Source organism: Drosophila gunungcola (assembly GCF_025200985.1).
Source record: "Drosophila gunungcola strain Sukarami chromosome 3L unlocalized genomic scaffold, Dgunungcola_SK_2 000002F, whole genome shotgun sequence".
NCBI classification, from domain to species: Eukaryota; Metazoa; Arthropoda; class Insecta; order Diptera; family Drosophilidae; genus Drosophila; species Drosophila gunungcola.
The window spans coordinates 3,278,957-3,558,993 of NW_026453178.1; the positions used below are offsets into that span (position 1 = coordinate 3,278,957).

General features: G+C 39.1%; 36 protein-coding genes and 3 long non-coding RNA genes across 73 annotated transcripts in view; 21 read left to right on the forward strand and 18 right to left on the reverse strand.

Moving 5' to 3' along the window:
• Positions 1-1,613: 1,613 nt before the first annotated feature.
• On the forward strand, positions 1,614-19,404 carry LOC128257375 (homeobox protein caupolican). The gene is made up of 5 exons (XM_052988368.1): positions 1,614-1,985; positions 4,491-4,994; positions 14,122-14,228; positions 16,290-16,588; positions 17,253-19,404. Exons 1-5 carry the CDS (start codon positions 1,944-1,946, stop codon positions 18,224-18,226), a joined length of 1,926 nt encoding a protein of 641 aa, XP_052844328.1. The 5' UTR covers positions 1,614-1,943; the 3' UTR covers positions 18,227-19,404.
• Positions 19,405-20,656: 1,252 nt separating this feature from the next.
• Positions 20,657-22,157, forward strand: LOC128257437 (uncharacterized). 2 transcript variants are annotated; one of them, XR_008267869.1, is made up of 3 exons: positions 20,657-20,831; positions 20,897-21,147; positions 21,200-22,157. It is a non-coding gene; the product is annotated as an uncharacterized LOC128257437 (long non-coding RNA). The 2 variants fall into 2 exon arrangements; XR_008267868.1 differs by having other exon boundaries at positions 21,220-22,124.
• A 20,554-nt stretch (positions 22,158-42,711) lies between these two features.
• LOC128257207 (probable small nuclear ribonucleoprotein Sm D1) lies at positions 42,712-43,822 on the reverse strand. The gene is made up of 2 exons (XM_052988092.1): positions 43,685-43,822; positions 42,712-43,140 (listed from the first exon to the last, which is right to left on the reverse strand). The coding sequence occupies exons 1-2, from the start codon at positions 43,696-43,698 to the stop codon at positions 42,780-42,782; spliced, it is 375 nt and encodes a 124-aa protein (XP_052844052.1). The 5' UTR covers positions 43,699-43,822; the 3' UTR covers positions 42,712-42,779.
• A 406-nt stretch (positions 43,823-44,228) lies between these two features.
• Positions 44,229-50,451, forward strand: LOC128257438 (tyrosine-protein phosphatase 69D). Its single transcript, XM_052988448.1, is given in 13 exon segments — positions 44,229-44,549; positions 45,235-45,337; positions 45,428-46,805; positions 46,807-47,275; positions 47,337-47,585; positions 47,643-47,886; positions 47,957-48,848; positions 48,908-49,054; positions 49,111-49,221; positions 49,292-49,471; positions 49,538-49,845; positions 49,910-50,045; positions 50,107-50,451. Coding segments are annotated over 13 exon segments (4,392 nt in total). The 5' UTR covers positions 44,229-44,452; the 3' UTR covers positions 50,185-50,451.
• A 382-nt stretch (positions 50,452-50,833) lies between these two features.
• LOC128257663 (protein ABHD18) lies at positions 50,834-54,255 on the forward strand. 3 transcript variants are annotated; one of them, XM_052988760.1, is made up of 7 exons: positions 50,834-51,066; positions 52,122-52,389; positions 52,792-52,904; positions 52,967-53,105; positions 53,166-53,255; positions 53,317-54,026; positions 54,087-54,255. In XM_052988760.1, exons 1-7 carry the CDS (start codon positions 50,978-50,980, stop codon positions 54,208-54,210), a joined length of 1,533 nt encoding a protein of 510 aa, XP_052844720.1. In that variant the 5' UTR covers positions 50,834-50,977; the 3' UTR covers positions 54,211-54,255. The 3 variants fall into 3 exon arrangements, with proteins under 3 accessions (XP_052844720.1, XP_052844721.1, XP_052844722.1); XM_052988761.1 differs by lacking the exon at positions 52,122-52,389; XM_052988762.1 differs by lacking the exons at positions 50,834-51,066; positions 52,122-52,389 and adding an exon at positions 52,477-52,495.
• A 226-nt stretch (positions 54,256-54,481) lies between these two features.
• Positions 54,482-55,749, forward strand: LOC128257962 (uncharacterized). Its single transcript, XM_052989287.1, has 4 exons — positions 54,482-54,603; positions 54,937-55,133; positions 55,194-55,452; positions 55,513-55,749. Exons 1-4 carry the CDS (start codon positions 54,543-54,545, stop codon positions 55,692-55,694), a joined length of 699 nt encoding a protein of 232 aa, XP_052845247.1. The 5' UTR covers positions 54,482-54,542; the 3' UTR covers positions 55,695-55,749.
• Positions 55,750-55,823: 74 nt separating this feature from the next.
• LOC128257948 (kinesin light chain) lies at positions 55,824-59,456 on the reverse strand. Of its 5 annotated transcripts, none has more exons than XM_052989260.1 (6): positions 59,399-59,456; positions 57,340-57,966; positions 57,014-57,134; positions 56,468-56,947; positions 56,103-56,408; positions 55,824-56,042 (listed from the first exon to the last, which is right to left on the reverse strand). In XM_052989260.1, exons 2-6 carry the CDS (start codon positions 57,939-57,941, stop codon positions 56,025-56,027), a joined length of 1,527 nt encoding a protein of 508 aa, XP_052845220.1. In that variant the 5' UTR covers positions 57,942-57,966; positions 59,399-59,456; the 3' UTR covers positions 55,824-56,024. The 5 variants fall into 5 exon arrangements, with proteins under 5 accessions (XP_052845220.1, XP_052845219.1, XP_052845222.1 ...); XM_052989259.1 differs by having other exon boundaries at positions 59,285-59,416; XM_052989262.1 differs by having other exon boundaries at positions 59,282-59,411.
• A 306-nt stretch (positions 59,457-59,762) lies between these two features.
• On the forward strand, positions 59,763-62,577 carry LOC128257945 (ankyrin repeat domain-containing protein 12). The gene is made up of 3 exons (XM_052989251.1): positions 59,763-60,117; positions 60,686-62,304; positions 62,364-62,577. Exons 1-3 carry the CDS (start codon positions 59,985-59,987, stop codon positions 62,535-62,537), a joined length of 1,926 nt encoding a protein of 641 aa, XP_052845211.1. The 5' UTR covers positions 59,763-59,984; the 3' UTR covers positions 62,538-62,577.
• Positions 62,578-62,646: 69 nt separating this feature from the next.
• On the reverse strand, positions 62,647-64,331 carry LOC128257959 (uncharacterized). Its single transcript, XM_052989283.1, has 5 exons — positions 64,178-64,331; positions 64,045-64,119; positions 63,079-63,619; positions 62,810-63,018; positions 62,647-62,750 (listed from the first exon to the last, which is right to left on the reverse strand). The coding sequence occupies exons 1-5, from the start codon at positions 64,217-64,219 to the stop codon at positions 62,697-62,699; spliced, it is 921 nt and encodes a 306-aa protein (XP_052845243.1). The 5' UTR covers positions 64,220-64,331; the 3' UTR covers positions 62,647-62,696.
• Positions 64,332-64,511: 180 nt separating this feature from the next.
• Positions 64,512-78,166, forward strand: LOC128257931 (intermembrane lipid transfer protein Vps13D). Of its 2 annotated transcripts, XM_052989226.1 has the most exons (19): positions 64,512-64,707; positions 64,771-65,561; positions 65,980-67,026; positions 67,083-67,993; positions 68,181-68,311; positions 68,470-68,610; positions 68,673-69,297; positions 69,355-69,474; positions 69,542-69,866; positions 69,931-70,708; positions 70,761-71,013; positions 71,109-71,253; positions 71,312-74,644; positions 74,704-74,916; positions 74,982-75,836; positions 75,894-76,199; positions 76,268-76,762; positions 76,820-77,935; positions 78,066-78,166. In XM_052989226.1, the coding sequence occupies exons 1-19, from the start codon at positions 64,611-64,613 to the stop codon at positions 78,114-78,116; spliced, it is 11,733 nt and encodes a 3,910-aa protein (XP_052845186.1). In that variant the 5' UTR covers positions 64,512-64,610; the 3' UTR covers positions 78,117-78,166. The 2 variants fall into 2 exon arrangements, with proteins under 2 accessions (XP_052845186.1, XP_052845187.1); XM_052989227.1 differs by lacking the exons at positions 64,512-64,707; positions 64,771-65,561; positions 65,980-67,026; ... (1 more) ...; positions 68,181-68,311; positions 68,470-68,610 and having other exon boundaries at positions 69,224-69,297; positions 69,357-69,474.
• Positions 77,988-83,304, reverse strand: LOC128257935 (huntington interacting protein related 1). The gene is made up of 8 exons (XM_052989239.1): positions 83,023-83,304; positions 81,749-82,170; positions 80,957-81,687; positions 80,792-80,901; positions 79,989-80,735; positions 79,495-79,930; positions 79,027-79,431; positions 77,988-78,968 (listed from the first exon to the last, which is right to left on the reverse strand). The coding sequence occupies exons 1-8, from the start codon at positions 83,056-83,058 to the stop codon at positions 78,481-78,483; spliced, it is 3,375 nt and encodes a 1,124-aa protein (XP_052845199.1). The 5' UTR covers positions 83,059-83,304; the 3' UTR covers positions 77,988-78,480.
• Positions 83,305-83,326: 22 nt separating this feature from the next.
• Positions 83,327-85,416, reverse strand: LOC128257946 (uncharacterized). Its single transcript, XM_052989252.1, has 3 exons — positions 85,374-85,416; positions 85,093-85,311; positions 83,327-85,029 (listed from the first exon to the last, which is right to left on the reverse strand). The coding sequence occupies exons 2-3, from the start codon at positions 85,216-85,218 to the stop codon at positions 83,509-83,511; spliced, it is 1,647 nt and encodes a 548-aa protein (XP_052845212.1). The 5' UTR covers positions 85,219-85,311; positions 85,374-85,416; the 3' UTR covers positions 83,327-83,508.
• A 1,857-nt stretch (positions 85,417-87,273) lies between these two features.
• Positions 87,274-88,599, reverse strand: LOC128257957 (uncharacterized). Its single transcript, XM_052989279.1, has 4 exons — positions 88,138-88,599; positions 87,973-88,070; positions 87,648-87,910; positions 87,274-87,595 (listed from the first exon to the last, which is right to left on the reverse strand). Exons 1-4 carry the CDS (start codon positions 88,436-88,438, stop codon positions 87,289-87,291), a joined length of 969 nt encoding a protein of 322 aa, XP_052845239.1. The 5' UTR covers positions 88,439-88,599; the 3' UTR covers positions 87,274-87,288.
• Positions 88,600-88,647: 48 nt separating this feature from the next.
• On the reverse strand, positions 88,648-91,385 carry LOC128257940 (putative mediator of RNA polymerase II transcription subunit 26). Its single transcript, XM_052989247.1, has one exon. It carries the CDS (start codon positions 91,245-91,247, stop codon positions 88,809-88,811), a length of 2,439 nt encoding a protein of 812 aa, XP_052845207.1. The 5' UTR covers positions 91,248-91,385; the 3' UTR covers positions 88,648-88,808.
• A 179-nt stretch (positions 91,386-91,564) lies between these two features.
• Positions 91,565-94,944, forward strand: LOC128257939 (uncharacterized). Of its 2 annotated transcripts, XM_052989246.1 has the most exons (5): positions 91,565-91,762; positions 91,821-92,110; positions 92,144-93,461; positions 93,594-93,953; positions 94,310-94,944. In XM_052989246.1, exons 1-5 carry the CDS (start codon positions 91,713-91,715, stop codon positions 94,845-94,847), a joined length of 2,556 nt encoding a protein of 851 aa, XP_052845206.1. In that variant the 5' UTR covers positions 91,565-91,712; the 3' UTR covers positions 94,848-94,944. The 2 variants fall into 2 exon arrangements, with proteins under 2 accessions (XP_052845206.1, XP_052845205.1); XM_052989245.1 differs by having other exon boundaries at positions 91,821-93,461.
• A 44-nt stretch (positions 94,945-94,988) lies between these two features.
• On the reverse strand, positions 94,989-116,245 carry LOC128257938 (serine/threonine-protein kinase ULK2). 2 transcript variants are annotated; one of them, XM_052989244.1, is made up of 12 exons: positions 115,605-116,245; positions 108,728-108,901; positions 99,286-99,373; positions 98,997-99,122; positions 98,800-98,873; positions 98,575-98,735; positions 98,378-98,514; positions 98,168-98,317; positions 96,499-97,686; positions 96,300-96,436; positions 96,041-96,176; positions 94,989-95,972 (listed from the first exon to the last, which is right to left on the reverse strand). In XM_052989244.1, the coding sequence occupies exons 1-12, from the start codon at positions 115,692-115,694 to the stop codon at positions 95,896-95,898; spliced, it is 2,538 nt and encodes an 845-aa protein (XP_052845204.1). In that variant the 5' UTR covers positions 115,695-116,245; the 3' UTR covers positions 94,989-95,895. The 2 variants fall into 2 exon arrangements, with proteins under 2 accessions (XP_052845204.1, XP_052845203.1); XM_052989243.1 differs by having other exon boundaries at positions 98,168-98,514.
• LOC128257951 (toll-like receptor 3) lies at positions 100,716-106,964 on the forward strand. 8 transcript variants are annotated; one of them, XM_052989265.1, is made up of 8 exons: positions 100,716-101,156; positions 102,175-102,370; positions 104,503-104,699; positions 104,756-105,009; positions 105,084-105,359; positions 105,503-105,788; positions 105,867-106,028; positions 106,328-106,964. In XM_052989265.1, the coding sequence occupies exons 2-8, from the start codon at positions 102,318-102,320 to the stop codon at positions 106,480-106,482; spliced, it is 1,383 nt and encodes a 460-aa protein (XP_052845225.1). In that variant the 5' UTR covers positions 100,716-101,156; positions 102,175-102,317; the 3' UTR covers positions 106,483-106,964. The 8 variants fall into 8 exon arrangements, with proteins under 8 accessions (XP_052845225.1, XP_052845224.1, XP_052845226.1 ...); XM_052989264.1 differs by having other exon boundaries at positions 100,716-101,040; XM_052989266.1 differs by having other exon boundaries at positions 100,716-100,927.
• Positions 116,213-128,124, forward strand: LOC128257933 (uncharacterized). 5 transcript variants are annotated; one of them, XM_052989235.1, is made up of 11 exons: positions 116,213-116,238; positions 120,659-120,753; positions 121,453-122,334; positions 122,395-122,985; positions 124,959-125,416; positions 125,834-126,697; positions 126,756-126,988; positions 127,050-127,320; positions 127,380-127,550; positions 127,612-127,719; positions 127,778-128,124. In XM_052989235.1, exons 2-11 carry the CDS (start codon positions 120,684-120,686, stop codon positions 127,925-127,927), a joined length of 3,798 nt encoding a protein of 1,265 aa, XP_052845195.1. In that variant the 5' UTR covers positions 116,213-116,238; positions 120,659-120,683; the 3' UTR covers positions 127,928-128,124. The 5 variants fall into 5 exon arrangements, with proteins under 5 accessions (XP_052845195.1, XP_052845193.1, XP_052845191.1 ...); XM_052989233.1 differs by having other exon boundaries at positions 116,217-116,238; positions 121,345-122,334; XM_052989231.1 differs by lacking the exon at positions 116,213-116,238 and adding an exon at positions 120,348-120,496 and having other exon boundaries at positions 121,345-122,334.
• Positions 116,723-119,894, forward strand: LOC128257937 (uncharacterized). The gene is made up of 2 exons (XM_052989241.1): positions 116,723-116,938; positions 116,997-119,894. The coding sequence occupies exon 2, from the start codon at positions 117,217-117,219 to the stop codon at positions 119,875-119,877; it is 2,661 nt and encodes an 886-aa protein (XP_052845201.1). The 5' UTR covers positions 116,723-116,938; positions 116,997-117,216; the 3' UTR covers positions 119,878-119,894.
• LOC128257952 (sentrin-specific protease) lies at positions 123,173-124,817 on the forward strand. The gene is made up of 2 exons (XM_052989273.1): positions 123,173-123,332; positions 123,396-124,817. The coding sequence occupies exon 2, from the start codon at positions 123,472-123,474 to the stop codon at positions 124,786-124,788; it is 1,317 nt and encodes a 438-aa protein (XP_052845233.1). The 5' UTR covers positions 123,173-123,332; positions 123,396-123,471; the 3' UTR covers positions 124,789-124,817.
• On the reverse strand, positions 128,042-129,169 carry LOC128257960 (splicing factor 3A subunit 2). Its single transcript, XM_052989284.1, has one exon. It carries the CDS (start codon positions 129,031-129,033, stop codon positions 128,251-128,253), a length of 783 nt encoding a protein of 260 aa, XP_052845244.1. The 5' UTR covers positions 129,034-129,169; the 3' UTR covers positions 128,042-128,250.
• A 773-nt stretch (positions 129,170-129,942) lies between these two features.
• LOC128257932 (microtubule-associated protein futsch) lies at positions 129,943-140,733 on the forward strand. 3 transcript variants are annotated; one of them, XM_052989228.1, is made up of 11 exons: positions 129,943-130,581; positions 132,108-134,644; positions 134,720-137,821; positions 137,878-138,200; positions 138,315-138,604; positions 138,664-138,718; positions 138,779-138,969; positions 139,028-139,518; positions 139,579-139,735; positions 139,800-139,991; positions 140,049-140,733. In XM_052989228.1, exons 1-11 carry the CDS (start codon positions 130,227-130,229, stop codon positions 140,561-140,563), a joined length of 8,208 nt encoding a protein of 2,735 aa, XP_052845188.1. In that variant the 5' UTR covers positions 129,943-130,226; the 3' UTR covers positions 140,564-140,733. The 3 variants fall into 3 exon arrangements, with proteins under 3 accessions (XP_052845188.1, XP_052845189.1, XP_052845190.1); XM_052989229.1 differs by having other exon boundaries at positions 129,943-130,572; XM_052989230.1 differs by lacking the exon at positions 129,943-130,581 and having other exon boundaries at positions 134,467-134,644; positions 134,701-137,821; positions 140,049-140,731.
• A 167-nt stretch (positions 140,734-140,900) lies between these two features.
• On the reverse strand, positions 140,901-160,060 carry LOC128257947 (facilitated trehalose transporter Tret1-2 homolog). Of its 4 annotated transcripts, XM_052989255.1 has the most exons (5): positions 159,728-160,060; positions 152,077-152,114; positions 143,303-143,926; positions 142,653-142,904; positions 140,901-142,375 (listed from the first exon to the last, which is right to left on the reverse strand). In XM_052989255.1, exons 3-5 carry the CDS (start codon positions 143,900-143,902, stop codon positions 141,800-141,802), a joined length of 1,428 nt encoding a protein of 475 aa, XP_052845215.1. In that variant the 5' UTR covers positions 143,903-143,926; positions 152,077-152,114; positions 159,728-160,060; the 3' UTR covers positions 140,901-141,799. The 4 variants fall into 4 exon arrangements, with proteins under 4 accessions (XP_052845215.1, XP_052845216.1, XP_052845214.1 ...); XM_052989256.1 differs by lacking the exon at positions 152,077-152,114; XM_052989254.1 differs by lacking the exons at positions 152,077-152,114; positions 159,728-160,060 and adding an exon at positions 148,535-149,209.
• Positions 160,061-161,362: 1,302 nt separating this feature from the next.
• LOC128257941 (ecto-NOX disulfide-thiol exchanger 2) lies at positions 161,363-167,239 on the reverse strand. Of its 2 annotated transcripts, XM_052989248.1 has the most exons (7): positions 167,153-167,239; positions 166,287-166,868; positions 165,495-166,220; positions 164,176-164,282; positions 162,840-162,959; positions 162,164-162,775; positions 161,363-162,051 (listed from the first exon to the last, which is right to left on the reverse strand). In XM_052989248.1, exons 1-7 carry the CDS (start codon positions 167,154-167,156, stop codon positions 161,788-161,790), a joined length of 2,415 nt encoding a protein of 804 aa, XP_052845208.1. In that variant the 5' UTR covers positions 167,157-167,239; the 3' UTR covers positions 161,363-161,787. The 2 variants fall into 2 exon arrangements, 1 of the variants encoding a protein (XP_052845208.1); XR_008267920.1 differs by lacking the exons at positions 161,363-162,051; positions 164,176-164,282 and having other exon boundaries at positions 162,754-162,775.
• A 469-nt stretch (positions 167,240-167,708) lies between these two features.
• LOC128257954 (WW domain-binding protein 2) lies at positions 167,709-170,931 on the forward strand. Of its 6 annotated transcripts, none has more exons than XR_008267921.1 (7): positions 167,710-167,879; positions 168,033-168,332; positions 168,531-168,769; positions 168,925-169,338; positions 169,962-170,007; positions 170,363-170,463; positions 170,525-170,564. XR_008267921.1 is itself a non-coding variant. In XM_052989276.1 (6 exons), the coding sequence occupies exons 1-6, from the start codon at positions 167,824-167,826 to the stop codon at positions 170,567-170,569; spliced, it is 1,077 nt and encodes a 358-aa protein (XP_052845236.1). In that variant the 5' UTR covers positions 167,709-167,823; the 3' UTR covers positions 170,570-170,931. The 6 variants fall into 6 exon arrangements, 3 of the variants coding, with proteins under 3 accessions (XP_052845236.1, XP_052845235.1, XP_052845237.1); XR_008267922.1 differs by lacking the exon at positions 170,525-170,564 and adding an exon at positions 170,163-170,257 and having other exon boundaries at positions 170,363-170,384; XM_052989276.1 differs by lacking the exon at positions 169,962-170,007 and having other exon boundaries at positions 167,709-167,879; positions 169,003-169,338; positions 170,525-170,931.
• A 255-nt stretch (positions 170,932-171,186) lies between these two features.
• On the forward strand, positions 171,187-176,196 carry LOC128257944 (equilibrative nucleoside transporter 4). Its single transcript, XM_052989250.1, is given in 5 exon segments — positions 171,187-171,785; positions 171,787-171,929; positions 172,423-172,984; positions 173,317-173,559; positions 174,177-176,196. Coding segments are annotated over 5 exon segments (2,010 nt in total). The 5' UTR covers positions 171,187-171,713; the 3' UTR covers positions 175,167-176,196.
• Positions 176,197-177,268: 1,072 nt separating this feature from the next.
• On the reverse strand, positions 177,269-180,429 carry LOC128257936 (uncharacterized). The gene is given in 4 exon segments (XM_052989240.1): positions 177,269-177,385; positions 177,446-179,577; positions 179,580-179,855; positions 179,917-180,429. Coding segments are annotated over 4 exon segments (3,003 nt in total). The 5' UTR covers positions 180,404-180,429; the 3' UTR covers positions 177,269-177,277.
• A 2,869-nt stretch (positions 180,430-183,298) lies between these two features.
• On the forward strand, positions 183,299-197,273 carry LOC128257963 (uncharacterized). Its single transcript, XR_008267924.1, has 3 exons — positions 183,299-183,670; positions 196,361-196,458; positions 196,510-197,273. It is a non-coding gene; the product is annotated as an uncharacterized LOC128257963 (long non-coding RNA).
• A 4,897-nt stretch (positions 197,274-202,170) lies between these two features.
• LOC128257934 (uncharacterized) lies at positions 202,171-206,134 on the forward strand. The gene has a single exon (XM_052989237.1). The coding sequence runs from the start codon at positions 202,187-202,189 to the stop codon at positions 206,069-206,071; it is 3,885 nt and encodes a 1,294-aa protein (XP_052845197.1). The 5' UTR covers positions 202,171-202,186; the 3' UTR covers positions 206,072-206,134.
• A 929-nt stretch (positions 206,135-207,063) lies between these two features.
• Positions 207,064-208,548, forward strand: LOC128257961 (uncharacterized). Of its 2 annotated transcripts, none has more exons than XM_052989286.1 (3): positions 207,064-207,175; positions 207,234-207,362; positions 208,129-208,548. In XM_052989286.1, the coding sequence occupies exons 1-3, from the start codon at positions 207,112-207,114 to the stop codon at positions 208,485-208,487; spliced, it is 552 nt and encodes a 183-aa protein (XP_052845246.1). In that variant the 5' UTR covers positions 207,064-207,111; the 3' UTR covers positions 208,488-208,548. The 2 variants fall into 2 exon arrangements, with proteins under 2 accessions (XP_052845246.1, XP_052845245.1); XM_052989285.1 differs by lacking the exon at positions 208,129-208,548 and adding an exon at positions 207,443-208,005.
• Positions 208,549-208,610: 62 nt separating this feature from the next.
• LOC128257158 (putative uncharacterized protein DDB_G0277255) lies at positions 208,611-209,177 on the forward strand. The gene has a single exon (XM_052988026.1). It carries the CDS (start codon positions 208,611-208,613, stop codon positions 209,175-209,177), a length of 567 nt encoding a protein of 188 aa, XP_052843986.1.
• A 612-nt stretch (positions 209,178-209,789) lies between these two features.
• LOC128257953 (uncharacterized) lies at positions 209,790-211,886 on the forward strand. Its single transcript, XM_052989274.1, has 2 exons — positions 209,790-209,984; positions 210,668-211,886. The coding sequence occupies exons 1-2, from the start codon at positions 209,822-209,824 to the stop codon at positions 211,813-211,815; spliced, it is 1,311 nt and encodes a 436-aa protein (XP_052845234.1). The 5' UTR covers positions 209,790-209,821; the 3' UTR covers positions 211,816-211,886.
• Positions 211,887-219,553: 7,667 nt separating this feature from the next.
• LOC128257956 (uncharacterized) lies at positions 219,554-221,403 on the reverse strand. The gene is given in 2 exon segments (XM_052989278.1): positions 219,554-220,245; positions 220,637-221,403. Coding segments are annotated over 2 exon segments (1,128 nt in total). The 5' UTR covers positions 221,100-221,403; the 3' UTR covers positions 219,554-219,580.
• A 16-nt stretch (positions 221,404-221,419) lies between these two features.
• Positions 221,420-223,301, reverse strand: LOC128257949 (uncharacterized). The gene is made up of 2 exons (XM_052989263.1): positions 222,781-223,301; positions 221,420-222,726 (listed from the first exon to the last, which is right to left on the reverse strand). The coding sequence occupies exons 1-2, from the start codon at positions 223,247-223,249 to the stop codon at positions 221,633-221,635; spliced, it is 1,563 nt and encodes a 520-aa protein (XP_052845223.1). The 5' UTR covers positions 223,250-223,301; the 3' UTR covers positions 221,420-221,632.
• Positions 223,302-223,805: 504 nt separating this feature from the next.
• LOC128257942 (uncharacterized) lies at positions 223,806-235,943 on the reverse strand. The gene is given in 7 exon segments (XM_052989249.1): positions 223,806-223,969; positions 224,131-224,353; positions 233,302-233,650; positions 233,706-233,738; positions 233,791-235,304; positions 235,382-235,664; positions 235,666-235,943. Coding segments are annotated over 5 exon segments (2,124 nt in total). The 5' UTR covers positions 235,882-235,943; the 3' UTR covers positions 223,806-223,969; positions 224,131-224,353; positions 233,302-233,572.
• Positions 227,439-228,661, forward strand: LOC128257958 (uncharacterized). Of its 2 annotated transcripts, XM_052989282.1 has the most exons (3): positions 227,443-227,581; positions 227,658-227,777; positions 227,833-228,661. In XM_052989282.1, the coding sequence occupies exons 2-3, from the start codon at positions 227,660-227,662 to the stop codon at positions 228,558-228,560; spliced, it is 846 nt and encodes a 281-aa protein (XP_052845242.1). In that variant the 5' UTR covers positions 227,443-227,581; positions 227,658-227,659; the 3' UTR covers positions 228,561-228,661. The 2 variants fall into 2 exon arrangements, with proteins under 2 accessions (XP_052845241.1, XP_052845242.1); XM_052989281.1 differs by having other exon boundaries at positions 227,439-227,777; positions 227,833-228,660.
• A 9,145-nt stretch (positions 235,944-245,088) lies between the features above and the next one.
• Positions 245,089-245,796, reverse strand: LOC128257444 (uncharacterized). Its single transcript, XR_008267870.1, has 3 exons — positions 245,738-245,796; positions 245,391-245,641; positions 245,089-245,319 (listed from the first exon to the last, which is right to left on the reverse strand). It is a non-coding gene; the product is annotated as an uncharacterized LOC128257444 (long non-coding RNA).
• Positions 245,797-271,750: 25,954 nt separating this feature from the next.
• LOC128257159 (uncharacterized) lies at positions 271,751-273,594 on the reverse strand. The gene is made up of 2 exons (XM_052988027.1): positions 272,857-273,594; positions 271,751-272,644 (listed from the first exon to the last, which is right to left on the reverse strand). The coding sequence occupies exons 1-2, from the start codon at positions 273,529-273,531 to the stop codon at positions 271,751-271,753; spliced, it is 1,569 nt and encodes a 522-aa protein (XP_052843987.1). The 5' UTR covers positions 273,532-273,594.
• Positions 273,595-278,780: 5,186 nt separating this feature from the next.
• LOC128257344 (putative odorant receptor 69a) overlaps positions 278,781-280,037 on the reverse strand; it is a 4,859-nt gene continuing 3,602 nt past the window's right edge. The window contains 2 exon segments of the mRNA XM_052988320.1: positions 278,781-278,854; positions 278,911-279,066. Of these exon segments, the coding sequence (XP_052844280.1) occupies positions 278,804-278,854; positions 278,911-279,066 (207 nt within the window). The 3' untranslated portion in view covers positions 278,781-278,803.

The following is a 280,037-nucleotide window of genomic DNA, read 5'->3' on the forward strand; positions in this document are numbered from 1 at the left end:
CAAAGAGCCAAAGCGGTCAAGAGGGGGGGGCGGAGGTAACAGAGGGGGGTGGCGTACTGCCAACAGCGACTGCGGCAGAGGCGGATGATAAAACATTACCCATCGCGTTGGCCCAACCTCTTCACGAGTCTCGTTCATGTTCATCAGGCTTTTCTTTTTTCATCAGCGGCGAAAAGCGAGAAGCGAGCGTAAACACTTTGCTTTCATACGTCGCGACGTTCGTGTTGTTGTGTTGTTTATGGCAACAACTACACGTAGCAACACCCACGGCAGCAGCAGCCGCAGCACCAGCACCAGCAGCAGCAACTGCCGCGGCAGCAGCAACAGCAGCAAGTAGCAGCGTTGCAACAGCAACAGCAGCAGCAGCAACAGCAGCAACAACAGCGGCAACAACAACAGCAGCAACATCAGCAGCAGCAACAGCAACAACAGCAACAACAGCAACAACAACCGCCTACAAATACATACATCGGCATTTACAACAACACGCAATAACAGCCATTTTTCTAGTTGTTAAGTTAATTTTTTCATGTTCTGCCGCTCGGTGTTGCTGCTGCTTGCTGCCGCCGCTGGCCTGCCATCTCGCTTGCACACCAGCAACACGACAGCCAACGCGAGCAACTTGCGATATTGCTGCTGTCGCTGCCGTTGGATGCGATTCGTGGGCAGCGGCGCAGCGGCTATAGCCATCCCGCTCACGCCTGCCGCAGCTGGCAGATACTTTATTTATGGTCACAAACAGGCGGTAGATACTTTTTTGCCCCCTTGGTCTAACCAACCGGTTCGCTCTGTCTCTCTTCCCTTGCACTGGTTTCTAGGTAGCAAAAGGGGGGATGGGTGAGGGGGGGAAAGCTATAGCCACCGATTCCGATTCCAATCCCCCAATGCCACACACAGCCAGAGCGGCCAGCCCACTTATAATGATAATCATTATTGCCGTTGTTGCCGTTCGTGTTTGTCGTCGTGCCGCCTCGTTTGCTACTTTTTCCACCTCACAGATACTTTTCGCACGCACACATCGCCAACGGCCAGCACACACAGATACTTCACTACTCTCAAGCTCTCAAAAAGTGCAAAGAGAACGCACTAATACGAACGAAAACGAAGTACAAATAAGGGGAGAAACCAGTTTTGGCTCTCTCTCGCTCACCCATACAGCGAAATCGGGGAATGTTGCTATGTGGTGGTGCGTCGGTTGGACGACTGCTTGTTGTTGTTGTTGTTGCTGTGTGTGTTGCCTGCGCTGTTTTTCGATTGTCGGTTGTCGTGTAATTCCCATTTGTCGTACACTTTGTAGTTGCTCAAGAAACTCATGTTAGTCTACTTTTGACTGTTACGCAGATTGTTCGTATCGTTCGTGTCCGCCGCAGTGGCTGTGTGAAAATAATAATACCGCTGTGCTCTCTGCCCGCCGCTCGCCGCAATCGTTCTGCGAGCTGGATTCTCAATTCACAACTCACAGCTCGAACTCGGAATCGGAATCGGATCCAGATTCAGATACAGATACAGACCGGCCCGCCTCAGATCCATATTCATTCGTGCTTCGCCTGTTCGACCTCGCATCCTCCGGATAGCTTCTCCAATCTCCGATCCGATCCAATACAATCCGTAACCGGATTTACACGGATTTACGGTGCCCCTTTAGTAGCGCCTGCTGTTGGCCGGCTGACAACGACAGTTGGCCAGCTCCTTTTCGCCGTCGGCAAGTGCAAAATAGTGAAAAAAAATTAAAAACAAAAAACAAAAAAAACAACTATAAAAAACTTTACTGTGAGTAAAGCCGGATTTAACTCAAAATCACCATTCAAAACAAACTAGCTCCGATCAATCACAGATCACTTTCGGATTACACATATTTCGGTTCAGTGCGCGCGAGACCATCGGTGCATCGTAACTTTAAGATTTGCTTTATAGTTTTAGTTAAAAGCAAAAATTAATATTAAATGACAGTGCACAGTAATGAAACCGGTATCTGTTTAGTAATGGTGCGTATTTCAAATTGTTTTCAATTTCACTACTTGTAAGATGTAAGATGGCCTGTAAATGGCCGAGTTTAGCATTTTGATAGTGGCTATTTGGCCAACCCGTTTGTCGATCGCGAAACCCGCTCTAAGATCATCACAAGTAAGTCAAGCGAACACATGTACAAGTGCACAAGCAGCGGGATTTTGCTGTGTTCGTAATGCCCTAACATTTTGATTTGGCAAACGGAAGACATGGGTTTTAAAAATAAAACAGATCAAAATGTTCGGATCGATGTCTGCCAAATGCGTTGAAAATGTCAGGACCACAAGTGTGCTACATTAGCTGAACACACGAAAAACTGGCTGCCAATTCGGAAAATCTCTTTTATCTATGTCTTTGGTTGTTAACCAAGCCGGCAAGGTCACATCGTACTTTCCTCAGAGTGTTCAAAGCCAATAAGATTCTAGACTTGTTTCCTCCCTTCTGGCCATAATAATTCCCTCTTCTTTTTGGCCCTCTGGTAACCCGATCCACTGGCAAATATGCCCAGCTAATATTGCCCCCCAAAAATATAATCACTTACACTCGACACTTGAGCGTGTATTTATATACACACTCGATCGCTGAGTGAGAGAGGCAACTTGTGGCGCAACTCTAAAGCTGAAACAGAATATCAGAAAATATTAAATGCTGTTTAAACAAACATGCCCTGAGTGACATGAATGGCTGTCATTCTATACATTATATCCCACAATGGCTACCCGAATATAATTTTAGTCCCCGCTTTGATTATTATGGTAGTGCAGATACATTGCCTGCAGCTAGATAGTCGATAATCATCGGCGGCTGATTCAAAGAGCCAGCTGATAAGAAAGCGTATAGTGGATCCATCCATCCGTCCATCCAGCAAACACCGGGAATTAATTTTTAATCGCATAGGGCCACTTGAGTTGTCACTTGATGAAAGCACGAGACGCAACAGCAACAGCAACACCAACAGCAAAAGCAACAGCAACACCGAATCCCAACAGCAACACATTGCGGCGGTATCAATCACGACCGATACAACATGCAGCACTGTGACCGCCGGCCTGCGATAAAAATCGTATCTTACGCCTCGGATCATTTGTAAAATGTTAAACGGGAAGAGCGGCCCCAAGAAGTGGAGAAGTTAACCAAAGAGGCAGCGATAAACAAACCTGAAACTTGTTTGTCCCCCCCCGTTGTCGCATGTGCGAATGTGTACGTTGCTCTTGTCCAGTATTGTTGCTGTTGCACTGCTGTTGCACTGCTGTTGCTGTTGCAGTTGACTAAAAGTGTTGACAAAAGTGCGCGATAGGCTTATGTGCACACACAAATACACAGAGTATACTATATAGAGCCCCGATCCAGGCAGTCATTGGACAACTTACAATCAAATTGCTCTTAGGACGTTGCCGTTAACGTTGCTGGTTGACGATGTTGCTAGTTGTCGATGCAGTTGTTGCTGTTGCTGTTGCTGTTGCCGCTGTCGTCGTTGGCAGCAATCGGCTGTGTAATTTAAATCAATGTTGTCAATCGAAAACATGATTTGTTGGTAATGGCGGCCCCACTTTGAAGATCAACCAGGGGAAAGGGGTTTGGGATTGGGTATGGGTATGGGTATGGGTAGTATGGATAGTATTGGGTATGGGATCGGGAAAGCGGAGTTTGGGGGACAGAGTTTCGCTTCGTTTCGTTTCGTTTTATTGACTGAGACAGCGGTTCGGGATCCCTGTTCTGGGGCTCCGAGTTTCCGAGGTTCTGAAGGGCCCGTGGACAGCCCACAACCCACTGAAGAGACGCGCTTATCGCGCTGATAAGGGGCAACGTTTTTAATTAAGTTTTAGTGCCAGCTGGTAGCACGGTACAGTAGACCGTCTATGTTGCTTTTTATCCATCGCAAGAAGCAGCGCTTTAATGGGCCGCCATAAACTTGAGAAATGGATTGGAGAATCAAATTTATGAAATACATATCGGGAGAAACTTTTTGGTAAAGCATCGTTTAAAGTTAGTTTCGTTTTGGGATTAGTGCCTAATAAGTTTTTATTTGGATAGGTCTTTTGGTGTTAAGTCCATATTTATTGTATTTTAACCATTTTAATAGTTATTTTCTTTCTTTTGATAATTTTTACTCAAACTGAATTTATTTTAATTTACATTTAATATTCTACATCTATATCTAAAGCTAAAATTATTTTATTTTACAAGTCTTTTTTCATAGTTTAAAAGTTGAATTTTTAAACAATTTCAGACTTATATTTAAAATGTTAATTACAAAATCTTAATAGTCTCTAAAGTTAACAATTTCCTGTTCAAGCCTCAATCTATTTGCAAAGGCTACAGTCATCTTGCTTTAAAAAATAATAAAAATGTAGACTTAAAGTGAAGGGAAGACAGGAATTTAGGTGATAAAAACATAATTTAGTGAAGGGGTAGTCCAAAAACCTCGATATATTCCTATCAATCAATTTATTAACTACTTTTTCAATTAATTCAATTTACAGAATGCCGTTTCAACTCACCTTGCCACCTCGTCGCCCAACACGCCTCCAACCAACGCTCCGCAGAGTCCGCCCTCGACGCTGCCCACGCTCGCCTGTCCCGCCGCCCAGCCGCTGAGTGCACCCGGAATCGCCGGGCCTGGCCACAGTGGCATGGTGACCTCGACGGTGCCGCCGGGCGCCCGCTCCACCTCGCCGTGCGGCCCCTCCGCCGGCATGCCCGCCCTCTCTCTGGTGGGCGCCCCGCCCCCCGGGCCGCACTCCTCCGGCCCCGGAGGGGCACCGGCGCCCGGGACTGGCAATCCGCCCAACCGCTGCTGTGATACGGGCCGCACCATCTACACGGATCCGGTAAGCGGCCAGACGATCTGCTCCTGCCAGTACGACATGCTCAACTACCAGCGACTAGCCGCCGCCGGAGGAGTCCCGCTCGGCGTCTATCCGGAGGGCATGTCCGCCTACCTCTCCGGCATCGCAGCGGACCAGCCACCGTTCTACGCCAATCCGGTAAGTGAACTCAGTAATGGAAAATATCTGAAATTGGGGAGACATAGGACCTACACTTAGGGAAAACCATGAACCAAAATATCATTATTCAAAATCATTCAACTTTCTTAGTTATTAAACCAGAAAGGTGAAATATTTCATTGCATAATCCTGATTTAGGATAGATCTGAAACTAGAAATCATATTAACATTTTTTAATCAGGTTGTGTGTACTTAAAAATGTTCTTGAGATCGATCAAAAAATTCATCAATTATTTTTTTTTAATGTTTTATTAAGTAATTACCATATATGTATATAATATTAAAAGTGATTCAAATTTTTAAAGCTTCCTAGAGTAGGAAACACATATCTTATGAAAAAATGTTAGCTTCAAGCGAGTTTTTCGATTATAGCTTTTTTATATTTGACAAATTTCAGACTTTTTAAAGTTAGCAAACTTTAACATTTTTTATCACAACCCAAAATGTATTTTTGGTTTTAGATTTATTTTGTTTTCTGTGCATAAAAGCCTGTTCATAAGTCATATGCCCCGAACAATGGCGCAATAAATTTGTGAATTTGTCGAGTCGAGGAGCGGGAGACCACCATCGAAGTTGAAGCTGAAGTTGAAGTCGCGTCGTCATTTGATCGTGTACCGTACCGTGTCCCTGTGCCGTCTATGCTTCCGAACTTGTGCTTGTGCTGGCCTACAGCAGAGCCTCGCTTGGAGCGATTTGTCAGGCGTGGGGGCCACAGGTCCCCAGGTTTGCAGTACTTAGGGCCTAAGCCTACGCCTGACCTTTCGTTCGCCCCAGTGATATTTCAAGTCACATTATTGTGCAGGCGAGACCGCAGAGTTGCGAAATATTGTTGGCTTAACTCGATCTGCAAGTCGTTTCGGGGGATCGGAATCCCTACAAACTGCTGCACTGCCGCACTGTCCGAATTTATGGACAATGGACTGTGGCACGTCTTGGTTTGGTTTGGTCACCACATGTCCGGCGCTTCGCCGTCGGCCCTTTGTTCGCCTCGCATTGCTTCTAATAGCATCATGTAATTTGCCTTTGTTTGCCAACAATTCTATTTGGACACAATGTTCTCGGGGACCACATGCGGAGCCCAAGGATTGGACACCCAGTGGTTTGGTTTGGATTGAATTGGGTTTGGGCATGTGTTCGGTTCGGGCGAAAATTTAGGTGGAACCGGGGAAACTGCATTCACCAGTCAATCGAACTAAAAACAATGTTTTGACCCGTTTCCTTGTCTGCGTTGTCTCATAAAATGTTTTTGAGGAAATTTACCCGGAATGGGAAAGATGTAATTCAATGTGTATCTTATTTTTAATTGTCTGTAAAATTGCTAATTGAATGGGGTGAAAACAATTACAAAAAAAGGTCACTGATTAATGTGTTTTTCTTAAACTGTTGAGGAATTGTAGTGGAATTTGTCTTTAAAATATTTGTGGCTTAGAAAACAAAGTTTATTAATATATTTAAGGAACTTGTAGAAACAAAGATTACTATTTTATACATGTTGACAAACTGAGAACATCTGTTTGAATCTCCAGTTCTCTTTAATTTAATTCCTAAAATCAGAGAAAAAAATGTCATTTAAACTGACATAGGTATTTACTTCAAATTAAATGTTCAAATTTGTCTCCGAATCGGTGGGCAATTTCGGTTCTCCTTTATGAAGGTCTCCTTCTCTCGACTCCCGACCGCCGATTCCCTAACAGCGCCCATTAAATATGATCCGATAAAATGTCGCATTCAAAAGTGAACACATAAATTTATTTGCTTACAAGCCAAAAAGAAAAAAGTCTTAAAAGCTGACGGCACTCGGGGCAAAAGAAACAGAAGCAGAACTCGAAAAGAGCTGACGACTGTGAAATTGAAACTGAGAGTTTAATGAATGGCCCGTTGAGTATTTAGAATGCCACTACTGGAGCTGGAGATGTATGTAGATATATGAGGTGGAATACGAATCGGGAAATGGCTGGGTCTGCATAGTTGCTGTGACTAAACACACTCGCACACTCACACACTCGGTGGGTGAAAACAATATTTGCTGATCTCTGTGAACGAACGAACGCTAATGTGTGATTAAGTGTTATCGCCGCCAAGTGATTTAAGTGCAATCTCGCTGTCCACCATTGGTGTTTCGCGTAATCAAACACAAGCCCAATAAAATATATATTCAAAACGAAATTAGCATTTGAACTGGTTTACTTCGAGGGAATAATGTGATAAAATTAGAGAACCGGTAGCTGTATAAATTTAGCCAATGTGCCCAAACAAATTATGAAAGTCGCAACGAAAAGCATCGATCAGAGATCGATCGGGGCACTCTATATATATATATATATATATATATATGTGTTTTATCCGCCCGCTGACACAGCAATTTAGTACGATGTGATTGAAGTGTCATGTGGGCACGGGGCACTTGAGATCACTGAGGATTTACGGCTCAGTATTGATGGCAGCGTTTAAAAGACAAAACAGGTCGGGTCGTGGCATCTGCTAAATAAATCATCCGGGGTCGTAATTAGTCACTTCAGCCGCCGGCGCTAAACTGGAGCGATTTCTCTTTGTATCTGCATCTATGTGCCTTTACAGCCGTATAGATATACATGTAGATACAGCCTAGTTGTAAAAGTGTCTGCTCAATGCGGTGGATTCATTACTTTGACACGAGCTGTCAAGCGGCTGTCAGTTTGCCGCAGCGCGGGAATATATATCCCGCTCCCAAAAACTCCGTCTCCAACTCCAAAAATGTGACTCCGCTTGGAAGGTGGATGACTGGATGACTGAATGACGATGACGACTACAGTGGATGAGATGGTGCACCGCGGCGGCATCGCTGTCATTTCAAATGGCACAAGATACATTTGAAGAGCGCCGCCCGCTAACAAATAGGACGAGCCCAGGCCGCGCCCGGTGTTTTTCCCTGCCTCGCTCGCTTTTCCGCTTTTCCTTTTTCCTTTTGCCCGGCATTCCCCGTTTTCCATCTTGTGTTTTCGGGGGGCGTCGACGGCCGCTGCCGCCTCGTACCTTATTAATAAATTTGTCAACACGCAAGTGACAGCCTGTCAGCCTGTCCGCCCTCAGTTCGTCCCATTGCGATCCATTCATCCGTTTATCTGTTTATCCTTAAGTCCGAAATTGACTTCGACCCCGACGCATATGTTGCATCCTGCACTCGCTGCTCACTGACACTCGGAGAAATTAATTTTGTTAATTGCCGAATGTCGGAATTAATTTAAAATGGGTCTCTTGTTGGGTGCATTAAGCGGGGGAATTTTTTGTCGGATTCTCACTGCGTCAAAAGAAATTCGAAATTTATCAATCTAATTAATAGGAAACAGTTGAGAAAAAAGAGAGTGTGCTTAATGTACTTCAAAAATAGTTCAATTATATTGAAAGCATATTAGGTACAACAAACTAGAAGTGAACTTATATTATTAAGCCATAAAAATCCCAAGTCAATGAAGAAAAATTTAGAGAATTGACATAGTATTGAAGCCATTCACAACATTTTCCCTGATTAATTTACAGCAAAGTAATGACTTTTATCTTTCTTATATTTTGAGTAGTTTGTGATATTCATTTTTAGTGATTTTAAATCAAAAAACAAGTCGGTATGCCATTTGAATAATTTTTAACATATATCAGGATTATTATATCATCTAATCTTAAGTAAATTTAATAGTCGCAGAAAATCTTACCTATGTATATTTAAATAAAATAATGAACAAATTAAGACTTGGCTTAAGCCAACATTTTTGTTGGTACATTTTAAGTGAAGCAACTTTCAAAGTCTAATAAGGGTCCTCCAAGTTACACTTAAACTTTCCCTACGCAATAAAGAGGAGCCTGGAGCCTGAAGCCTTCAACCCGAATGCGAACACACAAGCCGCCCTGGAAAACAGGGCGGATGGGTGTTTTTAGACACTTGACGCTGGGCAAGTAGCCAAAATGGTATATTGACTTTTCCCCAGTTTAAGTGCCGCAACATCATCAACGACAACAATGCAAGCATGAAATTTCACACTCGACAACATAGTCGCACTGGGTTTTCCACCCAACAAAAGGCTGGCTGACTAGATGGCTGGCTGACTGGCTGGCTCAAATGTGCGGTATACGCTCATATCCTGTGGGAGTCACAAAAACTTTTGCCCCCGGCAAGTTTTCTACAAAATGTAGCAGAAAGCAACTACAAATCGGACCACTCTCCTTCGCACTGGAACCGAAAAAGGGCCCCACTCCAGATATCACACTCTGGCATTATACAGAAGTATAGTAGAGAAAACAACCCCGAGATATGGGCACTCGTACAGCCTCCCGACCACGAACTCCCGATCCTGGAACATCCTGCTCTGCTCTGCTCTGTTTTGCTCCTTGGAACCTTGGCTACAGCTACATGCACTGATTTGTCAACTTTTGAAAATGTCGAAGTGTTGTCGTGTTGTTTTGGGGGTTGCTTTTCTAATGGCAAGGTGACGGGTGAGTGGGTGATACTTAGGGGTAGGGGGTTTTGGGGTGGTGTAGGTTGTGTAGGTTGTGTGCCAAAGTACTAAATACATTTACTGCTCGCACCAATCTCATTGTTGTTGCCGTAAGTGTTGTGGAAAGTTTTTGTGTTGCTGCCGTTGTTGTTTGGCTTTTTGGCAAAGTTGAAAATGTTCGTTAACAGTAAATTTTGCACTTTTATATGGGTAGCAAAGGAAAAGGAAGTTCTCCCTCCGCCTTGGTGATTGTGTGTTGAGCCTGGTGTGTGTGTGTGTGTGACGGCCTGAATGGCCGCCCTGCCTACAACAAACAAATTAGCAGTCATGGCAACGCATACGAACAACGTACAAACAAACAGGCAACACGACCAGCAACAACAGCAACAACAGCAACATCAACACCAACAACAGCGACCTCAGTGGAACAACTTTATAAGCGAGTTGTGAAAAAAAAGTGTCATCGGGAGTTGGGAGCTCCAGTTTTGAAAGGGGAAGAAAGCAAGGCTCCACAGAAAAAAAAATGTAATTTCGAAGAAACATTTTTTAAACATTTTGATATATTTTTAGCTGCAAGAAAAGGTATACAAAAATTGTACTTACTTTTTGGTTACAAAATAATAATTTATTTCTAATGAACCTATGAAAATATATTTACAATTTCATAAGAAATAACATTGTGTAGTTAATTCACAATTTCATAAACTACGTTTCCGCCTAGCACAAACTGTAATGAAAACAATAAGAAATTTTATTTACAACATATATTAACATAGAAAATAATAAAAATACCTATTGACAAATATTTGCTAAACATTTTTTTATTAACTCTTAAACGGAAAATAAACAGTTTTATTAATTTGTCAGTGTAGATTAGCTCTTCTAGGACAGAACGCATTCTTTGGCGCGACTCAAACTCCGTGCTGTCGTCAATTTCAATTTCAATTTCAATTTCGATTCCGACTCCAATTCGGAATACGATCCGATTCCAATTCCAATTCCGATTCCATTCATTCTTTGCTGTACAGGCGGGAATGCGGCGGGCAAACGTGCGTTTATTTTTAAATCGAAGCAGCAATTAATTAACTCGACCCGTCATTACGCGCATCGCTCAAATCGTGGCGCATCAGGGCGACAGACCACAGGAGCCGGAGCCCCCTCGGATCCCCCCTTTTGCCAAGGACCCAACCATATAATCCCCAGGCATTGCCCATTGACGTTTGGCGTGAAGGGAACACAGTCGCAGAATTTCCTTGGTAATGAAGACAAAGTCCCATTTTAATTTGAATTATTTAATTTGCCCGCAGACAGGAGATGGGTTGTCGGGGATTGGGGATCTGAGAACTGAGAACTGAGAACCGGGATCCGGCAAACCGCACTTCCCGATGCGTGAAACGACGCACTCCGGTTGTTAAGATCCAGCGGATCAGACATCTAACCACTTGAGGTCTTGCGGCCAACAGTGGTCACTCATTCATTTTCGTCCGGTGGACGAAGGAAAAGTTTCTCGGACTTGTTCAACTCATATTCGGACTTTTGCTTACAATTTCCTTACGTAGATGATTAATGGGAAAATTAACAGGCTTATTATAAGAGCTTATTACGAGGTTTTGTGGCGTATCCTATTGCAGGCGAAGTTTATTATTACTATTAGCCAATTACAAGAACTAAACTTTAATTTAGAATATATTTATAATAATCTTAATATTAGAATTTAGAAGGCTGAATCATCAACCGACCATTGCTATTTAACATTTTCCCATTTCGGCAGAAATACCTAAAGAAATCGTTAGGCAAATGCAAAAATCATTACCAATTCGCTGATGGTGGTCACATTGGGGGCATTTAATGCGCAAGTACACAATTTACAAACCGTAGGAACAAGCTCTAGTGCCAAAACTACAAACATTTTGCAAATGCATAAACATTGTTGCGGAAGAACAAGCTATCGGCAATATGCGATCTGCGCTACAGCGCTTTTACAATTGCAGTTGTCGTCGCCAGTGGTAATGCAATATTTAACTCGAAAACGGGTTGCATCTGTGCGGTGGCTGTAGATGTTGCTGCTGCTGCAACTGTTGCTGCTGTTTCTGCTGTTGCCGCTGCTCCTGCTGCCGCATCGCAGTATTGGTAATAATAAACGCAGACGCAAACATGTCGAATGTTGTTAATATTAACCACCGCCAGCGCAAATCCCGGCACGGGTGCGTTTTCCACCAGAGAATCGGTCTGCACTAGCAACCAGCTACTGTTGCTCCGTGGAGATGCTTTCCTGGTAGCCGGCAACAATTTATTATATGCGCTTTGCCCGCATCGACATCATGGCCTACACGCACTCGCTGCCAAACACGCACGACACAGATTCGGATTTGGGTTCGAAGTCGGGATCCTATGCCCATTCCCATTTCCATTCCCACTCCCAATCCCAATCCCAACTTTTGGCCAATTCCCGTGATAGCCGGGCGTGATTATTGTAAAGGTTGTAAAACGTAAACCGGTTTCGGTCGAGCTCTCGGTTCGGAGCTTCCATTGAGAAATAGGAGCAGCCTGTTGTAATTTAATATAGTCTGTCCCAAAACACTGTCCATGTTCGGCTAACTGACTTCTGCGATGGCAAGGAGTCACAGTCTTTCCCTCCACTCAGAAAACCATAATCCTGTACTCTTAAATTCAAAGAAAAAAAACTTTACAGCATTTGAGTTAAAAAAAATTTCATTTTATATAATCTGGTTCTAGAAAATCCAAAGCAACTTTTTGCCTCCAATCAATTAATTTATAATTTCTGATCACATTAAACATCTCATAAAATTTATTGAAAAAAGTTTAAAAAGTATTAAAGTATTAGATCCAACGGGCCTATAACATAAACTTTAAGCTGACTTACTGACATTAAAAATTAATTTATACCTAATTATTTATCAATATGCAAAGGTGAAGAAAATACTTTAAAGGTTTGAGAAAAAGGAAAGGGGATTACTTGTTTGTGAAATATTTGTAATCGTTACCCAAGGAAATGTGAAAGGGAATTCCGTACTTAATATTCAAAATATGATTATTATTATTTTTCCGAGTGTCGTACCTGTCAAAGGGCCTTGGCCCTGGAGTTAACCTGGCCCTCGAGATCTTTGGCTGTTGCTTTTGCTGTTTATCAGTCTATCGCCGCTGTACTCGCACTCACCACATGCTGCGCAAACGAGTCTTCTCCAGGGGCAGGATGAACCTTTTGGCCAGACCGAGACCCATACCCATACCCATACCCAAACTCTTACTCCTACTCCGAGTCGATGGTCGGCGATAGCGATGTTGCAACAGCAACAGCAACGGCAACATTTTCGTGTTGGCGACATAAAAATATTTCCGCTTTGCCAGCAATCTGGCCAGACAGACGCTCGTCGCGACACGGAGACAATAGATTTTGGGACCTGCATCCGAGTGTCCTGCACTCGTAGTCGTACTCTTAGTCGTCCTGCGGTGCCATGTAGATCGGTATCGGGCTCGTTCTCATTGATTTCGCATCTTGTTTTCGTACCCCCGCTGTTATTCGGCTGGCGACTATTTGCAACTTGCTTGTCATAACTGCGGCTGGGGTTCGCAGTGACGAACATGCCTCCAATTTCGGGTATATACTATATATAGTAGTGCCATAAAGTGATCTTAGTGGAATCGGAATCAGAATGAGCAGCTGCCCCTGTCTCTTCGTCATTATCGCCTTAACAGCTGGCAAATGTCGCAGCGAGTTGCGACAAGAGGCGCAGATAATTGTCGTGTTAAACTTAATCAGCGCTCTATATTACACGCCAGTCCCACGCCTATCAGTGCCAAAGTCTGTGTTCCTAAATGTTCTCTGTGATTCCTATCAACCGCCTAATGGCGAAATGTGCATGTACTAGCACTGCGATTAAGGAGCCAATCTCCGACAGCTCCCAGCGCAGTGCAGACGCGAGCTATTTGCTCCTAAAGTCACTGCCAGCGTCACGACATGCCCACATGCTCGCCTGATGCTGATGCTGGTCAGATTGTTGCTAGCTTATCAATAAAACTGCGGCACAGTGAGGCCTAAATGTGGTTTAATAAATTACTTAGTTTATAGAATAACGAGAAATGATTTTATTGATAGTTTTCAGTTGTTAAATCGACCATAATTCAGGCTTATATTGTACATACATTTGCTTACAACAAGATTTTTGTTAGATTGTCAGAATATTTACATATGGTTTGTATTAAATAAAAATTCTTTTAATATAAACTTTATTTCAAAAAAATATATATATGTATTCTTGTAAAAAATCTTTAATAGCGCCATAAGTTTGTAAAGCTTTGTTTGTTTATTTTTTAATCAATCGAAGGCATGTTTTTCCCATAAGTTGTTAATAGCTTCAAATGAAATTGCCGAATTAAATACACAATCACACACACTGTGCTCTGTTTTCTCTGATAACAAGCCATCCATTGACTCAAAAATAAACTCCAAGATGTCTTAATGATTTGTTTTACATGATTTTTAATAATTTTGGTTCAAGGTCTGGCCCGTTGCTCTCGGGTTCAAGCTAAATTCGGACATACGTCTGGAAATTAGTCTAAAATTAAATTGACAAAATAACTAAGAAAAATGTTTTGTGTTATCTGTGTGTTTATTTCAGGCTGGCATCGATCTGAAGGAGAACCTGGTGGCCGGAGCATCGCCCTGGCCATATCCATCGATGTATCACCCATACGACGCGGCCTTTGCCGGCTATCCGTTCAACAGGTGAGGATTAGTCATAATAGTACAATAGTTTAACAGAAAGTGCGAGTATCTGAATCCGACAGATACTTCCCCATGGCCATTACCATACCCATTTCCATTCCCATTCCCAATCGATAAACCCCGATGGTGGTCCGCTGAAAGTCGTCGATCGGAACGTGAGTGGGATTGGGATGGGTATTGGGATTGGTATCGGAATTGGGATTGGGATTGAGGTGCTGCAGGTGCGTGCAGCACCTGCATTTAAATGCCAGCTTGGAAAAGTGCGTTCGAATAGTAAAAGTCCGGCATATTGGCACGCAGTGGCATTCGAATTTTGAATTCGAATACGAATTTCCCCGCACCCGTCGGCAATTTATTCGCTTGTAATTGATCGTTTGCACGTCGGCGGGCTGCTTCCGCCGATCGCAGCGAAGCGCACCTCCAAAACCAAAGCCAAAGCCCCAAAGGCCCAACCAAAAAAACCACAAACACTGCAGTGGCCAAAGTGACATAAATTTCCAAACACAAACACAATTGCCGGTTAAACAATCGACAACATCCCGTCACGTCACCTCACGTTTCGGACAGGTACAACGTTGGGCCCATTGTTTCCCCTGTAATTGACACTCATAACAAAATTTGATAGTTGACTCATGCGGCTACTGTTGATATCGATGCGTTGCCTTGTTGCGTTGTCTATCGACCAGCCATATTCACCATAAATCAATTTTGAGTTATTTCGCCGTGACGTGCTGGCTGCGAGCTGTTGGCGAATTCGATTCAAAATTCAGGAGGAATACCAGTGGCCCCACCTTTAATTTTCGCCCACAGCAGCATTACCAACTTGGGGGCGGCGTTGTCGTTGTTGTCGTCACCAATCATTTACAGCGCTGATAGGAAAATTAAAAAAATGTATTCAGCTGTCAGGTGATCAAAGGCAGAGTGCCTGTCTGCGCAGGTGTTTCGCACTCGGCGACACTTTGCATTCAAACCTAAATTAATTAATGCAGCGGACGCAGCAGAGTCGTTCCTCTATAGCATCCAGTTGACATCGTTGTCATCCTCTTCTCTCCATCCATTTCGCATGGGATGGGATGGGATGGGATCGCATCGGATCGGGCAGCTGTCTGAAAACTACAAATGAGACAGCTACACATGTATGCGATGCGATGCGATGGCTCTGTCTCTCCCCCGTCGCTGTTTTGCATTTCAGACACTGCGAAAAAAGATGGCAAAAGGTTTTACAATTATTGGTAATTCCCCTAAATGCTCCTCCAAATCGTACTTCATTTGATTTAAATAATTCTGTACGCCAATATTAGAGAACACTTTCGGAAAAAATATTTAAGATTTTTTTTTCCGATGAAAACGTCTGAAATACTTGAACAAAACAAGTTGGAAATTGGAGAGACCTACAAGAAAATCATACTTTGAAATGACTATTTTACTGTACACTTAAACTATAACGAAACATGGGAAATCAAATATAAAAAGTGATTGACGCAATGGGAAAACAGAACTTAATCCCTCAGTGTATTAAAGCATTCCAGCATATATGTACCCCCGGTCGCGATGTATATATACCAATATACTAAAAACGTTCATGTTAACTGCCCACAAAAAGCGATAAAGGACAGTTGTCGTTCGAGGAGGCATGCGGCCACATTCGACCATCGACCATCGACCATCGATGGCACAGTGGGATGGGGAGCAATGTGTCAGACCGCAAACTGCACGGGCATAAATGTTCTGGGCCCATGCAAATGCGTTTATGATGAACAAATTTAATGCAGAACAAAGCCGCCCGCCCACCGTCGGCTGGGCCAACACAAGTTGGCCAGTTTAACAAATTGCAACAATTGTTTCGGTGCCCGACCGGCGCATATTTAAAGAACTCCAAACGACCTGGCAACAGCTGGGTCGGTCTGCATTCCATTCTGGCCTTAATCACCTGCTGGCAATTCGGGGAATGGTCGTTGAAGTTTCCTTGTTCCTTATTCTTTATTCCTTATCGCGCAAATGATGTCCACATCCTCACCAGAACCCCCTCTAATTTTCTCCTCTCGTTTCTTGCTATTTCAGCTACGGCATGGATTTGAACGGGGCAAGGAGGAAGAACGCCACCCGCGAGACCACCTCCACACTGAAGGCCTGGCTGAACGAGCACAAGAAGAACCCGTACCCCACCAAGGGCGAGAAAATAATGCTGGCCATTATCACCAAGATGACGCTCACGCAGGTGTCCACGTGGTTCGCCAACGCGAGAAGAAGACTGAAAAAGGAGAACAAGATGACCTGGGAGCCCAGGAATCGCGTCGACGACGACGATGCCAATATCGACGATGATGACGACAAGAACACGGAGGACAATGATCTGCTAGGTAAGAGATGGTTACTTAATACAAGAATTTCATATTGAACATTTGATTAGCCTATAAAAATTTTATTTCTAATTGTTTCCGGTGTTTATTATTCTTAATTTCTAGAAAGCTGGGTAATTAATTTTGTGTTACACAGAAAGCAAAATTGTAAAAGAATTATATGCTTTTTAAAAAAATTCTGTATCAATTTGGTCTTGATACTTGCCATATCATTTTGATATATTCGAATAGAAAGACAAAGCGAGAAATAACCTTGTTTTAATATCAAATTTCACATCATTCAATGGTAAATACGTGATACGTGATTGTTGACCCGTGAACATCAAATTCATACTGGCAATATATTTTCTATATAATTATTAGAAAGCTTTTCTCTGATAAAACTGTTAGATAACTGTTAGAGTATATGTGTTACACAGAATTTGATGACAAATTCGCTAACAAAGTCAAGCTAAATATTTAAAATAAATATAAATAAAGGGTACAATTTTGTTAGAATGTTTTCGATATTTTTCCCAAAAATCCCTTGTAAGTAGGCAACAATATGCCTAGAAAGGAATTTAGATAGCGAGATCTTATAGAAAGTTGTGTGAATAATTTAAATTATTCTGTGTCTTCTTTATTTTGTTCTAATTTGGGCCACTTCTTTTCCTACTCCTTGCAGATGCCAAGGACTCCGGTGTGGGCTCCACGGACGACAAGGACCGATCGGGTCGCCTGGCCGACATGATGGCCGACCGTCCGGGCGAGAGCAACAACAGCGAGTGGTCCGAGTCGCGTCCGGGCTCGCCCAACGGATCGCCGGACCTGTACGACCGTCCCGGCAGCATGCCGCCGGGCGCGCACCCCCTCTTCCACCCCGCCGCCCTGCACCACCACTTCCGGCCGCCGGCGGGCTCGCCGCCGGACATCGCCGCCTACCACCACCACCAGCAGCAGCTGCTGCAGCAGCACCAGCAGGCGCAGCAGAACTCGCTGCAGACGGCGGTGGGGGGCACGGCGAAGCCGAGGATCTGGTCGCTGGCCGACATGGCCTCCAAGGACAGCAAGGACTCAAGCTCGGGGCCCAAGGACAGTCTCGTTGAGCTACCGCCTGCGCATCCCGGCTTCTACGGCCATTCCGGCCAGCAGCCCTCGCCGGGCAAGATCCTATCGCCGCTGGCCGCGAGGATCCCCAACTATTCGCCCTACGTCCGACCGGATTTGTATAGAGGCTTCTACGGACCAGCTGCGGCGCACTTGAGCGCCCCCACGCAGGAATTCCTCGAGCATCAGCGCACCTTCGGAGCCAGCTTGGCGGCCCACAATGGCCCACTCGGCATGAATCCGCTGCTCTGGAAGGCGGCTGTTTCGGGCGCGGCCAATGGACCCCACTTTGCGCCGCTCAGCCTGACGACCTCGGGCGGATCGGGCGGTCCGCAGCAGGTACCGCCGCCGCCCGTGGCCTCACCCTCCGCCTCCAGCTCGTCCTCGTCCATGGGCTGCGACGTGGTGCACATACCCACCAGCAGCGGACAGTCGGCGGCACAGCACATGATGGGACCAATCTCCAGCAACTCCACCGCCTCGTCCTCCAGCTCGCACTCCGGCAAGATATCGCCGGGCGTGAATGTGACCTCGCTGAGTGCAAAGCCATGACATCCATCGGCCTGTTCTCCGGACCCGGACCCGATTCCGGCGGCCCCCGTGGCCTCGCCCATCTCCGCCTTCCGCTCGCTGATCGCCTTCCGGGAGCAGCAGAAGCTGACCCTCCTGCGGCCGTAGTCACCTCCAGTTTCGATGACGCCTTCGAGGCGCGGGCTTGAAAGGTATAATTACACTTTCGGACAATAATTTACAATGTGATTATTCGGTATTTTGATTAACGCCGCTTATACCAAATAGCAAGCAAAAACAAATGCAGCGGTTCCTTTTGGCATTGGGCCCCCAACAACAAAATAACACGAGAAAACCAATTAAATTCGAGAAACAACAAGGAAAATATAAAAAATTAAAAATTGAAAAGAGAAAAAAGTAAAGAGAAAAGAGAGAAAAAAACCCAACCGCTGCCCCAGACGTTGTGCAATTTTGTGGAGAAGATAATCCAAAAACCATTTGAAGATACGTTAATTTAATTACATACAACTTATGCAATCAGAGCTTATAGGATGTAAATTGGAAGATATATAGCAGGGCGACATCAATGAATACATACTACATACCCGACGACCACAAACACTAACATAACCGCGATGATGGCAGATCCGAAACGAAACACCCACTAAATTATAGAAGCACAATTCCTGGCAGCTAGGTCCACTTCTGTATCCCGTATCCCATCTGTAGTTATTTTTCTTTAGCCTTCGATTTGAGTTCGTAGCTAAGAGGACCCGAAACATATCAACCCAAGTCTGCTGGAAAAACCCCTAATTAATCCCCCTCTTTCCTTCCCAAACCGAATGAGAGCCCAAACCCAAGCCAAATGTACACGAGCAATCATTGATTTAGCTGTTATTGTTTTTATCGTCTTAAGTTACCAATTTGTTCCTGTCGTTTATAAATTTAATTTATTTTACTTCGTATGTACCATAATTTTCTACGTGTGTAATTATTTCCTAAACTAGAGATCCATGTATTGCTGTACTTTATGCACAAGTTGTAAGTATGTAAGCTCGCGTAATTGTAGCGCCCTAAGCGTAGTGTAAATTAGTAAAACTGTATATACTTATAATAAATGAACGATAATGAGACACATTAAACAAAAGCCACAATTATTGGTATAAATAAAAACGATGGGTATTTGCTTATTTATTGGAAAAATTATTTCATTACAGGTTGTCATTGTTGTCTGATTTTCTTAGACTTTTTTTACGAAAAAAAAAGCACAATCCTACTTTTCTTCAGTTACAAAGATGTCTAGACTGCTTTTAATGGAACAGCTTACCAATAATTTTCACTTTCTTTTTTCCATATCAAATAAATCCGGGACAAAAATCAACAAAGCTAAAAAAAAGTTTGATGTTTCCATTAAAAAATACTTTTGATGAGGTTTGTGTTTGCTACCAATCACCACTATGTTCGTAAGTGAAAGAAAATACGCTATAGCCGAAAACAAAAAAATAGAATTAAAAAGTGCAAACAACAGCTATAACAATTAATCGAAGAATATAAAACACAAAAACAAAGAGGTGTTAATAAATTGGAACACAAATGAGAACCGACGGTTCGTTTCATTTCCATTCGAGTAAGTGTAGTATACTGTCTTATATTTATTGGTTAATCATAGGCAGTCTCATGTGGTGATTTAAGGGCCTGTGATGGTGTACGATAAACAGAAAAACAAAAAAGCAATATTTTGCTATAAACGTGTTTTCCTGTGTCGCTGACCGGAAACGCATTCGCCGACATAAACAGAACAAGAGCAAAGTGAGCAGAAAACTTATGAATGGAGGTAACAAAAGGCGGTATATGCCAGTGGAGTGAATGGAGTGAGCCAAGGGTTAATAAACCTTACAAGTTATTTATGGCCTTCCATTATCGACTATCGAAGCTCGAATTGCTCTGGCTCATCCATGGTTAAGTGAGATTTAGCTTTAAGAGATGAGGTATCCTTTTATTGTCAAAACAGGGGATAACAATAAGGTAAATATACTGTATTTTGTAAGGAGTTAAATTTATTCAATATTTAAATAATAATTTCACAATAATTTTATGGTCATTTTAATTGAAAACTATTTGTATACCCATATTACTTACTTCTTCACCTCAAAAGCCACATAACTTTGATCACCTCGTATACAGCCCCATAACAAACGACTTGTTCCGAAAATATTTAAACACATTAATTTAGTTGTTAAACAAATATGAATCGAGAGACCATTTATGAACACTGCATTCCTGATTGGCCTGCAGTCGAATTGCCTTTTGGCTCCCGTGAAGGCCGTTTTTATAGATCCGACTCAATACGAGTAGCGTAATCTGGGCTATTGAATGGGAAAAAACCAGTAGCACACAAAAGCGCTACCCGAATTTTAAGCTGACATCTGTTTTTATGGAGTAGATTATTAATTCACGCGTACAGCGCTTTGTTGGCTGCATTGTGGCGTCGGACAAAAGCCTTACTCAAAAGTATCAAATCCATATTGTCAGCGCCGTTAAGACTCAATAGTCATTGGAAATTGGAACGGATTTCGGTTGTCAGCTTAAATCAATCGTGTATCTTCTTATAGTTTTAGAGGCGGAATGATTTAATTATTGTAGAGCGGTGAGCATAATTTCCATCACAAAAAAACAAACTTTCTTCTCAACAAATTGTTTATTCTCAACCAGCTTAGGGAAATTCCAATGTTATTGGTTGTGTCTCCATTTGGACCCCGCATCTTTAATCGGTTTACAGCATTCTCAAAGCCCAGATCAATGGGCAGAGTATATATACCCACGTTTTTATTGAGAAACTGTCGACATTCGAAAAGTCACGGCCTTTATGCTTGGCCAGCTTAAGCGTGTTTTCTATTGTTTACCTAAATTTGTTTAAACTTACACTTACTCTGGGGAACGGAATGCTGATCTTATAGAAATAAGTAAGTATTCCGAACAAGGTTTAATAACTATGTTTGGATAATGAAAATGCAGTTCTTAAATATTGTTTGCAGAACTTGTATAAAATTATAGGTGTCTGCCTGAAGTCTCACCTGAACGATGATGTTTTCCAAACCTGAGCGAAATCCACAATTATGCTAATTTCAGCAGACACACTTAACATAAGAACATGTGTTTCGAGCATTTAGCACATTGCCTTTTTACCTTTGCGCACTACCATGATATCTGACCGAAGATTCTCGGCCTGATCCCAGAAAGAGCTGAGCTGGCAAACAAATAAAATGATAATAACATGTTATTATGCAGACAACGATCACACTGGAAAGTAAAACAATGATGGGACTAAAACAGAGTGCAGCAGACGGTTGTTCGGACTTTTTCCAGTCGATAGGTGATGTGCAGCTTTCGCGAAGAAGTAAAACCCACATTTCCGTATTTAACCATGTGGAACTGCGATCCCAAAACATGTCCAGGTCTCTCAACCAAAGACAGTTCATTGTTTTTCGAAATTAAATTTGCCAACATCTCTCAATCAAACGTGGATGTGTATGTTTTGCACCGAAAGGAAGAGTGATAAATAAATTGGCCAACCAAATTGCACGAATAACTAATTTTAGGTCGGCAAAAACAATTAGCTTGAACTGTTGAGATGATTTATTCCTTTCGGAGGCGCATAACTACAAAGTAGTTTTTATCAGGAAATCCCATTTGTTTTACACAACGGGGGAACGAGTATGTCACCTTTGCGGCATGGTAATTATAATGCACTCTTTCAACAATTATTTCGTTAATGCTGTCACAAATATTGTGACACGTGGCCATATCCCAACACTTCAGCGGCCTTCCCTTTGATTTAAACTGTATTTTTGCAGCAAATTAAGAGATCAAAGCGTTTCCTGACATATGCAAGCCGACTCTTATTTACCTCAGATACATTCACACATCTGTAGCTAAAGTGTGTTCTATATACACAAAATATGAAATGCACACTGAAAATAGTTTCAGTTTTAAAGGATTCAAAGCTACTTATTTAATAAGAAATATATTAATTTAATACCAAAATCTCATATTTAAGAATACTACAAATTAGTGAAAAACACCAACACCGAAATGCATTTCTTAAGGTGCTTCAAATTTTTAAAGAAATAAAAAATTTCACAATTTTCATTCCTTAAAATATTTGGGTTTTCGGATTTATTACTAATGTAAAGCTTTACAACCTTTTAAAATATTAGGTTGAAAATATTTATTTTCAGATTTTATAGTAATTTCAACTGTTGATACAAATTATTTTTTCGACTGCATGGGATAAGCAGGACAACATTTTGTCAGAAAATTGACAAACCGCTCCCACAGTACCGCCTCCGCTGGAGAAGTGCAACCGGGATTTGGATACCAGCTCGGGGGAGGAGATCGCCTGATCGTCTGAACAACATGAGCTCTTGTTTACTCGCATGTGGGTGGAGTGCCAGTGCCTGGTGGTTTGGTTTGGTTTGGGCTCTGATGGTGATTGTGGTGCTGATGGTACTCGTAGTCGTACTCGTTCCAGTGGTTCCCGCTAGCAAGGAGTCCAGGTTCATTCAACGACTGCCACATTTCAATGGCAACCGAGATCGCTGTCGCAGATACGACAATTCGGATGTTCCTTATTGCATGTCGTGATTGCGTCAGCTTGTCTTCAGTTGTGCCTCATGTTGCTCCTCCGGCCAATGCGAAAAATTAAGCGGCAACCAATCATTGTTGTGTATGATGCTCGAGCGAATGTTCAAATTGAAAAGTTGTAAATTATCGTGCACCACCATCGAAATCGGTTTATTCCAATTAAATTTAAGTCCTATGCGGTGACAGTCCATCGTGACCCTTTGAAGCCCACCTTTTCCTGGTTGACTTCACACTAAGAGTTAAGTTTTATTCAAGATTTCTTTGTAATAGCTAATTTTTATTTTTTGTAAATTAAGCAAAGCCCTAATGCTTCTTCCTTATGGTATTTTTACACTCTTTTATAACATTTTAACACGCTTTTATTTTATTTTTACACTTTTAATAATAATTTTTACACTTCTAAAATATTTCTCAAGAAAATTGTTTTTTCAAAATCACAAAACCTCTAATTTTAAAGAACTTTTTCAAATTTGCAAAGATTGATATTAAAGCCAGCACACAGTAAGCAATACCATAATGTTCAGGATAGTCACAGTGCTTCTATTTAAACTTTTTATTTAAAAGCCTGCACTAATAGTAATAATACTATCTTGTTAAGCTAATTTACTTTGCTGTAAGCCCTAAATATACATTTTGTTGCTCTTGCAGTGCCAAATAACAATCTCTTGCTGATTCGTTTGTATTTAAAGTTAATTGAAAGACACCTTTTGTGGCCAGCACATTTGATTAGGCCATGTTCGGATGAACACTTTGGAGCACATGGACGCGATAGTTGGGATAGCAAATTGTTTTACGCTCAAATAAGTGGTACATGCGGCTACAAGTTCCTCATGGGGATTTGAGCTGTTGTCAGCGTGATCGCGCCACATGAACACGATGGTTCTGTTGATGTGGATGATCTTAATCAGTATCACAGAAGGCATCCTCTGGCCTCGCTAAGTGGATGCATACCCATATCATCGCATTGTCGTTCTCGGATCGGGGTTTTATTTTGTGGGCATTCGAGGGGCAATCGGTGGGCAATCGGGGGAATCCAAGGGATCCGTCGAGGTGTGCGTCAGATGCTTAATTTAAATTACCCGAGGGGCGGGACAAGCGATCTGCGATCTGCGATCTGTGAGCAGCACAGCACAGCACAGCACAGCACAGCATGAGTAGCTGCGATTTGACACCTCGACTGACAGCTGGAATTGGGGAAAATTATTGAGCGCACTCGAACACAAGGGGCGCCCATTAGATGACTCGCCCGTAAAAACAGAGCGTCCCTGTGTTAAAGACCTGTGTCTTGTCTTGGCACAGTTGGAAGTAGGAACTTGGAAGTTGGAACTTGGAGAAGGAGAGCCCCAATACGCAGTCCGCAGACCACTAATTTATTCCACATAAATTAGGCGTATAATTAAAATGTTTATATTGCAGGCTGCAACGCTAGCTAGCTGCTAACTGCTTCCACAAAGAGATAATCAAATATTTTGTAACTCAATCCGCCCATCATTTCAAGGCGGGAGTACCACATCTCAATTGCCTGAAACTCAAGCTTTTTAATTATTATTATGCGAACACACACACATTCACACACACACACACACACAGTCGTTTTGGCTTTTATAAATATCTCGTTAATCGGCAAACGGAGGTTTTTTCGTTCGTTGGTCCATCAGCAAGTACATACATATATAACCATTAATAATTTTGGAATCATGTCTTTTGTCGCCAAAACATTTACCGCATCGAAATGAACATAAAACTGTCATATATTTGATGACTTTATATTTATGAAGGCCAAAAATGTTGATCGCCAGAAAAACCAGTTGTCTTTACGATTCCGAATTATGATGAATTCATATTCCCTGCGACGAGGACGAGAACGAGGAGTCCCAGAAAATATGAACGTCGGACTGTCGGGAACACACAGGCGGTACGTGCTTTACATTTGAAATGATGTCAAGTCAGGCGCACTAATTGATCGCTTTCGAGCGTGGAATCCTTGGTCTGAGTTCGAAGATCGAGTCGGGAATCGCGATGTTTGGACCTGTGCCCATGTCCCATGTCCCTTGTCAAAGAACTAGATTACCGCGTCCTGCTGTCCAAAGATGCGAACATCCAAACATCCCGACTTTTGTCCACCGATTGCCCATCACTGCCTGTCCGGGAGTAATTTTTGACGGTCCGCGCTCCACATTTTCCGATACTCCATCCCATTCCCATTCTTATTCCCATTCACTTAAGATTTATTAATTTATGTTACTTTCGGTCTGGTCCTCTTAAGCCTCCTCATGCTCATAATAACGATGTCGCTGGCGGGACAGAAAGTCAACACACACAGGAAAAAAAAAACAAACAAAATATGAACAATAAAACACGAGTAGAAACATCCAAAGTCGAGCGTATGAGAATATTTATTGTCTTCCACCAAAGTACAACTTGTACAAATGTATATGAATTCCATTGTTTTAAATTATAAACGAGTTCCTCTAAATGAATTGGTATAAATATGAGCATCTGACAGAATGGCTTGTTAATGCTTGTTGGGGGGCAAAAAAAAAAATACAGACCATTAAGTATCTTTATCTTGCCTGGAAAATCTCAGTTTGTCTCTTTAATAAAGAAAAATGATCCTATTAAATTCTAATGGCATCTGCTTGCTTAATTCTGTTTCTTTTTTGCAAACATTATTAAAAAAAAAATTGATTTATAAACATGTCTTTTGGATTGGAAAATATAATATTTTAAGAGGTAAGAAAGATATCCTGTTTAATTAAAAAATGGTACATTTTAAATAGAAAATGTATGTTTTGAAAACACCACCTAAGCACGATCAGAAAATACTTTTACCGGGCAAAGAAACACAAATCACAGCCTGTTCAAAAAAGAAAAAAAATATGACATGCGGCAAACGTTTTCGCTGAGCACTCAAATTGATAGGGTAATGTCAACACCGCTGTTGTCGTTGCTTACCGCTTACCGCTCACCTGTACCGCTCACCGCTGGATGGGCTAGGACGTCTCTGGTTTCCAGTCTGGCCCTGGTCCCGTTCGCTGTCGCCGAAATCCGAGATTGCTGACCAGCGGATTTGGCCTTCTGCTTTCAGCTGTTGGCTTACACCGAATTCCGGTACATTTTCTCGGAACACATTTTTCCCAAGCATTTTTGCAAAACGCTACACGCGGACTCTCCCCTCTCAAATTATTTATACATTTTATACTGTTTCGGAATACCTCAATTTGGGCGAATAATAATGCTATCAGGTGGAATAAAATATGGACGTCTTACAGCAGTAATATTATTGCTTCCTGCAGGAATTGAATTTGTGATGAGGCTAGGAGGTGTTAAAGTGCGGTAAACGCGGGAGAACATGCCCAGAATTCGAAAGTACAATGCACGGGATGATGATCAATAATGCGCATTGTGTGAATGGGTTTCACACAACCCCATCACCATCAACATCATCATACTAGGTATATGTATGAGTGGAGTTCTTGAGAAAGTGCGAGAGGCACTTATGATTACTTTGATTATGCTGGGCCCTAGCCATTTGTAGCACGTGCTGCTGTCACAATCAATTTTATTCCCCTTTCTCCGGCGTGCTGTAAAGTTTTAACACTGTTCTACATTGATTACGAAAACAGTGGATGGGTGGTGGCAGCTTCTTAACCCCAGAGCAACACACATAGGCATGCACGGCGAAAAAAATATATTATAAAGCTTACAATTACTTATTTGATTTGATTTTCTTTAGTAATTATAATAGATATTTTGTACTATCTAGAATTTTTAAATTAATATTCTATGCAACTTTTAACCTTTTTTTTATACAAATCTTTTAATTATATATATACAACTATTCAAAATTGCTTTAAAAAAATTATAAAAAATGTATTACTGTAATATCAAAAGAATATTGTTGTTTGATCCTTAATTTTAACATGTATAAAAAGAAAAAATGGAATTTTACATTTCTTTTACATTTTAAAGCTTACTCATAAAACCAGAATCTCCAAGAAAAGGGAATAAATGTTTTGGGAAGTGACCGGAAAGCTGAGAAAAAATTTTAATTTCTATAAATAAGAAATATAGTGTTATAATATTTGTTTCCTTAAGCATTTTTCCAGTGTAAAGCAAACTAAACGCATACACTTGTGCAGATGTGTAAAGGATTGTTTGAATCGTTGTAGCCACGCTTTCGGGGAAATGTCGAAGCGAAACAATCTGCTACATTGTGTAAAATGTTCAGACAACCGCCATCCGCTGCTTGCGTCAGGGAAATCTACGGAACACGCCCCTCAAAAGCGCTCCAAACAGCCAAACAACCAAACAGCCAAACAGGCAAACATCCAAACATTGTCGTGTCGTCGACAATAACAGAAAACGGCGACTGAAACAGCAAGCGAACAATGTCGAACAAAGCGAAAGGCCCGCAACTGGAGGCCCAGAAATAAATGGCTTAAAACTGTAATGATTATTGACGCTCTTTATGTTTTAATAATGTGTCAGAGAAATATATTTTAAGGGTTAAATGGCCCACCCACGTCACAAGCACTCGTCGCGTTTTGTGCAATAAAACTTTGAAATTCGTTTTAAAATGTCGCCGGCTGCTTAAATTTATGGCATCCATTCTCTGGCAACAGGCGCCGAATACATTTTAAAAGTACACTGTTAATATGTCTGAATAACAACCATCCCCCAAAAAAAGGGTTAAGGCCATATTTTCCAAAAACCCTTCAATCACCTTCCAAAAATTTCACTTTTCATGGACATTAATGGGGCGTTAATAAAGTCGTTACCCGTTTTGAAATTTGTGAAGCGTAGTAGAGAAATATATTCATCTCTTATGGTTGGTCATCAGCTTGACCACTAATGTGGGACCCTTATTAGTGGCTAATTGAATTTCATGGTCTGTACGGTGGGTTTCCCTTTACTTTGGTGAATAATCCTTCTTAATGTGCCACAAACATAGTATTCATATTGTTAAGTAATTTATAAGATAATTCATTAATTTTTATACCTTATAATTTGTCACAAGCAAAATGAAACACTTATTTTTAAGAACGGCTATTCATATTATACTATCAACTATTTCAGAAATTAAAAGGTCTTTTGATTTATTTTTCAGCACCCATCAATTCAACCAATTATCCTTAACTTTTAAAACTGTGTTGATAAAATCATTACCATTTTACCCAATATATTTAGCTATTAAACTTGACCACCAAAGTGTTGTCCTTTATTAGCGGCTAATAAAATTTCACGCACAATCCTGTGGCCTGCCATTTGTTTTACTAAACAAACCCTAGTTCATAAATGCCCAAAACAAACATAATGAAATGTTGCCAGACAGTCCGTGACACGATATGGAGTTTTTAATTCATGTTCTTATAACCCGAGGAGAGGAAAATAAATACATTTGTCATTTGTCGCCAGGAACTGGCCGTGATGGACCACCCGTGGCCATCAGCTGAGGAGCTGAGAAGCTGAGGAACACATCCTGCCCTGATTGGCGACCAGCACTGTGGTCCAGCACTAAATCCTGGTCTTCCTGCCCAAATGGCCACAATATCCTCTGCGACAATGGGCCGAGCAGAAGGCAGCCAGCAGGATACTGGTGGCTCGACCTGCGGTGTCCTTGTCCTTGTCCTCGCAAACTGGGTGTCCTGTGTCCCCAATACCCACACACACACACACACACACACACACACACACACAATGCCCGGCCATTTATCACTTTGGCATATTGTCCAACTCCAAGATTGGCATCGTATTGAACCCATTTCCCGCTTCAGTGCCACATCTCCATCAGATGGGCCATCAGTTTGCTGCTCTATTCGCACTATCATAATAAATAAATACCAAGCTGTCCGGTCCGGTGCGGTGCGGTACGGTACGGCCAGATTCGATTGAATGGGATGACCTTTTCGCTGTCATTTAATTTCGAGCATTGTCTACATCCACTCGCGTTCGCTTTGGGAACGGAAACCCCTAATCTGGCCATGATGTTATTCGAAGTGGTATCATTAGGACCGTTCGAGGGATGAAACTCGAATCGAATGAAGAAGTCCGAATGAAAACGAGTCTGTTTGTCTTATTTTGTTTGCCTTGCCGGGCAGGGAAAACGCATTTAGAGTCAAAATATTTACTGTCAGCATTTTTCTTCTTCCAAAAACCTTCGTTTTCCCGCAGGCCGAAATGAACTAAGTAACCCTTGGAGGAACAGCTTCATTACATTTATATTAACGAATGCCTGAAATCATCATTATTTATGACATGCGTTCGTTAATCCCGAGACTTAATTAATTGTCAAGACGTTGGCTTATAAGTAATTTAATTCCTTGAAAAACCTGGCGATGCTATTCGGTCGACTTTATTACGCAAAGAAATATTCTGGTGTGAAATATATTTCTTTATTAGATTCCTAACAGTTTGGTTACATAAATTAAGGGTGGATTCGGTAATAGCCAAGCTTTTACTCAACGTTTTATGTTTAGGTGTTATTTGATTTGCAAGCATTAACTTAAAGTTAATGATACTTTTTTATGGTACAGAGAGTGGTCAGAAAAAACGGAAAGGGAGGTACAAGGAATTTTATAGTCGAGACACTCAAAGTTAGAGCTCCCACTTCTTGTCATTGTGGTTTTACAAAGCCATTGTTCAGTGGGTCCTGTAGTTGTCGGGACAGCACTGATTATGCTCGGTTGGACAGGGACTTCGTGACCTTTTGACGTTGCCAGGGATAATCAAAATTATAATTTGACTGATTACCCAAGCATGCCTCTCAATGCACACGCATGAATTGGCAACTCTCTGCCATAAGCTGACGTACAAACGGCTTCATTCTAACACACAATATGTTTACGTGTATGCCCACAAAAACATACGAAAGTGGAAATTACTCGACTAAGGGATACTTGGTAAAATAAAAAAAGGAAATTACAAAATGTTACCCATCTAAATAAATTTTCATTGATAGTTGTCCATTGATTATCATATTTTATAAACTAACTATAGATTAGTTTGGTGCTACGCAATAATTAAGACTTTTTATATTGGCCACATTGATAACAATGTATATAATGTATGACCTACACCGATTCTGCGTATTACCATTATTCTACACCTTTCTACCCTGCAAATAAGTGACATAACACTTTTTTGGATGTTCTGCGCATCAGACATTTAAGGGGTTGATTTTAGTTTTTGCCCCATCCATCATATATTCGCTTTTCTTGTTTAAATTTGCGTTAACACGTAAAAAATGCGAAAGTAACTACCTATTTATAAAACGATTAGGGTTGTTATTGGGAAAAAAACTACTAAAAGGTTGATGCACATTATTTTCATTAGGACCAATATATAAAAACATATTAAATTAAATATTTATAAATCTTTTAAGCTATTGGGGTTTTATATCAGAGTACAGTTTTTTGTTCAAAACATTTCAACAAATTTCTTGACATTTTTTCTTGGTCCTCAAGCATGTCCTTATAAAGCTTTATTTTCTACATTTATGAGTTGTTCAGCTTAGGAAAGTAATTTATTCACAACATTAAAAGGCAAACAAGGCGGCAAATTAACGTTATGTAAGAGAATAAAAATGCTTAGATCCATTACAAATAGTAGGCCAAATATTGTTCCAAAATAATTTGGGTACTTGCGCCGAAAACGTGTTCAAATTGTGTCGGCACGTGCTATTGTGACCGAAATGTGTAGCTTATTATGCATGCCATGCCCTTCAGCCGGTTGCTGTTTTTGCAAATTGTATGTTTATGCCGGAAAATACGTTTTCCTAGCTAATTAGTACATTTGTGCGGTTCGATTAGGCCGGGGACACGTGACGTCAGATAATCCCTTTTTGCCGGCCAACTAACTTCTGTAGTTGGCCGGAAGTTTCATCTGATCCAGCAGAGTCTCCACCAGACGGTAACCAAATTCGGCGCCCTGTGTGACACATTCCCATTCACATTCGCATTGTTATGCCCGCAGCCCAATGATGTTACATCCTCGGTTGCCTCTGGGTATTCAAAAAAAACGGTGGGTGTGGGCAACTTTGCAACTGGCGGAGTCCACAGCCCCGGGGATAATACAAAACATGTGTTGACGTTGCCGCAAATACACCCAGCCCATTGCCGCCAGGATGCTGCACCACCGACAGGTGTGCGCAAAATGTGGTGCGGGGCGGTGTGGAGCGGTGGGTGGAGCCTGCGGATGCACATCAGTGATGCCAGGGACTTAAAAATAATAACAGAAAATGGTTAAAGAACCAGGTACAGGACCAGAAACACCATGCCATTTTAAAAATTATAATTCAAGATTTTTAAACGCATTGTCAGGATAATTAATATTTTCAATTCAAGACTTTTATACATATTACCCATAAATTGTCTTCACATAGAGAATTCTGCTCAGCCTAAAAAACACTTTGAATAATGTTTAGAATATTTTCTAAGACCCGCAACTTTTTAATCTGCCTATGCCTGCAAAATTTTTAAAAATTAATGAATCAATTCATTTTATAAATCAAACTTACAAAAGTATTTTTAAAATGTTTAAAAATGTTATTTAATATAAATAAATGAATATAATATATGGTATATTATAATAATTGTGTACAATTATACCCAGATTAAACAATTCCAATATCTAAAAAATGTAGTCACCAATAGTAAACATTTTTTAACCAAACGTTTAAGTTTGTCGAGGATTTGGCGGTACATTTTTGATAGGTCTTAAGCACTTGCTTAGACTGTTTTTCCGCCAAACCGGATGCCAAAAAGTGAATGCAACTATCTGGAAAAGTGCCAATTTGGCATTACTGGATGCACATGCACTCATGGCCGCGGGGCATTTTGGTTCATAATACTCACAATTTCGCCGGACGGCTGAAGGCTCATTAAAGCGTTCGGTGGCGGGCGGGTATCGCGATTCGGTAGCAATTTCCATATGGAAATTGAATTTTCGCCGGCCTTGATGTGGTTTTTCCAATGATGTGGGGGCGTGGCCAGGAGCGCACTCCACGTGGGCCGTGGGCGTCCGAAACAATGTTTTAATGCCCTCCTATACGCTGTTGACACTTTCCAGACTAACCGACTGTCGACTGGATTAAACGCCGCGAAGAAACCGGCATAATTTAATTAAAATTGTAAAATATTTGTCGGATTTTGCATAAGCTTGTAAAATCCCATTAATTCACAGAGCAACCCATTGTTGACCGCAACACAATCAAAATATGCAAATTTATCGCATTAACTCGAGAAACTCCGAATGGCCGCCGCCAAACGAGAGGACCGAATGGGATAGACAGTCGGCGAAGAAATCGCGAGTCCCGGGAACATTTAATTGGGAAATGGCCATCCGCCTATATACACCTCCCCCTTTTCCATCCGGATCCGGGAAAGTAAGGATAATGGAGATGGAGATGGGCTTAGTTGGCGGTTCTAAGGTCGCTTGTTTCGACCGCCATGATTTGCATTTTTAATACTTTCTCCCTGCGCCGGAAATCCATTGGTTTCACCAACAATTGCCAGATAAATCCGGGAGTGGCGATGGCAATTCACTCTGTTTATACTATGTAGTACATATTTAGGCGTATCAAATGGCCGAATTAAAGTGTCGAAGGGCTTTCTTTTGATTACAGCATTACATTAAGAGCAATGTGGAATTCCGTACATTATAAAATGTTCGTTGGTTGTGTCGTTGTGGTGGCCAATGGCCATAAAGCTGGCTCAAGTTCCGGTTATTTATTCTGCCCGATATGTCACTCCAAATCCTCTTTGACCGTCTACAAGACGCCTGAAAAAGGTGTGATTGACCTAATCTCCAGCAAGCCGTAAGGATATCACCACCGTGGACTAATAAGCACATCAAAAATCCGCACACTCCCACACACACACACACACACATACAAACGGCTGAATAAAAAGTCAATCCTGTTTAAAATTTTCCATGCTTCACGGAATTCAATGAGAAGTAAAAGGATCATTGTTGTGTAAAATTCCAACAACCACTCAGACTCATATATCCGTTCGCATATGGACGTGTGTGTAACGCCTCGTGTGTAAATCCTGAGCTCTCAAGCAAAACCTATGGCCACAATAAGTGAGTGTTCCCTTTCTTCGACAAAGTGTTTTTCTTATTGTTACTTATATTCTGCCATAAAATGGACAATGGTTTTGTAAAGGTCTCAACTTCATCGATTTATTAGGAATCGCAAAAAACATATTTTTGCCACTTTATGATGGTTCCATTTGAAATACTCATGGGTTACTAAAGTTGGTAGATATTTTTATGAAAATTCGATTACACATGGCCATGTTCTTGATAATTGTTTACATTTTTTTAAATTTCTTTATTATATTTAACTATTTTATTAACAAACATTTTAAATGAACGAATTATGTCATTCTTTCCGTTTTAACTATTTAAATAGTTTTCTAATATGTATATAAGGCATATTTCTATCACTTTATGACTGAGCCATTTGTGTTTATAGACGTTACCTCAATTATATACTTAATTTTTATTGCTGTTCCATATTGATGACAATGACAATAATTTAATATTTCTAGTTTTATACAAAACTTCGATATCATTACCTAAATTATTACTGATTATTTTATAAATTTCGGGATCAATGATTTTGAAATTTCATTGTTTTATACCTAAACCTAAATTATTAATGAACTCCTAGTGTATGTTAAAGTAATTCCTCTCTTTCAAGCTAAGATTTGTAGCAGCTGCATAGGTTGTTCTACACCACATTGCCGCATCGTACAATCAAGTCTGACAAACCTTTATGTAGCAATTAACATTTGACGGAAATGCTAACATTAGGATACTGATTCCGCAGGTGACACGCGTCACTCCCAAGTCCCCGAAGACTATCCAAACTTCCAGACTGTATCCCTTCGGTTCGGCATAGTTAGCAAAAGTATGAAGTGTGGCATAAAGTAGAAACACTTGTAAAGTAAGCCAGATCTAAGTGAGGAAAGACGTGTATTTGTCAGAACCACATGTTCGCATTTTCAACGGAAAACTGGCGGAGCATAAGCGAACATTTGTGTATGTTTAGAGTGCCGGTGGATGGGGGAGTGGGGGGTGGAGTTTTACCAAAATGCGTAATATAATATAAATGTAATGAGAAAGCATCATCAATTTCGGGCTAGCAGAAAATCCCCTTTAAAGCACACGACGACAAATGAAATTGTCTAGTTGGCCTTTTCGAAGTCCTCTTCGCCTTCTCTAATCCTTCAGTACATATAAATGAAATCAAATCCGAAAATTGGATTGCAAAGCAACGCCCACATATCCGCAGTTTCCATTGCCACAGTCTTTTCCTACAGTTTCCCAGTTTCCCAGTTTGCGAGTTTCCTCGAGGGTGGAAACTGTGCGGACACTTAATGTGGCAGCCAAATGTTCAATTGCGGTGTCGCAGGACATGCCGAAGTGAGCGGAGAGCGGGATTTCGATCCGACTCCTTTGTGTTCCCGGCAAAGTGGCGATGCTGGTGCCGAAAATGTAAACAGAGCCAAATGGAGATCCAATTACTTAAACGGTTAGTCCATTGTGGAATACACCAGAATTTGCATATTTCTTATTTGTTTGTTGGTTTTGGCGCTGGCTTGAAGGCCGCGACGAAGTGCCAGAAGGTAAGTCGATATTTTGAGACTTGCGTATGGAGAGCTTACCCTATAGCTATTCACTTCAATTCAGTTTAAAACAGATACACTGTTCAGATATAAAACTTTAGACAGTTTATGCTATTCTGAAGAAAGTAAAGTACATTTTGTTGCAGATGTTCCCTGCAAAACAAAAATATATAAATATGTATATTAATTTAATAGCATTTTACAAAATTGATACTCTTTTTTAAAAATAATTTACAAATGTTTCTAATAAATATTACAAGCACTAAAGTGTATCTGAGGCGATAAAAAACTTTCTTAAAGTCAAGAAGACTGAAAATTTAAAATGCACAATACAATTGACACGTTGCCACTTTTTAAAAAGAGAACAATTTTCTTACAATGCCTTAGACTACCTACTTACATCCATACGTGACACTTGAAGTGATTTCAAACGGACATCCAGAGAAAGTAAAATGGGACAAAAGTATTTGTTACATCTTTCACATTATTTCAAAGGCTGTTTGTTTGCCACAAACAGTAATGATAAAAAAAAAACGAGCCGTCGAAAATGAGTTGGCAATAATTCTTCGGGTCATTCAGGAAACATGTGTGGCAGTTGTCCCTGAAGGATATGTATCTATCCTGGTGGTCGTGAACCCAAAATATTGACTCTTACAAGCGTTATTGCATTTCATGCTTGCACGCATGCACCATAAGTGCTCTTTAGAAATCACTTTCCATTCACATTCACATTCACATCAGTGCCTCGCCTGTAAGCGAGTGTAAACTGTCACGCGGATAATGGACTTCTGGCCGATTGTTGATACCCATATTGCAATTTATTTATTTATTCCACAATTCCTTTTCACTTCTCTGGGCAGAAAAGGAAGTATTTTGCACTTTGTAAACGAACGCGTGAATGCATTGCTCATCAGTATCAGCAGGCAGTGTGCACTTGAAGAAAAGAAAAGTGTTTCAAAGTTAATTGTGAAGAGGATTATTTTTATGTGGGGAAAACCTTTTGATAGACATCCTAGCAATATCTTACTCATTAAATGATATGATAAATTAGAAAAAAACGCTTTTGTGATATCTGTATGTCTCTTCTAAACGTGATATAATTGAATCAAACATAGATGCTTGTACGAATGGTGTCAAAAAAGTCTTTAAAATCAATTAACTGAATTGTAAATAAATCATAAGGCTTGAGATACTTCTTAATTCTTAAAAATTGAAACCAAAGATATGTTTTTATTAAAAAAGTATAAATTATTACACCCCTTAGTTTACGTTTGTCCTAGTGTATGATCGGGAATAAGTCGCTGCAATTTCGTACTTCGTCAAAAAAAGCTGTCGAATGTATCCTTAGGAAGCATGTATCTGAGCAAGTCAAAAAAGAGGAGGATGTGACTGGGCTTCCACTGCCCAGGGGGTCGGAGTCCGCTGGCCGCTGGATGCAAACTAATGCCCCAGGCGAGAAGCTAAAAACGAAAAAATCGAAAAGCGAGATGCGAGATGCGAGCAACCCTCTTGTCAGGGCCATTGTTTGGATGTTTGGATGTTTGGACTTGTTCTTGCGAAACAATTCCGAAGCAAAAGCAAACCTTACCAAACCAAACCAAACCAAACCAAAGCAAGCCAAGTCGATAGCCGCAATGACAGGGAAATAAGACAACGACAAACTGGCAGCATTCGCTGTAGATTAGCCCGCCCGATCGCCGCAAATAAACAAGTTCACAAATAAGCAAGCCGAGAGCAAAGAGCATTGTGTTATGTTCGCGGACCAGATCTCCGATGAGGATGAGCATGAGGATGGGGATGAGGATGAGGATGAGTCCAGAATCCAGAATCCAGTGCCCAGAATCCACAACCAAGAGTCAACTAGCGCCCGCTGTGCCATTGGAACTGCAACTTCGGCTTCCCTGCTCTGCACGATACTGAATCGCTGGCGGATTTGGATTTCAATCGGACGACCCAGCTCAGCCTATTACAATTGCAGAAACAATAAATAATTATTATGTTTATGTTGCGGTCTTTTGTTTGCCTTATTAAAACATTTTTCACGCAGAGCCGAAATATGAAAGCAAACTGATGAGTTTTGGGGTCTGAGTTAAGCACTTGATGCCACAACAATCGTTCGATTTTATGTCCCACCAAATAATCAGTTCGATTAAATAAAATAGTAAAACGTTTACGTAAAGATAAAAACTATTACTTTTTTAGTAAAAGGCATGATAAATTTAATTATGAATTAATTATGCGAATCAAAATAATTGTTAAATTTTAAATTCTACAAATTTGAATTAGGGGTGATTTTAATATTTTTCGTGCTATATTTCAATGCATACCTTAAGGGATTTTCAAAATTGTACTAAAGACTGCCCTTAATAGTTTTAGCTTTATCTTTTTGCACTTAAAATTTCGATTAACTTATTTCCATCTCTGTTTAAAGCAAATGTATTATTATTATTTATTGCAATATGAAAAAGGTTACTACTTAGTATTCTGGCTGGGCCGCTTAGAAAGGTATACGAACATAAAATCAAATATTATTGTTCCCATCCCCCAGAGTGGTGGCCAGATCTCGGATGCGTTAAAAGGGTTCGAGGTGCCAGTTTCAACTCGGGAAAGTTATGAATAGCCCTGCTGGAGAGCCCTAAAACACGTGCCGGGTGCCATATTGTTACCGTTGCGGCCCGGGGCTACTATCCAAGGTTGTGGCAGTGGCAGTGGCAGTGGTGTGGGTGTGGGTGTGGGTGTGGGTTGTAGTGGGGTGTTAACACAATCATCGTGTGTCTGGTTGCTGTTCTTCCTAAGGCCAACCGACGACCACCCCCTTCGAACGTCCGTCGATGCTGCAAATGATGAGTTGTGCCTAATTCATAACCACATCGAACGAATTAACTCACAGTATGGAACCGCCCGAAAGATTTCCTAAGGGGTGGGACACACCATCTCTATATGGTGTGGGATCGCTGGATCGCAGCGTGTTTAAATCCGGCTTCTTGATACACGTGTCGCAATTCGTCTGGGCGAGATATTTACAAGCGAACCGGGGGCTTGAAAGTGAAATTAATTACGGTAACGAAGGGTAAGTGTCACCAACCGGATGCGCACCAAATGGATGGCTGAGGACGAACTCTGTCTTAATATATTGCCAGATAAGTATCTGCCCAATGGCTGTTCCACACAATAGATGCTTCCCTTTATGGGTTGCCTTTTGTAAACACACATTAAACATCCTCTGTTCGTGTCGTTAAAAAGTTACTTTGGTATCTGAAAGATGCAGAATCAGAAGTTGAGTAATTTATTATCAGTAAAAACAGTCTTATGGCATAAGATTTTTCTATTAAACATATATTATATACATAACATACCTTGTTATTTTATATCTTAAGCCGCATCAAAAAATATAAATAATTAAAACGATATCCTCTACATTAAATTGCATTTACAAATCTATTAAAGTCTTTGATGCTTGAATAATGTTGTAATGTAATGTAATGTGGGATCAAAAAGAAATATACAGCATCTGATAAACTATCCGTATATGTTTATTTGCCAGCAGTTACGGGCACAAATATTCATTAAACTGAAATAGCGTTCAGCCCGAGATTGGACGAGTGTTTACATAAGTCTTGAGTTTTAACTGAAAACATAATTTTACGTCTGAGAGCGCCGTGAAATCAAGTGGCTACCGTATACCGTGTCGCAGCGTTCCGTATTCAAAACTCGGGATGGCCGATGGCCGGACGGCCGAGTGAGTTTCCCTGCAGCTGGCAGTATTTGCGAAAGGAACGCTAATTAATTTAATGAAACCTGTCTGTTGCTCTGGAGAGCTCTGGAGAGTCCTCGTCAGCTCTGTATTTGCCCTCGTATTTACATGTGCATACTATGCTTGTACGTTTGATGTGTAAAATATAAGTTTTCTTATGGAATACTAAAAATTGGGGAAATACAAAATAAGTCGAAAGCAATTAAGAAACTTGTTTGCTGATACTTATGAAAATCAGAAGTGTTGACATAACAAATTCTAACCCGTTTAATAAAAAAATTATGAAGTGAATTAATTTAATTTTAGAGTTTTTATGGACAAGTGTTACAATACATTTAAAACCATTATTAAATGACTTAAAGTTCTTTATTATAAAAAAAAACTTTAAATTGTTCACAGAAAAAAAAGCCCGTCTACACAAAAAAAAAGCTGTTCTAAAATTGAAGCTCTTTGGAAACTTTATAGGTCATTTTGTTTTGGTTCGCTCTCTAAGTATATTACACATAATTAATTATTACATTAATATTCATCTTATAATTTTGAAATAAAACAAACATTAACCTGCAGTTTAACGAAATTTTAAATCAATATTATATAATTAATTACGAATTTGTCCACTTCATGATTTAATTAAAGCTTCCTTATTGAGCTATCACCCACACAAAGGGTAGTTTAAACAAGAAAGCAACTTTGCTGAAGTTATCAACTTAGTATCGTTTTTATTTGTATTCCACCTTATCGCAATGTTAAAACGCGCCACGTGCTGCGTCGAAATGTCTCTGTTCGAGTTAAAAACAAATCCATGAATATATTACAGAAATAATTAACATTATCGCCGAGCAATGGGCAATGGCAATGGCAATAGTCGAACGCGTGCGCGAACTGGCTGTAATCATCGTTATCTAATAAGGGCACCGGGAACCACGGCTCTTTCACAAATATTTGCCTACTTCAATCCGTCATTTGGAAGTCACATGCGTGAGAATGGTAAACAAACCGTGGAGTTCACGGGGAAGTTTGCACCCCCTTTCGAAAATCGAACGGAGGCTGACTGAATGTTACGTTCGAAGATCTAGGCCGGCCCAGAAATGGCCACCCGGAAAAGTCAACCGAGGACTCAGAAAAGTTACACAGCATTTAAACGCTGTGCATTTCGGCGGATGGTCCTCATCCGCAACACGTGTCACTTGGTTTGGCTCGGTTGACGTCCTGCTAGATACGCAGTGCACACAGTCCACAGAACCAACCATCCAGCAATCCCACAACGCTCACATAAAAAGCAATAAACTAAAATTAAGTCAGAAAACGTGTCAAAGTCAGTACTCACTGCACTGACAGTGAGGCAAAGACAAACATAAACAGCGAGCGTTGGTCCTTGTTTACCTTAATAAAGCCGGTTTCGATTCAACTTCTCACTAAACTCACTTCTCAGTTCGTGTGCCAGAGCATCGACTTATAGCGAATCGGTGGGTGCGTTCCGATTTTATGCGCTATGGATATACCCTGCTGCGAATTATCCTGCGATTGAGTTATGACACCAATTTAAAATAACACCGTCAGCACAGGGTAATATATATGAAACGAGGGGAGCATCAGACAGTGGGAAGTTCATGGTTCTAGGATAAACCAAACCCTGGGCAAAATTCGTTACATTTAGTTAAACTTAAAAATCCTATATTTAACTTTTATTGAAAATGGTTTATATTTTTTCAATATTTAGATTATTAGATTAAGTCACTTATAAAAGGCGACTAAAATAAATAGTATTTGTTTTTTAAGGTTTTTATTTTTATTATGCTGAATATAAAACACCATATAACTCTGGTTAAAAGTGAAAGTATTTTTTCAGTGCATTTTTGTAGCTGAAAATGGCCGCTTATAATGTTCAGTTGGGTGGCAAATTGGATGCGGTAAAAAAAGATATGAATGAAATCTAAGAAAACTCTACCGAGTAAAAGAATTCATATAATTCATAAACAAGAATGTAAAAAGCAAAAAAGTAATTGAATTTTTTAAATAATCTTAGAGTGTTTGCAGCTTAAACGAAAACACAAATACAATACATTATTTAACACAATAATAAAACGAGAACACTTCTGCTCTTAAACTGTCCGAATATATTGAAATATTCTAAGTAAATACTATTTTTTATCACAGTTATGTATTTTTTCAGCTTGCGTATTGGACACTCAAATCGGAACTCCATGTTTGTATTTACGTCTAGACAAATATTATAACGCATTCCACTTAACGTTGGACTTGCAGGAGGAAGATACTTAACAAAGGCACTGTCTCCTTAAGTGCAAACATTTGTTTGTCTGACATTATGTCAAAATTAATTTGGTTGTACCCAGTGGATTTTATTTCTCCTATCTTAAGAAGATGCTTATCTTGTTAATTTTGCGATTCATTTTATGGCAAACCCTATACGGAGCGCGGCCCTTTTTGTTTTATAATTTATTTTGATCAGGCCGCGGCATGCATTTTCGATTGATATTGATGGTTCCTTCTGGAGAAACATGTTTTGCTCATCAATGAATTTGCACTGAACCTGTTTGGCCTGCCTCATTTAGTCTAAGGACCTCGGGTTTACGCAGTGAAAAAGACAAGGAGGCGATACAAACTTTCACATGGGGAAATACAGACACTAAATTACGATTCGGCTTTGTTTCATGCCGAAGCATCATTATTTAACTGCCACAATGTGGTTTAACATACTACATAGCTAAATGCAACTCCCAAGTATTTTGAAATATCCATTAATTTATTTTACGATAACATTTACAGCGGGCTAATTTGAGGATCTGATTTTTATTTTTTTTAAGTAGGTACAACATTTTATAGCTTTCGGTAAGTTAGTCGAATGAATCTAAAGTTTTGAGTCGCGGGAAAAATCAGAGAAGCATAGCTAATGGCAGTTTGTCGAAATAGTTTAAAATGTTAAATTTTATTTGTATTTTATAAAAGTTAGTTTTAAAATCCAGAACTTGGACTGGAAATCCGAAATAAAGTAGAGATTAAAAAGTGAACTGAAAAAGTGGAGCAGATTATATATATATATTTTGCTTTAATTACAAATTAATAGGTAAAAAAATTATTTTTATTTACTTGTTTATTTACTTTAAACTTCAACAATGTTAAGCTATCTTAACCAGAAAAAAACGTTGACTGAAATTTCCCTTTATTTAAATACCCCTTATTGGTGGAGAGTGTTAATGACCAATAAAATGTTTCAAGCCTTTTAAGGGAGGAATGTATTTCTGTAAATGAATTTAATTGAATTTAATTAGTTTCATATCTAACCCTAAACATAATACAAATCTGAGATTCGAATGTAGCAATAAATAGGTATTCAACAGAGAACTTCAAATAATGTATCTAAGGAACTGAGTTTAAACGGAATGGCTAAAAATGTATGCGTGTATTGCAATTAATCATGGAAATTGCTATAATCCAGTCATAAATTTCCCGATTAAAGATTTTCAATATAAGATAAAAAAAGGTAATTGTTCAAGATTAAAGACAACAAATGCACTAAAAAACATTATAAAAAAAAACAGTTGGTTTCCTCATTATAAAAATGTTTACAAATTTAAATAAATAAAGCTTATGTGTCGATTTTTTTTTAAATAAGAAGACTTCTAAACTAAAAATAGAAACGCATTTCATTTTTTGGCTTGAACAATTGCTGGCATTTCGAAATCGAAGACTAAGTATAAGAAAAAAAATTAACTAGTGTTTGTTAACACCTAAAAATAAAGTGCTGTAGGGTTTGATTTTCAAAGTCGATGAACGGAAAGCGCCAAAAATGTAGCAGATACACACACCCTTACTGCGATAGAAAGTGGAAACTAGTTCCGTGCTATCGAATTTCGATATAAAATCGGTTCCATTTAGTTCATTTAAATTATCTGAATTGTTTATAATTTTACAAATAAAACGATAAATTTATAAGATACAAAGGAAAATTGCCAACGCTTTGCACGATTTGATTTAAAAAAAAAAAATGAGACTGAATTCATTCTAATATTTATCTTTTTAAAGTAAAGACTTAGAGGCAAAGCTTACTCCATTATATCCCACAGATAAATTGCCTTAGTGAATTTTCCATTAACTGAGAAATCGAATTTTATCACGGTAATTTAGCATTAATAATTTTTTTAAGCTTTGTTGTTCTTAGTTTTGCTAACTTCGCAACCAACTAAAAACAGAATGGTATAAATCTTCATCTGAAGTAAGTCTTAAAAGTGTCTTGTTATATGTGCCAATTAATAAGTTATAAATGAAATTAATTTTCATTCAAGGTAGACATCATTAAATCTTTTATTTAACGATTTTAAGTCATAGAATTCTAAAGAAAACTACATCTGCTAGACACACTTCTCATGACCTACTATATAAATTGAATTTTCACAGTATGTTCGAAAAAGAGTATCTTTACTAGAAGGGAAACAATATTTTCAAGTTATCGTACATAATGAATACAGTGGAGATTTATCCAAAGAATGTGTATATTCTATATTTATCGAATATTGTTTATTAAGTGTAGCTGTTACAAAAATTAACGTCGGCCTGAAGCTCGGCCCCTTCCGCGACCCCTTGGTCCGCCTCGTCCACGGGCGCCTCTGCCCCTGCCGCGATTTCCCACTCGGCCGCTGTCCTTCTTTTTTGTCTTCGACTTCGGGGTGTCGTCTATAAGGAGCGTCTCCAGCGGCAAGCTGTCCGGCAGTATGAAGTATCTGATGTTGTTGCCGCGAATGCTTAGGGTCTCCAGGTGGACGGGGTCCCGGTTCTTGATCGTCATCCGAACGCTCTTCAGATGGGTGTTCATGGCCACATCCACACCGGTAATAGTGCCATGAATCTGGGTGCCGTTCTTCAATTCGATAGTTACAGTCTCATGACTTAACTTCATTAGGAATCTAAAAGATAAATAAGATATTAATATTGGCTAGGCAGTTGACTTTGTAAGGAACTTCAATTAAAACAATGCTTTGTGTGTAGTATCTGAATCTTATTGGGCGGCAGTAGGAGATAATTTTCTTTGGAAAGGGTAGCATTCGAGGTAGCTTTAAAAACCCATATTAATATGTATTTTTAGTTATAAACAAACTAATAAGATTTCTTAAAGAATCTATTATGCCTGGTCCTCGCGGACCGTCTCTGAAGTTAAGATACTTGCGCCAATAAATGGTGCCATTAATACCTTAATGTGATTTAAAATATATTGGAAGAGTAAATCTAGGTATGCAACATAAAAATTGCATAGTTTATTCTTAGATTCCAATTATTTTCATATTAAATTAAATCTTACAGTAAACATTGTGTACAAATACAACAACTGGTAGCAGCTCTTCTACATGCGTACATGTGTACATTTTGCACAGACAAAAACTGAGTAAAACACATAAACACAAGGATTCCAAAAGAAACATCAAATCAATAAGTAAATGAAATGTAGCCTACCTTACTAATTTCATGTTTTAATTTGTTTTTAAGTGATTTTCTGCAAAAAAAAACGCGCACAAACAATGCCGGCAGTTTACTTGGATTTTGATGGTTGTGGTGAAGTATCGTGTGCTAAGATAGCAACCTTATTTAATGCAGAAAAATATATCGAATATAGAATGGAATTGAAACAGAAAGATTGGAAATAAAATTACATTAAAAATATATACAAAATTGATATATTAATAATTTTTAAGTTTAAAATCTTTGTAATTTTTTCTAAAATACAGGATTACCAAAAAATAGTTTTCATTTCAAATGTTTTTAATTATCAATAACATCCACTCCACTATAGCAAAAAAATAAGCTCTTTTTGCAAATTATTTTTATTAAATTTAAGAATCTACCATTTTTTTTTTTGTAATTTTTATTTAAAGTTAAATTCTTAATATCCTTAAATATTATATATGTATATATATATATAGTCAATTCCACTGTCTCAAATTAATAAACTAATAGAGAAAGGGTACATATTCTACTGGCTTATCGATAACGCCGCATATCGCAAAAAAAAAAAAACAATCCAGTATTAAGAAAATAACGATTAATGAATACTTCTTCGCGGTTGCATTCTATTAAATGGTTTTTTTAAAAACACAATTTAAGGTGTTTCTTAGTCGCCGCGTCATTAGTCGAATATAGAAGACCTTTTTTACGGAATCCAGACATCGAATATAATTTTTGACATATGTATTTATCCGGCTCGGAGTGAGAAATTAGCAAGCCATGGCGTTACTCTACCGACGCATGTCGATGCTATTAAATATAATCCTTGCATATATCCTCCTTTGTGCGATATGTGTGCAGGGATCTGTGAAACAAGGTAAAGCTTCGAATAAGAGTTTCTGGATTTTTAAAACCTAGTTAATGCGGATAGCATAAATGCAACACACATACATACGTACATCAAGATTGTTTTGTGGGTGACAACAAATTGCAGTGTTATTTTTTTTGTTTTTGCAATCTTGAATGAACGTTTGAGAATATTTCGGGACTGGTTTTATCAATTCACAGCTGTAAAACTTATCGTGTGAAGGGGTACCTGATACAGTAGCTCTATAACTATGTCGGTAACGCCCAAAGATTACGGCGATGGGGTGAGATTTCAATTGGGGGCTAAACAAAGTAGTCGAGCATATGTACACACTTCCCGATGCACATACATACAGACGTAGCTATGTATGTATGGCTGTGCGAACATTCATCTCGACGATGTACTTGCATACCCGTTTATCTGAAATATATCTATTTGTAATATTTGTGCCATGAAATACGTGTTGATTCCGGAATTACATTGGATTGCTATCGGCATTTTAATGGGCGAAGAACTGGGTGGAGTTTTATTTTTATGTCTGGCTCTTTCCGCCCAACATTAACCACCCAAACCACCTTTTTAATTTCCATTGTAACGATGAATTTATTTCCTGATCTGTTCTTATTCGCCTTTCGCTTCATATTTTTTATTACGTGATGTATAATTTTATAAAATGTATTGTAATTATTTACAGAATGGGCAGTAATAGGAAAAAATGTGTCTCTAGAGTGCACCTCTGAACACGAAGCAGTGGTATGGAAATTGGGAAATCAAACTATTGACAAAAACAATACAAGGTAAGTTACATATACTCAAATAATTAATAAAAATCCCTAAACTTTTTGGCAAGGTTATTTTGTGATTAAAACCTATTTTTTGTATTTCAGATTTAAAATCAGAACTGATCCCTTGAAATCCAACGATGACGTTAGTGAAACCAACGAAAGCCAAGATTTTATCAAGTATAAAAATGTGCTGACGCTTCCTCACGTTAATATAAAGGACTCGGGAAACTACACCTGCACATCCCAAACGGGCCAAAACCATTCGACTGAATTCCAGGTTAAACCATACCTTCCATCCAAAGTCTTGCAAAGTACCCCCGACAAGATAAAGAGAAAAATCGGACAGGATGTTGTGCTGCATTGTTTAATTGAGATGTTTCCGCAAAATGAGACGTCGAATAAAAGTCTGAAGTGGCTGAAAGACGGCAGTCATTTTGAGTTTCTGGACACTTTTTCTTCCATTGCAAAGCTGAACGAAACGCACTTGAATTTTACCTTGGAATTTACAGAGGTGTACAAGAAGGAGAATGGAACCTTTAAGTGCACGGTCTTTGACGACAACGCACTTGAGATAACCTCGAAAGAGATAACTCTTTTCGTGATGGAAGTGCCACAAGTTAGCATTGATTTTGCCAAGGCTGTGGGTGCCAACAAAATATACCTAAACTGGACCGCCAACGACGGCAACGATCCGATTGAAAAGTTCTACATCACCCTACAGGAGGCTGGCACGCCTATTTTTTCCTACTATAAGGACATTATTAACGGCAGCCATACGTCATATATTTTGGACCACTTTAAACCGAACACTACATATTTTTTAAGAATTATGGGAAAGAACTCGATTGGCAATAGCCAGTCAACGCAGTTTGCCCAAGGCATCACCACGCTCAGTTTTGATCCCATATTTATACCTAAAGTCGAGACCACCGGCAGCACTGCATCCACTATAACAATCGGCTGGAATCCCCCTCCGCCGGATCTAATTGATTACATCCAATACTACGAACTGATTGTCTCTGAATCGGGCGAGGTGCCCAAAGTGATTGAGGAGGCCATTTACCAACAGAATTCGCGAAACTTGCCATACATGTTTGATAAACTCAAAACCGCCACAGACTACGAATTTAGGGTAAGGGCATGCAGCGATTTAACCAAGACCTGCGGACCATGGTCGGAGAACGTGAATGGCACCACCATGGACGGCGTAGCAACGAAACCCACCAACTTGACCATCAACTGCCATCATGACAACGTAACGAGGGGTAGCTCGATCTCCATTAATTGGGATGTTCCCAAAACTCCAAATGGCAAGGTTGTGTCGTATTTAATTCACCTGCTGGGCAACCCCATGAGCACAGTGGACCGAGATATGTGGGGACCCAAGATTCGAAGAATCGACGAGCCCCATCACAAGACCCTATACGAAAGTGTTAGCCCGAACACAAACTACACAGTGACGGTATCCGCTATTACACGTACACAAGAAGAACTGGCGAAGCCGGCCTGCCGGAAGTTGTCTGATGCCCGTCTCCACACCAGATACCATTGGCCGCACCATGTGGACAAAAGTTAACCTCGGCTCTAAGTACGTCCTGAAATTGTATCTACCCAAGATCAGCGAACGCAACGGTCCCATATGCTGCTATAGATTAAATCTAGTAAGGATCAACAATGACAACAAGGAATTGCCGGAGCCGGATAAGCTGAATATCGCCACATATCAGGAAGTCCACAGCGATAATGCCACGAGAAGTAGGGCATATATTGCAGAAATGATAAGTAGCAAGTACTTTAAGCCCGAAATATTTTTGGGTGACGAACAGAGATTCAGCGAAAACAATGATATAATCAGGGACAATGACGAGATTTGCCGCAAATGCTTGGAGGGTACTCCATTCCTCAGAAAACCCGAGATCGTCCAGAAACCTCCATTAAGTTCATTATCAAGTAATAAACCTAAACTTAATATATTTGTAAACCTTGTAACTAACCTGGTTTTCTCTTGCAGATTCAGATTCTGAGGTACCGCATTTGCCTGAGATAAATGATAACTTGATTAAAGGGGCAAATTTAACAGAGCTAGCTCTTAAAATCTTAGAAAGTAAGTTAAGAGATAAAAGAAGTGCGGCGACTAGCGATGAGAATCCAATTCTAAGCTCCGTCAACCCAAATGTGCCACTCCATGATTCTAGTCGAGATGTTTACGATGGTGAGATAGATATTAACTCCAATTACACTGGTTTCCTAGAGATAATAGGTAAGTTGTGACTGAACTGCTCTAAATAAATAAGCCATTAATTTAAATTTCTCACAGTTCGGGATAGAAATAATGTGCTAATGGCATATAGTAAATATTTTGATGTAATTACTCCGGCTACTGAAGCGGAACCCATTCAATCCCTAAATAATATGGACTACTACCTAAATATTGGCGTCAAAGCGGGAGCCGTACTTTTTGGTGTTATACTCGTTCTTATTGTGCTGTGGGTTTTCCACCACAAAAAAACCAAAAACGAATTACAGGGAGAAGATACTTTAACATTAAGAGATTCCTTAAGGTAACTATTTAATGTTAATTAATTTTTAAATGTTTCAATTAATATTCAATTTTTTATTTTTATTAAGCAGGGCTTTGTTCGGTCGCAGAAGTCACAACCACAGTCACTTTATTACGTCTGGAAATCACAAAGGTTTTGATGCCGGTCCCATTCACAGACTAGATTTAGAGAACGCCTATAAAAACCGCCATAAGGACACCGATTACGGATTTCTACGGGAATATGAGATGCTGCCCAATCGTTTTAGCGATCGAACAACTAAAAATAGTGACTTAAAAGAGAACGCCTGCAAAAACAGGTACCCCGATATTAAAGCTTACGATCAAACGCGCGTAAAGTTAGCTGTGTTAAATGGACTACAGACTGCGGATTATATTAATGCTAACTTCGTAATTGGATACAAGGAGAGGAAAAAGTTTATTTGTGCGCAGGGTCCAATGGAAAGTACCATCGACGATTTTTGGCGAATGATTTGGGAACAACATTTGGAAATAATTGTGATGCTTACCAATTTGGAGGAATATAACAAGGCCAAGTGCGCTAAATATTGGCCAGAAAAAGTATTTGATACAAAGCAGTTTGGAGATATTGTAGTGAAATTTGCACAAGAACGAAAGACTGGAGATTATATTGAACGAACCCTAAACGTTTCGAAAAACAAAGCCAATGTGGGCGAGGAGGAGGACCGTAGACAAATCACACAATACCACTATTTAACGTGGAAGGACTTTATGGCACCGGAGCATCCACACGGCATCATCAAATTCATACGTCAAATCAATTCCGTCTACTCCCTGCAAAGGGGCCCAATTTTAGTTCACTGTAGTGCTGGTGTCGGTAGAACCGGAACCCTGGTGGCTTTAGACTCCCTAATCCAACAACTGGAGGAAGAAGACTCGGTGTCTATTTACAACACAGTTTGTGATTTACGGCACCAACGAAATTTTTTAGTCCAATCTTTGGTGAGTAAAGAACGATCAGTACGTCTGAGCTGTGGCTAACCTTCTTTTTTATCTTCTAGAAACAATACATCTTCCTTTATCGGGCTTTATTAGATACTGGAACTTTTGGAAACACGGATATTTGCATTGATACTATGACATCTGCTATTGAGTCACTCAAGCGCAAGCCCAATGAGGGTAAATGCAAATTGGAAATGGAATTTGAGGTTTGTACAATGAATTCTCCACTTCCTGACATTGTATTTATTATTATTCCATCCAGAAACTACTGGCCACAGCGGATGAGATTAGTAAATCGTGTTGTGTGGGCGAAAATGAGGAAAACAATATGAAAAACAGAAGTCAAGAGATTATACCCTACGATCGTAACAGAGTGAGTAATTGTGGTTTACTTTAATGTTAATTGTCTTTTGATGTGATTCCATATAAATATGAAATTCTAGGTAATACTGACGCCACTTCCAATGCGGGATAACTCGACCTATATCAACGCATCATTCATAGAGGGCTATGATAATAGCGAAACCTTTATTATTGCCCAAGATCCACTTGAGAACACCATTGGTGATTTCTGGAGGATGATCTCAGAACAAAGTGTTACCACCTTGGTAATGATATCTGAAGTAAGTATTACTTGAATTTCATCACTGGTACTCTGGTGGCAAATGAATTTTCCAATTTATTTACAGATCGGAGATGGTGCCAGAAAATGCCCGAGATATTGGGCGGATGATGAAGTTCAATACGACCACATACTTGTGAAATATGTGCACAGCGAAAGTTGTCCATATTACACTCGCCGCGAATTTTATGTAACGAATTGCAAAATAGATGACACGCTGAAAGTCACACAGTTTCAATACAATGGTTGGCCAACCGTGGACGGAGAAGTTCCTGAAGTCTGTCGGGGCATAATTGAACTTGTAGATCAAGCCTACAACCATTATAAGAACAACAAGAATTCTGGTTGTCGATCTCCACTCACAGTTCATTGCAGGTATTTAAATATAGGTTTTGTTTTATAATTAATGGACTAATCATTAAAAAAAACTATTTTCCAGCCTGGGCACTGATCGAAGTTCTATTTTCGTCGCAATGTGCATTTTGGTCCAGCATCTTAGATTGGAAAAGTGTGTCGACATCTGTGCCACAACAAGGAAATTACGATCTCAGCGAACGGGACTTATCAACTCATACGTAAGTTAACATTATATTCGTCTGTTCTCTATAATAATCAATCCTATTTTTTCCTCCTTAGGCACAATACGAGTTCCTACATCGCGCAATAATTAATTATTCAGATTTACATCACATAGCCGAGTCAACATTGGATTAAGTTAGTTATGTATATACGAGTACATAATGCACGTGTTGGAACATCAATGCATAATGTGCTATGATAAATTATTTGTATATTTATAAAATCTTTTAATAAAGTATTTACAAGGGCAAATGTAATTTTTTTAACGAATTAGGTTTGCCCGAAACATAATATACATACAAATATAAATGTAGTGTATACGTATCGTATTGATAAAACTACCAAAGGAAAATAAGTAACATATTTTATAAGATACAATGTAATAAAAACTGAGAATAAGAATTGTACTTTTTTATGAGCTTGACTGAATAGAACTCTTAATCGTAGTCGGATTTTATGCTCGGGCTGGGTAGTGTTTAATTTTTTTTTAAATATTGTTCTTTATAATTTTAATGCGTTTGTATCATATTTTTAATTTTCCCATAATATTTTATAAAACAGAAAATTGTACATAATAGCTTTTTAATTGATTTCCGGGGAAGGCAATTTAATCAATTTTTTTTTAAATTCAAATAAAGAACAAAGTTAAATTCCCGTTGTTCCACTTTTCACCATTCCAAGTCAACGAAAAATTGTGACACTATCCTGACATAAATATCAAAACCAATTTTTATATAATTATTTTATTTAAGTAATCCGATTTGTAGTCATTTAAAAACAAAAAAAAATTTTAAAATTTTAAATTGCAAGTCTTATCACCATGGATGTTTCTTCTCCAAAAAATTATCGATAGTGCTTTAGACGGCTTTACCATCTCTATCGGGCGAATTGTTTATTTTCATTTAGGCAAAACAAGAAACTTCGAAATATGCCCAGTAAACTAGATAGTCTGTATCGCCGTATGCTGATAACGAGGTTCTTCGAGAAGGGATGGGGGACGCCTGAAAACTTGCGCAGGTAAGTGTTTAATTATCATAAGATAATCATGAAAATTGGTTGCTCCCCCATACAATTAATTTACGTAATACTATTAAAATTTTGATCTGGTTCAGGTTTTTCTTTGGGGCTAATTTAATTATATAAAAAGAATCTGTACTCCCGCATGTGCCTGTTAAAGAATGTATGCCCTGTTGGCTTAGTTTAAAAGATATGATATTAGGTGTAGTTTTATTTCAAATAAACACTGACAACTTTCAGCAACCGGTGTCCCTCGATTTCATACATTAGTTAAGCAAAATAATATATTCAATATCTCTCAGAGCTCCACGGTCATACTATGGTGTTAACTAACTTAAAAATTACCAATTTAAATCTAATCTCACTCACTATTGATAACTTTCAAAATTATAAATAGCCGGGGCAATCACCATATTAATAATCTTTAATTAAGGCCAATAAAAAGTGGAATATTAAATGGCATGAGCATTTACTATTACTAATCATAACAAATTACTATCTGGAATATAATTCGGTAATTAATTGAACTTCAGGTGTTATATATTCTGTTATTACATTCAGAAAAGTATTTTATTTTATATTTTATCATCAACAAAGAGGTGGCATATATGTTAAAGTCATCTTAGTACTATGCGAACGGAAAGAATATTGTTTATCTAGTGGTTTTACTATGCAATTGTTAATTTACTTTCCAGTTCCCTTCCGCAAGTGGACACTGGATAATTTCCAGTGGATATGACAGCAATTTTTTGTTCTTACACTCAGGTTAGTGGGAAAAAAAACTCTTCAACAGTGAGGATAAACCAACAAATTGCCGATTGCTAATGATTGATTTTATCAAGGTTTTTAGGTTGCTTTCATTAAATTACATGCGATCCTAACTAAAAGCTGTCATTAAAATTGGAAGATTTCTGAAGTTCAATCAATTTTTTCCCTAAAATTGCTTATCATTATTCTAGATTGTGTATGCAACATCATTTCATTATTTACACCATTAGAGTTCATCTATTAACTTTACTTTTATTAATTGTCTTTGCTTTACGACAATTTTTTAGATTGTTTCAGTTCCGCAAAATAATATCCAATAGGGATTTGTGTTTCAAGCTCGTACCTCGTGATTATCCAGTGGAGATCACGACAAAAGAAATTTCTGCAGAAAGCACACTGATACAAGGCAAATTTAAAACCCCCCTTGAGTTACACTTACCCGGAGTGGTTCCAAAAGAATCCCAGCAGGCACATTTTCAATTGTTGATCCCGAACAAGTGGAAAAATGAAAGGCACAAGCCGGTGTGCATTCATTTGGCTGGAACTGGTGATCATGTGAGTAAAACCGATATTTCCGTGGTTCAAATCTCGAAATAATGTCTGTTTACTTTCGATAGAGGCCGGACGCCAAACGATCGGCCTACCCAACATTTTGCCAAAAGTGGGTCCCTCAAAGAAAACTTTTCAGTTTTGTCATAATATCTTTGAATTGATTTCTATGGGAATTTTATTTGAAGACTAAGTTATTTATGTAGTTTCCCTTTGCGTTCTCATTTACACCTTTAATTTTCTACTGTTTGGCCATTATTTCGATTCATGATCTAAGTATATTTGGTTTAACCCTGTTGAATTCCTCAGGAAATCCATAGAAATATATTTGTTTGGGACCATTTTCAACAATCATTTAAACAAACTTTAATACTTGATTCCACTTACTAAACTTTATTAATTTTGCAGTTCTTTTGGCGTCGAAGAAATTTTATAGCAAAACCGCTCATGAAGGATGCCAATATAGGATCCATAATACTTGAAAATCCTTTTTATGGTCTGAGAAAACCAAATAACCAAACGTAAGTCGGTTTGCTTTACTAAGTATTTAGTAAAATAATAATATATGTATATTATTAATTAGGCGATCAAATCTGCATAATGTGTCTGATATCTTCGTGATGGGTGGGTGCCTGATTCTGGAATGCCTTGTCCTGTTCCACTGGTGTGAAAGGAATGGCTTCGGTCCTCTTGGCGTTACTGGATTGTCAATGGGTGGACATGTAAGTTAAAATTTACGATACCTTTAGAGTTATCTTCTTAAAAATTTGTTTGTTTTTTAGATGGCTTCATTAGCTGCTACAAATTGGCCAAAGCCCTTGGTTCTCGTGCCGTGCCTTTCCTGGTCCACTGCCTCTGCTGTCTTTACCACCGTAAGGGTTGTTATAATATAGAAGGTTATTTAGTTTTAATTTTATTCTTTATGTTTTCCAGGGTGTAATGAGTCAATCCATTAATTGGGATATGTTGGAAACGCAATATTTCTCTGATGGACAGTATAGAGAACGCCTATCCAAAATGGTTACAGTGATAGACGATGCGTTTTCAGCAGGTCAAAGTTTTATTCAAAACTTCAACCAATCCCTGCACGAACTGAAAGAAGACATTAGTGATACGAGAAAGATCCAGGAGCATGGAAACAGCAATACATGTGGCGACAAATATGAGAGTCAGGGAAGTTGCTCCCAAGAAGATAGTTCGATATTTTTATCAAAGTCTTTGAAGAGCACAAAACTGGACTCTGAGAATCTAACAATAGATATTAAGGACACGCTGAATGAAAAGGTTGCGATCGCAACAGAAGAACCCTCCAAGGAATCGAGCTCAGCGTTGACAAACCTTATGAAATTCATTCTGCCCCTTTCCTCGCAAAACAAATCGGATAAAATAGATATTACCAAGACGAATTGGTGGGAACGGGAGGCCCTGCAATTCATGCGTGGCATGATGGATGAGTGCACCCACCTGAAGAACTTTTCGGTTCCGTTCGACACCTCCCTGATAATTGCGGTGTGTGCGAAGGACGATGCCTACGTTCCGCGGGAGGGATGTTCCAGTCTCGAAGACATATGGCCGGGAGCAGAGATACGGTATTTGGATGCTGGTCATGTAAGCGCCTATGTTCTCCACCAGAAACTCTTTAGGTTGGTATACTTCTGGATCTGTTGTGATATTTATTAGTAAAACTAATTTTTTTTTTCCAGATCCTGCATAATAGAGGCCTTTGACAGAGCCAAGAAGATCTATGAAAATGACGTTGGCGAAAGTCTGAAATGTGATATAACCTATCAGCAGTTGCTAAACAAATATGACAAAAATATTCAGTAATAATTAGCTAGAAAATTAAAATATAATAAACAATATGTTGCCATAAACAAAGAGTTTAATTAATTGGGTTTTTCTGGGATAGTGCCTAGTTAACTAAAAAAAATATGAATTTGAAGGTATTGAAAGAAGCTCTAACTGGAAACAAATTATAGTGTAATGAAAAATTAAAAAAACATCAGAATTTAAAAGAAATTGCGGTAAAAAAATTGTTTAAGGAAATCCAAGCTTTTTTCATTGTGGCCGAATCGGAACTTTTTGTTGTTAAGATTTGGTCACACTGGTGTTTAGCTCTTGTTTTCGTCGACTGAAATAAATAAAGAAACTATAATAAAATGGATCCAGTCGTTTTAGTTTTGTCTTATGGAGCAACCACTCCAATGGAAATTGTCGAAAGTATGAATAGTTTACCTAATAAGACAAGAACGTTAATTAGTATTCCCTTGTTTTGGTGGTATAAAATTCTCACGTTGTTGTGGTTTTGTTTATTTGCTTTTAAAACTTAAATTAAAAATTTGTGAGTAATACGGCTTATGAAAAGTTGGCCAAAACGTGGTAATAAAATATACCCTTTTTGGATACTTTTCACACTTAATAAATGGGACATACTTTAAAAGCTGACTTTTGGGACAATTAGAGGGTCTCCGGAATAAGAAACTTACTTTTCTAAAAAACTGAACCTTTCTTATATTTTAACATTACCATTAAATACACAATGTTTTGTTCCAGACATTTTCTCCGAATTGGATCAACCAAAAGAATCAACTTCAACAGAATGTTCACTGAATTGCTATAAATGCATTATTAAAACCAAGTACTATAACACATCAATCAATTTAGTTCCTTTCTCTGGAAAATTGGAAAGTGTTCCTGAGAAAATTCTGAGTTCTTCAGAGGCTTTAATAATTTACTTTGACTCAAACGATGCAAGTATTTGTTATGCAAATTATAACAATAGGTATTCTAATAAATGTGTTTACTTGCAGACTTCCTTTATCGACACTATTCCCAAGACTTTATCCAAAAATGAACAGATCCAGTTGGGATTTCTCATAACATCTCCCACTTCAGGAGAAGAAAGAGGACTATCCTTCGGCGAAATAAAAGAGCGAACAAATTTCTTTTTTGACATTATAACGCTAAAGAACAATGTTGAAAATGATTCAGATGAACCGGAAAAGGACTACGAAGAAGTTGTGGAGGGTCTAAAAAATGTTGTTTGGTCCAATGTTAAATTTGGTTCTGGTACGGAAAACTATTTTAACTAATTAACAAAATAATTAATATGATAAATTCTATATTCAGAACACAAAGATGAACTTAGCTCGGACGAATTGGACAGTCAATTGAAAGACTTTGAAAACTTACTCATTACTGCGCAAAGTTTACGTAATGATACGAGCCTAACTCGAGAGCAATTTCTGGATAGAGCCGAGCAGTTTGCTGGCATTGTTTCCTCGATTTTAAATGACAATGATAGCGATTAGCAAACTTATTATACTGTTTGTTACTATCAATAAATGTTAAGTTGATTCCATGGTATCAATACCTTTTTCCAATTGTAAACGGGCTCTGTTTCCGGGTGCTTGTACTACCACTTAATAGAGTAAACACAATTCCGTTAAATATATTTGGTTTATTATTAAAAGCGGTACATATTTGTTGACGAAATAACAAGGTATAAAACGTTGTTTATTTGCTAATGTATGCTTGAGAGCTTATGTATATTAAGGAATGAATAAATAAAGTGTGTGTTTGTTGTTAACTTTCAATCATAAACATAAAGATTCCGTTGTGGGCGATGAACAAATAATATTTCATGGTTTCGCATTTTTCTGCAACGATAGGTAGTAACATTATAGCCGACAGTTAGCTTTCATGGTTTGTAATCTTACCTCCTCTGAGAAATCCATATCCTCTTTAATTGCCTTCGATCGTCGCTTTTCGTTTGATGTTAACAGTTGTGAGACCTTTGTTTGTTTAGCTAGATCGTAGGCTTCTTTTTTACTCCGCATTGCACAGTCTTCGAGGGTTTCGGCAGCTTCGAACATGCCTTGCCGCCGGTAAAGTGCTCCCAGATTTTTTAGAGTGGTTGTGACCGTGGGGGAATCCACTTTAGCCGCCTTGTGCCATCCGCCGTATTCGCCATACGGGGTGTTCTCCCTGTTATCAAATTTGTGCTCCTCACGCTCCTCAGCCACCTGAAAATCAACGTTACTTTGTAGAGTACACTCGTTAACTTAGTATACACAAATATTACCTGCCAAATGGTCTTGTTTTTACTGTCGATGGCTCCGAACTCACGTTCGTGGGCTCGCGTCAAGACCTGCTTATAGAGGAGCTCAGCCTCGGTATATCTTCCCTGCTTCAGATAGCAGCCAGCCAGATTGTTCTTGGTCTTGGCCACATTGGGATCATCGGGTCCCAGCTTGGATTCGTAGATGTCGAGAGCTCGCTGGTAGTACTTCTCAACCTCGTCGTATTTACCCTGATTCTGGCAGAGCAAAGCGAGATTGTTGAGTTGCTTGGCAACGTCGGGGTGATCCTTTCCCAGGACCTTCTCGCGAATCTCCAAGGCACGCTTGCAGAGGGGCTCGGCATCTTTGTACTTGCCCCGTTTGCCATAGAGGACGGCCAAATTGTTCAACGTGGCCGCCACGGCTGGATGATTCTCGCCCAGAGTCTTTCCTCGAATCGACAGAGCGTCGTTCAGTAAATTGGCGGCCTCTTTATACTTGTTCTGAATGGCATTAAGTGTTTCTAATTAATAAACACATAAATTGAGTTAATTAAAGCAAAGACGTACCTGATCACGATACACGAGGGCCAGAATGTTCAGCATTGTTGCTACATCCGGATGGTCGTGACCACTGGTCTTTTCGAGATCTTCCAAAGCTTGTTTGCACAGGGGAACAGCTACTTCGTACCTGGAGAAAGATTAAATTAAGATAGTTGTAGATATTAGAAGCAATATTGATATTAGTAGCAATAGTAGAAGTAGTAGTAATAGAGAATAATAATTCAGTAGTCTTTTTTAAAGCTTTAAAAATCGTTTTAAAAAGGCTAGAGCTTTTAGGAGGATTTAATAATATTTAAATTTATTGATTCGACTTGAAAAAAACGTTTTCGTACCTGCCCTGCGATGCATACTGAATCACCAGGTTGTGCAGAGTGCGCAGACGAGCTGGAATCTCGTAGCCGGAAGTCTGGTTGGCGAACTGGCTGGGCGGAGTGGGCGACATGTTGTTTCTGTCATCGTTTTCCTCATCGGGGAAGAGCTCCACCACCGGGTCGGTGCGCGACTTCTCGCATGTGTCGTCCTGCTCCTGATTCTCGTCGTACTTCTTCACTGAGGCCATGAACTCCAGGTGCTTCTTCTCCTCCTCCAGCTGAGCGACGAGCTGCTCGGAGGCCTGGAACTTTTGCTGCGTGTTGGCCAGCTCATCGCGGAGCCAGGCGTTCTCCTGGTGGAGGCGGCGCACCTGTGTCTTGAGCTTCTGCTTCTCGGCCTCGATGTTCTGCAGATGGGATGTCAGGGCCATCATCACCTGGGCCTCGCTCAGGCCCAGTTCGATGTTCTCGATGTTCTTCCGCAGCATGTCCGATTTTTCGTTGTCCTTCTGGACCTCTGCGATTCCGTTCATGATCGAAACATGCTCCACTCGCAAGGCTTCGAGGCCTTGGAGCACTGTTTTTGTGTTGGTTATTATTTCGTCCTGCGACATTTGCGTCATTTTGCCGATTTTCTCGATTTTCTGTCTGCAAAACATATACGAAAACCGGATTAATAAAGGCTGTTTCGAATCTTTTCCAATCTTAAAGTGTACTTATGTGAATGATTATTAAATCAAAATCGATAAATCTATGTATTAAATGTGTTTTACAGCCTGTATGATTTTATAGCTTTGGAGACAATCATTTTAACCGTATATAAAATGATTCAAGCTGCGTTAATCAATACGATGAAAAAGAAAATTGGTAATGCGCATGCTCGTTAAAAAAGAGGGTTGAAAATCGAATATTCCTATTTTTATTATATTCGTTTAACGATAACAACAATGACAAACTCAAGAATTTATAAAAATTAAAGGAATTGATCTTCTAAACACCTTTTAATACAAAAACATAATCCAATAAGAACTTATTATTTGACCAATTCGAATTCGGTTTGTAGAATTTTTTTATTGGAATTAATGGTGGAAATGTATTCGATTTATATCGAATATGTGCTTGTGAGACTTTTCTTTCTATTATTTATCAACATAGCCGGTAAAATTTATATAAACATGTCACCTCTTTAAAAAGTATTAATGGTTAATTAAATCGTTTACAATACCTATGGTTATGGGCGAAAGTTAATTACACTTGGCGTCATGCAATAAATAAAAACGAAAAGCAAAAAAAAATTTGCTTACATCAACAGTAGGGAATTATGATCTTGACAGACCGAAACTATTAATACCCTCACATACTTAAAAGACATATGATCACAAAAATAGTCTGCCACTAGATATTGATGTTATTTTATAGTCTTTCCATTATCTCTCGTCATACGCCTTTCGAATTGGAAATCTAGATTGCGTAAAAAGAGATTGTGAGGCGATCATGACGGAATTACTTGATTTGGTTCTATATCAAGATCAAGAAAGTTTCTGTTTCAGCCCGCCGGAAAAGCTCCAACAAACAGTGCGTAACAGAAATACAAATAAGTTTACAACGCTTTATCCAAGTGTATTAAGAAAGTGAGTCACTTTATGTACATTGAATCCATTAACACATAAACATAACGTTTCAGTGCATTAGACATTCGCTTCCATATTCGTCATAATAATTTGGCACAATAATTAAGTCAGTGTTAAATTCGCTTACAATCTGAGATTGTTTTCGCCACACGAGATGCTAGTACATCACTTTTCCAGGGGGGCTTAATTATTTATGTAAAATGGATCATATTTTCCAGCACAAACTTTTCTTCAAGTGGTATTATATTTACTTGCAACATACACACATATGTACAAGTACATGTGTTTATGTGTGCGTTAATAGAATATAACTTTAAATCTCAAGTTACGACTACCTGTGTGAGTTTGTTTGAAGGCCCTTCACTATTCTGGCCTGGTACCAAATGAATTATTTTATTAAGATCTTAAATAATCAAAATTTAACAAACTTTTGAACAAAAATAACTTACACTGCGATACTTCTAAAATAAATCCGAGTGTGACCGTAGCAGGGGCGTTTGGATATCTTGGACTACGTTCAGTATTTTATGGTGTTTGCGAAGAGGTCATACTGCTAAGGGGAGAACGGAGTGGAATCGAAACACAAACTAAATAAATAAATACCATTGAATAAACAAAAAACCTTAACGAACGTGAATAAAACACAACATAATTATAAATGATAAATTAAAATAAAGAGCCATATGTATGTATACCAACGCACAAAACACAAGTTCCCAAATAATTGGTTGCAAGAAATTGATGATTGCAACAAAATGATCGAAAATAGCAGGTATTGATTTTTTTGATTGACTGAACAAAACTTTTTTTAAATAACATATGTATCAAATTTATCATAAAAGTATTTAAATTTAACGAACTTGTTAAAAACATCGATTTTTGTTTAATGATAATAATATATTCGCAAGCCGGCATATTTTTGCATTCGAGATACGGTCGCACCATTCTTTTTGTATTAAATTTTGTAAGACTTTTTCAAGTCTCCGTTTTTGTTCTATATTTTAATTTTTACCGTATAAAACTGAACAAAAGAGTATGCCACCCCCAAGACCGAAGGGGATAGGATTTAATACAGGAGCTACCCAACCCAGATCGAACTCAAATACGCCGATGTCGGAGAGGCAACAAATGGCTTTACTCATCCAGATGACAGCTACCTCCTCGACAGGTAAATACACAAAAATGTTAAAATCCATTGTTTTCGATGTGATTTAAGGCTAGTTAAAAGTGTAGTTAGCATTACTTGCTAGATAAATGCCTAGATTAGTTAATAAAAGACTTTCGGTTGCAATATATTTGTGGGTACCTCGCTTCTCACATATTTACATACATACATACGTAGTACCACATATCTTGCTACATACATAAATGTATCTGATTCTCTACGCAAGTAAAATAAGAACAAAGTAAAGTATCTGAAAAAAGGTTTCAGTTTTGTAACGTCAAATAATGTGTGAACTTTATTGTAGTTTTTAAATAATTTGCATATTTAAATGTAGTTTGGTAACTGTAATGAGATACAGAAGTCTTTAAACATAGTTTCCATAAGACACAAATAAATAAAAATGCAATTTATATTACTATGGACTTACTAATTACTATTTCAAAACAATTTTTTTGGTCCACATATTTATAGAAAATAATCTTTAATTTGTCATACTTAACCTTTATATATATTATTCGAAGCTCAATCACTCAGCCGTCAAATGTATTGTATAAGATTCTCGATCTTCCAGATTCATCCCGCACCAATCTTAAGAAGAATGAATGCAAGAAAGGAGACACCGAAAACGACGAGAGCAGCCTAAACGAGAAGCAAGAGGTCCTGGACACTAAAGACAAATCTTCGGCCGAGGAAAGCAGCAACGATGGTAAAAACAGCGATTCGACTCATCAGGGAACTTCGGCTGCCAAGCGTTGTTACTCGGACATAGAGGACGATTACGAGGAATCTGGCGAGGACGTGAAGAAAAAGAAGCGCAAGGACTCAGAGCATGGCAAGGACTTGAAGGGGGCCTCCCTAAAGCTCACCTCCAGGGTGGAAAAGGGTTCCAAGCTAGCGGCGACGAAGGGATCCCCGTCGGGTAACAAAAGCAGCGCCTCGAATGCCGACAAGGAGCAGGTGGAGATCAGCAAGAATGTGGACATTGAAAACGAAACGGAGTGCAGCGATGATTACAAGAGCAACGACAGTCTGTACAACGGAGGACTCAAGGTGCCGCCACTAAAGATTGTGATCCCTCAACAGAACTGCTCCATCGACACTGAGGGCAATGTGCTGAGAACCGGCAAGGTGACTGCCTCTCGCAATGCCGCCCTGCCCTATGTGGTCAGCTCCAATAGCGATTCCATCGACACCGTCATAACCAACCAATCAATTAGCCCGCACGAGAGTCCCCAGAAAAGCAACAGCATTTGCTCCACAGTCCTGGACGACAAGAACATAAAGCTCTTCAATGACGAAAAGAACTTGAGGGTCCTGCGCAGCTCTCATCGCACTGGGGTTACTAGTTTGGAGCGCAGTTCCAACAACTCCTCCCCGCAAATGCAGAGCAGCTCTCCGTCGCCGGCGTCATCCAATCATGCCAACGATCCTGCAGATGTGAAGCTATCCTACGGCAACATGACTTCGAGTCCAATACCACAGGGCCACCAGTTTGACCAGGAGACAATCACCAATGTTCCGAGCCCCTCAACGTCATCAACATCCTCGTCCAAGGAGATAAATCCCTCCTCGAACGTGGAGCTCCATCCGCGGAAGCGAAAGATACGGCCCAAGAATACCGATGATAGTTCGAAGAACTCAAATGCCGCCGATTCCGGTGTGAATTCCGAAGAATCTCACCCCCATGACCATCCCTTCACCAATGGCTTCCAGATGTTCTTGAGCATCCGTCGTCAGATCGAGAAAAAGTGGAAGAGCCTGTACCCGGTGAAGCCAAGACCTCCCCAGGGATACAACGAGTATCTGCTGACCAAGAAATCGTACTTATTAAGGCGCAATGCGAACACTTCGGCTCCGGACATTCCCCGCACTGTGCCGCAGGCAATGGAGGGCTTTTATCAGGATCAGGAGAAGGCCAGGCAAGATTTAATCCAAGCCCACACCGTTGAGCGGGAAAAACTGTGCATGAACGTTGAGCAGGAGATAATACGAGTGCACTCGAAGGCTGCCAGGAGTATATCTGGCCAACCGGCGCCTTATTCCGTTTGCACATACCTAAAGGACGATGAGGTCTACAACTTGATCACCCCAGAGCAGGACGAAAAGGAAAAGAGTGCTCGCTGCCGATTTAATGGACGTTTGCTACTCAGCTGGTTGCAAGATGTCGATGACAAGTGGGAGAAAATCAAGGTAAGTTTACTTTTCAAATTCATTTTCGATGGCATTACTAATTTGTTGCTGTTTTCCAGGAATCCATGGTGCTGCGGCATCATAACGAGGCGGAAAGCCTGCATGCCGTTCAGGTCATGGACTGGAATATATTCGCAAAACGAAATAGGCTTTGCGACAACCCGACTGAAGTAAACTTGGAACACGTTCCGATTGTTTCGGTTGGAGATGACTTTGACACATCGCCAACATAACTGACAAATGGAAATTAATAAATTGTTACAAATTTAAAAACACAAGAATGTGTTTCCCTGCAAGTTTTGTAAATTAGTGATACTTTTAAAAACCACACTCCAAACGATCTGATTTGTCAACAGTTTTAATTCAGCTTCCTATTTACGTGCAAAATTTATTTACTTTAACGAATTTAAGTTGTCCACTATATTTCTTGCATAGTTAACCATGTCCTGTAAATAAAGTAGGTATGAAATTTGATAAAAAAAACATGTTGTTTTTAAAATCTTACTTCGCAATTTTCCGTCTGTTTGTTTTTGGAAATAATAAGCTGGAGAGTAGACAAGATTTCATTGCGTTTCTCTGTGGAAAGTTTTAAATCAGATTCCAACGAAAGGGACGATAGTGCAAACAGGGTAGTTTCTTGCTTGACATCAAATTCTTCGATGGCTTTTAGGTTTTCCACTAGCACAGGAAATACCTCTGCTTTCACAAAATCATCTGAAAGTAGTTAAAGGTAAAGTTAATGTGTACAGGATTATCGGAAATACTTGTACATACCTCTGACCGACTTGTCGCCCGACGTTAAAGATGCTATAAGGAATGCAGCCTTTATGTAGACATTTGAGTTTGTGGACTTCAGACAGGGTATCAAAGCACTGATACCCTTTATTCGCTTAAACTCATTATATCCCGGCTGAAAGTTTCGTACCAACGATGATATCGCATAAATGGAACTCCGTACGATATCTTGATTGGCATTACTCAAATTCTTTGTGAGAACAGGTAGAAACTTATCGTTTATGAGGGCGTTTTGACAAAATACATTATTCTGTGCCACTTCAGCAACTGTATTGAGTGCCGAAACTCGTACTTCACTATCTGAATCCTTTATATAGCGAAGTAAAGTTGCGGTTCCCCCTAGTTTTACCAGGGAGATGGCATTATCTATATCGTCAATGTAGCTCCTTATGGCATCTAGACTTTCGATTTGGTCTTCTGTGCTGGCTTCGTCACTATTTAGTATGATCAAAGCTGCTTTCAGAGCCGCTGAAGCATCTGTTGTCATGGCATTCAGTGCATTTGCCAAGAATTCATTTCTCTAAAAATGAGATGAGATGATGATTATTATGAAATATTAGAGGAGTTGAAAAATGATAAGATAGTTTGAGATTCAACAATTACTCAGCCTATTCCAAAAGTAAGAGAACTAGATTTAATAGAACCAAAATGTACGATCTAAGATTATGTTTTTCTACTTTAATAAATTTGACCAAACATGACTAATGTTGATTCACCTTAAATATATATTTTTATACCCCCCATATTATAAAGTCCCACCTGGGTGAAGCACATGGCCACAAAAGTTCTAGATGATTCGATTGACTCATTGTTTAGGACTAGATTAAAGACTTTTAAAACACTTATAATAATTTTGGAAGTTTTGGAAGTAATCTTGAGTAATAATCAGCTTGTGATAAATTCTAAATGATCTTTGAATACTTCAAACTCGGAATGTTTACAAACCTCAACATCTGGTGCTTCATTCAATTTTGGCTCGGCATTTTCATCATGATGTTGCACCGTATATTTGAGCACGTTCTAAAACAAATTAACATTTAAAATGATTTCCATATAAAAATGTAAGCATATTACTAACCTGCAAGCTTAATGCTCCTCTTGGTACGTTGGGATCGCTCATTTTTTTTAAATAAACAGACTGCCTGCAACACAAACTAATTTTTTGTTATTGACGTGAATTAGTGATGGTACTAAACGTATATCGCACAAGACCGATAAGCCAAATAGTCATTACTTTTTGTTTTGTTTAATTTAATAAGTTTGACACTCTACAGGAGATTTTAGTAAATAACATATAAAATTAAATAACATATAAAATTACTTTTTTGGTTTTAAACCACCTGTTTACACAGTCGTTGCCCGACCCGTTTCAATTCCGCGTTCCACTTATGACTCTGCAATATTTATGCGGTGTAGATAGTCCCCAATCATATGTTTTTAGTTGTGGTTCTGAGGAAAGACATTACAAACAAATATTAACTAGGATTAGCGTATGCGGTAAATAAACAAGCATGTTACGAGACCTCATAACGTGGGTGTTGAATACGTATCTTGGAAAATATCTGGAGAACTTGAATTCCGCCCAATTGTCAGTGGCTCTGCTATCGGGTAATGTGATATAATTGTTTATCTTTATTCCGCATCCGATATCAAAATAACTTTCCTTTACAGGCGAAGTTGAGCTCGAGAACATACCCATTCGCAAAGATGCCCTCCGTTCGTTTAATTTGCCGGTCGAAGTCACCGCCGGCAGCATCCGGAAAATCAAGCTCCAAATTCCAGTCCGCCAGTTTCGCACCTCGCCGTGGTGCATCTCCATCGAGGGACTGTTCTGTATCATCTGCCCGAAGAACCTGGAGAACTGGGACAACGAGAAGGAGAAGCTGCAGGATCTGGAGTACAAGCTAGCCGTTCTGGACACCGCCGAAGCGGGCTGGCGGTCCGAGAAGGGAAAGCAAATGGAGTCCTACTACTTCTCTTCGTACAACAATTGGCTTAAGTACGGCACCAACATGGCCACCAACATCATCGACAACATCGAACTGAAGATATCCGATGTGCACTTTCGGTTCGAAGACATTGTGGACACCGGAAAGAGCCGGATATGCACGGGCATCAAGATCGGATCCCTAACCGCCCAAAGCTGCGACTGTGATTGGACCAGCGGGTCGTACAAAACGGCCAACAACGAAATGAACTATAAGCTGGTGGAGCTCAAAGAGCTCTCTGTGTACTGGGATCTGTTGCACGAGGACATCAAATGTCAGTCGTACACCAACCAGGAGGTTCTCGAAAAACTGCACTCGACCTGCGAGTTGAGGCCCCACAACTTCATCATCAAGCCAATTTGCGCGACAGCCAGGTGGAAACGCGACAAGTGCCTGCAGGTGATACGTACCAAAGACAAGCCCAGGGTTTCCTGCGAACTCCTGGTTCCCGAGGTGGTCATAGACATATCCAAGGTGAGTTGTGGACTCCTAACCCAAAATCCATCAGCCTAAGTCATGCAATTACGATAACGAAAAGTAGTTTTAGCTCACTCCAAAGTTCATGCCTAACTATGTACTTTAGGTACTTTTTAAACGATTATGCAAGTATCAAACTTTAACACGGACGTAAATATAAATTTTACTACAGTATGACATTGCATAAACTTTACAATTATCGAGAAAAATAAAAATAATTTACTTTCTGCGTAGGCAATCCTTAATTTCCTCCAATTTGATAAGCATAATGGTAAATTTTCCATTTCATATATTTACTATCATATTATTTATTCGTGTGATATCACAAATTTGTGTGTTCATATAATAAGACGAAATGTTACCTTTCTATGACAAATTACAAGAAATTGGTACTAAATAATTTAATATTTTCCAGGTCCAGCGGCTTCAGATGTTAGATAAGCTCTCAGAAATCCGTCAAGTCAAAGAAGTTCGGCAATACAGGCTAAAGCGACCCAATTGCAGCGTAGAAAGCAATCCTAAATTATGGTGGAAATATGCAAACATTTGTCATGGTTTTGACTTTAAGCAAAATGATGAAAAGTGGTCAATTCTCAAGGAAAACCTTCGTTACATGCTGCTCTATAAAGCGATCATTTTGAATCCAAATGAAAATCTGTCCAATGCGGATAAAGAGTTTAAGGCTTACATCGAGAGCGACCGAAAGATCTCGGATTTAACGATAATGAGAAGAATATGCTTTGAAAAAGTGTTTACGAAAGGTTTCTCCTTTGAATCGCAGAACGAGCAGGGAAAGACAATGCTCTTTCATTGGTTTCCCAACTGGATGGGTTGGTATGCGAACAGTCCAAGTACCCCAAATAGTGAACAGGACGAGTCAATAAAACATTTGGAAGATGACATTCTCGTTGCGTTGGAGAACTCAATTCAGAACTCTTCGGAATTGAAAAGCGATGCGGTGTTCGGGCATTTTTCAATCAAGCTACTCAAAGGATTGGTAATCCTTCAGAGCGATGATAAATCAAGTGATGGCAGGAGTAAGTCAATGGAAATGCAGTTAAATAACTTTGCGGCCTACCTCCAGTTAAGCCCACAGTTAACTTCTTACACTGTGGGCATATCATTGCAAGAAGTGTATTTAATAGATAAAACCAGTAGTGAAACAATGCACAATTACTTAATTAAGCCACAAACAGGGAATACAGCTATACCAAATCAAGTAGCCAAAAATGGACTTCAGGAGGACACCCTGTTCCAGCTACAATATGGAAATTGTAATAACTTACGATTTCAGCTCAATATTAAATCAAAAAGTTTAGATCTTATTTATAATGAGGATGCAATTCAGTGGCTTATAGATTTCTTAGCTGATTTAAATCAGAAAAAATACTCACCGCGCAACAGAGTCGAAAAGAAGACCGACTTTATGAAAAACTGGAATCAAATGTTCAGTGGCAATGAGGTAATTAAATTTTAATCAATTTCCGCTTAAAATCCTAATATTTATTGTACTTTCAGGTTAATCGAAAGATTTGGATGTTCGAAATCGAAATCTTTGCGCCACGTATAATTTTCTTGGAAAACTACAAAGTCAGTAATTCTCTTATGGTCCTGCTGGACTTCGGAAAACTGGAAATGAGAAAAATGGAGGTGAAGAGAGTTATGCCTGTCATAGAATCGGCTGTAACCGAAAATACAAGCGATGACGATGAAACCTATTTGACTCCATGTTCGACACCACCTGCATCAGAGAAAAGTGGATCTGACTCTCCGACACTGCTAGAAAATCCAAAAACGGAAAGCTTTTTGAACAAAAATGTTCACTTGGAGTATGTTCTGCATAACAAGATCTACGACAAATACCTGATAAATTTCACAAACCTTCAAGTTCTGGTGTGCAAATACGAAGAAAGATGGCAGGCTTGCCTGAAAACATCGTCAAATTTTCACCTCATTGATAAGTTTAACATAAATCTTACTCTTGAGCAGAGGAATATATTCACTGTTGATCCGGACTATCCCTCACTTATGCTCTTTGGCACCTGTCCAACCATATTAATCCATGGAAACGAGGAGCTCATTAACAATTGTTGTAACATTATGAAACCCATTATAAAGGCTTCCAAGGAAATGGAAAACATTTATAGAGGAGGCAACACGCTGTACGCCAGTGAAAGAATCAAGAACTTGGCGGAGGACGATAGAAGTCGCGTCGTCATTGAGTTTGTAATGGACCAACTAGTGATAGAAATGCAGTCGACAGACAGGAGTATTGCTGAGCTCCAAATCATCGGGGCACGGGCTGGGTTAACGAAAGAATCAAATGAGACGAATATTTCCATGTCGGTTCACGGATTGCTCTTAGTAGATGCCATTCAGTCTTTCGGTCCCGATTTTGAGTTATTGGTTGCTAGTCATCGACATGTCGGGTATGTAAATCTTAAAAAAACATAAGCAAAAGCTTATTAGATTGCTTTTCCTTTCGCTGCTTTGCCTGATAAGACCACATTTCATTTCTATACTTAATTAATAATTTTGTTAGTATGCATGATTGTATGTGCATAAAATTCATAATATAATGTAAACTATTTTCAAAAATATTTCTGCATTTTGTAGAATGGATAGTTTATCTGGCAGCCTTAAACATAGTGCAATTGTTTCGCCAACTTCGCCTGGATCGCCAAATTTTTTTGATAGGGCTACTAGTCCTCACATGATTACAAAAGCAGTTCAAAATATAAAGATGGGTATGTACAATTCAAAAAGAGGTTCCTTGTTATTATCTAAAATGCGATCTATCTGCAAATTAACCAATCCTTTTTGCTCACAAGTAATTTGCCTAACAATAATGTTAAGTCAACATTAAACTAGTGATTATAAACTTCTTTGATAATGTATTTTTTAGGCGATAAATCAACAGAGTACTTCGATGATGAGGACTCGACAGCGCTTATTTCAGTTGACATTAAAATTGTTCCACCCAATGAAAACAATTCAATGCAACTTCACACTACAAACATCACTTTCAACAGTTTGGACATAATAGGTACTTATATTTTATAGTTTTATCAACATCAGAAAAATACATTTTTTCAACACATTATTTAGCTAATCAAGATACTATTCTTGAAATTCTAAACTTTGCGAAGAGGACTCTTTTGGCACAAAATATATTTCAAAGTGAAAGCCCGCAATCAACAAAAGAATCGACTGAAGTATCAATAGAATTGGAAGATCAAGTTCATCATAAAAATCATAATGAAATATTTTTTGATTTTTTCCGACTAAACATTCTATTGTTATACACCATCAAGAGAGACAAATTCAGTGTTGGTCGAAAAGTTGGAACTGTTACGTTGACGGAAGCGAAAATCAATGCGTCCTTTCAATCGGATCTATCCATTTTTGGATCTCTTGGCGGAATACAGGTTATTGACATTACTCCAGAAGCTTTTTGCCATCCAAGGATTCTATCTGTTGGACGAGATCAAATTTTGAGGGCTTCCGACTCAAATAAACAAACCGTTCTTAGTCAGCTTTCAAACGAAATATACTCAAACAATTACAACGAAGAGAAAAGCGACGAAAGCGATGCAATAAGTTTTCAAAGTCATTGGAGTGACAAAACTACTTGCACTTTTCAAATGCGAATGGCTTCGGCTTCTTATACTCATTGTCCCAGATTTTTGCGGGATGTCAATGCTTGCATTACGTATTTTAAAAGAAGCTTAAGGTAAGTTTATGATGGAAGTTATTAATATATTTTGTAAAACCCCTAATTTATTTTTAGAGAGTTTGCAACCTCCATTGGTAACAAAGCTACAGATATGGCTAAGGAATTCGTGCAGCAGATTAGAGCTGCTGAGCAAATTGGACCAGTTTACCCACAGCGAAATCACCAGGACAATTGGTAAACTGAAGACTTATTTTAAATTTAATAAATCCAATTTTTAAAACTGCTATTTTCAATGTTTTAGGCTTGATATTATAATAAGTAGTCCAATTATCATTCTGCCAATTTCCAACACGAGTACGAATGTTTTGATTGCCAATTTGGGAAAAATTAGTTGTTCGAACGCCGTTAAATGCGATTCAGATGCTTTCAATGAATCCTATACAATCGAAATTAAAAACACATATGTATATTCCTTGAACATCGATGAACGCGAGTACAGCTTTAACGTTCATCCTGCTAAAAATAAGGATGCAATTCCTATTTTGCATGACACAGCAATCACATTACATATTTATGCTGGATACAGCGAAGACAATGGTCAAGAAAAAAAACTAAACAGTTTCTCAGTAAGTAGTAATGCTATTAATTGTTTAGTAATAAACTACGATAATTTAAATCATAAATTTACAGATAAAAGGAAGTATGGTTGAAGCCCTAAAAGTGTCCCTAAACCGAAAACAATACGAGTTACTTTTAGAGAGCATCCGATATGCCACTAATTTCTCGAATGGAGTTATAAATGACTCGGATGATGTTGATCAAAACGGGGATAGTGAACCAACTTTAAGTGTTGATGATGAGCCCATTATCAGCACGATCATACATTTCTCAGTGCCTGTATTTCAAATCAACCTGCAGAACGAGTACCACAATGATTTGATAAATTTAACATTTAAAGACTTTAATGTTAAACACATTGCTAAAGGATTTGACAAGGATGTGGAAGTGGTGTTGAAATCGGTGTTAATGGAAGATTTAAAGTCAGACTTAACATCACCGTTTAGAAATATGGTAACTTCGGTAGATCTCGATAAAAATATAAAGAAAAACGAATTGACATCGTCTTCGTGTCCCGATTTACCAAGTTATTGTAATGCGCTGAAAAACAGATCTAGATCCATGCCCTACATGCAGGTAAAAAGATTTAGCGGAGACAAAAAGTTTACAAGTTGCAACAAAAACGAGTTGGGAAGAAAGAAAGAAAGCCAAACGCTAGTTATCTACAAATCTCATACAGGACGATCTGCTGAGAACAGTAAGCTTGAACAATCGAGTTCAATTCAATTTAATTGCCTGAATTTGGCTATTTGCGTGGAACGCTGGTACACGATTTTCGACTTTTTTGGACTGGTTTCGGCTGATAACTACGATGAAAAGTACACAGAAGAGAAGAAACTTGTAGAAAAAAGTAAGTTAGCTTAACACATTATATTGATTAATTTTTACAATATTTATTTTAGGTATTGACGAATTTTGCAGTAAACTGAAAGTGTCAATCAGAAGTTTTAACTTCACGTTGATTCGGAATGAGTCTCTTTTGTCCAGAGTGAATGTGTCAAATGCTGTTTTCATGATTCTTCAGGACCAATTTTCCAAAATTGTTGAAGGCTGCTTGGGATCCGTATCTGTTTATGATCTGACAAAATATGGAAACATTTACAAGCAAAAGTTTCTTACAAGTGGCACAGAAGCTTTAAACTTTGTGTATAAGAAGTGAGTTTTAATCGAAAACTAAAGTATTTAATGATATATCTATATTTTTTTGACAAAATACATTCCTTTAAAAAAATGTTTTTATGCATTTTCAGAAAACTGGTTGATTTGGAGGCCTTAAAAACTTTGGACACCGACTCAACGCTGCGAATTAATATGTCTGCAGTGCATTATATACACACCAAACGATTCTCCACTGAATTACATGTTTTTGTTAAAGATCTCTTGCAATTGCAAACGGTAAGATTAATTGTTCTGTGTTTATATTTTGTTTTAATACTTTTTCATATCTGTGCAGCCTGTAATAAGAAAACTAAAAAAACAAAGTCATGGAAATGAACAGAATATGCGTCCATCAAAAATGAAGCTGGTCATTCAAGCGGATTCCCCAGTTATTGTACTTCCTGCTTGCTATAACAGAAACGAAGTAATAATCGCCTACCTTGGGCAGTTTACATTGAAAAATAGCTTTCACTTTGCCAGCGACGATAATATAATAAGCAAAATGAGTGCAAAGCCAAGTGAAAGTGAAATTCTGGACGTAATGCGAATCGACCTGGTCAACATAAACTTATTCTCCGGGGAAAGGACCTCAATGAAAGCAAAAGCTGATCAGGAGAAGGATCGAATTATAATCGCTGATATCAACTTCCAAAGACTGGGACAGCCATTCTTCAACGAATCGTGCTTCCTTCACCTGCAATTGGAGCGAAATCTTTCGGCGGACATTAATCGTGTCTGTCCAGACATAAGTGTTCAAGGAACTTTTTCGAAATTGAATGGCATGATCAATATTCAACAGTACAAATTGATTCGAAGTTTTTTAAACAACAATATAGGCGAGCAAACGGATGACATTTACATGAATTACCATACTAACAGTTGCACGTCCATTGAAAGACTATCAACAATTAATCTGCTGCCAAAAAATGAAGTTTCCAAAACGGTTTCCATTCTGATATCAATAAGAATTTTACTAGAAGATGTTTCACTACTTCTAGCTTTAAATACTTCGCACAGTGCAGTAATAGAGCCCTTGGCTTGTATTCACTTTTTGAAGTCCACTCTGGAAATCGACTTGTTCAGCGATGGCTCACAAGATATAGATTTGATATCGAGCAATATACTTATTGTTGATGAGAGAAATGAAACCGACAAGAGCAATGAAAACATGTTTAAAAATATATTGGAGCCATCGAAAAAGGAGGTGAGAATCGAAAACTCTGTACAAGTGGAAATCCATTGCAGAAAGAAAGCCAACTTTAGCAAGTACACAATAATGTTAAATAATATGAGGGTGTTTGCGCTTCTCAGTTTTCTGGACCAATTAAAATCGTATTTACAAGAAGACTCACCAGCACCCGTTGTAAATAATCAGATTCCACAAAAACCCCAAGTCGATAATAGTATTTCCACAGAATACGTTGTGAATATTACGGATTCGGAAATAATATTCGCTGAGGAATGCAGTCGCCTCGACTCAAATGCAATAATTTTGAAAAGTACAACCGTTATTTGTTATAAGCCAAACAGTAGTATTGTGCCTCTATCCTTGGACATTAACCACTTGGAAATATTTTCCTGCACTTTGGACGCCGAAGAGGAGAGCGCTTTGTCTATAATTGATCCTTTTACCTTGATAATTGAGTTACGCAGTAATTGCCTGAACATTCTCATACAGAAACATTTGAATATTCGACTGTCCTATGTGGATGTTAAATTATTTTCGAGAATGGCTCGTCTGCTTCCCACACAAACATCACGATCGAAGAATGTTATATCTAAGGCTGACTCCGATCTGGAGAAGGTAGCTCCCCTCGTGGCAATGGGTTTTGAGCTTTCCGACTGTCTGTATGCCATGCAAGTGAATAATTGGCGAATCAACGATGCTGCAATTTGGTTGTCGCAGCAAAAGCAGAACACCTACCGAAATCCCGCCCTGGAAATGAAAACCGCTGTGGTGGACGCCAGTCTCATATCGGTGTTCATAATTGATGATTGCATGGATGCCGATGTGCCACTGCTGGAGGTTTCCCTCTCGAAGTTCCTGCTCAACTATACCTTCAAGACGCAGGATCCCAATCCCAAGGAGACCAACATTCGGCACTTTAGCTTGGGCAATATTGACACGGAAGCGGCCGTAAACTATTATAATCGACGTCTCAGTGGATGGGAACCGGTGGCGGAGACATGGGAGTCCCATTTGAAATGGAAGTACACCAAGGGTCACTTGGATAACAAAATTCGTTTCGAGATTGGCATATACAGCAAGCAGATGCTCAAGTTAAATGTGACCTCCACCTTTATAGAACTCTTCAATGTGGTTCTGAAGAACTGGACAAACGATTTCAACGACAACGGGGCCAAGAACTTCAGGCAACGTTCTCCGTTTATTCCGTTCGCTCTGCAGAATCTCAGCGGAACACCCCTACTTTTCAAGCCCATTTATGCTCCCCTTGGAGATTTAACATGTTCGGATCTACAGCAGTTTGAATTGATCAAGAACTGGTATGCTGTGCAGCCCAACGAAACCAAAACATTCGACTTCACCCAGAAGAGTAAACTGCGACACGTACACTCTCACCAATTGAATTTACACCAGATTTTTGTACAAATCCATGGCTGGACATTGATTGGACCCATATCGGTGGACAAGGTTGGAATGTTTTTCCGCACCACAAAACTAGACTCGCAGTTGTCCACGAAAAGCAGGATAGTCTTTGACATCTCTTTGATTGGTTCCGCTCAGAAGCTGATAAAAGTGAAGTCCTCTTTGGGGGTGATAAACAAACTGGATCGCAACGTGTTCCTGAAAATGTCCTTGAAAAGCACTCACAGTGACGGACTGACGGCAATAAGTGTTATAAAACCCAACGATGAACTTTCGTTGCCGCTGAAATTTATTGATGCCTCATTGCATGTGGCACACAATACCAGTGAAAAGGAGGCTTACGAAGACACGGGTTTTAGTAACGAGGAAATATTGTGGAAAGCTTGCGGCAAGGATGACACCCGACAACTTCTCTTTGGCTATGACAATAACAAGAGCATATTGTACACCTTAGCAAACGTAAGCAGGGAAATTTATCACTTTAAGGAGCAGAATTTACCGGGTCACAAGATCACTTTGTTGCCGCCACTGAAGATAAACAACATGCTCTGCTGTGACCTGATGTTCAAGATCCATGAGCACGCCAGCGGCAGAATAAACTCATCGGAGAGTGCGAATATCTACAATGTTAACATATATCAGCCCCTCAACTTGAGCATCACCCTGGACAACTTTCAGCTTTCTGGGCAACTTAAGATTCCCGTAAGCCACATGGGTGTTGTTGAGCCGAAATTGAAGTTGTTTGACATCAAGAAGAGGGAACTGCACCTCCGCGTATCCATTCAATCGCTCAAAGGCAAGGGCATGGAAATTTATATCAGTGCTCCCGTTTGGATAATCAACAAAACAGGTCTTCCCCTGATTTACAAGCAAGAGGGCACCAGTAACACAGCGGCAGGACAATTTGAGGAGCACGAGACTGCGCGACAAGTGGCACCTCTGATGTTCTCATTCTCCGATCAGGAGGGATCCCCCGCCCTGGAATTGCGCTTGGGCAATGCCTTTGGCTACAACAATTTGGTATGGCTTTACCACCAGTACAAATTCCTTAGTTCTAATATTTTACTATGCACTTTCAGTGGTGCAAAAGCTTTAGCACGCATAAGGATTTAACGCACAGGGAATTGCGAGCTGAGAACACAAAGGGCAGCTATGCCATTGGTATTAGCGTTCGACGTGGAAGAGGTTTATACGCTTGCACGACCTTTGTAACCTTATCACCCAGATTTCATCTGCACAATCGCAGTGGCTACAAACTGGAGTTTATGCAACTGTGCGATATTGTCAATAATGTGAGTTGCCATATAGGCATTTCAAATAACATTAAGTTACAATACATTTTGTATTTTTATTTCAGGACCGTCCCGATCCGCATAAAATCATTTCGGCCCCAATTGATTGCAATTTCGCCTTCCATTGGCCCAACTGGGATCAAGAGCAGTTTATTTGCGTACGAATTCCGGAGATAGAGTGCTGCTGTTGGTCGAAGGGGATTCCCATCAATGATGTGCAGAGTTTGTATATCAATGTGCGAAATGAGTGGGGCGAAATGTTTTTCCTTCGCTTGGAGATCATCTCCAAAGATGCCACTTTTATACTCTTGTTTACGGACGCTCGAACGCTACCACCACCGATTCGAATTGATAATTGTTCGGAAGTTGTCATCAATTTCTCGCAGCTGCGATCAAAGCCCGTATGGATTACGCCAGTTCGACCGCAATCCTCGCTGTCCTATGTCATGGATGATCCCTTGGGACTTCAGGCCTTGCTGATGGAGGCACCGGGTGGAAATATGATAGAGTTTCCCATCAACAACGTTAACAACATTAAGAAATCATTGACGTACACCAACTTTATTTACATCGCATTTCATGGCACCTTTGAGCGCTCGAGTGAGGAGGAAAATCCGCACAGGCACTTGGTTTTGGGCGTACGTGGCAGAAGAGTTGTGATAATGGAAAAGAACTCGGGCGATCGATCCCAGCTGTGGCTCATGAACTCAAATGGTCAATTGGAGCATGAGGGATCCACTCCACCGATTCAAACCAATGATGCGAATGCAGTGCGACTTGTTCTGGACCTTGAGAAGGCTCCAAATCCCATGGAGTTTACAAGTCTGGTGGTTCGAACGCCCAATAAGCAAAGGGTCACCACTCAGACATGGAGATTCGAGAATGGCCGATTAATGTGTCATGCGAATATGTGCGTTCAGGTGAGTGATACTTCTTAACAACTTTAAAGGTTTGAAACATAAGACTCCAAATTTTAGTCCCGATTTGGAGAAAGCGGTCTGAAGCCCAACTATGAAGCAGTTGTGGGCAGGACTGAAAACAAATCGAACAAGCAAGCCATACCGATTGGACAGCATATAGTGGCGCAAAAACTAAGGCCTGGATCGGGTCAATTGGAGCTCTCGACGCGAATGGATGGGCCCATTTCCACAATCGAAATATGTGATATTAAAATTAAACAAAATTCAGTATTCCTTACGCCCGATTTGCTATGGATGCATGCTTCGCTTAATAATCGGCAAATTACGGATAAGGGAAAAGTATCATTCGTTCACGAGTATCTGGTGAGTTGACCAACTCCTCCAACTACTTAAAGCTTCTCAAACAAATAACTCTTCTTCTCATTTTCTAGATTAATATTGAGCTGGTCAAGGGAATCGGTATTTCAATTATAACTCGAAAGCCTTGCGAGGAAATCATGTTTATAAGCCTCGACCACATACATTGTGATATAATGCAAAGTGCGTTGGAGAATTCGTTAGACCTAAACATTTCGTATATTCAAATCGATAATCAATTGTTGGATGCGGCGAGCCCAATTGCATTACATACGCAAACTTCGAGTGACCACGACCAACATAAAAATGCAGTGGTTCTCAAATTGAAAATGTTACCTTGTCCAAACAAGAACGCAATCATTTTTAAGTACTTAACGCTGGACCTGAAACCCTCCACTGCGAATTTGGAGGAGAAACTAATACTGAAAGTGGCTTCATTCCTGGGCTATGGCAAGATCAACCGCCAGAATTTAAGTGTACAATACCAATTCGAAAACTTTGAGGAGAAGCCCATTCTGCAGGACATGAAGCGATATTATTTTGAGAATTTAAGTATTGGCGCAACACAGGTAAGTTTCCATAATAGAAACTTCATGATCTTATAATCAAGGTACTTTTTGTTGAAGGTTCGACTCTCAGCTTTCACTTCATCCAAATTGCCGGTGGAGTTACACGAAACGAAAAAGGCACTTGGGCTCACTTTAATCAAGTTCGAGGATGCCTTGATTGAGCTCGACAGGTATTCGGATAAATTGCACTTTGAGACAATGGACGTGTATCTGAAGGAAATGAAAAAGCACTACATCAACCAAGTCAAATGGCATGCGGCTGCCATTTTGGGCAGCGTCGACTTTCTGGGAAATCCCCTGGGATTCGCCAACGATCTTTCCGAGGGAGTATCTGGACTGATTTTCGAGGGCTCTGTCAAGAGTCTGGTGAAAAATGTAACGCATGGCATATCGAATTCGACGGCCAAGCTGACTGAAACGTTATCCGACAGCCTGGGAAAAGTTGTGCTGGACGATCATGATAATGAGACGAGGCAAAGAATTCTGGAACTGCAGTCCAATACATCCGGTGGTCACCTGGCAGCGGGTCTGAAAGGTCTCGGATTTGGATTGCTGGGCGGAGTAACGAGCATAGTTAGACACACTTACGATGGCGCCCAAGCGGATGGCGTTCCCGGCTTCCTGAGTGGCCTGGGAAAGGGTTTGGTGGGCACTGTCACGAAACCCATCATTGGAGTGCTGGACTTGGCCTCCGAAACGGCCAGTGCGGTTCGGGAAACCAGCCGGGACACGCACAGGAATGCTCCCGACAGGAAACGACTTCCCAGATGTGTGACCGGTGCTCCTGGTGGGCTTTTACCTTTGTATTCCAATCGTCAAAGCAAGGGACAACAATATCTATACCTGATCAATCATAAAAACTTTTCGGAAAAGATCATTTCATACGAACCGGATTTGTGGAGCGACAAGCAGGCGAGGTTGCGCTTGTTGGTTTCTACCGAATATGTACGAATATTCTCATTGAGCGACGGCAACCCAACAATTATGTTTGAGTGTCATGTTAGTGAGATACTTTCGTGCCATCCGCTGGTAACGAATGTGGGCACAACGCCATCTACGAGTAGTAGGGCGGCAGCAAGCCACTACATTGAGATTTCAACAAACCTTCCGAAAATTACCAGGCCAAGAATACGCTGTCGATCTGAGGAATGTGCTGAGGCTGCATCAAGATGCGTAAGTGAATTATTACTAGAAAACGCCATCAAATTAAGAAAAAAAAATAATCTAGTTTTGCATATAACTTTATTTACTTTTACAAATTTTGAAATAATTATCACATATATTCCATATTTGTTTCTTTCAGATAAACTACGCTAAAAGTGTCTTTGATGAACGTGAACATGCCGTTTTATAAAATGCAATAAGTCGGTTCGTGATAATAAACATACACCTTTTGACAACAAATTTTACATGTTATTTTCTTTGGCAATAAGTGTTATATTATTTTCAAAGTAGTAAGCAAAGTAACCATTAAAGGATATATAAACCCATAAATTTATGAATGCTAGGTAAATGGGCATTACGAAAAAAACTGGTTCAATAAAAACCAAAGATCCAAAGGCGATCAAAATGGAATCATCAATCAAATAATGTTACGGAAGCATTTTGAAATGAAATGACCGTTGTGTAAATACTGTGTACATATATTATCTGTCATGACGTGCATTAATAAAAAAAAGAATGTTTGTAAAGTTAGTAACGTTTATAAATTAAGGTATTTAATAATCGGCATTTTTGTAATGCTCTTTCCGAAACGATGAGAGTTTTAGTCGTTGCATTTGAAGAGCTTGTTCGGTTTCGAGTACTTTTACGTGGATTTCCATTTCCATCGTCTTGATTTGTGATGGCGTTAGTTTCGAAAGTTCTATTTCACTCTGCTGCTCCAGTTGGGAGTTGCAATCCTTGACGGTGGCAACCAGAGTTCCAGTTGCCTGAGTTACGCTTCGCGAGGCCTTGGTTAAGTCTGACAGCTTTTGACTGTTCCGTTCAGCCTTGACTTTGCTCGCTATAACCATTTGCGTTGTGCAGGCAGCGATTTCCTGGGCAGCCACTATGAGCTCAAAGTTCTTGCCAGATTCACTTTCAATGGCTTTGTTTGCTGCTTCCACCAGATAATTAGCTGCCTTTGCCACACTTTTCGAGGCGGATATCAAGCCATCCGACCACTGACTATTTCTCCTATAAAAGTCGTTGGCAGTTGCATTTCCTAAAATAATAAAAAACAATAAGGTAAACTGTTTTTGTATGTCATAATTTAATGTTACCTTTTTGGGACGCCACAATTTCGTGTTGTAGAAGACGTGATTTTTGTATTAAAGCTTTGACACATTCCATCAACGTGGTACACGCGTCCACAATTTTTCCGTTCACCTCCAGATTGGTTTGGTTGTCCTTTTCCCGAGCCTTTGCAAGTAAATCTGTGATTTTGGACGCTGCGTCATCAATGGCGGCATCCATCTCGCGCAGCTCTATTTCAAGGAGCTTGTCCAAATCTATTTTTTGTTCAAAGGTGGCCTTAATTTTCTCAATTAGTTTCCTTATATCTGTCAGCTTTGATTGTATATTAGAAATAATTGTTTGCCTGTCCTGGTCTTTCGTTTCATTATTTAATAGATATTGAAACAATTGGCAGACATCTGTGCATATTGAAGATGTTTTTGTGAATATCTCTAAAAGTTATATAAAAATGTTATTTTATTAGAAGTAATATATTATTATTTTTATGAACTTACCTTGACCCGTCTCGATTGCAGTGGTTGTTTTGTAAATAACATCGCATTGATCGTATAACTTTATAAATACATAACCCAAATACATAACATCTTGCATTCCTTCCGTCGAAGCAACAAAGTTTATAGCTGATGAGTTGTTAAATTTATTTAGAAGCGTTTCCATTTCACTAATTATGTTTGGAACGGCGTCCAAAGGCTGTTGCTCTGAGCCGCTTAATTTAGAGTTGCAGATTTCTTTCACAGTTCTGACTACCAATTTTCTAAGTTCGCTTAAATCGGAGTTACATGTTTGGTAGGAACTCGTAACTGAATCAATTTGTTGGGTTGCTTGGGCTAGTTTGTCCTCAGTAATCGTGAGTTTGCTTTGCAAATCCTCGTTACGTTGACTTACTGAAATATTGTCCTGCCTTAGTTGATTTACAATTTCCTGTGATTGCTGTAAGAAAATATATTCGTTTAATTTTTAATGGATGTATATTACTTTGTGTATTTACCTGTAAGGCAGTCTCTTTTTGCTTCAAATTATTAATGGTTTGCTGCAATTGAGCATTTTGGGCATCGCTATTGTTTTTATGTTCCACATTCAACTGCTCAATTTTAGTCAAAAGCAATTCTTTTTCCGCTTCGAAAGCTTTTAAATTGTTTTCGATTTCTACGGTCTTTAAACTAATTTGACTTTCAGCGGAGGACAGCTTATTCTTAGTGTCAATAAAGTCTTTGTCTTTCTGCTCCAAGTTAGTGACTGTTTGCTGCAATTGGGCATTTTGAGCGTCAGTATTGTTTTTATTTTCTATAGTTTGTTGCTCAATCTTAGTTAAAAGCAAAGCTTTTTCCTCTTCAAATGCTTTTAGCATAGATTCGATTTCTATGCTTTTTTCGTTTATTTTGCTCTCGGCTTTTGACAGTTTTTCCTTAGTTTCATCGAGAGTTGCATTAAGGTCATCGATTTTTAAGCAATTTAACCTCAAGTTTTCAGAGGTGGAATTAATATCTAGTTCTTGGATCTCCTTTTGTTTAACAACGTCATCAAGTTTCTCTTTTATTTCCTTTTTGATCGCTTCGAGCTGTATTAATTTCTCCTTGTGCTCTTCTACTTGTTTTTGCAGAGTTAAGTTAACTTTCTCTTTTTCCTCAACGTTGCCTTTGATTTTGGAAATCTCGTTGGTAAGTTCTTTTGTTTCCAGCAATAGCTGTGAGTTAACTTGTTTCTCTTTATTTAAGGACTTGTTGCAATCACTTTGCTGTAAATAAAGGCTATTAAAGACTGAAAATTGAATAGATAAACCTTACTTCTTACCTCTCTCAACAATTGAATGTGCTCATCCCGAATTTTCGTATAAAGCGTTTTAAGTTTATTGAATTTTTCAGAGGATAACTTATGCTTTTCTTCTTCCTCCATGGCTTTTTCTGAAAAAGAGTGTGTTTTAATTTGGGTCTTAATTTTATGTGGCATATAACTTACGCAAAAGGACTGGGTTTTGGTTGAGTTGCATCTCAAGATCGTCGTTTTGCATTCGGAAGGTTGCGCACATTTCTCTCGCCAATACCAGATCATTTGACAAGACAGTATTGTTTTGTTGAAGTTCCTGAACGTCGTTTCTATAGCTTTGTTGCAGTTCATCGAAATTTTTTTGTAAGGCAACCAGCTTATAGGATAGTTGCTCAATGCCCGCTTCCTTTTCACTAATTATACCCTCTAGCATGCTCAACTGCTGTTGGGCTTGACTGAAGGCTTCTGATTCGTGATTGTTAGTGTCCACAAGGTCCTCAACAACCGGATCGGGCTCCTGCGGCACATGGACTACTGGTGGGACATAGCTCGTGAAATCGTTCTGCGACTTAAAGTTAGGACTTGAGTCCGGCAATTCCGGGACTGTTATTAAATCCTTGAAATACTGAAGCGGTCGCACATTGTTGTAAAAACTCTTCAACTTAAGAAACAAACCATGAAACCGATCTCTGTGACCGGAAACAACATCGTACGGCACGCCATCATGTAGTTTGAACATAAGTCGAACGCTTAAATCGTACAGAGCATTGGAATCCTGAATTAGGCAAACTATTGGCGCTAGTCTACATTGACCTTGTGGCGTCATCGATGACATTCTGTATTTTTCCATTGAAGAAAATATTGTCAATTGCAGGGCAATTATATCCTCTAAATAGTCGAAAATTTCCACGCACAACTGGAAGCTGGAATTATAGTTTTGTTCTTACCATCATGAAATTTGTATATTTCAAAAGCCATGCTTACCAGTAATTTAGATCCCTGTCAACAGAAATGAAGAGTTCAGTGAACGAAATGTTCAGGGAGCCGGGGAACATTCTGTTTTTGTCGTGGAAATTTAATTTGGTGGCCAGCAGCTTACTGTACGCCTGTATACAGCATCCGATGTCGTCTTGCAGGAGTCCCCACATTTTGCCCACCTCCAGAATCATTTTCTTGTGGCTCTGCGAGTGCCTTATAGAACTTTCATGGGCCTCTCGCAGAACTTTGTGCAGGAGATGCGAAAACTTCCAGGCGGTGAATCTGTTCTGCATCAAAGGCTGGCGGGAGATGATCATCCAGAAGGTTTTGGCCTCCTTGGCCTTGTGGATCATAATAATAATGGAGCGGGCATGTTTGGTTTTGAGCGGCGCTTCCAGGCCATTTAAAGCTTTAGATACGCTGACGTTCTAAAACGAAAAGTTAAGATATAGTTATTAAACATTAAATGTCTTGAAAGAGAACAACTTTAATTTGTGATAAGAAAGCTCATTAAGTATTGTAAGACTTGTCTGAATTCTTCTTCATTCAATGAAATATGAGGAAATTACTGACTGAGAAGATATGGACGGTTTGGCGGGCAGATAGCATAACTATTTTTAATGGAATTTCTGCAAAAAAAAAAAAGTGATTCACTTCTACGGTTTGACTTTTTAGCCCCTTTTTTGGGGAATTCCGAAATTTAAAATATTTATAAACTTACTGATTCTTGGGAAATACGATAACAATAATCTGTAAACTTAAGATATTCATTCTACAGATTAACAAAACGTTCCGATTCCACATCTTATCTTGCTGATATTAATAAAAAGCTAATTCTATCGCGTGTTAGGGAATAATAATACCAAATTGAAGTCGGTAATCAATAAATTTGAGTGGTCTTTGTCTGCAGATTCAATTATTAACAAAAGTTAAAGTAGTTCACATAGCATTCACTGCATTTTCTAGTTTTCTGGGTCACTGCGAGCAAACGAGAAACTTGGAATTAGCATGTGCAGTTTCTTTGATGTTGCCAATCGTGCGAAACTGAGTGATATTTGGGACTCCTCTATATAATCTGGCTCAAGGCTGACTTCTGGCTTTAAGTTGAATTTTAATGCAAATTTGATTTGATACAGACATCCGTATGTGTATGTGTATAAACATTTGCAAATGTGAAGATTTGCCTATTTACACTATGCACATGATGTGACAACACCCGCATTTCAAAGTGTACACAGATTTTCAGGGCGGTTAAATTTCAGGTCCTCAGGTTTACGTACCAAATGGTAGAATTCCTTCTCGGCGTGAGTTGCCATTGTTTACTGACAATTGTTTGCGTGGTTTACTGAACAAATTCGAATCATTCGCAGCGCGATATTTGTGCATTAGAGCAGCGAAGACATTGAGAACGGGAGTTATCTTATCTTATCAACAATGTTGCCCATTGTTTTCGTATTGAGCACATCATATCCATTCGGAACTTCGTGTGCATGTATATTCACATATGTTTAAGTATAAGTTAAAATTAGTCATATAAACAAATTTTGTTTTCGTTTATCGATAAAAATTTATAGAGCTGGGCAATCAAGTTACGATAGATGACGATGCTATTTGCAGAATCATATTTGCATGGACTTTTAAGCTATCGATAGTTTTCACCATTTTCACATCTCTATTTTGGGCGCCAAATATTTTAAAAGCTTATTATTAAAAATAAAACAAATTCTTTAAATTTTGAAAAGTATTTATTTATTTCAATTCAAAAATTAAATATGGTATTCTGATTGATGGTATTCATCCAATTTGACATTTTGCTGGGGGCCGAACATTGTATGCTGACTTTGCAGTTGAGTTTGGTATTGATTCTGAGGCTGAATAAAAGCACGATTTTGGTCTGGAACGGATCTTATTATGAGCTGCTGTGGGAATTGATTGCTGTGTGGTCTTAATAAATATTGATGTGGCGTCTGCAATGCGTAAAGAAATTCGGATCTCAGAGATGGCGGCTGAAAGTTAGAATCCATGCGAGTTATGTTGTACTTGTTAACGGTCTGATCATAGAATCCCTCCGGAAGCGTTTGTATATTCTCTTGTAAAGCTTGAGGGTAGTAGAAAGGACTCGGGGGATATTCAGGCTCCCGAAATTGGCGGTTTGTACTATATGTTGGTTGAAGAGGTTCCATCATCTGCATTGGAGGCTGCTGAAATTGAGATTGCATAACTGGTGCAGAAGTAGGAGATTTTGTAGTCATCCACTGATCACGCGGATCTATTAAGTTATTTTCACTAAAAGGTGTTCTATTTTGTGGGGCGCTTCTAGAGGTTTGTGGTTGGTCAGGGGGCTGTGATATCATAAATCCTTGAGGTAGATTGGGCGGAAGTCCCGTATATCGCTGGGAACAATAGGTACAGGGAGGTCTTGCGCAGGTCTGGAGCAGATTTTCCCTGTCACAAGGAGTTCTGGTCGCCATAAGAAAGGTCTTCTCGATGTCCGTATCGGGTTTTCTGATCCTCGCACTTTCAGTACTGCTGAGTTTTCGAGGTTGCATGAGGGTCACCGTTTCCAGTGTTTCCACGTCAGTAGATCTTAAGGTGGCATTTGAGCGTGCCATGGATTTGGTTTGACTAGAATCACCCAGGGGAACTTCTAATTTAGAATTTCCAGCTGGCTCAGTCCAGGTTAAGCCTGTATCATTTGGTTGGATCGGAGTATAACCTCCTGCCTGACCAATAGCTGAATTTCGTGCCCTTCTCCAGTCTTGATAACTATCTTGGTTGCTTCGATCAGATCTATAACCGGATTGGCCATACAAAGTATGAGTCTCATCTTTCCCGGAATTTGTTCTCCTATTTCCATTGTATCTATCTTGTTTTTCTTGAAGTTGGACTCCTAAAGCCTTTGAATCCTTTTGAAATACTTGAAGCACCGTGTAAGATGGATTTCCTTTAAACTTAGATCTACCTGAACTTTCTATCGATGTATTAGATCCTAAATCATTGGATTGTTTAATAAACCGAGGACTCTTTTTTCTTTTCCCAACACACAATTTTGAGACAGATGACTGTTGACCAGAATCAAAGGAAGTCTTTGATTTTATTTGTTTGGTCCATTTGCATGGTAAAATACTCTGTTTATATTTTAGATCACTCAGTCTCGTTGGCGTGATCGATCTTGAAGATCTTCGGAAAACTGCGATACAACCATTACCTTGGCTTTTAAACATATTGGGTTTTGGATTCTTCAAAATTACCTTGCGTATTTTTGCAGTCTTATAAAGCTTTGAGATCTAATTAAAATTGTAATAAAAATTAACTGCTTGAATTAGTAGCAAAATAATACAAAAACTTACCTTTTGCTGAGATGAATTTGAATCTCGATGGTTAGTAATTAACAATTGGGAACAGGGTAGAGGAAGTTTATCATGCTGAAGTTTTATTGAATGAGTTATTCGAGTTGGCCATGGACTTCTTGGCATGGCAACGCATTTTGTAAAGGAACCTCACAGGTTTTTGGCGCCATTTGTACTTGACGGGGCACTAGCATAGTTAACTTTGCCTTTAGCTCTCCCCTGAAAATTTGAATTATTACAATAAAAAATAGTTGAAGGTTAAGGCCGAAGTTGTCTCTTACCATTTATCCTTTTTATTCTGGCTTAACGGCGATCGATTTTGTCTAGGGGGAAACAATTTACAATAGTTATCATAAATAGTTTATTTAAAAAAAATAATAAATTACCCTTGATCCTGCTGCGAAATCGGTTTATGATTGTCTCTAGGGATAAAGTGGATTTTCTGTCTTTGATTAGAATTGAAGGATCTGTCTTGCAACCTGCATTGCTTTAAAAAATCGACATTTATACTATAATTCGGAGTTACACATTTGCGACAGTCTTGGTCTTCTTTTTCCCTTCGATTGTGAGTTGTGTAATTATTGTACCCAAGTTGTTCATAATCCACCGATTCGCTTTCGCAAGTTTCGTCCTGTAGAATAAGTACTTGTTCAGGACATTTTTGACTTTCAGTATTTTGCTTCCCGGAAAAATGAGCCGGTTCTTTTTGAGTCTGACACAGGTGTGCATTTCCAGATCTGATTCTGTTTTTCTTTTGAGTGCATCGACGCATCCAGCCATTTGGGGCTGAATGCGAGCGCTGATTATTATTGTATATAACTTGATCTGCATCAGAACTCGGAGGATGTGGAACAATTTTTATTAACTTAGGCATGTGGTTTAATTGATCCTTACAAATCTCACTTTTCTGGCTCGAATAGTTTTCAAAAGATTTTTTTTCTTTCGAAGTCTTACTTGAACATTCATCAATATCAGTGATCGCCTGGTCTGTCCTAAATGATTCGGACGAACTGCCCTGCTCATAATGGAGCCTATTTAAATGTTGGCTCATGTCTACTGCCTTCTCAGTATTCTGGCGACAGGGAATATAATCTCTTTGATCATTATACATTTTTTTGTAAGATTAGTTGAGCCTCCGAAAAGAATCTTTCCACCAGACGTTATACGATGACTTTGGTTTTTGGTTTGGTTTCTTCATAATTTGACCTCTATGTGATTCTTGTTTCTTTGTTTTAGTATTAATAATCTCGCTTCCTTCAGATGATTTAAATGATTTTGAACTAGTGCCTAATAATTGAGCTTATATTTTCAGAACTCTTACGAAATGTTTTGCTAGATGCTGACAAGGTTTCGTTACTGCCAATATTTTCTTGTCTTTGATGAGAAGACTCGGTTTCTATTTGGCTGATAATTTCTGGTTTCATTTTTTTTCCTTGGACAGAATCTGTAGATCTTGATTTAATACCATTGGCAGCCTCTTTAGATTTAGTTGTATTGAACATCTGGTTTTGCATCTGGATATATTGCCGACAATATTGGCAACACCGGGGTGGCCCAAAATATTGCCATCTTGGCATGACATGACATCCGTACCTAAAATGAGATCGATATATGGACCCGGGCATTACTGAAACTGGTTTGGGATCACTTAACAAATCATCTTTTTTATCGTCATCTTTAAATTTCTTTAAGTCCTCAGACAGCATTGGTTTTTCTGGATTTGAGGTTTCTCCAATCATACTTGATTTAGGAAAAGATTTGCTTTGAGATCCCATACTAAATTTAGAGGACTCAGGGTTAGATTCCAAAAGGACTTTAGATGATTTCTTTTTCTTCGTTTTCAGTTTTATGAGCTCAGGAGGAGGCGGCGGTAATGTGTTTATTGATACATTTTTCTGGGAACTTTCTAATTTCAGATCTAATTTTTCCTTTTTATCATTTAACTTAGGCTCTAATTTTATATCTGATTTTTCGGTTTTATTTTCTAACTTAGTTTGAAGCTTAAGTGATTCTTTTGAGGGGAAAGTCTTTATCATTTGCACACCCGCTTCATTTTCCAGCCTTTGAATACTTCTCACATTTGTGGACTTCTCGGCAAAGTAACGACACGTCTTCTTCTCTTCTCCATTGGAAAATTTGGCAGCCAGTTGAATCCTTATTTGTTCCAAACAGCATAATACAGGATCCGATTCTTCTTCAATCGTTTGAGTAGGATGTCTCGAAAGTACATAGTTTTCTACCTCGTTTAAGTCCTTTTTTCTTTGTATATGCTTTTGCCTTTGAGAACGACGAACTATCTTCTGGATTTGGAGCTGGCAGAGCACGTTGCATTAAGAATTCAGACGGCCAAGGCATTGGAATTGAACTATCCTGGTGTAACTTTGGTGACGGAACAAGGGATTTAAATAAATCCGGATTGCTATTGCCAGCTAGTGGCTGAAAATTATTTTTCATACTGATGGGAAATGGAATATTTACACGAAAGGGTAAATTGCACTCGTACCTAATGGATTCAAAAAGTTGTTCTAATGTAAAGACTGCTTAATTTAACTTACCAAACACAATCATCGTCATCATCTCCTGCTGTTGACCTTCCCAGTATTTTGTTACCCTTTGTTTTTTTACGTTTTGCCTTGGGTTTTACCTTAACAAGTGCTTTTTGATTCTGTTCCACTTCTGGCTTTGATGCTTGCTTTCTTTTGTTTCCTTCTAAAGGTGTTAAATTCTTCTTTCTTGGATATAGTGTCATTGTTGTTCTGGCACAGCAATTTGAATTAGTGGCAGACAAAAGACCTTCTCCCTCAGATGTAGAAAATCCCTAGAGGTTATAAAGAATTACTTAATGTTTATTATATTTTAAAGAACTTCTCGTTCAGTAACCTTATTTCTTGGTTTTCCTTGACTTGTCAAAGAGGTTCTAATATAACACTTTTTGCTTGGTCTGGTTTGTATTGGTCTTGCTTCCGACATTTTTTTAACTATTAAATCCAGGTAATTTTATATTGGTTTGGTTTTAAATCCTAATTTGGTCAGATGATGATTTACCTGTTGAGGAAGTTCGTGGTAACACTTTTCCAAGTAAAGAATTCCCTTTCAATGAAGAAGCTTTCGAGCATTTAGAGTTACTTTTACTCTCAATCCTGGAAGTCTCTTCGTGTAGTGGACACTTTAGTAACCAGTTCAGTGGGCAGTATAATCCGCATACTTTTTGATCAGTTTCTTTTAATTTATGCTGCCTATCTGTTCCAACCATTTCCTTCGATTTATCCCCATAATGCATTTTCTGCCGACAACATGAGAAGTGGCTTTTCTGCAAATCGCCGGACACTTGATTTAAATTACACATTTTTAGATAAAAACATTTGCCAAAGAGATGGCTTCTCTTCCGACTATATCTTTGATAAAAAAATCTGTAATTTGAATGAAATGGGGCATGCAGCTTTGGTTCTTAGCTTCTCGTTCTAAATGCCTGAAATTTGGAAAAATTTTGAATTTAAAATTATAAGCCCGAATAGGTGACAAAAAACTCAAGTTGTAAGCTTCAAAATCGGAACTTTATTCGTCATTGACTTCTTTTTTCCTCAATTTTAAACGGAAGAATTGCACAATTAAACTCCTGATGAGATTTCTGTTTGTAGAATATCTTACCTTGAAAAGACAATAATTTGGTCTGCTCAAGGTAAGTTACACTACAAATTTTGGAGGGTTTAATGTTTTTAACGAGGCCAACATCGCGGCATCATGAATCGCATTTGGGCATATCGCTGGCAACAACAACTGGGACAAAATTGTGGGGCAAAAGGACACTTATTCAGTTGGGATGATTGACTAGATCGCGCAGATTGCTGCTGCTGTTGTTGCTGTTGCTGGTGGGATAACCTCTGTGGTTTCTGCTGACAAGGAGGCGGCTTTTGTGGCGGAAAAGGAGGTGTCCTACACTGCTGCTGACAAGGAGGCATTTGTGGAATCTGCTGACAAGGAGATACTTGATAGTGCTGCTGACAAGGAGATATTAGTTGGTTCTGCTGACCGGGACCCATTGGTTGATTTTGCTGACAAAGACTCATTTCTTGAGGCAGAAAAGTCGGTGGCTGTTGCTGTTGGGCAGGAAATTGCTGAAACTCTGGCTGAAAGTAAGTATTTGGATTTGACATCGTTAAGGGCACTGGATTTAGGCCAAACTGCATTGGTTCCGCCTGGGATCTGGTCTGAGGGTCCGATGGCAAGGGATATTTAGGCTCTGACTGCGTGGAAAACCGCGGGAAATCCTCTTCACCGCTTTCCTTAACTTCCTCGGGGAAAGCATATCCCTCGATCAGTGCATCATCTAAGGCACCTACAAACTGATTCTCAGTGGTCCAACCAGGTATCTCTGCGCCATTCTGGGTCAGCACATGCATCTGCCGCACTCTGGTGGCCCCACATGCACTGTTCAGCTGGAGTTGCACCTGGGCAATCTGGGCCTGTGCCTCCAGCATCTGCTTCTTGAGCTCCTCGGCCAGCATTTCGGTCAGGCAATTCTCCTCAATCGGTTGTTGTTCCACTGGTTGTTGCTGTTGTTGCATCTCCTGGTGTTCTGGTTGTTGCTGTGGCTGAAGAATTGGTTGTTGCATTGACTGTTGTTGATGGTAAACAGGCAAGTTGCTAGGCTGATTCATTTCCTCATGCTTGAAACTTCTTCTTGGGTTTCCTTGCTCATTGGAAATGGGTGCATTTCGCATAAAATTTCTATGTTGCTGCTGAAAGCAAGATGATTGTTGCTGCAAGCAAGGTTGTTGCTGGAAGCAAGGTTGTTGCTGCTGAAAGCAAGGTTGTTGCTGTGAGTATGGTAGCTGTTGCGGGGATTGTTGCTGCTGAAAGCATGGTTGCTGCTGAAAGCAAAGTTGATGTTGCGATTTTTGCTGAGATCCAAAACAATTTCCATTCCGCTGGTGCTGTAAATAACCATATGATTCCCATGGGCACTTGTTACACTTTGAGACCGCATTGTTCATATGATCATCTGGACAATCGATGCTAAGGAAGTGAGCCTCGGTCACCTCGCAGGCGGTGACGATTTCCGCCTCGCCCATAACTTGCTGCTCCTCATCGCAAATGGTCACGATATTGCCGCAATTGGGAACTGCGGCCTGGAACCACTGATACGAAACAGGTCGATGTCGCGTGGGATATTCCCCTCGAAAGCAGGGATATTTCTTAGAGCTGGCAACCTGCGTTGGTTTCTGTTTCTCTGGTTTCTTGGCTGGTCTTTTGGTGACCTCAATTTGCTCGGCGGGCTTTGGTTCCCTTGGTTCTTCAGGCTTACTTGCCTCTACACTCTCAGGAAAACTTTTGTTAAAAGTATCCTGACTATTCTCCTTAGAATTCTTCTCGGTTTCCCGTCTTGAATTCTCCTGGGTTTCCGGTTTGGAATTCTCCTGGGTTTCCGGTCTTGAATTCTCCTGGGTTTCCGCTATCGAGTTCTCCTGGGTTTCCGCTATCGAGTTCTTCTGGGTTTCCGGTCTTGAATTCTCCTGGGTTTCCGGTATTGAGTTCTCCTGGGTTTCCGGTCCTGAATTCTCCTGGGTTTCCGGCTTTGAATTTATAATGCTTTCGTCTTGCGATGCCCCGGATATCTTGGATGTCTTGGATGGTATCTTTTCAAACTCTTCTTCTCGGGCTTTGGCAATAGCCGCTCCACTTAACATCTCCGGTGTCTTCTCGAACTCTTCATCTCTGGCCTTGGCCCTTGCTGTTGGAGATTCAGCTCTACGCTTAACCGATGCCTCTATAGACTGCTGTGCATTCTTACTCAAGCCACTGGTCTTTGAACTTGGTGGAACACTAGCCAAAACTTGTGTAACCGGCATTCCCGCCTGCAATCTAACCGGTGGCTTGGTCTTGATCTTCGTTGTCAATAGTTCCGGAGTACCCATGGATCGGCAGCTGCTGGCCTGCCTGCGACGACGATATGTGGGTGGGCAGGAGGATCGGGATCTCTTGGTTTCCGCACCAGCGGGTAGACTTTGGACCAGGGTTCGCAATAGTTGCTGTTCGATGCGGTTATTAGTCGGCTCAGGTGACAAATCAGTCCCCAGGTTGGTTGTCCTCCTCGCTGGACTTACATTTCGCCTATAGGGACTGGCCCTGTGTGTTCGGACCCCGCCGTTGGGCATTTTTGCACTTTTAAAGCAGTTCGAGTGTTCAATCAATTATACAATACTTCCGTTTAAACTTGCCTTCTGGCATGACATTAAATTTTGAATTGTCAGTTTTGTCAATTTTTTAAACAACAATGAAAAAGTATAATTATTAATGTGTACAAGTACCAGTATATTTCTCAACATATACTCCTATATAAAGTTTTTTCATGGCTTGTAGCCTATTTCTAATTTATTTCTTTTTAATTGTGGGTTATTTACCCTTCGTATTAGAGATATTTGAACAGTGGAACCAAATCTTTACTTTGCAACTTAATCAAAATAGTCTTAGTTTAAGACATCAAAAAATAAGTTAGACTACATTTTTTTTAAGTTTTGACTTTTAATGTTTTTCTTTTGTGAATTCTTCGTAATTGGCCATGATTGAAGGTGGAACGTTAAACGGGAGGAGGAGTTTTAGGCCACACTTTTACGTACAAAATGTGCGATCCTTGTCGAGTTTTAAGGAGGTGCAACAGCTGCCATGGCGGGTAAGCCTGTTAAAAAGGGTTATTATATATAATTTTCTTACTTTATTTTCATCAACAGTTGTTATTGCTGTCCTAGACCCAATTGCTCCCCGCGATCTTGTTCCATTGATTCGCGTAGTTGCCGCGTTGTGTTTCCTGGGGAGTTCCAAAAGTTCTCGGATATGGTGGCACCTAGTTTTCTTCAAAAGCAGCCAAAGCCACTTAGGAAAAAAAAGCGTTCAAAGAGTTGCACAGCATGTGGCGATAGATGTAAAGATCAGTGTGCAGATAAATTTACGACAAAGTGTGTAAATCCAAGTCGAATGGTTGAAAAAGAAAAGGATGTCGATGAACAGCAAAATGATGAAGGTTTCCGACAGGATGGTGAAACAGGGAATGGAGTTTTCAGGCAGGATGGTGAAACAGGGTTTGGAGCTTTCGGACCCGGTTTTAACGAAGCTCCAGGAGCAGGCTTTGTTTTTCAGCCGGGACAACCAACTATTATACCATGCTATGGAACCTACGGACCGAGTGGAAATCCCTTGATATTCGGTATTCCGCCACCCACTCAATATGGTAACTTCGGAATCCCTGGTCCGGTGGTTTTACCCGTGGCTCAGCCATCTGTAGCAGGTCAGGGTGATTTTCGCAATCCAGGAGGACCTCCGGCGGCCGGTCTGCCCACTAAATATGTATCTGGATTCAATCCCTGTACTGGAGAAATTATCCAGTGCGAAAATCAGCCGAATTCTGCAGGGCAACCAATTGAAATGAGACAAGGCCCGTCTTATAACCAATTCTGCCAGGGTTTGGGCGTGGGTTTTGGACCCAACAGTCAGGTTTATCCATTCAATGTTGCACAGCAACCAATAGCTCCAATGCATGACTTCCAAAGTAATCCACATGCGAGTCAAGTTCCTCGAGGTGGTAACAGGAGCAAGTCAGTGGGACCTCCAACGCAAAGACAACCAATGAACTATGCACCTAACAATCAGAATTATCCCTATAATGTCGGAGTTCTTTCTCCAGATTCAAGGCAAGTTCCTCAACCTATGTCACCTGCGGTTCAAGAACGTCAAGATGTTACCAGGTCAAAGTCCCCAAGACAGCGGAATGAGTCGAGAGGAGGTCGTTTGGATAAACCATCCGAATTCAGAAGAGCTGCAGTTTTTAATGAGCTGGAAATTGAACATAACAATTGTCATTTTTCAAATAATGTTGGCGACAGAAATCCTGATCCTAAAACACTTCCCAAATCTAAGCCATCTGCGGGACGAGGTGATAGTAGGTGTCCAGACTCAAGAAAACCAAATCATTCAATGGGAGCACCTTTAAACAACTCTAAACGACCCGAATCGAATGTACCCTATATTCAACAGAGTGTGGGCATGGGTATCGACCCATCCAATCAGTACTTTCCTTATAATGTCGCCGATTGTCCCTTGAATGACACCTTTGTACTGGATTCCACTTACGGTCAGACACGCCACAACAATAATGAAAGATCACATTCTGCTAGGGCACGAAAAGAATCGAAGGAAAGATCCGAAAAAAGTAAAAAATCAACGGCAGGATCGCCTACTGATCCACCCGTGAAATGCTACTGCACTCGGTTTGATCCTAACAATCAATATTATCCCTATTATGTATCTGAAGAAGGGAAATGTCTGCCTCCGGGAAAGATGAAAGACTCTAAAGAATGCTCGGAGCACCTCAACCGGTGAGTTTAATGTCAGCTCTATTGAGGCAGAATCAAACACGAAAACAGTTCACCAATCCACTCACATCTTTCATTCTTTCCTCCAACACTATATAATTTAATATGCGGTAATGTTTTCCGTATATATTGCAGTGTCACCGACTCCTGTCCTCCGTGTGATCTGCAGAAGTGGTGCCATCTCCTGATGCCTAAGGGAAAGCACAAAAAGCAGGGAAAGCCGGTTGCCAAAAATAGCAAGAAAACGCATGGATCCTTTAATTTAGGAGCCAAGTCCAAGATGAGCCTGCAGAGTTCTAAGGCGCAGAACTCTAACGAGGTAGTTGATAGTGAAACACCTCAAACGACAACCTCCGTGGAAACTGCTGCATCCGTAGAAATTGAAACGCCCCAAGCTGAAGATCCTGGCTGTCCGTGCGGTTGCAAAGGTCAATGTCCTGCACCTTCGCCAAAACCGGAAATGCGCAGCTGTAGCTGCTCTGCCAATTTGCCTGAGTAAGTAGTCTTAGAAAATAAAGAATCTTTGAAATTAAAAAAAGAAGGAAAACTATAGTCGAGTTCCCCAAACTGTTAGCTTATACCATCTGCCAAAATGTCACTATCCAAAAATGTACATTTATGCTAATAATTTCTGAAGTATTGGTTCGATTTGTAAAATTTTGTGCGAGTTGATAGATTTTAACAGAATAAAACATTTATAAATTAATAATGAGAAATTTTCGAGATTTGTGGGCGTGAGAATGGGCGTGGACGCATTCTGCATGTTAAATTGTCATTCTCTGGCTTTTATAGTTTCATGGATATCGACGTTCCTTGTGGAAAATTTATATATTACACTTTTTCTTCCATAGAGTAAACGGAGCCACGGCAGCGCCTTTTTGTCCCGCGAATTCCGCCAACACCGCCTGCTGGAACTCATGTCCTTGCACCTGGTACTATAGTCCCTGCAACGGATACTATTACTACTGCGCGAACTGCTGCAATGGCTGTCATAATTGCTGCAATCACTGCTGCAGTCCGTGCGTTCGCTGTTGCAGCGGCAGCTGCCCATCTCAGCTGGAGAAAGTTCCTCCGAAACCGAAGCAGAAGGAAAAGGAAAAGCCGGACAAACTGAATGGAAGTAGTAGTAGGCGATCTCCTGCAGGAACGGCTGTGGATTTTAACAATCTGTTGAATAATCCAGGAAGCTGTAGACTGCCTCCTCCGCCTGGCATATACAACTGTTCCATGCCGGCGGTTTCTACTATGCCGGGATATGGTCCAACTGCTCAGACCCAGTTTAACTCCCCCTACAGTGGTCATTGGGAGGCGGGCGGAGTGGATATAAATCGGACAAATCAGCATTATAACCGAAGTCCCTTGAATATTAGCTGCATGCGCCACGGGTAGTTTACATCATGTCTAAATTAAACGTTGAACATTTTTTTTTAAACTTTAACACAAGCCTAAATAAAGATATAAAGTTTACCTTTAAGGATAAAAGCAAGGAATGAGAACATAACTATTTAATCCACAAAAACTAAAAGACAATTTACTACGATTTTCTTTAGTACTTTTATATTAGTTCAAATCGATATTTTATTTTCCTTTTTATACACTCTTTTATGTGTTTCTCTCTTTTTTGTATACCATATACATATATAGATTTTTTTTCGAAAGTTTTGTGGGCTTCGGTTGTAGAAAAACTTAAAAAGTTTCTTTAAAATATATAAACTTCTTGTCATAAAATTAAATACCTCTTTAAAGTTGTTTTAGAAAAGACCTAACTAAAAACTATGAACATAGCACATTGTAAACATTGTTTGTGTAGTGCAGCCATAAATATTGTATGGTATGTTTGTAATATAATAATAGGGGAATATTAGATTGTTAAATAAGAAAATAGGCATTACAACTACGGGGAAAATTCTAGCACATGATATATGGATCTGGGTTCTGCCGCTTCTTTCTTTTAAAATAGAATTAAACTGAGTTTGGCTTGCATATTGCCCTTTACGTTATGTAATGTTGTTTGCTTGGTTAGCTTTCGTGTTGTATATATGTAAACATATATGTGTTATATTATGGTTATCTTACGACTATATGGACTCTTATCTGCCCTTATTCATGTTGCATCTGCACTCAATATAAGCTTTAACAATTATGGTTGCCGCGCGCGGACTGAAAATTATATAGAAAAACAAAAACTACATACATCTGCATAGCTCAAACTATTTACATTGGACAGCTTTTCGAGGGTCTGAGAACGCCAGAAATGATTTGTGGGTGGTGTTTAAATTATTTGTCGGTATGTCTATGTATGGATAGTGTAGTTTTTGTTTCAATCACATGTTTGCACTCCCAACGAAAACGGTGAATAACTTAAGGAAATGTTGTTGATGTTGTGAAGATTGCCGGTGTTTCATGGTTGGAATAAAGCTCTTTCTGCCCCGATTACTTAGGCATTCTCATCGGTCACGTATATGTAGCCATGCTGCTGCAATATGCTCAAACGCTTCTCCACGGCATCGCGATCTGTTGGAAATATCAACGTTTAACATATTTACTTATTTATTAAGTTAAGTTTATTTCTAGAGACTTACATTTGTTCAGCAGCATTTTGTCCTGCGGATGATTGCACTTTTGCACCAACGAATGCAACAGAATATGAGCGGTGTTGTAACGCTCAAAGCAATTCTTGGTGTTCTTTAATAGTTCATCCAAAGCAGCCGCTTGACACTACAATTTTATAGAAAATCAGGCATTAGGTTAGGAGTATTATATTATATTATTATATATTAACAAAAGAATTATATTACTCAAATACAGTCTGTTTCATAGCTTTAGTAACGTATTCCTTACCATATCCAGAGCATAGTCGTACAGAATCTTGTCCGCCGTAATATTAAATGCATTCGCCTTCTGCAACAGACCGCTGCCATTGAGGCGCTTCGATTCGAACAGCATGCTCCGGTATTTGGCGTTCATGGTGAGCAAAGCTAAGCGAAACCAACAAACATTATAGAATATCAAGCTCTGGATGAAAATGACTTCAACTTACCATTCTTCACGTTGGACGACGGCTTCAGCTGGCCATTGCGCAGCTGCTGGGAGGCCAGATTCATGCCGGACGAGAGGAGCTGCAGTCCCCGGACGAGCAGCACCAGGCGCTCCGCCCGCTTGCAGTGCTCCGGGGCGTGCGGCGGTATCTGCTGGGCATCCGCCGCCGCAGCTGCTGCCGCCGACTGACTGCCGGCCACCATCAGCGTGGAGAGCGGGGCGCACCGCGAGTCGGCCACCTCCTGGATGCAGTCGGTGAGGGCCAGCACAAAGTTCAGCTTGGACAGCGTCTCGTTGTGCTCGCGGTCCATCAGCGTCTCCTCCGAGAGCTCTGGGGCCTGGAATGCATGATGTTCCCCACCACCGCCGGCTCCGGTGTCCAGCAGACTGTGCAGCCCACCGGTGGCCCCCAGTTCGGGCAGCGTGAAAGCTCGCGGTCCGAGCATATGGTGCTGGTTGTTGTTCTCCGATCCGCTGCCCGCCGAGCCAATCGATCCCAGGGAGCCCGGAGCCACCAGCATCGTGGGACTGCCCAGGGTGGGCAGCTTGGTGAGCGCTGCGGACGGCAGGACCGGGGAGCTGTTGCCACTGCGGCGCAACGGCGACTGCGAGTGGCCCGGCGACACCTGCCAGGTGCTCGGAGCATGCGGCGGCGGTGTCTCCGACAGCGATCCACCAGAGGCGGAACGCATCCGCGTGGGCGGCGTTCCAATGGCAAATTGCACCGCCGGCGGCGAGATCGAGTTGATGTCACTGCTCACACTGCTCTTGCGCTGATCCGGCCGCGGCTGCTTCACGCTAATGGGCTGCGACCGGGGTATCTGCTGGCCGCCCAGAGTGGCCACCGTCAGCGGTCCGGAGCCCTGTCTGGCCGGAGAGCCGGCCGCATTGCTGGCCACCTGGCGACGGGCTGGAGCCGGCACTGGCTTGGGCTCCGAAATGGGCAGACTGCTGGGCCGTGGCGGACTGGATTGATTCTGTTGCGGCTGCTGGCGCTGGCCACCGGAAGCTGGTTGCGCCTGGGCCTGGGTCAAGCCCTGGCGCTGATCCTCGGGAAGGTTCTTGGGGACCAGGACAAAGTCATCGGAGTCCTCGTGGGAGCTGCACGAGCCGCTGTTGTTCTCGCTGTCGCACAGCACACCCACGTTGGTGATGGTGGCACAAATGGCCGGATTGGCCACCACGGAAACTAAAGAAAAGTAAGAAACAAATTAAAAATAATTTAATAAATTGTTTTTTTTTTTTTTTTGTGGATCATAAATCTAAAGGGAACTTTTAGATAAATACTTTTATAAATATTAAAAGTGTTATTCATATGTTATTAGTGTCAATATATTCATTTATTTATAATAATATCTGTAAAATTTAGGAAAAAGTTAAAAGAAAAAAATTATATATATAATTTATATCATAAAATGCTTAATTTGACATAGTTTTACATTTAATTAAACCGTTTAAGGTATTTTAAAGCCATTAAAAAGCTGTTAAGTATGGCAAGGTGCTAACTTCTGTATTTTGTTTAACAATTATCACCTCTATTTAGGTTCGGTGAAGTTGTGTTAAGAGGTGTTAATACTTAAAGAAACCCTCTTTTAAGGGCTTATATACATACGTGGTAAACAAAAATACAAGTAATCACAATGTGATCAAAGACCTCCAAGGACACCTACCCGTGTTCTCCTCCTCCTGGGCCTCCTGCTCCTCGCGCTCCTTCTGCTGCTGCTCGGCCAGCTTGACCAGCTGCAGTTCCTGCTCCAGCTGCTGCTGCAAGGGGCTCTTGGCCTTGGCAGGCGGCGTTCCGCCCAGCGGTGGCATGTCAACTGCAAGAACAGCACTCTTAGAGACTCGCCGCCGCAGGTTAGCTGCTTGGCTTGGCTCACCTGGCGACGCGGCCGTCTTCTTGCCCTGAAGGAAGCGGTGCACAAAGAAGCTCTCGTACGAGATGCGGTCCTTGGCGTTGCGGCGCAACAGGCACAGCAGCAGATCCCTCAGATCCGGCGACACGCCACTTGGAATTCTTCAAAGAAATCGGGTTAATATTCTCTTCCGCTTGTGGAAATATTCAAAGACATCTTACTTTGGCGCCAGATTGGCATTTTGTTCGTAGTAGAACTTCAGTTCGTTGGGCGTTTGTGCATAGAATGGCGCCTTGCCCGTCAAACACTGGTAGACAATCGTTCCCAGCGACCAGAGATCCGCCTTGGAGTCGTACTGCAGCGACATGATCACTTCGGGAGCCTATAAGAACATACAATTTATACTTAACTTAGATTTCTTCTGGTTTTATGTATGGTTTACTTACCATATACATGGGAGATCCGCACAGAGTGGCTGCCATGGCGCCCTCATTCAGAAAACGAGCAAACCCAAAATCGGCTAAAATATAAGAAACAGGTTAAGACACATTAAGTAAAGAAAGTACTTTAGCAATAACCAGTTTATTAGAGAACATTAGTTTTTTTTAGGGTTTAAGCTTTATAAAACCAATCTTTTACTAACCAATTTTAAGGGTTATTTTCGATGGAGCTGGCAATGTCTTGCCATAATTGTGCGATAGCAAAATGTTTTGTGGCTTGAGATCACGATGCACAATTCCTTTGGTATAAAGTGCCTTCATAGCACCAGCTGCAATTAAAGGAAAACAGAATTTAGTTAAGTTCTGGGGATCTTAAAATGTATATGAATTTTTTATGATTATAAATTAAATAATTGGGTTATGAGTATTAAAGATTGATTTCCGGTTAGTTAGGTTAAGTTGGGGTTAGATATTTAGATATTCCGATCTTACCTAGTTGCACGAGGAAAAGTCTAACGGTATCCTCGCTCAGCGTCCCCTTAACACTTAGATAATCCGCCAAGTCGCCACCATTACAGTACTGTAAAGAGAAAGTCGCAAAAGAAAAAAGAGTGAGTAGAGCTAAGTGGAAAATTCAATTAAGAGAGCTTCGCCTCCAAGCCCGAGTAAAGAGTTCAAACGCACATTAATCTTCTCGGACCCCAAAGACCCCAAAAGACCTCACAGTAAAATGCGACCCATGCAAATGAATTAAGTCCAATCAGTGCGAAAATGTAAGAGTCTCGAGATTCAGTCGGTATTTCCATCTGTCTTTCGCCTTCCAGCTGCCCGTCTTTTGTCCAAACCGCAGACAATCATAGAAAACGGCAAGGTCAAAGCGAATATGATTTATGGCAATTTTCTAAATCAAAAACTGGAATTAGGGAAATATGTTTATGGATCAGCAGCCAGCTGCTTTTTCTTTTGTCGGTTATCTAACAAAAGTTCTGTTCCGGTTTATTTCGTCGCCAGTGATAATAAAGAATTAAGGGGGTAGTACCCTTGGGCACTTTTTTACTATTTATCCAAATAAATATGGAATTTTTTATCATTTTTTAAGAAAGTTTTAAAACCTAAAAAATGATTTATGCTAGTGCAATATAGCTTTAAACAATAAATTGTATAAGCAACCTTCGGCAAAATGTAAATTAAGAGAACCCCTGTCTCTCCAAAATTCCCTTATACTGGACTGAGCGCTTTGCCCAAAAGGATTTGCGATTTTTTGACCTTGAGGCCGCCAATCAAAGACATGTCTATAGTGTTCAACACGTACAAACAGCCAAAATCTACACAGCAATATGTGTGCCGAGGGTTTTTATGGATTTTTTGCTTTCCATGAGAAAATATATGGACCACTTACAATTTAATGAGCAAACAAAGCCAGCAATGGCAGCAACAACACAAACATTAGGCAATTAAACAGCCAAATTGAAATGACAAAAGATTTCACTTCACTCGCTTTTTGTGAAAACGCAAACCCCAGAAGAGAGGCGAAGAGAAAAGAACATTAAAAAAGTCATTGACATGTAAAGTGACATCAGGCAATGGCAATACATTAATATAAAAGTAAAAGTTTAAACGAAATGGGGAAACACTCCTTATGTGGAGGGTTTTTTTTTTAGTTTTAATTTTAAATAAAAGCAACACCAGACAGAATTTTAAAATTATATTTTTTTCCCGGCAACAAGTGCGCATGAGTCAGCGATTTATTGGAAAATGCACTTGCGTAATTAGGAAATAATGAGTTCACTGTTTCTTTTTTTCAAGAAATAATAATTAAGAGAGCTTTTAAAAGACAAGAGAATACGCTCTTAAGACCTCGATTGTATCTCTCGCATTTTTGAGCTCGCCGCTTCTGCGGTTTCATTCGAAGCTCATTTTCAAAACGACACTCGCACGTATCGCACGGCGTCGCGCTGCACACAGCTCTATGAAAATAACAGATTTTCCAGAAACAAAGTTATCAAAATTTGTTAGTGAAATTGCACAGCGAAATTAGCAATCAAAATAAAACTCCAAAGTGTGTTACCCAATTTACCATAAATAAAAATATAAAACAACGCGAGTCATTTGAAGTAAACGCAATGGACTAAAGGTCAACATATTTCTAGGCGATAAAAACAAAGCTTCTAATAAGTTGTTCACACAGTAATTTCAACACAAAGAAGCATGAAACGGAATTAAAACAACAGTTTAACTTAGTACTCGGTGAATAAAGGGGTTTTCATTAAAATATTCAAACAAACTTATCACTCAAATCACGTCTAATTTAATCGGAATGATTCAGCTTGGTCATTTGGTGTTTCACTTTTCCAGTAAACTATGTATGTTAATAAACTGCGAATAGACACAATCTGTTATATCAAAAGTAAAGTTCATGGTGATCGCCTTTAATTCGAATCTGACAAGTGTGGAATTAATTTTATAATTAAAAGCTGAGTTAGCAAAATATATAATTCAATACGATATACATTACAAAATTAATGGACTTATTTTTCTGTTAATCCTTTGAATTACTTTGTTTAAAAAATTTGATTAAACAAGCATTGTCCATTGTATGATGAAATGTGTTTACTAATTAAGCATGGCCTCTCTTTAATAATCAATACGATGTGATGTAATATTATTTTTATTTTATTTTTTTTAGTAAATATCTATATATAATATTTAATACAAGTCAAATACTGATTTGGTTTTTTATAAGTATTTTGTTTGTTAATTACCAACTATATAACTTTTGATTAAGGCTGTGAAATTGATTTCTGTTCTAAATTATTATTACTCTAAATTCAATTTAACGACATTGTTAATTTTTGAACATTAACGTAACTTTAATTTTACAATTAATTAATATAAATAATACAATAAACTATGTCAATCAATGTAGTGTTAAAAACAAAACGAAAACCACAATCGAGAGAGAGAGGGAGGCAGATAGAAATTAAAAACGAGAACTGATAAGATTAGCAATAACGGCTAAACATTAAACAAAACATATGAGAGATTAAAAAAGAGAGATAGAGGGGAGAGAGAGATAATGTTTTGGCATTCCACTCTCTTAGACCCAGACACACACACCTGTCTGTTCTTTTCATCGCATTTGTTGGCGAACTATTTTTTGCTCAGTTGAGAGACGACAAGCGAATGGAAAAGTTTGTGCGAGCGGAGTGAAGGTTTCACCAAAAATTATTAATACATTTTTGTCAAAAGTAAACCGGCAAATGCCAATAGAACCAACTCGTAAAAATATAATTTCAAAACGAAAACAGAAGAACAGTATAAGTGTAGTGGCAAAGCAAAGCAAATAAAAACCTCTGAAAAATTAATCGAATCTATTTTCAGCTTCAAAATATTCACATCAAATCTGGCAAATACTAAGAAAATGAAATTAAATCCCATAAATAAACACAAATATTAACAACAAACCCTGAAAACCAGTGAAAACAAAAGCTAAACAAATAACAATAAACAAACAATAAATAATAATGCACGTGTATTACAAGTTTGGATTACTCTTGATATTTTTGCTAAGCGTAAGGTAAAAATCAAAATCCAATAAATATTTACCGGTTACGATGTGTTTTAAACGAACGAATTTGAAATTCTTATTGGGCTCTGAAAAGTAATACATTTATTTATATAAAAACGAAAGAATAAAGACAAGGGGCAAAGTTTCCGTTGAGCAACATTCGTAATGATTAATTCACTCAAATCGAAATAACGACAGGTGAACCTGAATAACGGGACTTTGACCCGCTCACCACTGAGATATCAATGCCGAAGGAAATACTCACGCATGGGGTTATAAAAAAATAGCAACTTTTTTTTATTGATAGTCCACGGCAACAGCTCTTAATTGCCGCTTATTATATATAGGTTGCATGAATTTACACTCTACGTTATCGTATCACACAATCAGATAAAAATAATAACAATCCCCGGTTGCCCGATAATTTATACCGTTTATTCTTATCAAATTTGTTTGGTCATCGGTTCGAATTTCTCTACCAATATCAAACCACTCAAAAGAGCTGAAATTTACAACTGTCTTGCTTTTTCTGTTTTATTTTGGTCTTTTACAGGGAAGAAAAAATATAACATTTCCTATATTGAGATATAAAAACTTAATTTAAATTGAGTTTAAGGAATCTGTTATATTTGCCAATTAACATAGAGCATAATTAAATGTAACACAAAATAATTTATTTGATTTCAGAATTGTTTAAGTAAATCACGAATATTTCTCTAGTGCACTTAACAACTTGTTCCTATTGATTTTTAGACCTTTTAAGGCTTTTTCATCCACTTCAGTTAAATGTCAAAGTAGAGTGCTTTTGAGTGCGCCGCTTCCAATTTTAGCCATTTGGCTTCAAGTAGTCAAGGGAATTGCGTTGACTAGGTCGTCACGCTTAGTTACAGTTTAAAAATCTTTCGTAATAGACATTAACTTTAATGAGCTGAAGCTTGAAGGCATTTCGGTTACGTTCGATTTTTATATCTTTATTAGCCAGTAGGAATCTATCAATAAATGCATTTCTTATCAACACATTGCGGTACCAAACTCTTGAACAACAATAGCTTCGGTTCTATAAAGTCGTTTACCCTGTCAAAAATAGCACTTTTATGGCCTGACGAGTATCATTGAAACTTCACTCAAAAGTCACGCAATTGAAGAGAATTCCAAATGACAGTTTTAAGACACACTTGAACTACTCTATTACCCGAATCCCACCTCTTTTCATACATTTGCCAGAACCGAAGTCGTATAAAGCAGGATAACGAACGATTTAGAATCAGGCGAGCCAAGTCGCAAAAAGTAAAGAGGGGTTACAAATCACAGCAAAAAAAAACAAAACATATAAAAGTGAGAGTAAACGAAATCGCGAAAAAAACCGGTCAAGTTGTCTCTTTTGCCATGAAGTAAACGGGTTTCGGCTGTTTCTTTTTTACTAAAGTATCTACAGTACGTTTCAGCAATGTAAGACCGTTTAAAAGAATAAAGTTATTCATAAAAATTTTTTTTGTATACAAATTATAAAAAAAATCTGTTTTTGTTTCAGTATTTATAATATTAAACAACACAAAAAAATCACCTCATCGATTTTTTATAAAATTTTTTAGTAAAACTATTACATATTAGTCAATTAACTTCTCAAAATTAATTTGCATAAATGTATAAGTTATTATTTTGACCACTGCTGTATAGAAAAATGTTTTCTCACATATGTCGGTATATTCATTCATGCTCTTTCGTGGAGCAAACATAAACAAAAGCGTATAATGATAGCGGGGAAAACGAACGTTTCTGTGTATGACTATGGCGTGGCTATGGCAAAATAGGTCAAGAGCGTTTTCAGGACAAATTAGCGAGGTGTGTTCGCCTTCAAGACGTGAATGATGTAAGCACACTCTACTTAGAACCGGCAATCTAAAGCCAAATATTGACAATTTTGGGTTTTTGGTAAAACCACATTACAAATTCGTCAAGTAATTGCTTAAATTGAATTGCGAATTCAGTTGGAATATAATTGCTTAGCGTTTTTCGGCATAAATAATGAGAATTGTTTTGAAATTTAATGATTTAAAAGTATTTTAGAACTCGAGAGTTATAAGATATTGCTTGTTTACACTGGTCCCTAATAAGTATTAATTTAAACTGCAATTTTCCAGCATTAGCCACACAAATGCCGCCCCAGCGGGCAGTGAGGAGGCAAAACGATCGCCCAGTTCCAGCGAGGACTATGATTATAGTGACGATGATTACAGCGAGGTAACGACAGGCGATGAAACGCCGGAGACAGCAGAAAATAGACTGATGCCACTATCATCCTCCACATCGACCACCACCACATTTCGACCAATATTTAGTGAGTAAAATTATGTGAAAATAAGGCCAAAAGAGTAAGAGTGAATTATTTTACAGGTATACCACGACGCAGCAACCATGTCCTGGAGCCCAGTTGCCCGCGCAACTGTCTCTGCATGGAGGACTTTAAATACGTTCAGTGTGCGAACGCCCATCTAACCCATGTGCCCCTGGACATGCCCAAAACGGCGGCCATCATCGATCTGAGCCACAATGTAATTGCCGAACTGAGGCCAGAGGATTTCGCAAATCTTTCCCGAGCGGTGGACATTAATCTGAATCACAACTTAATCAGTCACATAGATAAGGAGGTGAGTTTTAAAGAAAATCCAACCATGAAAGTTTTCAACCACCCTTTTATTATTAAATGATTTCCCAATTTAAGGTCTTCCAAGGCTCGGAACGTTTGCAGCGTCTGCGGTTAACCAACAACCGACTAACCAAAATCGATCCCGACACATTTTCCGCCGCCAAAGAACTAACATTACTCGATTTGAGCAATAATTCCATAACCCAACGCCTCGATGGATCATTTTTGAACCAGCCCGATTTGGTGGAGTTCAGTTGCAGCAATTGCAGTTGGACGGAATTGCCGGAGCAGACGTTCGAGAACATGAGTGCCCTGCAAATACTTCGCTTGAGCAAGAACGATTTCAAACAGGTGAGAATCGAGCGCCAAAAGTGCGATAATAATATCGTTATCGGAGCACTATCGTTCTATCGATAGTTGGCGCAGCCCCAAAACAGCTGTGTTTGCGATGCCACATATATAGTTGTCCCGCTCACGCTTTTTCTATTCAACAGCAAATCAATACGAAAGCTTTTACGCCGCTAACAAAAATAATTAAACTAAAGCTGCCAGAGCTGGAGCAGAAGAACATCGAGGAGCTGTGTAATCTGTTGCCCTCAATTGACACCATAAGTTTCCTCCACTTCGACATCAGTTGCTATGAATTCGTGCTGGGCACCTCCTTCAACGAGAGTCTGATTCTGCCCACGGAGACGCCGATAAAGAAGATTTCCGGTCTTCCCATCGTGGCCACCACTACTCCGAAGCCAGTTACCACCACGCCTGCACCGCCCAGAACTGGTGAGATCTTTAAACAATAACCCATTACGTTATGTCTGATCTTGCTAACGTGGCGTTTTCCATCTTAATCCCACACAGCCACACGCAATCGTGGAAAAATGGACAACAGCACAGAGTTGGCCAAGGCGGCAATCCTAAGTTCAGTGACCAACAGCAGTGGGGTTAGTGTGGAATCCCCTGGGGAGTCGAAGACCAACCAGGTGGAGATCTCCCCGGAGACTATCAACACGCTGCTCATCTGTAAGTACATCTTTTGCTTAAAACTTAAATTTGAATAACTTAAACGTTGGTTTAATAATTGGTAAAATACATTAATGAACTCAAATTAATGAATTTTGTAAACAGAATACAAGTTAATGTTAAACTATATGTAATTCAATCTTAAAGTTACCTTTTATTCAAATTTATTAATTAACGAATTAAAGTTAAGGATTAAACTTTAACATAAAACAGTGATAAATGAAGTGATCGTTTGAGCTATAAAAATTTGACTTTTATATTTGTAGACCGTACTAATTTAGTTCAATCTTTCTCTCCAGGCATCATGACTTTGGCCGTGATTGGCATCGTCATCGGCCTCATTTGCCGCAAGGACATTGGCGGCATCAAAACCAAATGCTGCCGCACTAGCAAACCAGAGCCAAAGGATCAGGTCCATCCCACTGAGGAGATACCATTGAATAAGCTAGCCTAAGATCACTTCCCAAAAACAAACACCAAAACAAAGAAAGAAGAAAAGAGAATCATATTTCTCCAGTTTGGCGAACAAATTCCATATTGCCGGCATTTTTGATAGATTATAAATAGGTATACCGTCGTGAATATGTATATGGCTAATTAGTTTACTACTTTGACTCGGTTTTCAACTATCGTGACACCTAAATGTAGTTTCTATTACATTGTTTTCCCGCACAAAAGCTACCAGGAAATGAATTCCCCCAATCCGATATTAGATAATAGTTTTAAGTCGGAGTAGGTTAAGCAGCCTAGTCGCCTATCGTTCTTTTCTTTAGGGAAAACTTGGCTAATGGGATCCCACACAAACCCCTGGCACTAATCTAGGTTTAGTTTCAAAAGAAATTTCCATCGCCACAATTAAGTAAATAGATACTTTAGTTCTTAGACTTAGACTTTTGCCAAAATACAATAAAAGTAATTATTGTAAATAGACGAAAAGCAGGAATGCGTTTTAATGTAAACATTGGAATAATTTAAGATATTATTGTGGGTAAGTATAGACTGTTAAAACGTATAATTTGGTAAACGCGTTTGCGATTCCCTAAAACACAACACCTGATAGATTCGATTGTTATCCCAACCTCTTCCTATCTCATACTTATCCTCAGAAAACAAAAATAAGCCCCGAATAAACACATCGTAAAATATTGGCAAGATAAATAAACAAATCAGAAGAGCCAAGGTAGCCAGTAATGGTGGGAAAAGCGGGGTGGCATAACACGTGGCCGCAGAACCAATAAATATTCATCAACTACACAAAAACGAACTGATTATATTCCGGGGAATGGCGGACTCCTCTCCGTCTCCCCGGTGGCAAACAAATTAGAATACAGAGCAAACAAGGCAAATGGGGCCAAAGTCAGGCGAGCGACTATGTACCAACTACTACAATAAACAGCAGATGAAACGAAACACTCCCTTCCTATCGCTTTTTACCCCCATCAGCTTGATTTTGCTCCACCTATGCCGATGACATGCAATCGTGTGGCCACAACAATGTGGCGTTGGTAGGCAAACTAAAAACAAAACAAAAACGAAAGATTGGGCTTTCGATCTACGTTCGAACTATTTTGAAAACACTCTTCCTTGAACTACTATCTGTTTTGTTGAGTATTAAGGCTAGAAAAGACTTTACAAACAATGTGATGTAAATGCTTTTTAGAGAATATTAAATGTTTTAAAAAAAATTATAAATATACGTTGCATAGAATGCGTACTCATAAACGAAATAGCCATCTATTCAAATTGTAATTTAATTCAAGACTGAGCTAAATTGAAAATTACCAAATATTATTCTGATCTTATCTGATAAAAATTGATCTTTTGAATATCTTTTAAATTGTAATTTTTATGCATTAAATACATATCTTATTTAACAATTCAACTAACCCTATTTCAAAGGTATTTATAAGAAAACAACCCTATCCAAAATCTTATCAGTAAAAATGCTCGCCAAAGCAAGCAAATTCTCGTGCCACGAGCATTTGACCTAATTCAAGATAATAGATGGTATATAAACACTGAACGCTAAAAGCATGCAAACACCTGTAGACCAAATTGAGTTGAACAAACTTGAGGTTAAACATATAGGTATCCAATGTGCTCTTGAATTGTAGTAAATTAAGAAAATGCGTATTAACAAAAACGGAAAACGAAAGGCAACAAAAAAGTATAATGAAAACCAAACAAAATAGGTAAGTCTTCAATATTATTAAAGTTAAATTACTAGTTTGGGTATACTTTTAAAAACTATAATTCCCCTTTTAATTTGTTTTACTGCCCACATTACCTGGCTATAATAATCCTATTACAATTTAAAGTTTGTTAGCCCAGGAGCTGTCAGTTAAAATATAAAATTAAATACATTTCAATCGAGTGCATAGGTGAGAAGCAGCCATTCGGCGCAAAACGCTTTTACCATTCTATTCGCACTTTATTTTTGTATACGAATTCGTTTCGCAACTTCCGCAATTAATGGCGTAGCAATTTGGTCAAGAGAAGGAGGTCTGTAGAAGGTGGAGGTGGGAACTTTAGGGAGGGAGAATGACGTGGAACTGGCCGACGTGCACTTTGCTTTGCAATTCCCATCCGATATCAAATGGACTGACTCACACACGTTTTAGCCATAAAAGCATTACATATTTATGAACTTCTCGCTTCGCTATGCGGTTATTTTAATGTTGTTAAATGGCGAAACTCACCTCCATGACCAGGCTGACGCAATCCTGGGACTCCTTGCAGTCCAGCAGAGCCACCACGTTTTCATGATGGAGTTCGGTGAGCTCCTTCAGGATCTTGATCTCCTTCCCCAGCAGATTCTGCGTCTTCAGTTGTCCCTTCTTCGTGATGCACTTAATCGCCACCGGCATGTGTTTCTGTAACAGAGGAAGCGAAACGTTTCATTAATATTTAATTTAGGGTTACTCACTTCACAGTCATTGAACGGCTAACCCAATTACAAGCCAAAGTCAGCGAAATGACTGAATTTATTCGCATGGGAATTTCATTTGCACAATACTGGCAAATCAAAACACTGAATGGATAAACGTATTCCATTATAAATTTGTTTTGAATTTCGACCACAAAGGAATGTTGTTGTGAATGCCATATATAAAGTGTTTGTTAACAAAATAATAAAATGTTGTTTCGGTCAATTACTTTAACACCAAACTTCTTTTTTTGGTTCTTTTGATGTTTTTGAAATTTTTAAAATTATTTGTATGGTTTTAAAGTTTTAAAATATATCAGAAAGACATCACGTTTGCAGAAAGGCTCTCTTTCAACAAATCCTTATATTTACTATTTTGATTTTCTGTTTTTTATGTTGTTGACCTCGCCTTTGTGAGAAACGCTTCTTACGGAGTTCCTCTCCTTTTATCTAAAACCCATAATCTTCGTATCCAGCTGCTGCCATAAATTTGCCTTCCAAATGTTTACATTCTCCTTGGCTTGCTTCAATTAGCACGCACTGAAACAGGGAAATGCGGAAAATGCAAATACCCCGATCTCAAAAACGAGGGCCCCTCAACACTTTGGAGGGTCCCGCTCGGTTAAATGTTATTATTAGATACGCAAAAACGCATTCAACCGGCGGGCAGACAAAAGGGGGAGGGGCAGGCCCGTAATTGCGGTGAATAAGATTGTTTACTCGAGCGCTCGAGTGACGAACATGGCCCGGACTTGCAGTCCCACCAGCTAACGGGCTGGACTGAGTTGAGTTAACCGGTTAAATCGCACCACTGATAAGGCCGATGTCATTAACTGCACCGCCTCGAAATCCCCCATTTGACTTCCCCTCAATGTGGTCAGCTTATTTGCTTTTAACTTAGCAGGTGACAATGACTCTTTGTCTGTGTTTGCTCTTTTCGCCCTCTATCCCTGACTAAAACCGACAACAAAAGACGAAAGTGCAAATTTAAACAAGTTTGCCTACTACAAGGAAGCACAACTCGGATAGTGGCTAGTCTGGTGGGGAAGTGTCGACTGGAATTTATCCTATCCAGAGCTTAAATCATTGTACACAGCGCGTTTTGCTAATTATGATGCCAAACACAAACCTAAGGGGCTATAAGTTATGCATGAAAGTTAATTATTAAAATTAGGATTTCTAACAAGTTTCTTTGTGAGAAAAAATTTTAAACTTAAAGAAGGAATTTAAAAGCATTTTTTGTAATAAAGAATAAAGATTTGTTTAAGCACTTAAGCATTTTTTACCCAGCAGCATACCCTTCAAACTAACAACTACTAGGTGCAGATATAACCCGACATTCTATAGGTTTCTTTTTAGAGTATCGAATCACCTCAGCCGGTGTGCACGCGTTGTTTGAATGGAAATGATAATCGATATGCTCCCAAGCTCATTATCTTTTGCTGTGCATTCGCAGATGTATTTATACAATTTGCATGTTTATTTATTCCTGTTGAGTAAACTGCAATGAATCAAGCAATTCTTGCAGCTACTGACCGATAACAGACTCCTGCACTTTTGTTTGTTTGAGGCAATCTTAATGCGAGTTCAACTGCATCTGTTGCCAAGCATCTGACATTGTTTAATGGGGTATGACCTGTGACTTTGCCGAGATTACAAAAGGCATTTGGACCAGGTCAGTAAGAAAAGATGAAGTTACTGGTCGGTAAGATGGTTCGTTATTTTAGGGATTTATTAATAAAAATATAGTACGAATGCATATTAAACTATGCCTTGAAAAGTCAAAACACAAAACCAAGTTAATTTAGTCTTATATACTTTTTTTATTCGTGTTCATTATTTAATTAGTGAAAGTGTAGTAAAAAGCTAATTAAAAACGTTGAGTAATTAAACTTTGTTTCCATACATACATATGACACTTATATCTATATATTTTGAAATTTTAAAAACCTACCTTTTAAAAATGGAAAGCCATTGTAAAATAATAATGAATGAAATTCACTTGACCCCCTATTTACGACACTGCAATATATTTCATTTAGCTTTTAGTGTATTTATTTTTAAACAAAAAAAACAGTCTTCTTAAAATCAATCCTTAATGAAATACTTTTGAATGAAATTTGTTAAAACAATAATTATATTTGGTTATTTTCGTCATTGAACTATATTCTGTTTACCTTCTAGTCTAAGATAATAAAAACGCCTGAGATTAGATTACCCATAAAAACAATTGCGGACATCGTTCAGCGGAAACCGAGCAGTTCTTGACCCAATCACCTCAATCATCCAAGCGCAAGCGAAAACTGTGTCAAAAGCGAATGGGAAAGTTGCCCCACCGCCGCACCTGGTGTGGGGAAAATGGAAAATTAGAGACGAGACCTACGATCCCAATAGATCGGTGCAACTCTTTAAAGTCTCCAGGTTACGGAGTGCAGCATTTGGTTGGATATTTCATCAAACCCGCGCCCAAAAAAAGGTTCAACGAACTTCAGAGGCTCGATAAGGGGAAGCAAATTTGTTGTTTTGCGCTGTTTTAGGTGCAATGGCCCCTCAACTAACAACAAGAAAGGAAAACATTTCTTTTGGCCAAAAATAGCTGGCGAAAAATAAAGATAATAATTGCGCAGAAAATGCGAGAAAGAGTGAAGCCAGGGACAAAAGCGAGTGAAAAAAGTGCAGCACATCATCGTAGGCCAAAGTATCTGTTGGATACAAACAACTTCAACTGGTTTGGCGACTGAAAATGTATCTGCTCGCTGCGGTAAACTTCGCATACAAATCGCGGAAATTCTCGAATTTTTTTGCGACGCAAAACTTTTATTTCAATACTGCATAATTCACGCCCGATCGGATCACAAGTCAGGCGGTTAATTTATATAGAATACCACCGATCTGGAGCTGAACAAGACAAACTAGTTTGCGTGAGAAATACCTTGGCTAATTCATATGATATGCTGGAAGATGTCTGGCGGCATTTGCTGAATAATTTGAGCGTTAATTTCGATTTGTTTTGGTCTGCACGTGTCTAGCCTGATGTTCCCACCGTCACGAAATGAAAAGGTTATTTCGATTTAATAGAGTGGGTTTCTTTTCGATTTCATTGCCCATCACTAGACTTCCGTTTCTCTTTTTTTTTAAATTAAAACTAAATCACCAGGTCTAAGCGATTTTTAAACAATTACACTAGAGGAAACTATTTTCCAACATAATAAATAAGTAAAGATACTTTCAAAGTTTAATAGCTACCATGATTTGTACTAACTTAACTTAAAAAAAAAAAATCAATTTACAGATTTTACTACAGAAATTCTTAATTCTTCTTAGCAAAAGCTAATCATGTTGATAGAGGCCTGTCCAGAAGCTTCATTACAAAATAATTTAAAGCCCCAATCCCTGCAGTATTTTAAAATCTAAAAGATTAGATGATTCTCTATCTCAGTTATTTGTCAAGACGCATTTTCCCAAGCCACATGTATTAAATAAAGTAAAAATGCGGCTACAAAGTCAAATGCAAAATTGCAATTGCATTTTAGCTATGGACAAACTAAACATACGAATATGCCCATTGCGCAATGTTAGAAGGGGAGGGTTCTAAAACTACTATAAATATTATACGCTTAGAACGTAATTTTTGCATGATTCCACCGCCGGCTTGTGCAATTGACGGGCGATAAAACGAAGCGTTCGTTCGTTCGCTGAATTATGGAACACGTGTCGTCTGGATTTCCACATGCCAGCGTATCGGCCAGATAAAGATTGCTGAATTCATTCATGGCAAAGGGAAAACTACCAGACGGTACTTAGTACCCTAGCTGCTTGTCATTTATTTTTGGAATCGTATTCAGATCCTCTGCGGAGGATTTCCTTTTCTGTCCGCAAGTGCAAGTATCTTACGGGTGTGTATCTTTCGTAGCTGCACATGCTTGACTATTTTTAGCCAGTTTTCCGAGCACGTGCAGGCAAAAGGCACATTTGTGGAGACAAAAATGTTAGGCACTCCGCGATGCCTTGTCCTTCGAGCTGCTTAAGTAACCAAAGTAACCAAAGTGATTACGACGGCATTAAGTCATGGAAAGAAATCGAAAACTGGCGGACCACAAAACCAGTTACTCGAAATGGCCATAAAAGGAAAGACGCGGGAAGTGAACTAAGCTCAACTTGAATTCCAACTGTCGTCAAAGTGCGCTCAAATGGATGAAAAAATTAAAAAATACACACAAAGTTTTATAACTCGAATATCTTTACTAGATTTTTATGGGTTTAATTAGTAAAGACAGAACAAAAATGCATAACGCCGTTGAATGACATTTAATGCGTAAAATTAATTTTTATAAGCCTTTACAGGCACCAAATGGTTTTAAAACAAAACCCAATACAACTTGATAATAAATGATACAATTTTTAACTATACCGCAAGTTTTTACAAGTTTATTAGTTTGAAATCAGCGTTTGGAATATGTAAGCTAATTTTTAATAGGTAAAGGTACTAACAATTTAAAACAAGTTTTTTGTTTTAACTTTTTTCACATAGCAGGTGATTTAAAAAAATTAAAATGACACATACTTTTAGCTGAAGAAAAGAAGATTTACTGTAAAACCCAATTATTTCCAGATCACTTTGGGATTTTATTGAATGATTAACGATCAGTAACACGAAATGAAAGAAAACAAATCGAAATGAAATCAACAGATCGTTAGTAAAAGGGAGAAAGGCAAGCCATTAAATACGACAAATCCAAATTGTCAGAAAGAGAGGGTCTTACATCATTAAAAAGAGACGAATGTCTGGTCTACGTGTGAATCGATTGAGCCATTGTTATTGCTACTGCCATTGTAGTTGTTGTCACACTGCAGTTGTAATTAATAATGTGATTTCATTTACTGACGAGACGAACTTGAGCAATTTAGAAAAACAAAACAGAAAAAAAAACACAACTGCGTTGATAACAACGTTTTTTCTTTGCTTTGTTGCACTAAAACAAATAAAACAAGATCGATGGAACAAGAAAAACAATAACAAACCACGCTAAACGATATGTATGAGATAAAATCGGTCGGCATAATCATATGGGAATTCAAGTATATATTGTGTTAAAGGAGATAAACACACATTTTGTGTGTAGGTGCGTGTTTTTAATGGATACAGAAAACAGCTGATGCAATAACTGGCAGCTGTTGCTGATTCGAAAAACTTTTCGCTTGGATCTTTTCAGTTTGCGTGTTTTCTGTTGTTTTGATTTGTTTTGCTTTTTAAAACTGAATGAAAATTAAACAAATAACCGCCATTCCATATTTATGACCCACCATTTAAAATGTTTTTTTTTCTTTTTAACTATTTCAATATATACAAGTTTTGTTTTTTATTGGCAGAGATATGTTAAAAGTTGCTTGACCTGCAGCACTTGGCTAACTGGTTAATCTGGTGGCAATTAAAAAGGCCTATTATGGGAAACTAAAGTTTATAATATTAAATATTCACAAAAGATTGTACTGCTAATTTGCAAATAAAAAGCTAAAGGTTTCCAAGGTGCAATTAAAGCGTGCTTAAACAAGTAATAAACAATTTGAAGGCAGTGACAATTTAAAAACGTTTTATAGTGTTTTTAGTTATTTTTCAATTTTTTTACTTTATTCCTACTCTAATCCAATTGGAATTTATCAGCCCTTTTGCTGTCCAAAACACGCCTTACAATTGTTTATACTTCATTATTTCTAAGATGACCCTGAAATAGTTCAACACACTTCTAGCGCGAACAAATTGTATATTTATCATACGCAGTGGTGTTTGTGTGTTTTGTTTGTATTGCCAGAAGAAATCGCACGTGCGTGTGGCACCGAAATTTTTCTTTGAAATATGGAGAGGGTTTCAACAGAGAGCAATAGAAAAAAAACATAACTAAAACGCAAATTTTAAAGAAAACAAAAAAAAGGAGCCCTAACAAAAGGGCTGTGAATTCGCTAAACAATTTACTTGGGTCCGGTACAGTGGGTCAGAATATATCAAAATAATATTAATATTGTTTTGGTTGGGACATTTTGTAATATAAATAGTTTTTCTGAATACACAAATAATTAGTATTTTTTGCTAATTATTTCTTGTGAATGCTTACAATTTTACAAGTTTATTACTTGTTCGTAGTAAAAATTCAGGTAAAATTTTGCCAGCATATAATTGCTAATTGATCTTTTTGAACTTATCTACACATACGCAGGTAGTATTTTTTGACCCAATGCAAAGCAGAAATGTGGCTTTACTTTATTTTATATTTATAAATTGTAAAGAAGCCTTTTATTCGTTTAATTTAATGGTTTCTGATATACACTATTTATAATGTTTAGCAGCACTGTGATCAGCTGATTTTCGTTATATATACGACATTTGGCGAGGGGCTTTGGCTCTTGGCGTTTGCTGCGTGTTTACCTTTGACAATGGCGCATTGTTAATAACTTTGGGGCTTGTTATTGTATTATTTACAAATGCGACCAAGCCCCGCATTAAAATAAAACAATAACAACGAATGATGGAAAAACAGGTTAATAACATATGACGGAATTGTTGTTGTTTAGGGTTTGATATCTCTCCCAAGCGAATTCCAAGATTGGAACTGTGGTTGGAAGAGATTTCCGTTTTGCAGCCTTCTTCCTCTTACCTTGCGATGACGTCCTTTGTAGACGACGGCAAAGGCGCCGTGGCCCAGCATATCCTTGGAGCTATATTCATATTCCCCGACAATATTCATTGCATGCGAAAATCCAAAAAGGAGGAGGATGCGACGCCTGGAAGTGCTGCTCTCTCCGCCGCCCGCTCTCTCTTTCTCTTGGACACCCCCTCGCTCTCACACACACACACACTTGTTTTTCCCTTCTCTGCTTCCAATTGCAATTGTGGAAAATCAATTTCTTTTCTTTCTGGCAGCCACTAAAAGAGATTTTTTGGCCCCCGACGATCTCTGGCTTTTTCACGTAACACCTTCGTTGATTTTACTGTCCACCTGGCCAGTTGACAATTATCGGGCACTCACTTTAATTTCACTTGTAATTGAATTAAACTGTTCTTTTCCGTGTGTGATTGTGTCGGTTTTTTCAGTGTGGTATTGCTTTTAATTTGCGGTCCCACACTAGCATTCACACACGCACCCACACGACTGGATTGATGGCACACACACTCGCAGACACGCACTGTAAGATTTTCTTTTGGTTTTTGGAAAATTTGTCTTTTTGGTCCCAGCGAAAACTTTGCAAAACTCAATTGGCCAACTACTTCGCGAGAGAGACTGGAAAAAGGTAAGACGAAAACACAACTGAGCGAATTAATGGTGGTGGGGTTGGGCAGTGTGGCCGCAGGTGCCGAGGAGAAATACACCCCCACAGCTGGGAAAATATACTAAACGAAAATAACACAAAAAAAGTATTTGTTTTGGTTTAAATTCTATTAAAAATTAAATAATTTAATTATCAAAACTGCTAAGGCTAAAACTTAAAACTGGTCTAACTTAAGTAATCTATTTGTTGTATAATGGAAATATGTAAATTTAATTAATTTTTATCTGAGTTAATTAAATTTTATTTAATGTTTATACTTATAAAATAAGTATTCGGGAAAACAAGAAGCGTTTGATATATTTTAATACGCTAGGAATAACATTTGTCCGAACCTTCTATCTTTTGGTATGTTTTGCGAAGGCCGAGAATATTTAACGAGCAGCATATGGTAACACTAACAATTGATAAGCAAAGAGCAGCAAACCAAAACAAAAATAAAAGCCTTTTTAACTTAAAGGAAATGAGGGAAAATGAGCACACGTTTATTCGCTCAGAAGAGGAAATGATTTTAAATAGCATGAAAGGATAGTAAGTCAGATAAAGCGTCAAAAATACCGCGGTTCCCAAACTGTCTACCGAGAAGATCATTTGCTGCTACACGTGCAAACAGCTGATTTAAAATTGTTGATAATGGGTGCGTCAAAAATAGTCCATAATTCGGGTATGTAATGCAATATGTTAAAGAAAATTGCTTAACTTTTAAAAATTACTTATTTTAGGCAAAAGCCGAAACTCTAGGGTCCCTAAAAAATCCTCTATTAGTAAAGCAGCCAAAGCATCAAAAAAGCCTTCCGTCGATGTAAGTATGAAAATGAAGATCCTTCTAAAAGAACAAGTTCAAGGAACTCAGCCAAGAAAAGTCCTGAAAATGGTCCAAAAACAGCAAAAAAGAGACATTCCGCTAAGGATGCAGAAACTAAAACCTCCAAAAGACCCCGCATGGAAGAAAATCCTACACATACAGAGGAAATTCAATTTGCTAAAAATTTAATTGGTAAGCAAGGAACACCCGCATTTAATGAGTTTCTCGATTTTTTAATTGAGACAAAAAGTCTGAAAGTTTTAAAAGAAAAAGGGATAAAGACAGCAAGTATGTCTAGTATTTTAGACAAGTCATATAACAATGCCAACAAAGCCTTCAACGATCTGTATAACTTGTGGCTTGATGAACATGGAAATAAAACACGATATTTAACCACTTTGGAAAAGGAAGGGATAAATTTATCGAATATGTCCAGCATCTTAAGTGGATCGGGATTAAATTCTGCCAAATCTTTCAAAGAATTGTTTAAGCTGTGGTTTGACGAGCAAGGAAATAAAACACAATATCTAAAAACATTAGAGGAAGAAGGTATTAACTTACCGAACATGTCTAGTATTCTAAGCAAAGCAGGACAAAATGCTGCAAAAGCTTTCAAGGACTTGTATCACCTATGGTTCGATGAGCAAGGAAATAAAACACAATATTTGAATACTTTGGAAAAAGAAGGAATCAACCTGCCTAATATGTCCAGTATTTTGAATGGTGCTGGATTAAATGCTGTCAAAGCATTTAAAGACTTGTATGACCTATGGTTTGACCATCAAGGAAACAAAACGCGTTACTTGAAAACTTTAGAAAAGGAAGGCATAAATCTATCTAATGTGTCCGGTATTTTGAGCAGAGCAAAGACAAATGCTGCAAAATCATTTAAAGACTTGTATAACATCTGGTTCGATGAGCAAGGAAATAAAACAAAATATTTAAAAACTCTGGAAAAACAAGGGATAAATCTAAGAAATGTATCCAGTATTTTAGGCGGAGCAGGATCAAATGCAGCGAAGGCTTTTAAAGCCTTATATGAACTGTGGTTTGATGAACGCGGAAAGAAAACTCAACAATTAAGAACTCTAGAAGAAAAAGGAATTCATTTGCCCAATGTATCCAGTATCTTACATAGGGCAGGAACAAATGCGGCAAAGGCTTTCAAGGATTTATACGACCTGTGGTTCGATGGGCAAGGAAATCAAACCAAATGTTTGAAAACCTTAGAAAAAGAAGGAATAAGTCTTGCCAACATTTCCGATATTCTACATGGAGCTGGGTTTAATGCTGCCAAAGCTTTTAAAGAGTTGTATGACCTGTTGTTCGATAATCAAGCAAATAGAACACAGTTTTTGAAGACATTAGAAAAAGAAGAAATTAACTTGGCCACTATATCGAGTATTTTGAGTGGATCAGGCTCCAATGCTGCAAAAGCCTTTAAGGACTTGTACAACCTGTGGTTTGACTCAGAAGGAAAGAAAGCTAAATATTTAAAAAGTTTGGGAGAAGAAGGAATAAACCTTTCCAATATGTCCAGTATTTTAAGTAAATCTGGGTCTAATGCACCTAAAGCTTTTAAAAACTTGTATGGAATATGGTTTGATGAAAGGGGAACGAAAACTCTACAACTAAAAGCTCTAGAAAATGAAGGAGTAAACATTGCTAGTGTTTCAAGTATTTTACATGGTGGGGGCTTGAATGCTCCCAAAGCCTTTAAAGAGTTATGTGATCTTTGGTTTGACGAAGATGGAAAGAAGACACAATACCTAAAAACCCTCGAAAAAGAAGGGGTAAATCTTACTAATATGTCCAGCATTTTAAGTGGGGCAGGAGTTCATGCTCCAAAGTCATTTAAGGATTTATACAATGCTTTCATCAATGAACAAGGAAAGAAAACACCACATTTAAAGCATTTTTTAAAAGGAAAGGGTGAGGAGAATTTCTCCATGCATAACCTATCCGGTATTCTAAGCGGATCGGGAGCTAAGGCCGTAGATGCTTTTGAAGAATTCCACAATGCCTGTTTCAATAGCGAAGGAAGGAGAACAAAAATATTGGATGATTTCTATAATATAGGGTTTAGGCCAAGTAACCTATCCTCTATATTATGTAGAGGAGGAATTCGTGCTTCTTCAATTTTAAAAAGCTTCTATAGTGTTTGTTTTAATGAAGAAGGAGGGAAATCAACAATTCTACAGGATTTCTATAATATAGGTTTTAAGCCAGTAGATTTATGCAGCTTATTAAGTGGTACAGCAGGTGGCATAGAAAGATTGCACGAATTTTGCTTTGTAGAAGAGTCAAAGGTGTATCTTAATCATTTCTTAGATGATATAGAAGGCTTTACGCTGAATAATTTGTGTAACATATTGCATGGAGCAGAGGATAACGCTTGTTCGGCCCTAAAAGATTTTCATAATATTTGTTATGATAATAACGGTAACAAAACCATATTTTTAGATGATTTTTATAATTCTAATTTTAGTTCTAGTGATTTAGCTGGTATTTTATCAATGACTGGTAATAATGCTTCTTCTATTTTAAGAAGTTTTCATGAATCTTGTTTTAATAATGAACGATATTTAAATCATTTCATCGCTAAAGAGAAAATTTTCAAGCCGAAAGATTTATCCAAAATATTATATGGAGCAGGTACTAATGTTTGTCCTACTTTTGAAAAATTGCATGGTCTTTGTTTTGATGAAGTAGGATACAAAACAAAATATTTAAAAAGTCTTATTAAAGACTACCCATCAACTGAGATAATTAATATACTATATCAAAAACTTAGGTAATATACTTTTTTACTCTTAAAAGTGGATTTCTTTAGGGGCGACAAAAAAGGGTATATATAAACATAATCAGCCAATTATTATATAGATAGAAACGCATAAATTATAAATTTATATATGAATTTTAAATTTAAATCAAAATATATAAATAAAAAAATGTAAGAGAGCAAACGAATATGTAAATTAATAAAACATGCATGAATTTAATATTCTGTGATTTTGGTACAAAACTTAGTCTTAAAAAGCGTTTGGTAGTTTTATAGCTTATGAATATTTGTAAGTTAATGTTACATTAAATATTTCGGAATTAATCAATGTCAATAGCGGATGCCAGCACCGCAGGTAGCGGGGACCTAATCCACAATTAGCGGATAATTGCACCTCAGCTAGCGAATACATACTCCGCCGTTATCGGAGACCTCCTCAGATAGAGATGGGAAAATATCGATGATTCTTGCCAAACCTCGATACCAACGCTGTTTCGATGCTAGCATCGATGTTTTTCCACCTCTAGACCAGCAGCAAAACATAAGTAAAATTCGCTTAACTAATAGAAAGCTCGGTGAAAATCATAAGAAAAAAGCCCTCTTGGCCGTGAAAGTGTTTCTAATCAGCAAAAGAGGCAAGTTGCTACAATAAAATATTGAAACATCGCAGCTTTTGGCTTGTTTATGAATGCTATTGAGTGCAGAAAATCTGTGGATACATAGTGAACAGTGATAAGAAGAGAAAGAGGGTAGAGATGTAAAACGTGGAAATCTGATTCGAAATTGTTGTTTTGCAGGAAATCGCAATTTAATACTGGAAGGATGAGTGCGTCTAGTGAAGGTGGTACAGGGGGAGTTCCAGTGGGTGGAAGTACAGCTACAGCGCCATCAGGTAAGTTCACCGATATCCAAGTGGATTATTTATATTTATATACGTATGATATATGTGCAAGCCCTAGCATTGCGCGCGTGTATGCGTGTGTATACATAATATTTGTGCACCTCTCTCTGTTGCTCTCTCTCTCTGCGTGTATGTGTTTGTTTTGTTGTTACTGTGCATTCGTGGCAGGGTTGCCAACAGCCCCAGAAAGTAATTGTTCTTCTCGACTAAAATAATGTCCAAATCGTTCTTTGTTAACTTTATATTGATATAACATTTTTTTATAACGAATTATTGTTTAATCAAATGTTTTGGTAAACTCTAATTTAAAAATTGTCCAATTACAAGATAACTTTTCAAACGTGTTAAAAGTATTATTGAAACTAACAAAATTTCAGTAGGAAAAATTTAAATGAATAAAAACCGTAAATATTTTAAACTTGTAAGGTTTTAAATCATTGATTTAAAACAAATTAATAAACATTAAAAAATTGTTTAAAAAAGTTCGATAAGAACACCTGTCCGTCCTTTGTTTGTGTTCCATGTGGAACTTTTAACCGAAAACTCACAGAAGAACACACACTGCCACTCCCACCCGCACAGCCCCCCTGAAAACCATTAAGATACGCCCCCAACAACTGCATACCCATGCACTGCCATCGTTGACATTGCTGCCATCTTTATATCCATCATCATCATCATTATTGGCAGCCACTGGATCAATGTCCGCCTCTGCAAACGCCTCCGCATCTGCATCCGCATCCGCATCCCTGGTATCGCACTCACATCCGCCCCTGCAACTGCGTGGCGTCATAAACAAGTACTCATTGCCATCCCATTTGCCATCCTCTGCAGCGCACTCCTCGGTGGCCGCCAAGATTACGCACGTGAAATCGGACGGCAGCGGTGGGATATCCATTTCGGGGACACCGATCCTCAGCGGTGGCACCATCAAAGTGGCAGCAGCCAATCCCGTGCAGCAAACATCCCTGGGCACACCGATTGCGCTGAATGCAGGACAAGCCACTACGGCGGCCTCCATACGAGCCATTGGGGCAGGTGGCCAGTCCACGCAAGTCCGGGTGGTGATGCCCATGATCAAGCAGCTGGAGAATGTCACGGCCACGGGAAGGACCCAGATTACGGCCATACCAGCTGCGCCGGCGAGGAGTGGGGCAAATGCATCGATCACCGTGACCAGGCCCGTGACCCAGGCCACATATCTGCCGCGGGCCAGTGTGACGGCCACCCAGATGGGAGGCGTTGGTGTGGGAGTTGGCCAGCGGCTTGTGACGCCCCTAAGAGCCACATCATCGGCCACCGTGACGCAAACGGCACCGACAGTTCTTAGCTCCACCGGAGGATTTGTTCGCGGGGCGACCGCCTCGGTGAGCAGAGGTGGCGTGGCGCTCTCAGCGCAACCACCATCGGCGGTGATCTCGTCCAGCAACAGTGCTGCTTGGATGCAAGGTCCCACGGGACAGGTGCAACTGATCCGTGCCATTCCGCAGCCACGCCAGAGGATTATAACGACATCTGCGTGCATTTCCAATGCCAGTGTGGTGACCACCACTCCAGTGCAGGCGCCAACAGGTGAGTGATTGTGTGGATAATGCTTTGTAGTAGAAACACTCTAAACGAAATCCCTTTCAGCTCTATCCGTCTCTGCTGGCCAGCCCTTGACGCCACAACAAGCCACGGGTCCTGGCGGAGGGCCTCAGGCTTATGTGGCCACTGTATTGCCCCAACGACAGCACCAGGCCACTCTAGTTTACTCCTCCAACGTGTCCGCGCCCAATGTGAGCCAGAATCCCGGGCAGCAATTTAATCCTCGCTTTGCAGTGGCCACGCCCACGGGTGGAGTAACGACCACGACTCCCGGAGGAACTACTGTGACGCCTCGACACGTGCGTCCCATTCCGTTGGGCAAAAGTTTTCCGGGCGGCAAACTGAACACCACGAGCATAAGCATCCGGGCTCCAAGCATCCCGCAGCTGAATACCAGCGTTACGGCTTCGCCAACACCGGTCAGTGTTTCCGGAGGAGCAACAGTGGCGCCCGGGCGGGGTCCTGGTGCTGGGGGAACTGCTCTGACGGCCACCAATCTGCCCACCACGCGAATCATCCAACTGCAGCAGCCAGCGACTGGGACAACTCAGCAGATCATCGGATCCGCTGCCCGTCTGGCCGGGAATGTGATGCTGCAACCCTTCTTGATGAGCACCACCGCGGCCGCTAAGATGGGTAAGTAACGTTCCCAGTTTAAAGATAGTATTAAGTACGTTGCTATAGTTGAGAAATATTTAAAAAGAGTTTTTCAACACTGTTTATTAAGTCTTGACATTTCAACAACTATCGATAGATGTAGTAACCAATTTAGAAATTAAAGACTAGGTAGCAGGTAGCAAGGTTTTCGTATTATTTGTTTTTTTAAAAGCATTTCTTGATAAAAGAAAATAACATTGAAAATCACTTGCCCAGCAACTGCGAACAACCCGTCAGTTTTTGTATAACTCCTACGAGTTACTAAGAGACTTTTCCCAGCGTAAGGACATTTTCGTGGACATTATCGGCGATCAGCAAAAGCTTGGGTCTGTTGAATCTCATTCTTCTTGATATTGATGGTTGGTAGCTTACTTTACTTTCCTGGACAGCGAAAAACCCATTATATATACAACTGATTGCTTAATTTCGAACTGGGCTGCTAAGGACTGCAGTCCCATTAGGACCATGACAGAGCGAGAATGCGAAAATCAGCAAAGGAGCCCGATGCAGCCATCTATGCTTGGGTCGCCGGTGTGTAGCGATACAGAGACATGTACGAGTCAATCGCCAACCCAGGATAAGTACAGCGTGCTGGCCCTCGAGAGACAGAACTTGGAGCGATACCTCAACCTCATCCGCAGTCAATGCCACAAAAAGGCAAGTCCACTCAAATCGCATTTGAGCCAGAGCTCCCACACACCGACTTGTGAGATTGGGAATCCCGAGTTGCCTTCTGGATCATCATCTCAAGAAGAGGATATGATTGAAACCATTGATCAACACCTCTGCAATGACCGCGTAGTCAAATTGAATTGTTCTCCGAAGATCTCCTTGGAGGTAAGGGAGCAACCGAAACTTCCACCGGCACCATTGGCCCTCAAACGGCCCCTGCAACGTCGGTCTACCATCAGCATCATCTTGGGGGATGACTACGTAGAAGATTTCAGGCAGAGGTCAGCGAAAAAGTGCTTGGATAAAGAAAAACTTTTGGAACCAGCATTTTACAAAGCTAAACACGCCAAAAAAGCACGTGTTTCGTGTGGTTTGCACAGGAAATTAGGCATTGACCAAAATAAGAAGAATGGAAAGGAAAATATCGAATTTATTCCACTGAGCAAAGAGCATCTGAAGCGTTTAATAGAACTAGCTGAGGGTGACTGTCTTCAGGTGCTTGTGACCAAGTTTAATCTTAACATCCAACGCAGCGAAATTCAAATCCTTTTGAATTTCCGATGGCTTAACGATGTGATAATCAACTTCTATATGAACTTATTGACCGAGCGCTCGGAGAAGTGTGTTGGCCAGCTGCCCAGCGTGTATGCCATGAACACCTTCTTTGTGCCACGCCTACTGCAGAGTGGCCATGCGGGCGTAAAGCGTTGGACACGGAAGGTTGATCTTTTTAGCAAGGACATTATTCCGGTGCCTGTGCATTCCAACGGCGTTCACTGGTGCATGGCCATCATCCATATGCGGGACAAAACTATTCTATACTACGATTCAATAGGCGGAGGCAACCAAAAAGTGCTGGACGCACTGGAGGCTTACCTGCAGCAGGAGTCGCTGGATAAGCGCAAGCTATCTTTTGACACCAGCGGCTTTCGAATTGGAAATGCCCTAAACGTGCCGCGACAGGAAAACAGCAGGGACTGCGGCGTTTTCGCCTGTATGTTTGCTGAATACCTGACGCGGGATGCTCCAATCACCTTCTCACAAGATAACATTGACTATTTTCGAAGAAAGATGGCCCTGGAGATTTCCGGCGGCGAGCTGTGGTTGTAGGCTTTTAGTTAAAATTGAATTTATATTTAAAATAAATTTCCCTTATCATAAGTAACCCAGGTTTTGTTAAAAAAAAAAATGGAATTATGTGTGTTAATTTTTTTTATAGATAATAGAAAACCTTATTCTTGTATCATCATAATATTTTATTTTATTTTCCCCTCCTGCAGGCATTCGACCACCTGTTACCATGACGGCAAAAGTACAACCATCATTAACCATTACGCAGCTAAATCCGATAGGAAAGTTGTCGACCGCCGGAGGAGCAGGAGCGCCCACAATGGCGCCGCAGGGCGTGGCTAGTATCCAAGCGGTACCAGTGCCGAATGTCTCCGCCAGTGTGGTTAATCCCAGTTCAGTGGCAGGGGCCACTTCGGCAGCTGGAGGAGCCACTGTCCTGCCGTTGACCGTCAGCGGAAGAGGAGGAGCGGTGGGTCCAGGTGGTAACATCCTCACGGGCACTCTGACGCCCATCAAGAATGCCCACGGCATTACTCTGGGCAAGATGATGATGACACCGGCCACGGCGGCGCCCGGTGGAGATTCATCTGGCACTAGCGGAGCAACAGTCACGGGTTTCCAACGCACATGGAATCCGGTGGTGGCTTCACAGAGCCAGTTGATGAAGGTTGGTTTTTTGGTTATTCGCTTAGCTTTCCAGTTTTCAAGATTTCACTTATAGTCCACTTAAAAAAAAATAAGGGGCTTAAACCTTTTTTTAGTTTTGGTTAAAATAACGTTTACTCCTTTTTGATAAAATTTAAACTATATAAGTGAGCTCTTTCAAGGTGTACTATTATTTTTGACACTTGTCATTTTTTAATTGTATTTATTTACATCCTTACGCTGGACTCAACCCCTTTTTATAGCGTTAGTCATAATTTACTTTCCTATTTCAAGTTTTCCGTTGTTTCTTTTGCATTCAATTATTTTACATTAAATTATACTTATCTAAAAAAGAAGAACTAAGAATGTGGGCAGCTAAGCGAATTATTCGGGTATTTATTTTAATATATTTCCTATTCATTGGGTTTTGCATTAACAGATAGATGAGAAGGGAAGTGCTGCCACGATTTACTACGAATCCATGCCGGCCTCCGCCTCCACGGGGGTTCTCTCATTGACCACAACCACGGTGACGCAGAGCACCCAGGCCCAGGCACAACTGGTTAGCAGCGCCGGCGGCAGCAGTTTGTCGGTGTCTTCGCTGCCCTTCGGCAGTCATGCGCCCACTGGAGCGGGATCAGCGGGTACCGGATCTCAGGCCACTTTTACCGTATTGCCGTCAGGTGCCGGAGGAGCGGCCACCCGGACGATTGGTCACCAGCAACTCATTATACCGGCAGGACCAAACAGTGCACCGCCGCAACACATGGTTATCCCGCTGCATACATCCGTGAAGGTGACAACTGGGGCGGGCAATCCGCAGCAAGCAGCAGGAAGTGCAGCGCTGGTGTCCAGTTTCATGCGCAAACGGGATGCAGACGGTTCGCCCATCCGCGCGGCCAAGAATCTGGGACCCACCTTACTGTCGATGGCTAGCAACACCAGTGGTCCAAATATGACCCCTGCTCCGGGCACAACTTTCAATATCCAGCCAGTATCGGTGGCGGTGCCTCAGTCCGTCGGCTCCGGGCTCACTGTGGAAGCGTTGGCCAAGAAAGAACGGGAGCGCGTGGCCCATGGAGTGGCAAGCAGTGCAACCAGTGTGGCAACCACAGTTGGCACCGTCTCCACAACGCGAACTGCCCGGGCAGAGTCGCCAGATTCGTCAGATGGCTCAACCACAGTGTCGGCCAATTCCTCGCCTGGTGTCGACCAGCAATTGCAGGACAGGATTGGAGATCCACCGGTAACTGGAGGTGCAAGTGGGCGCGATAATTCCACACATTTTAATCCCATTACTGAGGTGGGTACCTAAATTAGCAACCTAAACTATATCTTACTAAATTTTCGTTAATTTAAAGATGTACTCCTCGCATCAATCAATGCAGCAGAACCTTGGCCTTTCCTCACTTGGAGGACGCAGTGGAAGCAGTGCCTTTGTGGACGTGCAAGCGCCAACGCCCCAGCAACAGCAGCCTCAGCAGCAGGCGCCTCATCAATTGATGCAGCAGGCGGGAACGCGTATGAATGGCACTGGCAATAGCTCCAGCTCCAGCTACGACTGCTCCTCCAGGAAGAAGCCGCGTCGATCAACGTGGGTTAAACGAGTTTAACTAATCAATGGCGATTGAATAATCCTCTATTGTATTCCCCAGCAATGACAGCCAGCACTCCACGCAGAGCCAGGCATCTTTGTCGCTACCTCCACCCAGTGCAGAAGCAACGCCGCCGGCTGGCGCATCCTACATGCAGAAACACAACAATGGAGGTCTGCTGGTGACAGCGGCGACCCCGGGAGTCGCTCCCAATAGTGCGCCGGGCGATGCCAACCATCGGAGCAGTGCACCCGCTGTGACGGGCAACAAGGAGAATGCCAATCCGGTGGACTTTGTGATACGACGTCCGCGCAATTGTGCTTTGCTTAATGTAAGCTTAGCCAGGACTCCATGCTTAGCTCATTTACTCATGTTCCTTTTGACTTTCAGACCTATAAACCCACCCACAAGTTGGCCAACAATCATTTCCATCGCTATGCGGATGTGAAGCCAAGGGAGGAGCGACGTGCCACTGTTATTGATCTAGCCAATCAACCAAATGTCCAGGGAAAGATTAATGGATGGAAAATTTATCATTTGCGCTCCCAAATGGAGGACTTGGTAAGAAATTTGGTAATTAAATGGCGACATAGCCGCTAATCAACAATTTGCTCTTCCTCAGAATGAATCTGAGGTTTTCAGTCTGGGAAAACTCGAGACAATGCTGCAAGAACTGGAAAAGGACAAGGAAAAGCATAGCGAAATGGAACGTGTCACTGAACTGCTGAAGGTGGGTGAATTCAGTTAATATATCTTAGTTGCAAACTAACAACTTTTCTATTTTGCAGGGCAACATACAGCGCAGCAAGATCATCACCGATGGCATCAACGAGGCGCAGAATCAGTTAATGAAGATCTTCGAGCACAAGCCACATGTCTCGGACATTATTAACCGATGTGCTTCCAAGCGCAACTTTAAGAAGCGCGAAAAGATCTAAAATCCTTAGACAGAAGGAAGCCCAGCCAACTGAACCTGTACATTGCCTAATTTAAGCAAAAATATAAGATTTAAACTAATTACCTTAAACGCGATCGATTTGTAAGACGTACAATTACAAAGAAACCAGCAATATTTTTTCAGTTTATTAAGTCGGAAACAAAAATACAAAGCACTCGAGTTGTATTAAGTGGAAAATAGTTTATTATTTGAAGGGTAATCGGGCTTTGCTGCAGTCTCTTAGTTAATAGTGATTACCTTGCCAAAATAATGCCAGAACTGCAAAGATTCCAGCGAAGCCCCTGGTTAAGTTTAATTTCTTGATTACATGGGTGGCGGTGGAGGGACGCCATTGAACATGGGATGCATGGCGGGACGTGGTGGACCCGGCATGGGAAATCCGCCGGGCGGTCCCAGCGCGCGATGAAGATTCGGTGGCGGTGGCGGCAGTATCTTAGGTTCGAATTTGAAGGCGAACTGCAGGAAGAACTGCTTTGTGTCGCGGTTCCAGTGCGTCCAGAATTTGCCCTCGCTCTTCTCCACCTCCCGCGAGGGAACCTTGAATCCAATGGTCTCATATGGCTCGGAGGCGAAAAGAAGGTACTGCCACTTGCGATCCGGGGGCTCGATCTTCTGCTCATAGGCGGACATAAAGCGGTGACGCGGTACGATGTTCTCCGTGATCTCCGGATAGTCGATTTGGAAGAGCAGCGACTGCTGGCCGTTGCTAAGCTCCCGCTGCTTGGTCACCCGGTAGCCGGGTCGTCCGATCTTCACGAACTTCTTCGGTTCCACGCGGGGCTTCTCCGGCGCCAGCAGCGATGAGGGCGCCTCTTTGGCCTCCTTGGCGGCTCTCCGGGCTAGATTCTCCTGGTGCTTCTTGCCCTGCGTGTGGGCCAAGTAGCTGCCCTCGTTGTTGTGCAGCGTCAGACACAATTTGCACTCGTAGGAACCCAAGTGGTTCTTCATGAAGTACGGATCCTTGTTCAGATCGATGGTCTCGAGGGCCAGTTGCCGGAGGCGCTCCTTCCGGTCGCGGTTCGTCTCCGACCAGGAGGCCACGCCTCCGCTGCCGGTCTTGCCGCCGGCGCGGTTCTGAAAGTCCATAGTTCTTACTTTTTATTGATTTTCAAGCCGTTTGGGACAAAAAACGTTTTTAGCGTTGGTAAAAATCTTCCAGAAAATGTTTTTGGTGGTGTAGAAAACAGGGTTGTCAGCCCTTGCGCAGTTAGTGGTGGGCGTTCACTAGAGTTATACGATAGTTTATGGGCACTACACAAAACAAACACAAAATCATCATTTGACTATTTCGAAATTGGGGTACAACATTTTGTGCAAAGAAGTTTTGTAGATATCAGGAATTGAAAAAAATAATATATTATAAACAGTGTTGGGAAAGGTACTAGTTTTTGGATCTAGGTAAGGTACAAGGTATTTGTAAAAATAAGAATTTAGGTAAGGTAAAAAGTAGACAATTTGTTATGTGTCTAGGTAAGGTAAAATGTACTAAAATTGTAAAACAAAAAACGTTTTTTAGTTCAATTTTTTTTAAATTTAATCTTTAATTAAACTTTTCTTTAATTTCTTTATTTATTTATTATTTACATATTGGGGAAAAGAATACGAAATTAAATTAAGTGGAACCAACGAATTTGAAAACAAAATTCAATAAAAATATTCCAGTACTTATACACATATTATAGCAAATATTGCAGATAAATAAAAGTAGCCTCATATTTGTTATACCAAACAACATATTTTAGAATAAATACCAAACTTGACTTAGACGCTGTATTTATTATTTCATTGTAAAAGTACCAACAATTCAATATGGACAAATGTTTTCCGTTCCCATAATTGCAGAAAATTATGGTTGAAATCTCAGAGATTCAGGCGTTCAGGGAATACCCTCAATGCGGTTCTAAAAATTGCTTTTACGATATATTTTAAAAATACTTGGTATATTTTAGGACATTTTTAAGAATGATATGGTATTTTTCACTTAAGAAACGCAGTCACACTAGTGTTCGAGTTGCACATGCTTGGTCTTTTTGATAATTTAAAAGTGAAAAAAGGCTGGACAATGGTCGAAAATAAAGTAAAACAGTGTTTGTGACGCGTATATAGCCAGGAAGCGAGCTATAGTCAATTTTCTAGACCTTACTGTTGTCGGATGACTAAAAAATCAAACCAACGATAGGCGTGCGACCAAAACGAGTGTGAAAGAATTTCGGATTTCTGTCGTCATTTATATTGAAAAACTGTTGCGATTTTGAGGGAAGCTTCTTTAAACAGTGGTAATGGATGATCCCGGGAGGCAGGTCATTATGGGTCCACCGGCGGCAGTGGCCACCGCTTCCAATCAACCCGGTCCTGGCAATCCCAGCAGTGCCCCTCCCCCGCAAGTGACCAAAGGCGCACCTCCGCCCAAGCGGATAATTAAGAAGGTTCAGCTGGATTTCAACAAGCTTAAGGAAGCGGGACTGGATAGGCAACTGGCCGAGGTCCTGAGAAATCAAAAACTTGGAGACCGGAAGGTGGAGACCCCTTCATCCAGCATTCCTTCGCCCTCTGCCGCTGCGCAGTCGACGTCGAACGCAGCAGAGTGCAAATTGCATCAGCCACAACAACAATTTCGTCAGCCCGGTAAATCAAGTAGTTTTTTTAATTTTGAATTTCTGTGCTTTACCCAAAAACCGTTAGCCATCCGAGGGTTTTGCTAGATATTCCCAATTTCGTCTAAATACGTGTACGAGTTTGGGACGTGGGGCTCAAAACTGATGCGATGGCGCAGCTGCTTAAGACGACGACGGATTGTCCAAAGAAGTTCGTTCGGGTCCGATTCATCCCGAGTTCGTCTCATGGCGAATGCTTTTTAATTTTTTTTACATATTCAAATATTTTGTTTTTATTTTATAGTACAAAATATTTACACTAAACAACATTAAAATGGCGGGAAAATGGCTAGGTTTCTTTGGCTTGGAGTTAGGGTTAATGATCATTTTTAAGTAAATAAGCTTAATAATATTGTCTCATATTTTGCTTGGCATATTAACTATTAATTTTTAATTAAAATAAAAACTTTACTTCTTATATAACTTAAATTAAATTTAAATAAATTATTTAACACAATTAAAATACAATTACCGAGTAAAATGCCTAAAATTGACCCTTAAGATTTGATTGATTTTTATTTTAAGACCAATTTAAAATTTTTAGATGTTATATTAAACTATGCACGAGGATTTAGATATCAAAATTCAAAATTTGCATTTTATTTTTATTTGACACAAATAAGCATGACTTGTTTCGACTAAACGCCGGTAATTTTAGATATTCAAATACTTTTTTAAAGTTTAAAATATTTAATTTTAGTTTTTGTTGGTTTAAGTTATTTGTCAAAGGTAATAGCTTTCCTTTTTAAACAAATTAAATATAATTACTAAGAAATCATTTTATTACAAAGAATCTTATTTATACCGACATAAAAAACCAAATAAACAAAAACACAAAAAATTATAAATTATAGTGCCCGTGCAAGGGTGGACTATTTTTTTTTTGAATTTTCACGTTGTGAACTAACTTTAAGTGTCACTTTCGCCACTCCCATTTATATTCTTTCGATGGTCCAACTTGTAAGTGCGCGGTGCAAATGAGGTTAGGGACGAAATGTCGTTGCGAAGCAGCGGTTTTCGCTTTTTGGCCCCGGTTCAAATCCCAGCATGACCAAACTGCTGTTTGTGTATGCGATTGTTTTTGTTATTATGTGATGTTCTATCTGGTTTTATTTACTGTTGCTATTGCTTTTACTATGATTTCTATCTTCGGCGGAAATGGTTTTATAATTCCATTTTGTAAACATTGTTATTACTTAAATAATATGTCGACCTCAAAAGACAGCAAATTTAAGAACTGTAAGCCAATAAATAGATTTTATTTAATTAAAATACATTTTGTATAAATAACTAAATGTTTTACTAAAATTAACATATGCTTTTCATGCTGGTCTCTAGTCAATGTAAGCACAATGCAATTAGTTAGAAAATTCAAAGGGTGAAATTAGTATAAATAAAATATACTTAAACTACTACAAATGCTATGTAAAATTGATACACACATATATTTGATATTTTCAGCCCTACTCTTCCCTACATTAACGATTTTATTTTCTCACTTCACAGCACCGCAGCCCTTGGTGAAGCGATTTATGATTTCGGAATTTATAGAAAAGACGGTGCCCATACAGACGACACCAAACCCGACAGTGTACAACACGTCAAATGCCAATCGTTCAATGCACGTCAAGACCTTGCTTAAAAACAGGATACTTAACAAGAACACGACCATCAACTCGCAGCCTCAGCAGATGGCAACAACATCCCAGGCGGCGTCGCTATCCTCTGCCCAGGGTTCAGCTTCTCGGGGCGCAGCTTCTCCTGCAGCCTTCTCCATGCCCATTGCCAAGGCGGACTTGACCATCCGCCCAAAGCAGCAACCACTGCTGCTCAATCTTGTGAATCAACTGCCCAAACATCGAGCCATGTGCGGACCGAGTTACAAGTCGTTGATGAAGCAGCAGCATACTCCTGGGCAGCAAATTTCACCCAATCCACAAAGGATAGCAGCACAGCAACCCATACAGATTTCCACACAACTCCAGCCACAACATCCGTTTCAGCCAGCTCCAGAAGTTCCTGTTGATCAATCAGTTTCAGTGGTGTCCCCAAGACTCCACAAGAGCCCCTCTCCGCCACTTATTGTTCTGGAGAACAAGGTGTTGGCACCCAACGAGAAGATCGATTTGAGTGGACTGCGTCTGCCAAATGCTCCGGTGCCCACAACTCTGTCACAGGCTAAACCTTCAGAGACCCCCGTTCAAACCAATCTCCAATCCAAGATTATTAAGGGCAAGGTGATTATGAACGCCAACAAGTTCAAGGTGTCGCGGGAAAAGCTGGCCGAGATGGCCAAAGAAATTCGGCAACAGGCGAATCAGGTGAAACTCCCTGCAACACCGGAACCAGCTTCCTCAACTACTGAAAGGCCATTCACTATCACCTCAATTCTTCAACGAAATAAGACGCCTCTTTTTACTCCAGCAACTCTTGAAGAAAATAACGTTCCTTTAAGCAATCCAATTCTTAAAGCAAACAGTTTGCCAGCCTGTACAAAGTCAAGGCCTATTTCAAATCCTTTTCCTGTAGATAATTCCACGAACCTGGAATCTGGTAAGACAAAGGAGTATACTGGCGAGGAGGTGGCAGAACCAAGTCCTCTTGAACTTCCGTTGTATATTCCATCAACTCTTGAGGTAAAACTGTTGCCTCAAACAGTACCCAAGGCATCAAATACTCTTCACTTGTCTGAACATACTCCTGCTACTCCGGAACCAAAGGAATATTGTAAAAAGGCCACCACAAAACCAAGCCCTCCCAAACACTCGGGATATATTTCTTCAACTTCAGAAAGGGAAGGAGGGCTGCAAGAACCGAACCCTCTTGATTTCCCTGTTTATATTCCCTCACATGCGCAGCTAACACAGTTGCCTGGAACTATGACTACAGAATCATGTTCTGATCTGCCTGTACATATTCCAGCAACTGAAGAAGTGAATGCAGAATCAAGCAGACCTGCATATAATCCATTACCTCCGGAAAAAATAAGTTTGCTTGAAGGTGTAACAACAGCATCCAAAGCTGCTGACTTGTGTAAACCAGAAGTGTACCATGCGGAAGTGACCAAAGAACCAAGATTCATTGACTTGCCTGTCTGTATTCCTTCATCTTGCGAAACCACGGAATTTTCTAGAAAAGAAGCTGCAAATCCAACACAGAACGACTTAACTTCAAAACTAAATGAATTTTCCGAAAAGTCTAGCTCGGAATCAAGCTGCTTGGCGTCTACAGAGATCAAATCACCAGTAAAGAAGGTTCAAACTGCAGTAGATTTCATAGCCCAACTAGCGGCTGAAAATCCTCTAGACGAAAGCGCCTTCATGGACCTCTCGCCGGAAGAACAAAGACTAAACGCCCTTTTCGGAGGCGGTGAATATATGGGTATGTCGCCAGTGAATGAACCTGCGCAGCCCGAGGAGGAGTTGCCCATTGGAAAGATTGTCCAAATGGACAACATGAATATACTGCACGCCACTTTGGATGTACACAGCGATAGTACAAACGTACTGCGCATTAGCCCCAATGCGTTGAGGCTGCAAAGCAGCGGGTCTATTTTGGAAAAGTCATTGGTTGATATTGAAGGAGTGACAGATTCAGTGGTGGAGGAGAAGAAAGAACAAGTCAACTTACCGGAGCCACCTGCTGAGGTCGCAACTAAGCCAAGTGTGGTGAAATCTTTGGTGTTTGATACTTTAGAAACTCCAAACCAAGAACCACAAGAAGATGCTCGCAGTACAGTAATAAACACAAATAATTTGAAAAACGATCCTAATCCTAAGCTAAATGAATCAGAAGTGCCTTTAGAGGAGATCAAGCCAGTGTCTGATGCGGAGCTTGTACAGGAGGTTAATCCTCCCGTTAAAAGGTCAACTATCAGATCCAAGAAGGCTAAAATTAATTTAGTGCAACGCACTAAAAGACCAAGCATCCCCAAGGCAATTGAGGCAAAGAAAACCAAGATAGATTTTGAGGAGGGCGAGGAGGAGGCGATGGCTACCGATCACAGCTTGCTAGATGACCGATACGGAGTCGCAGGAGTCGAGGTAATTCACAATTCTGTTAGCCTAAGCTCAGACAAAGTAAATCCTAATTTATCTAGTGTTAAAAACAATCCAAAGGTGCCAGCAGATGAGAAGCAGAATGAAGAAGATGCCAGTGAGTCCAGAGAAGATGACACCAGTAAAGAAACTAGTCCCAGTCAAGATGATCCAGCAAAAATGTCAGTCGAACAAGAGACATTTGACAAAACTAATACAAATCTCCCGGAAGAACATCAAGTTGCAACCAAATCTTCAACAGAACGCGATCTAACCCAGTTGTACCATCCACCGAAAATGCCCAAAAATAAACCTAGTCAGAAGAACAGTGCTCAGGAGATCTTGGACGATTCACAACCCACAACAACGAGTAGTAATGTCTCCCTCATAGAAATTCTTTCCCAGGATGCACCACCGCCTCAGGGAGAAGCTCAGTTACCATTTTGCAAGAAGTCTATAGAGTTAAATCCCTGTGTACCTAGCACATGCGATGTCACAGGAATTCAGGATTTAATTGGGCACTTGACTGCCGAAAAGGTTACACCACAAATTAAAAAGCTATCGCCAACGCCGAAATCAGAGGAACCACCTAAACCTATGACCCGCAAGAAACTTGTAAAAACGAGACCGGTTCTCAGCAAGAGATCCGCGAAATCCGGTCAGAAGGCTTCACAAGAAAAGCCAAACCATTTTGAATTCCTCCATCCAGTCAGTGCAAATGTTGGAGGTCGCATTCCCACATCCAGCACTAGTGATGATGATGGCTCCATATTTTTGGGCTTCGATAACAAGGCGGAGAATCGTTCTAAAACTCCAATGAGAAGCAACCGAGTGAGACAAATGAAGATCAACGAAACGGACATTAGCGATGACGCAACTCCCGATTACGACGAGACCGAAGAGGAGCAGCAGTCTACAAAAAAGCAGACACCAGAGAAGAACTCTGAGGTTAATACCCAGTTTACTATCAGTAAAAAAAAGGTTGTGGAAGCTTTTTTGGACGATTCAGATAGCAGTAGTGGAGGCCCAACCAGTCCAATGGACTTTGGGGACAACGTATCGGTTGATGAAGACAGAGCGTGTGAAGTTTACCCGCAAAGGGATCAACCTAATTGGGAAAATCTTGTAAATGGAACTGAACATGTTGTTAGTAAGGAGAAAGTAGCCACGGAAGAGAAAAATGATTGTCTTACAGAAACAGCAGATGAAGCGGTTAAATCTTCAGTAGTTTGTTTGACTATTGAGGATCCACCTAAAATTCAAGTAGAAACACATTTGGATGCTGCTGATGAGCACAACGATCAAAAATCTCACAATTTTATAGAGGAAAAACAGCTAAAATCTGTGATAAATGAACATTATTCAACAATATCTGACAGTAAATCAAGAAAAAGCAGGAGAAAGTCAAACAAAGCAAATGAGCTTTCTGTCAGGGATACTTCAAATGAACCTTCCACAAGTAAGGATAGTTTAACGAATACAAGACCCAAACGGCAGACAAGAGGTCGTTCAAAAACACCTGGATCTTTGGATGTTTCAGAAATAAAGGGAATCATAGAAAAGGGTACTAATTTTGAGAAAGCGGCTGAAGAAGTCCACGAAGAGGTTAAAGATGCTGAGTATGACAATTTACCATTAAAGACAGCAGAAAACACAATTTTAGGGGAAAATGAGGAAGAAGAAAAAATTACTGAGGAACCAGGATCATCTGCGAAATTAAGAGGAAAACGAAAATCTCGGAGTTTAACTAAAGTCATTCCTGGAACACAACTGGACGTGGTTGAAAATCCCAAACTAAAATCGGAGAGTATAGGTTCTAAGGATCCGGAGGAAGAAATTAAAGCAGCGGAAGCTTTACCCTTAACAACAACTGAAAATAAAAATTCAGTGGAAAAGCTGGAAGAGAAAAAGTCCGTTGAGGAGCCAGTGACTTCTTTAAAATCAAAAAGAAACCGAAAGACGCGTTGTGCTTCACCAAAAATTAAAGTCCCACCTGTTGTTCAAGATGAAGTGGAAGTAACATCAGAGAATGCTGTTTATATGAAAGATGAGGAAGCTATCAAAGCTGTATATGAACCTTTTGTAAATACAGAAAATGAGGAAATTAAAGTTCCTGGAGAAGAAGGAAAGAGGCAGTCCCGATGTAGTAGGAACAAATCCGTTTCAATAACTCCCGCGGCTTCTGAACCAGAAAAAGTAATCAATCCTGTGATACCCACTCTTAATGAAGATTCGAAGGAAGATAATGCTTCAGAGAATGCAACCGAAGCTACCAAATCCAAAGGAAAACGCATATCTAGGAGTAAAACGCCAAAAATATTGGTTTCACAAGAGAAAGGTGAAGAGGTTAATTCATCCGATGGGCCGAACCAAACAACTAGTACTGTAAAAACTATGAATACACGACAATCTCGAAGTAATACAGCTAAAGTTATAGTTCCAGCAGTTACTCTAATTGAACAGACTCCAAACCCTGAAATAAATTCAGAAGAATCAGAGATTAACCCTGAAACTGTTAAAGAAGAAAATCAACCGAACGAACCGACAAAACCTAAAAGATCAAGAGGAAAACGACAATCTCGATGTACTTCCAAATCGAGTTCAAAAGCTCCTTTAGATACTAAGCCTGAAATGCCATCGATAACCTCAGAAGAACCTCAGCCTGTAGAAGTTGATTCTGTCGTGGCACGGGTCAAACGGAAGACTCCATCCCGTTTAGGTTCAGTTCCACCGGATAGCACCCCCAAAGATAAAGAACCTGCACCTATAACAAGCAGAAGAAGTAATGCCATTAGTGTACCAGCGGATGTATCTACTCCAAAGTCGCGTAAGCGTAGGCCCACAAATTTCAGTGAGATGATTTCACCGAAACCTGAAGAGCCTAAAGTCCCAGCAAAAAGGGGAAGAAAGCGAGCAGCTCCTGTCGAAACGGAAGCCGATTCGGCCAAAAAACTAAAGACTGAGGAGAGTTCGGAAACGGTTAGTATAGTTGACTTCAATCTTAGGCTGCTGCTCATTCGAAAGCGGGAACAATTGGACACCGAAGAGGATGTTACTGAAAATGGCAAGGGTGAAGGTCCGCTGCAATGTGGCTTGTGTATGATGCGTTGCGATAAGAAAAATTGGCACAGCCATCTGGGAGAGCACTATGGAGTGGGTTGGACCGTTGGAAACACACCCAAGGTGGGTTTACATATCGTTGGTATAAAAAAGTCACTTAACTTAATAATTATTTACAGAAAATCACGCGCGCCTCGGTGATGAAAATGATGAAAAACCATCTCCAAAATAGCGCCGAAAAGCTAACATGTCGCCTCTGCAATCACCAATTGGGCACTCCCCTGGGCATGTTGCTTCACCTGGAGGGCTGTGGCAATAAACAGCGAATTGCTTGCGATTTCTGCAACCGCTGCTACACCAAACTCTCGCTACCGGGACACATAAGAACCTGTCCAAAGCGCCAGGTACATCAGAACGAGGATGATCAGGAGCCTGCGGATGGAGTTGTCGCTGAAACGGTGTACAGCAATGCTGGCCGTGCCAAACGGAAGTCCACAATCAAGTAAGTCCCTCATAAACCTTAAACCATATTGTTCAAAAATATTTATCCATTAATCTTTACAACTTTTCATATGTAAACATTAAATCTAATTTGAGAAAACCATTCTTTTTTCAGGGCTGAAACAAAATTGAAGAAAATAGGAGAGGAACTGACTTCACAAAAGGCGACAGAGGAGACTACCGCCAAACACGACTTCGATGGCGATTCATCCGACTACGACATGGCCAAAGACAATGAGTCGTCCGAGGAATATGATTCGGAAGGAGCCGATTCCAACGAGGACGCCCTTAGCACCGAAGATGAGGACAGCCTTGCTGATAATAAACGAAACGAACAAGGACATGTTAACAGGAAAAGGAAAACAAAACGGGCGGTAAATACGGGGGAGTGTCAGCAGAAACCTTGTGAGTAAATCTCTTATTGTGTGTAGTATTCAAAATTAATATATTTTTGTATGCCATAGTACTTTCACGTTATCACCACTTGGAGGCAAGGGCAACCCACAAATGGAAGGAATTGTAAGTAAACCAAGGAAACACAACCTACCACAATATTAATATTTAAAATTTATTCTTAAGCGTACAACGAAATTATAAAGCTGGCTCCTTGTTTAGCCAGTTCCTGCCCAGCTATTCGAAGGTTTCTGCAGAGGAGGCTAGTTTTTTGTTGCCCTCTAAGGAGACAACATCCATACGATATGCTTATGGTAAGGTCAGCAAAGAAGACGACTGGAAACAGCTTGCACCCTTGGAGGGTTTTAACAAAAAAGGTCCGTAAAACTGAAAACAATTAAATTAAGGTTAAGACAATGCAACTTTCTTTGGCAGGTGAATATGTGGGCTATCTTGGCAGGCCTATTAAGCAACTCGCCTGGGTCCCTCTGCCCCCGAAAATTACGGATCAGTATTTACTATGCAACCTGCGTCCAAAGATGAAAACCTTTGCAAGACATACACAACTGAAGGATGAAGAAGCCCTCTTGATGTTGCTGAAATGTACGGTGTTATCGGACAATTCCGATGACAAATCGTGGGGTCTTCGTCCAGAGCTTCATTACGGAATTCGTGTGCCCAATGGACCAGTTCATAGTTTCTCTTTTTTGCCCAGCGGTGGCTATGATAAGTCATCCAATCGCTTGGGCCTTTTGGCTGTGGGTAGTTCTTTGAGTGATGTCCACATTTATGCTCTGCCTTTGGAGCTGACGGAGGAAGAGAGTGCAGGCGACAAAGTTATCATTCAATTGGAATCATTGATTACGCTCAGCTTGGATGTCAACAATCCTGTTCGGGATCAGTGCACTAAAGTTTGCTGGTCACAGGTTGGTTTTTGCCTTTGTTAATTTTCCCCAATAACAAATAAATAATCAATATTTTTACAGGCATCAGGACACACTTTTTTAGCGACTGGCTATGGCAATGGCAACATTGCCTTTTGGGACATTGGTGATACGGATAACATTAACTGCTTCAAACGGAACAATCAAACCTATTTTGTGCCTCTGACTTACTTTTACATAGGCGAACGAAATGTGCAATGTAAGTTTCAATAGTAAAGTTTTTCCTAATAAGCATTTATTATTTATTTGTTCCTTCTCCTTAGTTATGGATATACATTATGATAAAAATGGACCACGTTGGCTTGCGGTTGGCACTTCCATACGCCAATTTATGATCTACGATATTGCGAATTGGTCCCAACCCGTCGTACTAACTCAGGACACCATCTGCACTCTATATATGGCTAATATGACTTGGTCCCCTATTTGTGAAACACTAGTCGTTAGCAGTTCACGTAAGCTCTCCTTCTTTAACCAAAGCGAACATATTTTGATAAGATATTACTTTGCAGATTTTAATCGCACAATAGCAGTTAGTCCATCGGGAATACAATTCGAGCATCGGACCCTCGATGGAACCCTCACGACCACACGTGAAATGCACACGAATTGCCAGCAGAATCACATGGTGTTTGTGACGGACAACGGCGATCTGGTGTTCCTGGATGTGCGAGATCTCAACTGTGGGCCTGCTCTGCTAAAGTCAGTGACCAACAGACGGGTCGTATCCACAACTGAGTTGCATCATCTGGGCGCCAATGCTCCCAAAGCTAAGGATCCTATTAACGCGGATGAGTTTCTCCGCGACTATGGAGTGCAAATCAATCCGCTGGTCCCCGCGCCCCATAGAAAAAAATCCTTTTATCTGGACGCCAAGCGTCGACCGCAAAACGTACACACTTTGGCCCTATCCAGATTCAATTGCGTTCGATGCAATTGGAACTCGCCCGCCCACACTTGGGTGGCCATGGGCGCTGAACATGGACTGCTGCGGATCCTTAATTTCGATCGAGATAAATTCTTCTAAAGGATATCTCGGAGATCTCTCTCTGGCATCTGAAAATCTTCTGAACAAGCAACATCTGAGATTATAAATTATTGTTTTACCACATAAGCTGATTAGTTTTAGGACTCGTCATAGGAGAGTTATAATTTATATATATCTGTTGTAAAAAAAATATATATATTATATATTTTATATGGAGTTATCGTAGTTTATAACGAAAAATTCTTGCTTTGCAAATAAAGATTACTACTTGTAATATTAATATTCAATTTTCTATTGGATAGTAAATAAATAATTTTTAAACTTTTAGCCACATCGAAGAACCAGCGAAAATCACAAAAAATTAAAACACAGTTAATTACAACATATTAAATATATTGATATATTTTTTCCTTTTATCGGTAATATTATTTTCCGTTAATACTATATGCAAGTTTAACAATGATAGACGGGGATTTCTTTACAGCTTTCAGCGATTATAAAATAAAATTCAAATATCGGATGTAAAATGTTTTAAAATAGTGTGTATAATTCGGTTTTATTAAATAAAATATAAACACCCCTCGCTAACTTGGCGTAAATAAATAAATTGGCAAAAATGCGTGGCTTACAACTTAATCGGACTATGCTAAGTGAATCGACTGAATGCTCTTTGAAGTTTAGACCCAAACAGCTACAGATATATATATAGTTCATATACATAGACATACATATAGTACAAATAGATTAAGAATTATCGAACAAATGCTTGCAAACACTTTAAAAACCCGAACAAATGCAATTATGCTTTAAAATTTTGTAAAACAGAATTCGTTGGTTGAATGAATAACACTAGATAAGCATACATACATTATATGGATATATATATATATATATGTATATATAGGTATATATGTTTTTTCTTACATTGCTGTTGTCTTTTCTATGGCTGCAAAAGCAGGCCGGTTAACAGTGTGTTAACAGTGGCTTAACATTTCTTGCGGCTTTTCTGCAGTTGACCTTCAGTCTTCGCTCTTAGTTATAGTTTGCTGCAATTTTCCTCTTCTTTATCTTCACAATCTGAATCTCTCGCTATGCCTAACCGAAAATCTATGCAAATATTAAATTCTATAAACAAATTCATCCATCGAAAACGCAATAGGACGCGAACCTAAATCAAACATAAATTAACAGCAAGTTAACAGTGATTTCCGGTCCACCTTTTGGCTTCCGGTTTGCGATTTACGATTTGGGCTGCCTCAGGCAGAGTTGGCCCGATTACTTCTTGACTTTGTTGTCGGCAATAGCTGAAGGATTCGACCGATTGCCAGCCAGTTCCAGCTGGATCTCGTTAAGACTCTTGCCCTTCGTTTCGGGGACGGCGAAGAAAATGAAGAAAACTCCCAAAACTGTGAGGCCGGCAAAGAGCCAGAAGGTGCCACCGATTCCCATGCTGGCGTTCAAGTCCTCGAATGTCTTGGTCACCACAAAGGCCAGCAGCCAGTTGGATGTTCCGGCCAGCGATCCAGCGAATCCCTTAATGTCGGTGGCGAACAGCTCGCCCATCATCAGCCATGGAACCGGTCCGTAGCCCATCGAGAACATGACAATAAAGATGCACAAACTGGCTACTGGGAGCCAGCCCAGACTGTCCACACTTGTCGGGTCCTGAGTCTGAAGATAGAAGTACACTCCGATGGCGGTAGTGGCCACGGCCATGGAAATTCCAGAGGCCAGCAGCAGGATGCGACGGCCCAGTTTATCCACCACCATGGTGGAGACCAATGTGGCCACCACCTGCATGATGCCGATTATAATGGTTGCCCACTGGGCTCCAATGCCAGTTTTGGCTTCCTGAAATGAAAAAAAATCGATGACTTAGTCATTTATCCTTAATTAAATACAGAAAGTCTACAAATAGTAATAATTGAAAACCTTTTGAACTAAAAAATGTTATATACTTTATGCACTTGGCGAGATAAAATGATTTAACATTATTAGTTGATCAAAACTAATGTTTCTTTCAAAGGGCAATTTTTTTTTTTGGATTAATTGAAGATCTTCTATTATCTAAATCTCGGAAGTGACTTCTCTCCCATGCATTCTTAGTATAGACCCAATCCAAACTCACCTCAAAGATCCTTGACGAGTAGAAAATAACAGCGTTGATGCCGCACACCTGCTGAAAGAACATAAGACCCATGCTGATGGCCAATGCCTTCCGGGTGACGGGACGGTTCAGAGCGGCCCACACATTGACCTTGTTTGCCTTGGTTTCCCGATCGGTTTCACGCAGTTCCGCAAGTTCTGGCTCGTAATCGTACTCCTTGCCACGCAGCCATTGAATGGACTTGATGGCGTTCTCCGACCGATCTTTGGCGACCTGTCGATAGGGATTTAAACATTAGACACTTTAGAAGGAATTGCTGCCTTTGATGGGAAACTCGTGGTGCTTTTCATATCTTTTAGATATCCGACTTGGGGTTGCCCTAGATAAATTCGTGATTGACTGGTGGATTCTATTTACTCAATATATTATAATGTTACTTTTTTAAGGCGTCATTATTGACGTGTGAAAAAGTTTTTTTGTTTTCGCTTAAAATCCTCTAAATTACGGTAATGTCTTAAAATAATAATCATTTACTTAACAAGTAAATTTTGATGGTCGACTTTACTTTAACTGGTAAAAACATGACACAAAATATTTTTCCTTTAAAAATTTTGTATAAAATTAAAAACAGATAGATTTGCAACTTTTAGTTAAATAATTTGTAAACTTACCAAATAGGTAGGCGATTCCGGCATGAAGAAAAATATGACGCCAAAGACGAGGGGCAGAATGCCGCAGACGCAGCTCACCCAGAAGATATCCAGGCCAGCTCCGATGGCGTAAACGAACAGGATACCAATGGTTATCATCAGCTGGAAGAAGCTGCCCAGCGTTCCGCGAATTTCCTTCTGGGCAATCTCACCCGTGTACATGGGCGCGGTCACGCAGAAAGCTCCGCCGGCGATACCCAGGATAAAACGGGAGGCATAAAGCATACCCACGTTGGTCGCCCAGATGAGCATGGCCCAACCAAGGATGAAGGGCAGAACCAGGAACAACATGGTCCATTTGCGGCCAATTAGATTGATGAGGAAACCAATGGGAATGCACACACAGGCGGCACCCAGCGTCATCGCCGATCCCACCCACGAGAACTGGGTTTTGTCGACGGGGAAATCGTATCCCCCCTCGTCACTATCGACGATCTCTGTTCCGGCCGGAGATGTCCAACCCAACAGGGTACCGCAGGCGAAGGCGCCTCCAGCTGCTGCCAATGCGGCCACATATTGCGGCAGCTTCCGCGAATTGTTCGACGTCGACGTGTGAACCATGTTGCCGAGTAGATTCTCGTGATCCTGCAAATGAATAACAAATGCATTAAGTAACTTTTTTATCACTGCAGTTTAGTATTTTGAACACTTCATATTTTTTATTAGATTGATTAATTAAATAATTGTTAATAAACCTTATTGTTTTCAGGTCGTTTCCGAAAAATCCAGGAACTAAGAATGGTTTAAAATATTTGTTTTTTTTGTAAACAGGTTTGAAAATTAAAACTATCATCTAGGAACTAGGACTCTGTTTAAGTTGAAAGTGAAACTGATAAAATATATATATTTCTATTTAACTATTTTTTGAGAATTTTTTCTTTTGCCACTCTATAGATATAGCCAATAATTAGATCGCTCCTTGAGAGTTTTACCTTTGCCAACTCTAAAAAGATCGCTTTTAATTAGATCGTTCTGCTCTGGCCAACTGAGCTAGACTGAGGGCAAGCTATTAGCTACCTACAAGTACTATCGTGCCACGGGTCGTGATAAGGTCCCCGAACCCCCATGCCCAGTGATAAGGACATTTATTGGCGGGCCGATAGTGGGCATTCCGTTGAATGGCCGTGCACCCATATTTATTGCACTCTCCCGGACCCCAAAAACTGGGGGCTACGCTCTGCTCTTTCCGATTGTGCTCAAGTGCTTCATTATGCCGGTCACATAAACAGAAGTCGTCTCCTAAAATCGAATATGTTCACGCACACTCGCTACCCGATATCATTCATACGCCGTGTGGCTCGAATCATTATGCTTTGGACAGGTGAATCCCTTAAGACCTCTTCAGAATCGGTGGGAAAGTTTTGAAGTTGCTGATGCCTAAGTCAGTGAGAAGTCTTTTATGCTTAGGTCTATAAAATTAAGCCGTAAAATCCTATTATTATGTGTTTCCACTTGAATGTTTTAAGGCCGACACTTGATCAATGAAACTTCTACTTATAAACATAATCTGATAGAGAGCCAAAGATAAGGAAGAGATTAAGATTATGGAAATTACCTAATAAAGCCAATAAATACATGGGGTTTATATGTACTTGGATTTGTATTTTTGGATTATTTAAGACCACAAGAAGATAATCTTATCAAAAATATAAAATATAATCTTTCAAATTTATATACTAAAAACAGCTATGAATATTTTGCAATCATTTTGGTTCCATTCTACTAAAAGATATTTTTAGTAGCATTACCCTTCTATTTTCGTCTTCCAAGGTGTTAAGGATCACTCAAGCAGCACCAATTAACTATGTTTGACCACCTTATTAGCCTTATTGACTTCCGTTCGTTGGGTCATAAATTACTATATAATCGCTATATATGTTTATATAGCTACAATTATCGCGTGCCTAATCAGTAAATTGCCGAAATGCCAGCTACAAAGGTGTAGAAGAAAGCGATCGAAGAATCAGCCGGCTGTATTGTAGCTTTTTTTATCGAGAGCTTTTTCAAACATTTTTCCTTGTTTATAAACAAAACTCAGTCAAGGCCTATGGATATGCGATTGGTGCTTTATTGTCTGCTCATAAAAGGGGTGTGTCGTTTTTCAAATGAGTGGCGGGCTTGCATATTGATTAAACTTGACCTTTGACAAATAGTCCTGGGCATACCATAGGGTTAAAAAATATGTGTGCTGCTGTGATACAAAATGTGTACATATTAATTTCTTTTGATTTTACAAATTACTTAAATATCCGCAATCAAAAAAAGAGATATATATATTTTTTTTATTTATGGTTTGATAGATACCCAATAAAAGCAATGAACACCTCAATTACTGCTTCTATATAATTTTTACTTATCGCACCTGCTGTTCGTGATATATGTTTAATTGGTCAAATAAAAAAAGGGGCCTGTGCTTTTTTTTCTGAGTGAAAAGAAACTCATAAATAAAATAAATATTACTAATATCATAAATAAAATAAATATTACTTTAATTGTAATTTTTTTTATTGTCGAATACAGGGCCTTTTCGTATTTTTTTTATGTTGGAAAATCACTTATTTCAACACACTTTTAAATTAAAGGTATGCATACTTGATGATGATTTTTTAAGATACAAGTATGTTCATTTTAATTGGATTTTTAATTATTTCTTGTATATCTCCAGAGACTGTCCTAAAAGCCATTTCGCATGGAGAATATGGATAATTTATGGCCATTTTCTCTTTGCTTATTTCTTGATTTATCCCATGTGTCGCCCCGCCCACACACTAAGCCCACTCAAAGTGCCATTGCCAATCTCGGCCCACGCCAAACCAAAGGAGCAGAGAACAAATCACTTCCGTGAAAATGCAAGCCGAGAGTTGCAGCTGGAAAAAGGAGGAGGAGGCGGAGAAGGTGGAGAAGGCCATGTGAAATAGGGCGTACGCCCACATATTAACTGTCATTTTACTGGGGCCGATGGGACACACCTCCAGATTGCCAGTCGAGAGTAAACGAAGCGTTCAAATCGCGTCTGAAACGTCTGAAATCGATATCTGCCTCGATTCTGTACCTCGGTTCGATTGAGTTCCGTCTGCGGGTAATGTGGTCAATCCATTGGCTGCCTGTCGTTCGGTGTCTAAATTTAGCATTACTGCCAGTTAAAGGCAGCTCTAGGAATCCGAGTACCCCACTTTCGGGTGCTAAAACCCCGCCACACCACAGATGACAAATGCGTGAGCGAGGTCCAAGTTCGTTTCAATGTCAGTGGCAGGCGCAACAGTGAGCGCCATAAGCATGGTAATTCCATGCGCCCCGTGGAATTCCACTAAACTGGTTCACTATTAACTAAGCATAAGCCAATTCGGCTCAAATTCTTCATAATTATTGAGTTGTCTTGGCTAATTTATGCACAATATTCCCGGGCTATTAACAATAACATTTGCATAAGGGGAATTAGAATAATGATTGTCACATGGAAGCAATATTCTGCGTTTTTTCTAGTTATTTATAAAATGTTCAATAACTATTTTACATAAGGGACATTTAAAAAAAATAACTTGTTTAAATTATCATTAAATGATAAGCAATATAGGAGATTATTATTATTATCGGCTTCTAAATGAAAATTAGTGCACTTATTGTTAAAATGTATAATATTAGCTTTCTATACTACTTTCAATAACTTAGAGCTCAAAAGAATAATTTAAATTATTCCTAATATACTTAGAGCTATGCATATTTTTAGGGGTTTTTTAAAGAAAACCTATTTATTTCGAACCACTTTTGAAATGGCTTAATTTGGTGATCTTACATGATAATGAAAGTGAAAACAGCTTGATGGCTTTATAACGAACCATTTGGGGGTATCTCATTGATATTCGAAAAATGTGCCTTACTATGTTACCGAACTGGTCTACTTTTCATAATTTTGTAGGTCGCATTTTCAAATGTATTCAAATGTTGGTCATTAAATCTTGTTGTTGTGCTTATTTCGGTGTCCGTATAAGGTACAGCATTTTTAATGGTTTCGAAGGGGTGCATTTGTTATTTTTACTAAAATAAACACCCACAAATTGTTGCCTCATTTTGGGCAGTCGTTGGAATGAGTTTCAATTGACTTTGTCTGGTGATATCATATGATATATGCGTGGTTTGTTCAAAAACAAATCCGTATCATGCTTATTGTTATAAACATTTTACTCTTCTGGGAATATAAGGTACGCCCCTAATTTTCAAGTGCTCACTTATCATATTTTTGTTCATTGTTTGGCAAAAATCAGTTTGCTATAGAAAATGATTTGTATTTCACAGTCTTGTTTCGGCTTTTGTGACCTTGTCCAACATAAAAACTAAACAAAAATAGAAAGTTTCCACATCGGTTCGGAACTAATTTTGTTGATAAGCTCTGCGATCCATCAATGGGGCTAGGCTTCATGAATGTAGGAAAACGTTTCGTTTTGACTACTGTATTTAAGATAATAGCCACTAAAACACAAAGCATAATTGTGCTATAGTTGCTTATCGTTAAAATTATGTTAAGCGGAAATGATGCATGTAAGGTATTTGACTTCGTGCAGATAAAATAATAAATGTGAAATTAAACTCTCATTTTGCTGTTTGTGTTCGGTTAATAGAGATAGCTTTTGGAGTGAAAAATACTCATTTCAGTCTGATAATTGCCTGGTAAACTATTTATAACTCATATCTTTAGCGGCAACATCTTTCCGCTTTTAGCTACACATTAACTTAACCAACAGTTGAGATTGTTTACTTGTTTTGGGCAACCACTGGGAAATATAGCCTGTTTTTGAATGCTCTTAATTGTGAAGAAGCTATATAATTTGGTATCTTTTTCAGATAGAGTATCTGTATTTTGTGTTTCTTCAAATTTGATTTCCTGTTTCGTTTTCCCGTGTTTCCCACTGCGTTAATTGGACTTTCGCCATGGCTTTTATTAAGGTCATTATCAAAAGCTGCATTAACTTGGCCCGCCAGCTGGCCAACGTAAATTAACTTAAGATAGCACAGAGAAAAATAGTAAACAAAATTGATTTTTAAACTGTACTAAAATTAATCATATCAAAATTGGACTTTAGATATTAGAAAGATATGTACTATATAACATTTGAAACTTAGAGCTACGTAAAATGTTATTTTTCCTGTGTTTTTTTCAGTGTTTATATCTATGAATATTTGTGTATTTATGCATACATGTGGGGTGGAGCTGGAGCGTCCATTATCGCTGGCTTTGACGATTTTGACCGCTTGTCTGGAGCCGTATTTGGCACCATTTTCGGCGGATTCCAGCAGGTGGGAGCTCTCCTCATTGTTGGAGCCAGGCTTTTTGGTGGCCTCCTCGCCACTGGAGTTGCTCGACGATGCGGTGGACATATCGAGGGGATTATGTAAACTTCGGTAGGGTTATAGCGTTACGATGGGGATATGTTTTCTATATTCTTCGATGATTTCCTGTGGATTTTTACTCGCTTTTTTCACTTTGCACTACACTTTAGCTGGCGATAAAAAGTTGTTGAATAATACGCCAATGTCTGTGAAATGTCCTTTAACTTGCGGTTTTGTCCTTTAACACGTCGGCCACCCACGTAGCATAGAATACTTTATGGCGCATGCGCATCAACAGTCAAACATGTTGCTGGCCAAAAATTTCTTTTTGGTTTTTCCTTGCTCTCCTAATTAGCCAACTAACTAGGTGATATGGTATGAATTTTTCAAAATATATATATTTTTTTTCGGATATGTGTCGGTGTCGGTTGACTTCCTCGATTCCACACAACTTGCGGTAGCACTCGCGTGTATCTTTCTTGGCGGGGAGTATCTTTGTATCTTTAACCGCACGCAACGAATGTTGGCTAGCAAATGGCGCGCCAAACAATAAAAAAGGCCTCCGCCGCCGGGCTCTATGTGGATGTGGATTCGTCGCTCTCCCAGTTCCCCGAATTCTCTCAAATTCTCGCTCTCTCGGGAAACTGGTCCCGCTCTCCATCTCCAGCGACTATGGGCATTGAATTTGAATGGGTCCCGGGGTGAAGACTATATCCATACGAGGCTATTGACTCTTGGCGGCAAAATCCAAACTGGAATTGCAGGCGCCTTCGTTGCTCAGATTTTTATTTCGGATCGTCGGGCTTCTCGCGTTCTGCTTGAAATTGCATTCAACCCGGAGTGGTCGTGCAAGTAGTTGGGGATGCAACTTTCGATGCACATGGAGGCCGTCTTCTGGGTTTCGGCGTGTTGCTTCTGCCTTTCCATTAATTCAAGGCAACGCAAATTTATTCATCTGCAATTGATCTGCAAATTTACTGAATGCCCTTCGCAGTGGAAGATTTTAGCTTCCAAAAAGGAAATTATGAAGATTTATTTTCATTGAGAACTTTGGTAAAGAATTTTTACCATGGGAAGCATAAATGGCGTAACATAACTATTTAATTTCTTAATAAAAATATGTTAAATATTATTTTACTTTATTTTTTGTACAAAAACACAAATGTACATTTTAATTCTCTATCACAAAATTGTAGTAGTTTTTTTAATTATATTATTTACAATTATTATTGTAAGCTTCTATTTTCATATACCGTGAACACGTCCTTTAATTTAGTAAAATTAATCAAATATTATAAAATGGTAATTTAATATTAATAAAATTCAAAATATTATTTCACAATTTAAATGCACTTTGTAGATAGTTGTAGATAGTAGTCATTAATGGCACATATCATCTTTAGTAAATAAATCGATTAACTTATCTAAATAATGCATCCTATAAACAGCAAATGTGTAACAGATTAACTACATTATTCGTTTACTTTTTATATCGCAGAACTGCAAAGAAAGGAAATTAAAATGCACCTATATAATACAGTACGCCACGTGTCTCATTCTGTTTACTGCACTTCCGTATGCACAGAAAGATTATACACAAATAAAGGCAGCCGATAAAACGAACACATCTTCAGAATCGGGTATACATGTGCCTACAGATATTCCGTAGATATCTTTGTGCCTGTTCGAATTGTAGAACTTCCATTATCATTTCCATTTCCATTTGCCCAGGCGAGGAATACGAGTACTATTTGCCTAGCTGCGTATACGTTCAATGGATCACGTTTGTTGTGCGGCTAGAAAATGCGGCTGCCACTGAGCATAATGGATTGCCTCTTACGGTGGCCCATTGCGTATTGAAATGAGCATTTCCGTGCTTTGGGACTTTCCAATAAACAAACATGACAGTGCTTCCGAGCTATAAATGGGTCAGATAATAAGTATACTCATTTTATATCGACATGTGCAAGAGCCTGAAAGAATTTCTTATGGAAATTTGGTGCATACAAATGCTTTATAAATAAGCACGTGAAATTACTTTCAAGTGAAAGGTATTTATATTCATACCTCTCAGGCCCTAAATTGTATACGTGGACGGCTTCCTATATTTTATAAATTATTCATACTTGTGGGTAATTTGAAGAAATATTACCCAGGGATTTAAATATTTAAATATTTTTTTCTTACACTGTACGTATTTCAAAAGCTTGTCGTTATGAGCTTGTTTTAAGACAATTCTGTTATCGTTGTGTGTACACGCTTTTCAAACACCCTTAACCTTGTCTCCGCTCCCATTAACCCCCCCACTGCCCAGTGGGGTTCTTTAACGCAGCACTGGCGGGACTTGAAATACAACCAAACATTTGGCACGCTCCACGCTTGGAACAGGCTCGCAGAGCGCCTAAAAGCAGGCTCACCTGCTGCGAAAGCGTTTACATAGATATAGATACACAAAAGTATCTGCAACTACAGACTGTATCTGTATCTACACCTAGAACACGCAATGCTCGGTGTATAAAGTGTACATACTAATTACATGGGAAAAGGCCAAAAGGGTAAAACATGCCGAGAAAATGATAAAATACCGGCATTGTGCAACAGAAAGCTCATTAGCACTGGGCCAAGTTGACATAGGCTCTGGAATTTGAGTTGGATATATGAGTTCTACGTTCTACTACGTCAGCAGCTTTTACGTCACGCAGTCACGTATCTGATAGATACATTGCTTTTAGATGGGCGTGCGCCGTATGACGTCACAGAAGCCAAGCCCCACAAATCTCGACCAATCAGCATTAACACAGAACGAGCCTCTCGCATGCAAAGAAAAACTAAATAAATAAATAAGTATGTACATACATAGCATTCGCGTCTGTTTGTCTGCGCATAAATGTAAATATTTTATTTTTATCTGCAGTAGCTTTGCTTGTTGTTGGCCCACGAAAATCACGCGATGTTGACTGTTGGTTCAAGTGCAGCCACCAAATATTTCTGCTGACCCACCATAATCACTAGAAAGTCAAATCCATTGCATTGTTTTTTTTTAATCCACGACCTACATTTGAACTTGCGACAGGGCCAACATGATGTAAATAGCTCCAAATTTGATAAATTCTAGCTTACCACCCGTAAGCACGGCCCTAAATCAATAATTCGTCCTCGACGATGACCTCAAGGTGAAAGTATCTATAGATACATTTTGGGCCACAAATGTGTGGGTGCTTTGTCCTTGGCATGCAATTTTCTAGCTAACCGGTGAAATGTTTTAAAACGTCGACTTTTTAAAAAAATAAATTAAGTCCGCAGTAAACTTGAATTTTATTTTAGGTCAATGTCTTGCTTACATAGTACAATTTTAAATGCTTTTGAGTCTTGTATACTTATTTGTACATTAATTTTTATTGTTTACTCACAGTTAATGATCACAGATTGCGAATAAAAAAAGCGATTCCTGTAATAAAAGAAAGGTAATTTCCAAGTAGGATTAAGTTATAAAGTAGAATATTTAAGTATGCGTTTATCTTAGTTTATATATTATTATCACTTCTTAAAAAGGTCAAAACATTTTAAAATTGCTTAGCAAAACATGTGTATATGCAAATTTGAACCAATTTGCCCAACCCAAAATATATAGGTAAAAAAAAAACTTTTATTTTAAGTTTAAAATTAAAATTGCATCAAATATATTAATTTGAAACATTAATTTTTAAGAAAGTTGAGGCTCAAATATATTTGCCAGCGAAAAAAAGCTTGTATCAAACAAAAGCTTTCCTTAATGAAAGCTTTATTCCTACATTTCGAGTTGTAACAATAACTCTAAAACTGTGGAATTGAAATATGTCAAAAATACTGTAGAAAAATAAACGCCAGACAATAGAAGAAAACATTTGGTAAATATAAAAAAACAAATATTTATAATTATTGGAGAGAATTCTTGGAACACTTGCGCATTTTTTTTTCATGTGTGTGTTTTTTTTTTGAATTGGAACATATTTTTTAAAATTTAATTTGACTTATAATACAATAAGTGTCTTTAAATTGTTTTATCACATTTTCTGATAAGCTTTCAAAAACCTTAACTTATATATAATTGTCAGGTCGCAATTTGTCTTTATGATGTACAAAGTTTTATCAAGCTACCAAAAATACATTCCCAATTTACTGTCAACCAAATTATTGGATGGCTATAACCATCGATCAAATTGTTTATGTGAGTCAGACAATCAGGCAGACACCAGAAAGGAAACTGAAGGTGGACATGTGGGGGGGTGCTTTTATCTCTTATCCTTATCACCATGAAAATTCGTGCAGACATGAAGCTGCAGCGTGGCGATATTGAACCCACTTCCCACAGATGGTATTTTGGTATCGGCAATTGGGCTTATCGCTCGACCTTATCGCAGTTATGTCACCCTAGATGTATTTTGACTGGCAAAACGTTTTACGGCCCCCATTGAACCAATAGATATCCATATCATTCACCATTCCTGATATGGTTCACGTTAAGTATTGAAGTATTTATGTGCAGCCACAAATCGCAGACCAAGTGCACTATTGATAGTTCAATGGCGGGGCTTGAGTCTATAAGTACTACGAGTACCCAGCCCCAAAATATTTGATTGACAGCTTGTGGAGCTATAAATATGACAGAAAACCGCAGTCCCCATAAAATAGTCCAATTCGAATGAAGAACTGGCGCCGAACACACCCCCACATTACAATCATAGTCGCATTAATCACACGCAGCGCAGCCTTAACAAGAGATTTCCTTATTAAATTCAGTAATAAGCGAAAATATTTTAAATATCTGAACATCGCCGGTATACCTAGCTGGGAATTTATTAGTACCAATTGAGCGCACTTTACTTTGATTAAAAGAAATCTTTATGATCTACTTGCGCTCTCAGATAAAGAAATAAAAACATTGCGAGAAAAGTCATACCAAAAGATATAGCGTAGCACGATAAGATTTGACGATTAAATGGAAATCGCAACTCTGGGGTTGAGTATTAGGATACATCTCATACTATTTTATTTAAATAGAAATGATCACAAGATAAGTTAAACATCTCTATTCTTGAGAATTTAAAGATTTTAGTTAAAAGTACATTTTCTACTGAGGTTCGCACGTATCAGTACTTAAAAATACAAGTACCCTTATTTTTAAAATAAAAGTAAGAGCTTATCAACTTTCACTATATTAAATTCTTCAAGATCGCTGTTATCTGTTTTTGTGATTACCACTTCAAAATTCCCGGCGATCAATCTTTGAACTTTATTGAAAACAACAATACTTCGTCCTCCCTTCGTTCAGTAAATTGTGAACAGCGATTGTCTATCAATAGAGCACGACTTAAAGGCAAAAACTGTGAGGCTACTTTGTGGCCTAAGAATTGGATTGCTCATGGAATTGTGTGTTGTTAAACTATGGCGATGGGCATTGATCAACCGTGAAGTTGCGCAGCTGGTCAATGAGCTATGTTCTTGGCCGGTACAAGTTCAAAGTCTTTGCGATTGATTTGCGTAATGAGGGGCGGAAAAGTGAGATAATCTCCTCAGAATTCGTATTATTTAGCTGGCGTTGACATAATCTGGGTGTCCAGTTGCTGATTTGATTGTTATTTATTGGCAGCAATTGTGGGCTCGCATTGACGCAAGCTGGAACCCGGGGACGAGCCCCAAAAGAGGCCGGGAAGGTCAATCATTTGTCGACGCAAGGGGCGCGATTTTGAGGCGACTGCGAGTGCATTCGCCGACAGTTCAGCGGGTTTATCAGCCCAAGTGGAACGATGTGTCTGGTCCCAGGCGATTTCAATAAATACACATTATTAATTTATAATTATACACATTATTTCTGATGGGTGGGCACATTTTTTCCTCGTTCGCCGGCTTTTTGTGCTGGGATCCTAGTGGCTGGAAAATGTTAAAAGCTCTACCGATTGCGATTCCCAGACCAAGGTCCCAGTAAACCCAAGTGCCACTGTTGATAAGGGGTTTTACGGTAGCTGCATTTGATTAACACTCAACTCAAATAGATGATAAGTCGCCTTGAGATCCTCATTAGATTTAATGTGTCGCCCAAGTATTTTATTAGATTTTCATGTATTATAAGCACACTTTACTCACGGACCCTTATCATCCCTATTTGCACTTGAGCTATGTCATTTACAACGTTCTCGAATAGAGTGTCTTAATTTGTGTCATTATCGTATTGAATTTCAAAATTCAAAGCCAATTCAACGAACTCTTATCACTCGTATTTTATTACTGTTCCAGCTATCGATGAAGGATATTGCAAGTACCGTTGTCATATCTTTTGTTTACTTGATTAATTGGCTAATTGCTCAATCCAACAAGCTACTATCAACTGTAACGATGGATAAACAAGATAGCATTCATAGTAAATGTTTTCGATTATGCCTGGAAAATATTTGCTCCGCTCGACAGCCCTACATTCATCTACTTAATCCCATGTTGTTACATTCCTGGCACTCTAATTTAACTTTTCTCATTTTGAATTATGCTAAAGTGAAAAATTACTGAAAATGTCTTGGAAATTATTGACGTGTTCTGTGATTTACTATCTTTTGCTTTGGCGCGTGTGGATAGAATTTACTTTGACAGTTTGTCATGTGTTTTCCTTGCTGATAACAGAAATAAGCAACTAAACAAATAACACACTTTTAAGTCGAAAGACAAACAACATTTTGACAGAAATGTCACTTGGAAACATTGATAAGAATTTAAGACCACACAGAAAGATCGCCAAATTATTCCACATAACAATTATTAAAATCTATAGAATACTTCACGCCTCCGCCTTTTAAAATCTTTAATCACAGTGAACCTCAGGCCAAGGTATGAACAAATAGTATTGTTTTGAAGTATATTAACCTCCGAGCCAATTTTATATATAAATATCAGCGATTATCAGCGATTTCCGCATTTCCTGTCTTCAATTAATTAGAAGACGAAATGAAAAGAACAAAGAATCTTTTGATATTAACCGACGCAAAAAACAAGTTTAGCTGCAACGATAATGAGCCAACCCCGTTACGAAGTCTCCAAGAAAACAGATGTACATTTATAAATAAATCCGAAACGAATGTAATGTCGTTTCCACAACCGTTAAATATGGTGAGAGGAGAATTGAATTTATGTAAGTTTGTTAAACAAAAAACACCCAATGGTTTTTTATTGAGAACAGAGCAAGTCATTACAAATTGGGAGTGGCTATAAGGCATAGAACTAGAATAAGGCTCTATTTTTTCAGGAGGCATTAACATAAATTTGTCAAAGAGTTTAATTTTTTATTGCTAACTAGCTGTAATTCACACTTCTTGATTCTTTTTAATATCAAATAATTTAATAACAGTGTTGTGCCAATTAGAATCTACTTCCCAATAGGTTAGGGGAAAATATAATTATTGAATTCAAAGTTTAAGTGACATTTATAACAGGCAAATACCATTTCACATTTGCACTTATTTTTGCACCCGCTAATCTCACATTTAATGATCCATTTCCGTTTGCTTAATTGTGAGCCAAATACGTTAGGTAATCTGATATATGTTAGTGCGTAACTCGGCAGACCCATACAAAATAGTGCATTGAAAAGCAGTCATCAACGTCAGTGCAGCTGATTGACTGATTGTTTTTATATGGGGACAAGTTCCAGGTGGCGGGGAGTAAAATTACTTGTTGACGAGCCGAGTCTGGCTCAGATCTGATTAGTATTCCCTCCGAATTTGCGGAAAATCCAAAACTTCCGTAAATGGAACAACAGAAAAAATAGGAACTATATTTGTTTAATATCAAAAAGTACATAAAGAGTGTTATAATAAAAAAAAATATCTTCCATGCTACTATAGCTTAGCTTGTTAAAAACATAAACAAACCTGAATTTCCTTAAATGGTGAGAGTTCGTTGTAGTTAACATGTAAATACAATAAAATTAAAAATACTCACACAAGTGTATCCAATAAATGCATAAGGCTTTTTGTTCATATTAAATGATGATTTTAATTTTTGAAACGTGAGCGAAACTTCGGTAATGCACATCACAACAGAGATCATTGCGCGAACCCGGATAAAAACGTGTCAAAGTTGTAAAATTATAAATTCATATAAAAGTGTTGAACTCTTTTCAACTCTGTTAACAGTATAAATTCACAATTTCTATCTATCAATGAAGGGGCTTGGTTTTTAGTTTGTAAAAGATAAACATTTTATGAATTGAAAATAATGCACCTATATTGATACATATACCAGCCAGTGGTCTATAAATATTTCTAGCAATAAATTCTCCAACATTTCCTCTCTGCTGAGAACTTGACTTCTTGTTTGGGTGCAGAAAAATATTTCTCATTTTCCCAGCCAATGTGTGGGTGTCGCCAACTTTTTATGCGCCTTTGATTTCCAACTTGACGTCACGAAAAAATTTGTACGCTATATTTTTAGCCAATTTTTTTAGTCAGTGCGTTGATTTAAAAACGAAGACATATATAAGTAAAGAGATAAGAGTATGTGTGGGAAAATGCGATAATAGCAGGTTTGAACTTGACAGAAAAATTCGAATTTCACTTTCGTTATGCAAATATTTGTCGACACCTTTCATTGATTAAAAGCCAATCACACAAATGAGTCGACATGGCCAAGGCCATCGGTATGTATCTGTACCTCGTAATTGTATCTATGTGTGGGTCACTGCAGTTTATTTACATTTCGCAGGTGAAACGCCCCAATTGCCCGACGTCACAATGCTTCGATTGAATTACAACCGCCCACCCGCCACCCATTCCACCCCCTTGTCAATTACCTGTCGCGACACGTGATGTTAATTTTTCCCGTTACAGGTTTGTGTTGATTGTGGCTGGGAAAATCTTAAATCCACCGCTAGATCTCAATACGCAAATTGGCCCTGTCATTTTGGGATAGCATCTCCATTTCACCGAAAAAAAATCCCCGTTTAGTTCAGTAGTAAATAGGCGAAATGCCCTTGAAACAGGCCGAGTTAATTGGATTTGGTTTAGCTTTGTGCAACTGCAAAAAGTGTGTTTTTTAGTGGATGAGCTCGTAAAAAAATGCAAATAAATTGACTTCAATGAACTACCCGAGTTTAGTTCCGAATAAATGAAAAGCGGGGGAAAGAGTGGGTAGCGTAAAAAAGTCTGAATAATGTTTGCCACCCATATTGTTATTTTCCTTGTCATTCGAAGGGATTTATAACTTAACTGACAAAAACTAAGTTTCATAATTTCACGTTGCAATTAGTTATTTACATTAAAATAATAATAAAATAATTAAAAAAACATTAAAAAAACATTTATGAATTAATGTGAAAACAAATTTAATGTGGATTTTTAAACAATGTATAAATAAAGATAAAGATTATTCACATTACATTACAATATCCTTTTGTTTAATACCGGTTAACTTAAGAAGTAACTAACTCTTTTGGATCAGGGTCTACAAGTTGAAGTGCACGCAAGGCTCATGCAATCATTCCCGTCTACTTATCAGCAATGAATTGTTGCCAAAGCAATCATTAGCTTATACCGTTCGATCAGGTTATCAATTGAAATAGGTTCTAGAAAAATTCAATTTAAATAAAAGGAGAATGTTTTAGTTTTCGGGACGAACAAGTACCCCCCAAAGTACGTGACTGTTTTTCAATTTTAAAATGCCGCTTCCCGTTTGAAAGTCAAATCAAATTTCAGTTTTAACTAAAGCAGAATGGTTTGGGGGGTTTTTTTTTCAGATTTCAGGGTAGATACCTGGAAGTACTTTGCGGTTGGGAAACTTATTTTCGGGAATTCAGCTTGAACAAAGTGGGGATCATGCCATAAATAGGTGTGTAGATCGTGTATTTTATGAATCGAATTTGTTTATAGCCCATGTTGACATTTGGCACGTTCCAGTGTCTCATCAAGTTTACGCTTAACTCAGCACAAAGCTTTTCCCCCCATTAAAAACGCAAAAACATGTTCTCCGGTAGGTTCTATATAAATAGTTCAGTTCGGAAACGCATGGTGCAGTCCCTAATTATCATTGTTGGCTGTCAAAACATTCAAGTGGTTAGTGTTAAGACTAGGGGACTCCAACCCCTGACTTCTATATGCTCCCCTTTTTCTATAAGAGGGGATTGCACTGATTGACTGAGTGCACCCATTTTATTTTAACCCATTGACACAGAACAGACATGAAAAGCGGCTTAGAAACGTTTGACTTTTCCCTTTTTGCCTTTAAGAATTTATTTCATTTTTAACTCTTACTTCTATTTGGTATCCAAAAAGTATTACTTGATTCAACACACTTATTTATGTGCAAACAAAATATATGTTTTTGGTTGACGCTGATTAGAACATTTTTGTTTTAAACTTTGACGTCAAAACATAAATATTCCCAAATGTTGAACAAGTTTCCTGAATAATTTTCTTTATATTGGCTAATCTTTGTGATTTATTGTATGGTTTTCAATATTTCGTGACAAGTAAACACCTCTATATTCGGATTAGGAAAAAAGATTTTTATGGCGCCAAACGAAACAAAATTGTTATCCTTTTATGTCACTTAATATTTAGAAAAATAACTATATATTCATTTGAGATTTAAATATTTTTTGTTAAATTAAATTTCAAAGATTTAAACTTAAGTTTATTGAAGAAATATTAAGAGAAAAATGGTACGTGTTGGATCTCCTAAAATTAAAAGCTTTTACTAACATATAAATAAAAAAAATTATTATTGAATAAGCGCGACGCATAGTTGTATTGAATTTTTTTCAACGTATTTTCAAGTTAGTGGAAAATTTTTAACACAAAAAATGGAATGCCAATTTTCACACGGTTTCCATATAAATATACAGTCGTGCAAAAAAAAAATGTACTCAAGTTAGATTTGTGCTTCTCTATTTATTTTCAAATATTTTTCCATTTTTCCTTCTACCCAGTAATTTATCACTTTGCCCGCTTTTTTCGTATATGTTTTCTATTTCGTTTTGCTTTTTAAAAAGTCAGTGACTTTCAAACTGCGTTTAAGAGACCGGGTGAAACTCAAACTTACCCGCCGAAAAACAAATACACGTGCTTTGTTGTTGCCTTTGCAGCTTCCCACTCGAATTCGTGAACTTGAATTGTCCTTTGAGAGAGCGGGAATGGAAAGGGCTCTCTTTTTCCTGTTTCTTATTTTGCACAAAGAAAGTGCACGTAATTATATTAAAATATACAGCGGCAGACAAAATTACAGTTTACATGCACGCACAAAAACACACGATGGATAAGCACCGTTACTTGGACATGTACGAAAAAATCAGTGGTTTATTCTGATGGAATCCTCCTGCGGCTTTTTGGAACAGAACCGCGCGCCTCGAATTCGCAAAAACGACTGATAGCGTTGATATAGACGGGCCTCCCTCGTCGACGTCGACGTCGACGTCGCAGCAGTCGAACACATTGCTACACTGACGGAAAAATTCCTTAATAATATATATAATCTTTTTGTAAACTTTTGACCAGAGTTCGGCATTTCCATGTTAAATTAGGAAACATTTTTAAAAATTTTTAATTTGATAAATTAATAAAACATAAAATTTATATATGTTAAGATAGGAAAATATAAAAAGTTTGTAAATTTGTAAATTTATTTAACGATTTTAAATTAAGTTTGAGCCTGGTTTTAATTTAAGCAGGGCAGTTGTTAATAGTATGCTTGTTCATTTAAGCCATCAGGCATTTTGCTCATTTCCAAAAAAAGATGTTATCCTATTTTTAATGTATTTTTGTTTGAAGTCAGACAACTGCTGGAAATAGCACAAACGTAAACCGATGTATAATAAAATAATATACATTTTAAATTCGTATTTGGTGAGAAATCAAGTATTTTGTTTTATGTGTAGTGTAGTACATTGCTTTTGCGTTTGGGAAATTTACGCTCATTTTCTTTTCTCTCTTTCACCTCCCCCTCTGCAGTTTTAGTTGTTGTAGCTGCTGTTTCATCTCTCCGTGCTTATATTTGCGGTTACGGTTTATGCTTAATTTCCAAACGCGCTTTAAATACGATACACGCTGCGTTGACGTCACAAAAATTGGGGAAATTTAAAAAAAAAACAGAGTGTGGTATTTTATCACGTCACACTTGTCCAAAGGTATGGAGGAAGGAGGGGGAAGTGGGGGAGAAAGGATGCTGTTGGGCATTGTCCTTGGTAAAGGACGCGCATCTTCATTTCGCACACTTTACAGCGGCTTACGCAAGCCACGTAAGCTGTAAGCTTTTCACGTAGCATTTTGATGTTAGTTTAAAAAGGAACAGGATAATAAAAGATTTCAAGAATTCCGTAAGAAATGTTTCATATTTACCTAGAAGGACTGAAGAGCAGTAACATAAAGTCACATTGACTGACTATTACGTTTAAAAAATCTTTGAACCTTTAATTTATTTATGCATATATTAAATTGTTATTTTGAATTTTGAATAAGGAAATATGAAATATTTAATAAATTAATCGTATTCAAATACAAACACAAAATTAATTTTAAAGGTTATTTGAACGCCTTCATATTTTCATAAATCAGAAATAAAAAAATGTTTGTCAATCAATGTTTGGGGTTTCAAAACTTAGTTAATTATTATCAAAAATTAGTTTCTAATTATAGAATTTAGCTACCCAATTTCCCTCTTCCAAATCAAAGATAGTCGAAAATATTTTAGCATAAAATTTATTTGGTTCCATTCTTTCGCTCTTGTTCAACATAAGCAACACTTGCGTTTAATCGCTCGACTCTCGGCCTCTTAGCTTATTTAAAATATTGATGTATATATATTTTGTATATATTGAATTCATTTAGCTTAGATGTATAAATATTTTTTAGGTTGAGTTGTTTAAATAATTGAAACGGTAGTTAGTTTGTGGTGTCTTTCTTCAGATAGAGTTAACTACGAGTACTTGCCCTTAAAACTGGAACTGGTCTCATTAAGTTGTGATTGCTTCGAAAAACTTGCGTCTCTCTTTTGGTTAACGTGTCACTTTTCTCCCCGCTTATTCGCTACACTTTATGATATAGTTGTAACATAATTAAAGCATTCAATTGTCATCTTATTCGAGTCTACACGCCGGTTTGTCCACCTCACTGCGACTCCGGCTGAGATTCCGTAGGTTCACTAAAGCCACAGAACCTCCATTTGGCCTGATCTGGCTTAAAGAGGTTTGTGTACTTTCCGAGTATATTGGCAAGATCATCATGGTTACTGGAAGTGATATTGTTACACAGCATTCCACTTAAGTAACGGGCTATGCTGTCGATTTCCACGCCGTGGGGATATAGCACCAAATAGGCGGAGGCCAGCGCTATTATTTTTGCCTCCGAAAGAGCCAGGCCCTTAAAGCCGACCTTAAAGAAAAATGTAAGACGATAAGGATTAAATTTAAGGTCAAAAAGATGTCCATATATATTATATTCATATTCCATTGTTGTTTAATATTGTTTTATACTTTATACTGACCTCTTCCCCAGGCGATATTGGAGTGTGCTCTGTGCTAGATTTATTTATAATCTCATCATTATTTGACTTTGAACTATCTTCTATAATTGACTCCTTTGCATTACTTTCCGCAGCATCCTTTGCAGGCTCCTGCTTTTCATCGTCCTCGATCTCGTGAATTTCCACCACACCGCTTTGGTGCTCTATGATGCGCACATCATCGTCCACCTTATCGATGTCAATTATTTCCGGCTCCGGTTGTGGCTGGTGCCGTATAATCTCCGTGGCCTCCTGACTGCATGAATCTCCACTGCTGTAGTCTAAAATTGAGGAAGCATTCGAGGCACCGGCACTGGTCGCCTCTTTGTCCTTCAACTTGTCCACAGTTTCCTTGATCTTGGTCTTCAGTATCAGTTGCTTAACCCCGGCATCTTTAAGGTTCCGCTCTAGCTGCTCAATTATCTTGGTGTCCTTCTGTTCGCGCAACTTTGTCTGCAGCAGCTGCGTTTGCATATTGCGTATGGTTTCTTGGAGCACCTTTATTTGCTTCTCACGCTGAACGTAATCACTGCGCTCCAGAGTCATCTCATGTCGAATGGCCTCCAGTTGGCAGCGCAGTGAATCGTTTTCGTCCTGAATAATTGCAAAAAATAGTTGAGTGAGTCCATGGCTAAGTATTTTAATTTAGTATTTTTACCTTTAAGCCCTCACTCTCGTAGCGAATTCGCTTGGCACCGGGTCCGCGCCTTTCGTAGTCCCGCTCATCGTCGGAGATTTCCATTTCATCATCGTCGGTGATCTGAACAGTTCGAAGTTCCTGCATGGCATGCGAAAAGGACTTTAATTAATTTTTCGTTTCTACCACTTGGATGGGTTTCTTTTGGTTTCGGTTCCATTGCTTACAAGACTTTAATCTATAACCTAGCTATAAAATTTGTGTATTTAAAGTATGCACCAAATTTGTTTCCTGTCTTACGACACTGTTATGGTCCGCTTACTTACCTCGCCACATTTTCAAAAAGTTTTAGAATTTGTTTTGATTAATTTCTCTTTGCTATTAATAATTAATTTGTATTTGTTGCACAAATTATGATTCTCAGCTGCAATGTTTATTAGTTTTTTTTTTTTTTTGCGCTATTTACCACAACCAATCGATTTGACAGAGTGCCCCTCAAACCTCCAATAATTTGTTAATAAACTTAAATTTCCAATAGAAACTTGGAAATTTGTGGACACTCGGCTAAAGTTTACGTTTAGTTCAAAGTATTTAAAGCTTATCGGAAATGTTATGCAAATGCTTATTTAAACATTGAGAAAGTTTATGAACGAAAGGTATACCAAAGCCAAGATAAGATAGACCAAAGCATTACAGATCAAGAGCAAAAGCTATAAATGTGAAAAGACCTGATAGAAAAAGACTTATGAGGGGTTATGAAGAGTAAACGGTTTTAACAGAAGATTAAATCCTTCATAAAACTACTTTTTAATAGTTGAACTTAAAATTTGTTTACTTCTAAACAGTTTGTTTCTAATTCTAAAATAGTATAATGATAGACAATTAAATAATACATTATGATGTAGACTTGCAAATTACATCTAGGTTATTATTTTTTTGTTAAGTGACATCACAACTGATGTGGGAATTTCGATAATCATACATACAAACAACTAAATTAAGTATTAATGCACGAGACAAATATGGGAAATTAACAATTAATAAAGAGAAATTAGCAGCTTTAAGCGTCAGCAATGAAATCATACGTTATGATTATATAGGTCCGGTAAATGGCCGACATGCAGACTGATACTGGTAACACAAAATCGCGTTAGTAAAATTGTTAAACAACTACAGCAACACCACAACAATAATAGCAAGAGCTACAACAACAAGAACGGATAAAACAACATGAATAAGGGAATACAATAGTGAATCGATTTTATAGGACAATAAATGACAATTGGTTTTTTTATACACATTTTGCAACATCTTTGAAGTTGTTCGTATTTGATTATTTGAACATTTTAGTACGTACCGTGGCTAACTTCTTCCATTGATCGATGTTTTTTCTTTGGGCTTTGGTGAAATGGTCCCAAACCTTCTTGTGACTAGCGGCATTGAACACTTTTTCAATCTGAGTGACTGAACAATAATGCAATAATATATAATAATATTAAGGGAGGACAGAGGGTATTTTTTTTTATTTTTTTCTGGATTGGATTTCAGTTTTGCTCTTCACCTTTGTCAAACTAGACTTGTTCTTTTGCGAATAAAATGAGTGAGAAATGAAAAATTAAATTAAACTACAGGAGAGACCCTCGCATAGCAATTATTTATGTAAAATAGTTACGGTTATTTAAGGTTGATATATTAGGTACAATCTAGAGAGAACACAACAGCGTGATTACCTATCTTTATGTTTGTCCGAGTCGGAGAGTTTTGGATCTACAAAGGAACTTGATTCCTTTAATGTACCAATAATTTGCTTGAATTTGCTCTCTGCCTTGCAGCTTACAAACCTTTGGGCCAAATAAGACTTAAGACTTTTTTGGTGTTGTCGAGACACAGTGAAAGTGAGTGAGAATCAGCCGCACAGTGGAACGAATCAGTGAATGGGGCGATCAACGTGGTGCATACAAAATCGGTAATTAAGTTAGCTACAGATATTGTTGTCCATTGAAATTTACGATAAGGAAATTAAGCTAAAAAATACATTTTTAATTATAATCAGGGAATCAAACTATATTGGTTTCTCTTTAAATTGGTCTTAAAAGCTTTGCTATAAGTGTAATCAGGATAATAGGATAATTTCTTCATTGCTTCTTAAGTAAAAATATTTAAATGCGACTGCATTTGTTAAAATTTTAAATCCCAGATGATAACTAAATTTTCGTTATAATTAATAAGTAAATTGTGGCAAATAAATTATAAATATCTTTTATGGCTTCCTAATAATATCGCCTCATCCAATGATTTTCGCTGTGCGGCGGGCTTTGACTTTGTCCTTTTCGGCTGGGCTTTACCTGATCCTGTATGGATTCATTGGGCTTGCTCCTTTGACTTTTGGCGAGCAAATTTTAGACGGTAAGTTCTTATGTGGAGTTTCGGCATTTAATAATTCGATGACTAGATTTGCTAATAAGTGTATTGGGTGGGTGTATGGTGTGTTTGAGTGAAGGTGTGTGTGGGTTTGTAGTACGCTGGTAGATCATTTAGATATACAGACGCTAAAAGGCTAACCCGGGCGCAACGAAAACAGAAAAATAGGATTTTAAAGTGGGAGCGGCACCTAAATTCCCGTCTAGTCTAGAGCTAAGAAAGCTGATTCTCCGCGTTAAAGGCCGGAACACTTACATTGCGTGGACATGGTGCCCATTTGGTTGCGGTAGCTGTCCCTGGCCTTCTTCAGATCCTCCTCCAATTGCAGTTTATCGGCATGTAATCTCCGCACATGGGCATGAGTACTTTGGATCATGGAGTAAAAGACATTGGCATTCCTTTTGGTGCAATCTCCCCGTTCCAGCCAGGCTGTAATAGTTTGGATGGCCTTCACGAAGGTTTCGTTGGTCCGCAAGTGCTCCGCCACGGCCGTCGCCTCGTGATCCGTATAGTGTGGTATCGGTGGAGGCGACTGCGATCGCATCCTGTCCATCGACATGCGCTCCCGATGACGCTGCTCCCTCTGATGCTGCCTCTGCCTGCATTCGTAATCATACTGATCATCTCGTGCTTGCGCATAGTCCACATGCAACCGACCAAAGTTGGGAGGTTCATTTAGCGCCGATATACGCAACCTATAACCGGATAGGTAGATGGCTCTGTCTATGGCCCCCTCTTGGCGGTAGCGTATGTGACAGAAGTTTTTCTTGGACATGCGCAAGGTTGTGATTTCGCCGCATGACTCAAAGATCTCCCGGATCACCTCCTCGGTTATGTTCTCTGGCAGTCCGCCCACGAATACAGTACGGCAGCCTGGCGGTCTCTCCCGTATGGTGGGTGGTGGAGCATTAGGATTGGGCGGGAACAGGATGCAGTTCTTGGTCTTAATCACCTCCTTTAGGCCAGCTGGTGCAACGCCATCTGGGCAGGTGACAAGTATTATTAAAGTGGATATCCAAGCGGGATATCTGGTTTTCGATTCCTTACCCACACTGAGAGCCGCTTCTAGTCCTGCTCCAGGTTCCGTTGTCATTCCCGCTGCTGCAGCCGCGGCGTAGTGCATCTGTTGCATCTGCTGCATTGCCGCTGCCATCATTGCCGTAGGATCCATCAGCATTTGGGCATTAGCGGAGTTGGCTCCTGATGCTGCTGGTACGGATGTCCCTCCTGTCGAAGGCGTATTTCCCGAGGATGGAGCACCGCCCGCCTGGGCCGCCGGAAAATACAGATAACCCGGTGGCGTGTGCATCAAACCATTCAGGTATAGTTGCGCCGAATCCGGCAGAGAAATCGATGTTGATGTAGCCTGCAATTTGGGTTCCTTGTGGGCCGTCGTGGAGCTCACATCCGTGGAGTGTTCGTTCTCGTTTTCCAGATCCATGGGTGCACTACCCTGCGGTGGCTGCTGTGCTTTGGCCATCTTATTCAGGTTTTGTTTGGGTGGGGATGACGGATTTCCTACAACCGATGTCGTCGAGGCCGCCGTGGAAATTGCAGCCGCCAATTGGTTGAGGAAATTTGGGTGATTTGGCAAACTGGCGCCATTCGGCATGGTCCCAAAGAGGGGTACTGAAAAATATAACTCTATATTTATTATGGCTTAAATCAAGCAGAAAAACACCCTAAGCCGGTAGCAAAACAAAATAGCCAATCAGCTGAGAGCCCCAAATTTTCGATAGCCCCCTCCTTTTTTCTGGGGTGGCAGGGCTCCAAAATGGCGTAAGCCCCCCGCTGATAAAAGTCAAATTAAGCAAAAATGCTCCAATTCCTGACTTCCCCTGGACTTTTCCTTTATTCCTTTTGCTTAGTTACACATTTTAAGAGCGTTTTTAACTCACTATCTAATCACTTACGCATTTTATCGCCCCACTAATTGTACGACAGGTAGGTAAAAAAAATATTTTTGTTTAGAGATGAGTGACTGCCCAACCCAGTGTTGCCAGGTGTTGAGCTCTCGCATAAGCTAGATTCTGGATATAAATAAGCCAAACAAATGGCTAAAATAAAAACAAGCTATATCGAAACGGAAGATATCATAAACAAATTGTAATATAATTAGTTATATGAACACTTATGAATACCTTAATCAGTACAAAAAATTATTGGTTTCAGCAAATTTAATAAAGAACTACACTTATTTTATGTATAACAAATACGGGACAAATTATCAAATTCACTTTGATTTCCATCGTTCCTTGAAATTTTATTGTTTGTAAATGACATAAATATTTTTGCGGCACTTTGTGTGAAGCTAAATTTATGCTGTTTTATTAGCTATGGGGTTTTTAAAACTTGTTTAAGTAATTTTTAAATATGCTATCTATCCTGAAATTTGCTAAGCTGCCAGCACTGGGCCAAACTATTCATCCTTCGATATATATCGATTGCAGGTGGTTCTCTTGTCAGCGTTGCCACACTTTTCTCTATGAATCATCAGCTGTCGTCAGATTTTGAGAAAAACAAAACGTAGTTGGGTGAAATTCGTGAAAATTTCTGTTGGATATAGTTGGAAAACAAACTTGACATGTCGGTTAATACGGCCCACGCCAACAATGGTGTGCTAATCCATGCTGGAGAGTAGTAAGTATCTTGGAGGTCCTTAAATTACCACTTGCCTGACGTCACAAATGTAAACACTGACGTGTGGCTGCTGTTTTATTGGGAATCTATTGCCCATTGACCAGCGATAAGATAAAACCATGGGCTAACGTCCTATTCCTCCTCTCTCCACAGCATACTGCTCCACAGCGACAGCGTGTCCATGGAGTTTTCCGGTCAGGACAATCCCATCTTTAAGGGCTCCAAGGCGGGCAGGATCTACCTCACCTCCCACCGGATGATCTTCAATAGCAAGAAGGCCGCCGATATGATGCAATCCTTCAGTGCTCCATTCGTAGCTCTATCGGATGTGGAGATCGAGCAGCCTGTATTTGGGGCCAACTACATAAAGGGAAAGGTTCGCGCCCAGCCAAACGGAAACTACGTGGGAGAAGTCAAGTTCAAGCTACATTTCAAGGCAGGCGGCGCCATCGAGTAAGAACATGTTCCTTTTCATTGCCTTCTAGATCGTTTTATCAGACCTATTTCTATTTAACATTTGGGGACTTAAATTGTATGATCCCTAATCTTAATCTAATTATCCTAACGATACATCGAGTATTTGACAATATTAACAAAATTTACCTCTTTATGCAATTTATTTCATTACCAAATTTTTTTATATTCATGTAGATATGGCCAGGCTCTACTGCGTTCCGCCAAGACGGCGATGAACAACTACCATCGCGGTGGAATGGCTGGCGATGATCCGCCACCCTACCAACCAGCTGGAGCCTGGAACGAGGCGCCTCCACCGGCGTATCAGCCGCCACCAGGCTACTATGGCTGGCTGCCGCATCACGATGCCTTCAGTGGACCGGCTCCCAATACGGTCTTTATGAGCGACAATCCGCCGCCATATCCGGGGATTGGTAAGTTAACCAGGCGGGCATTTCCACCATTCAACACTCGGCTTTTGTTCTGGCACTGCATCGCGAATTGGCAAACTGGCTTACACACGAAATTCACGCTCCGCACACGCTTCGTTTAACCCCCTGGGGCACTGCTCTCCTCTTTCTCGTCTCAGCACCACCGGCGCACCAGCCAGCACCACAACAGCCGCAAGGCCCGCCGCCGACTGAACCCAATTGGTATGGTTTTTCAGCACCGCCGCCGCAGCAGCAACAGCAACAGCCGGGTTATGGGCCTCAGGGCTGGGCCGGCGGCTATGTTCAGCCGCCACCGTATGCCTCCTGTGCTCCCAATTGTCCGCCAGGACCTCCGTACGCCACCCCTGCGCAGACGTACAATGGACCGCAGCCCTATGGCGGATACGGCAATGTTCCCGGTGGATTTAACACTCCGGGACTGCAGCAACCGAATGGCTATCCAAATGGATACCCAGGTGGACCACCGCCTCCGGGACAGCAAGCGGCAGGAGCCGCTGGAGGAACTGCTGCAGCCGGAGCCAGCTTCATGGGTTTCAGCTTGCCGCCAGGAAGTGAGTTTAATTTATTTACCATGATGATGCATCGACTATAATTAATTTAACATTTCCCTCCTTTAATGCACCTTACTAAATTGATTAAATTTTTGCAGAAGATAAAATAACAAAAGCATAGAGACATGAAAATTCAAAAAATAACAGCATGAATTTATTTAGTTCAAAATGTTTTCAAATGATTCCAATGAAGATCTGAAAGTTAAAAAAAAAGGATTCAAGCTAGAAGCATCAATTAATAACAACTAATCAAGAAGCATCGATAAATTACTAATAAAATAATAATAACAAAATCAAAAATAGCTTGATAAAAATCTAATCAAGACATCTTCGGCTTACTCTGTATATGCATAATCTTTGTTAAAAATTTAAAAATTTTTTTTAGTGCGTTAAAAGTTTCACAAATGAAATGTGAGACAAACTATTAAAACTTAATTTTAAAATCAGTAAATCTATTTGATGTAGAGCAACGCACGTTTTTGTTACTTTCCTATTTTAGATCCTTCAATCAGTTATTTCACCAATACCCCACACCCGATTTAATATAATACTAAAACAAAATTAATTCAATTGAATTATTCAAGTCCTAAAAGAAAACATGTTTCTTTTGACCTATTTTACAGTGTAATAAAAAGCAAACTACTGTCCTTCAAATAGCCATCCCGACAAGTAAGATTTATTGTTTCGATGTTACCTATGCCCAAAGCAAATACTAACAAAAGCCGAGTATTATTTTAGATTAGTCTACCCGTTTGGTTTAGTGACTTGTTTAATGGTTTCTTCTTTAACTTTTTCTTTACCACCCATAAAATGCGAACCTTTAGTAGCAAGATTTGGCAGCACTCATCATTATTTCTATCCAATCCAAAGACCTATGTGTGTTGTACTGGTTCCTGCTCTAATACCATGAACACAAACTGTAAGAGATGAAATGTAATGGTGTCAACTTTTTATAATATAAGCATAATCTGATAAGAAATATCTCTGAGTAGAATTATATGTTTTTTGTTCTTTTTTCCCACAGATTCCAAAGAAGCCGAAGCTGCAGCAAGTGCTTATAACACACCCTATAATCAAGGCGGACCCAGTGGATCAGGAAACAGTGACTTACCACCTTCTTATAATGTAAGTAGAACAAAAATTCATCTTGAAAAAGGTCTTACCCAGTATATTCTATTACCCCTAGAACTTGCCACCCAGCTATGATGATGCATCGAAAAAAAACCACTAGCATGGACTGCATGATTAATTCCCTTGTCCAAAATTTAACAAAAGTAATTACAGCTCATTCCGTTGAGGTTATTTAAACACAAAATATGTTATAGATGAAAGTTTACTGTTCTTGTTTTCTTAAGTGCTTGAAAATTTGGGATTAATGTTGATCGAATTCTTTGTTAGGCCACTTTTTTATATGATTTAAATTCTGGTCACAAAATTAGATTTTGCTTTCAATCTTGTTTGACGGCTTGATAAATTGTCTTTATAAAAGTATATTACACGACTCAAATGATTCTTAAATGAGATCTACAAACCTATTTTAATCGTTATTAAATATATGTCTATGTATTATATAAAAGTAAACAAACTTCAAAATCATGCGTTTTTGTGCTGTCGGATTCAGTTTCTTTAGGCTCCGAGCTATTTCCTTGAGTAAACCGGGGAAAATAAGGTTTCTGGCTCATGTTTGAAAATTTCGTCATTGAAATAATAAACTGGAGAAGGTTTTATTATATCATGATAAAGGTCATCAAAAGTGGAAGGGATTGCGCTCAGTTAAAAATATTAGATATTAATCTAACAATTTTTATAAAATATGGTCAATATATTTAATTTTAAAATAAACGGAAATCAGCCAAAAATGGCCAAATTTTTCACACTTGGTCACGCTCCAAGTAAAGAAGAAGACTTTCATTCAGAGCCGACAAAACAACAACAGGCTGATTTTGGTCAGTTGTATAAAATCAATCATACGCCACATGCGCAGTGGCGGGCGTGGTGAGAAAAATGCCAGGACTCAGACAAGCGACGGATGGAAAGCAGATGTCTCTCGAAAAGCTGTTCAAATAAATCCAGTGTATAGTGAATGTACTAACGCTGATTAACATATTAAAGCATTGTCATATCAGCGGTGTTTTGTGGCTATAAAATGGTCCCAAGTGGCTGACTGCCAAGACAGCAACTTGTGTCTGTTTTTTTTTTTTATCGATTTGTGTCAAATCTGCACCCTGTATGCTAGAACCGCTGGCAAAACAACAGCGCCCTTACGCCCACTTGGTGGACAATTTGAAAAATAATGCCAAGGTCCAAAAACCATCGGCGTAATTAAAAAGCGGATTTGCCACCGGAAATCGCATCGAAAACAACAGTAGCATACCATGGATGGGGGCGGACAGGATACCACCTATGAGCCGCTGGATGGACGAGGCTCTGGTCGTTCGAGGAGCACTAAACTCCACAGCTGGATCCGGACTGAGGCATCCTGGAAGCATGGACAGTCCCGAGTTCGATACACGCGCCCCCAAGGATCAGAGGCACTCCGTCTACCTGGCTCTCCTGGCAGCGGGCATTGGTTTTGTTTTGCCCTATAATAGGTGAGTTTTACTGCAAAATTAAAATGTTCTAAATATATTTTAATTTGTATGCGTTTTTGAATATATTATTTGAACATTCATTGGTAACCAAACCTTATTTATACTAATAAATTCTAAGGCTTTCATAATTTTGTCAAAAATTTATTTTTAGAAGACTATCTTGATCTTCAGAAAAGCAAATAAAATTGCGATACCAAGTGAACAGTTTTAAAAAAGTAGTTTAAATACCCTATTATTAATTATTTTGAGATCCCAAAGGTCTTTCAAGATTTTGGTTTATATATTTTGCTTAATTTGTATATATATAAATGCTACAGTAAGACATCGATTACTTTTTGTTAAGTTTAATGCCAGCTTACACTTAGAACCAAAAAATATAATAATTATATTATATATTATTATATGCATATATTTTCCAACGCCTTTATTTTAAATCAAAACCTTGATTTCGAATAAATAAATTATAGTTTTAATTAGTATAATTATTTTTCAGTTTTATTATTGCGGCGGACTACTGGCAGGCGCGTTTTCCGGGTCGTCCGGTGGCCCTGGACATGTCGATGACCTATATTTTCGTGGCCTTCGGCACCGTGCTGATGAACAACATAGTGCTATCGGTGGCGCCGTTCCAGTCGCGGGTGCTCTTCGGCTACATGATATCCTTCACCACGCTGATCTTCGTGGCCGTCTGCGAGGTGGCCTGGCACATGTTTGCCTCCAATACCGCCTATGTGGTGAACATGTCGGCGGTGGCCCTGACCGCCATCGGCTGTACTGTTCAGCAGTCCAGCTTCTACGGATTCGCCTCCATGCTGCCCAAGCAGTACACCCAGGCGGTGATGGCCGGCGAAAGCATCGCCGGATTCCTGGTGTCTTCCAATCGTGTCGTTACCAAGCTGCTGATCAACAACGATCGCGTCTCCACGGTCATCTTCTTCCTGACCTCCACACTCTACATACTCTTCAGCTACCTGCTGCACGTGGCCACGATCAACTCGCCGTTTGTGCGGTTCCATGTGGAGGCCTGCTCCAAGATTGTCCTGCGACCGGATGAGGTGAGTCCCCAACCAGTCCAGAAAATGTATTCAAAAAGGCAAGTCAAAAACAATGGCTTAGGAAGCCTGGCTAAATCGATATGAGTTAGTCTTTTATCAATTACTATATATGATACAATTTTTATGTATCATTTTCGAGAAGGCTTAGGAAGCCTGGCTAAATCGATATGAGTTAGTCTTTTATCAATTACTATATATGATACAATTTTTATGTATCATTTTCGAGAAGGCTTCGTAATGTTTTCGATAAATCGACTTAGTCTTAACATAAATTGATCGATTAGAAGGTCGTCAAATAGTTCATAATTCCAATTTTGAATCGTATACAGCAGGAGATTGACGGAGTTGCAAGTGGTACTCGGTACGGTGTGCTCTCGATGGACGGAACCCACACCACGACCACAGCGGTGGGTCCTCCTGGCAGCGGAAATACCCTGAGTTTCAGCAATCCCGTCTACGAGCTGTCCAATCCAACGGCCGGCGAAAGCAGCATTGAGTCATTGGGCCAACTGCCTGAGCTCCCGGCCACGCCCCCCGCCCAGGAGCCCACAACGCCCACGACGGTGGCCTTCAAGGTATGTTTCACAAAATTTTGTTAACTAATTTTTTGCTTTTAAAAACAGTTTTGGATGAAGTTCTGGGTGAGGAGATCACTTACCTAAGAAATGAAAATCATTTTAGAAATAAAAGCATAAGAATTGAAGAGCATAAAATGTACATTTTTAATAACATAATCACTATAAAATGTACATTTTGTAGTTTCCAAACCTTTTCGATTAAAAATGTATGAAAAGATAATAATATTTGATTGCTGATCTTAGCTCTTGTTAATGATAACTGGCGTTATTTTTTTTTCTATCTTAAAAATCTCTTGGCCAAAAAATGAATAAATTATTTAACATAAGATTCTAGCTGACTACCACCCCAACGAAAAGTACAGTGTATTATTTAAGTTTAGCTTGTTTTTACGAGCTTTCCTTTTGGTAGTGAAAAAGTGGTGAAGTGTCGGCTTAGGATATTTTGTTGTTGATATTTCATAACGAAAATAATAGTTGCTTCTAAACTTTTTTGCTTAATATTTCATTAACAAAAAAACTACCATTATTTTGTCCGCAACTGTGTATCTTACATGCCAAAAACATTATTTAACTTAAAAGTAATTATGGTTTATATTAAACAATCCTTCTTCAAGGTGGAGCACGTGATCACTCCTCGGCGCTGCCGGCCGAGCAAGCTGGGCGACATCCGCGAGGGATTCGTGACCCGGTGGCGGGTGGCCCAGGTGATCTATCCGCACATGGTGTGCATTGCTTTGGCCTACTGCGTGACCCTCTCCCTGTATCCGGGCATCGAGGTCGAGGTCCAATCCTGCGCCCTCCGCTCCTGGATGCCAGTGCTGCTGATGTTCTGCTTTAACACGTCGGACGTGGTGGGCAAGATCCTGGCCGCCAGTCCGTATCCCTGGTCGCGTCGCCAGCTGATCCTGCTGTCCGGCTTGAGGATCGTCCTGGTGCCGCTCCTACTGCTCTGCTGTGCGCCCCGCCAGCGTCCCGTGATCTCCGGCGAAACGGCACCCTTTGTCTTCACCATCGCCCTGGGGATCACCAATGGACTGGCCGGCAGCTTGCCCATGATGCTGGCCCCCGCCAAGGTGCCGGGAACTCTGAAGGAGGTCACTGGCAACATAATGACCTTGTCGTACAACGTGGGTCTGACGGTGGGCTCCCTGATCGGATACGTTTTCGAGAGCATGCTGGGACCGCAGCTGGTGAATCCCTGTCCCACGTATCCCTATGTGCCCGCCTCGATGCTGGACCAGTTCCATGGGCATGGCCATGGACACGGCCATCTGCCGCATCCGTTGCCGCTGACCAGTACCAGCACGATGAGTCCACCAACCACGGGCGCCACCACACTGGCACCGCTCCTGCTCAATACCACGCTGGCCACCCTTGGACTGCCCTCGTCCAGTTCCACCACCAGCACCGCCAGTCCGGCCCTGGCCACCGTGATCACCACAACGGCTCTGGCCCTCTACAGCACTGTGGCCACGGGCAGTGCCGAGGTAATCAATGCCACCATGTCCTCGATTCTGTCCACAGTGACCAGTTCGGTGGGCGATATCAGCGACGAGATGACCACGGATCCTCAGACGCCCGATGCACTGCTCGATAATATCTAAGAAAGATTTTAACCATTCAAAGTATATGGAAAAAGCGCCAACTCAACATTCCACACAGCCATATCTACATTAAAAAAATTATTCCTTATAAGTTTTTGTTCAACCTTGGCATGACAAGATTGTATAGATTGCTCGTAGTATTTTAGGTATGATTACATTTGTTTAAGCAATGGCAAATCATTATCAAAGAAACAAAAAAAAAAACATCTCTGATTTATTCCTGCTATTGAGTTAGTTTTTAGAATAGCAATAGCAATATTCTTTAAAATAATTTTTAAGATACCTCAAATGTTCACCACTTTTTATAAAAGAAGCAATGGCAAAGCAAACAAATTTGATCATTCAAATACCTTTCTTCATCAATTTTATAGAGCTTGTGTAATGGCTGCAAACAAAGGAAAATGAGTAAATTTTCAAATATATATACTTCAAGCTCAATTTAAATACAAAGTGAACAAGGATTCCAGTTAATAGCAAGCGCAAAATTCTTACTATAGGGCAATACTAATCCTGTATGTACTATATACTATATATCTATTACTATAAAGTGTCTAGGGTATTTGTGCTTTCGGTTTGACTACAACTGTTCTAGGGCCTAATATTAATCTCCGAATATACTCCAAACAAGTGCTATGGATTTCAAATTGCAAACCTGTTGACTTAGAGAAAATATGTATTAAGTGTGAAATGGTTATTGGTAATAAGGCCTGGTTATTTTTGTAAGAGTGAGAAATGGATAACTGCAGATTCAGACAACTAAATGTTAACTTCAAGAGCGTATTATACTCAAAAAATAATAAATATATGTATTAATTTATTATTTATTTTGTTGAATTATCTTTGTATAAACAAGAAGAATGAGAAGAATAAGTGTTGTAAGCATTGTAAGCCATCAAGTGCAAAAGCTGGCCTTAACTTAATTTATTGCTTTTATATTTATTTCTTTGGCTAAATTTGTAAGAAGAATGGTAAAGAAATATGTGTATCGTTAGGAACAAATTTTGATGCAAACATTAAATAAATGGTAATATAGAAATATTTGAATATATACTTTAAGAACTTTATTTGTTTCATTAGGAAAAAATCACATTTACTTAAAAAAAACAGAAAGAAAGCTTGCCGAAGGAAGCTGAACTTTATAAACCCCTAAAGCGCTTGCAAGAATTAAATATTTTTAGAAACATTTAAATTTATAAAAGAATTGGTTCGCGAAGATGAAGACAGGCGATACTTATCAGATAGTATTCGATATTTATATCGGTTTATGTCTATGCTTTACAACTATCGATAAAAAGGATATTTTTTCAAGGAGTTGGCAGAGCTGTTACTTTTAAAATTCTCGCAGGATGGCGCCTTTTACTGACAAAAGCTAGACTGTACGATATGTGTTAAGAGCTAATTGTACCCTTAAGAAATTTCCTCTTGGAATAAGAATCTTTTCTAGTCAAATTGAAAATACAAGATGTGGATTTTTTTCTAATAATTTAAAATCCCTTAGGGTTTTTTAAAAATTTAAGTATTTGTTATTTTTTTCTAAAAATGTCCTTCCTTGTTGAGCAAAGCTATGGAAAAAATGCTGAGGCAAAATTTTGTAGAAGACACATAAGTATTTTATTTGTATACAAATTTCCCAAGCCTGTATATAAAACCGTGTGATTATAGCAAATGCATTTGCGGACATTTTTTTAAAAAGTAAAAAAAAAAACTCTCATGATAACGCCACTTAGTATTGATAAAAAGGATATTTTCAAGGAGTTATCAGAGCTGTATGTTTCATAAGTTGTACGTAAACAGTTGATTCCTTGCAAATGTCCTTGTGACTTTAAATTGGTATTTTTTAAAAATATCCTTCTCTATTGTGCAAGATTATATAAAAATGTAAGGACGGGTAATGATAATGATAAATTTATGGCAAATTCACTTGCTGACATTTGTTGAAGTCCTTGCATTGTATGAAGTAGGAAAGTAAAAAAACCTCTTAAGATGGCGCCACTAACTATTTTATTGTGCTTACCCGTTATTCAGCTCACAAATTTCAATCTATGAATATTATTTAAATTATGGTAAGATAAATTTTTTAAATTTATTTATTTGTTAATTTAGTCAGTATTTTATATGGCACTATTTTCATTATCAGAGTCGTCATCGGACTCCTCGCTATCTTGATAACTCGTATCAACCCGCTCCAATTCCATGATTTCGTTGTTATATTTGGTCAACTGAAATGTGTTAGAGATTAAGGCATTAAAAAACCGGGAGTTTCCCAAAAAAGATCTTACCTGGCTTAGCCTTGTAAAATCACTCCACACTCCACGCAATTTAAATGGCGGCTGATCGTTTGGGTTCCTAAACAACTTACAATGGTTTATGATTCCGTTGATATAATACTGTCTTAGGAAGCCATAGTATCGAAAAAGAGTTATTGATCTTATATTTGGGCATGACACCAGAAATGAAAAAATAAAGTTGGGCTCAAGTATCGCTGCGTAATGAGTCGATGTGATTTCCAAAACTTCCAGATTTTTCAGTTGGATCAGGAAGAAGACAAACTTTTTTGCGGCGAGGCCGAGTCGTAAATGCTTCAGTCCATTTAGCTTCGTTATCTCCACAAGATCCAGGAATTCCAGGTCTGTATTATCAAAAAGCAAGCTCTGCAGGTTAGGCAAGGCATTAAGTTCTTTGAGGAGCTCCCACATTAAAATATTCATGGGGTTATTTATCTGTAACTCCGTAAGATTTCCGAGCTGTGCTATATGTTCAATGTCGTGCATGTGGTAGAAAACGCACTCAAGGGATCGCAAGTCCTCGAAAATCGTTATCAACCTGGTGTCATGCGATGAAAATGAAAGTTTTTGCAGCCTTTGAGGGGACCGCAAGGCAATAGTTCTCAGCAATTTTTCCACGGCTTGGGCTTTATAATTAAAGTAAATTCTAAGTTCCACTAGGTTCGGCAGATTTCCCAAGAGTTCCAAGTTAACCGGCGTTAAACTATCATACAATTCCGTTAGAAAATCAAATTGCTCAGCTAAGGTTTTTTCCTCAGGCAGAGAAGTTAAAGTATGAACAGGGATTTGGTTCTGTTTGTAAGTGTATGTACTCGGTGGCAAACGACACTCTTTACAGTATCTAACGCCTGCATTTTTTGTTTTATCGGTCGAGGGCTGTGACCAATTTTGTACTTCTGGCAAGCCCAGCTGCAAACTTTCCAAGGATCTTAGGCCAGCAAACTCGGCAATTTCCTCGGAAACAAGTTTTGTCCTTTGAATTGTGAGGCTCTTGAGTACTTGAACCTTTTGGAGGGCAAGATTGTTGAACAATTTTCTCAGAGATCCTTGTGGATGGACGGTCAGGATTAGCGTCTCGAGTTGATTCATCCCGGCCAGTAGATCAATATTTTTGGAGCAGAAGAAACCGCTTTTTAGGGTCTTTAGGCTGCGGATCTTCACCAGTTCTGCAAGCATTTCGGGGTCAAGAAAAACAGCATCCAATTCTTGCAGAGTGTGTGTTTCCAATGAGGCTAATCTTTTGAAAAGCTCTAATAATGAACCGCCTATATAGTTTCCCTTGATCACAAGTCCTTTTAAGTTTCTAACATTTGCTAGAGGTGCAAGAATTTTGGGACAAATCCTATCGTCTTTCTCGAAAAAGTCCAAAGTAAGATTCACAGATTTGTGACCATGGGTCAATCGAATCTCAAAACCTTCGGTTCTGATGCGATCCACTCGTTTTTCTGCCTCTGTAATTCCTTTTAGCTGCAGGAGTTTCACTGCGATCATCTGCTCCACTTGAGTGATGGAACACCGGATGGTGGTCAGCGTCGGTATGGCAGCCATCGTAGCCACTTCTTGGTCGGAAATTGGATCGTTCTTAAACATAACTATTTTCTCAATGCAGACCGCCATGGCTGATGATGATATTAAATTAGGCAAAGTTGTGGTATCGTACCCACCCTCAAAGCGGAAACGGTTAATTTGACCATATTCTTGGTCAGAAGCTTGATGCCATAGCTTTGGATCTTGGGACTTTATTGACTGATAGAATGCATCGTGTATTTTGTTCATGGGCCGATTTGCCCGAAAAGTAACTCTAATGCGATCACTCACACTATCATATTGCTTGGGATGAGGCATTAGGCAAATATCAGTCAGATTTCCGGTTAGAGGTAAATCGGAATACACAGACGTATCCCGCATGCAGCATTTGAGTGAAATCAATATGGGCATGGATGCCAAAGCAAAGGCCTCTTCGCTACTTACATACGTTTCCGGGATGCAAATCCTTCGAACCTGCTTCTCTGGGATTCCCTCGTCGCGATGCTCGTTACGAAGTATCTTTCCGTAGGTGATCATGCGTTGGGACTGCTTCTCTGCTAGTCCTTGAAAGAGCTTCACCAGCGTTCCCTCCTGATGCCGCCAAGGAGCGTTAGTTCGTGCAGATTTGATAGGTTGGCAAGGCGTTCATACTCCACGGCATCAACTCCCTGCTTCATCACAAAACTCAGGTACTCGAGTTGGCTGCAATGCTCCACTATATCCGTCAATCTGCCATAAACCTCATTGTTGCCCAGCTTGAGTCGCCGTAAATTTGGATTTAATTCGCAAAACTTGCGCAAAGTATTGGCCTTTATATGGACATCAAGCTGGAGGCTTTCCAGATGGCTGATCTCCGGCAGAGTTTCGAAACTATATCCTGATTACATACCGCACATTAGAAGCACAATAATTTCGAGACTTTCTCTATATTAACATACCTTTTAGTTTTACATTGAGCTCACGCAATTTGTTCTTATTTTTGAGGCACCTTATGAACTCTTCGAATCGGTCAAAATGTTCGCGGTAGTAACGTGTTGGTTCATAAATTAAATTCAAGGATTCCAGTTGTTCGTTCTCCCTGATGTTGCTGAGATAATCCGTCCAGAATATTTTCTTTTCTTTCATTGAAAGACCTTCCATATGGTCATGTAGATTTGAGAAGTCGATTTCTATCCATCGAGATCTATTTAAAAATGTGTTTTCAATGCATAGTTTCTTATAAAGATCGGGGCTCCATTCCTTAAAGGCTTTGGTGAATCTCTCGCAGCTGATTGCAAAGTGGATGAGATCAGTGTACTTTAATAAATTATCCTTGCTATCACTGGAAGCGCAGTTTCTTTCAATTTGACGAAAAATTTCATTGAAACAATACGAGTTTAAGTTATATATTGTTACTTTTCCATTAAAACCGAAATATTCTTTCATTTTTCTGACTGTCACGACCTATTGAAGCGAATGTTCGGACCGACTATCAGCAAGCAAATAAAATATTTATTTTGGCGAAGTTGTTATCTGCCTGTTTTTATAAGTGTTGTTCTTCACTCGCTTAACTCCAATAAAAACGCGCTCTTTGTGGAATCCAAATTCTTAATGCGCTTATTTTAAAAAATGTTCTTAATTTTGAGTATTAATCTTTTCCTTGTATTCCGCGTTGTAAAGATTGTTCAAAACTTTTCGAGCTTCTATCAAAACTTTGTTGACTTTAATTTCATTTTCGAACATTGCGATATTTTTATTGATTAACTAACGAGGAATGCAGTCAACTTTGAGACTTCTAATTTTAGATACCCTTAATCGACCACATACTGCATTTTTATGCCGATAAGCATCATACATTATACATACTTTGTTGCAAAACTCAGGCTAAAATTAAAATACCCTCTTAAAGAGTAAAAAAAAACTTTATCTTATCAAATGTCAGACTAGAAATTGTAAAACCGTTAAGGTGTTGACTCAACTTCGTGCATTATATCAGTATAAGGATTGCTGAATCGATTTCATATATTTCGTTGTCTTCTTTTTATCAACGCGTTTTTTTTTGCCTACCAATAGGCTTTGGAGAAATTAAGCTATATAAATGTAAATGATTTAATATCGAAATTTGGTTTTTCTTTAATTACAAACGCAACGCCCGGGGAACATTCTGCATTTGCCGAGAGCCCAAATGAATACAAATTGAATCAATTAGACGGAATCCGCCTGGAAATGAAAGCCAGAGATAAAGCTTGGGAAAATCGGGAGCGATTGGCTTCGGCAAAATGCAAATTTATTTATGCTTTCCCCTCGTTCTTTTCGGCAGTTGCCCGCTGTAAAATCAATGGGCGGTATTTTCCATTTCGCCGGCGGAAAAGTGGCAGGGAAAACAGGTTAAGTCGAGAGGACAACCCGGAACCAGGTTCAACAACAAAGTAGGCAATTAAATTTATTTTATTTCTCCCTTCCGTTTCTTTTTTTTTTAGGGGCTTAAGGAAATGGTGGAAAACGTAGAACACATTTGTGTTGCAGGAAAAGCTCGGCTGCAACAGCAATCCCCCTTTTCCTCTTTGCGTAGATAGCGGAAGTGCTTGGCCCTGTTTTTGGGCCCGCCCCGATTGCATATGAAGCTACTTTTATCGATTGCCTGCATTTCGCACTTTGCCTACGTATTTAGGCCTCGTCCTGGTGGCTTTTTGGCCCCGTCACATCCCGGTCCTCCTCCTACGCAATGTCATTGTCCCTGGGCGACTATTAACCTTTTGTGCAGCAATAACTTAAAGGGGAGTTTTCCTCAATAATATGGTGTATGGTCCATATGCAAGGCCAATGAACCAAGGATAAGCACAAGTTAAGTAATTAAAGAAAAAGTATTGGAAAAAACTAAACTTCAAAAATAAACAATTTTAATTTTGTATTTATTTTTTACACCTTTTAAAAAGAAAACTTACATTTATTTGTTTTTTATTTTTATTATAAACAATTTAAATTACCTTTTCCTTGTTAAAATACAAATATATTATATATTAAAATCTTAAATTAAATTAAAAAGTCAAATGTTAAATTTTAATAAATGTAAAAAGCTTTCAAATTTCTAAGTATATTTACAAAACAAAATACTTTTATTAAATAATCAACTCTTGTTCCTGCAAAGATTGTAACGTAAATTAAAATCACCAACAAATTATTTGCTTAAAGTTTAATTAGTATTTAAACTATTCTTAGAGTAAATTTTAGACATACTACAGTGCTTGCGATTTAAGTTTACCCTTTAGAACTTGCCCTTAAAGACGACTGTTTGTAGACTTTTAATAACAACTTAGTCCCCTTGAAAGTCCCAACTAAAGTCGAATTTTGCACCCCATTCAGCATTTGGGGGGCTTCCGCCACATAAATTCCCCACGAATGGCGGCCAGGGGAGGGGCGACTTGGATCCGGAGGCAGAAGGACGCCGTCGTCTCCACGGTTCGCCGGGGCAACAAAAACAAGAGTGGAGCCAAGCAGAAGAGCAGCAGCAAACTGCTTCTAATAACAACAATCAACGCTCTCGCCTCGGCTCTTCGAGTTGCTTGGGTGCTGTGTAATTACATGACAGCAACAGCAAAAGACAACAACTGCAACAGCAACAAGCAACAATGACAACAACAACCACGGCAGCAGGAGCATTACGAATTACGATAATAATTTCCATTTCTAATTTCCTTGCCACGCAAAAGGGCTTTGCTCTTGCCGAGGTTGCCAAGCTGCCGGTCTGAACTGCAACCACCCACCCCCTCAGTTACTCCCAGGACCACCACCCACCGCGCCCACCGCCCACCGCCCACCGCCCACCACTCAGCGCCCACCATCCTTCCAACAACAGGCTAAACAGACGGCCGAAACACTTGGATTAAAGACTAAGAGATTATTAAGAGGTTTTATCATTCAAGTCTTTTCAATGAATAAAAATAAATATTTTAATTTAAAATTTTAATTTTATAAAATTTAATTAAGTTTAAAACATGAAAAAATTGTAAACTTAAACATCAAAACCAGACTATTAGAAAAAAATAATAAAAATGAATAAAATAAATATATTAAAATAAACTTATTTGTGAAGACCTCAAAACTTTTCTTTATTAAGTTTTAGCTTAAAAATAGCATACTAAACATAAATATTTGCTTCTGTTAAACGGAACAATATAAATATAATTTAAAAAGCATAAATGAATACTGAAATAATATTAAAAAATTTATTCATTTTTGAACTATAAAGAAAAGTGTGTAAGTTTCAGCAAAAATAACTTAAAATGCTTTGAATTTCATAAAGTCAATCGTTAAATATTTGAAAACAGAAAGTTCATTTTGTATCAGTGTACACAAATGGAGGGAAACAGGGAGTTGATTGCAGAAGAGCCAGGGCCAGACGTTGGCATAATTTCGATGCAGAAATCTAACAGAATACAAATGCAATCATTGACTTTTTAGCTTATAACGAAATAAGCGTCGTGTTTATTGGTTGGCTGAACGAGCGAGCACCAGACCCGAACCCCCCTTCGGCCTCCTGGAAAAACTGTGGAAAATAGGAGCACATTGCCGGAACTCTGGGGAGTGCACTTATAAATTCAAAGCCTTGGCTGGGCCACTAACTGGGTGGTAATGACTGCTGGGTTAGAATCAGCTGCAACTAAGATTTACACACAAACTAAGCCTAAGGTGGCAAAAATGCCCAGCCCAGGGGTAAGATAATTTTGAATTTCCTACAAAAAATAACCAAATATGTTACTTCGAGCAATGGGCAGCTTTAATTTATAGAATGCACTTTGGGCATATTTCTTTAAAATGCAAAAATAAACTTTGACGAAAAAACAATAACTTTATTTAGCTTGGTACAATTTAGTACTCATATGACATCTATGACATTTTTTATAAAATGTTGTTCAACTGGCTTTACTTTACCTATTATGTAAACATATTTTATTGGCAAAAGTGTGTAGAATTCTTTAACCCGAAGCAACTTTAAATTTTAACTGAAGATTGTTACTTCTGAATTAATCTAGTGCAAGGAATAAGTTCTTTAAAATCATACATACGTTTCATGTTATTGGCTATACTATATATTTATAAATTTAAGTCTTTGACACCTTTAAGCATTGCAGAGAGTATAACAAGTGTATTAACTCTGATGGCAGGTATTCCCTGGAATTTTCCTATACCCTCTCCATTTTTCTTAAAGATATCTGCTGTGAATCTGGTGAGCCACCTTGGCCATATCTCTGCGACACTTTCTCGCTATCTGCTCGTCTTAAATGGTCTGAGTGTTCCACATGGCAGTGCCAATCAAGGATATGCGTTGTCGGTTGTCATCGGGCAGGTGGAACTTTCATCCTTTCATCCAGCCCAACCGCACAGCGAAATTTCGTTTTATGCCGCGCCACGCCCAGTACCTCCCAGGACGTTGCTTTTGTTTTTGTAATTTGATAATGCATTTGATTAAGGAAATGAAATTTTTATTAAGGCTGTTTGCTCATTCGCGTCGCTGGCATTGCGCCTTTCTTTTATGATTTCCCCACCCACACACTGTGTGTGTGTGTGTGTGTGTGTGTGGGCCCTTTTGCCCTTTTTTTTCTCCGCATATTTCCCTTCGGAAGGCACTGTTTTGTTTTTCCCCACTTGCGCGATTTTTCCCTAACCCGGCAGTTTTGTTTTCGCATAATTTCTTTGAGTGCGGTTTGGATCTCGGCACTTTTACGATGCGCCAGGAAAATGGGTGGTATGTGCTACCTGCGAATTGCCACTTTCCCTTTCTATTATTCAGTCGCAAAATTTGCATTGCAATGGTTAAATATATTATATAATTTTTCCCCCACAATTCCGTGGGCCATTGTATTTTTGGCTATGACTTTGTTATCCTTTGTCTGAATTTTGCGCAGGTGAGTATGCTGTGTGTGGGTTTGTGTTTAGTTAATGTGTTGATGGACAGATTGACAGGAAATAAATAATGAATGTCCGCAAGGGAATCGTAAATAATATAAAATCAGGCATTGTAATTGCATTTCCCCACCGCGAATAACAAGCCGCACAAAAATGATTGTGTTTGGTGTTCCACATTTTCCCCAGCGGACGCGAAAATTTATCACAATTCTTTTTGTTTCTCCACGGCCTGGGACATGTCACGAAACGAGGGGAGGTGGGGGGTAAGGAAAATTCTGAGGAGGGCTTTTCACTGGCAAAGAGTGCAATGGAATTCGTATTCAACACCATGGAAAACCCTTCGTGCGCTAACTAAGTGCGCTCATTCAACTCCGAAAAACAAACTTTTGCTATTGTTATTACATTTTTTCACATTTTTGTTTTTCGCGAAAACGGGGGTGTTGGGAAAATCCTCGGCTGGTCATTGACTTTCCACCAACTTTCCGCTTGACATTTAACGAGCATGTTAAGTGTTAGAATGAAGCCTACTGTTGGGAGTTGTGCGTTTGCCACTCACCACCCACCACCCACCATCCACCACCCATCAGCCCACTGTTTACATTATTTTGTTGCCAAAACCCCCAGACATTGTCCACGGACAACAAAAGTTGTGTTGCCATCATTCATCCCTTCTTAAAGCGGCTAAAAACTTTCAGCTGTTAGCCGGAATCTGTTACATTTAAGCCATGGCGAGTATCTCCCCATTGCAACATCGAAATGTGGGTCATTGGCTGTAATGTTGATTTAAAGAGGTGGCCGCATTTATTATTAAAATTTAATCAAGGAGAATTGCTTGTGTAGGAAACCAGATCGATGCAAAGGTAATGCAATTGGGCCACGAACTCTTTAAGGTCTTCAAGGAATATTAATGTATTGTTTGGGTGTCTTAGATTAAATTGTTATATTTTTTGTAAAGCAGTAACATGTTCTTTTAGAATAACTAATAAAATGAAAGTAAATGGCAAGCATTCGTGATCTAATATTTACTTAGTTATTTAGAGCTGTCTAGACTTTGTTAGCAGTGATTCTGCGGGATGTTTGTTTTGCAACCTGTTAGAACAGTACTAGCTAAGATAAATTGTTAGCATCTGAAAAATATGTTGTTAATTGAAAAAATAATCTTGTTTTTAAGAAACATTTTTTAAATTTAAAGTAAGTATATAGTAATATAAAGTAAGCTTAATACGACTTTAACTATTATTTTTCCCAAAAGATTTCAATTTTAAATAAATAAAAATCGCTTGATCTTACTGCAAAAATGTTATATTAATAAAATTACAACATTGGTCTTAGCAGAATTTGATCGAAGAAGGAAATCCAACTGGGATATTTACTATCAAACCTGTTAGGACAATACCGGCTTTACAGCCTTATCAAACACGTTTGCCGCCCCCAAGGCAACTTGGCTAACAGAAACACCTCCCCTGCAACTCGAACAAGTAGCAACTCTCTCTCGTCCAACTCAAACAAGTATGGAGAAAGTAAATTGAAAGCCCTGCCTTAAAACTGTTCCCATTCAATCGCGATTCCGAGTTTCAATTTGAATAATGGGCGCTAAAGAAATTTCGTAAATTTCGCCGAGGACAAAGGGAAGGTCCAGGGGCGTGTTTTGCATTGGACCTGCCTCAAAGTCAGTCATTTGGAATAGACAATGGGTCGCAATTACAGGCACGACGTTCCGTTTGAATTTTTTTGGTGGAAGGTTTCCGGGGGTTAGAGGCTAAGGGGTTCAGTGGTTCAGTGGTTCAGGGGTAAAGGGTTACGGGCCATGCGGTGCCATGCAAAAACAAACACACATGCGTGAGTGGAAAGTTTACTGTGTTTCAATCCGATGGGGGCAGCAACTTTGCTCATTGTCCCAACGCTCAAAGGATATGCGCGGTGCAGGACCGGAAACGGGATCAGCATGCAGCGGATATGGGAAATTATTCACCCTTTGCCGCAGTTCCAACCGGAAACGGAGCTATCCCTGGATTGGGAATCGCTTTCATTTATTCCCTTTCAGTTCCTCGCTTTGCGGTTGCCCACTTGCACCGGTAGCCAACTTGACAGCCGCCTGGCCATTGCCATTGCCAATGGCATTGCCAACTAAGCGATTTATAAACGATTTGCCAAACTTGGTTTCGACCTTTTCGGGTTTTTGCGGCTTTACGGCTGCTGTCTTCTGTCCTCTAGGCCGCATTCCCATCCCCATTCTCATTCCCATCCACCTGCGGCCGAATGTTAAGTGTTTTTTTTTTTTATTTTTCAGGTGGGTGTGTAGGCTGGGAGTAGGCCAAATATTTGCTAATGAGTTCTGCTTTCTATTTATATATGCCAGGTGGGCCAGTATTTGTGACCTTTTTGGGCGTGCAGAATATATATAATATTTACCTATGCAAATTAGAATTTTCGGTACGGTCTACATGTATTGATTTTCAAGCATTCTTGAGTTTCGGTTACTTATAATTTTTCAAAATATGAAATATACATGAATTTGAAAATATAAGGAATATGAAAACTCATTGGAACTGAAGTTTATTACATATTTTGCTTAAGGAAAAGTTTGAATACAAAAAGTTGTTAACTAAACTCAAAGACTTTTATTTTGTGAAACTTTTTAATTAAAGTGGATTCAATTTCGGCAATTAAAAGTTAAATGAAAAATACATGAAATAATGCAAATTATAAATAAAGCAATAAAATCCTAGACTCTTATCAATACAGATGTACTAAACCTTATCTTATAACACTCAAACTTTTTCAAAAGGAACCATTTTTTTTTGTGCTTTAAATATCTTTTGTAATCGTCGTTGTACGTAAAAAGTTTTCGCTTTTTATTGTTTTGATTGCCATTTGGCTCTGTGATTGTTTCCGGCCGAGCGACAAAACACGAATTGTAAATTTCAGCCACGCATCATTGATAGCTCGTCATTGGAATTCAATTTGCATTGTTCATGGGCGCAGTGCGATCCGCCGACAAATGGCCACAATGCTGGTCAGAATGGGGAAAAGGTGAGGAGGAGGTCCTCTATATGAATCCTGTAGGTGGTGCAGGCCTTTCGTCTTTTGGCCTGTTTGCGGTTCTGTTTGCGGTTTTATCGGTGGCCTATGGCTATCAATTTCCATCATCGGGAATATATAACTATATGTGCATTTACATATCTATATATGTAATTCCTTAATGTGACTGCAACAGATTTCATTTGTACGCATTTGATAATATGTTGTGTAATTAATTTAAGTCACTGTGCACATAACCAGCTCGTTCCACATACCATTATTATTATTATTATTATTATTTAATTGGTATTTTTTACCAACTTTTTTGAGCATTTCTGTGTTGCAAATTATCTAAAATTAACATTTCGTAATTTTTATCTAAATTTTAATGCGAATTTCTAACTTGGAATTCATATTTTTTATTTAGACTAATTAGGTTTAGCAGTCGCATGGACAGCTCATGTCAAACCTTGTAATTGTAATGAAAAAGAATTAATTAAAAATAAAATGTGTGAAGTAGGTCATGCCTAAATAATTTGGATGAATAGAATAAATTATTTATTACATCAATTAGGATTTTTCAACCTTTCTTGTTTGTGTTTTATTTTTGTTTGGGTTACAAGTAATCTGTTATGAAGTTAATTTAAATCTCATATTTTTGGAATGCAATAAAAAAGAAAATCAAACATATTTTTCCATATTTTTGGCACGTTTGGTATGTGTGGTAAAGTTGGTAACGCTTTAATACTTTTTCCCCTGAAAATCCAATTGATCCTGAGGCATTTTCGGTCAGAGAAAATCGAATTCCCATCGTAGGCACTGCAAATTGATTTTTAATACAATTTAACCACAGGCAAAAACAACACGAAATGGATGAGGCCAATGTTTTTTATATATAAGTGTTTTTAAGTATATGTATATATCTGCCGGCTCTATTCGCCCACTCCACTCCACTCCACTCCACTCTATCTCTGTATTTGAGTGTTGTGTTTCTGGAGGATTTATCGCACTTGGTCCGCCTGCCAGCCCGGCGCTTTGTTTGCGGCTCAGCTTTGGACTGACATGAAAATCCAGGCAACGCCATTGTCCAAGCCGTAAAAAAAAAAAATAAGGAATAGAAGAAAAACTGCAGCCACATGTTGGTGCTGTCGCAGTTTCCCGTTCCCCCAGCCCTTTTCGACCATGTTTCGAACATGGCTTTGTGGCCACCTTTTTGGCCAGGCCCCCAATCTGTTGAAGTCCTTTTAAAGCTCCTCCCACTCTTGGCTCTTATTTTATTTTTTTGGGGAATCCTTTGGCCCTGGCTAACTGCTAGTTTTAATTGCATTTTTGTTGTGCCTGAAAATTGCATGTCATTTGTCACGGCAGACATTCGCATTGGCCTAAGCCATATAAATGAGTTGGCCATTCAAAGCGATGAGTTTTGCGGCGAAATGCAGTTCAAGTTGCTCATTATGCAGATCACATTAAGCCCGCCGTCGCATAATGACAATGCTGTCCAAGGACGAAGGACGAGCCGAATGAAAATCAAATTTGACATTATCCAATTTACAGTGGTATTTGTAGGGTTTACGTAAATTGATTACTAGAATTACTAGGATTTGGGAAAACTAAGGTATTTTATTGTTTATAAAAAAATAGAATTTAAATGGCAATAATAACAGGTTATTTAAGTTAAATTTAAAAATAGTACATCAGTTTTGGAATATATACAATATTTAAGGAATTTGTTTTCTATCTCATGTTAATTTAAGCAAATTGTCAAAATTGTATTACAAATTTCCATATTTCTTCAGTTGTGCCACTTCCATAGAATCTTAGAACATAATCCAACTTATCTCTCTATAAAGATGCCGAAAAAAAAAAACACAAGGATTACGCTCTTGTATAAATGTCTCTTTTTTAATTTATTATTATTTGCTGCCTAAGCTCAGCTTATCCAAGTCTCAAAAGCCACCGAGAATTACCAAAAAAAAAAAGGGACAACAAACTGAATGCCAATCTATGGTGCTGGGCGAAAGCTACCGCATTGCGGGTCCAACAAATAATTAAATTTATTTCAACTTTTGTCGCTGCCAGCAGAAAGCGACCGCCGACAAAATTGTAATTTGCATGGGGAAAAACGAGCAAAAAAAGGGGAAAAACTGCGAGCAAAAAGGGAAGGTCGACAACAACTGGACCGTGGGAATAGCGAGATTAGGGGACTCAGGACTCGGGGCATCTCCTCCCCATTGTCCTGGTCCACTTCCATTTCGTCAAGCGCGCAATTAATCAGTTTGTCCAAGTGGACGACACTCGAGTGCAGCGGGAGTCAGAATTTTTCAGACTTTGTTAGATATATATATATATATATATATATATTTATTTTCTTTGCCACTTCACTTCTGCGGGCTCATTTATATGGTTTCGATTTTTATGGCCCTTCGAATGCTGCAAGAATGTTCCCCAACAGTGGTTTATGGCGGTCAGCTTTCCCCCTTCGCCCACTTCGCGATTCTTTGTGGCATAAAAATATTTGAGGTCATAAATATGGTGCACGGAATTGGCCTAATTGAGTGTATTACATGTTGGCCAACCAAATATGGACCATCCCAAGCGGAATAGTGCGGAGCTCTTTTGGGACCGCTCGGGGAGTAAAATTTATTTGTTTTTCATTGCCTCATGCTGGTTTGATTTGTAAAGCGTATAAATTCGGCTCAGTGCCAAGGGAGCCCAGCTTTTATGTTTTTGCTACATTTGTTTTAGGCTGGTTGAGCGAACCAAACCCTTGTGATGTTTTAGTGATTGATTTCCCAACACATTTTCGTTGGCTTATTTAAATCGTTTAGGCTGTAAAAATCTTTTATTTTTGATAGAAAACCGCTTCCTTTGTTCAGGAATTCCCCAACCACTTACCTTTTCTTCTTTTGACCAACAGTTCGTTGGCCAAGTTTGTCTTGCCGCTTCTTTTTCCAACCCCCAGTTTTGTTTTGTGTTTCTTTACTTCGACAAGAAATAAATGAATATTGACAGGAGGTGGTACGGCTGCCATCAAAACTTTCAGCCTACCGACATAAAAACTTAACTAATCGCCCAGTTATCGACTTAATGCTCGATTTTTCTTGCCTTACTCGTGCTAAAAAAATACAGAAAATACCCCATTGAAAGGACCTTCTGACAGGCGCACACACTCACACACATGAGTCTAAGTGGCACTTGACAGGACAAGGCGGTGGCGTTTCGGTGACCTCGAAACGGAATCAGGAGCACCAGTCGACGAGCCTTTGAACTGCAAGCCAAGTCAAATGAAAAACTCGACCGGAGGCAAGCTCAAGCCCAAACAGAAATGGCAAATGCTTGCCCCTTGGCCAGAACTTGCCTTTGGGCCAAACAAAAAAAAAAAAAAAAAAAAAAAATAAAAACCAAAACGGAGACGGGGTTTTTAGGGACTATAAATAAAAATTTGCCCAGTATTGATTTTTCTTTGGTCCAAGAGCAGAAAGCAGTGGCCGGCCAAAGCGAAACAGAACCCATGAGTGTTTGTCTTTTGCTTATTTGCGTTTCGTTTCGTTTCGTTTTGTTTCGATTCTCGATTCTTGATGTTTTTAGTTCTCAGCACTCCTTCTTGCTGCCATGTAGTCCTGTGTGTCCTGTGCGTCCTTGTTCCCCGGCTAATGGAGAAAAATTGCCTTTTAATGAGTCGACAATTTCATCTGCGCCGGTCTCTTCAACTTTGACAAGCTTCAATTAATTTATTTTTTGCCCTGCTTAATGGCTTTTTACTTTTTTAATATCTGTTAATTTAATGTAATTATTTTCTTTTAGGCATTGTATTTTTCTAAGCTTTCGCTTGTCAAATTTAATGTGAATATAATTGCAGATGAGAGGTTGATCAATTTTCATTCACATATGATTGAAGACATTTGTAGCACTCGGATATTCCGATATTTATTAATATTTAGCTGGCGTACATGTCGTATGCTTAATTTTTTGACATAGATCTAAAGGCAATTCAATTTATGTTTTTAAATTAAGTAATAATGTTTTTATATCTTTAATATTACCAATATTTACCTCAAATCTTCAATGTTAACTAATATAATATAAAGTTTAATAATATAACTATATAGTTTTAGTTTGGAAATCTGAACTAAATATGCCAATAACTAAAATCCAATTGTACGATTATGTTGATCTAGTATTCCTTGCCCAGCACTAAATTGCTTGAAGATTTGAGCCTCTAAACGGAATGGTACAATTCCAGCTGGCAAAAATAAAAGTCAAGTTAGCTCCACTCACTTTTGCGATGAAATCCGCAGATTCCCAATGGAGTATCCGCCCTTTTGGTGGGCGGGACGGGTGCATCATAAATATGCGTGCATATGCATGCAAAGGCTAGCGGAAAGCAGGCGTCGGTGTGTGTGTGTCCGCTCCATTTGCTTTACGACTCCATTTTGTGAGCTTTTCATTTCCATTCCTTTCCGTTTTTTGTTTTTATTGTTGTTTTTTTTGTTGGCCCTCTGCTCTGGTCTCCTTTCAATTTGTTTTACTTTGCTTGCCATGTTTGAGCGATTTATGGATGCTGGACAACTGAAAAAGTTACGAAAAAAATTGGACAAAAAAAAACAACTTGGAATTGTGTTCTGCTTGCTGCGATAGATAAACGCCTTTCCTGTCTGCCTACAAATTGTTTTCCCAATCGATTCACCCCTAAACTTTAAAGTATTCAAGGTCGTACGTTGGGGGAGTATATGAAATCCATTAGTCGGTTACCCAGATACGCTTATACTATATATAGATGGTTAGCAGCCCCGGGAAAGCTGCTGTCCTAAGCGTTGAGTTGAAAGTTCATTAGTAAGCCATAAAGTAGGCTATAAATTCTTACGGCCCACACAGAGCACATATGTGATAAGTATCCGCTCACTTATACACACACACACACCCACTGGCGGAATGGCTCATTATCAACACGCCGACATAGAAAGATAAAAAGAGAGAGAGATTCAGCTAAGCTCTAAGCACAAGGATCTAGGAGCTGGTGCCCGCAACAACAGTTTGAGTGGCTGTTTCCTTTCGCCAACTAGTGTTGGTGCCCACAGTTGCAAAAAATATCAAAGAAAGTGCTGAGAAATTTTAAGGGAATTTCAAAAACTGTGAAGTGCCTCAGATATCACTAGGGTTTTGAAATTTATTAAAAAGGTGTGTAAAAGAATGCAACAATTTATTTGAAATAAGGAAGTCCTTTGGATATATTAAAGAAAGATTAGGTTAATTTGTTTACTGCACTCCTTTTAAGGAGTGACCTATCAAAGAATGTATATATTGTAATATTTATTTACATCGTCATACGGAAGCCAGCCTTATAGATTTGCAACAAGATTTTTCTCAGTGCATTAGTGTGGGTGTGGCACATCTCCAGGCGCTAACCAAACCGCACATTCACATTTAAATTATGCAAGTCCTTGTCTAGGCTGTTCCATTACATCTGTCTGTGAGTTGGTTTGTTTGCCTAGTCCGCCCGTGTCTTTGACCCAGAAGCACACATTTCGCGTTTTATGTTCTGCTCTATATAGATATATATATTATACACTCGCTTGTGTGTATACCATACCTTCTATGAGCACACACACACAGGTTTTCGTGTTTGTCAATTTGGGCAATGCCTGCAAACGATTTTTATTTGGGTCTGCTGCTGTTTATTTGTTTAAATTTAACGCATCAGCGTACCCACCTCCCGGCGCCTTTTGTCCACCGACTTTTTTATATTCCTTGTCATTATTGTCCGTACTAGGCTTTCGTTTTTGGCTTCTGTAGAGCAAAACAGACTGTGTTTGTTGAATGCGTCCTGCGATTTTGTCCCCAAATTAAAGCAATCATATACTAAAATGTACTTTAAGTTCAACAAAATATAATATTTTTTTCAGGCTTATTTATATTTTATAGTGTATATGGTAATTGTTTGTATTAAGTTTAATTAAAGTTTAAATACTTTCACTAATATAACCCAGTATCTTTGTCCTAAATCAGTTTAATCAATTTTCTCTGGTCATCAATGGGTATTAAAGTATTTTCCATTTCGGTTCTGATTTTCCCGCGCTTGTCTATTTCGGATTATTTTCTTTTGCAGTCTCGGTTCATTTAATTTCAACGTTTACCAAATATTTTTTTGCACGGCTTTTGCCTTTTTTCTTGCATTCAATTTCGCTTTTCTTTATATATTTTGTGGGCATTGCGAGTCTTGTTTTCAATTTTCGTTCAATGTTTTCGTGTCGTGGCACAAACTTTTTTCCTTCTTTTTAGAGAATTTTCTATTTTCCTTCTTTACGCTTTATTTTTGAGGGGGGTTTGTCCAACCCCTCGAGCGCTGTGTTGCGTGAAATCGCATCAATTGTACAAACTTTAGGCGCGTTATTTAATTTGCCATCGAGGCAGTCCGCTCCATTTATTCGCCCGTCCAGTCCAGTGCGGTCCAGTCTTTTTCGCAGACAGAATTCGGCTTCTTAATTGTTTGGCCACGACCGTGCGAATATTTGCAGGCAAGGATTTGGAGGAGAAAATTTAATTACAGTGGAATACGAAATCCCGAAATCATTCCGACCTTGGCCAAATTCAATTCAATCAGCAGAATTTCATTCCTTGAGACCCCGACATGTCCCTCGGCACTTTTCTGGGGTGGCTGCCCCAGCTTCAAGCTGTTCGACATGACCCAGTTCGATGCTGTTTGAATAATTGATCAGTTGCCGCTGCTGCCTTACTTGTTTTCAGCCAACGTCAACGGCCTGGTCGCCCTTTTTTTATGGGTTTTTTTTTTCTTTTTGGTTTGGGCTGTAATTGAGCCGCCGGCTTGTTATTGAACCCGCCCAAGATGTGTGAGGTTGGCAAAAATCGGAAAAATGTCACGGACCTTTAATTATTTTCTTAAAGTAATTGATAGTCTGTTGTGAAAATAATGTCATCCGGTGTGGCAGCTGGGTTCATTTGGTATGGACATGGTTTTCTTGGGTAAAACTTATAAATTTATTAAAGCTGATACAAAATAAATGAATGAATACATTTTAAAAATGGAAGATCGCAACTAAAAGTAATCTCAGGCGATTGAACTTAGTTTTTAATTGTAACGTGCTTGTTTTTGATCAAAACTTATGGAAACAATGGTAAGATGTTGATACTTCATACGTCGTTAACCATTTCGACCACATCTATATATATTTTTATCTTAGCAATAAATTTAAATTTTATACACTACATTTTATTTAATTTTTCTTTGACATTATTAAAACTAGAATTTCTGTAGTACAGTTTTTAATGACCCTCTCAGTTTTAAAACTTTCTGTTCTATAGTTTTTTTGTTGCATACAAGTTGACCCCTAATGAATGTCTTGAATTACGCAGGACAAGCATGTAGTGCAGGGCAAAACTTTTTTGTCAAGTACACACTTGGGCCATGGTAACTTAATTTAGTTGGAAAGTCGGACCCCGTTGAACTTTGGCCAAGTTATATGGAAAACTCCTCCTCCGCTTTTCCCGCCCCATATGAGCTGTGATCAGTAAGTTAACTTCAAGGTTGATGAAATTTAAATTTAAAACTTTGCTCATTTAATATTGATTTAATGATGTTGTTCTTGGCCAGAACTTTTTCAACGCAACAGAATGTTCTCTTTCAGTTTGCTTGCTTCGCATATTTTTCTTTTGACTAGACAATGGAGTAAATAATAAACCACCAGCTTGAAGATTCGCTGGTGTAGTAAAAGGGTAGGAAAATAAATACGCCTTAATTTTAAAATTAATTTTCATTTCAAACAAAGATGAAAGTCTATTTTTAATCTTCCATATTAGCCGCATTTATTGGTTATAAATCCCCATGTTTATCAGAAATTCATAAGTACCTTTGGGCTGAATCGAGTTAAGAGCCGCTCAACCCTAAACTTTTTGGCATCTAACTATAATGTTTAACCAAAAGTTTGGCCTCTATCATTGAGTGACCTTTCGTGTTTTGGCAGCAACACAATTTATGGGAAAAATTCTTATCGTTGCCCTTGGCATATGTGTTAGCCACAAAAACTCATAAATAATTAATGGGTAAGAATAACTAAAGCGATACAAGTTCAAGGCTTATCCAGAAGGAGTAGTCAAACAAAAAGCACTTGAAAAGGTAAAGCCAGGATAAGTGGGGAAACAAATTGTGGCTAACTTTATTTAGATACAAGCTTAGAAAAATAAATTAGAACAGATTGGTTCTGGCTAAAAAAATAAAGATTATGGAATATTGGATATTTTTATGAGGCATGCATGCATTTTATACTTATGGTGAGTAAATCTCCTATTCAAACCCTAACATTAAAGCCTTAACAAAATATGCTACCGTACACTCAACAACAACAAATTGTCACTTATTGATTTAGTGTAAGTTTTTTTTTGGGTGCAGATATTTCTTACTATTTTTTAATATTCTTGTATACTATATGATAATTAAAATATATTATCTGTGGCACGTAGATTCAATAATGATTTTTCAATGGCAAGTTATTAAAGCGAACTGTTTCGAAGGACAAAAGCTATTCGAATCGATGGAAAATCAGAAACCTTGACGAGCCGTGAGTTATGCAATATACATGTGAAAACACACGATAATAATGACATTGCAGCTGATGATGCCTGTAACTGTTGCATTGTTTCCACTTCAGGTCAGCGAACAAAGGGCTGCAACACCATCGCTCCTTGTTTGCAACAATTTAAACATTTGTTGTTTCCCAGGCCAGAGCGGTCTTTAGCACGTTTACATTGAATTAAACGCCGGAGGGAGAAGCTGGAACAGCAGATAGCGACTGCAGCAGAAACAACAATTTGCCGGCGAACAACAACTGCAAGTGCAGTCGAACATGGCCAACTGAAAATCAACACACAGACAATGTTGCCCTGGCCAGAAGTGCGGGAACCTGGTCCAGAAACAGATTCCAGTAACCAGTAGCCAGTAGCCAGTAACCAGTAAGCAGAATACTGAATCGAGTTGAGGAGATGGAGACCCACAGGCGGAGCCGGAAAGTGAAACAAGCTCAGCTGAAGTGAAAGAAAAACAGACAACAGTCAATCAAAACAATGGCAACAATGCGCTCGAGAAAATTCTGATATTTCTGGTACTTTGTTCTTATTTCGTTCAGCGAGACCCGGGCATATTATTTATTATTATTTTTGGGGCATTATATATCTACGTGCACTTCTCCACCGATATGCTAATTGAAATGTGAAAACGAAGAGAATTCTCAAGCATCATTATCGAGAGTAGGGAAACAAAAGAGTCTGTGCTCCAGAAAACTGAATGAAAACGAGCCCTGGTTCTCAATAAATCGAATTATCAAGAACGGACTCTTAATTAAATGCATTAACGAGGAAAATACAATGGTTAATTTATGAAGTTCGCATGTGGGCTGCATTGTTATTTTCGCATTGGCTTCAAATGTTAAATGAAAATTATTAAAATTTCAAAACAATGGTATATTTTACAAGTCAAACTAAATTTGTCACGATTTAACAATAAAATGTTTGATAGAGCTTACAAAATTTGTTATTTATGGATTTTATAAATTATGAAAGTTACTAAACCTTTTTTTTTTCTTGTACTAATGCTGTTAAAATGAATACTTATTAATTAACCAAATTGTTTTCCAACAGCACTTAACAGGTAATTGGTAATCTTAACTGAATTTTTAATTAAATAAAAAAATGATATATAAATTTTGCAATTCCTCAAGTGATATTCTCCCACTGAGTCACCCGAAATATTCCCTTCAGAGTGGCCCCGGTCTAAAGTGCCGATGAAGGGACCGTAAATATTTTATCACAACGCGTGTGTCCGCACATTATTCATTAAAATTTGCTTCATCAACGGCGAGGAATGCCCGGCGAAAAAAAGCCGAGTCAGAGTCAGAACGCGAAATTGAAGCAAACGAGGCAGCAGTAAAAACTTCCAATTACTCAGGCGCATCCTCGTACTCGTCGTCATCCTCGTCCTCTCCAGCATCAAGTGGGTTGGGCCCATCAAAAGGATACGGCTCAAGTGCATGTGTACATGCATGTAGTTGCGCGGATCTGTGTGCTTTTAATATCCTTTTCTTTGAATAATTCATGCACACAGGGCTGACCACCACCCGAATCCGAATGCCAAACTCTTCAGCGGCAATCAGACGAGTTGACGAGGGCCGCCCGGAAGGGATGCCATTCGTTTCTACCAAAGGCAAACTTATTAATTGGCACTTGAGCTGTGGTAACCACAGGCCCTTCTCCCTCCATATGGATGGGTCCATTCCCCCTTTTTATCCATGGCCGTATCCCCCACGTCATTCAACTCTTTTTGAGCAGGCATAATTTAACAGCCTTTCTGTTTTTTTCCCCCTTTCGCGTTTGTCAACTGAACGCTGGCAAGGACCCCTTTGGATATTGCTGGTAATCCACTCGAACAACAACAACAGCGACAACATCGCGGGTTTTGACCACGGGGGCCGAACACATGGTCCGAAGGGCCCTGGTGATCTGAATCTGAATACCCTGCAGCCAGCCAGTTTAATTAAATCAGTTTGGGCCTCGAAAAATGCCTGAGCTGGTTGGCTTAAGGACTTTCTGTCCTTAATTGTAAAGTTTCTTCAAAAACTATTAAGATATATAAAGGGTAAATGGTTGGAATACTTTCTTTTCATAATTTTTTCTTTTAATTTTATAAAATATTCGTTAGAAAGAGAAAATAAAGTCCTATAAATATAAGTTACTTATAACATTTTTTTAATAAAGATAAATTTTGTTTTATATTATAGCCCTAAAAGTTGAATTGCATTCATTGCATGCTTCTGGTATAACATAACTTATGGCAAGAGCTTCTTAAATTTGCATATGAATGCAACAACTCCCCACTGCATAACTCATTTATTTTGCATAAAATAACTTTTAGACCAACAACTATCTTTCCGCCCAGAGACTTGAGGCCTGTAGACTTTACTTCCGTGCCTTTCATAGGGTATAGAGTATGTTAAAATTTGACTGACGGCGCGACACATGAGACAACCTCATATCCTCAGACTCAGGCTCGGCGCCATTGTCACGTTTCAACATTTAAATTAAAATGTTTCGGTTAAAGGACGGCTGGAAAACTGCGAAACTTTCCTTGCGTTCAGCGGAGAGCAAAACGGCAGTGAACAAAAAATCTCAGGCATATCCATTTAAATATGGCCCAGCAAAAAAAATGAAAACTGGAAAATGCTTAAAAAATGCCTTGGTTGCGCTTTTTTCGCTGGCCGCTGTCTTTTGCAGTTGGCGTTGCTTGTTTGGCGTTCTGCACTTGAGAGCCGCCCGGTTGTTTGTGTTCCTGTTGTTGCTGTGGACGGCGGGGGTGGGCGTGGCAATTGGGTGGTGCCATCCCATATCCACTATCCGCTATTCGCCATCCACTATCCACCATCCGCCATTGCCAGTGGCAGCTTCGTTTTGACCAGCTTCATTGCCGTCGCCTGCACTCGTCTTCATTTATTCAATGCTGCATCGGCTTTGGGCCACACGGCGTATGCGTGCTCTGCGAAATTCCATACAAGAAACTTTCCCATTTCGACAAGGAAAAAAATGAAAAAATTTGCACAGAGAGGTGGCACAAAAGAAGCATGTTTGCCAGTTTACCAACAGCTTGTTCTTAAAGAGTTGAGTCGCGCTTTTTTCTGGATTAAACTTGTGAAGGATAATTTGCTGCTCCAATCTTTGGAACAAAACTAGATTCAAGAATTCTTAGATATATTTATTTGTTTAAAAAAAGTTATTCTAGAAATAAACACATGTAATTCGAAAAATATTTAAGTGATTTATTGAAAATATGAAGTGTAAATTTGAAGTGGGAAGTTCGGTTTTGTTGAATACAAATTGATAAGTCTTTGGAATATGTTGTAAGATATATCACACTTTCATTAAACAAAATATCTAATAACAAATTATAATATTCTAAAAGAAAATAAAAAAATACATTTTGATAATTTTTTTTATTTGGCTCGTGGCAAAACATTCCATTGGGTTATTTATCAAAGCAGTTGTGTTTGTTTGTCTAATTTTAAAATAAATAAATCGTTTCACCTGATACAGCCTCTTCTCAAAAATCAATTATTTCCTCATTTCGTAGCAAACCCTTCTTCTAATTAACATCCAATATCATCAGCCAGGACTGCAACGACCCTGTCGAATTATGCACTTTCATTAAGTAACGGCAATCAGGCGAATAGAAATCCCTTCGAGAGCAATCTGTTGGCTTGGCTGGTTGCCTTAACCTTGTGTCTGGCTGAGCGTTGCTTAATGCACTTTTAATTGAGCTGAGCACCCTAAGCGAGGGGAAATTGAAAAGAAGTGTAAATGGAAAATTATAATTAACATTGCCAGATGCTAGTATATCTCGCACCACCCACATTGCACCACCCGGCCATCTCTTTAATTGCAATTTTGCCAGCTGCAAGGTGAGCACATCTAAAATTGCGCATACGCCATGTGTTTTCCATTAGTTGCCATAAATTATTGAAAATCAGGATTTATGCCCGAATTGTCACGTTCATGCGCCAAACTAGCACCTAGCGCCAGCATTGTAATTGATTAATGCGAGTCTCTTGTTGGCATACCAGAAAAAAATGGGTCTGAAAATTTGCATATTTGAAATTATGACAATTACACGATATTGTCGTTGTGCATATGCCGAATAGAGTCTGATAAATAACACGGATAATTTTGTTTTGCGGCTTGTAAATTTTATTTTTTAATAATATGAAATATTTACCGAATAATAAGAAATGAGGGATATCTTGTATAGATTCCCATATAAACATATCGGCAAGATTAAAACCTTTTTAACTACTTATTTATTAAGACTAACAAATTTAACAAAAAATTCAAAGCTACAAAATTGTTGAGTTTTTCCAAAATCTTAATCTTGTTTAATAGAAAACACTAAAATGATTTTAAATATAAAATCAATATGAAATGTTATGATTTAGAGTACACAATGTTCTTCTCTTCTTTGCCAAATAATCCAATTCTTATTTGCTTTGCTTAATTTTCCTCTTGTATATAATTTGATGGCAACATTTCCATTCAATTCGCATGACATTTGCCTACACATATATTGCATTTCATTGACAGGCCTTCTGTGCGTAGAAGCTGTCAGCTGCGAATGCGAATAAATTGTATTTTTCCTAACCAAATTCAATTACCTAATGATTTGTTTTACATGCAGCTTTTTGTTCGTTTTCAGATCCACAGACATCCTAAATCCAAAGGAATGGCGACAAGAGGAAGCATCATTCAATTGCCGAAATTCACACGCACGAACAGTGCTGCAAATTAGTCAGCGGCCATGTCTATATGCACATACATATGTATACATAGTATGTCTGACCACTCGGCAGTGGCCATCCGGTGACCCAACATTTATTTGATTTGGTCAATATGAATGTTGCCAGTCTTGGCCTGTCGTTGATGTTGATTGAGTGCATTTTATCCATTTTATCCAACCGCCTCTGACTCTTTCGATAAATATTGGCTTTCAATAACAAATGTTGCTTTAGCTAAATAAGTTAATTAACTCGAATATATGTGTGACATGGGCCATCTATCAATCAATTAAAAACCAGTAGTGTCTGAAGGTAAGTTTTTTCTACTAGCTTCAAAAAGTATCAAAATGTTACCAAATAAACAAAATCTTTAACATTCGATGTTTAATCACTCTTAAAGTTACTATGGGATAATTATCTAATGGTAATCCTAATTTAATAAATTTTTTATGAGCTTATAGTAATTATACAACATCCAACTGAAAACCGTTTGCAATTAACTTTATGGTACTATAATTATGCCTTATTATTGCCTGAGTAACATGCCCGATTAATAGGCTAATGAATGGCGATTGATAAGGGTCTAGATTGCTTAGAACATACTATTTTGCCTCGAATAACGCAATATGATAAGATGGTAGCCGAAAAGTTTTATGATATACTTGTAGTTCCTAAGCTAACATTCCGCTGCAAATAGGTTATGAGTATATTTTATTTTTTTTTGTTAAAGATAGAATAGGGAATTTTTGGCTATTTTTAAGATGTCATCAGGTTGGTTTTTGAAGTGGCTTTCAAAAGTAGTTGCCCTTATCGTCAGTTTAGCATTGATTGCGTTTGTGTTCAGTTCTTAACTTTGTGATATTTATGGCCTCATGTTTAATCGGCCGCCATAAAATACGTAATCTGAGCGATAAGTTGACCATATAAGAAGAAACTACGCCTGTCCGAAGTTTGGCATTACGTGCACTGAAACTAAGCGATGTGGAGCAATCGCTGCTCGATTTTAATCCTGGCGCTTCTGGTCGCCAGCAGTGCGGAAAACGTATCCGGTAGATTGCCAAGAATCCTGCCGGAATCTTTCGCCAAAGGCGATGAAGGTGTGATAGTGCGCGGAGACTGTGAATTCAAGGTGAACGGTGACCTCAACGACCCCGCTCCTCTTTTTTCGCGACACAATTCTTATGAAATTATAGTACCTGATCCCACGGATACAGTGCGTTTGGTTAATGGAGAACTTTTGGACATGTTCTGCCCAGGAGTGGGATTTGCAGCCCCCTTTGCTAATCGCTCGCAGGTGACGGCTACGTGTCTGCAACACAAGTATTTCCTGGTCGATGATCTCATCTATCCGTTTGCCAACTTCTCCTGCAACAACTGGCCCATCATCAGTGCCCTTCGCACGGGAAAGGATTGTAATGGAGGCACCGATCTCGTCCAGGTGGGATTCGAGGTGGAGGATGGCGGATTCCTGCAGTCCTACGAACTTTGTCACGATGCCGAGGCGGAAGCCACGCGATATGTTCACCATGTGCTCTACCCGTCGAGCTACGACTATCAGCACGGTGTGGCGAGACCCAACTTTATCGAACTTGACTTTTATGGGGGAAGGGATGTGAACACCAAGTACACCCAAGTCCAGCAGAATATCACCATTAGTGGCATACTCGGATTGGATGCCTCGCCGTATTTCAACTTCAGTGATGATCGCATCCTGGCCCGAGGACATATGATTGCCAAAACGGATCAGATATTTGGGGCAGCTCAGCACTCCACATTCCTGTTCATCAATGTGGCGCCTCAGTGGCAGACCTTCAATGGAGGCAACTGGGAAAGGGTTGAGACGAGTGTTCGAAAATTCGTGGCCGATCGTAATCTTACCACTGATTGTTATACTGGGACCTGGGGTGTAACCACCCTTCCCGATGTGGATGGAATTGAAAAGGAGCTATATCTCGACTTTGATGAGAACAATAATGGTTTGATCCCTGTGCCCAAGATATATTACCGCGTGGTCATCGATCGGAAGAGTCGGGAAGGTATCGTCATCATTGGCATTAACAATCCTTATTTAACTCTGGAGCAAATCAAAAAGGACTATATCGTTTGCAAGGATATTGGCCATCAACTGAGCTGGCTGTCTTGGTACAAGGAAGATCTGCACGAGGGTTACTCATATGCCTGCACTGTGGAGGACTTTATCGGAGTGGTCAAGGACTTGCCTCTGGAAGATCTGTACACTAATGGAGTTCTTGGACTAGATGATGTGACCACTGTTGCACCTACTGTTTCTACACCGGAAACATCAACAGAAGATACAACAACTACTGAACCTGCAACTACACCTAGTACCACCACAGTCTCTTCTACTAGTGAAGAACCAAGCTCATCTACTGCGTCACCCACGACGGAACCACCATCCACAACAGAACAAGGTTGTTCTACCACTCCGGAACCAAGCTCATCTACTGATTCATCTACTGTAGAGCCAAGCTCAACTACAACTTCAAATCCTACCGTCACCACTCCTACCCCCATTGTTAATCCCTGCAAGTTTAGCATAAATGGTGACATGAAGGACCCTGCTCCACTTCTTACACCTCAAGGAGCTCTCAGTTGGCTGCTGCCCGATGAAAGTGGTGTCTACACCGTTGAAGAAGGATCCACCATCGATCTGCACTGCACTGGAGCTCTGGTCTCGCCTTTTAATAGGTACACCGCCCTGACGGCTCGCTGTGTTGGCGATCAGTTGTACGAGGCTGAAGGACAGCGGGTGAATATTCGAGGTTTCGTCTGCCAGAGTTGGCCCACCTATGTGGCCTTGCGAACGGGAAGAACCTGTCCGGGTGGCACGGATCAGGTGCAGATTGGATTCGATGTGGCCGCCGGTTATCTTACCCAAGTGGAGCTTTGCTACGATAAGCAGGTGCAGATCTCGAGATACGCTCGCTACGAACTGACCCCCGCTAATGTGGCCTATCAACGGGGAGTGGCTCAACCTGGATACCTACGAGGTGACTTCTACACTGGTGAGGATGTGAACGTTCTGTATGGTCAATCGCATCAGCTGGCGGCATTTAACACTGAACTGGGTTTGGATGCCAGCAAGTATTTCGACAGCACTAAGGATCTCTATTTGACGCGAGGACAACTGGCCGCTCGTCTTGATTTTGTCCACAGTTCCGCCCAGAGAGCCACCCACTTCTATGTGAATGCAGTTCCGCAGTGGAGGAGCATCAATATTGGCAACTGGCTGGCCGTGGAGACAAGTTTGCGGCAATTCGTGGCCGATGAGGCACTCAATGTGAGTGTTCATGCTGGCAGCTTTGACGTTTCAACTCTACCCAATTCCCAAGGAGTCCAAACACCTCTCTATCTAAATGCCGAAACCAAACAACTTCCGGTACCCAAGATACTCTATCGCATTGTTATCGATCAGGAAAGTCGCAAGGGAATTGTTTTGATAGTGGTAAACAATCCACATATAACTTTAGCCGAGACTTTGCAGGATTATGTGATCTGTGAGGATCTGGGTGCACAGTTGGATTGGTTGGACTGGGATAAAACTAGTCTGCAAGAGGGCTACGCCTATGCCTGCTCTGTAGAGAGTTTCATCGAGGTGGTGAAGGACCTGCCCACAGATCTACTAGAGACTACTGGAGTACTTGGTTTGAGTAAGCAAAATCTGGAAAATGAGCTGTGCACCTTTCAAGTGAACGGAGATCTAAAGGATCCAGCTCCTTTGTTTGTGATAAGAAGTGAGTTGGGTCATGCGAGGTACTTGGAACCGGATCACGATGGCTTGGTGCAGCTGAAACATGGCGAGTCCTTGGAGTTCCACTGCATCAAGTCATTTGCTGGACTATTCTCTGGTTATACTTTTGTGAACTCCACCTGCTGGCAACAACAGAGTTTTTTGGCCCTGGGCAGCTTGTACCAGCTTCAGGACTTTGTCTGCACCTCCTGGCCAACTTACACGGCTCGTCGGACCAGTCGTCCCTGCAACGGGGGCACTGATCTCCTGGAAGTGGGCTTCCAGCTCTCATCCTCCTCCTCCGACGACGACTTCCTGCAGACCTATGACGTGTGCCACAATGAACTGACCGAAGTTACCCGCTATGTGCATCATGTTTTGTATCCGGGAAGTGCGCAATATCAGCGATCTGTTTCCCGGCCGACCTTTATTCCGGGTGACTTTTACAACGGCAAGGATGTGAATAAGTTGTACACTCAGGTCCAGCAGAATATCACTGTAACCGAGATCCTGGGCATGGATGCCTCGCCCTACTTTAACATCAGTGCCAATGTGTACCTGGCCCGAGGTCATCTCGCCGCTAAAACCGACTATGTCTTTGGGGCAGCTCAACAGGCCACCTTCTTCTTTGTGAATGTGGCTCCTCAGTGGCAGACCTTCAACGGTGGAAACTGGGAACGAGTTGAGGATAGTGTGAGGAATTTCGTGGCGGATGAAAACATCACAGCAGATTGCTATACTGGCACTTGGGGTGTGTCCAACCTACCCGACGTGGATGGCATCGAAAAGGAGCTATATCTGGCCTTTGATGAGAACAACAATGGATTGATCCCCGTGCCCAAATTGTACTTCCGCGTAGTTATCGATCGCATCAGCAGGAAGGGTATTGTTCTCATTGGTGTGAACAATCCACATGCTGATCTGGGGCAAATCGAAAAGGAGTACATCATCTGCAATGACATTGGCCACCAGTTGAGTTGGGTCAGTTGGACCAAGGAGGATCTGAAGAAAGGATATTCCTATGCCTGCACTGTGGAAGACTTTACTTCTGTGGTTAAGGACCTGCCACTCGATGAGTTACACGTTGAAGGAGTGCTGGGCATTCAAGACTAGAGTTTGTAGATAAACAAAACGAATTTCGTAGTTTAAAACCAATAAAAAGTAATATTACCTAAACGCCAAGTTAATTTTGTGTCAGGAAAGCACCCCGAAAACGGCTTTAAAGCACGTTTAAATTTAGTTGTTATGGGCCATAAACCTAAGAAATCACGTTTCGTTTTTGTTCCTTTTGGATTTTATTGCATGTTGGACATATTGATAAGAGTCAGGTTATCAAATGCTGGACGTTATCGTTTATGGCCGGCACACAGCTATTTATTTGCCCTGCCATTGGGCTATTTGCTCACGTGCCGCACGTTTTCCAGTGCATATTTTCCACATGCTGTTTTCAGTGATCCGAATCGCAGTCCCTTGGCCCAAATCACAGTCCCTTGGCTCGAATCGAAGTCCCCATGTCAGTGACTTTCACATTACTTATCGACGCTGAGGGATCACCTTTTATTGCTTGTGTGGTTTCTTTTGCTTATCTTATCGCTCCACAATATGAAGTATACGCCTGCTTGGTTAATGATTATAATCGACTGTTTAGGGAATAAACAAAAGGCACAAAAGAGGAGAGATAGAACTCAGCGCGCATGTCTTGATTTATATTTGTTGAGTAATCGCTCAGGTTTCTACCATTGTTGTGGATTTAAAAAGTGTTAGATTACTATCTGCCTTTGCTTCAATTAATCAGTGGTATCAACTATCAAGGCTAGCAATAAATACACTTTTATTTATGCCTTGAACTTCGTTAAGTTCAAAGGCCGTTCAATGGTATAGTTTTAGACTGTAAGCCTACTGCATTAACCTTAGTTCCCAAATATATTTATTTGAAATACCTGTGACAAATTAGCCATAACTCACAATTAGCAATATTTAATGAAATTTTATTTAAGTAAGAATGAGCTAGCATATTAATGTTTATATTTTGGTGATTTAATTAATAATTAGTAATAATTACAAAATCTTTTGAAGCATGACTTTCGGAGTGGTATAAATTTGGCCGTTTTTTTCGTATAGAGTTTTAGTTGATTTCACAACATTCAAACAAAATGAAGGGATTTTTTGGCATATTTATAATACTAGCCACAGCATTTGTTGCACAGGGATACAGAAGTAAGTCAGTGAGTCATTTTGTAGGATAAATTAAACAAAAAAATCCCTACCGGTACAGAGTTTGGTCTGAGCTGTGAGGATGTAGCTTGTCAATCGGGCCAAAAGTGCATCGTATCCAGACTTCCATGCAACGGTCCAGATCAACGAGAGGGAGAACAATGTGGATTTTATACGGAGTGCCAAACAGGTTCGTGTCAGACTATTATTCCACCCGATTTCGCCGTTCATTCACACTGAAATCTGGCTCTCTTAACTGATCCGTTTCAGGTCAGCTGGCCAGCGATTTCTCCATCGACACCACACTGACCATCGCCAACACCCGCAGTAACATCATCACACCCAGCACCAGCACCAGCACCAGCATGAATCGTAATCGGACCTATAGGGATAATGACTTTGAGCTGCTGACCGACTTCAGCAATCTAGATAAACTTGGCACACATGCAGGGCAACGGCAGGCCAATGTTTTGGTCATTGTCCAGGATGGGTCTCAGCAACCACAACAACAAAAGCCAAGCCCATGGCTGAATCGTGGACAAAGTCCGCCCTGTGCCTTCAGTCCCATTTATCCGTATTCCTGTAATTATCCAGGATATGCTCCGACTTCAGGAGTGGGGTTATCTTCCTATCCACAGACACGAGCCTCCAATGTGCCACAATTAGTTCCCCCAACTCCACCTTGCTATTACAACTGCATTCCCAGAGGGCGGTCAAGTCCATACGGCCAATATGGATATCCCCTGGCTAGATCAGCCAATCCCTCATCAACTAGCAACTACTTAATTTACCTCACACTGGCTGGCTAAAAATGCTTAAGAAATATTATTAGATTAAATGACAGAAATTAAATATTTTGAATTTTAAGCAAATTAATTTTATCAATCAAAAATAACGAATATATTCAAAATAGCTAATACATTTTTTGCATACCTTTTTGTCTGTTTGATCGCCAGCTCTGTACCGCTTTCGACGAACGCCGCAAATGCCATATCAGCCTGTGGGAATGCCAGCTCCATCGCCACCTGGGTATCCACCACGTCCGTTTCCAATGCAGCAGCCGCGACAAACTTTCCCTCAATATGTGATTCAACCTCAACCCAATCAACGATATGCGATCCGATATCCAGGACAACCCAAGCAAACTAATCCTCAACTCTTTTTGCCTTTATGGATGACATATCCTTCGTATATGAACTATAATAAGCGGTCTACCGGCCACCCCCCTCCTACTTCACTATACAGTCCCTATCTGCCCAGCTTTAACTCTTACCATTTCAACATTAATTTACCCTTTTCGGGGGCATCCTCTTAAGACTTTTAATAAGTTTTATTTACTTTACAATATAATAGACTCTTTTTGGCACAGCAATACACTTTCATTTCACTATTTCTGAATAATAAACTTTAAAGTTTTACCAAAATAAATTTGTTTATGATGTTTGTTCCGTCAATTTACAATGCAGATCTGGAGAAGGATTCTGAGACAATACTTTCACAATTTCACAATCGTTCGGCTCGACAGATTCCTATGCCACCACCAATGCCTGCACCGATGCCAGTGCCAGGACCAAGGCCAATTCCGGCTCCTGTTCCCATGAATATACCAGCTCCGGGACGGGCCTATTATCCACCTTATATGGGACAACCCATGCCGATGGGAAGACCCATGCCCATGATGCCAATGATGCCCCAGGCTGGTCCGGGTTTTCCGATGCGAGGTGGTGGCATGGGTGGAACTAGCATCATTGTGGAACCTTTAGTAATCCTGCCAATGGGATTTGGTGCAGGAGCAGGGAATGGGATGAATCCCAATCAATATTACGGGGCAAATGGCGCTTATCCAACTTATAACAACTATAATCCGTACAATGCGTACACCACTTCGCGACCAAACTATGACTACAACAATTATAACAACAACAACAACAATAACAACTTCAATAACTACAATAATAATAGTGGCAATAATAACAATTATAACGATTACAACTCATACGGTTAAAACATTCGTGTACTGATAAATTGAAATAAAATGGGCACTGAAACTATTAATGTGAATGTTTAACTATAATTAGCTTAATGTAACGTGAAGTGTTGCAAAGGGGGGTTTTTATCATTTATTCACGATGTGTTTGATTTGTAGTAGCTAATGCAACAAAAATGTCAATTATAATTGCTGATCATGATCATGTGAGATGGAAATAGCTTTTGGGGTGATCAGTATAAAATACAACGAACAACCATCTTAGCCTCGAATTAAATGACTTTTTATTTACACCTTGCAAAGAAAGTTGATCCACAAAAACAAAGAACTTTAAGCAACCTAGACCTGAATTCATATTCTCGTGTATGCGCCAAGAATTCGGAAGCACTTTTACGCAAATAAAAGAAATATAAAATATACAATATACAATAGCAGCAAAATGTCAATAATATTATCACCGCTTTATTCTCGCTGAGAGTTGAAAACAAAAATCAACAAACACAATGCTAAATCGAAAGAGAAGGCAGACAGCTTGACGCTGCCAAGAGAAACTGAGAGAAGTGTACATCAAGAGTGCGAACTGAGAATATAAAAACACCTGTTCGCCAAACAAATTATTCAGTTGGCGGTTAGAAAGCAACTTCGACGGTCGAGTTCCGAAAATGATGAGGCCATTGGTGCGACTTCAGTTTATAGGTCTGCTCTTGGCGATCGTTATTCTGAGAGAGATTCGGGCACGTGAAGCGATCACCTCCGTTCCAGATGTGGGTCAAATCATCAAAGATCTCGATGGACTGCATATCGATGGAGCTACAATTGAGCGAGGTAAGTGGATGTGCAGGCTAATAATAATATTTGTATCCAAAAAGCTTTAATTTAAGAGAACTGATTTCGCTTTCACTTAGTTGGTAAAGTTTTTCATGGCTATACTATTGTCAAATGCATAAAAGACTGCTGTTTATTTTTGTTAAGAAATTTAAGTTCCACAAAATATAATCTAATAATGAAATACCATCTGTTTCAATATGCCAAAACTTTGAACTTAATGTAGGTAAAGTTATTAAAAGAAACAAATAAATTGACTTGCACGTGTATTTGTGTTGGATATACAATTTAATAAACATTATAGAATTAACTTTTAAGTAAAGTTCTGTAGTTCTATGAAAGACTTATGGAATCTATTGGCTTAAGTTAAATTTATATAATAACAATTTGCTTTGACTGCATTCTTTTGCTCTTTATAATTGAAGCATATCAAATTACAAATTGGTTAATGCATCACATATTTTTTGTAAATGTTATTTAATGAATATTGTATTTACACATTTTTTAAACCACACTATTATATTTTAAATAGCCAGCTAAATATATTTCATACTGTTAAGTTAACTACTGGCAAAGACAATTAAGTCCCGGAAGCAGTGCGCTAGCATAAGCGAATTTATGGCGGCGCCAAAAAGTATGCCAATGCAATCCAGACACACCTAAGCACTTCCATCCACTTTCAGGAGCCCCGTGTCGCGTGGACATGCAAAAGGACCTGCCCCGTCCGGACCAAGTGCAGCCCCTCTACCTCCGCCCCGGCACGGATCTCTACTGGCTGCCCAATGCCGATGGACAGCTGGAGATTCCCCGCGGCGCCAGCATCGAGCTGCACTGCAGCCATTCCTTCGCAGGGTCCTTGGACGCGGAACTGCGCTCGATTCGCGTGAAGTGTGTGCAGGACACAGCCTTCGAGTGGCAGGGGTCGAAAATCAAATTCCGCGATTTTGTATGCACTCGCTCTATTCCCTACACCGTGGAGCGATTGGACAAGCGTTGCGGGGACGCCACCTCGTCCTTGTATCGCGTGGGCTATGACACCGGAGATGGCAGATTTGTGGCCACCATGGAGCTGTGCCACGACCCCCAGCACCTGCGCACCCACTATGCCCGCCATCAGCTGACACCGGCCAGTGTGCACTTCCAGAAGAACGTGAAACGCCTGAAGTTCAGCGCCGCCGGCCACTTTAGCGGCTTTGACATGGCCAGGATTTACTCGCACAAGAGTCAGGAGAAACTGGGTATGGCGCCCGGACTGATAGACGTGAAGAGTGGCCTCTTCCTGGCCCGAGGACATCTGGCGGCCAAGGCGGACCTGATCTATGCCAGCCAGCAGAGGAGCAGCTTTAACTACGTGAACGTGGCCCCCCAGTGGCAGAGCTTCAATGGGGGTCAGTGGGCCGTCCTGGAGGACTCCACGAGGCGCTATGTGGCCAGCTCCGGGATCTCGGCCACAGTGTATACGGGCACGTATGGCGATATGAAGGTGGCCGGCAGCAAAAGCCTCCACCTGACCACCGATGCCAATAATAATGGGCTGGTCACCGTTCCCCAGCTCTTCTATCGCATCCTCGTCGACAATGGAAGCCCGACCCGCGGAATCGCTTTGCTGGGCGTCAACAATCCACATGCCACCCTCGCCCAGATCCACGACTCCTATATCATCTGCGATCCCGTCGAGGACCAGGTGCCATGGCTGAGCTGGCTGCACAAAAGCAACGCCAAGGGTAACCTGAAGAAGGGCTATTTGTATGCCTGCTCTGTGGCGGATTTGGCCCGGGTTGTCCAACAGCTGCCACGCCCACTTCTCCAGGTGGACGAGCTGCTCACTTAGATGCGGGCGGTGGGTGTTTAGTTTATAGTTAACCTGAGTGCAATAAAGACTGAGTGGATTGTGTGTCACAAGTTTGCAGTGTTTAATTGGAAAAAGGCTTTCACATTGATTAGAAATTTATTTTTGTTTTGTTGTATTTACAAACATTTTTAAGTGTCTATTCAATGGGCATTTAATTCATATTACTTGTACAACAGTAACTTTTCCTAAAATTTATCGCCCTTTTATTAAGTTCAGGTTAAAATGCGAAAGCAGTTTTCCTAAATATTTTTGTTAAATATTTTCATTTTATTTTCATGGAGGTTTTATAAAAGTCACACGTGCCAAAAAATGCTTTTTAAGAAGTACCAGCGTTTACAAATGTTTTCTTAGTGAACAAAAATAAAAATCGATAGAATGTTTAAGAAGAAATTTAATTATTACGTAAAGTAAACATTTCTTGCATGGAAATAAATAAGGGGGAAAAAAATAATTTGTGTTTTAAGAAAACCAACTGTTTGAACAAAGACTTTGTCATGACTCAAATTTGTGTTAAATATAATTTTAAAACGTTATATTCTTAATAACTTAATGGCTTACAAAAGTCTTTTAATTAGATGGTTTTAAGAAAACCAATTATCAAAAAAACATATAAATATATATTTAATATCATGCTTTATAAAAGCCTTTAATTTAGATGTTCTGTTTGAGAAATAAAATTTTTTTTATTTGTTTTTTTAAAGAGACAAAGTAACAAAAAACTTGTTAACATTTATTTATTATAATTTTTTCACTTTATACTCTTCATAACTTAATACTTTGAACTTTTGATTATCATGCTTTCTGTTTTAAATAAATCGCTAACAAAACCGCCTTTAGATTTTATAAATCTAACAAGTTAATTTCCTTGAAGGAGTCGTCCCTTGTGATTCTTCTGTGCCAGATTTCTGTGTGCTCAGATTATTAACGCTCGTGTGGGCTTAACGCCATCAAAATCAAATGGGACATCGTGTGTGGTCATGTTGGGGGCGGGGCCACACCCACTCAGGGGAGGGTGGGTGAGCGGGCTTTTGAATCGGAAATGCTATACCCTCGTTATGTGTTTGCCTTGTTGGCGGTAGCGCAAAATCGCTGAAAGAAACGAGCATATCAAATACGGCTCGGCTGCATTACCTTCATGCCGCTCACAAAACACAATTTGTTCCACAACATTGATTTAATCCTTTTTCTTCTGGGCCACGCACACACACAATCTCACACAATCACACACACAGAGACACGTACAAAGCACAATACACGACACAAAAAGGCTGTCGTGAAGAATTTTCTTAAATTTTCCGCTGGGTTTTTTTATGGCATTTCCCGACGTGGAACTGTGTCCTTGGCATTATCATGAATATTTTCCCTCTCCACTTTTCCCTCTCGATACATTTCCATTTGCTGATTTGAAGCGCACTTTCCACTTTGCTCCCCTGCTCCCTTCCGCTTTTCCGTTTTTCCGATTTCCCGTTTTCCGCTCGCTTAGTTCAGACTCGGCATTTCGAAAGGGGTAAGTCGAAATTATGTTTTTATGCTAGGTTGTGCGGTAAGCAATATTTGCTCAAGTATCCATTACAGACTTTTGGACAGTAATCATCAAATGGGGCAAACAATGTTGGGTAATTTTGGGTCTGGGACTCGAAATATAGGCAATGCCATATGTTTTCAGACACAATAACCACAAGGCGCAAGTTGAAAATGTACTAATTAGGCTTTGGGTTGATTTCTGTAAATAAAGAAGGCGTATAAAGCTCAATTTTAAAAATTATATTGCTCACAGTCAAATGATTTATTTTGTTAAATTTCGAAATACCATAATACTTGAACAAAAAAGGTTAAAAATATTTAAGAACTGCCTTTTTATTTCACCACCCATTCCCATTATCAAACTTTTATATTTAAAAAAAACACTCAAGTTCCTAGAAATAAAACAATTAAAAAACTTATTTCTATGCAAATTAACTCCCTCTAAAAGAAAACAATGTAAACTTCAAGCTTTACTCACATTCCCTGTAAATTGAATGTTTTTTTTTGCTAGCTGCCAAACATTTGTAACAATTGTATTCCGCTTAAGGATACGGAATGGAGTGCAGCACGTTGTCCAAAGTCCAGGCGACTTTTCTTTAGTGGCAATAACATTTCCCTTAAAATTCGGAATAAAAAAAAGAATTCAACAAATTGCTTTGTTGTTGTTTGTCTTGTTTTTTTTCGCTGACTTGATGAAAGTTTATCTTTTCCATGGCAATTGTGAGCTGGCGGCCAAAAAGGAGCAGCAAGGATACAACCGACCAACTGAAAAAAGTCGAATAATTGAACGCACTTCACGCAGATGTTGTCGGGATTCTTTTTTATGTCACTGCCCGTGGTGGCTGCCAGAAGGATATGTATGTTCTGTCCTGTGGCCTCCAGCGGAAATTATAATTTATATTTTGGTTTTCGTTCGGCCTCTGCGTATATTTTAATATCGCCACCTCTTGGTTGGCGGCCAGCTCCAGCCGCCTCTTCTTTTATTTTGATTAAAATGCATATTAAATATTTGGCAAGCAAACAAAATAATAAAAACAACAGAAATGTATCAAATAAAATGATACACATAAAAAATATAAAATAAATAATTTCCTGCTACCGTCTGAATTTATTTCCCGCTGTGGGTCTTGCTTCCTTCCGTCCTGGCGATAAACTATATACATACCCTACATACATCTATATATTGAGCAACGACCTGACCCAAACTTGCTGCAAATCCTTCGCTGCGCATGCAAGGGCATAAAAATATAAACAAACAATGAAAATGTTCCCATGTTTTTCGGGTTTATTTACATGTTCGTGAAGGCAGATGGGATTGGGGTCAAAGGACCTACAGGACCTTACAGGAAGCTGTAAACGTTTTGATTTATATTGGAAATTGAGGTCCCTTTGACCGCCCTTATTTCGGCCTTTGTTTCTTTAATCGACATGTGTTAAGGGGGCGGCCAAGTTTATTTTAGATTAATGCATAACTAAATAAATGGCAATGATTTAAGCTGCTTTATTGGATTTATTATACAAAACTTTCTTTCTTTCTTTCCTTGCCTGCAAACATTATTTGCTCAATTTAAGCAACAATTTTGTTCATTTTAACCAGCTTTGCTTTGGTCTTTGCATAAAAAGCGAAACAACAAGCAGAAGTGAATAAAATACGTGCACACAATTCAAATGAAATAAGAGGAAAATATGAAAATTGGAGGATGCAGGAATGCAAAGTGGAAAGCGAAATGCGAGGCGACGAGATGAAGATGGAAAGGAAATTCCGTTTCATTTTGCTGGAAATTACGGTGGGGAATGTGCCCAGCAAGACAAGACGACGATGACATCCAATATCCTTATTGTTGGCCAGCGGAATTTATGGCTAACAATGTCGTTAAGTAGGCTAAAATGTGTGGCTTGCAGTGGCTTGCACTGCAACTGAAAGTGAGTGGAAAATGGCCAAGTCAGGGTCGTTCCAAGTCATCGCAACTCGAAGCTAATGAGGTCATCAACGTCCTCCTCCTCCGGTCACAAAATCCAAGTCCCATCCGCATCCGCATCCGCAACTACATCACCGTCGTGGCTGTGAAATTGAATTTTGAGTACTGCCAAACTGCGGCCAGGTAGGGCCCTGATTGAGGTGTCTGATTAATGGGACTGGGCCTTGTCCCGTCCATAAGCCAGTTCCGAAACTTGTTCGTCGGTCACCCACTACGTGCTGGTTAACCTGGGATAATTACTTTACCCAGCTATAGCCTTCTTTTAGTTAATCTTGGCTTGCTCGTTAAAACTGTTTAAAGACTTCAAGATTATCACTATGAAAAAAGGATGACTTTTTAGTAATAAGTTTTTACTCAAAATTCACTAAAATTATTTATTTATTTACCCAGCTTTAGCTCTCTTTTAGTCAATCTAAACTTCTTTCTCCTTGTCTTGCTATTTCTATTTCTTTTACATAGCCACAAATTTGAAAATTTATAAACTTTTTAATTTGGTTCTGTACATAAACGGTTGCAATAAATTTTAACAGAAACTTTTGCTTCCAAAAAGTTTAATCCATTCTGTTTTTGAACTTTCGATTATCTCACTGAAAATACTTATTAGACCAATATGCATCCCATAAAACTTAAAGAGCATTTTATCTTACCCAGAATTCTGAAAAACTATTATCCTCACCTAGAAATGAATTGTGAAACTTATAAGCTCATTTTCATATTTAATATCTATTCATTTATTAGTGGCTTTTTATATTGTAAGTGTTAAGTCTATCACCTATTTTCTGACCATATCGGTCACATATGTTTTTAACTTATCTTGGTAATCATAAATTAATACCTTTCCATCATTGGATTCAAGCTGGTAGAAAAATATAACCTACCTTTACCTAAAATTCTATTATTCTCTTGTTTATGGTTTGACTTTAAAGGGAGAGCCACTCGACCGAAAGACGCCAGAGGATCAGGAAGAGGAGCAGGAACCGGAAGAGGATGGGCAAATAAATTGGTTTCTGGCATAAAGGCATAAAACCATTACAAGCCAGCTCACACACACACACACACACACACACAGGAGGGGTGCCCAGGACAGGCTGTGAGCCTGAATTTGAATATGTGCGAATATTTATGAATACCTCCATCTGAAAACATTTCATAACCCTAACCATAAAAAGCAACGATAATTTCGTCCTTTACTGGCTGTCGTCGCCAGGTGAGATCAAAGGGTTTGCCATTGTTGTCGGCAGTAAAGTGAATGTTAATGGATTCGCTTAAACAGTGAGTCTAATTAAATAAGAGCAACGAAATAAGAGCGGTACACGTTCGTGATTTTAGGTAGAATTTAACCGAAACGACTTTGAAGGCAAATTAATATGACAAAGCCACATTTTGTACAACGAACTAGTGAAGTTCTCCCAAAAAAATGAACGAATATTTACTGTTGACAAAAAAAGATATAAATGGCATTTCTATGTATTTTAATTAAATAAAACAATGTTGCAGTTTTAGAAGTAACAATGACCATTTCAATTTTACAACACTCTACAGCATGAAAATATTTACTTGGGATTTATTTTTAGTGAAAAAAACTGTTTAGTGTGTGCTATAAACTTTATTTCACCCTGTGGCAAGGCATAAAGAGTCATGTTCAAGTGAAATGATTGTGTGCAATCAAGTGGGACGAAGGAACACAGGTAAAAACAGCGTAAAGCACGGACTGCTAAAATATGTAACAAGCCGCAGAGCAACAACAGCCAGCCAAATGGGTTAACACTCAGTTTTCCACCGTGTTCGAGGAGCTTGTTATCATCTTTTGGGCCCGCCCCAAAAGTCCCGGCGTCTTGGCCACAATTGGCATGTCGGTTTGTGGTTGCAGCCTGCAGCCTGCAGCCATGAGGGCCACAAAAATGCGGTAAAAAGATTACCAAAAGCGAGCGTGCTGCACAAGACGGCGAAACGAGCTTCGAAGAGGTGACTTGCAAACGACTTTGCCATGCAAACCAAATTGTTATCATTCAGTTTCATTGTGGTGCTCCAGCAAGTGAAGAACTTTAAGGCTTGAGAGCTCTAGGTAATTTGCATTTGAATCAGTGAGATGGCCAACTCTGTGCAGTTGGCGAAAAGGGTGTGTCTTCAACTCGCTGTCAGCTTTTCAATCTAAGTAAACCCTGAATTACCTTGTTTAATTTTCAAAATATACACTGGCTTACGCCAAGGATTAAATCTTTTTGAAAATGTTTATAGAGGATTGGCTAGTGAATTACTTAAAAATGATTTGCTCTACTTTGAATAAATATTTCAAAATATCCAAGAAAGGTATACTGACTATAAATAAGTAATAGAATGTAATTGATTAAGTTTCATGAAATATTAAATGACTTTGTATAGTCTAGTTAATTCCGGAAAATTAATGAAATGCCTATAATTGATTTGTTTGTTGCTGGCCATCGGATTAACCCAAAAATGTGCGGCAATAAAATGCCATTCATCTGATTATTCGGTGGGCACAATCAGGAATTTTAAAGGCGGCCCGGAATGATTTACACTTTACGGTTCAATGAACTGGCCACAATTGAATGGCTAAAGGAGGGGAGTCCTGAGTTGCCGAAGTGACAAAATACGAAAAGCGTTTGCCCGAGACACTTCAAGTGTAAATTTGATGGCCTCGAGGCGTCCTTACAAGTGCAATCAATGATAAATCTCCACGCAACAATGCGAATAGAAAACTATATATAGGCCAAGCCACATATAGGCAAACAATATATAAATCTATGTAGAATGTGGGAGCGGTGCTTTCGACCCCCCTGTTTTATCGCTTTCGTTACTGGAAATCAATTGAATTGAGGCGCTCACAAAGCAGAATCGAATGGATACGTTTGCCGAGGCAATCACAATGAACGGATATATGAAGTGAAAGCTCCGGCTACCGGGGGCAGCAAACACCCTACAATGTCGGTCATTAGAACGCTTTAAGCAGAACTGTATAGCCCTTACAAAGTCTGCGAATATGCTTTCCTCTCTCACTCCGACAGCTTATCGTTCAACTGACAAATTGCCGGCCAGACAACGACTTCTGATGCCGCCAAATCCCCTCTGGAGTAGACTTTAATTCTCAATGAAGTCCAAGTGAAATAAAAAAAAATCACGAAAACCCAGAAACATGTGAGCGAAAATGTATTTCAATCTATTTGGCACAGTCTATAGGTGGCGACTGCTGGCCAGCAAAGATTTATGGGCCGCCTCTCGTTAAATGCCTGGTCAGGAGACAACAAACAAAAAGGGTTTAACTGATGGCTGGATTATGGATATTTTTACTGAAAAGGGTGAAAGCAACAGTTGAATTATTCAGGCGAATTCGAAATGGAAATTTAAACTGTAGCACTTCAGATCGAGGCAAATAAATTTTTTTTAAATATGTTAATTAAAAAAGCTTTTAAGGTTTTTAAGACGTAATCTGTCAACTGGTATATTGTGTACAAAAAAATGTTTGAAGGAATTTCTTGAACCTTTCATTTCAGTAATTATAATAAGCAAAGAGAACTCAAAGGATCAAAATGGTCTTGAAATAATCCACTTTATTTCCCAGTTGTAAAAAGGGACTGTGCTGCCATTTGCCGAACACGAAATCTCACGAATAATGTGTATGTGACAAGAATATAAATTCATATTACAGCAACTGTGAGTGCAAATGCAGCCAGGTCCACGCCCATTCCCGCCGGGGGCGGAAGTATAACGAGCTGGAGTCCCCTTCCCCGTCTTTCTCCCTTTCTCTCCCCCAAAAATGAGACTCTAATGTGACATTTATAAGTGCCGGGCGACGGATGGGCGACGCGGCATGTGCCACACTGACGAGCTACGAGAATTACAAAGTGCATTTTTCATCATTCTCCCAGAAGGGCGAACAACTTGCACAACTATTTTTGAAATACTCATATCATGTTCTTGCTTTGGCACTTAAGTATGCGAAACTTGCAACACACTTTAAAAGTTCTTTGGAGGAGCCAAGTGTTATGAGCACGAAGCTAGCAAAAGCAAAATCTCAAGAAAATTAGGCTCAGCCCAAGCAATATGTATTATCTTGTATAGCTTAAGATACCAAATTAAAAATTTATCAATTACTTATTGTTTAAAATGCAATTTATATACTCAACTTCTCTAGTTGTTTCGTGCATTTAATTACTAAACATACTAACATTTTGGTTAAGTGTTTATGCCTTACATTTTGTAAATTCTTATATTAATATTTACTATTTATCTACTACCATAGCCATCGAATCAGCTGCTTTAGTGTTATAAAGTCTAATGGCATCGTTTACAAAGTTTTTATCGACATTACCGACTGCTATTCGAAGGAGTTTCATGTTTCTACAGTTTGCAATGATTGGCAGTAGGGAGATTGAAATATCCAATGGTCGGTACACGGAGAGGCAGAGTTCCTCTAGATTAGCTAGATTGGCCAACATCTCCACGCAATCAGTCGTTGAGCAGTAGCACTTTAGGTTCCTTAAGCTCTGGATACGGACCAACTGGCTGGTCTCCTGCAGAGTAAGACTGCCTCCATCGATGGACAGGTGCGTTAACTGTGATTTGACTGCCAAAGCCGAAAGAAGTGTCTCAAAGGAGCCGCTCCTGCGAACTCCGGAATACGAGAGCTCCTTGAGTTTCGGAAGCCTAGCCAGTGGAGTGTATTCCGACGACTTTGCAGTCATGCCGAACTTGAGCACCTCCAAGTTCTTGCAGTGGGGCACTATGTCTCTCAAATTCTTCTGCACACAGCCATAGCCCAAATGAAGGCTGCGAAGATTGCCATTCGATTTGCAGCATTTCACCAGAATTGGAGTGGAAATTTTTGGTATGAGGAGCTGCAGGCTTTCGAGGTGCTGAAGTTGAGGCAGACGATCAACGCTGCAGTCTGCAAAACCAGGAAATATTGTAAACTTTAATTTAGGAGGATACACAAACAATTTAATCTACAATTAGATAAAAAAGACTATATATTTTACATATTTTTTAATAAAACAAATACTCCTTTTATGTTCTTCAAAATACTAATATTAATTTCTACCTTGAATTATAGATATTACTACTATTGTTATTATTATAGATACTATTAATTTACTGATTACTTTAAAATATATTTTATTTTTGGGAAATGCCCTCCACAATAAAATGATTTTTAGATATTTTTTTCGGTGTAAAGTCATATAATTGTTTGCTATTTAAGCACATCGAAAATAAAGAGACTACAGATTAACATTAAAAGAAAGTATAAAACCCTCGTAATACATTATATTTTTCCTTACCGTCTTTTGCATGAATTTCCAATCTTCTCAGTTCAGGCAAATGCCTTACGGCAGCCAAAATTTGATCGAAGGGCTTGACAACGGGTGTGATCAGCATACACAGCTGATTTATAACCAAGTTTTTTAAGCTTATCATGCCGGTCAAAGTTTGGTAAAGAATTTCAAAACAGTTTACCGGGGCTACACATCCATAGGTTCTGTAGCACCTGGCCGTGTCAAAGTGATCCAGATCGATGGCTAACGAATCTACCGCTTCCCGACAGATGCAAAATTGTATCAGCTCTTGCTTTGAACTGTCTTTATCGAGGGTAAATTCGCGCTATTTACTACTGTACTGATTGATGAAAACCTGACGAAATCTCCGGCATACTTGTGCGAAAGTATGGCGGTCATCGGGGGACAAATATTCAAATATATGGTATAGGCAGTCCAAATAGAGTTCTTCGATACTTTTGGCACTCATTTCCAACGCGGTCGAAATAAAACTGAAACTAAAATCCCCATTCTAATCGAACGCAACCCAAAGATACGTCGTTGCTTATTGTTATGAGTAATACTGCGTTGTTTTCGCTGAGATAAGATACGTACTAGCTAGCAATTGGCTGGCAAACCAGTTTGCCGGCTTTGTTTGTAGCTGACCTAACGCAAAATGTGCATTGTTTATGAAATAAAAAGCTTTAACAGCTGATTCAAAAGTTTACAGCAAGAAAAAGCTTAAGCAAAATACAACAAATTATTAAAGGTTATGTTGCCTTTAAATTATTTTCGTTCATTCGCGGAAAGTTACATTAATAATATTTAATATAAACAATTATTAGTTATTAAAAATGTTCACAAACTATTTGGTTTATATTTATACTATGTATATATTTGTCAGGCAAAACATTTTAAAATTTATTTCATAAATTTTGAATTTAAAGTAAAGGTATTTTTGATCAGCTTCTGAGGGTATGAGGATGATATATTTTTCCATCCCCTGATATGTGTCTGCCATCTTTAAGGTCGGATATCAAAATTGAGCTCCAACTCATAGTTCCTAATGGCAATATCATTTTCAATTTTCGAAAACTTTGAATGTCCCAAGATTTCCTTGAGATATGTAAGCTGGGCAAGAGCAATAATTTCTTGGGTTTCGGGTTCAAGCACAATTTCCTTTTCAATGTCTCCCACACAAAAAAATTCGTTTGTTACAATCAATTGCCTAAGTTCTTCTTCTATATTGAGCTTGACTTTCACCTCAAGTTGCTTAAGCTCTTTGATTTTGGTCAAGAGGTGTATATTATTCACATGAATTGAAAATTGTGATTGAAAGGCTTCTAGCAAAGAAATAGCTACTATTTTTTCAATACGCTTAGGTTCATTTATTACATTGATCTGAAGAAATTCTCTCATTAACTTTTGTTTTTCGAACAACAATGGGTTGGGTTGGTTTTTGCAATTGTTGTGCCAATTATTCAACCTTAGTAGCATATTTAATATAAAATCCTTATCTCTATTTTTCTTGACAACTAGTGCGAGTTTTCCCCTATTGACCAAAATATCAAAATTGCTATAGTCGAGGCTAATGTCCTCCGACGACTCCATTTCAAGGCTTATGGCACAAATAGTTGGCAACTCAATTAAACCAGGACTCTCTAGTGAACGAGTAGGCTCTAGTTCGCACCTTAGTCTGTGTAGAGAGTTCATTTTTGACAATGCCTCGACTGCTGCTGGTTCGAGCATTGCCTGCTGCACCGACAACTCTTGCAAAACAGATAACTGATTCGAAACCATTTCACTAAAAAGCGTTTTCAGAGAACCCACTTTTGGATATCCGAATATGGACAATGCCTTGAGTTTTGGTAATTTTGTCAGCGGTCCGTATTCATTGGCATTCGTTTCCGGTTTTATATGAAAAGTCAACCTTTCCAAGTTCCAGCAGTATGGTGTTATATCAGCTAATCTGCCGTAAATAACAGTGCTTGCAAATTCAAGTTCGATAATATTCGGATTCGATTTTAGGCATTCCTTTAGATCATCGGCATCCATTTGCACATCCAACAAAAGACTCTGCAAGTTACGAAAGTTTCCGAGATGTTCAGGCGTGTAACCTATGAAAAAGATAGCCTTGATATACGTTTAAAATAATCCAAACATCTCATTACTTAACATTTGAAGAGCTAATTTAATTAAGCTTTTCTTCTTTTGCAGAACTCGCATGGTCAATTCAAATCTTTCCACATGATCTGCACAGTACGACATCGGCTTGTAAGACAGGAAGCATTCCCTGACTCTCGAATTATCACTAAGAGCTGTTATAAATATGTCCCAGAATGCTTCCCTCGCAGCTGTAGTGCTTTTCATTTGGCTGATTTGGAGCTCATAAAAGTTAATGCTTAGAACTTGACAGGTCCACGAATAAACTTTCGCGACTTCAAGTCGTTCGTACAGGCGCCGATTCCAACACCGAAATAGTGAATGAAACTGGTCATTAGTTATAGCTAAATAAATGATATCCTTGTACCGAATTATGTCTGGAATGTTTCTTTGATCTTTTTCACAGTTCTTTTGTATTTGCTCGAAAATCGAATATAAGCAAAATTGGTTTAATGTGGAGATGGACGTATCACTCATTACTATAAATATTATTTTTTTCTAACTGCGTGTCTTTATTGACTGTTTCTGACTGACTTTGTGTTGGAACTGTTTCCGGAATTCAGTAATCTTTTCTTTGAACAACGTATCAGCCCTTTCAATCACCCCAAAACTAGATAAGATTAAAACTACATGTAAAAAAAAATATTGGTTTTTAATAACATAATATTAATAGTGTTTAAAAATGTAAATTTAAATGATAGGATAAGAAACACATTCTAATTGTATTTATATTAAAAAAATATATATTTGTTAGGGCAGTTTTGGCGAAATGGTATTTTGCGCCGAAGACTTTTACTTTCTCTTATACTCGGTGTGAAGAGAACAAAAAAACTGTCGTCCAGGTGCTAGCACACCCAAACCATTATAAAAAGCTTATAATTGAATTTTTTATAATGTGCTGCGCTGTTAAAACGCCTTTGCTTTAGTAAGCGTGGATGCCATGGCCTTGCCCACATCCTGGCCCCACTTTTTTTTTACCGAGCTTGGGTCATAAAGTGCCAGCACTGGAGGAGCTCGAGCTGGACCATTTAATAGTTGGGCCCATAAATTCGCATGCTCAGTGATACAATTAGGGGAAATGTTCGGGCTATTGGTTTCTGGTACATCGCTGATAGCCGATTCGAGGTTTTCCCTTGTCTTGCCTTTTTATTGGTTACTTTCAGGAAATTTGACGCAAATTGGGAGCATTAAATTCGGCTGGTTAAATGGAGGGAAATGAGTAAAGGATAACCGACGGTAGATTCATTACAGTCAGTATTTATTAGCAATTGAGGATGCTTGCATTTTGCATCCGTGTTTTTCATGTGCTCGTTAGTAGATAGCTTTTTGTGTCTGACAGGTTTTTGATTTTTACTTACCCACAAGGATTGATGTTAGTTTGCGCTCCAATAGTCTGCCTGTCAGCGCTTGTCGCCCGTCCAAAAATGTGTGTAATTTAATCAGACGGAGGCCCAAGAAATAAAGTAGGCCTAATGTGCGAAAAGATGACGGGCGATGTGTTTTGGTAGTCCCAGCCGCAGGCCAGGACCTCTGATATCGTATTATGTTTTATCCTTCTTTTATCCGTTTGTGTTGTCTCGGCTGGCAAATGAGAAGACGACATTTGCATAAGTAAGAAAGTGTGAAAGTGAGCCTCTGCTCGTATTCGTATCCCTGTGTTTGCCTCTGTTTTTCTGTTTGCCCGTAAGCCGTTTTTGCGCTTTTTGACAAATGACTTAAAGCCTTTTGGGGCATCCAACGGGCTATGAAAAGGGTTCAAGTAATTTGTTGAGACTCTTGAATATTGAATGCGAATGTGGACCACGTGCAGAGACTCAGCCAAATAAAAATGAAATATCTTTTTGGCGAGGCAGCAAACAAACTGAAAAAGAAAGGCATTAACCGCCATGTCACAAAATGCTATGTTATGTACGAAGTTGGTGAAATAAGTTGCTTTATGGAATGATTGCAATACGCAACACCATCAAACACCCTTTAACATCAAATGACCTAGAGGGGGTGAATATAAGTGGTAATTCAGATTCAAACGTATAAAAAAAAACTACTTATTCTTAAGCTAACTGGAGTATAACCATTTAAAGTTGTCAAAATGGAATGACAACTTAAGGCGATTAATATTATAATTACTTCAAAATCTAAAAAAAAACAAAGTTTTTTTCTGCTTGTCAAAGAAATTATTCTTAAATATAATATATTAAATGTGAAAAGTACAGATGGTAGGAAAACGCTTTGTCCGAATGTACGCACATCTGTCTTTCATGTGCGTGATGAAAATCTCCCAAATATGAGTTCAGATTGGCTTATTCGCAATGCCTGTGCCCGGTTCCATTTCGGCTTTATTGCACCAAGCTGCGAGAATGTGGATGTGGATGTGGATGTGGATGTCCACCCAAGGAAGTGGGGGAGGTGTGCGTTTAATCCGGAAACTTATTTATGTATGCCTTTCCGGTCGTTTCCTTGCCCAACGCATTTCTCGCATGTGTAAGTTCGTTTATTGTCGCACAGACAATCGCACAAACAAGAGTGTTTTGGATGTCTGGGGGGTGGAGGGGTTTTATTGGGAGTGGAAGTGGGTGGCTGCCATTCTTATGACACGCCCGCGCACACTTTCACTTTACATAAGCTCTGTGGCCGGGGGTCCTTCAAAGGGACGAACGAAGCCGAAGCTTCAAGAGGACATCCAGGCGCGTGTGTGCTTGTGTTGGCAACACTAGATAGTTCCCTGCATACACGCACTTTGACTGCAAGACACTATTATACAATGCCATCGCATACACATGTATTCACTTCCATTTATGTGTGCTTTCTGCCCTTGGGCATCTGGAAGTTTCTTGTCTGCGGCTTTGAATTATTTAAAATTTGTTTTCTCGCCGCACTCCAAAGGGGCGTGCCTTGATATAAATTCATAATAGGGGGCAGAGGGGCAGATCGATGGAATTATGCTATGCGAAATATAATATTTGTCCTGGTCTATAAATTTTGATTTACAATATGCCTTTCGGGCTCTCGTTTAGCTTTTAATCGTGCTCTGGGTTAAGTGAGCCAACTTAATGGCATATTGCTTCGGCCTGTATTCTTATCGGATCCCCTGAGCATATCTTAAATATTTTACGCATGTTTCTATTAAAGTTATTTCATACAATAAGTAAAAACCACAAAAATTCTTTGTGACTTTATAATTCGTAATAATTTACTGAATACTTTTCTTTTAGGTCGTTAAGAAGAAAAAATACTTGCAGTATTTAATATTAAATATTTACGTTATGTTAAAATGATTTTATGTTCAATAATTTCATTCAGCTATTTTCTTAAATCTTTTGGTATGGGTAGACTTCGATATTTTTTTTTTGTTTTTCTGAATCTATAAGAACTTAATCACAACCTTTTCTTTACATTTGATAATTTTTATTTATTCACTTAATTCTTTTGTCTCCGGTCGTCAGAAAGTATAAACAATTTTTATAATATTTAATATTAAAAATTTATGTTATGTTAAAAATGACAACCTCCTCTTTACTTAATACAAATTTTGTAAATTTAAACTTGGAATTGTATTTATTGTTTTTCTGACTTTCAATAAACTTGAGAATATTAATTAGTCATATTTATTTCGTTAAAAAAATATATAAAAATTAACAAAATGACAACATTTTATTTCCTTTACATACAGTGTAACTGAAAAGTTAAATGATTTTAGTTTGAGGGTCTGCAAAAATTATTAGATTTACCATTTAATAGCTGGGGCATGCCTATTTATCTGAGCAGTGACTTTGACTTGTCGATTGGTTTCGTTTTGCTCTAGTCTGTGCTTCGACCCCGTGCTGGGTTAATTTAATTAACGTGCAAGGCAAAGAAATTACTGGCTGCTCCTCGAGTTCGCGGCGCGTTAAAAAGTTTTACAGCTGCGGCTGGCGGAGACCTTCGTGGAAAAGCTGAGGAAAAAGGAAAATTCTAGGCAGTCAGGCCATAGATCAAAGTACGCCCGCTGAGCACGGCTTTTCCGCTTTTCGTTCATGTGTTTCGTATTTGTGTTTCCTATGCGTGTTGCCTGTCAGCAGGTGTGTGTGTGTGTGCTGAGCCTTCTCGGTTTTATATAAAGTAGGTCAGTAGTAGTGTCATGCCAATAAAAGTTAATGCTTCCAGGTGAGAGCCTGTATGGGATGTGTGTGTTCTGGCCTGTTGGTATTTTTTAATATTTATAGAATTTTAAAATGCCTCTTAAGTGTAGGTATTAAACATTTAAATTCGAAAACCAGTCGAAAAAATTTTTCAGCACGCTTTAAGTCCCTTGTTTCCACAGTTTATTTATCGCAGGCAATAACAATTAAAAATGTACACTGAATTTACACCATGATGAAATAGGAGCTATTTCGTTACTTGAAAAGGTCTAGCCTTTTCTTCAATTTTCTACTGAATTCAAACCACATTGCACTTTATCTTTATTAATCATAAAGGCAAAACTCGTTCCTTACTATTTTTTATCTTATCTGCCATTAGAAAACATTTTCTGGCTAAACAGCCATGTGAAATTGTTACTCATTTGTTGTAGTGCAACGATCCGTAATGGACACGATTGGAATTTTGCAACTAAACGATTATTGCCTCGAAAATATATTGCAATTTCTAGACAAGCGGGGGCAAATCAGTTTCGCCCAAACCTGTACCAGATTCCGTGATGTTTTTTTTGTCTGGTCGCGACGTGACTATGCAAATGTTGCTATTCTTGGTGATTTTGAGCCCTGGGAATTAACGTTACTTAGTCTTGTTTCTATGAGTGTAAGGGAGCTGAAACTGATTGTTGATGATCTGGTTAGTTCAATAATGATTCATGAAAATGATACTAAAAACAAAAATTTTATTTTTAAATTCTGCAACATGATCCAAGGCATGATAAACCTCGCGAGCATTAAGATATGGCAGATAAATCCACACCCGATCACTAAATTTTTACTGAGGGCATTGCAGGATTTACCCAATTTAAGGCAAATGCATTTTTGCTCTCCAAGTAAGTCTAAAATGAGCAATAACAACGATATTTCTAACCAATCTTTTATCTTAAGAACGAGAGGACTTTGGGAAATTGCATCGCCTAGAGTTAATATCCATAGATGTTAACATGCCTCCTAGACTTCTTTTACGGTACTGCCGGTATCTAACAAATTTGAGAACTCTTCATCTCTCTGACAAAGTGAGCAGTTCTAATCTTATGAGCATAATAGAGCTATTGCCGTATCTACATGAACTGAGTTTCTACATACATCGCTTCAGTAGGTCAAAACTGTTACCCTGCTATTCAGAACAAAGGAACTCCCTGGTAACGATATTCGATTTCCTGGCTCACAAAAGAACTTTGAATGTCCTTAGAGTCAAGGGAAATATAATTGCTTATGATGAGGCGGAATCCCTGGCCAATATCAACTCACTAAAGGCCCTGGATTGCAGCTTCGCCAATGCCGACTTGGTGATATATCTGGCACAGCTCACCTCCCTGCAGATTTTGCGCATAACGTACCTCCAGCCAACAGATATATCTTCAACATACCTCAAAGTGATTCGACAGTGCAAGGATCTGCAATTCTTACGCATCTTCGACTACAACATCAATCCGGACTTCGTTGGGAGAGTCTCCAAGGTATTGAAAGATATCGAGTCAAAAAATACTTTAGAGCTATTAATCCACGCCCGCCACGACTCACTAACGTTAAGGAATTTTCACTCCGAGGCGTTGGACACTAATAATCTGTTATTTCGTTCAATAACAGCCACTGAGCTATTAAATTTATTATGAAAATATGGAAATACATATAATTAAAAATTTTAAAAGTGATAAATATGTAAATAACAATAATTGTGTGAATTTTAAAACACAAAAAAATACATAACATAAATGTAAAACAAAAGCCACCTAATTTTTCCTAAATCCTCTAAATTGATTTCATTTTTTCCATAAACTATTTTTCTTTCTTTTAACATTGTTTCAAATAATTATTTTTAAATCCAAGCTTATTAGCTTATAAGTTCTTACTTACTTTCTTTTTCACAATTTAAAAGTGTGTCTTACCTAGACTAACAAAAAAAAAAAAACAGAGGTTCTTTAAAGAAAAATGTATATTTATATATCTCCCACCTATTTGAATGAGTTCCCCTGCGGGGTTCGAAGCGCAACAAAGTTAAAAGTAAAAAGCGTTTTTGGGGCCGGAGTGGCATTTCCAATTATGCGAAACTCCGAACTGTTAATGAAATGTGTCAGAAACAATTTGGGATAATTTTTCACTTAAAGCTAAAAACAATTTATAATTAGAAAAGGCTCTTAGAGAATAAGAAAGCGGGAGCGAACATGGAATAATGGCACCTGTTGGGCAATCTGCGAAGTCGCAGGCTTTTCGTTCTGTTTGCAATGACAGTAAGCAGGGCGCAGGACAAACAAACACTGATTGCGGATAGACAGGGACGGACTGTGACAGACGGACGGGGAAATCAAAATGGCAACTGCCGCAGACGGAAATACATCGGGTGTGAGCACAAAGCCGTCAAGGAAAAGCGGAAGTGGGCTGCAAAAAGCAGAATTAGTTGGCGGACATTGTGCCCTGGCGGAGAAAATAGGGGGTGGCAGCGGATATTATTGTTTCTATTTTAGATTCTGCTGACTGTTTGTCGGCTAAACTTTTCCATTTATGACCCACCCTGACTCATTATAGTTTTTTTTTACAGCATAGATATTTAAAAAAAATTTAATTTTTTTATAACAATATCTTTTTGACTGCTGTTTGAGAATAGTTCACTAAAATCACAAAAATTTTGGTACACATTTATTGACTCCGATTTATTGACAGAATTGCGTTTGAAGAAGTACAAGCTTAGAAACAAAACCAGTTACTCTTTAAGGCGAGTTGAATACCAAATTAACTTGTTAGACAAGTGTAGGAAATTGATTGCCTTGCTCTTGTCTTTTGAGAACTTGAGAAAGTAATTGCATTGTCTGACAAAGTCCCTAACAAAACCGTGTGACCTTTTCACTGTTTACAGTCTTAACTTCCATTGCCCTCGGGCGGAAGTCTCAAAGTTTTTGACAAAATCCCTGCCTTGTTGACACTTGAACTAGCCTGACAAGGTGCAATGCTTCATCGGACTATTTCGTAATTGGACATTTCGAAACATTTTAAAATGTCGTGCAAATTTCGATGGCAAGATGCAGGGCTCGGTTAAGTGTTTCAATTAAAACTTGCTCAACTTGTTGACATTTATCGAACACAAAGCCCTCAGTGTCGCATCCTGTTCTGTCTAGGGTTTTTGTCAAACTCAACGCCCCTCAACATCCCTCCACTCAAATATATATATATACATATAAATGTATAAAACACATCTTGTCCGCCTGCATATCCTGGGGACCCCTCAACGTGATGGTAGTTCTTAATGTCATTGTTGAAAAGCTCCCAGCTCAGCGGTAACAGACATCATAGAACAATTCCTCTGATATTTTCCAAGGAAGTGCATTTGCCAAAGGACATTTTACAGCAATAACCAGAAACAGAGCTCTTCAATCAATGAGTGACTTTCATCGACTGGCTTTGACTTTGGAAGTTGGTGGTCGGTAAAATGCAGTTAAAAGTCATTTAATTTGTATCGAGAGTTTTTTACTCACAAATAGTTGGCTCCCTTTGTTTATTTACTTGAAAAAAAACTGTTCACAAACTTTAATATCACAAAAATAATTTCAAGCAGTAGCACATTTAATGGTTTTTCGTTTCCTATAATAAACTTATTTATTTAAATACATTTTTTATGATGCTCTAGTTTATATTACAATTTTTTATTATTCTATTTAGAGAGCCTTAAAAAAAAAATTGGTTTGCTACTTAACAAGTCATTGCATATGCGCAAATTTATTTGAACAATAATGACTGCAAACAGGAAAAAATAAATTAATGTTCGGCTCTCATTAACTCAATGACCTCGTCCACCTATGCATTTAACATATGTTCAACGATAAATTGACCTTATTTAAGAGAGAAAGAAATTAATCTAGGCCTGGGTTAATGCCAGAGACCCAAATTCGAAATTAATATGCCACGCAATAAGTTTGACAGACTTTCGTCGGCGAATTTCCAGGGACCTGAGATTTTGTCACACACGCGCAAAGTGATTGCGTTTTGTTGCCATCAAAATACACATAAATAATCCAATTAATTGACAACGGCTACACGAGGCATCCTTCTGGGACCTCGAATAATTGGTTCACGGCTAAAGGCCCTTCCACTCCCTCAAAGTGGCGGTTTGAAGTTTCAGACACAGTTTCAGGTGTATTTGATGGACCCATTTCGCCCACCCTCGAGTTCCGCACAACATGGCTAATTGGTTGCACAGAAAGGTACATAATTGGCAGAACGGGAAGCGGACCAATCGGACCCGGAGCGAACAGTTTAATTGAATCTGCCCAGAAGGGATCCTTGTAATAAATAAAACATCCCTAGGGAATGGGAAATGCGACATTTTTGGCTAAAAACTAGTAAATATATTTACCATTTAACCTATACAAAATGCTGGCCAATTTATTAACAGGTAATATTGACCCACATTTTTACTAGGCCTCTTTTTTTATTGATAGCAATACATTTTTTTCTTTCTTTTAATAATGCAGCCCTCTGGGGCATTTTAGTCAGCACAAAGCTTAAATTAATAAAGGCAAACGCGGATAAAAAATATCGGATAAATTTTCACCACTATCTGTCTACAGTTTTTTCGCTTTCGCAAATTTAAATAATTAAAACCAAATAAAGCTCACTTGCCGACTTTAACGGTTTAATTGAAGTCCAAAGTCATCGAACCGATAAATGCGAGTTCATAATTCTTCGCATTGCATTTTGTAATTAAGTGCACAAATATTTATGCTTGGCTTGAGGGATGATATTTTTTCGCATTAAATGCATAATTAGCGCCTGCTCTTTTGTATAATGTATTTTAATAAACTTTCGACGTGAGCCTTAAATAAATATCACACAATGCATTGACCTCTGTAGCCATGATTAAAATAAATGTACATCAGTACAAGCCGTAAAAGTCGATATATTCGAATGCGTTTTATAGGCCATGGCCTGGGCTTTGTACATCGGCCATCCTTACTGGGCTTTTGCATCAATGTATATATATATTCCTGCTGTTTTTTGCCCGCCACTCTTATCGTCGTGTGTGAACGGAAAACCCGCACCCGATATGTGAGAATTCATTCAATTGCAATTGCAAATTTGTGTCACTGAACTGTGAAACAATAAAGATTATCCGTGCCAGAGATGAGAAAGCGAAGTATGACCGGGTTTCGATTACCAATTTAAATATCAGTTGCTCCGACTTACGGAGGAAGAAAACCAAAACGGATTTATCTCCCGTCAATGAAAGGCTTAAGCGGTTCTAGAAGAGCCATCGGAAAGCAAAGGATCGGGGCTAATGAGAATGAAATTAAAACAAACACGTGTATGGTTAATGCCAGACCTGAATTAATCACAAATGAAGGAGCCACAAGAATCTGGTTGTGCATCCGTTGACATTGTCTGATTAAGAGTGGATTGAAGTGGTTCGGCTGATTGGAGAGTTCTTTGTGTGTTTCTGGGCCATTGTTTGCATTGGCCTGGACCCAGGTCAGCTTTGGGATTGGCTTTCAATCCGATTGGCTAAGTTGTGTCTGGACTGGCTGTTTGCATGGCACTCAACTACTTTGTAGATTTGCTTGCCCTGCCTATATGCCGGCATATTTAATTAGCAGCAGTCTCACAAAATTGCCCGACATCTGACAAATTATGCCAATGTGCCTCGTCTGTGTCCGTGTGTCCAAGTGTCCTTGTGTCCGTGCGACAGGACTCGGACACTAATGCACTCGGCCTAAATAATTTAACATTCATTGTCTCTTTCCAGAGTTTCCCGCACTCTGCTTCTGCGTTTTCAACGAGTTTTCAGTGCGTAAATAAAACAGAGGCTGCTCGATGCTTAGTTTGCACATTGCCACTCGCATCACACACTGCGTATACGCAATTTGCATTGCATTCGAGAATTCCCCCAGGCACTTTCAACACCGCAACACATGCACACACAATGCCAAATGCCAGCTGTTGTCTATTAAACGTCAATTCCAATTTGTATATGGCTTAAAAATTGCAATTGCAAAACCTTGCCAATCAGGCAGGCGGTAGTGAGAAAATCCCTTGGTTCCACAAATATTTGACATTTTCCATTGCCTACTTGCACTGTTTGTTCGATTTCAGGTAAATGAAATGCCCAAAAGTCCCAAGGTCCGCCCTTCTGCATTCTGCATTCGATTTCGTAAGTGTCATTATTTAATTATAACTTAAGCCGCAGCCCAGCTGACAAAATACCTGCGTCATGAAATTCCGCTCAATTGCATTTCTCGAAAATAAACACCTGTCACTCTGGTGGGCGGATTTGGCTGGGTGTGGCAGTGGGAGTGGCAAGGAAAGTGCAGTACAAATTATTTCCAGCAAGCGACAAGCTTGTTGAATTTAATCAAAATGCAAACTTACTTGTAAAGTAAATACTTGTCTTTTTCCGGTATGTCATGGAAATGTCTGCGAATGTATGTGCTTAATTTATTTAATTTCATCTGTATGAGCTGCAATCCAGTAATGTTGTCGGCAGGTGCAAATTGAATTTATTAAATTATCGTTTTGTCTGGCCTTAGTTGGTTCTCAAGAAAATTTATGACTGTTGCCTGTAGAACAAAAGCATTTAAAAATGATTTATTTCGAATCTCTATTATACAAACGAACTCATAAAAGAAAGCAAAGAAAATTCCTAATCAAAGAAGTAATCGTTTTCGATATATTTAGTTGTCAACTTCATACGCTCAAATGGTCGTGTAATAAGTTTTATCTGGAAATAAACAATTTTAAAGCTTTCAAAATAATCTTTCTGTTCAAATGCCAACCTGATTCTCTGTCATATTGGGTGCACTCATCAACTGCAATAAAGCAATTGTTTTAAAGGGTTTGCGTTACTGGATAAGTACTTACCTCTTCCTTGGTTTTATGGGTTGCACACTTTAGGTTTAGAATAAATTGTAGATCCTCCTGCATGTCTGGATCTCTGTTGGCTATAACCGTAGCCTGAAGGCTTTTTAAAAACTTTTTGGTTATTCCGTTGGTGGGTACTTTGATCTGAAATGAACTCAGCTTTCGACAGTTCTGTAGAAGGGGTTCTAGGCATCTTGGAAAGTAAATATCTTTTGGATGGTGCTCTGAAAGCACCTCAATTTCCACTAGATCTTTCAGTTGAGCCAGGGGCAGAATGTATATGAATTTTTGAAATAGGCACGAGATTTTTCTCAAACAACTAAGGGTGACCAAAGCTTCAACCACCGATTGTGTTAGATATGTGTCTTTGGAGTTCTCAAAGATTGTAAAGGGCGAACTAATATAAATCTCATTCAGTGTTTGCAAGTTGTGTTTCGCTAGTTTAAGGAAAATGTTACAGGTTGGCATGTTAATAGACAACAACTTAAAAGAGCGCACATTATTGACTAAGGGAAGAGCCAACTCCTTTTTAAAGTATTCTCTATCGTACATGATTTTAAAACTTCGTTTTTTTGGATCCAGGTCAATGTCGCATGCTTCGCTTTTGATCTGTACACCGAGCTCCAAAAACAAATGCAATGTCGATTCCATTGACACAATCATTTCGACAGGCAGTCTAAGACTTTTAAGATTCTCCAGTTGCAGAAAAGGTTCAAAGCTAACAAATCGAAAAATTTGCGCATCCCTTGTGAAAATACTTAGGTGTCCCCGGGAAGAAAAGAACATTTTCGTGTCAAAACTAGAGACTGTCACTTGTTTACTCAGTAAGTCTGCAATATCCTCCGAAACTAAGTGACCCTTATTTCGCATTGTCAATCGGTTGAGTGTTGGATGCCCTTTTAGGTGTCTTATGCTTCTGGGATCGCAAAAGCCGCACTCCAACATTCTAAGACCTTTAATGTTTGCAATAACCTGCACCATTTCGTCATCAATATCGAATTTTAAGCATAATTGTATTAGTTTTGATTTTTTCTTTTCGCTGAAAGCTTTGAGAAGTTGGAGTACCGGTATGGATCGCTGTAAATCTGAGACTCCTGTTAATAGAGACTCATATTCGGTGTCCATTCTGGGTCGTTTTATTGTAAAGTCCTCATCCATTTCCAAGTCCTGTGCCCTATGCCAATCTTCCACTTCGTCTAAATAAAATTGCACTTCATCAAAAATCGGTTTCCAATCGATTTCTAGCTGCGTAAGCTTATCCAAAAGTGCGAGTCCGACGTAACTATTATCCGTTACATTATCATTTAACAGGAATTTCAGCTGCTTTAGATTTGGACAGTGTCGAACGATTTGGGCTAGCTTTCCATGATCGGAAAACCGATTTACATTCACTTCCAAAGTAACTAAAGAAGGATTATTTGAGCAGAACTCTTCCAGGTCGATCATCTCAAAATGTGCCTTTAAGCTCAATTTGGAAATATTGCGAAATAGCCCCAGGTTTTCTATCCGACGATCTGCAATATTGTTAATATGATCATAATATAAATAATCAGAGGGAAATAATTTATGTAGACTAAAAATATATATTTGCCTCCAATATCCACAATAATCTCCTTGAATTTTGGAATTTTATACGGATCTAAAATTATGCGGTCTGCTTTGCCCTGAAGTCCCTTTACTATCTCTTCAAATATACTCTCGTGGGTGCTGATAAATTTCTGAGTATTATAGCTTAGCTCAATGGTTTTAAGAAGGGGATTCCCCATCATTGCCCCAATATAAATGTCCATGTACCGGTCTCTCTTCTGCTTTGTGGCTCTTTTTAGAGTTTCGTGGATCTCAATAAACTTGACCGTCAGGTTTTTGTGGGGCAGCCACATGCAGCAGATCTAATTCCAAGCGACGATACATCGATTTGGACCAATCCCAAACGATGCGTCGAAATATCTTGCAGGTGGCAGCCAAATTAAAGATGTCAGCATATTTAATGGCGTCCACCGATTCATTGCCATTCTGAATTTCACAGTTTGTCTTCATGTAGTCCAATATGCGGAACAGGTCATAGTGACTGATATCGGTTATAGTCGTCATGGAATATGCACATATATATCATTCACTAGTGCCAAACGATCGCAACAGCACGTCCGATTCGCGCAGTATTGGACAGTACACTGCCTTTTAAGCTCTGCGAGGTTTATACTTGAATGCCAATATAAGCTTACGCTCTAATGTTTGGTTGGTTTAGGCTTTCTGTTTGGTGGATTTTAATAATAAAGGCATAACTTCTAGCACAACAGCTTTTAAAGAAATTCTGTTATTTTATTATGCTTAATTGAAGTTGGCACGTTCACCATTATCAACCAGTCTAGAGATCTATGTAAATTTTCACAGAGGGTACTCTTCCTTCGACTATGTATTTGCCTGACTGAATACATACATTCATTTTTATCACCTCACTGATAGCGTCACCGCTCTAATCCAAACAAATAAGCTTGCGGTATTCATACATATATGTGTAAACAAATATAAACGTATACACATTCGGGTGGACCTAAGTAATACAAATCAATGCATCAACAAAAATAATTATAGAATGAAATCAGATAACCATGACCTATTCAAGACCTTATAAAACCTTATGCTAGTGAAGTGCTCGTTATGCTGATGAAACGGCGGACATCATTAGATAAAAGCTGGGATTTATGATCTTCGCTGCTTGTTTTGAATGAAAACTTAAAGCGCAGTTTAAGTTTGTTTAAAGTAGTTGCCGCGGGCAAGTGAAACTGGCAGCTGCACTTAATTTGCAGTCAGCTCATTTGTTTTGCCAACCACCCACCGCAAGACACAGGAAGCCAGTATTTTTCTCTTCCTTTTATCCTGTTTTTTTTTTTTCTTTTTTTTCTTCCTCCTTGCATCTCTATCTTATATATAAGAAGGGAATATTAAACAAAAAAAAAGAAGGAAAAACTGTAGAAGCCGTTACTTCTTGTTGTCCAATCCCCCGACAAATCCTTCCGTTCCGCGTAGTTTTGTGGTGGGTGCGTGTAATCTACTCAAAGCAAATAAATTTTTAATGCTGACTAATGTAGAAAATGTGAGCGGAAATTTACCTGGAAAAGTGTAAGAGACCTTGGCATCAACTTGCGCATTTTTACCCCAACCAGTCGGCCTTATGAAAGCATCCTTCGTCCTCCGTTGGTGCAATTTGCAACAGGATTTTGCAAATTGAAAAAGAAGTCCTGCCGCCTGCATATTTACTTAGGGTTAAAAAATCATTTTTAAAAGTTTGTCTTAAGTTGCAGTCTATTATCCTACACCTGACGGTTTAGAAAGGCATTCATAAAAGCAGTTCAACTAATTGCAAATGTCAAAAAACTCATAATGTTTGAGCATCGATAGCACTTGCAATTACGAAAGCCAACACAAAGCGCAACAAATTGGCGAAAATGGTGAGTCATTAAAAATAATTCAAAACAAGCATCACAGAAAAGTTTTACACCAAAAAACTTGAAGACATTTTAAATGCGAAAATAACTGAGACAATGGCTTGGCAAGGGGGGTTGGTGTTGAAAATTGCAAGGCAGCAGCAGTCGCAGCAACAAATTGGCAAAATTCATAACGAAGCAAATAGGAACAGGGGCGCAGCAATAAAGATTTCACTTTTTGATAATATAGTTTTTTAAAAGTGCATTTAAAAATCACCCATTTCTTATATATGTAAGTAATGTCTAAGTCATTCTTAAATACTTCAATCAAAATTCTTTAATGCTTAGTATAATATTATAATATTAAAAATTAAATATAAATTCCAATGTAAACTGAAAATGTTTAATATTGCTACTGACTGATGTCAAACCAACTTGTTTAATATAAAAAGCCAAGCTTAAATAAACTACTTACTTAAATACTTTTTATTTTTAAATACTTAAATTTGACAATTTTGTATTTTTTTGGCACAGAGTAAAACCTTAAGTTTTGTATCCAACTACGCCCATGAGCAGAAATGGCCAAACAAACCCCGCAAATGGCTCGAAACAGTCGCAAGTGACAACGAGCTAAGGACGCCCAAAGGATGCTGCTGTTGCTCTTTTTGCAGTTGTTTTAGTTGGTAATGAAAACGACTGATGTCCAGGGGGCGGGAGGTGATGGGAACTGGCCAAACATTAACGAGCATCAGCGAAAAACTTGCAACTTGCAGAACTCTGCAACTGAATCAAGTTTTCCAGCAGAACGGGGCCGCATTGCATTGTTTGCGAAATGCTTCGAGTAAATTATGCAGAATTGCTGCAGAACAGTCAAAGCCGAAGCAAAAGTTAAGCGCCCAACAAAATGGAATTTACATTGCCTTTCACAACTTGCTCGCCAATGTCTTTGTTGCCATTGTGTACTGTTTTGTATATGCGCGGGTTTTTAATAAACTTAATAACTTTGCAATTTGTTGCTGCAATCAGTGCCAGGGAGCCAGATGTTCCAGTCATGCAAATGGCCAAAGGCTCGGACACTTCAAAACCGGAGACGTCGGAAGTTGCCCGAGGCACCACATGGCGTATACTTAATTTGCAGGCGCATTATGCAGGCGGCACGTGCCAATTAATAAAATAAATTCCCAAACAACGCAGCAAACTCATAAATTGCGATGGAGGCGAAGTTTCCAATTCCTTTTAATTCACTTAAAAGGTCCGGGTCATCCCAGAAATTATCTCTGCGGCAAACCTGGACTCCAGGCTCTTTAAAAATGCATGTCCAGTCCCATATCAACCGCCGAATCCTGAATCGATCCTGTAGAAGAGTCCTGGCACGGAGCTGAAGCACGAAGCAGATGTTGTTGGCGGCGGGTCATTGAATAAACAAACATCTGTGGCAAGTGAGGTTAGGACACAAATTGAATTTGCGCCCTAAAAGAGCATAACAAATAGACGACACGCATACGCCGTGTGGTACGCAAAGCCACAAAACCCACATGCATGTCAGTGGATAGCCAAGACACTGGACAGCACAAAAAATCACTCACTCACTCATCCACTCATCCAATCGCTCACCTGCAGTGATGGGAAACGTCCTGGTATTTGTACCTGGTTACCTAGTTGAGTACAGACTCACAGTTTGTAAGGGTATATTTAAATTACTCCAAATTAAAAAGGAACATTAAATTTCAAATAGTGTACTAAGAATTTTTAAGGGCTTAATTTAATACGAAGATAACTAGTTTATTTCATTAACTGCACATACAATATTATAAGCAAGTTCTAGCAACAACATTTTTAAAAATGTATTATTTTTGTATTTTTAATAAATAATTTATGATAAATATAATATCCATTTTTGGCTTTAGAAATTATTTAAAACTTAATTTAGGGAATGTGTGTCTTAATTGAGCATTACAAATTAAAGTGTGTTTTGGCAGTTTAAATTTACTATTGATCGTTTTTAACGGCTAGTTCATCCTTGACCCCAACTAGCCAATTTAAGGTACCTTTTCATCACTGTTCACCTGACGGCCACATTCATTCAGCCATGATGACGCTTAGACATTTTTGGCATGCGTGGCGCGTGACAGCGAATGGCAAAAACAGGTCCGCAACAAGGACGCATCTGGTACTACTTCTGCCCTGCCCAAATCCCGACTCAAACGCTCACCCACATGGCGACATCATCATCACCGTCACCGTCATCATCATCATCATCCTTTCTATGGCAATGGCGATGGCGATGGCGATGGCGATGGCGTCTGGATTATGGCTACCCCGGAGATGACAGTTAACAGTTGCCGAGCTGCCGAGCACAGCACCAGGTAAATAAATCAAACAAAAATGGCGACTTTTGGCTACGTGACGGGCGAACTGAAATAGCCAAAATAAACTCGTATATAGACGACAAAAGTCACGGAGGCTCAATAGCTTGACTGATTATCGTGCCAGCGAGTATGTTGTACTTCCAAGTTGGGCTTGGTTGACCCGCCGAGATGTGGGTGACACAAATTGCGACCCAGACACAGACCAGAATTAGACCCTCTGACGCGCAGCCTAGTGTGCTGACAAGAGCTTCCTGTAAGATGTCTGTCGACGTCCATCATTGAACTCCATAGACGAACAGACGAGGCTAGTCGGCGAACAGCTGGCCAATAGCAACAGTTAAGTCGATTTTGACATATGGAACGGAGTTCGTTTGGCCGAAATCAATAATGTCTAGTGGAAAGTCCTTAGAAAAGCAGGAAATGTCATGCGGAGAATTGATTTGGTTCGACTGCAAAGAGAATAACTTGTCATGTGAAAGACATTCACGGATATTAGGAACGTTTTCTTTTCTTTTTTTATAGAATTATACAAGTATGCTCAGGGATAAACTTTTTACTAAAAATTAAACATCAATCTAGGAAATAATCTTGTTTCATAAATTCTGTAAAATAAAATTTGTGAAGCCTATGCTAAACTATTTATTCCTAAGCTGAAAAGCCTCTTAAAAAACTTTGATTGATTTAAATGTAAACAGATTTTATTTTTATTTTATTACGGGCACTAATAAGAAAGAAATAATACTAAACATGAAACAATATATAAACATGAAATAAAAACTACATTTTCTTTATTTTAAAGTCGTTTGGGCGACTTTAAAAGACCCACTTGCTCTTATTGTAATTCCAAACCACTTTTTTAAAAAACTCATCACCTGTGAATGCAATAAAATCACTTAAAGTTTGGGACCGCATTCAACTGAAAACCGTAAAATAGAATGGCTCGCTGAATTTTTGAATGATGTGTATTATTTATGACACTGCCGAGCTGTGTGGTCCTCTTGTTTGTGTGACCTCACCTGACCCACTGAACCAGGTGACCCCGATCGGCGGCCCCACCCTGGGTAAGCGGGTCTCATCTGTGAGTGCCACACAATTGAATATATTATGGAATATATATTGCGGCATATATTAGACTACCAGTGGATTGTGGTCCGTGGTCCATGCAGCATTTTCCGTACGTGGTGGACACTACAGTGCTGTGTGCTTTATGGTGATCACTCAATTTGAATTAATTTGCGGCTGTCATGCCAACCTTAAATTAGTTTGCAGCGATTTGCATAAACACAAGTGGAAACTTAACGGGAGTCTCGGCATTTGACGTGATTTTGATTTGATTGCCACACAGAAGGAAAATGTAATGTTGCTTATTAGTTTAAAAAAAAATGCCTTTCCCCCAATTTTATAATTCTCCGCACTTTCTAATTAAATTAAATTTTTTTTCCTGTAAGCCACGGCAAGGCATTTTTTCTTTGTATTTTTTACGAGGCACTCAATTTGACTTGAAAGTATCGTCAGTAAGCGAGGAGAGGAAAGTGAACAGCAGCTGTCCGAGCTTGAAAGCCGTTGAGGTTTTGCGGCTTTTTGGCCAAGAGCAAGGCAGGAGCACAACAGCTGGCAAGAAAAAAGAAAAATAAATGTTTTGCCACTCTGCTTTTCACGACTAATTCGGTTTTTGTTTATCTCCACACTCTGGTACATGGAAAGATTTCTCCGTATTTTTTTAGGGGCATCTGCATTGCCTTTGTGTGACAGGCTGGCCAAGAGCAGCAAGCTAGCTGCAATTTGGATCCTTTAAGGCTTCCCGCTGCAGATGCTCCCTAATTCCATGTGAGAATGAAGGATTAACAGCAACGAGGAACTCTCGTCAGCCACCGCACCACAATGAGTTGGCATTCTGCAGGCTGCAGCTGCCTTTGCTTCTTAAACGTACGCCACATAGCGAACTCTGGAGGATGTCAGTGGTCATGGTCCTAAGTGCATATATTTTTTATGTCCAGTAAACACTTAAAGCCAAAGTGATGGTAGTTAAATTATCGCACTTTGGAGAATTCGGAGCTATATCCCCTTTTTAGAGCTCTTCTTTTGGGAGTATTTGAAGTGAGCCGCATATATTTGTAAACCTTTGCATTGTGTTCAAAACTGTTCATGATAAATTATTTAAACGGTCTAATAGTAAATTTAAATTTACATATTTACTATAAGAATTTAAAAAAAAAAGTGTATTATTTTGAACAGAAAACAAATGTACCTTTTAGATTTGATTGGTCAAAATAAACATAAATTTGTACTAATTTTAGATTCTTATTTAATTTACAACTTTTAATAGGCAATCTTTATACTTAAGGTAATACGAATTCATAAGATAAGTTATAAAAATCTTTTGAAGAAGCGTTAGATAAATAACGTTCATAGACCGGATATAGTAAAATAAAAGTTTACATAGTCATGTGTCCTCTTAAGTTTAATTTAAACGAACAATCGATTTGATAATTATATTTTTACAAAATTAAATAAATTAAATGCCTACGAAGCTTATTTGTTTTTACCTCTGAAAACTATTATCGAAATCCATTTTAGCAGTGATCAGTGAGGCTTAACAACTACCTCTCAGGAAATAATTATTTAATAAGCTGACAGCTGATTAAAACGCCACGAAGTGTTAGGGCGGCGAAAATACCAGGGGATACCAGGACATTCCATTGCGGAACAGGGGGTGGACGGGGGAATATCCTGTGAGCTTCAAGCTTTGCGGTCTAAACTGCTCTTACGGACACACTCACTGCTACAATCCATATCCATTGTGTGTGTGGCTGGTTACTGCGTTGCAAATGCCATGTAAATGACGCTAATTGTATTACAATTTGCTTGAATGCCTGAGCGTTGGCAATGGGAATGGCAATGGCAAATTAGAAACCGCTTAGTTTGGGTATATTCCATGGGCGAGTGGGCCGGTGGGAGGGACTCCTTTGAGCTCCTATGCCTTGTCAATTGTTGTGCACCCACTCCTCCCTCCTGCTTTGTCCCATGCAATTCTAATCATGCAATCACGAAATGCAGCAGAGTTCGTGGATTGCGATGTCGAGGGAGTATTTTGAATGGAGGGCTTAGTGAAGCCAAGCTTCCATCGCATCCCACAAGAATCCGGAATATCCTTGGAATTTACTCCAAGGAAGGCGGGATGCGAAAGTGAAATAACTCAATTGAAAAGTTTAAGATGGGACTTACAGCAAATTAACGTATTAGGTATCAGGATTACATGTTTAAGGCTTAATAGCTTTTCCCAATTTTAAATATACGACAAATAAAGAACTGTATTATTTGAATTTTAGTTAAAAATGGTTATGAACTGGCTATGAAGTCGTTTACAATCATTTTTATAATTTTAAAGATAATATTGTCAAAGAAATACAGAATCTGCAAACTAGTTAAGTCTTATTTCACATCCTCAAGGTGGAAAACATTTTTTTTATAATCTCGGCATGGTAATATTTTTGTTTAATACGATTTGTAAAAAGTTATTTCGATTAGTGAATTTTGTTTAAATTTATAAATTTCCTATAAATATATTTAAATGTATATTTAATTTATTTCTCCCAAAAATAAACCTTAAATCTAGCATCAAGCCTACAAACTCGCAACGTCAGGCCAAACGTGAGACGTGATAAATTCACAGCAATTGTCCTCTATCTCTCCCATCTGCGCAGCGCTCCAAAAACGTAGTCCCAACCCCGAAAGTGATCCAATGAACCCGAGAAGAACACTGTCATAGTTTATCACATTCTGTGCAGTGGGTAGAATTTTGTATTCCTCCGCTCGGCTACTTGCGCTTTTTGTTGCTACCACAAAAAGTGTGCCAGGGAATATCTCCGATATCCCCATCCCCATCCCCAACTCCTCCAGCGATTGTGATATACGTTTGCCATCCCAACTGTCATATTTTGTGACAATGTGCGTTGGGCAGAAAGTCGGGGGAATGTGGAAGTGGATGCCAAAGAGGCTGCGGCACCCGGAAAGTGCCAGCTCACTTGGATCGTGTGGATTAGCCGGATTTTGTGGTGGCAGAAAAGCAAGAAAAAACGAAGGCCAAGCTAGAAATGGGAAAAAGGCAAAATGAAATTCAAGTGTTGCAGTTGCCTCGAGGAACAGCACTGCAATTGTCCAAGAAAATATTTATAAAACTAGAAATTGATTAAAAAGTGTTTGCAGCAAAAAGACCTTGCGAACAAAAATACGAAACTGAAGTTTGCAGTTGACCAAGAAGTATTTTACCTCAGGAGATTAAACAAGACTAAGAGAACAAAATCAAAGACTGTTGATAAAATAACGTAGGTAAGCACCTTAAATTAAATATTTATCAAGCAGTAAATTCGTTGAATATTGTCCCCTATTCCACTTCGAAAAGAAATCCCCTAATTTGTTTCATACATTCTAATTAATGTCAAGAAACTCTCAATTCGAAAATTCTCATTTCAATTTATATATAATTTTTAGCTCGACTTTAAGTACAACATTTATTAAGACTAAAATTCTCTCAAAGATTTAATTTAAACAATCAACCATCGACTAATCAGATAACTTATTTATCTTTATGGGAAAGCTTATCGGTGTGTTGACGTCGGCTTACATTTTGCCTGTAAGCTGGCAAAATAATTATCACGATTTGCTGGAAGGCCTAGAGCTTCATGGCCAAATTAATTATTTATAATTTTGCGGAGTTGCACAAACGAGCAAAGTTTTTGACCAAAGGGCATATTATAGTCATGTGTGTGCTCGCAAATTTATCATTAGATGGCTAAATTAAATTGAAATTTGTCCCATCCGATGTAATAATATGGCCTAAATTATAGAAAACCTCTTTTAACTTGCAACTGTGTGAATTGGGCACATTGTGTCCTGTAACAAATTTCAATGCATTAATTAGAAGCTCATAAGTGTGTTAATATTTGCCGAACAAGAACACTTGACACTTCAACATTGATGTTAACCAAGCCAAGTTCGGGATTCAAGTGGAACCATTGAAGTGTGGCTTATGTTTAATGTCCAACAACTTTAGCGCTAGGACAACAAACATGTAGGTTGTTAAGTTAATAATTTGGCAAACATTTGAAGTAGCAAAATGGCATGGTTTACTGCATATTGGTATATTTATATTTATATTTTTAATGAGCGCATATGGTTGTTGACTAGAAGATAGATTATGACTAGATATACACGATTTAAATTGTTCAGCCATTCAGTAATGTGTCACATACATGGGCCAACAAATCGTATGGCAATCAATTGCCAAAAAATAATGTTATTGAATATTGAAATTTTATTTTGATTATTTTTATGGGGCCATTGGGCGTGGACAGTCGATTGTTTCGAAGTCGAAACACGCCCATTTGGATGTATAAAATTGCACATGAGCACGCATAAATAAATACGCTGGCTGTTTTAAATTTTAGCACAACATTATGCCATTCGACCGACGACTCGCATGTTTTTATCACTCGATTTAGGATTATTTCCATGACTTTTATTGCGGTCGTAAATTCAGAAAGAAGCAGTGAACACAACCACAACTGCAAGTGAATTCTGTTGGCTGCATTAATGGTGAATTATAGCCCCAAATGCCGAAGAACTTTCTGAATTCATTACATTTTAATTAGTTTACTTTCATGATTCCACTCCAGCCCAATCCATTGTTCTCGCATTTTTTTGTTCCCCTCTCGATTTTAATTCAGCCCGTTTACCTGTGGGAAAGGGAGTAGAATGAGCTATGGATTCAATTGTTTACTAGGTTGACTTTCATCTGAGCCCTCACCCGCCGAGGTTCGCTACTAAAGTTCGTCCTGGGAACGGGGCGTTGTTCGGGTCGCTTGATTTGTTTGCGTTCTGCGACCCTCCCATTTGCATAGGCAAGCATTTCCCGTCTGGGGACTCTGTACTTAGTTTGCATATTCGGAAATGGCCCTACCCTCAATGAAGTCTGCGATTTCTCTTGTCTATTTTATGGAAATTCGAATATTGTCTTCCCGGCTCAGACCAGACAAATACTGATTTTTAAAATTTTTCCTAGGGCGGAAGAATATTAAAATGTTAGCCATGTTTTATTCATGGGAGATCCAAGGCGTTGCTTATGTTACAGGTACATATGGGATGCTCTATTACCTGAAAATTACAATTCCAATATGACACCAAATTACTATTTGCTTACATAACAGAGTAAACGAAAAAGTCCGGTATTTTAGTCAAGGCCAATTTCGTTAAAACATAATAAACAAAGTCAGTATAAGTAATAAACTTGGTAAGTCTGTACAAGGAAAAGAGAATGACCTAATTTACATGCGCAGGAGTTAGGAAACCCAAATTGCATAGATTGTGGCCCTTACGTTTAGTTTTTCGAACTTTTAATCTAAAGTTATCCTTAAAGCCTTAAAGTTTTGGTCCCTACAGAAGGCACATACGTTTATTTCCAGCTAATCCGCCTCTAATACCATTGCAAAGGCCTAACCAATTAAGATGAGTTCCATTTCGGCTTTCGCAAAAGGAAAAATGATATCCGACTTAACCCGAAAAGTCCATTAAAACACATGAAAATACATTTTCAGGCTAGCGTCCTAATGGCCAACGTGCCAAACACACGAACACACCTGGAGATGCAAAAATGTTTGGACGAGACTAGGAAAAATGGAAAAAGGTGAGCCAAAAGCTTCTCAATTTACACTCGCTCACAGACACACACGCATTAGGCGGAGGTCCGATATGGGGAAAAAAAAACATTCACACGTGCGAAAATGTAACAATTTACAAAAGGATATGCCAAAAGGGACACGGCCACACTCACATACGAACGCCAAAGGATTCGCACTGGAGATGGTCGTAAGGCTGTGATTTGATCGAGGGAAACGTTAGAAAGTCACGTCTCATGCAAATTAGAAACTGAAGAAGCTCTTCCCATGTCCCATCTCCGGCTGACCCAATTTCAACTTCTACGATGAAATTTAAGAAATCTTACCTTTGCTTTCCCACACTTATCGTGCGAGTTATAACAGGTGTGAGTTTATCACGGTTTTCCCGGCCCAATGTCGTGACTCTCTTCACATCACTAGTGCAGATGCGTTGCCTTGCTTGATCCCTTTCGGTTGCTTTTTATTTTTATTTTGCTTTTTACTTTTGTGTGTAAATGTTTGAACTGTCTGCACGAGTGCCATGAGGATGAACAACTACAACAATAACAACAGAAAAAATTGCAAAAGGGGTCAGCAGTTCACACACACACACACACACACACACACACACACACACACACACAAATAATACACACGAACATACAGTCAGTGTACACCCATACGTATACGCAATATGCCTGCATTAATATGCAAATATTTGTGAGAGCACATTTTTGACTTGGCTGAAACCCCTCCTGCATCCGTTTACTTCTCCTCTGTTTCGGTTTGTTGTGTTCATGGGTATTCGAAGAGAATCCCCTTTTGGTTTTGCATTTCGCCACTATTTTTGTTGTGCGAATCTTTGCTGATAGGCCAAATTCAAATTTGCATTCACTTAATTTAGATTACTCGAATGGAGCTGGATACAGTTTTTGCGGATGGTTTAGGCTATGACTTGTGGCTTGTTATATTTTGTGAATCTAATACCAATATAACGCCTCGGGTCATAAAAGTTAAACTAAACGAAAAAAAGGCATTCTGTCGGGGAGCTCGAAAAACTCTTGATTAGATTGGTATCTACCATTGGTATATACACCAATTTTAAATTCAGCGGTCATTAAATATTTTATATTAATAAATCCTTAATGGTCTAATTTTAAAATCTTTTATAGCATTTATTTATATGGCATTTTTTGTTTTATTTTAAAACTTGTTGCAGAAGTTCAGAAAATTATTTAAAATTAGTCAATTATTTTTTGGAGATTTTAATATGTGTTGTTTTTTATGAAAGGAAAGCAAGACAACGACCTTAGATGCCCTAAAAAGTATCCACTCCCTTTAGTAGTCCATTCCTGCCAGCTTTAACTCTCCAACCCATTGAACTTTGCGAATTTTCCATTACTTGGCACTTTAGTGTGACCCCGTTTCGGAGGCAGCTGCAGGCAGCTGGGGCATACACCAAAAAGGTGTTGCTAATCAAGCAACAAAGTTGGTCCCGGGGACAAAGTATGCCGGTGGCAATAGAATGTGTGCCCAGTGTGCATTAGAGGAGGACGCCATCTAATGCAGTCGAGTGGACCGCGTTCGACTCCTGGCTCCAAGGCCAAGAGCCAGGTCAGGTTGTAGTTGCAGTGGCAGTGGCTGTGGCAGCAACAAAAGCTGGCTTAAAACCCCGGAGCACGTCTGGCGGTCTGTTTGAAGCGTGAAATCGATCAGCCCCCATTGAGAGAGAGAGAGAGCCTTGTTTTGGCAGCATCCGTGTCAGTGGCAATTGAATTTGCTTTACCCACTTCACCGGGGTATAACCTTCTGCCCGGGAGTGGCGGTGGCTACGATTTTGATGGCGCTTAAGTTGCAAGTCGCTGCGCTCCACTTTCCTGCTAACTGCACATTAAACGGCTCGATGGCAAAAGCTTCACTCAAGTGAAAGCTCCTCGAGCTCACTCACACTGTAATCAATGGGCTTGGCCCCCTTCTCTTTACCCCCCTTTTTTCCTCCAATTTTCCCAGCTTTTTCCAGCTTTGTTTGATTTTCCACTGCCGTTTTTGCTGTTTATTTTCTTTGCAGCAATGTTTTCTTCATTTGTTTCCGTTTGCTTCTTTGTTGTCTTCTTGTACATGGCCAAATGTAATTATCGTGGGAAATAATTTTGGCTTTTTTCCTTGCTTCACTTTCTTTTGTTTTGTCCTGGTTCTGGCCACAATTGAACCTGCGATTGATTGGGGGTTTCTTGTTCACAGTGAAATTAGATAAGCCATTGTCTTTATTGAAAGTGAAAATAGGGAAATAATAGGGGAAAAAGGATGCAGATTTTGTCACTGCAGGGCATTTACTTAAAGACATTCTTGATTCTTGTCAACTCAGTCGAATAAAATGGTCGTTTAGATAACAAAACACACAATTTTAAATCAAAAATAATTTCAAGACAAAGAATCAACTTTCTGCTGAACTCAACAGTGATTTCATTTGATAAAAGCTGCTAGCTTAACTTTAATTGTTTAATTGTTTAATTGTTTTTCAAATATGACAAGAATAAAAAATTAAAATAAACTTTAAATTGTTTAAATAGCTAGGCAACCGCATCAAAACTCCTTTTTCACTATTATTCACACGGCACTGCTCACAAAATAACCAAAAGTGACAGTGCTCGCCTAGGGAAAGAAGTGGGCATCATTTATGGTTGAACTGAGCAGTAAACAACTTGTCTATGGCCTTGCAAGGCACACCAAATATTCGGCCAAAAAATACACATACATCTTGCTTAGCGAACTACTCTGTTTTCTATCTCCCTCTCAGAGATTCACATTCGCACACTTGTCGCTCATAACTTCATGGTAATGCAATTTGCGTGGCAAGGTGCAAAAAAGTGGCCAACAAGAAGCAGAAACAGAAAATACTTCTTTTCCTCTTAGCCACTTTTCTTCTGTCTGGTTTTCTCTTATTTTTTTTTTTCGTATATTTTCCCTTTTTTTTTTTTTTTGGTTGGGTCAAATGCAATTTGAACGGTGAAATTTTGTGCAAAGCTAAAAAAGAAAATGCCTGGGAATGTGCTGAAAAGGAGGCGACGAACGGCAAAAGAAAAACGGAACCGCATTTGAGCCCTTTTTATCGAGCAGAAAGTGGAACAGGCATACAAAGACGGGGCGAGGGAGCGGGAGCGGGATGGAAGATGGTGCGGAAGTGGGACGGAGAGAGGGCGCAGGGCTGGTGAAAATTTATATAGCCATGGAGATAGGAATGAAGATGGTAGCTGCAGTTTTCGGCTGTCGTTGCTGTTGTACAAAGTGGAAAATGTGGTTAAAAACCGCAATACGAAATAAATTACTTTTTCTGCTTTGAGCTGCAGTCCGAGACTCTTCGTCCTTCCTACTTCGACCGTTGCCATCGTCCTTGTCCCGATCCTGGGCCACTTGCCTGCGACTTGCTCTCACCACTGCAGCTTGAAATTGAAAGCTTCCGTTTTGGACCAGGCCCAATGGAAAGGCCATTTAGCCACCCGCCCAGAACGCTGTCCACCCACCCGCCACTGTGCGCTGTACATTAGGCCGCAGTTCGCCATTGCTCGCTTCCGTTTTCCGCCAGACTCGCACCCATTGTCCCTCCATTGTCTCCATTTTCCAGCCTCCCCATCTTCGGTCAAGTTCCCTTCGCAAAGCCGACCCAAATTTTGGTACACTTAAAGCCCGCTTAAAGGCATACAATTTTCCCCGCCTATTTGTCAGTCGCCTAATTTGAATTATGGCCATCAAAGAGTGATTAAACTTGTTTGCTTCGCTGGCTTAATGCCCGAAGTCTGGCCCGAGTCGTTTTCTTGGCAGACACATATGCTGTTCTTTCTGAAAAGTGGCAAGGTTATTTGGCTATCGCAACCTTTTGGCTGGCGGGGGGTATTTTTCGACTTGGGGCGAAAGTATAAGAGTAAAAACTTAAATTTTAGTCACTTTTGTAAAATATACTTGAACCATTTAAATAATGTCTTACTCTAAGAAGAAGATTCATTATATAAAAAGAAAATAACGACTATATCGTTCAAGACGTTCTCAATCTCGATACGGAAAAATTTAATTTTTAAAAGCCATACAAGTCTTCTAAGTACAAGAAAGTATATAGATAAAAATCCTTTTCGTAACAAAAAAAAACATAAAAACTCAAATTTATATCGAAACCAAAACCTATAAAAATATACTATGAAAACATTAAGTTGCAGCTCGGAAGCGCTTCAAAACATTTCCTTTTTCATTCAATTTCTTTCCATTAAGCAACAATTAGAATTCCATCGCCTCTCACCTTAAGCTATTGTTTGGAAAAACAATTTTATTTGAGATGAAAATAGTTTTCGAACACATTTCAAAGGCAACAATGGTATTTGTGTAAGTCTAAAGAAAAGTAGCATTAAGGCAGAAGAGCGCTAAGTGGCCAACTACATACAATTACAATTACAGTGCCCGCCGACCTTTTGACCCGGACTCACAGTCCGACGTTGAGTCGACAGCTTTCTATGACAATTGTTGGCTGGTCAGCCATTGTTGGGCGAAATGCTGGGAAAGAGCAGCCGGTGGAGGAGCAGTAACAGTAACAGGAGGCAGAATGGGCGGGAAGTTGCGACAGTTGCCATTTATTTGCAGTTTGCATTCAACGAGTCTGATGAATGGCCATTTGAAGTAAGCGCAGCGCTCGCCGAGATTACCTTAAGTATGCGGCAATTGCACAAGCAGCTTAAGGACATCGTCGTTTACCAGCTGGAGGAGAAAGCAGGATGAGGAGCGGGAACGGGAACAGAAGAAGATGCTGCCATTCCTGATGGTGATAAAATAAAGTGCGCCTCACGCACCCTTTTCCCCATAATTTATGCAGTTGGTCCGAGCTGAATTTATGGCCTACAAACAAAAGACAGCTGCCAGGGGGGAGAAAGCTAAGAAAACTATGCAGGCCAGATCCTTCCCTTTCCCAGCAGGCTACTAAATAAACGCCAATTGATGATGCGTGAAAAAGCCAAGTTGACAATTTTAAACTGTATCGAACGGGGCGATGGTGCGATTCGGATGCTGGCGAACTAAGACAAAAGCTAGGGGTTTCAAAGTTATCAATATTGGGTTTTTTCCCACTTCGCCAGTCACATTTATCATCATCGAAAATTTGCTAAGCAGACAGATGGGCAGGAGACAGCAAAGGCCAGCAGAAGCAGAAGGAGACGGAGAAGCGGCAGTGCTGAGCCCTCGGGCCTCCATTTGTTTCCATTTTGTGCCGACGTCAGCAGGTCGAAAGCTGTGGAACAATGAAGACACAGATTCCCAATCCGAATCAGGGTCGGGAGGCAAAGTTGTGCAAGTAGGCAGCGGAAGTGCAAGTGCCGTTGCATTGACATTTCCGCTTCGCAGCGCTTTTTGGCCACACTGCAATGGGCTGAAGGCAAGGCAACTTGCGGAAAACTTTTGCTCCGCTTGGCAGTTTCCTCGCACCCGAGAATCCGGAAAAATCAGCCGGCAAAAAAGGACAACTTTTGGTAGCTTAATACATTACTGCGAAATCATTTAATAAGGGAATTTTATTAAATTTCGAATGTTAGTTCAGTTATTATAGTTAAAATAAAGTAATAAATTCATTTAATAAATATGGTTCTAATAAAGTTAAAACTAATATTTCAAAGCAATCGAATTTCCATAACTCAAGCCACTGAGAAATCTTCGTGCTTTTGAAATACCTTTTACTTGCGTTTATGCACACATTGAGTTAAAGATGTTCAAACTAAGAATAATAATATAAATAATTGTTCTAAAATTGGTTATGATGCGTTGTTTTAAAAATGTTTCCGAGAAAAAACAATTTTCAATGTTTATTTGCATTTAAAAAAAATTAATTATTAAAAAATTAAAATTACTAAACCAATTCCTACTGAGAATATTTTAATTTGCAAACAAAAGCTGACCAAAAAAACTTTTCCTTATTTCTCGCTTTGATATGCTCTTTCATTTACTGCTCAAGGCAAAATGTTTAAGAATAAAATATTCTTGGAATTCGTATATTTTTTGTTTGAATTATTACAGTACTAAATTGCCTTAAAATGGCTGAAAAGCTGAAAAAACAGGCCAGAAGTTGTCTTCACTGCGGGACGGCAAAAGCCAGCATCAAATGAATGTTCATTGTTTGACTTTATAGAGAGGACCAGAGGATAAGGATAAGGATGAGGATGAGGATGAGGATGAGGATGAGGAGGCTGCGTTTGTGCAACTACTTAGAGCTGGCAATGATTGTTGTTCGAGCAGAGCAATGAGACTGGGGATTATAGAGTTATTTTACAGGACAATGACAAGGACGGGCGAGCATTATCTAGCGCGTTTCTGTCCCCAGACATTCGAGTGCAGTTTGGCATTTGAGTTTTTGTATTTGTACTTGTGCATCCGCATCTGCATCTCCAGCTGCCCGATGCCCGATGGTTTGCCGGTCAAAATCCGGGCTGAAACTGGACCAAAATGGTCGACTAATGCTGCCACTGTTGTTGGCTCTGCTCTTGACCAGCTCGGTTGGTCGTTGCTGGTGAGTTTTCGCATCACGTGGCACTGACAAAACAATGGGGCCGACAGCAGCCAAGTAGCCAAATGGCAGCTGTCTGGGCCCCCACACTTTCATTATCATCCTCTGAAAAAAAGAAAACCAAAGCCATCCTCCTTTATCACCAGCAACTCATTCATTTCGTCAGAAATTTTAGCTTTTTCACTTGGCGACAATTTTTGTTGTTGTTGTTGTTGCTGTTTGTCTGTGCTCTTGTTGCTTAATTAAAAAGTCATCATAATTTTGCGCTGCAGCGGGTTGGATGGAGGAGACTTTGTTGTAATTTTCTAAAGCTAATAAAATTGCTTTGTAGCTGAAGTGGAAATAAAGCATTTTAAGTGCTTGAGCGCTTATCGCCGACGAAGCAGTTTCCAAATTGAACCCAATGCACTTAAGAACACCCCGAGCCCCGAGGCAAAGCTAAAGGACTTGTTGAAAATTTTATGACATTTTATAACTTGAGACCGGGCACAATGGGCCATTAAAATGTTATAAAGCAACATTTGGGCACTTAACTTGATATCTATCAATCTCTAGATCCTCATCTATGTGAACAAAGGCCCACCGCCAAGAAAGAAGTCATTATACCCATGCCCATATATTGAACACGACGAACTCTCTTGTTTGCATTTCTCGGCGTTGGCAAATTAACAATTAACAAACTTGGAGGAGATCCGACGTAATCCGGTACTTGAACTTTTTCTAAATTGTTCAATCGTCTGTGCGAGATGTTGGTGCATTAATAAAGTTGTTAGCTTAAGGGCCGTAAACGAGGGAAGATCCAATAAACGCGTTTGACTTATGGGACAGGTACTTATCGCCGATTTTAGAAAGGAGGCAATCTGAACATAAAACGAAATTTAGATATCAAAATTAATTTTAATGGGATGTGAAGCCTCTTCTTAGCGGCTTAATACGAAATGAGAAAAAATACTTCTTCTTAAATAGCAAAGCGGCATAAAATAATAAACCTTCAAAGACTATTTTTTATCAATTTAAAATTTTTACTTTAATTGACTTCTATTGAGTTCTTTGTTGCAATCTTAAAGAAAAATTTTTATATATTAATTTTATATTACATGCCTATGCAAATTATTATAAAAAATTGAACGTTGTACAACACATATTTGGAACAAAGGATATATAGTATTTAATTTAAAATGAAAATATCGTTACCATAATTTTCGGCTAACATAATTCCCTTCCCAAACTGTGTGGTAACAGTTCGATTCAAATGAAGACACGCACTCGATCCACATACGCACTTCCTTTGGGCGAAGCTCCCAAAAAATTGAATTATAAGCAAAAGTTGGGTCCTAGACCCACAACTCAGACCCCCCGGGCCATCCATTACATGAAAAATGTGAAACGAAATTAAATTGAAGTTATTGCACTGGCAAAGCCGCAGCCGCAGTCAAACTGGATGCAGTCAGCCCGTGTTCATAGAGGGAAACTTTCAGTCAGCACATGGCAGGTGTGCATGGTGCAAGCGGCACCCACCTGGCGTATGCGTAATAATATTTTGCAGCTCCCCACGCAGTTTGCATAATTTCCACTTGCGAAACTTTCACCACGCAAACAAAGAGAAGCTGGCGAATAACGAAAACATGAGCGCTTGGATAAAAAGAGCCAAGTCAACTTACCAAACAGAAAATTAAATTTCAACTAATATACATTTTTTGAGCACCCCGCAATTGCAACAAATTACGGTGGCGTTGAAAAAGGGAGTCCAAAGACATTTGGCACTTGAGCAGCTTTCAGCGGTGCCATTGTTGCAGCTGAATGTGACTTTTGCTTTTGGCTACGTCCCTGCCACATGTTGAGTGGCACAAAATTGTGTCACACACAGCGCCCACCCGCTCAGCAGGGGGTGGTTTTTGGGTGGTTTCTGGGGTTGGGGTTGGTGCGCCACGCGTAGCATGAAATTTGCATAAATTAAAGAGCGCAGAGTCAGCGTTGCCAACAGTCGCTATGAAGAAAGTGTGTCGGGGTAAAAAGAAACCGCAATAAGTTGTTTAATTTCCCGTAACCATTTTATAGCCCTCGCTTACTTGTTGCATCTTGCAGTCTTAGTCCTGATTATAGTGCTCTTCTCGAAATGGAAAGTTGTGGTCTAAGTGGAATTGGTTCTTTGCCTTCATGGCTTGCTCCACAGAAATTTCTTCAAGCTATTACATTAAATTTTTCATATTTGCATATTTTACTTATAAATTTTTATTTTAAAAATTTGGTTCCCCCATTTTCATCAGCAATCGCTTTAGCCAAGTGAAAGTTGTGCACTTTCTTCTATAAAAAAATAAAATTCTTTATCTGCGATTTCTTTAAGCAAAATGAAGCATGCTAAAAGCTAAAGAGAAAGTGAAATAAACATCCCGGAAAAATTCTTTTTCTTTCCAGGTTTGTTTCTTGCACTTCAAGCGCTTTTCTTGACACGAAATTGTATTTCAAAATGCAACAGGAAGTGGTATAATACAAAATGAATGGCATGGCGAGAGAAATACTGTCTAACGTGAAGAAATATGATTTAGTTGTTCGTTTTAAACGAAAATAACCAAACAGTGCTCTCATTTTATTTAAATTATATTATAATGTTATTCTAGAATACGGAATGTCTTAACTTTTGAACTCTTAAAAAGATTTTTTAATAGGTTACAATTTATATATATATATATTTTCTTTTCATTTATTTAACTATTTGTGTTTAATGTTTGAAAACAGCCGGTAAGCGATAGAAATCGATGGTATAAGTAATCAAGACCGTTCGGCTGTATATGCAATTTTGGCCACATTAAGGGAAAAAAACATTCAGATACAGTTTTAAAATGTCGAATTTATTATTTGGTAAGTAAATTATAGTGTTGATACGTTCATCATATATTTTCATCATACACTAACAGGACAAACTTTTTTACTAATGGCATTTTTAATTGAATCAGTGTAAAAAACATACCCAATTGACTTTCAACTGCACGTTTATAAACGGTGAAGTGGAATTTTTAGCATCAACATAACCAGATTTACGACAACTAATTTCGAATGCACAATCGTCGAACACACAAAATATTCTGCATGCCCATCGTGGCGTATGCATAATTTTCAATTAAAATCTAGGAAACCATCGCCCAAAATGCATTTGCGATGACAGTTTCAGTTTCGGTTCCATTGTCGTGTTTTTCTCAAATGACGGAAAACAATATTTGAATTTGCGTGAGCGGAAAATGGCCGAGCCATAAAAGTGGAAATAAAGGCCCAAAGAGTGATGGTAAGGGTTTGCCGAGGGGGAAAAGCACGCATCGCAGCGTTGATAAACTGTGCATAATTTTGCATATCAAAAGCAAAAGCAGCAATTAAGCCTACATGCACTAGATGCACGAGAGCAGCATCATACAACAATTGCTTTTGATAGATAATTGCTGCAGATGTGTGGGTGTATGAAGGCCCGGCCATTCCATCCACACGTGTCCTGTATTGTGTGGAACAGAAATGCTCCACACTCCGGTAATTTCTATAAAATTAAAGCCACAAAAGATTCTCGAGGGCTGACAGATGGGTTAAAGCAACGTAATCAAAAAACCTTGTTTAAATTCACAATTTGTTTGTTCTTTTAAAACAAGAAATCAAAGATTTATTCAAAGGATTCTTCACTGCTTTAAATACTACTAAAATATAAAACCAACTTTATATGATTTTTATGATTCCAAATTTTTATGATTATCCATACTGAAAAATGTAAAGATTCAAATACTACTAATATATAAAACCAACTTTATATGATTTTTATGATTCCATATTTTCGTGATTATCCATACTGAAATATGTAAAGATATATTATTTTATAAAATTTGAGTTCTTAGGGTTAAAAAAGTTTCAACCAAAAAAAAATGTACATTTTATTGTATTATTTTAAAAATATAATTTTAAGACTTTATAAGCCGAATTCTAAGAACACGCCTCGTTCCAACACTTGGTGTCGTGGTTTTCTGTTTATGTATGCATCACATTTTCCACACATAAAATAATTATAATTTTGTGCGTGCTTTGATTTTGTGCCACTTGACAATTTTCCATGGCGTTTCCTGTAAATATCAAATTGCGAGCGAACACAGAATGCTGCTCTAATTATTTGGCCATATATACGTGAACGTATAATAAATATGTTTTGTGATATACGGAAAAAGCTTCTGCTCTGGGGGATTATCACCAAGAGCAACAGTTAATGAGTGTGGGAATTCTCCCTATTTTTTGATGAATTTGATTACAAAGAATTGACGGGTAAGTGTGTTAGGTTTGATGGAGGTACAAACGTTTGAGCATTTGCTCGCCTATTTTACTGAAAGCTATCAATAATGGGGATTCGGAAATGGAATTTTAATGAGCAATATAAACTTCAGCCAGTGAAGTTTTCACATTCTTCGATTCAGGTAAACGATGTCAATAAACTCGCTACTACGCTTGTCAGTCTATTGTTCTTGCAACGAAAATTAAAATCATATAAATTTCCGGTTCTAAATAGTTTTCTTTTCTTGCTTAGTTCGCACTACAATAAATTCAATCAGTATCTTACACGTATAATTAATTAAAGTATTTTTTTCTTTTTCTGTCAACGTTTAACTAGACCATCGTTGCAACTATTTTGTTATTTCATTTTCTTACCTGGGGCGCACCATAGTTTTAATTAGTTTTCTAATTAATTTGAGCAAGTTAAGCTAGAGGCTACCTTATTCCTTTATTTTTTACCCAGATTATTAACGTATTTTGTTACTCCTAGATGGAGTGCACTGGGACTGCGTGGCTTTGTTTATTTACTTTGAAGTACTTGCGTAGTTGAGTATTAAAAATTCATTGCTTCCAAAACCAATTAAATTTCTCATTAATATGCAAACGAAGAAAACGTGAACGAGAACACCTGCTCACATGCTTACACATGAATGTATGTCAGCCACCAAAATAAGACTTTGATCTTAAAAGTTTCGAATCACCTATGCTAATTACACAAGGCGCGAGCATGAGTTGACGTCACAACTCTTGACCTTTGGCCTTAACCAATAGTTGGGGCATAAAATAATTATGCCGCAGCCTTTAGCCAATTTGTGGCTCATTCATTAAAACCAGCTTAGCTGGCAAAAACCAGTGGAAAAGCCGTGAAACCCACATCATGCGGGTTGTTGACATAAAAATTACGCGCATGAAAGTCAACAGGGAAAATAAGTTAAATCAACTTCATAAGCGAGCGTCATTTGTGGAGTGGAAAACGCAACGAGGAAAACAGGAGGGAAAGTAGAAAAAACCGCAGCGAAATTAAATTAGTTGCACAAAATGCTGCGGAGGCTTATTTAGTAATGTGGGTCCACTTAAATAGTGCAAGCCGAGGGTGAAAAGACGTTTTTTATCTATTCAAACAATGCAAAACGCCCCTTTTAAATGAGTTAAATTAAGTTCATAAGTGTAAGCACCTACTTATAAAAGGATATTCACGCTTCACGGTCTTTTGCTTTTCCTCTGGTTTCCTTTGCTATCAACCAAGTCATTTATTGACATAGGTCGGTAGAGAAACTAAAGTGCTGGAAAAGTAAACAAATTATAATAGAAACAGTATATTTATTGAGTTAATGAGCGTGAATCATATTATCAGCAAGCACATCAGTTAAATAAGGTTTAAAATAAAGCTAAAACAATTTATTGAAAAGAAAATTGTATAGAAAAAACTGTAGAAATATTTTTAAATTAAATATTACATTGGAGAATAAAAGAGACTACTTTTTAATACATTAAAGCATTAAGCATTAGCTAATCTTTTAAATTTGAATAAAACTATTCTCAATATTTTAAAGCCATTTAGAAAGTATTTCTTAAATGCCAGCTGCTATTGAGGTTGCCAACAACCGTTTAACTGCGAAAAAACTTCAAGAAGCTTTTGATTTATTTCCGCAGTGTGTTTGAAATCAATAAAGAAAAAAGGAAAAAACTAAAACGTTCAGAGGGGAAAGTAGGGAAAATTGAGGAAAAAGTGTTGGTTGGGATTCAGCTAAAACGCTAAGCTCTTAAGCGTGTTTTTATTTATTATATTAAACGCTTTTTATGTCGATTTGTTTGCAATGCATATTGAAAACAAGCTTTGCCATTGAGCACAGTAATATTTATATACACTTTTGTACATATTTTTGCCAATATTTTAAGCTGATTTCCGCATGGAATTGAACGACAACAAAACAAGATAAGCGGCAACCATCAAAAGCCTGATTTTTTTTTACATTGCCATAAACCAGGCTTATGTACAAACAAAATCAACTAAAATGTAGCCAAACAATAAATAATGTTTATGCAATGGCCACAAGGATTTAACAAGTGATTGCAGAAGATAAAAAAGTATTTAAATTATAATGCGAAAATGAATTCAAACTGGGATTGATGAATAAATACTTTGACAAATCTTTTCATTTATTTAACTGTGAAAATAAAAAGCTCCCGCTTTTGGTATTTATTTGTATTTGTGTCCAGGTGACCCAGAATTCAATTGAAGCAATAATTGCGCTCATAAATCAATTCTGGGCATTCGAAAATTATTTAAATATTGCACAAATATTTTGTCCCAAAAAACGGTCGAACAAATTGGTCCACCTGCCAGTTGTCAAGCCATAAAACAAAGTAAAACGTTTATAGAATAAATATAAAATAAATAAATAAAATATGGTCGAAAAGTGAGCACAGGTGCATATTACCGACATATATATAATAACCACTTACCAAATAAACCAAAATGCTTTTAAATTTCCCTGCATCTGTGTGAGAAAATGTTTTTCGGCTACCCACACACATACACAAATCAAGATACGTCCCCGACGACTAATATAAGCAAATAATTCAAAAAAAGTACTGCCTATTTTTTGGCACAGTGAACTGCATAGCAGCCGTTCTCGATTTATTCAAATGGAACAGCAACAAATTTAGGGCCAAATTTGTTTTCTTTATTTTGCATACTGTAAATATTGTATTGATGGACACCGTTTCTGATTTGTTGATTGTGTCAATTTAAAATGGCGTAAAAAATATTGGCTCGATTTTATTGATTGTCATGTTGTTTTGCGTCGGTTGCTATATTTTTTATTTTGGTACTACTGATTCGCCACTCAACCGAATAGAATAAATATGCAGGAACAATTAATTAAAGTAGAACAGTCATCTAAACCCAATCAGATGAGATCGCCAAACACATGTAGAAATATTTTATCAAACTTCAATTCAACCATAAATCTTCCATATTGATACGGTTAATTACATTTTTGGTTGATGTTGGTAATTATGCAACATGTAAGCCAATTAAAACCGATAGTATCAAAATTACCATAATTCTGCTTCAAACGTAACAATGAGAATTAACTACATTTGTTTCATTTATCCGCTTAGAAAATGAGTGCGAAATATATGTTAATTTTATAATTACAAGCTACATTGCTTTCAATATTTGGTTATTAATAAACAATTATTGAAGTAATCCTTCAGTTTTAATTCTTCTTCGTATTCAGATTAATAGCCAAATATTGTATTAAACATTTACTCTCCTAATTAACTGTCTGCCAATTAACGATATCAATTACATTCAAATAATCAATATGTTTTATGGCAATTATGCCACTCAAATTGAATTCATAACCGAACATTGGATTGGCACATCCGTTTCCGTTCTATTAACACACATTTCCGGCGCATTCATATTCAAGCATGTGTAAGTTCGAAACCCACAAAAATCTATGTTCAATATTTCGGCCATTTTTTTGTTGTTTTCCCTTATATTTTTGTTGATGTTGCCGCAATATAAAAGGAAGAATAAAACAAATTTCAGTTGGGGAAAAAGTCTGTAAATTAGTATGTGATATTTCGGATAGTTTGCCCTTTGGCCAAGCCAAACCGGAAACGAAAACTGCAGCAGCATGAGGGGGAAAGTGGTGGGCGCGGAAGGGAAATGGGAAAGAAGAGAAGGGAAAAAGGACGCAGGACGACGGGAAGTGGGACAGTTGGATGCTACATGACGACGGTCAGACCAATCCAACCGCAACAAAACCAAAACGCAAAAGCAAAGCGCAAACTCCAATTGCAACTAATTTCTGTTTTATGGCCCCCCGCTCACACACACATACGCACTCACAAGCACACTCCTGTTCCCACACACACACACACACACAACCATAAAGAGAAAACTTTTGTTTGCAACGTTTGCCGCATTGGCCGCGTGGTTGGATTTTCGATACGCTTTCAATTTCCTTGCGGGCTCAGCTCACAACGGCGAAAACCAAAATGCTCAATGAATCCGAACAAACGAACAAACGAACAAAAAATGTGCCAATAACATATTTGATATCTGGTTTTGTGTGTGAAAGAATGAAGTTTGGCATTTTTGGTTTGCCATTAAAAGAAATTCAAATCCGAAATCGGTCAAACGCATTCATAAAAAAATCCAATTTAATGCTTGAATGGGTCAAAAATGTCATTTTCATATATCTGTTTCACAATTTAATATTTGTAGTATTTTATTTAATTTCAGTTGTATTTATATTTTACTTTAAGAGCATCTTTCAAGACGAATTTATATGATTGAAATTTAATGTTTAAATTTATTGCAATATGTATAAGATTTTAAACGCTTATATAGTTTTATAAATAGTCCTTTCACAGTTGGTTTTTTTTTTGTCAAGGTCATAATTTAATTTATGTTTAAATTAAAATTATAATAAAAGCCAGATAATCATTTTGTTTGAATCATTTAAACAGTTATTTATATCCACAGTATCTAGTTTAAATTCAATGGTTTAACAATGATAAATGTGGTATATCATATTTCAATTGTTAAATGGAGACCATAAAATATGGCAAATGAAGAACAGTAGCACATTAATTAGATAGTAAAAAAGACCATATTTCTCTCTCTTTCTCGGTAGCATCTTCCGTCTCACTCGCCGCAATGCGTCAGTAAACGAACGATTAAGTGAATGATGCAGAGCAACGGCAACACTCGGCGTATAATTAATTTTAAATGAGGACGGCACTACCACGTCCTGTCACATCCGTCTCCCCTCCCCTTTCCCCGCCTGTCCCTCCACCCTGCTGCCTCACATGTGACTGCCTTGTTGTCCTGTTTATCCCACATATCCTTAACTGTCCAATGGTGACGTGTCCGCATGAGCGTGTACTTTGTTTGCCCGACTCTTTTTCTCCCTTTCTAGATGCTGACAGTTTTATAAATTTGCTATTTGTTTCACTTTAAGAGCATTTTTCGCATTGCCATATTTATTGTTTAATTACAATTCAAGCTTTAAAATTAATTGCGCGCTATTTTCCGAGTGGCCGGCTTGGTCCAGTAACTGTATTGGTCCAGTAACTGTATTGGCAGTAATTAATTTGGGCCAACTTATAAATTTCGAATTATTAAAAATTGAATAAGATCTACTTACCAACATATTCAATAATTTCCAAATGTATTTTCTGCAGTAAGTAAACATTGCTATATTTGTAAAATAAAGTAATTATTTTTATTTACAACGGCACATTTATTTTGTGTTTACAATAGAAGCTATAAAATTCATATCCCTAATTTTAAGCAACTAATTAAATGAATTTATGAAATGCATAGGACAACATTTTTTGGCTTCATTTTTGCGTTTTATAATATTTTTAGTAAACTGTATGTTCATGTATTTTTCCCAACATTTAATTTTAGTGTTGTATTGCGTTCTACAACCTATAGCTAAGTTAGTTTTACATAACTATAATTAACTGTTTTGAATAAATATTTGGCTATTATTAAACAACATAAAATCAATTGAGCTTCCAGTGCAAAGAACAAATATTTTCAATGCATTTTCGCAGCAGGTTGAACATTATTCATACTCTGCATTTTGGCAGCCACTCGACCTTTTCCAAAATAAAAGTGTGTGTAACGACCAAAAAGCCTTTTCGACTATTTTCGTCAGCATGTAAATATTATTTTTATACTTTGTCATGGATGGCACAGTCACACACCCATGTCAAAAAAGTTTACACTGTGCAAAGAGTGGGGGCACACAAGCACGCACACTTTGGGGTTGACTGTTTATTCAATCAACAACTGGGGATGGGATAGGGACATGGGTAGGGGGTTGTACTTTTATACTCAATGCCACAATGCAGGAGGACATGACAAACGCAAGATGACAGTTGCCATGTCGAAAAGTGTCACGGCTACACACACTCACTTCCCGGCTATCTGCTCAACTCTCGTGCTGAGTTTTTGCATTTGTTTCTATGGCATGGTGACTGCAAAGTTTTTCCACTATTTAAATCATGACAGTTTATCTAAGCAAAAAGTATCCCACGCCGACGACCGACGGAAGCCGCAACAGTTGCCACACCTTTTTGTCAAACACCCAAACATCCAAGAGACAATCTCACCAACCCCCGGCCGCACGGACCACAGGAATTTTCTCGCTGTTTCTGGCATCTTGTCAAGTTCCCGTCAGTTGGCCGCAATTTTCTTGTTTCACATTTTTTTTTTTTGCACCAGCTTGTTTCCTTTTCATTTTACCTAAAACTTTGCCATTTCCATTGCGTGAGAGGCGATAATATAACATTTCTTTTCGCTTTCTTACTGCAACGTTCACTAAGAAGTTATGAACGAAAAGTTTCCAAGATCAACACGAAAAAAAAATGAAAAATAATTAAGTGTATTAAGTTGGGCAAAGAGAAATTAAATGAAAATGCTAATTCTCCGCATAAAACTGATTGACTCTCTTGGCGCAGAAGGTCGTAAATTAACGCCCTATGTAAATGACTACTATATTCGTGATGAAACTTCCTTTAGCACCTGCGACCCCAATAAGCTGATAGAGCGGTTCCCAAGTGATAGCCAAAAATGGATGCCCCTAACTTGGCTAATCAAATTAGCGGCTGTTGTGATTTATAGACCGCGCCCTCAAATTACCATCAGAGCGAGCGAACTTTTAATTTATGCAACTTAATTGAAATGCCGTAAAAAATCAGACAAAACGAAAGCGAAGGAAAACGTGTAACTAAATTTATGCGTCCTTCATCCTTTTATTGGGTTAGTTTGCCCAACTATTATGTGTAGGGTAGCCGCAGGTTGTTAAGGCTTAAAAACAAAATTTTGAAAGTTGATTTTTTTTTTTAATTTTTTGAATACAAGTGGTAAATTATTGTTTTCAAACGGGTTTTGGCTTCTATACACCTTATTTAAATTATGATCCCTAATTGGGGGTATCACATTTGCGACTACAGTCCTGTTAAAGCTTCGACTTTTCCTTTGATGCGTGCTGCAAACTTTCGTGTGGTGTGTCGTGTTAATGAACTTGGCTTTGAGGAGCGAAATCGATTAGCCAAAATGCCCCTTCGCGACTAGTTGAAGTTTTCCGCTGAATTCATCCGCTTCGTATTTCGAATTAATTAAAAACCTGTCAGGAGCAGCGAGAACGAAAAGCAGACCGAAGGCAAAATACGCCAGCATAGGTGCGAGAAGAGCAAATTACATATATTAAGTATACGCACTGTGTACAAGATAATTCCAATGCCGGAAATTACCAGGTGAGTCAACAATTCCTCTCATTTTTTCAGGTTTCCTGTTTGAGGGGTTACCACCATTTTCTTATTCTTTTTTTTTTTTGCTGTGTGTGCTCGCGTATCAAGGCAACCTTTTTGAAACGCATAACAATAACGAAAATTTGAAAGAGATAAAAGACTTGAACGTGGGCCGGAAAACGGAAATGATTATTTCAGCTTCTCCGCCATCTCATCTTCCTTTCACAAATGGTCGAAAAGGGGGCGGGGCCAAGGAGGCGTTGGCCATTGTTGTCATAGCGCCATTGTTCCATTACTGAATTTTGTTCCGTTGATGCTGCTGCAATTTCATTTGCCCGGCCTTTTTCTTGGCCGTTATCAGTGACAAACGGCCGGGGTCAGGTCGTAAACAGAGTGGTGGGGTGGGGGGCACACTTTTTCGGTAACGGACAGGCACACAGTTTACACATTTAAAATTCAAATAAAGTCATTTGCATGCAGACGAAATGAGCGGTTCGGCCATCTGGTCACTGTCGCAACATATGCGACACTGTCTGACCTTTGAACTCGACTGCTCGCCCCACTGGCTTTTTGCTTTTGTACATTTGTCATCATTAGTGACCCGACCTGGCTGGCCAAAACAAAAAGTGAGCCGAAAACATAAAGGTAGACCCACGAATTTGCCGGGAAAGCCCCGTGGAAAGTGGCTAAATGAAGCGACAGCCAGGACTGGCTTAGCAAAGTGGATTTTCTGTTGGGATTTGGTGGGGGTAGCCCCAAAGGGAGGTGTTATATTTATACAGAAAAATATGACTGATAAATTTGTTTAAATCTTTGTAAAGGACCAAGTACACATTTATTTAGGTTCTTGAAGTTGCTACGTTTTAATTTCTTTATTTTTATTATTGTTTTCTATACTTTGAACTTATTCGAACCAAACGAAAACTTTCCAACTTACAAATAATATTTTTGTATAAAGGACTACCATATTGATCAGCTACTGGCATTAAAACGCAGCTGAGCACTAAGCTGTCTGCTCAATGTTTTGACAGGCTTCTCGGGCAATTTCAGAGACCACCACTAATCCAGACAAACTCGGCTTAATTACTTACAAGCAAATTGAAACCATAAATAAATAAAATGCGTTGAAACGAAAACTTCAACGGTTGAGGAAAAAGTTGATGGGCCAAGGAAAGGGAAGTGGAATCAACCTAATACCCATATTGATAACTTAAGCCAGATGATTTACGGCCTGGTCAATCAACAAGAAACAGCGAACACGCCCTTAGTCCTTGGCTAAGACGTATCGATTTGACTTTTGATTGATATTTGTACAGGGCTTACTGGGTTTTTAGACAGGTTGTCGGGCTGGGCATAAATCCTTTAAATGAAGTTAGAAAGTTGCCGCTTCGGCTTAACCGTATCAATTTTAATAAATATTCGCATGTTCCGCCATTAATTTCAGTTAATTTGCCATTTTTCATGCTTTGCCACACGACACATTCGGCACGCTACTGCCATTATGCAAGGACCTTTGCATACGGCACCGTTCAGCCCTTACAGCCCGTACATCAATGACACACGGCGAAGAGGCACCGTAAATATACTGGGAGGCAGCCAATATGTTTACACGCACAGGGAACTTGTGCCCGGGCTTTGGCCAGGAGATTTCCGCTTCCGCCGGCGGCCTGCTCAATGGATCATAAATTTCGCAATGCATCGTAATTCTTTACCAGGTTGAGGCTTTCCAAAGCGATGGATTCAGCGGGGGTGGTGAGGGGTTGCTTGCCGCAGGGCAGCTACAAGTTGGCCATTTGTTGGCGCTTTGGCTAATAGTTGGCAAAAGTTTTCGCCCATTCCGTGCCGAGATGAAGGACATCACGACTGGTGGAATAAATATTGAAATTGCCAGAAAAGAAAACTTTCAAGGCACTCTCTCAATATGCTACAAAGCAAAACTTTTTCAAGACAGACGGCACTTGCTATTTTTGAAATTTTATGCGCCCGAGCATCCAGAGCAGCTAATTTTCCCTGCCGGTTAATTATTCAAAGTAATCTCCAATCGTTGGTAGTCCTTCAGAGCTATGCTTTTTGGAGTTCTTCGGCTGGGAGTTCGATTCTGAATAGAGTTTTAAGCACCTTATGCCGGGCATTTTACCTTAATCCGCCTTAGCAATTCCCTGGCCATGTTGGCCTCAGTGCTCGATGTTCTGTTTTCGGTGCTTAACATTGAAGTACTCTCCCCTGCAATTGTTTCGCAAATGAATGGAGGCTGAACTTTTTGTGGTTCTTGGCCATTGACCAGCTGCTGCTCTATCGATTTTATTCCCTTGATGTTCGGCTCTTACCTGTCTCGGATTATGAATGGTTATTTGGCCGGAACTTAATGGAGATGAAACCAAATTGAGGACTGATCCTTTGAATTGGTGGGCAGAATATCTAATTACGAAACCGAGTGCTCTTGTTAAATTGAAGAGGTAATCAATTAAATTTCATTTTTATCCCAAAAGTAATCTGAATGGGCTATTTGTTTAGTTATAAAGTACTGTTAAAGGGAAATAAAATCATTATTTGTTAGATAATACAGTCATATTTTCAGGAAGTTACTTTTATAAATATAATAAATTAAATATTTAAACAAAATACCCCAATCGAACATCATCTTGCACAAAATTGTATTTTTTAAATGCAACGGACTTAATCACACTCACTTACCAAGTGCGAATTCGAACTTTTTCGTTTGTCTATTCCAAAAAAACAAACATTTATGGTGCAAACAACATCGTAAAGGTGGCACAAACAACCCGCGGTGTTTACAAAAAAGGAAAACAAAAGCCCAAAAATAAACGAAATGAGGAATTATGCGCAGGAAAATATTTTGGTAGAGGCATCAAAACCAGCTCAGTGCAGCAAGGATAAGCCAATGAAATGTGTAGAGCAAAAAGTGAAATCGAAACGCCTGAGGGCATATAAAATGCACACAACTCGCACTGGCGAGCACACTCGTTTATCATACGAATTATTCAATTGAAGCAAAAGCAACCGCTGCATTTGGCAGCCGAGGGGATCTTTCACGTGGCTCATTTTTTTTTCCCACCGGGCCCTCGATCCTTGGGCGGCTTGCCAAATGTGGAAACCCCGATAATGACGGGGATGATGAACGCCACGCCTGCCACGGCCACATTCGCATCAGCAGTGGCCTCGGCGGTGATTTAACTGCTCACCGACCTAGTGAAATATAAAATCAACTTCGACTTGGCATGGTGGCGAAGAGAAAAAATCGGAAACGGGCATGTGGAAATCCATTGACCAATCCACTCTGAAAAAACCGCAGGTGTAATTAATGTTGAATGAAGTAGCACTGAATCCTTTATCGGTTCACAAATCAAGCAGAATGGTTACAGTTTGGACTTGAGAGCTGCTCATTGTGGTGCATCAGCATTTTTGTAGCATTTTATAATGATGGCTATTGCTAAGTTACTTTCATGGGTTGTAAAAAAAGCTTTTTTTTTATAATCGGTTGGAGTAAGACTAAGTTAAGGACAAAGATAAATATAATCTTTTTTAAGAACTAAAAACTGTAAGTGCTTTCTCAAAAGTACTTTTACATTTAATAATTAAATTCTTATCTTTATTGCAACTATTTCAATTTCTTTATAAATTAAAGTACCCTTATACCCTTTGAAACGTGCCAAACTGACCGCTAGACCAATCAATTTTTCACTCTTCACTTACGTTTTTTTCAATTGCGGTTTCTAATTAAGTGTCGCAGATACTCGGAAAGTGCAATTTACACACACACAGTCGGGTTGGGAGCAGAGTCCCCATTGCCAGATGTTGCTAATGAACTTCCGCTGTCAAATGAAACGCTTACCATGCAAATCGCACCATTTTCAATAATTGAAGACGTCTGCCACCGCATTGTTATTATCATTTTCATTTTGTGCTTCCGCCACTCGACAATTTTACTTTTCCTTGGCTCGTTCGTGTTTTTTTTGCCATTCTTTTTTTTTTCCTCGTGTCGGGAAGTTCCGCACATGATTCACATCCGTTTAACGCCATTTTCTTTTCGTTGGCCCCAGAAAGTAGGCAACCGTTTTTTTTTTTTTAATTTTTCACTTGCGTTGACGTTCATTTGCTTCTTCTTTCAGTTGGCGCCGGCAAATTGCTCGCATTTAAATGCAAAAATTGTCGGCACGTCTAGGTGTTCATGATGTCCCACCTGCCCGAACACCTTTACACCCACCACCCTCACATTTCCTCTTCATGTTGCCCTCTTTTTCCCCCTGAAAATGTACTGCTGCGCGTGCGATTTCATTTGCTTTTACTGTCTTCGCTCTATCTTTCATGTTGCTCGGCGTTTTTTTTTTTTTGGATTTTATTTATTTGCCCAAGATTTATGTCACATGCAGGAAGACAGGCCTGTCGTAATATTTTCGCACGAACACATACGCACACACACACCTGTTGGTCACATACGCACATTCGCAGCCGAAAGGTGTCCGTGTGTGAGTGTGTGCGTGCGTTATGAATATGTATGTGTTCATCATGTGGGTAGGGGGGCGTGGCGGAATTTTTTACAACTACGGAAATGTTCCACAACTTTGGACTGGCATATAAATTATATTTTAATCATCCAGCCAGCTTTTGTCGGTGTTTTCGATTTGCATTTTAAAGAGCTCAAACTGGGACCGGAGATCTAAGTTTTTGAGTTTATTGAAACCAGGGGTTAATGACTCAGTTTATTAATTTTAAGCCAAACAGGATTGTTAGTTTAAAACTAAATTCTGGTTAGAAAAATGCCTATTCAAAATACTTTTCTTAAAGTTCCTCATGTAAAACTCTTTCAAGAAATATTATAGTGACAAAATATATTAAATTTTTAGCCCTTTATAAATAAATTTATTTTAGACTGATTTAATAAATTTAAATTAAATTGTAATCACAATCACTAGACCACATAAATATACTTCTTAAAATCAAATACAATATTTCCTCTCATTTGACATTAATTTCAAATATTTCCAGTACAACACAAGCAAAATAGCTACACAATTAAAATATTTTCAAACAATTGACCAAATCCTATCAAAATTTTCATTTCATACTGACCATATTTTAATTGCCAACGAAATATCGGATTGTCAAATTAAAATATGGCGGATATCAAAGTACGTTAATGAATTGCAGGTAAGTGGATATCGTTTGGGAACAATGACAAAATGTTATGCCATCAAATTTGGCAAATGAAATGTTCAAATTGGAAAATTTACGCCAAACTGCACTTGCAAATTGTGAATTACCAGTGGTCAGGGCTCAATTGGCTGGGTCGGAGTAAAGTGCGTTGAGCACAGAATCATTTGGCATCGGGCCTTGTCACATTTTCACTGCGTTTCCCCCCGGACCGCTTGTGTTGCGCTGCGGCCGATTTAATCTGCCGTCGGACCCCTAACAACATGGCCAACAATTAAGCCGTGCATGCAAATTCAGTGCAAATTTCCTATTTATCGGTACTACTATTGCCAGCCCATTGTTGGCCGGCAAAAAGGCTCGATGCTCTGGGCCTTTTTCAAACCGCAGGCGCCCATCGAATGTCCGTCGATTTCTACATTGAGTGCCGAAAACGACTCCCGGGTGCCATCGACTACTCCCTGACAACCCAAGAGTATGGAACCTATACCCCTCCATTGGACTCAGTGATTAACTGCCCAGGCGTCAGTGCTTTTCGGTCGGCGTAGATTTTAATTCAAAATACCAAAGTGCTAATTTGTTTCCCGAGTTTCGTAGCAATAACGACTTATTAGTTGGGCCGACAAAGTGGCACAAATTTTGCATCTACGAGTATGTGGGTCATTGGGTCCCAGACAAATACTTAGTCTCTTCCATTTCCTGATTGAAATCAAATGGCAAACAGGGGCGAACATAATGAAATGTCAGCAGTAAACTAACAGCAAACTGGCAGAGAGCAACATGTGAGCCGGAAAAGCGCATTTACCCAGTGAAGTAGAAGAAAAGAAACGCAAAGAAAAGCGTCAAGAAGTGCAGAAGGAACCCATGTGTAAAGCTTTTTTTGTCGTTGAGTTTTTTTGCTTATGAATAGCTCAGCTGTTGGATAAATTTCTCAGTATATAGGTGCAGGGATCTTAATGAATTGAGCATGTTTATGTTCCGAGATTGATAATAGCGTAAGAGAAGTTCATTGAATTGTCTCAGCAAAAACGACAAATTTAAAAATGTATTAAAGTACAATTTAGCTCAAAATTAACAAATCAGCCTTGGAGACATTTTCCAGCCGGATTCAGATAACTATCAAGATCTTAGAAGTACTCGTAACGGAAATTATGGCCTACCGAAATATTCCCCAGAAATATATCAATTAGTTTTATTAAGGAATTCGATATGACAGTGCTGTCATAAATCATTGTACTAGGTGCGAAAATATACACGGCTTATTCGTTCACAACAATAGAAACCGGAAATATCGAGGAAATTCAAAATTTGTATCTAATTGCATGGAATTCTGTTTTTCACTCACTGCCAATGAACATTTTGGCTGCACTCCAATTACAAAATAAACAAAATGTAATTAGCAAATCATGACTATAAAAACCTGTCGTTTATAACATACACGAAAATAAAACTTTGTCGAAAAAGTTTCCAAATAATTTGCATTCTGTGCGATGGAATTTCGGGATGATATTACAAAACAAAATCTAGCGAGGAGCAGAGTTTCGGGGCATAATTGTCATCAACAACTGAGTGCAGTTGGCAAAGTTATTATTTCGTTTTCTTGTATCTATTAGTTATTGGGTAATGAAAGATAAATGGAAGCAAAAAATCCAATGTAACAAAATAATAAATAAAAACAGGTAAATTGGACCTTACCTTTATATTCTACTTTCACTAAGCTTCCGTTTATAGCATTGCCAATCATTAGTTAACTTCAGCTAAACTCTAGCCAACTTTTCAACAAGCTGACCTATCTGGCATCACAAATTGCAGCTCATCGTCGTTGTTGGCCATGGCTCACTGACTTTTAAACCAATATGTAAAGGAAAATACAAATGAAAATAAAGTAACGAAGTTGTAACAAGCAGCACAAACAAGTGAACAATAAAACCACTTAAAAAGCAAGCAGCAGAAAATTTCCCTTAACCCTGAGAGCCACAGACACCCACATATAAAAACTAACACGCAGAACACTAAAAGCAGAAGGACTGGCAGGATCCGGAGGAGTAGTTACAGCAACAAACAGGAGTAGTCAGAGCGTCTGTCTGTCCCATATAAAAAGAAAAATAATTGGCGTGTCAGACATTTTGTTACGCCCAATTTAAGTGCTTCCCCGTTGACCCAGAAAATTTGTACTTTCGCATTGAAGAAGTGCGAACCCTAAAGGAAATACAATTAAGAGAATAATATAATTTAATTTATGTTTTTTTCCGTTTCGGTTTTAAGATCTGCAGTGGAATCCACTGCAAGGTCTGCAAAGGGATCTGAATCGGACTCATCAACAGAATACCCACCGAATTCCTTTTCAGAATCTGTTGAAGAACAATCCGTTGAGGAATCCGAAAATGAATCCTCAAGTAAATCTGTTTCGATTTCCTTGTTAGAACCTAGAGTTTGCTCTTTGTGCTTATAAAAGTAGGTAAAGGAATCGAGTTCTGTATCGGAGCCCAAGTCATTGTCTTTATCCGTATTAAAATCTTCTTTGGCAAATGCTTTCTCTTTGAAAGTACCTCGACTATTAACCGTCATGAGACTCATATCGGTTTCAGATTTCCTAAAATCTTCCTCGGTATCCAAGTCTTTTTTGGACCTATCACCATTTTTCGGATAAAATGAAAAAGATGGCGCGTAATCATAATGGGAGTCCTCTTCTGCTGTCGCACGTTCGAATAGCGAATCTTCGTAGTACTCGACATTCTGGACCCGAGACATATATGATTTGGGTGATTTTCGAATTTGCCACAAATAGTGGAAAAAATAGGCGTATGAAAATTCGCAGCTATCGTTCGAATCGAGAAATTTCGCATAGGGACACTTGGGATCCCGAATCCAAAGACGATCCCCAAAAATATGGTAGTTTGACATAAACAATTCCATATAATTTTCCTGCTGGGTCAGCATGGCATTATAAAGGCACTTGCATATCATACCCGCAAGTTCTTCCTCAAATTCTTCGAGATTGAATGTCCAATAAAGAAGAAAAGCTGGCGGCATCATATGGAAACGTATTTTGCTCAACACACGGGCAGCATAATTCTTGCGATGCTGGTAGTCTGATAGTATCCAGACTAGAGCTGAGTAAAAAATCTAAAAAGGAAAATCGAAAATTAGATTGTTAAGTCCTGATAAACATAAGAAAAAACAAGACACAATATGCAAACAAATAGTTAATATGAATTTTAAAGAAGTTTATTGTTTTTTAGAAAACTGTTACTTTTTATTATACTTAATACACATTTTGAAAACTGCCTGCTTAACTAGAACTTAGTCTAATAATCTTACCCGACATAACATCATACCTCTATTTCGGACTGAACTTCCAAGTAATTGGAGCTGAGTAGATCGCACAGGCAGTTTACATTCAGGTCCAGATACTCTTGGGTACCCACCAGGACCAAGAAGGCCCGGCCCACCCTCTTTAACATCATGTCGGCAACAAAGCTATCGCCCATTTCTAGGGCATTCAAATAACACGTGAAGGCGTGGACTCCAAAAAAATACCTATGGTCGCCAAGACACTTTAAAATGCTTTCGACCAAAGGAGGGCATATCAGGAATGTGGCGGCCTTCAGAAGATCCAGCAACTGATCACGGGGACAATATACATTGTTGCTGGTTATCCAGCCGTAGGCCAACTCAAAGGACTCATTGGTAATGGCATCCGGCGGCAACTTGACGAGTTCGTTGAATTTGAGGTTGTCCTTGAAGAGCTGGCAGTAGATGCGGAGCATCAGGACTTGGCACTTGTAGACTTTCTCGTTGAGTATCACATGGGCATGGGGACCAATGTTTTTCTCAAGAGCGAGCTCCAGTTTTTGACTGAGCTTGACCTTTTTATCCTGCACCAAGTGATTAAATCGGAGATGTACCATAAACTCCTTGAACGCATCAAACTGGTAAAAAGAATTAAATGGCGTGTGTTCCTCCTCACTTTCCTCTTCAGGTATTCGGTGAAGTGGCTTAAAGAAATCCATTATTAAAATATACAATATTTTTTGTACAAAATTTAAAACGCAATCTTAAAATACTATTCAGGAATTATTGACAATACTCGAAAGGATTACGCTGATCACATATCGGAATCATAAAAAACTTTAGTTGACTAAGTGGAAAAACATCATGTTAATACTAAAATTAATATTTGTATTATTAAAATGAAACTGTTTAATAGCACAATAATGAAAACACAAATTTAAAATGAATTGATTAAGTGGCCACCCATTTTTGCAAATGATTTTGTGCATTTTTAAATAATTTCATTAATTTGCCATATTAAAATTGCATTAATTATATACCAAAACGGATGATTGGTGAGTTGGTGCACTTAAATGTTAATAATCATTCGATGTGGAGTAATAAATGCAAGTCAACCGAACAACAAAGCCGTAATGCATTCATGCGTGCTTAATTTAATCAGTAATCAGCTGAAAATACTAGTTATTTATATTTATAACCAGGGTTCACAGAGAAATCTTTATGGCCCGAATGGCGTTTATCAAATTTTGAAGAACTGAACTATTTCGCTAAACCTCATTTAACCTCGTTGAAAAAACAAACTAGCAGCCAGCTAAGAGCCGCTTTGCATGTCTCCGCAACATTTAGCAGACCCCGGCATATAATTACACACACACACACACACACATACGAAAGCACAATATGTCGTTGCAACTCTGCGCACTTCCGCTTAAAACCTTTTACTTCCGGCTGGCAGGACTCGAAAAAAGTACACAACTAGTCCGAAATAGCCAAACTTTATCCGCACATTGCATGTGCCACGCAAATGCAAATTTTATACACATACCCACTTGCATTCCTTTTTGTGAGGCTCTTCTCGATTTAAATTTTATAATATTAAATACTGCGAGAGTGTGCCACACAGATACCAAAACCGACTGCCTCGGTTGCGGATCGAGGCATCGTGGCATTATCGCCATGTAAGTTATGGCGTCAAAAAGCAATCAATTTTTAATTTTGCGTTTAATTAAAAATGCAGCCGGGGCGCAATTAAAATTATCCCCTGCATTAAACATACGGCGTAGTCGAGAGCAACGACGAAGGTTCGATTTGGGCGGCGTCCAACTCGAAAGTTAGTGGGCTCTTAAATGACAGTAACCAAAATCTGGTTTTGTTGCAATCAATCATGGCCGGGTCGGTGGGACTGTGAGTCTGTGGGTCGATGTCGATGTGCCTTTGCTGCTCGCTCAGCATCATCGGTAATTGGAAATAGGTGGCATCGTCATCGTGATTGCGCGGTCGTCCTGTTCGCAGCGACATAGACACGACATGACACTCACTACTGATACCGCACTATTTACGGTGCGGTCTAAATTATAGCAATATCACTTGTAAATATTTAAACAACAAATATTAGACAACTAAGTAAAACATGCAGTTGACAATTCTCTGTTTAGTTCGAGTACCCCGTTAAGTGGCTGACTTCTCTTCGATTCAATTTATTGTTTTGTACTTCTTAATTTTGAACGACGCTACCAAAACAAACAATTAGCATGCCAATGTGGCGTATGAGTGATATTTCAATAATGAGCATTCAATAAATTGACAATAATTATCGCCGGACATCGTATGACCAATTTGTGTCGCTTCCGAACAAAACGACAATTGCCGTATGGTATATTCGATAAACAGTAGGCATCGGTTATAATCAAATGCTTATTGTCCAGGAAAATTATTGTATTTTCAAAGCGTAGGTACACACAAAAGCCACTCCAATTAAATGCACAACAGGGAATTTAATAATAACCAAGCCATTTATACCACGTCAAAAGGAAATCAAATGAATTTTGCACTGCTTACAATTGAAATAAAAATTGCTCTTAATGGGTATCTGCTGTATTAGCTTGTAAAAGTGACGAATTTTCCAAACCTGATTACCCTGTCAAGATAGATTGACATACATTATTCAATTGAAAGATTTTAGCTCACCGATGACAGCCTGTTGTATTTTCGTTTAGCCAGCAGATCAAAGGTTTTGACCTAGCCTTTTTCCAAATCACTTTCCATTAATTTGGTCGTCAGGCAGTGAAAAATTTGTTTATCCAAAGCGGTGGGCACGTCTGCTGGCTAGAAATTACACGGACATGAAATTTAATCATTCTAATTTGTGGAATTTATGAAGTTTATTGCTCGAGCTTAATAGACACAAATGCTAACAGATTTTTTGGGGGGCAACTAATGGCGGTGTTTCAAGTTGGCGCAACGGATATTTTGTGAAGTAAAACAGATTTGTTTATACCCTTTAAATAAAATTGACCAATAATTAATTTTTAATAATATTAACCAACAGAAAAATTACAATTTTGTGTTGAATTTCTGGGTCCATGGCTATTAGATGAAAATGTTCTTACATTTTGGAGCCAGACGAAAAGCGATGAACAGAGGGTCTTTTTTATTCGCCTTTTTATATGTTTGTTTTTTTTTTCTAAAAAACCCACCAACATTATTTCCTCTTCGTCGCATTTTTTGACGTTTTCCGCAGTGGCGGTTTTCCCTCTTAGCTTTGCTTTAGCTTTTGTTTTCCAGCATCGCGCTATGAAGCACAGTGGAGCTTAGGCTTGGCATCCGCAACGTGCGGAAATGTATCTAAATTGTGTGTAAAAATTTCACCATCTCGTTGTTATTACATTTTATGCCCCCTCTTTGCCGCAAGTTGGGGTGACACCATATGGCCCCAGCAGATAAGGCTAAGTAATTGATGGACAACGGACTAGCTTTTGTAAATGAACCACTGTGTGGGAGCATTAGAACATTGATAATTTAAGACGTTCTTTGAAAATTTAAAAGAAATTTATATAGTATTATGTTCTTTGATTTCCAAAAACACAGCGTTAAAGATTTCCATTCTAAAAATTGAGCAAGGCATTTCCCCAAAATGGCCATAACATAACACAAGATTGCTACAATCTAGTCTATAACTTTTAAACGGTTCGAAACCAAAGCCAATTATGTCCTACCGTTTCTGTGGACCACAATATCGCTACCCTCTACCCACCAATTTTACATAACATTTTCAATTACCATTTTGGGTGACTCAACCAAGACCACATCTCCGTTTCCTCGACCCTTGTAGGAGTGGGGCAAGTCTAACTACGAAATTGAGACATGTTGTTTGAGTACATTTTGTGGTTTTGACTCTGGCAGCAGGGCAGCAGGGCTGTGGGAATTTTCGTGTTTTGTGTATGCAATTTTAAATGCACATCGCAGCTCAACTCGGTTTGGCTCAGTTTGGTTTGTTTTGGTTCACCCAACCAATTCCCAAGACCCATGCTGCTGTAACGAGCCGCCTTTGTTTGCTAAAAACTTATCAAGGCTATGGTCAGGACTTGGGAAACGAGGAGCGGGGAACGGGGGATGGAGAATGGAGAATGGGTGCAGAGCTCTGGGTAAACAAGTAGCAAATGCCTGCAATGATGATCCTTGCAGCCGTATCCTGCCTCCTTTGCTGGCCTAGTCAATTTTTATACAGACTGTCGATTTTGTGAGAGGGCGAGATGGGGGGAGATCCTCGGGCCAAATTTCTCCGTTCCTTTGGCTATTGTCCTGCCCACTGGGACGTGTGTACTTTAAAGGTCTTGGAAGTCACTTCCACATGATTGGGCAATTCACAATCTTTTCATATGGCCAACCCGGCTGTTGTCTAAGCTGATGACTCAATTAACTGCCAAACGTGCTTTTGTGAGTTGTCAGTTGGAAAGGCTTTGCACAACTAACATGCCCGATTGCAATTAGCCCATTTAATCGCTGGTACGAGAGTTAATACTGATAGTCTAAGGGACAAACAAATAGGAAAAATAACCAAAAATGTTTACCTATTTAACAATATTATATTTAATTAAGTGTATCTAATTTTATCTTTTAACATATTTTTAATCAAAAATCATAATAGTCTGTTTAAAATTCAGACTTTCAAATTATTTTGTCAGAATTATCAAGCATTTATTATATTTATATTATATTATGAAATATTACTGATGGAAATAATTAAATGAAATACAGATTTTTCCGCCAGCCGTTTAAATATTAAATCTTTAATCGAGGGAAGAACGGGCAGTAAATGGAACGTGCGAAACCATGGCCAGCAAAAAGCTGTCATCGAAAGCAGAACAATAAATATGCGCTGCTCGTGATTAATGATTTGCACGCACAAACGAACTAACCGAAAAAAAACAGCAAAATTCTTGGCCAACTTGAGAGCCAAAAAAGAGGCTAAAGCAACAACTCCTGTGCGGAATTTCAGTTTGTTTGGCTTTGCGGCCAGCGTAGCGTGTATTAAGGGAATTAAAATGTTATTATATAAAACAAGGACAAGGGTCCCAGACCCAGTCCCAGTCCCACTCCCACTCCCATTCCCATCAAGATGAAGGAGGTGCAAGAGATGGGCAGGAGGTGGGCAGGAGACGATGGCAACGCCGTTGCCACTGATCCCGGATAACGACGTGATAATCACACCCATCTCAGTCACTCAGACCCAGCATATGACGGACGATGGCCGGGTGAAGGGACATGGACAGCCAGGTGACTTGTACATAATTCCACCCATTCCAGCAAAGAACTTAATTTTACGCTCCTGCACTTCCGAAATGAAAAGTTGGATGCTCCTTCCCAATCTGCGCCCCCGACAACCTTTGTCTGGCTTTAATAAGTTTGCTTAGTGCCAGCCACAAAAGCACTAAAGCTGGCACTCAGTTTGGCTTCCTTTCAAATATCCCTCTACATATTCGTATACCCCGAGGATTTTGTCTTTCATGCTGTCTTAAATTGCGTTTTTCGGGGGTTTCCTTTGTTATGCATTGTTGTGCAGCAAGTGAGTGAGCAAATTTCTGGGTCAACTCGTCGGGGTTTCTCAAAAATTTAAGGAATTTTTAATTAGCCTTAGGCATTAAATAAATGTTTGCCAGTTTGATAATACATTTAATTGAAATCTTTTGTACTATTTTAGTATGTCATTGGAAAGTAGGTATTGTTTAATGAGTAACAAAAACGAGCTTGGATCTCCTAATATTTAACAAATTTTAGTTTTCATAAACATTTTCTCGTAAAAATATTTAAGCCATAACTCATGATAAATAAGGTACTTGGATTATCAATGTTAATTTTAATATAATAATGGTTTAGTTAGTAATTGATAAATATTTTACTACTACTAATTTCTAGTTCATTTTGTGGTTACATATAATATTGATAAGTGTACTTTTAGCGCTAAGCTCTAGTAGATTGCATATTTTCCATTTATTTTAAGGAGCGCACGCAGGTAAACATTTGATAAGAAAACTTCAACGTCTATTAGAAAAATAACAAGTTAAAAATGCAAATTAATTAAGTTTTAAAACACTTACGGCCATATAGGTAGTAATGGATACAGGTGCCAACTTGTAGGTTCTCCACATATAAGGCTTCGAAGCACGCATCATTAAAATGAGAAGCATTTTCCGATAAGCCAGATCGCCCTCATACCAATTATTATAGAAAGCAGCTGACAATACTTTATCACTCTGAAAGAAAACGAAAATTTAGTTTAAGTGTAAAATGAATAAAGAAAAGCTAAATTAATACACTCTTTAAGGGAAACCTTAACACTTTCTTACCGCCAAAGCTACCTGAGTACCATTGTGGGACAAGGAAAATGTGTATATCAAGAATAACATAAGTCCGACCGTATATTTAAAAACAGACATCATATCGAGCGATGTTAAGGTAAGGCCATAGAGCATACCGCAAAAGTCGAAGTAAACAATCTAATCTAATGCCATTAATTCTGTTCGCCAATTTTATAAGTCTCTGATGGTATATGATCAAAGATTTTAGCTTTTTATTGGCTCTGAAATCCGTGGCATCCAAGTTTTCCAATTGAGCCGTCAAAATAAAGTTCCATTTCAGTGGTGCAAACTTGGATCAAGAACTGATTGGTCACCATAATTCCAATATATTGCACTGATGAGATGGCTTTGCATATATATAAAACACAGAATCCAGAAATTGAACCTTCAACTTTCCATGGACACCAGGTCTTGCTTTGCAGTCGATAACGTGATCGCTGTGACTTTGACAGTACTTCGTAGACCATGATTATAAAAGTCACTGCGTTGTAGTAGGCATTACAATAGCCAAAAAATAATGTAAACTTTCTCATTAAGCGAGTTGATTTCTCAAGATAATAACTCGTTATGTTATCTTCCTTAATTTTTTGGTTTAAGAGCTCCTGCAAATAAGCCAGCACATCCTCAATATGTGGTCTTATTATTAAAAGCACGAACATGTTAAGCGCTTTCAAAACACTGAATCCCAGCAGGCTTCCAACGTCCGCAATATTCCCGGCATATGTCAAGGGATCTAAAACTTTCGGATCGAGTTGGTACCGTAGACAAACAGACAAGTTTATGGCTGTTGCTATAAAAATGATTTTTTTCCATCATCAAATCTAGGCAACATAGCCCAGCGAAGTCTGTATGGTGAATAAAGTCCT

Coding starts and splice junctions, on each gene's coding strand:
- LOC128257375 (XM_052988368.1), top strand. CDS start 1,944: ATGACAGTGCACAGTAATGAAACCGGTATCTGTTTAGTAATG. Junction 14,229..16,289: donor GCCGGCTATCCGTTCAACAG/GTGAGGATTAGT, acceptor TTGCTATTTCAG/CTACGGCATGGATTTGAACG. Junction 16,589..17,252: donor GGAGGACAATGATCTGCTAG/GTAAGAGATGGT, acceptor TACTCCTTGCAG/ATGCCAAGGACTCCGGTGTG.
- LOC128257663 (XM_052988760.1), top strand. CDS start 50,978: ATGCCCAGTAAACTAGATAGTCTGTATCGCCGTATGCTGATAACGAGG. Junction 52,390..52,791: donor TGGCTGGAACTGGTGATCAT/GTGAGTAAAACC, acceptor TTAATTTTGCAG/TTCTTTTGGCGTCGAAGAAA. Junction 54,027..54,086: donor CTCCACCAGAAACTCTTTAG/GTTGGTATACTT, acceptor TTTTTTTTCCAG/ATCCTGCATAATAGAGGCCT.
- LOC128257962 (XM_052989287.1), top strand. CDS start 54,543: ATGGATCCAGTCGTTTTAGTTTTGTCTTATGGAGCAACCACTCCAATG. Junction 54,604..54,936: donor TCCAATGGAAATTGTCGAAA/GTATGAATAGTT, acceptor GTTTTGTTCCAG/ACATTTTCTCCGAATTGGAT. Junction 55,453..55,512: donor CAATGTTAAATTTGGTTCTG/GTACGGAAAACT, acceptor TTCTATATTCAG/AACACAAAGATGAACTTAGC.
- LOC128257948 (XM_052989258.1), bottom strand. CDS start 58,126: ATGATTGTCTCCAAAGCTATAAAATCATACAGGCT. Junction 57,135..57,339: donor CAGTATGCATCGCAGGGCAG/GTACGAAAACGT, acceptor ATCTTTCTCCAG/GTACGAAGTAGCTGTTCCCC. Junction 56,948..57,013: donor CCCTCGTGTATCGTGATCAG/GTACGTCTTTGC, acceptor AATGCCATTCAG/AACAAGTATAAAGAGGCCGC.
- LOC128257945 (XM_052989251.1), top strand. CDS start 59,985: ATGCCACCCCCAAGACCGAAGGGGATAGGATTTAATACAGGAGCTACC. Junction 60,118..60,685: donor GACAGCTACCTCCTCGACAG/GTAAATACACAA, acceptor TCGATCTTCCAG/ATTCATCCCGCACCAATCTT. Junction 62,305..62,363: donor ACAAGTGGGAGAAAATCAAG/GTAAGTTTACTT, acceptor GCTGTTTTCCAG/GAATCCATGGTGCTGCGGCA.
- LOC128257959 (XM_052989283.1), bottom strand. CDS start 64,219: ATGAGCGATCCCAACGTACCAAGAGGAGCATTAAGCTTGCAG. Junction 64,120..64,177: donor GAGGAGCATTAAGCTTGCAG/GTTAGTAATATG, acceptor AATTTGTTTTAG/AACGTGCTCAAATATACGGT. Junction 63,019..63,078: donor GGGCGACAAGTCGGTCAGAG/GTATGTACAAGT, acceptor AACTACTTTCAG/ATGATTTTGTGAAAGCAGAG.
- LOC128257931 (XM_052989226.1), top strand. CDS start 64,611: ATGTTACGAGACCTCATAACGTGGGTGTTGAATACGTATCTTGGAAAA. Junction 69,475..69,541: donor CGAAATCACCAGGACAATTG/GTAAACTGAAGA, acceptor TCAATGTTTTAG/GCTTGATATTATAATAAGTA. Junction 74,917..74,981: donor TGTGCGATATTGTCAATAAT/GTGAGTTGCCAT, acceptor TTTTTATTTCAG/GACCGTCCCGATCCGCATAA.
- LOC128257935 (XM_052989239.1), bottom strand. CDS start 83,058: ATGGCAACTCACGCCGAGAAGGAATTCTACCATTTG. Junction 79,931..79,988: donor AAAAAGAGACTGCCTTACAG/GTAAATACACAA, acceptor ATTTTCTTACAG/CAATCACAGGAAATTGTAAA. Junction 79,432..79,494: donor TGCAATCGAGACGGGTCAAG/GTAAGTTCATAA, acceptor TATAACTTTTAG/AGATATTCACAAAAACATCT.
- LOC128257946 (XM_052989252.1), bottom strand. CDS start 85,218: ATGCCAAGAAGTCCATGGCCAACTCGAATAACTCATTCAATAAAACTT. Junction 85,030..85,092: donor CAAATTCATCTCAGCAAAAG/GTAAGTTTTTGT, acceptor AATTTTAATTAG/ATCTCAAAGCTTTATAAGAC.
- LOC128257957 (XM_052989279.1), bottom strand. CDS start 88,438: ATGTGTAATTTAAATCAAGTGTCCGGCGATTTGCAGAAAAGCCACTTC. Junction 87,911..87,972: donor AAGGAAAACCAAGAAATAAG/GTTACTGAACGA, acceptor TATAACCTCTAG/GGATTTTCTACATCTGAGGG. Junction 87,596..87,647: donor GATGACGATGATTGTGTTTG/GTAAGTTAAATT, acceptor TGAATCCATTAG/GTACGAGTGCAATTTACCCT.
- LOC128257940 (XM_052989247.1), bottom strand. CDS start 91,247: ATGCCCAACGGCGGGGTCCGAACACACAGGGCCAGTCCCTATAGGCGA.
- LOC128257939 (XM_052989245.1), top strand. CDS start 91,713: ATGTGCGATCCTTGTCGAGTTTTAAGGAGGTGCAACAGCTGCCATGGC. Junction 91,763..91,820: donor TGCAACAGCTGCCATGGCGG/GTAAGCCTGTTA, acceptor TTTCATCAACAG/TTGTTATTGCTGTCCTAGAC. Junction 93,462..93,593: donor TGCTCGGAGCACCTCAACCG/GTGAGTTTAATG, acceptor TATATATTGCAG/TGTCACCGACTCCTGTCCTC.
- LOC128257951 (XM_052989265.1), top strand. CDS start 102,318: ATGCACGTGTATTACAAGTTTGGATTACTCTTGATATTTTTGCTAAGC. Junction 102,371..104,502: donor ATATTTTTGCTAAGCGTAAG/GTAAAAATCAAA, acceptor GCAATTTTCCAG/CATTAGCCACACAAATGCCG. Junction 105,789..105,866: donor GCCTGCACCGCCCAGAACTG/GTGAGATCTTTA, acceptor AATCCCACACAG/CCACACGCAATCGTGGAAAA.
- LOC128257938 (XM_052989243.1), bottom strand. CDS start 115,694: ATGAATATTGTCGGGGAATATGAATATAGCTCCAAGGATATGCTGGGC. Junction 99,123..99,285: donor ACTTTTCCTCGTGCAACTAG/GTAAGATCGGAA, acceptor CTTTAATTGCAG/CTGGTGCTATGAAGGCACTT. Junction 98,515..98,574: donor AATGCCAATCTGGCGCCAAA/GTAAGATGTCTT, acceptor ATTTCTTTGAAG/AATTCCAAGTGGCGTGTCGC.
- LOC128257937 (XM_052989241.1), top strand. CDS start 117,217: ATGGAAGAAAATCCTACACATACAGAGGAAATTCAATTTGCTAAAAAT.
- LOC128257933 (XM_052989233.1), top strand. CDS start 120,684: ATGAGTGCGTCTAGTGAAGGTGGTACAGGGGGAGTTCCAGTGGGTGGA. Junction 122,335..122,394: donor TCCAGTGCAGGCGCCAACAG/GTGAGTGATTGT, acceptor AATCCCTTTCAG/CTCTATCCGTCTCTGCTGGC. Junction 122,986..124,958: donor CACCGCGGCCGCTAAGATGG/GTAAGTAACGTT, acceptor CCCCTCCTGCAG/GCATTCGACCACCTGTTACC.
- LOC128257952 (XM_052989273.1), top strand. CDS start 123,472: ATGACAGAGCGAGAATGCGAAAATCAGCAAAGGAGCCCGATGCAGCCA.
- LOC128257960 (XM_052989284.1), bottom strand. CDS start 129,033: ATGGACTTTCAGAACCGCGCCGGCGGCAAGACCGGCAGCGGAGGCGTG.
- LOC128257932 (XM_052989228.1), top strand. CDS start 130,227: ATGGATGATCCCGGGAGGCAGGTCATTATGGGTCCACCGGCGGCAGTG. Junction 137,822..137,877: donor CCGTTGGAAACACACCCAAG/GTGGGTTTACAT, acceptor AATTATTTACAG/AAAATCACGCGCGCCTCGGT. Junction 139,736..139,799: donor AGGCGAACGAAATGTGCAAT/GTAAGTTTCAAT, acceptor CCTTCTCCTTAG/TTATGGATATACATTATGAT.
- LOC128257947 (XM_052989254.1), bottom strand. CDS start 148,714: ATGTCCACCGCATCGTCGAGCAACTCCAGTGGCGAGGAGGCCACCAAA. Junction 142,905..143,302: donor CGGAATCGCCTACCTATTTG/GTAAGTTTACAA, acceptor CCCTATCGACAG/GTCGCCAAAGATCGGTCGGA. Junction 142,376..142,652: donor ACTCGTCAAGGATCTTTGAG/GTGAGTTTGGAT, acceptor TTTTCATTTCAG/GAAGCCAAAACTGGCATTGG.
- LOC128257941 (XM_052989248.1), bottom strand. Junction 162,776..162,839: donor ACGAGAGTGAGGGCTTAAAG/GTAAAAATACTA, acceptor GCAATTATTCAG/GACGAAAACGATTCACTGCG. Junction 162,052..162,163: donor CAATATCGCCTGGGGAAGAG/GTCAGTATAAAG, acceptor TTTTTCTTTAAG/GTCGGCTTTAAGGGCCTGGC.
- LOC128257954 (XM_052989275.1), top strand. CDS start 167,824: ATGTCGGTTAATACGGCCCACGCCAACAATGGTGTGCTAATCCATGCT. Junction 168,333..168,530: donor AAGGCAGGCGGCGCCATCGA/GTAAGAACATGT, acceptor ATATTCATGTAG/ATATGGCCAGGCTCTACTGC. Junction 169,339..170,362: donor TTTCAGCTTGCCGCCAGGAA/GTGAGTTTAATT, acceptor TTTTTCCCACAG/ATTCCAAAGAAGCCGAAGCT.
- LOC128257934 (XM_052989237.1), top strand. CDS start 202,187: ATGTGGAGCAATCGCTGCTCGATTTTAATCCTGGCGCTTCTGGTCGCC.
- LOC128257961 (XM_052989285.1), top strand. CDS start 207,112: ATGAAGGGATTTTTTGGCATATTTATAATACTAGCCACAGCATTTGTT. Junction 207,176..207,233: donor TGTTGCACAGGGATACAGAA/GTAAGTCAGTGA, acceptor CTACCGGTACAG/AGTTTGGTCTGAGCTGTGAG. Junction 207,363..207,442: donor TTATACGGAGTGCCAAACAG/GTTCGTGTCAGA, acceptor GATCCGTTTCAG/GTCAGCTGGCCAGCGATTTC.
- LOC128257158 (XM_052988026.1), top strand. CDS start 208,611: ATGTTTGTTCCGTCAATTTACAATGCAGATCTGGAGAAGGATTCTGAG.
- LOC128257953 (XM_052989274.1), top strand. CDS start 209,822: ATGATGAGGCCATTGGTGCGACTTCAGTTTATAGGTCTGCTCTTGGCG. Junction 209,985..210,667: donor TGGAGCTACAATTGAGCGAG/GTAAGTGGATGT, acceptor ATCCACTTTCAG/GAGCCCCGTGTCGCGTGGAC.
- LOC128257949 (XM_052989263.1), bottom strand. CDS start 223,249: ATGAGTGATACGTCCATCTCCACATTAAACCAATTTTGCTTATATTCG. Junction 222,727..222,780: donor ATTAGCTCTTCAAATGTTAA/GTAATGAGATGT, acceptor TCTTTTTCATAG/GTTACACGCCTGAACATCTC.
- LOC128257958 (XM_052989281.1), top strand. CDS start 227,543: ATGAGTGTAAGGGAGCTGAAACTGATTGTTGATGATCTGGTTAGTTCA. Junction 227,778..227,832: donor AATGCATTTTTGCTCTCCAA/GTAAGTCTAAAA, acceptor TTTTATCTTAAG/AACGAGAGGACTTTGGGAAA.
- LOC128257159 (XM_052988027.1), bottom strand. CDS start 273,531: ATGGATTTCTTTAAGCCACTTCACCGAATACCTGAAGAGGAAAGTGAG. Junction 272,645..272,856: donor AAGTTCAGTCCGAAATAGAG/GTATGATGTTAT, acceptor TTTCCTTTTTAG/ATTTTTTACTCAGCTCTAGT.